Source organism: Chiloscyllium plagiosum, unplaced genomic scaffold (genome assembly GCF_037043375.1).
Source record: "Chiloscyllium plagiosum isolate Xiang-an unplaced genomic scaffold, Cpla_swu_hap1 HiC_scaffold_8, whole genome shotgun sequence".
NCBI classification, from domain to species: domain Eukaryota; kingdom Metazoa; phylum Chordata; class Chondrichthyes; order Orectolobiformes; family Hemiscylliidae; genus Chiloscyllium; species Chiloscyllium plagiosum.
In genome coordinates, this window is record NW_028270146.1 from 107,833,091 (window position 1) to 108,121,448 (window position 288,358).

The 288,358-nt window shown below is 42.9% G+C and overlaps 1 long non-coding RNA gene across 3 annotated transcripts; it reads left to right on the forward strand.

Annotated features, from left to right (window-relative positions):
- Positions 1 to 207,364: 207,364 nt before the first annotated feature.
- On the forward strand, positions 207,365 to 218,962 carry LOC122553905 (uncharacterized). 3 transcript variants are annotated; one of them, XR_006312869.2, is made up of 6 exons: positions 207,385 to 207,432; positions 207,789 to 207,825; positions 209,334 to 209,393; positions 211,978 to 212,053; positions 213,723 to 213,785; positions 214,767 to 218,962. It is a non-coding gene; the product is annotated as an uncharacterized LOC122553905 (long non-coding RNA). The 3 variants fall into 3 exon arrangements; XR_006312868.2 differs by lacking the exon at positions 209,334 to 209,393 and having other exon boundaries at positions 207,365 to 207,432; XR_006312870.2 differs by lacking the exon at positions 209,334 to 209,393 and having other exon boundaries at positions 207,377 to 207,432; positions 207,792 to 207,825.
- Positions 218,963 to 288,358: the final 69,396 nt, after the last annotated feature.

Below are 288,358 nucleotides of genomic sequence, written 5' to 3' on the forward strand. Positions count from 1 at the left end.
GCTGTCAGACCTGCCAAGCTTTTCCAGCAATTTCTGTATTTGTTTAAACAATGCATTCATTTTAACACAAGTATTCTGAATGCATTAAACATTTTATTTTTTCATGACGCAGGGACATATAAACATATCTTCAAATCGACCCAAACCATTTTTCTGCTAAGCCGTATGGCTCTGTGTGTGCCAGCAGCAAAGATGCACCAACATGGAGCAGGGAATGTGATGGAGACATAGCTTGGACAATGTACAAGGAAACTTCACATGGTCCAGTTTGGGAGAGAATGACATTATTCTATGATTCAAATCAGAGAGGGAGAAAATGTAATCTGCCTGAGAAGGAACGGCCTATTGCTCTCTCCCTGCTTCATTGTTCCTCATCACAGCAATGTGCGTGAGCGGAAAAAAAACTCTACAGTCATCGTTACCATTCTTATTTTTATAGAAATCCTGCAGTGTGGAAACAGACCCTTCGGCCCAACAAGTCCTTACCAACCTTCCAAATGGTAACCTTCCCAGACCCATTCCCCTACATTTACCCCTGACTAATGTAACTAACCTAAAAATCCCCGAACACTATGGACAATTTAGCATGACCAACCAACCTAACCTGCACAGTACTGGACTGTGGGAGGAAACTGGAGCACCCATTGGAAGCTGACGCAGAAAGGGGAGAATGTGCAAATTCCACGCAAATAACCGTCCAAGGCTGGAATCGACCCCAAGTCCCTGGTGCTATGAAGCAGCAATGCTAGGCACTGAGCCACTGTGTTACCCTTTGGGCGATCCCTGACCATCCCTGATCATTGGAATGTCCTCACTACCTAATGCGAAGAGAATTCAGACAAATCCAACTGTTCCAGGGTGAAATCCCATTGTTAGCAGCTTGTGTGAGTAGAGTGTCTTCAGAAGCAGAATAACATTTTGGACAATATCTCACTTTTTCCTTTTGTCATGAGTTACACTAATATCTGAGCAAAGTTCTTTCAACTTGAAATTTGCAGAGATTTCGTTTATCGTGTGTGTGTGTGTGTGTGTGTGTGTGTGTGTGTGTGTGTGTGTGTGTGTGTGTGTGTGTGTGTGTGTGTGTGTGTGTGTGTGTGTTTGCACGTACAAAGATCAAAGAAAATTTACAGCCCAGGAACAAGCCCTACATCTGTCAATTTTCCACCCAACTATCCAGTCTATCTATATCCTCCTGTATTCTCTGACAGTCCCATGTGCTTTCTGCTACTCCACCATCTTCGTGTCATTTGCAAACTTGCTAATCATACCAACAGTGCCCATTTCCAGATCATTTATATATATTACAAACAACAGTAGCCCCAACACTGACCCCTGTGGAACACCACTGGTCACCTTTCACCATTTCGAGAAACTCCCTTCAACTGCTACTCTCTCTCTCCTGTTTCTCAATCAGTTCTTTGTCCACCTAGTTAGAATACCCTGCACACTATATGACATCAATTTCTCCATTAGTCTACCATGGGGAACCATATCAAACGTCTTACTAAAGTGCATGTATATGACATCAACAGCCCTGCCTTCATCTATTAACTTGGTCACTTCCTCAAAGAACTCTATTAAGTTGGTAAGGCACAATCTCGCCTGCACAAAACCGTGTTGCCTATCACTGATAACCTCATTCTTTTCTAAATATAAATAGATCCTATCTCTCAGTACGTTCTCCAGCAACTTTCCCACCACTGATGTCAGGCTCACTGGTCTGTAGTTACCTGGAATATCCCTACTACCCGTCTTGTACAGGGGGACAACATAAGCTACCCTCCAGTCCTCCGACACCTCACCTGTATTTAAGAATGCCACAAAGATATCTGTCACGGCACCAGATATTTCCTGTCTCGCCTCCCTCAGCAACCTGGGATAGATCCCATCCGGTCCTGGGGATTTGTCCACCTTAATAACCTCTGGCCTACCCAACACATCTGTGTGTGTGTGTGTGTGTGTGTGTGTGTGTGTGTGTGTGTGTGTGTGTGTGTGTGTGTGTGTGTGTGTGTGTGTGTGTGTGTGTGTGTGTGTGTGTGTGTGTGTGTGTGTGTGTGTGTGTGTGTGTGTGCACCAGTGTTTTTAGGAAGGTTAATATCGTTTCTTTATTTCCAATATCCAAACTGTTTGCCATATATTGTTCCATCATAGTTTGAGTGACATTGCTCTGGATCATAAACGTGTTACTTCAGATGATTAAAGAAACTAGCCTGACGTGTTCCTAAATCTGACACTGACCCAGTCTGAGACCGATATCATCGGCCATATCACCAACCTGGTTATATTTAACATTTGTTGTGAGCGGTGGAAGAGTCGGACTAGAAAAGGAAAGAGTGACCCAAAAAGCAGTCTAATTTTGACAGGTGAGCCTAATGTCAGTGGTGGGTGAGTTGTTGGAGGGGATTCTCAGGGACAGGATTTACACACATTTGGTAAGGCAAGGACTTATCAGGGTTGTCAACGTGGCTTTCTGCATGGGAACTCATGCATCATTAATTTGATTGAGTTTTATGAAGAGGTGACAAAGAAGACTGATGAAGGCAGTTTGGTAGGCACCGTCTACATGGACCTCAGCAAGGTGTTCACAACATTCCAATTGGTTGACAGATTAGGAAGTTTCGGTCACATGGGACACGGGGAAGCTAGTCACAATTGGCTTGAAAGAAGAGGGGTATTTTTCAGACTGGAGGCTTGTGAGCAGCAGTGTGCGGCGAGAGCCAGTACTGCGTTCACTGCATTTCATCATTTATATCAAGGATTTGGATATGAATATCGGAGGCATAGTTAGTAACTTTACAGATGGCATCAGAAAGGTGATGTAGTAAATTATCTCAGAGTACAACGAGACCACAATTAGATGGGGCAAAGGGGCAAGGAGTGACAGATGAAGTGTAATTTAGATAAATACGAGGTTTTGCATTTTCGTAAGGCAAATCAGGGCAGAAATTATATACTTAATGGTAACGTCCTGGGGACTGTTGTGGAACAAAGGGGCTTTGGACTGCAGGTGCATTGTTCCTTGAAAGTGGAGTCGCAGGTCGACAGTGTGGTGCTGAACACATTTGGCACGTTTGCCTTAATCAGTCAGAGAATTGAGTATAGGAGTGGGGGTACAATGTTGCATCTGTGTAGGATACTGGTGAGGCCACTTTAAGAATGCTGCATGCAACTCGGTAGGCTGCAGAAAAGACTTGCACGGATGGTGCAAGACTGAAGGATTTGAATTTTGAGGAGAGGCTGGTTAGGTTGAGGTGTTTCCTCCGGAATGCCAAAGGCTGAGGGGGAACATTATAGAGCTTTATAAAATCATCAGGGGCATGAATATTCTGAACAGCTATGTTCTGTTTCACGGGATCGGGGAGTCCAGAACAAGAGGCCATCAGTTGGAGGGGAGAGGGCGAATGATTTAGAAGAGACCTTAGGGTAAATGTTTTATACAGAGAGTGGCGTGTGTACGGAAAGTGCTGCCAGAGGAAGTGGTGAAGGCGGTTACAATCGCACATTTAAAAAGTAACTGAAAGAGGAGGGATATTGGCCAAATGCTGGCAAATGGGACTGATTCAGACTTGATATCTGATCGGAGGGAACAGATTGGACAAACGGGTCTGTTTCCGTTCTGCATGACTCTCTGAGTCTGTAAGAAGGATGACGAATAATTTTGACATGACTTTTCACGTCGAAATACTGTTCACTGGAAGTTTATCATGCCTCTATGTTCACATTGATTGAAAACTGCGTTTGTTAAATATTTGACAGAGAAGTGAGTAACGCATAATGGGACGCAGACAGAAAAGTGGGCTGAGACCACAACCTGATCAGCCACAATCTTAGTGCGTGGTGGAGAAGGGTCAAAGTCTCTAATGACCCACTCCTGTTCCTCAATCCCATGTTTCTGTGTTCCATTCAGCCCCTCAAATCTGCTAGTCGGGAGCAGTTGGAGACTACTTACTCCTATAATCTGGTGCACAGTAAAAGAGAAGACCATTCAGCCCCTCAGTACTGTCACACACGCTTTGAGGTGATTTGTGAAATGTAGTTGGAAAACACAGGCTGGGTATGAAAGAGACCCCTCATCTCTCTTCATAGAGCTTCCACTCTCTGCAACTTGTGCTCCATTTGTTGGTCATGTTGTAGACCCAGATTTACTGTGAATACAGCCCACAAACCTCACACAGAGTTTGCTCAAAAAATCCATTGGTCTCCCTGCTTGCAATATGCAATAACAGAACATTCATGAAAATAACACCCACTAACTTTCCAATAACAGAATGGGAGAACATCAGAAACGAGCAGGTCATTCAACCCCAAGCCTGCCTTGCCTTCACTAAGATCATGACTGATCTGCTCTTGGTCTCAAATCCTCTTTCATACCCATTTCTTCATTGCCCTCAACTCTCTGACAGGTCAATTTCCATTTAACAAAATTAGGGCGCATGGTATTGGGGGCAAAGTACTAACTTGGATTGCAAGTTGGTTGTTTGATAGTAAGCAAAGAGTAGTGATAAACGGCTCCATTTCGGAATGGCAGGCAGTGATCAGTGGGGTACCGCAGGGATCAGTTCTGGGACTGCAGCTTTTTGCAATATATATTAATGATATAGAAGATAGTATTAGTAATAACATTAGCAAATTTGCTGATGATACTAAGCTGAGGTGAAATGTGAGGAAGATGTTAGGAGATTACAGGGTGACCTGGATAGGTTAGGTGAGTGGTCAGATGCATGGCAGATGCAGTTTAATGTGGATAAATGTATGTTTATCCACATTTGTGGCAAGAACAGGAAGGCAGATTACTATCTAAATGGAATCAATTTAGGTAAAGGGGCAATACAAAGAGATCTGGGTGTTCTTGTATACCAATCAATGAAGGTAAGCATGCAGGTACAGCAGGTAGTGAAGAAGGCTAATAGTATGCTGTCCTTCATAACAAGAGGGATTGAGTATAGAAGCAAAGATGTTGTTCTGCAGCTGTACAGGGCCCTGTTGAGACCACACATGGAGTATTGTTTGCAGTTCTTGTCTCCAAATTTGAGGAAAGACATTCTGGCTATTGAGGGAGTGCAGTGTAGGCTCACGAGGTCAATTACTGGAATGGTGGGATTACCTTACGCTGAAAGACTGGAGCGACTGGGCTTGCATACCCTTGTGTTTAGAAGACTGAGTGGGAATCTGATTGAGACATATAAGATTATTAAAGGATTGGACACTCTGGAGGCAGGAAATATGTTTCCACTGATGGGTGAGTGCCGAACCAAAGGACACAGCTTAAAAATACGGAGTAGACCATTTAGGACAGAGATGAGGAGAAACATCTTCACCCAGAGAGTGGTTGCTGTGTGGGAATGCTCTGCCCCAGAGGGCAGTGGAAGCCCAGTCTCTGGATTCATTTAAGAAAGAGTTGGATAGAGCTCTCAAGGATAGTGGAATCAAGGGTTATGGAGATAAGGCAGGAACAGGATACTGATTAAAGATGATCAGTCATGATTATATTGAATGGTGGTGCAGGTTCGAAGAGCAGAATGGCCTACTCCTGCACCTATTGTATATTGTCTATTATCTACCTCCTCTTCAAATACTTTCAGTCATCTCGTTCCCCGAACACTCTTGAGAACAGAAATCCTAACATTCAATACCCGATGTTTGAGGAAAACACTTGCTGCTCCTATATCATGACCTATTGATATGAACAAAAGAGGTTGGCTCAAGGGTTCAGGTAACTGGCACTGATATCAAGGCAGTGGTTGCCTTCTGTTGACAGCAAGGAGCTTAACAAATCTGGACTTAATGGGAATCAGAGTAAACTCTCCAGTGTTTCGAGTCAAACATGGCACAAAGGAAGATGTTCATCATCTCAGTCCTGGGTCACCTCTGTGCGAGATCCTCAGGGTAGCTTTCTCTTCACGAACAGGTTCAGCTGCGTTATCAATGTCTTCCCGCTCCCAACCATAAGATCAGAATGTGGGGATGGTCACTGAAGATTCCACAATGTTCAGAGCGTTTTGTCCCCTGTCAGCTCCTGAACTGGTCTGTGTCCATGTGCAGCAAGACCCAGACATCACTCAGGTTTGTTCTGTTAAAGTGTCTGTAACATTCATGTAATAGCCTGGCACTGCACATTGACACAGGAAAACGAGAGTTCATTCAGCACCTCACGCTGGTTTCACTGAATATGAGGAAATCATTCAGCCATTGACACTATTGGAGAAGAACAGGGACAGCCCATTCAGTGCCTCCAGCCTATTGCTCAGGAAGAGAACGAGTCTAGTGTGATGGACCACACCAGAACCCCTCGAAAATATTTGAAGGCGGTAGCCTAAACTGTAATGTTTTCATATTTTAAAGGAAATGTAAACTGTCAGTTCCAGATGTAATGAGAATGTTCAAACTACTCGGTGTGAAGCAAAACACCATTTATTTAAACACGGAAGATAAAATGAAACCAAAGGAAGGGGAATTTAGAATAACGTAATTCTATTGGCCAAGTTAACACAATAATAGATCTAGGAACTATTACTGTTCCAATGAACTGTTCCAATATAGGTAAATCGAACAAACACAGCCCTTGGCAAAAAGGAATATTCAGACACGGATTTTCACAAACATTTCTCCAATCCAGGAATTAAAAACAGCATCAGCAGAAAGTTCAGAGAGAGTAGCAGCCAGGAGACAGCCACTGAAGCTTCCAACTCTGTGTAGACCCCAATAGTTTCTGATGTTACTGTGAAAGCAAAACCCAGAGATCCTAATCAGTGAGAGCTGGCCATACACATTCAGGCTGAATTAAAATAAACCCAAGGCCTCCATAGCTGTTTACTCAAGTGGCCTGAAGTAGCCAGCTTTGTAACAATCATTCAATCTCTCTCTTAAAAGAATCCATGACAAAATAACCTCTTAAAGATACAGCATAATCACACTTGTCAGCACATCGAGCTGTTAAACAGGAACCAGGGGTAACCCAAACAGGCTCTTGGACGAGGAAGAAACCAGTCAGTCTGTTGAGTCACTGATACAGCAATAGGATGAGGCCATTCAGCCCCTTGAGTCAATTACACAGGAACAAGAGGAAGCCATTCAGCCCCTTGAGCCACTTATACAGGAACAGGAGGAGGCCATTCGCCCTCAACGCACTTACACAGAGACAGAATGAGATAATTAATGCTGATTCCTGATGAACGGCTTATGCCAGAAACATCAATTCTCCTGCTTCTCGGATGCTGCCTGACCTGCTGTGCTTTTCCAGCAATCCATTCTCTACTCTGATCTCCCGCATCAGCAGTCCTCACTGTCTCCTAATTGATGCTCTAACATGATGAACAAGTGGAGGAGAGGCTGCACAGACAGACTGCTCCACGTTGTTCCTCGTGGCTCCATTGCTCATGATACACACGTGGGACTTTAACATGGTTTTCTCGCGGTGAGCAGGGAAGCCATATGTCTTGTGTAAAGTCTCAAGAAGGCATCGTTCATCTCCGAGAAGCCAGCCTGGTATTCTCTATGTCGGGCGGAATCTGATGGGAATGGCTACCTGTTTCAGATGGAAGGTATTGTGGCTGCTGTTGGGGATTGTGAGCAACATGACGTTCAGTACGGGTTCACACGCTGATTGCATAATAACGTGGGGAGAGTTAATTTAGGCATATAAACTATTAGAAACGTCACGTTAGACTGATGAATGGACTCTCTAAGTTCGAATAATGCTGGTTTTGTTCATGTTGATCTTGTCTAGTGCATGTCCTGTGCAGTGTAATCTGTATGCCTTATTCTGCCTAAGTCTATTTCCACCCTATGATCTGTCTGGCCATGCTTACTATGATCTGCCTCCACTGCTCATAAATAAAGTGTTTCCATGTACTGAGGTACACGTGACAATAAATCAAACCAATCAATCCTGGGGAAAGTATGGAATTTCTCACTCTATCAATGCCTCTTTTGCAAATAAGTGATCGCTACCACTCCTCATGTTTCAGCATCACCATTTCTTCATCTCTCACTCGTCTACAGATTAAACATTCAGCTTCTTTACTCTATCCTCATGTTATCATCATCCGTGTCTGTGGTAAGGAGATCATTCCTACCAAAGGAGATCAACTCTGTAGAGAGTGCCCCAAATGCTCTCTCAGCAAAGCTCAACAACTGCAGGAAGATGGCTTTACTTATGTACTCGAATCATCATACAAAGAAAGACAGCATTCCATTGACAGCACCCATTCCTTACACAGGGTTTGATTCAGAGCAGTCCTCATCGACTTGTGAGTGGGAGATCATGTTTCCAAATTTGTTAGAGTTCTTTGATGAAGTGACCAGGAAGGTTGATGAGGGCAGAGCGGTAGATGTTGTCTCTCCGCATTTCAGTCAGGCCTTTGATAAGTTTCCACATGGCAGGTTGCTCGGGAAGGTTACATCACGTGGAATGCTGGGGGGACTGGCCAATTAGATACACAAATGGCTTGATGGTAGGAAGTAGAGGGTTAAGTGGAAGGATGCTTGTCAGACTGGAGGCTGGGTCCACTGCTGTTTGTTATCTATGATTTGGTTGAGAATGTACAAGGTATGATTAGTAAGTTTGCAGATGACACGAAAGCAAGTGGGAGCATCATCACTGAGGAATTTTATCAGAAATTGCAGCAGGACCTTAATCAGGTGGGGAAGTGGGCCGAGAAATGGCAAATGGAATTTAATATAGAAGTGTGAGATCTTGCATTTTGGAAACACAAATCATGGTAGGAGTTTCATTGTGAATGGGAGCGTCTTAAGGGGTGCAGTGGGCGAGAGACCTTAGTGTTCACGTGCACACGGTTCTCTAAGAATGGAGTCACAGGTAAACAGGGAAGTGAAGAAGGCTTTTGGCACATTGGCCTTCATCAGTCAGGATATTAAGTATAGAAGTTGGGAATTTATGTTGTAGTTACACAGGACTTTGATAAGGACGTACTTGGAGTATTGTGTTCAGTTTTGTCACCTTTGCTACAGAGAGGATGTTATTAAATTAGAAAGAGTGTAGAAGAAATTTACAAAGACGTTGCCAGGACCCATTGGTCTGAGTTATAGGGAGAGTTTGGGCAAGCTAGGACATTTTCTTTAGCGTGAAGGAGACTGAGGGTGTCCTTATAGAGATGTATAAGATCACGAGGGGTATGGATAAGGTTAAAGCTCTCAGTCTTTTTCCAAGGTGTAGAGAATCGAGGAGTAGATGGGATCAGTTTAAAGTTAAAGGGGAAGGAATAAAAGGGAACGTGAGCAGCCACTTCTTTACACAGAGGACGGCACGTGGTTGTGCTGCCAGCAGATGTGGTTGAGGGGTTTACATTAACAATAATTCAAAAGGATTTGGATAAATATGTGGATACAAAATGACTGGAAGGATATGGGCCAACTGGAGGGAAATCGGGTGAGCGTGGATGGACATTTACAATGTGGAGTCAAACCCTTCTGTTAATTTAAACCAAACACCCAGAAAAGTTCACCTAACCTCGTAATCTGTTAAAATCTGAATGACACAGATCTCCTTCATTCCACTATTTAAACAAAAAAATAACAAGTTAGTTTCTTAACTTTAATAGTGAACACTCGACAACAACTATTCACAAATACAAGCCCCTATTTTCTTAACTACTTACTATCTGACTCCAACTCTGTAAAAATATGCTAATCCAACAACCCGCAAACTAAACATTACAATCTCGAGACCACACAGAATCCATCTTCCCCGCTGTGTTCACTCTTCCAGCTGCTGATCTCCCTGGGTCTTTATTGCAAGTAGCTTTTACATGAACATGTATCTTTGATAGAAAGCGTTTGAGATGGCCAGTTAGCAATCCTGCTCTACAGCAGTTACTCTGCTGTTGGGTGGCAGTGGCTCACCCTCTAGTTTCAAAATGCTGAGTTTATATACTTCCCATGATACAATAATTCTCATAATTTGATTGCTTTCCAGGTGTCCAAACAATAATATTCAAATTCCATTTGCTTCTGGGATCCTGCGTTATTTAAACCTTTGGTTGTATTTGAATTGTTGTCAAAACAGCAACCAAAACTCAGGTATCCATTTCCCAGCTAATGGTGATATGTGGAACAGGCTGACCTTTAGGGGGCATCTGTCGCTCTACTTTCTATTCAGCAAAACCCGTTCTGTCTTAAAGTGACCATACATGCTTTCGACTTCATAAGACCTCCCCCCTTCAGAAAATAAACATGAACTAGCAGAATGAAAAGATGGCTTCATTTCTTTTCCTCTAATTCTTAATCCCGTTATTATGAATTACAAAAGTATTAATCTCAGCTATACCATATATATTAATTCTGCACACATATGTAACACTGCAATAAATCAAATCTTACCTGAAACGTTCCCTTTAAATCCACGATAACACATCTGCTATCACATTTTAGGACCCACACATGTACATTTTATAAGTTTAAAGTCGGTAAGATAAGACTCCAATTAAATACTCTCATATTCTGGTCTTTAAATATTCAAAAAAATGCGAGAGGTTTGTCGTTATCCACAATCATCTCCGACAATTTTTGTCATATAAACATTAAAATTTTGTCAGTCCAGTGCGAAACTTAATCATTCTTTTTCAATAATGGAGATTTTGTATTTTTTTTTCTGCTGAATATTGAGTTTTTTCGACAAGTAGCCAATTGGCCATTCAATTCCATCATCATCTTTCTGTATCAATACATCTCCGAGCCCTATATCCCCAGTATCAAATACAATTTTCAAAGATTTTCAAAATATTTGGTGCAGCTAAAACTGGTGTGGTGATTAATCCTGCTTTAAAATTCTCAAATGCCTCCTGGCATTGTTTTGTCCACCACAATTCTGTGTTGGTCTTTAATAAATCCATCAGTGGTGCCAATACGCTGCTGATGTTTGCAACAAACTTCCGTTAGAATCCACTCAGTTCCAAATATCGAAGCACCTCTTCCTTCGAGGATGGTCGTGGAAATTCCTCAAAGCTATTCGTCTTTGTGTTCCATGGTGTCAACATTCCATGGCCAATCTAATGTTCCATGAATGTCACCTCTGCATTCGCGAATTCTGTTTTCTTTAAGTTTATTACCAATATGCTTCTTGCAATCGCTCAACAAGCTCTGCCAACTGTAACATGTGAGCTTTCAATCACTTGCTAAAGATCACTACATCATACAGATAAACTGCACAATTTGTTCATCTAGACACAACTCTGTTCCTGAGTCTTCAATATGTCTGGAGCATTATTCATTCACATGACATTCTCTAACATTTTTTGTCATATCCGGTAGGTTTACCAGATAGTTTAAATGACTCAACATTTTTTTTAATTTGAAAGGGGCCACTAAACCTGGCTTTGAAGGGATATCCTACCACTGGTGGCAATACTAATCCCACATCCCCACGTGAAATCGTCAAAGTTTCAGAGTTTTCATCTGCCACCAGCTTCATTCTATGCTGTGCCCTCGTCAGGTGCTGTTTAGCTAACTCACCTACTAGGTCTAATCTCTCCCTCACCTCAGATACATAATCCAAGTGTGAGATTCATCTCACAGGACTTTGGTCGTGTCAATTTATATTTAATTAATTTCAAAGGACATCTCACTTCATGTACAAATATTAACTCAAAGGAAATAAACTGAGTAGATTTATTTGGGACATCTCTAATGGCAAACAATGTAATGAGACGCCTTTATTCCAATCATTCTGGTAATTCTGACAGTACACTGTTAATATTATCTTCAGCTTCTGATGCCAACTTTACAAGGCTCCCTGGGATTCGGGATGGGACACACTTGATTTAAACTGCTGTATTCTGGATCAGTGGTGCTGAAAGAGCACAGCAATTCAGGCAGCATCCGAGGAGCTTCGAAATCGACGTTTCGGGCAAAAGCCCTTCATCAGGAATAAAGGCAGAGAGCCTGAAGCGTGGAGAGATAAGCTAGAGGAGGGTGGGGGTGGGGAGAGAGTAGCATAGAGTACAATAGGTCAGTGGGGGAGGAGGTGAAGGTGATAGGTCAGGGAGGAGAGGGTGGAGTGGATAGGTGGAAAAGGAGCTGGGCAGGTCGGACAAGTTCGGACAAGAGAAGGGGAAAGTGTTGAGCTGGAGGTTAGAAACTAGGTTGAGGTGGGGGAAGGGGAAATGAGGAAGCTGTTGAAGTCCACATTGATGCCCTGGGGTTGAAGTGTTCCGAGGCGGAAGATGAGGCGTTCTTCTTCCATGTGTCTGGTGGTGAGGGAGCGGCGGTGGAGGAGGCCCAGGACCTCCATATCCTCGGCAGAGTGGGAGGGGGAGTTGAAATGTTGGGCCACGGGGTGGTTTGGTTGATTGGTGCGGGTGTCTCGGAGATGTTCCCTAAAGCGCTCTGCTAGGAGGCGCCCAGTCTCCCCAATGTAGAGGAGACTGCATCGGGAGCAATGGATACAATAAATGATATTAGTGGATGTGCAGGTAAAACTTTGATGGATGTGGAAGGCTCCTTTAGGGCTTTGGATGGAAGTGAGGGAGGAGGTGTGGGCACAGGTTTTACAGTTCCTGCGGTGGCAGGGGAAAGTGCCAGGAAGGGAGGGTGGGTCGTAGGGGGGCGTGGACCTGACCAGGTAGTCACGGAGGGAACGGTCTTTGCGGAAGGTGGAGAGGGGTGGGGAGGGAAATTTATCCATGGTGGTGGGGTCTGTTTGGAGGTGGCGGAAATGTCGGCGGATGATTTGGTTTATGCGAAGGTTGTTAGGGTGGAAGGTGAGCACCAGGGGCGTTCTGTCCTTGTTGCGGTTGGAGGGGTTGGGTCTGAGGGCGGAGGTGCGCGATGTGGACGAGATGCGTTGGAGGGCATATTTCACCACGTGGGAAGGGAAATTGTTGTCTCTAAAGAAGGATGCCTAAGCTATCCATGACTTCCTTAAACAGCTGAGCGGTAAAATGGGACCCTTGGTCTGAATGAATCACACTGCATAGCCCACAGCGAGTAAAGAAAGCTACCAACTCCTCTACCTCCCTTATTGCCTTAATACCCCATAATGGAATTATCCCTGGAAATCTGGTAGACACATCCATTATGATCAGCAGATATTGGTTTCCACTTTTATTTTAGAAACAGGAGCTCCACAATTAATCATTACCCACGTGAAAGGTTCTTCGAATCCAGGAATTGGCAACAAAGCTGCTGGTTTTATTACTGCCTGTGACCGACCTACCATTTGGCATGTATGACATGTACAACTAAAATTAACCACATCTATGTGCATTCCAGCCACTAGAAATGTTTTAGCCTGAGCCTTCCATGCATCAACTCCTTTGGCTTTTTCTTTCGGTTTTCCTTCCTGTTGTAACTGATGACAGTGGGATCTTGTTACTACACTGTCTGGAAAGATCTCTGGGTATTTTTCTTTTAATTGCCCAGTTCCCTTTTCTTACTTTGGCTTCTCCACCACAAGGGGTGCCTCTCCCACCTTGGATCCTGCTAAATCATTTCAAAGAACAAACTGTATTCCTGGAACTAACACTCTATCACTCACTCTCACTGTGACTTCCCCAAACTTGATTTGGCACTCCAACCTGATGTTACACAAGAGAATGTTTAGTTTCTACCCCCATTCCACAGATTATCACGTTGTTGATTAATATGTCAGAAAGAGTGAAAATACTTCCATCGCTTACTATTAGAGGCGGAGGGAAAGTGAGGATTGCAGATGCTGGAGATCAGAGTTGAAAAGTGTGGGTCTGGAAAAGCACAGCAGGTCGGCGGCATCCGAGTGGCAGGAGAGTTGACGTTTCAGACATACGTCCTTCATCAGGAAAGTGTGGATAAGGGAGGGGGAAAGTGGCTGCGAACTAAATAAGAGGGTGGGGGTGGAGCTGGGTGGAAAGGAGCTTAGAAGGAGATCAGTAGATGCAGGTGTTGCCTGATGGTGAAAGGTCGGAGAGGACGGTGAAGAGGATAGGTGGTAGGACAGCTGGAACCCTCAAACTACACAGCATCAACGTTGACTTCACCAATTTCCAAATCTCCCCTCCCCAGCCTCATCCCAGATCCAACCATTCAATTTAGCACTGCCCTCTTGAACTGTCCTAACTGTCCACCCTCCTTCCTACCTATCCACTCAACCCTCCCCTCCGACATATCACAATTACTCCCACCTATATCTTCCTATCGCCCTCCCAGTGACCCTCCCGCCAGCCCAGCTCCTTCTCACCCATTTATCTTTCAACCCCCTTGTCCCCACACTACATTCCTGACGATGGGTTTATGCCTGACATGTCAATTGTCCTGCTCTTCGAATGCTGCCTGATTTGTTGCGACTTTCTGGCCCCTTAATTCTCAACTATTAGAGACTGAGCAGAACCCGTATCTTGGAAAATGATAACTACTTGTCCTCCCCCGGCACCCCGTTTTTCGTTAGTATGGTTTATCTACGGAGGCAAATTCTTTATAGAGATCAGGCACTGACTCCATACACAACCCCTGCTGAGGCAGTGCACTCTGCTGCAGCTCTTCGGCTCCACTTGTGGGTATCCTTTACCAGGTTCACTAATGCTACTGGCTTAAACCCTTCTTTAACATCTTTTCCCAAAGTGTCTTCCTTCAATGCCCAGCACTGTGTGTCCCAGCTCACTGCAGTGAAAATACCTTTTCACAGTGCACTTCTTAAACCATCAGCACTGTAATTTTTATGTGTTCCACTACGTTATAGTGAGAACACCTGAGGCCTTTCACTTCTTTTCAACCCCTTGGATTTCTTTTTTCATCTGTGGTAAACTATTGCCAGTGTGCTTTTCTCTATGTTTTGTAGTGTAGGATCTCCCCTTCAACCAATTTTTATGAATCACAGGATGAAAATTCTCCCAGAAGCTAAATTTAATCTCATGCACCAATACATATTTACCTGCCATTTCTGCCGTGCTTCTCACTTCTTGAACTTCCTGTTCATCCACATGAAATCTTACCATCTCTGGAATTGAGTCTTTAAACTCCTCCAGCAGAATAATCTCGCTTCAAGCCTCACAGGTCTTATCCATTTTTATGCATGATTCCTGAAGTAGGGCTTATGCCCGAAACGTCGATTCTCCTGCTTCTTTGATGCTGCCTGACCTGCTGCGCTTTTCCATCAACACATTTTTAAGCTCTGATCCCCAGCATCTGCAGTCCCCACTTTCTCTTTATCCATTTTTAAGGCCTATCAAAATGACTCTGTTTAATTCTTTCAAACTCAATATAAGTCTGACCTGGTTCTGTCTCTATATTTCTGAATCGCTGTCTGTATTCTTCTAGTACCAATTCATAAGCACTCAAAATAGCCTGTTTGACATCTGCATGATCTCTTGCTCCCTCATGTGACAGGACTGCACATACCTCTCAAGCTGTACCCACCAGCTTAGTCTGAACTAGCATTACCCACAAGCTCACTGGACATGTCATCGGCCAAGCCAATTTTGCCAATGAAATAAAAATGTTTTGGCATTTTTCGCACAGAAACATGGCAATGGATTAACATAGTTGTATACATCCCTACGTTCTTCCTTCATCTTCATCCTGCTAATTTAACTTTTTTATCTAATTCCAAACTTCTGAATTTCAAATTCTCCCTCTCTTCCTTTTTCCTCTCTTTCTCTTTCTCTATCTTCTCTTTCTCTTTCTGTCCCTCTCTTTATCTTCTAACTCCAGTTGCCATATTTGCAATTTAAGTTTGTACTAACTCGACTGCAGTTGCCCGTTTCTCTGATACACCAAAGTGCTTGACCAACTCCATTATGATTACAGCTTTCCTTTTGTCCTTGGTGAAACCTAATTCTAATCTACATGTTATTCTAACAGTATGCCCTTCCTTTGTCTTTCTACACTTTCTTGCCAATATTGGGAATCAGCTTCAAACCTCATAACCTCTTTAGTAATGCTAAAAGCCATTTCTTTTAATTTAACCAACCACAAGGAAACAAAATTAAATGAATTTTCTCACCTATTTTATTTGAATGTCTAGGTCACTAACTGCCAAGTGATGGGATCTTCTGGGACCTGTTGTACACCACATCTGTTCAAATCTGTCCAAATCCCATACGACAAGCCCTCAAACTGTTATGATGTCGATGTCGAACTCCCCGTTAATTAAAACCACAGACCCAGAAAAGCTCACCTCATCTCGTAATCTGTTAAAACATGAGTGACAAAGTCGTCCCAAATTCCACTATTCAGAGAAAAATAACAATTTATAAGTACGTATGTTAACTCGCTGAGCTTGAAGGTTTGTTTTCAGATGTTTCGTCACCATGACTAGGTAACATCATCAGTGAGAGTCTCTGGTGACGCACTGGTGGTATGTCCTGCCTCTCTATTTATAGGTCTTGGTTTCTTAAGGTGCGTGATGTCATTTCCAGTTCTTTCTTTCAAGGGATGGTAGATAGGATCTAAACTGATGTGTTTATTGATGTACTTCTGGATAGAATGTCATGCCACTAAGAACGTTTGTGCTTGTCTTTGTCCAAGGAAGTGTGTGTTGTCACAGTCAACGTGGTGCCCTTCTTTGTCTCTATGTATGGAAACTAGTGATAGTGGGTCATGTCTTTTGGCCAGTTGGCGTTCATATATCCTGCTGGCACAACAACAGGAGAGCTTGAAATGGAGGAAAAATGATTTTATATACACTGTTTAATCAGTGTGTGTTCAGCTAAGGAAGAGTGTTCATATTTGTACGACACAACCTGAATGAACAATGGAGACACAGTTAACGAAAGATGATGCACATGATGTATAATATTTATAAAGCGTGAAAACATTATTTGATCCTCATATAAAGTGATACCTTCCCTTTCTCTCAACGTTCCCCCTTTTCTGGGATTCCCAACTCTAATCTTTCATTCTTATCAGGATGTGTGTTATACATTCTTGCCTCTCGTGTCCCAACTTGTTTCAGTTAATCCCCTTTCTACCAGCAATTAAATATGTTGGCCTGCTGGGTTCTTTCCAAAACTAGCGTCTGTCATATTATTGGAGATAAAACTTATGGCATCAGACCCAGTATTTTAACATATTGCTCTGCTGTCCGTGCACTGTAGAAAGGACCACGTCACACAGGAATTGCCAACACATTGAGCGAAGTACATCTACTTCTTTCGATAATCTAATTTTCTTATTTTCAGCATCGCCATATCTTTGTATCTAGTAAAGAAATCCACCAATTATTCTTCGTGTCCCATCTCTCGAAACCCCTTCTTTCAGTTTATATCTAATGCTGTCTTCAAGATGTAATGTGGTTATAATTAAGCAATGTAACTACAAAGACATGCAGGAGCAGCTGGCCAGAGTTAATTGGAAGGGGAGCTGAGCAGAAAAGACCATGGAGCAGCAATGGGAGGAGTTTATGGGATAATTCGGAAGATAATACCAGAAATGCAACCCCAAGAAGATGAAACATACTCATGGGAGGACAAAGCAACCATGAGTGATAAGGCATCAAACCAAACGAGAAAACATACAATGTGGTGAAGATGATTGGGAACCCAGAGAATTCATTGGCTCTGAAACAAAAGGGCACACCGTCATCTCTATTCACATTGTTCTCCACCTGTCACGTGTTTACCCATTCACTCCACTTGTCTGAGTCTTCTCAGTGCTTTTTTACATCCTCCTCACCCACTCACAATCCCACATCCGTTAGTGCTGTCAGCAGGCTGGGATAATTGATTCCAGCAACCGAATGTTTAAAGGGCATTGTGGACAGCTGGACCCCAAGCACCCATCCCTGCGACACCTCAGCAACCTTTCCTCTGTTAATTTCTATTTATTTATTTCGTGAATCTCGGAGTCACTGGCTGGGCCAGCATTTATTGCCTGTCCCTAGTTGCCCTTGAGAAGGTGGTGGTGAGCTGCCTTGTTGAACGCTGCAGTCCACCTGCTGCTGTTGACCTCCAATGCCATTAGGGAGGGAATTCCAAGATTCTGACCCAGTGACTGTGAAGGAGCAGTGATATATTTCCAAGTCAGGATGGTGAATGGCTTGGAGGGGAACCTGAATATGATGGTATTTCCATACATCTGTAGCTCTTGTCCTTCCAGATAGACATGGTCGTGAGTTGGGAAGATGGTCTGTGAGGATCGATGGTGAATCACTTCATTGCAGCATGTAGATACTAAAACACTACTGCTGCTGCTGAGCATTGATGGTGGAGTATTGTGAATGAAGGGACAGTCAAACTGGCTGCTTTGTCTTGGATGGTATAAAGCTTCTTGAGTGTGTTTGGGGCTGCACTCATCACTTGGGAGTCTTCTATCACACTTCTGACTTCTGCATTGTAGATGATGGACAGACTGTTAGAAGTCAGGATGTGAGTTACTCGCTGCAGTATTCCTAGCTTGTGACCTGCTCTTGTAGTTACTGTGTTTATGTGGCGAGACCAGTGAGTTTCTGAGGAATGATCACCCACCAGGACTTTGATACTGGGGGATTCAGTGATAGTAACATCATTGAATTCCAAGGGACAGGTTAGATTGTAGTTTAATGGTGATGGTCACGGTCTGGCATTTGGGTGGCCTGAATATTACTTGCCACTTGTCAGCCTGGATACTGTCCAGATCTTGTCACATTTGAACATGGACTGCTTCAGTATCTGAGGAGCCACAAATGTTGCAAAATATTGTACAATCATTGGCGAACATCCCCACTTCTGACTTTAAAATGGAGGGAAGGTCATTGATGAAGCAGCCCTGAAGAAGTTTTCGGCCACTGCTCGAGGGACTCCTACAGACTTGAAGCTGAGTTGACTGACCTTCATCAACCATGACCATCTTCCTATGTGTCAGGTATGATTCTAACCAGCAGGGAGTTTGCCTCCGATACCCATTGATTCCAGAGTTGCTAAGGCCCCTTGATACCACACTTGGTCGAAGGCAGCCTTGATTTAAAAGGCTATCACTCTCACCCCACCTCTGGAATTCAGCTCTTTTGTCCATGTTGGAACCACGGTAATGGGGTCAGGAGCTGAGTGGCCCTGGTGGAGCCCAAACTGGGAGTCATTGACCAGGGTATTGCTGAGCAGGTGCTGCTTGAAAGCACTGAGACCTTCCACAACTTTACTGATGATCTAGTGTAGACTGATGGAGTGGTATTTGGCCAGATTGGATTTGTTCTGCCTTTTATATATAGGAGATACTTGTGGTCATTTTCCACATAATCGGGAAAAGCCATTGTTGTAATTGTATTGAAACAGTTTGGCTAGGGGAGTGGCAAGTAATGGAGCACAACTTTTCAGTACTATTGCCAGAATGTTGTCAGATTTTGGACAATTTGGGGTATCCAGTATCTCCAACCGTTTCTGGATATCGCGTGGACTGAATCGAATTGGTTGATGACTGGTAACTGAATCGCTGCGGACCACTGGAGGAGGCTGAGATGGATCATCCATTCAGCATTTCTGACTGAAGATTGTTGCGAAAGCATCAGCCTTATTCTATACACTGAAGTGCTGGGCTCTTCCATCATTAAGGATGGGGATATTTGTGAAATCTCTTCCTCCAGTGAATTGTTTAATTGTCCCCAACGTTTCTCGACTAGATGTGGAAGGACTGCAGAGCTGAGATCTGATCCTTTGCTTGTGGGACGACTTCACTCTGTCTATCACTCACAGCTTATGATGTTTGGCGCACAAGTAGTCCTGTTTGGTGGCTTCAACAGGCTGACACCTCATTTCCTGGTATGCCCAGTGCTGTACCTGCCATCCTAAACACTCCATTGTACCAAGGTTGATCCTCTGGCTTGATGGTAATTGTTGCGAGGGGGATACGCCAGGCCATGAGGTTGTGTGGATGTACAACTCTGCTGCTATTGATGACCCACAACACCTTATATACACCCACACTTGAGCTGCTAGATCTGTTCGAAGTCTGCCCTATTTAGCACCGTGATAGTACCACCCAAAATTGTAGAGGTTATTCTCAATGTGCTGGTGTGACTTTGTCTCCACAATGACTATGCGGTGGCCTCTCTTACCGATACTGTCATGGATAGTGGCAGATTAGTCAGGCTATGGTCAAGTATGTATTTTCCTCTTGCTGGTTCCTTCACCACCTGCCACAGAACCAGTCTAGCAGTTATATCCTTTAGGACCCGGCCAGCTCGATCAGTAATGCTGTAGCAGAGATGCTCTCTGAGGTGGACATTGAAATCCTCCACCCAGAGTACATCTTGCGTCCGTGCTACCTTCAGTGCTTCCTCCAAGTGTTGGTAAGCATGGAGGAGGACTGATTCATCAGTTGAGAGAGGCTGGTACATGGTAATAAGCAGGAGGTTTCCTTTCCCATGTGCAAACTAATGCCATAGGACTTCATGGGATACGGAGTTTCTGTTGAGGACTCCAAGAGCAATTCCCTTCCAACTGTTTCCCACTGTGCCGCCACTTCTGCTGTGTCTGTCCTGCTAATGAGACAGGAGATAGCCGGGGAAGGTGATGGGAAGTCTGGGACATAGTCATACTCACAGAATCAAAACTTTCAGACAATGTCAGGCTGTTGCTTGACGAGTCTGTTTATTTCTATTCACTTGTTTCTTGCCAGATGTCCCATTCTAGAAACATGGATCATATATTCGCCCCAATCCACTAAGATTTGATTTTGCAAACTGGGCTTGGAGCTTTACCAAAGTTTTTTCAAAAAATCAAAATGTTTTACATTCATTGCTTCTCTTTCATTTGTCTCCCAGTCTGTTTCTCAAACATAATTCCCATTTCATAAATTAATGTTCGTGTTGTCTATGACCATTACTTTCAGCCCTAATAATTTCTCCTAAACCATTTACTTCCCATGTTCTATGTTCCATGTACTCTATCATTTTCCCACACCAGACTTGGTTTTCCTAGTATCGTTAGAAAGTTCTGTGAAGACTGAATTGAAGTAGTGGCTTCAAAGTCCTGCTATTTCGCTGTTCCCCATTCTCCATTCTCTAGTTTCGGATTGTAAGGAAGCTGCACTTGTTTTCTCATATTTCTCACATTGACATGATTTAACAAGTTATTACAGTTCACTCTTATAGCCTTGTGAATATATCCTTCAGAAACTCATCAATTCCTGCCTTTAACTGCTCAATAATTGACCTCCCACACCATACACTCACAGGAGCATAGACTCTGTGCCAACAGAAATACAGCACGATCTATATTAGTCCCACTTTCCTACCGCAGGCCCATAGCCGGGAATGTAATGACACTTCCAAGTGCTCGTCCAAGTACTTTTTAACCATTGTGAGGTTACCCGTGATAATTCCCTTCTCAAGAAGTAATCCCAGAACCCAAAACACTCTTGGTGAAAAAAAAAGGTTTAAATCCTCTCTGAACCTCAAACTCTTCACTTTAAACGTGTGCTCCTTTGTTCTTGACCCTCTGACTAAGAGGAACAGCTGCTGTCTATCCACCCTTTCCATATCCCTCATAATCTTATCCTTCTGAATCACGGACCCCTCAGCTTTCTCTGCTCTAAACTAAACAACCCGAGCTTATCCAGCCTCTCCCCATAGCTGATATGCTCTATCCCAGGGAACATTCTGGTGAATCACCTCTGCACCCTCTCCAGTACAGTCACATACTACCTGGAATGTGGCTCCCAGAACTACATACATTATTCCATTTTGCTGAACCAAAGCCCTGTATTGGTATTATAATCTACGCCCTGATTAGAAAACACAACGCCCAAGGTCCAATTCTTAACTAGTCCATTAACCTGTCCAGTCACATTCAGGGATGTGTGGGGAAGCACACTCTGAGGTTCACAGTGTGCTGCAATTCATTGAGTCCTCCCCTGCCTAGTTCCTTTTCCCAAAGTGCACCACCTCATCTTCATCAGGGTTACATTCCATTTGCCATTGATCTGCCAATCTGACCATTCTATCTGCATCTTCCTGTAACGAAAGGCCTTCCTCCTCATTGGTAACCACCCAGCCAATCTTTATGTCAAACATACACTTACTTGTCACACCTCCCCCACTCTCCACCTAGCCCCCTCCACATTCACATCTATATTTTTTATGAATAACACAAACAATAAGGGACACAGCACTGATCCTTTTGGTACACCAGGTGACACTGGTCTCCAGTCACACAAACAGCCTTCTCTCACCACCCTTTGCGTCCTGCCACTAAGACAATTTTCGTTGTAACTTGTCAAGTTATCCTTCATATTGTGAGATTTCACTTTATTTTTCAGTTTCCCAGGTGGATTTTTTCAAAGGCCTTCCTACAAAACAAAACAATCGACCTCCTCAAACTAATGCAATGAAACCCATTGGATGTGACTTCCTTCTGATAAAGTCATGATGATTATCCCTGATCAAACCTTGCCACTCTGACTGGAGTTCAACTTTCTCATTCCCTATTTTCTCCAGTACTTTCCTTAACAGTGATCTAATACTCGTTCGTCTATAGTCACCTGGTCTATCTCTCCCACCCTTACTGTGAAGTGTAATCGTATTAGCAGTTCTCCAGTTCTCTGGCGCCTCGCCTATGGTCAGATTCTAATTAAAATATTAAGTCAGGATCTTTCCTCACTTGACCCCAAAAAGCCGACCGTGATACAACTCTTTCAGTCATGGAGATTGGTCGAAATCTATACAGAACAAAACCTCAAATCCCTGCTCATATTTTACATCAAACTGTTCAAGAGTTTTCCAGTCCATCTTCTTAAATTCTGTACCTGCCTTCTCCTTCTCCCAAGTAAAATAGATGTGAAGGTTTCATGTAACAATCCATCAATGTTCTCCAGCTTGACACACAGATTGCCCATATGGTTTCTCATGGACACTAACTGTTTGCTGATTATTCTGTTCTGCTTGTCCGTGTAGAATATCGTGGGATTCTCCCTGATCTCGCCTACTTGTACTTATCCATGTCCCTCTGTTATTCAGTCCCCACTATGTTTCTAAGTTTCACTGCAATCACCTCTCATGTTTTGAAACTCGAGATCACACATTGAGTTTCCACATCAGACAATCTTGCCATTTTAGGGATTAATCTGGATAATCATCGTAGGGATTAATCTGAATGATACCTTTTGCAGTTCCTTTATAGTCAGTATTTTCTTTCTGAGATTGTGGCTCCGAACGTTACACAATACTCTAAGTTTAGTCTCACCAACACTCGATGCAACTGGTTCACTACATCCTCTATATTGCAATTACATTCACAAGAATGTAAACCTAATTTTTACTTTCCCATTTGCATATGTTCTTCCTAATATCTCTCGCTTTCAATTTTTTTTATGAGATTACTCTGTGAGTTCATTAAAAAGAGCTCCTGAATACCCAACTCCACGTTATCCATTGGTTCTTCATTGCCTAAGTCTCCAAGAATCATCTTCAAACCATTCCAAAAAAAGTTTGCCACTTCTGATTTTCCTTTCATCGGTAAATTCTCACACTCCCCAGTTATGTTATTACCTTCTGAATATCTAGTAGCATGTTCTTTGTAGTCGAGTCCAACAGACACCCGACTGCGGATTACAAGTTACTGGTCTGTAGTTCACCATTCTCCATGTTCATCCTTTCTTCAACTGTTGGATAACATTTATAACCTTTGCCTTATCCAGATTGGTAAATGCCTTTCGGGAATGTGTTGGAAAATGAAGAGAAAATCCGCAATGCAATCAACATGTCTATTGCTGCTTCCTCTGAAATTCTTGTATGAGGTACATCGAGTCTGTAAGATTTATAAATACTCAATCCAGCTTTCTTGGCAAAGAAGACCTCAACATTGATAAGAATGATCTTAGACTTCACTTACACAAGTCCCATGGTCACTTGGTATTTCTGGAAGAATTTCTTGACATTCTTCCATGAAGATAGACACAAAGAAACTGTTTCTTTTCCCAGCGATTTCTCTGTTCTCTGCAATAAATTATTGTGAATGCACACCAACCGTTCCACATTTGGCCTTGTTTTCATTTTTTCATACATTGATAGACCCTTTTTAAGAGTCTACATGTTTTTCTTTCGTTTGCACACTTTTTCTCTTTTTGATTTTCTTCTAAGTTTCTTGGCCATCCTTTGCTGTGTCCTACATTTCTCTGAATCCACTGGCTTACTGCAACACTTGGCATTTTTCTAAGGTGCCTCCTTTTATCTAATAGGAAGATGAAGTTGGGGTTGAAAGTGAAAGTCGGAGAAGAGGATGGACCAGATTGATAGGAAGGAAGGTGGACACATAGGAACATTCAAAAGGGCGGTGCTAACTTGGAAGGTTGGAGTGGGATAAGGTGGGATTAGGGGAAATGGGGAATTGGGAAAACCACTATGATCCCCTGTGGTTGGAGGGTCCCAAGGCAGAAGATGAGGCTTTCTTCCTCCAGGATTCTGCTGGCTCGGGTTTGGCGATGGAGCAGGTCCAGGACCCTCATGTTCTTGGCAGAGTGGGAAGGGGAGTTAAAGTGCTCAGCCACAAGAGGATGGAGTTGTTCAATGTGGCTGTCCCAGAGATGTTCTATGAAATGATCCACAAGTTGACCTCCTGCCTCGCCAATGTAGAGAAGACCACATTGGGTTTAATGGATGCAGTAGATGAGGCGTTCTGTCTCTCTTCATCACCTATCACTTTCAACCCCACCTTCATTTATCTATCGCAATCCCAGCTACCTTCTCCCTGCCACACTCCCTTCTCATTTTTCTCTCAGCCCCCTTGGCCCATAAGCTTCATTCCTGATGAAGGGCTTATGCATGAAACATCGATTAATCTACTCTTAGTATGCTGCCTGACTGTGCTTTTCCAGCACTACACTCTTCAACTCTGATCTCCAGTATCTGTAGTCCCCATTTTCTCCTCACACCTTCATGGCTTGCATGACTTAGATTTATAACGATTACTTCAAATAAAACGAAAACTGCCGTGTACTCAAACAGCATAAAAGAAACCCAACACATTGTGGTCACTGTTCCCAAAAGGTCCTTGACAGCAAAATTTTCAATTAGCTCTTCTGATCACTCAACACCAATTCCTAAATAACCTGATCTCGAGCTCAGTGCCTGACATAATTTTAATGCAAACCATCTCACACGTGGTCACGAAATCCATTTTTCCCAGATTTGCATTCAATTGGGTGAACAGAGTTTAGATATAATTTAAACAGTACATTATTACTGCAGTACCCACAAACGTGTATATCTCATTTCCTGTTTTATAACATGTGCAGCATTTGTAATGCAGCTTTCACTTTGATGTATAACTCCCATCAATGTTTGCTCCTCCTTGTTGTTTTTGCGCTCCACCTTACGAGATTCTGTGGAATCTGAGCGATGTGGGCTCTAGGGAGATTAATGGTAGATGTCATCTCGCCACATCATTTATGATCTTCTCAAACATTAATTTCTCTGATCTCCCGTTATGCTGTGGAGTAGAGAAGGACAATGATCTTCAAACAATGCTCTGTTTCCCCCAGAGAGCTGAGACGTCTCTAACCTGGGTGGGAAACTTGCAACAAGCTGGCGAAGTGTTGCTGCTGCTGGACAGGGTCTCAGTGAGATCACATCTGGAGTAGTGCGTGCAGATTTAGTCTCTTCAATGGAGAAAGGATGTTGTTATATTGGAAGCAGCTCAGACATGCTTCCCTCAGCTGATTCCTGCAATGAGGGTGTTATCTTATAACGAAAGGATGATCAGGTTGATCCAGTAGTCATTGGAGTTTACATAAATTAAAGATTATCCTGTTTCAACATTGATGAAAGAAGGAGTCAACAAGTGAAGCGAATTACGCAGATAGTGGAGGAATCCATTACGTTCTCCAGCCTGTTACACAGGAACAACAGGAGGATATACAGGCCTTCGAGCCTGTTACACCAAACAGGACAAGGCTGTTCAGCCCATGGAGCCTGATATACATTTACAGAAGGAGGCCAATCAGACCCTCGAGCCTATAATACTGGACCCAAAGTAAGCCATGCTGCACCAGTATCCTGTTACACAGCAACAGGATCAGTTCATTCAGCCACCTCAAGCCTGTAATATAGGAACTGGAAGCGGACACACAGTGACTGAGGATTGTTACACTGGGATAACAGGAGGCCATTCAGACCCACCGAGCCTATTTCAAGGGAATTGGATAAGGATAAAAACTACCTGACACTTGTTTCATGAGAAAGGAAGAGGTAATTCAGACACATGTCTGTTGTTTGGGAACAAGAGAAGACCAATCACTCCCTTGGTCCCATCTCCGGGATACATGCGGACACCGTTCAGTATCTCCACCTGTTACGGAGATTCTTGAGAAGACCCATCAGCCCCTCAAAATGTTACACAGCAACAGGAGGATTCCAAATCCCCCAACCCCCTAATGCATCAACGGGAGAACGTCATTTCGACCTTGGAGACGACAACATGTGAACACCAGAAAAACGTCAGCCCATCGAATTTGTAAACCAGCAGGATGATGAGTCCAGTCAGCCACACATGCCTCAAACAGAAATTGGAGCAGATCTCTTAAAACCTTTTGCCCATTAAACAGGAATTCAAAGAAAACGTAAAGGTTTTCGAAATGGAAGAAATTATAATAACTGTATACATTTGGGAGTAAAACGTAATGGTGAACTATTGTAATTTAAGACAATTATTAGAATCCATTGTTGAGGACATTTGCAAAGTTAAACCACAATCCATCGGAGTCAATGTGGTTTTACAAAGGATAAATCGAGTTTGAAGTGTTTGCTTGAGTTATTTAAAGAGGTGCCAAGCAAGGAGGATAGTAGGATTCCTGGAGATGGAATGTATCTGGTCTTCCTGAAGGCATTGGATATGTCGCTTCTCCAAAGAGTAAGTGGTAAGATCAGACAACATGGGTTTAGGAGTAATTTATTAGCTTGGATGGAGGCTTGGTTAACCAACAAAATGCAGTCAGATAGAATAAATGTGTCATTTTCTTTTGGCAAATGCAATTTGTGGGGTGTCATTGATTTCAGTACTCATGCCTGATTTCTCATTTGCGATCGATAGTATTACTGTACTCGGTTGACGGGATAGAAAATACGATACCACATTTTCAGATGACACTAACATTGGTGGAAAATTAATTCGGAATGATAATGCAAGAGATTTAAACACTATATGGATAGGTGAATGGGCCAACATTTGGCAAGGAAAATTAAAGTGAATAAATATGGGGCTATTCAAGTAGGCCAGCATAATTGAAAGACAAATTATTATCTAAATGGAAAGAAAGTTCAAAGTGCTTAGGTGCAGAGGGATCTGGGTGTCTGCTTGCATATCACAGAAAACCTGCTTGCGGGTCCTGCAAGTAATGAGAAATGCAAGCATAATTTCAGTGTTTATTTATAAAAGGATAGAGTAGAAAGGTAGGGATTGTTGGTGTAGCTATGCAAGGCATTTGTAAGGATGCAACTGGAGGACAGTTTGGGTGTCCTGCAGAATGAGGTATTTGCATTGGAGGCAATTCAGAAGAGCTTCACCAAATTGATTCCATATTTGAAGTGTTTGTCTTATGAAGAGAAAATTAGCAGTTCAGGCCTGTACTCTCGAGTTTATGAAAATAAAAGGGGATCTCATTGAGGTCTGTAAAATATTAAAAGTAACTGGAATTGTAGATGTGGGTGGATTTTCTTTCCTGTGGCGCAATCTACAACAAGAGACTAGAGTTTTAGGATGGAGAGATAGCAGGAATGTGGAACTGAGGCCGCGTTGACATCAGCCTCATCGAGGGGTTGGATTGCTCACAGATGCTCCTTGTTCTTATTCAACCCTTCGACTGTGTTACACAGGAATGGGGGAGGCCTGGGTATCATACAGGAAGCAGGCACTCAGGATAAATCAGTCTCAATCAGTTAGAGAGAACATAACCAGTAGGGTCACGCAGTGACAGCGCTGGGTCCTCAACAGTTTGCAATCTATATTAAAGATCAGGAGGATGGAACAGATATACAGATGCTGAGTTTGGTGATGTCGCTAGTGATAAGCAAGAGATTAAATTATCAAGAGAGGGTGGAGAGTCTGCAGATAGATTCAGAGAGGTAAAGGCAATAGATAATATTTTGGCAGGTGGAATTTAACATGATATAATCTGTCACTTCATTTACAGGAATAATGGAAGGCAGTATGTGACTGAAATGGAGAGAGATTACAGGACCGAATGATACTGTGTACTGGGGGGGAGATGGGGGGGTTCATTCAGCCCCGTTCAGACATGGGAGGTTTTGCTCCATCCCTGATCGTCTGCTCCTTGACACTCCAAGTGACCCCATTGCTCTCCGTACACATGGACTATTTTGATGTGGTTGATTGGTGGTGAGCGTGATGTTTTGAAACGTGCATCAAGGGGACGACCTTTATCCAAGATATATTCATTTCTTTCTACGTGGACACCTGATGACGATGGGGATGGCTGACTGCTTCTGAATGAAGAGGCCATGACTGCTGCCAGGACAGTGGATATTCACCAACATGAGGTACTGTGCATGGGCACGCTGCAACATTAATATAGAGAAAGATCCTTCAGTTCCTCTACCTCTCCCCATTGGCATGGGTACTCCGCAGATGCCATGCACACCATCGGGCATCCCACGACACTGGATACACCCGGCAGCTCCCTGCTGTGGGCGAAACAATATGTTGACCCCTTCCACCATATACGTCATCCATCACCGTATGGTGCCACTGATTTTGAGATACTGGGAGATGATGGATATATCACCTAGTCCTGCCTGGAAAGTTCTGGATCATAGAAGCTGAATGAAACTGTGACCCTAACAGTCACTGGCAGCACCATCCTCCCCCGGTGTGAAGTAGCAGGTCATGTTGAAGTAGGTGACACCGCTCTGTGGCCAGCTCCTTGTTCAATCAGGGTCCCCTCACACTTTGATCCTAGGTTAAGTGGAGCTTGGGAAGCTGTTCCTCGAAAACCCAGGGTGGATACAGCAGATCCCTTTCCCCACACACACTGACTCTGTGGTTTCAGAGCTTCCCCTCCCTGCAGCCTCTGCTCCATTTGGAGTTCATGTTACAGACCCAGATGCTGTAACTACAGTCTCCATGCTCCATCCAGAGTTGGGTCACTAAATCCTCAGGTCTCCCTGAATGTCTGAGGCAGCTCACAGCATAACCTGCAGCAAATCATCCCCTGCCCCTTCACTAACTTTTCAATAACAGGAGTCAGTCAGAAACCCCTCCGCTACACGTGTTGTGGACCAGTCCCGATCCCCCCCAAAATATTTTAAGAAGGCCGTTTAGACCCAAGCCTTCCCTTATTTTGAATATAGATGTGAAGTGTGCCTTACAGATATGTTGTCACTGGTCAAACCACTCATTATTACGCAAAATATAATCTATTCAAATGCTTTAGTTAAAATCCAATCAAAGAAAAGAACATTTTGGGATAGCTTATATGTTGGAACACTTACACAAACAATAGACACCGTACGTTCTTGGTATACATCGCTTGTCACAAAGATATATTCAAATACAGATTCTTACATGCAATTTTCCGATCCAGGAGAAATCAAAATCAACAGAGATCTCAGAGAGAAAAGCAGCTAGGGATCATGTATTGAAACTTCCAATCCTTCTAGGATCCCCAACAGCTTCTGAATGCTGCAGCTAAAACGAGAAAACCTGGTCTGGGAGAGCTGGCCACTGCCCTTCCATTATTAGCAACGTTTTAATGAAACCTAAAGGCTTTCTCAGTTATTTACTTAAATTGTGTTCAGACAGCAGTTCTTCACCTCTGCCTTTAGAATCTCCCTTCAAAAACAACCGAAGAGAAAATAGCCTCTTTACAGTGATAGTATATCACAACTCATCCTTTAATAAAATGATCCATCAATATACAAAGATGGATTAATTTTAGACCTCCTAATCGTCCTCTACTAGTAGACTGAAATGCATATATAGGTAAAAACAATGACTGCAGATGCTGGAATCAGATTCTGGATTAGTGGTGCTGGAAGAGCACAGAGTTCAGGCAGCATCCGAGGAGCAGTAAAATCGACGTTTCTGGCAAAAAATTCATCAGGAATACAGGCAGCGAGCCTGAAGGGTGGAGAGTTAAGTGAGAGGAGGGTGCGGGTGGGGAGAAAGTAGCATAGAGTACAATAGGTGAATGGAGGGGGGATAGGTCAGAGGCGAGGGTGGAGTGAATAGGTGGAAAAGAAGATAGGCAGGTAGGACAAGTCATGGAGACAGTGCTGAATTGGAAGTTTGGAACTGCTGTGAGGTGGCGGAAAGGGAAATGAGGAAACTGTTCTAGTTCACATTGATGCCCTGGGGTTGAAGTGTTCCGAGGCGGAAGATGAGGCGTTCTTCTTCCAGGCGTCTGGTGGTGAGGGAGCGGCGGTGAAGGAGGCCCAGAACCTCGATATCCTCGGCAGAGTTGGAGGGGGAGTTGAAATGTTGGGGTGTGGTTGATTGGTGCAGGTATCCCGGAGATGTTCCATAAAGCGCTCTGCTAGGAGGCGTCCAGTCTCCCCAATGTAGAGGAGACCGCATCGGGAGCAATGGATACAAAAAATGATATTGGTGGAAGTGCAGGTAAAACTTTGATGGATGTGGAAGACTCCTTTAGGGCCTTGGATGGAGGTGAGGGAGGAGGTGTGGGCACAGGTTTTGCAATTCCTGCGGTGGCAGGGGAAGGTGCCAGGATGGGAGGATGCGTTGAAGGGAGGCATGGACCTGACCAGGTAGTCACGGAGGAATGGTCTTTGCGGAAGGTGGAAAGGGATGGGGAGGGAAATATATCCCTGGTGGTGGGGTCTGTTTGGAAGTGGCGGAAATGTCGGTGGATGATTTGGTTTATGCGAAGGTTGGTAGGTTGGAAGGTGAGCACCGGGGCGTTCTATCCTTGTTACGTTTGGAGGGGTGGGGTCTGAGGGCGAGATGCATTGCAGGGCATCTTTAACCATGTGGGAAGGGAAATTGCGGTCTCTAAAGATGGAGGCCATTTGGTGTGTTCTGTGGTGGTACTGGTCCTCCTGGAAGCAGATACGGAGGAGGCGGAGGAATTGGGAATACTGGATGGCATTTTTTGCAGGAGGTAGGGTGGGAAGAGGTGTAATCCAGGTAGCTGTGTGATTGTAAAAAATGTCGGTGTCAAGTAGGTCATCATTAATGGAGATGGAGAAGTCCAGGAAGGGGAGGGAGGCGTCAGAGATGGTCCAGGTAAATTTAAGGTCAGGATGGAATGTGTTGGTGAAGTTGATGAATTGCTCAACCTCCTCGCGGGAGCATGAGGTGGTACCAATGCAGTCATCAATGTAGCGGAAGAAGAGGTGCATATATATATTACATTGACTCTGAGCATACAAATGTTCACAACTGGATTCGATTTCGATCATTTCACTCCTGAAGCAGAATGCCTTTGTCATTCTTCATCCAAGTCTCCACAACGTGTCAAAACTTAGGTTTTCTCACCCTGTGACCTCTATAATTTCAAATTGAATGGCAGCAATAATAAGCACAAACGAAACAGACTGGTATACTTCTCCCTAAACTTCTCCAAAAGCTTTCAGGGGTCACGATCAGTGATAAAGATTTGTCTCAGGTGTGTTATTCGCATTTTAAATGCTAAGATGTTGTAACGCCAACACCAAGCTCAAGGCCTCCTTCCCCATTGTGGAATAAATCGGTTGATGTTTCCAATGGACGTTCCAACCACACGTTACATAATGGAGCACTTCTCATCTCTCCAATAGTCCTTCTGAATGACATGTCTCCTCATGTCTCAGCATAAAACAATTACATCCTTCTGTACCTCTTAATGCTGTAACCTCTTTACCTGCTCTTCCTGGCCTATGCCAATAAACCTTACTCTCACAGGGATATGTTTTAAGAAGATCTAGCACATTCTTCTCAATCCTTCACAGAAAGCAAACTTTGATTTCTGAACTCAATCTTCATCATCAGCCATTTCAGCTTCTAATCTTGCCATTTTAACTCTCTGCTCTTCCACACAAGTTCTCACGATTGCAGGAAGTGAATTGTTGAATTGTTGAATTTCTCCAAAATAAGAATTTCTCTAAGAGTGCCATACCTTTGCTCTGTTTTAAATACCCTTCCCCACTTTTCAAAATTATTTTGTTAGATTCTTTCAAACTCAATGTGCGTTTGACCAGGGACGCTATTTTAGATTCCTGAAACACTGTCTGTCAGCTTCTGGCACAAGCTCATATGCACTTCAGATGGCTTTCGTCACCTCCTCCTACTCCCTAGATACCTCAGATAGGGTGCAAAAACCTGTCAGCTTTGTTTGAATCAACTAAATCCACATGGACACTGGGCACTGCATTTGTTTAGCCACTTACTCAAATGAAATTAAAAAGGCTCCCCCATCCTTCTCATCAAATTTAGATAATGCCTGGGTATATTTAAACAGATCCCCATCAGGCCTTTGGCTACTATAGGGTAGCTCATCCTCACTATCCTCCTCATCCAGCCTTCCATCTACCTTTATCACCACCTTCTATGTCAAATTTCCTCTCTAGTTACTAACTTTTGAAGTTGAATCTCTCTGCTTTTCTTCTCTCTTTTTCTCCCTTTCTTCTTCGTTTTCTTTTCTTTTATTTCTGCTTTTCATCATAATTCAAACAGTTTCAATTCCTTCTCAAGTTCGAGGTGCCTCATGTGAAAATGAATTCTCGCCATTTCCAAATACTCTGATGGCGTTTCCACCAAATGTAATTGCCGCAATTATCTCTCATATTCTCACAGACAAACGCAACCCCAACTCCAGCTTGTCTGCCAATTTCTACAGTTTTGCCTTCATTACTTTTTGTAAAACCCCAACTTCACTTCTTCCACACCCAGAGAACTCTGGGTGACTGAATGAACCTTTATACACAAAACACTGATTAAACCACCGAATTCAACATCTGGAACAAAAGACACTGACAACTACCATAAGCGACCTTTGAACCCAATAGTCTCCCGGTGCATACTCTCCAGTGTCTGCATGAGCTTATTCTGGACGCTCTGGTTTCCTCCCACAATCCAAAGATGTGCATGTCAGGTGAATTGGCCATGCTAAATTGTTTGTAGTTTTCAGGGATGTGTGGGTTAGGAGTCTTTGTCGGGGTAAATGTGTAATAATAGGGTAGAGGAATGCGTCTGGGTAGGTTACTCCTCGGAGGGTCAGTGTGAACTTGTTGAGTCGAATGGCCTGTTTGCACAGTGTAGGGATTGTAATTCTAAACCCAATTTGGTGTTACCGATTTAGAATCAGACAAGAGTCCCCAGTTTGCTATAGACCAACTAGACTGCCTCAAACTCTTTTAATAAGGTAGCTTGGACGCGAACCTTTTCTTATTTTAAAAGTAGATGCGAAGTGGGTTTTCCAGTTTTGATGCTAATAGTCAAACCACTCACCATTAATTGAAACACAATATATTGAAACACTCAAATGAAAATCCATACAAAATGAAGAGGATTTTAGAATAACTTAACTATTGGAAACCTTAACTGAATAATGGATACAGTACCTTCTACAAATGAACTGTTCCAATATACTAACAACACCTCAATACACTCCATGGTCAAAAAAAGAGGATTCAGACATACAGTTCTCCAATCCCGGAGGAAACAGCATCAAGTGAAGCTTCAGAGAGAATAGCAGCTAGGGATATTTCACTAAAACTTCCAACCCTTCTGGGACACAAGCATCTGGTGACTTACAGCTATAAGGAAAAAGTAGAAAGCTTTGTCTATGCGAGCTGGTCATTGTTACTACTATTTACTAAAAACCCTAAAAGTCTCGTAAGTTATTTACTTGAGCCGTTTTCAGTAGGCAGTTTGGCCTTTAAGATCTCCTGTTAAAAAAAGAGAAAATAACCTTTTTTTTAAAAAAGTGACAGCATTGTCACACAATTCAGATGCCTGGTCCTTTACTCAATGGGCTTCCTCGTATTATTGATCGCAAGGTCACCTGAGTGGGGCAAACACTGGTACAGTCCAAGTTACAAGGATGTGTCTCATAACTTCTGAAACACACCTGTCCATGGGCCATCACATGGGACATACCGGAAAGTGAAAAACAGCCTGACACACACCATTTCACTGATTCTGAGGTGCACAATGCCAGCACTCGATACACTAGGGAGCCAAAACCCAAGGCCAGGGAAAGATACAGAGGGACAGAGAGATTAACATTAAAGATAGAAACAGACAGTTAATTAACTGGGAGGAGGTTGTGAAAATATGGGGAAAAAAGACAGAGCAGTGGGACAAACTGGAGAAGTGAGATTTTCGAGAATAAATTTACAGGAATGAGAACATTGAAGAAAGGCATTGTCAGATCAGCTGAAATGGTTTGTAATATTAAATTCTGAATCTGCTTGACAGAACACCACAAACAACATAAACTGGGACAAGATGACAGCCCAGCATGGAGAGCTGTGCAGACCATGCTAGTGTGTTGCTCAGTAAACTGCACTATCTGACCAGCATAGAGAGCATTGCAAACTTTACGATCATATGCTAACTATACTCGCATCAGATTACTGTCTCCAATGGGAAGGTTTGCTCTCTCTGCGTGTGTGTGTGTGTTCATCGGAGTCTGAGAGAGAGAGTGCGTGTGTGTGCGCGATTGGCGTGGTTGAATGCGAAACTCATTGCTTGAGAAGGAACACACATGGAGGAAACTATTGTAAATACGAACAACCAGCAGGCTTTTGGATAATCGACAGAGAGAGAATGAGAGAAGTTTCATGGACAGATGAGATAAAGTGCTTGAGAGTGTCAAAATAAAGGCATTGCCATACACAATGGCAATATATGTCCGCATGCACATGAATGATAGATGGCTGGGAGTTTGGTGTGAGTTCTAATCAGATTTGCTTCAACAAGTTTGAAGCCGGGAGCGTCAGCAGCAGATTATTAACTTCATTAAGACTGTATTTTATAACTCAAGGTTCAAAGAGGAGATGGACTGAGCCAGTGAGATGCATTGTGGAGTGGTGAGTATTTCAAGTTAGAAATGGTCAGGGCATGGTGTCAGGAAGCAGCTCATGGTCAAAGGGATCACCCACAGTTATGACTCGTCTGCTTCAGCCACAGATATTGGCCAGGGATGGGATGGAAACAGTGGAAGGAAGTGGAGTTTGTTACCAGAACAGTAGACAGTGACCTCCATGCTCTTAATATTTAAATAACAAAGGCAAAGATGCAATACATTGTGGTTCTCCGCTGAAACTGAGTAGGTCAACATAGAGACCCGTGAGTAACACTGTCAGAGCAGAGAGGGAGGCAGTAATTGAACACCTTCATTGATGTAGTTAGTGGTGGTCTGTAGAGTAAATATCTGGATTCAGAGTTTCAACAGGAACAATAATATTGGCCAGAAGTGTAGAATGTATGAAAGGACAGTAACACAGTCATAACTAGTTTATAGAAAAAATTCTGGACAGTGACACTTACCAGGAAGACCAACGATAGCCAGGAATGGATAATAAAAATATTGAATAATGCGAAGAGCGTAATAGATCTGCAATGATAATGACAACCAATAAAGTGCAGAAAGATACCAAACATAATCGGATAAACTCCTGTCTATTGTTGGAATATTCCAGTCTAAACTTCTCAGATTCTGATCCATGCTTGGAACATTCCAGTCTAATGTTCTAAGATTCTGATCTCTCCTCCCCCTCTCTCTGAATCTGCTGATCCCTGTCAGTGCTGTCGGTGATGGCCCTGCTCATGTTATGGGATAACACATTGAACGGCGCCTATTTATCATTAAAAGATAGAAACCCTCCACGGGCTAATTCGAATCCGTGGAGACTGGCATTAATCTCAGTTACTGAACAAATAGGATCAGTTAACCAGTTCCATATATCACTTTTCATATCACTATAAAAGGGAACATTTACTGGTTTTGGATGGAATGGATGAGGGTTGCTGACAGATGGACCATAAATCTTTCAATGTTTTAATCTTTTATTCCCTTGCATACGAGAGTATTAACGGAACACTGCAGGGGTCTATATATGTTCCACTCTGTTTATGAAAGGAAGTAGTTATAAAATAACAATTCAACTACATACAAAAACGTCGGGTGGGCAAGTTTCTAGATACCTTAACCTACAGTATGATACTTATTGATCAGTGTGAGGCGACTCCTGCTTTTAAGTGCCCTGTTTTCAAATCCTTTCATAACCTTGAGACAGAGCACTGAGACTGCTGCTCAGGAACAGGCCAAAACAATTCTGTCCCTATAGGCCTCTTACAGAAGGAGAAGGCCATTCAGTCCATATTAGCCTGTTGCCTCTTGAAAAGGTGGAACGCTGGAATATTAGCACATTTTGTGAACAAAGTCATTCAAAATAAAAGCATTTGTGCCTGCAGCTGTATGACGTGTCACTGAGACGGCACCTGGAGTACATTGTGTTGTTTGTGTTTCTGTAACTGTGAAGGGATGGACCTCCATCAGATACAGTTTACTGGCTGCTCGTAATCCACGGGTTGCTGTGTCATTTAATGTCTCGTGGCTGTTATACAGGGACAGGAGGAACCCATTCAGCCTCTCGATGCTGTTACAGAGGAGCAGGAAGTGTTTATTTAACATTTCAAGTCTGTGACGCATAAATATTTGTTTTAAACTAGTTATGGAATAGGAAAGACCTGGTTTAAACATTAAAGTTCTAAAGTTAAATAAGGCTAATTTTGAAAGTGTTAGTCGAGCCCTGTGAAAGGCTGACTGGGATACGCTATTCACAGGGAAAGGGATGGTTGGAAAATGGTAGGCCATCAAAACTTGGTTTCAGAGAGTCCCAGAACCAATGTGCTCCTATTAGTGAGATGGGCAAGGCTGGTGGGTGCAGGGAGTGCTGGATGGCGAGATATATTGATGCACTGGTCAAGATAAGGAAGGAACCATATGTCAGGTAAACAGAGCTGAGATCAATTGACTCCCCAGAGGAGTTAAAGGGCAGTAAGTGTATAGTGTATGGGGAAATCGGGCCAGAAAAATGTGAACACGAGTTGGCTTTAGAAATAGAGTTAACGAGGTATTGAAGAAATTATACAAATCTTTTAATGGCAAAATATTAACTAGGGAGAGAATAGTGGAGCTTAAATATCAGTAAGGCTACCTACGTGTGGAATCACAAGAGATGGGAGGGATATGAAATAAGTATTTCTCCTAAGTATTTAATGTGGAGGAGGTTACAAGAGTGAGAGAATGAAGGAATGTATAGTGATATCTTGAAAAGTATCTATATCACAAGGAGGTGTCGGACATTTTAAAACACATAAAGGTGAACAAATCCCTGGGACCTGATCAGTTGTACCCCACAAGTTTGTGGGAAGCTAGGAAAGAGATTGCTCTGCATTTTTCTGATATATTTGTATCACTGAATTCCACAGGTGATGTGTCAAATGACTGGGGGGCTGCTAACATAGTGTCATTATTTAAGAAAGTAAGGAAAAACCAGGTAACTATATACTGGTGAGCCTGACGTCAATGGTGACTAAATTGTTGGAGGGGATTTTGAGGGAAGGGATGTATATGCATTTGGAAAGGCAAGGACTGAAGAAGATTTTGTACGTTGAAGATCACGTCTCACTAACTCGGTGGAATTCTTTGAGGAAGTGATGAAGATGATTGATGAAGGTAGGACAGTGGATGTTGTCTTTATGGAATTCAGTAAGAAAACCAAAATGTTCGACATGGTAGACTGGTTAGCAAGGTTAGACTGCCTGGAATCCAGGTAGAGCTCGCCATTTATATCCAAAATTTTCTAGAATATTGGAGACAGGGCGTGACAGGGACATTTGTTCATTGAACTTGGAGACCTTTGACCAGTGGTGTGCCACAAAGGTCAATAGTGAGTCCATTGCCTTTTGTCACTTATATAAATCATTTGCATTTGTATATGAAGTTTGGCCAGTAAGCTTGTAGAAAATTCCAAATTTGTTGGTGTAGTCGACAGTGAAGAATGATATCTCAGAACACGGTGGAAACTTGATTAGGTGAGCCGAGGGGAGGCAGATGGAATTTAATTTAGATAAATGTGAGGTGTTGCATTTTAACAAGACAAATCAGGGCAAGACATGTAGGTAAGGTCGAAAGTTGCCAATCAAAGAGAACTCTATTGAAATTATAGAATCCCTACAGTGAGGAAACAGCCTATTCGGCCCATCGAGGCCACACTGACCCTCTAAACAGTATCCCACTCGACAAACCCCTACCCTATCCCTCTGAGCCTGCATTCCCCATGACTAATCCACCTCGCCTACACATCCCAGGGTACTTGGGGCAATTTAGCATGGCCAATCTACCCTTACCTGTATATCTTTGTACTGTGGGAGGAAAATGTAGCACCAGGAAGAGACTCACGCAGACACGGGGAGAATGTGCAAACTCCGCATAGTCAGTCATTCAAGGATGCAATTAAACCCAGATCGCTGTGCTGTGAGGTAGCAATGCTAGCCACTGAGCTACTGTATCATCTGGTGGTGCAGGCTCTAAGTTCATTGGAAGTGCCGTCACGTAAAAAGCGTAGTGAAGAAGGCATTGGTGCATGCTTTGTTTCTAAGTGTTTGTATGACATTCTATATCTGTATAGGACATTGGTTTGGACACTTTTGTAATACTGCCTTTAATTCTGGTCATCCTGCTGTTGGAATGGTGTTGTCAAACTTGAAAGGGTGCCGAAGCGATTTAAAAGAATGTTGCAGGTGTTGGTGGGTTTGAGGCACAGGGAGAGTTTGAATAGGCTGGGGCTATTTTCAAGCGTTGAGGCTGAGGGGTGACCTTAAAGAGGTTTATAAAATCATGAGGGACATAGATAAGGTAAACAATAAACGCCATTACCCCAGCATAGGCGAGTCGAAAATTACAGGGGAAAGGTTTAAGGTGAGAGGAGAAAGATTTATAAAGGGAAATGAAGTGAAACACTTTCAAAGAGAGACTGCTGTGTATATGGATTGAGCACCCAAAAGAGGTGGTGGAGGCAGGCACAGGTACATTATTTAAAAGGCATTTGAATGGCTTCGTGCACGGGAAGGTTTGAGAGGAATATGGGCCAAGTGCTGGCAAGGGGGACGAGATTAATTTAGGATATTTGGTCAGAATGGACGACTGGATCGAAGGGTCTTTTTTAGTGCTGTACATCTCTGAGGCTCTGTTGACTCTTGAGTGTATAACACAGGAACAGGAGGAGGTTATTCAGGTTCTGTATTCTGTCAGGCAGCTTGTTTGCTCAATTACTGAGAGTCAAATACAAAAATACATCATTCAGATTTTGATGATGTTTTGCAGAAACAGGAGAAAGGCTTTTATTCAAGAGTAGCTGTAAGGAACTCGAAGAGGCCATTCAGACCCTCAACTCCATTTCACAGGAGCAGCAGAGCTCAGAGCTATTGGAGCCTGTTACTCTGGAGCGGGAGGAGGACATCTATTTTCACAAACTTGGGATCGGGAGGCACCACTCAGTTGCTCCAGACTGGGACACAGGAACAGGAGGCAGTCACTCAACTGCTCGAGACTGGGACACAGGAACAGGAGGCAGTTACTCAACTGCTCGAGACTGGGACACAGGAACAGGAGGCAGTCACTCAACTGCTCGAGACTGGGACACAGGAACAGGAGTGCGTCACACAACTGCTCGAAACTGGGACATAGGAAGAGTAGGGAATCATTCAACTGCTTGCGACTGGAACTGGGAAATCTGGAAGCTTGTGAGGCCCCAGGATCCTGTTACGCAGGGACAGCAGGAGGTGACTCACTCCAGCTTTGGGCACTGGGAGAGAAGGGGAATTTGCCTGTTACAAACAGAAATAAATGATTAAGTTGCATTTATCCACACAATCCTGCCCCACCACTCACTAAGTCCACGGCTGATCTGATTGTGATTCCCTCATTCCATTTTATGGAGACTGTCTTCTCGGCGGCCGCTGCTCCATTTGTTGGTCATGTTGCAGACCCAGATGCTGTAACAACAGTCACCATGACTCATCCAGAGGGTCGGGTCTAATTGGATGAGTCAAGATTTGAAGGGTCCAATCACAAAAACAAAAACACAAAATAAAGGCATTGCCAGATGATTAGTTCTCTCACATTCGCAATCCAACTCACATAACGAGCCCATCCATTGTACATTCAGGATGAAGCACTGTGTAAATCCAGCTAGTGTACTGCTGAATGCAACCCAGCAACGTCCAGAGTGGAACTCTGTGCAGCCCACACCAATGCTTGATCTATAATCCTGGGCTAAATATCCAGCGTGGGGAGCACTTCGGACCGCACTGGTTCATTCATATATAACCTCAGGCTTTTGCATTGTTCGGTAACACTGTGTTAGATCACTGCCCAGTGTGGGGAAACTTGCAGCCAATGCTGGCAGTGACAGGATGTGCAGCTCCCATCCATTTACAGCTCTATATCTCCTTTGTGTCTTGACAAGGGGTGCTGTAGGTGTGAAAATCACTGGGAGGGAGAGATGTAAATTGAAACAGTTTAAATATCAATAGTTCCGATTAAGGCGTGTCTCACTCCAGCATTTAAAGATGAAATAACTGAGTTAATATCCAATGAGGTGTTTTGCATGGTGCAAAGAAGTAAGGGGGGATGGTGATGTTATAGTGGTTGCACTATAAGCCTCCAAATAAGCGATGGGAATTAGAGGAACAAATATGCATGGAGACTGGGGAGACTTGCAGGAGCAATACGGTTGTCATAATAGGTGATTTTAATTATACTAACAGAGACTGGGATGTCCAGAGGGTTAAGGCCTTCGGTGGAATAAATTTGTTAAGCTTGTTCAGGAAGGTTTCCACAAACAGTATATAGAGGGTCCTACTCAGGAAGGGGAAAACTCGACATATTGTTGGGACATGGGACATGGGACAGGATCAGTGACGGAGGTAAAGTGGGGGAGTGTTTTGGGACCTGTGACCAGAATTGTATTAATTTTAAATTAAGTTATGGGAGGAACAAAATTGGTCCACAGATTCAAGATCTAAATTGGGGCAAGTCGAATTTTGTTGGAATTAGACAGGGGCTTTCAAAGATTGATTGGAGTATTTTATTTCCAGGCAAATGGATCTCTGGTAAGTGGGAGGCCTTTAAAAGTGAGATAGCTCGAGTTCAAGGTCTATATGTTCCTGTGAAGGGAAAATGAGGCAGCAAGAGAGAACCCTGGATGACAAGAGATAATCAGGCTCTGACCAGCAAAAAAAGGAGGTGTGGCTCAGGTGCAGGCAGCTGGAATCAATGGAATCTCTGGAGAGACATAATGGATACAGGAGTTTACTGAAGAAGGAAATCAGGTGGGCGAAAAGGGGGTATGATATAGCCTTGGCTCAGAAAATTAAGGTGAATCCAAAGATATGCTTTCAGTATAGTAACGCTAAAGAACGACTAGAGAGAAAATAGGACGCCTTAAAATCCAAAATGGGCATTCATGTGTAAAATCACAAGAGATGGACAAGGACCTCAATTTTCCCTCTGTGTTTACCATGAAGAAAGACATGAAGATCTGTGACTTTTAGGGTTTTAGTTGTCATTTCTTGGTACAGTTTCATATCACAGTAGAGATGCTGTGGGACATATTAGAATGCATAAAGTCAGACAAATCTCTTGGTCCTGACCAGATATATCCAAGAGAACGCAAGACGAAAGAGAATACAGGTCAGGGGCCAAGGTTCTGGAAGACTGGGCAGTAGCAAATGTTGTGCCCATATTCAAGAAGTGCTGCAAAGAAAATATACACCAATAAGCTTCACATCTGCTATCGGTAAACCACTTGAGAAGGTTCATTTGGAAAGATAGAGTTTGACTTGGAGCAGTCAGCATAGCTTTGTGCATGGCAGATCATACTTTACAAATTTTGTTCGAGTTTTTTTGAGGAAATGACCAGGAAGGTTGACGAGGGCAGGGTGGTGGACATAGTCTATATGGATTTCAGTAAAGCCTTTGATAAGGTTCCACATTGTAGATCGCTCTAGAAGGTTAGATCGCATGGATTCCAAGGTAATCTGGCAAATTGGCGACACAATTGGCTTGACATTATGAATCAAATGGTATAGTGGTGGTATGCTTGTCGGACTGGAAGACTGTGACTAGTGGAGTGCCTCAGGGGTCGGTGCTGGGCCCATTGCTGTTTGTTATCTATATCAATGATTTGGACGAGAGTGCACAACACAAGCTTAGTAAGTTTGCAGCTGACACTAAAATAGGAGGCATCATTTGCAGTGAGGATCGTTATCAGAAATTGCAGCTGGGAAAGTGGGCTGAGAAATAGCAAGTGGAACTTAATATAGATAAGTGTGACGTCTTGCATTTTGGAAAGTCAAATCCAGGTAGGAGTTTAATAATGAATGAGAGTGCCTTAAGGAGTTCTGTGGAACAAAAGGACGCTGGAGATCAGGTGCACGGTTATCTGAAATTTGAATCACAGATATACAGGACAGTGAACAAGGCTGTTGGCAAATTGGCCTACAACAGGGCAGTGAGTATAGAAGTTGGGACGTTATGTTGCAGTTGTACAGGATGTTGGTAAGGCTGTTTTGTTCACCTTGCTCTAGAAAGGATATTATTGAACTAGAAAGAATGTAGAAGAAATTTACAGGATATATACTGGGCGAAAGAGTCTGAGTTATAGGAAGAAGTTGGACAGGTTCGAACTTATTTCTTTACAGAGTAGAAAAATGAGGGGGTTCTTATGGAAGTATAGATCTTATGAAATCATGAGAGGCGTACATAGGGGTGAAGACTTCAAATTTTTTTGCAAGGTTGGGGAATCGAAGACTAGATGACATCCGTTAATGTTTGGAGAGGAGAAAATATAAAAAGGAACCTGAGAGTCAACTTTTTTAACAGAGTGTGGAACGCATATGGACTGAGCTGCCAGTGGAAGTAGTTGAAGTGGGTATAATAACAACTTTGAAAAAGCATTTGGACATATACACAGATAGGAAAGGAGAAGATGCATACAGAGCAAAGGCAGGGAAATGAGGGGGTTCTTATGGAAGTATAGATCTTATGAAATCATGAGAGGCGTACATAGGGGTGAAGACTTCAAATTTTTTGCAAGGTTGGGGAATCGAAGACTCGATGACATCCGTTAATGTTTGGAGAGGAGAAAAAATAAAAAGGAACCTGAGAGTCAACTTTTTTACAGAGTGTGGAACGCATATGGACTGTGCTGCCAGTGGAAGTAGTTGAAGTGAGTACAATAACAACTTTGAAAAAGCATTTGGACATATCCACAGATAGGAAAGGAGAAGATGCATACAGAGCAAAGGCAGGGAAATGGCAGATTGGCAGATAAGGGGCAATTACACCATGGCATGTTGACGGAGCACGGTGGGTGTATTGAATGGGCTAGTAAAGAGGGGGAACATTCCCATCCCAGAGGGGGCCACGCCACCAGACTTACCGAGCATGGTCTGATCTCACCACACAGATGCAGTACCTGTGGTCTGAAGAAATGTCCAGCAATACAGGACAAGCATCAATAACCTTCCCCACTCTTTCAGGATAAGTGTCACTGTATTCTCTCTGCTCCCTTACACTCACTGTATTTCTGTTAAAGCACCTACGCCCGATCAAGGCTCATGCTCCACCACTCTCACTGCTGCATGCCACAGCTACTCTCTCGCTCTCTCTCTATCTCTCGCCTTTGCAATAACCCCCAATAGTTATAGAATATTCTGGAGAATGCCAATTATGGAATGTTCCAGATAATGTTCCAAATAATTCCCAGTTTCAGGAAAATAGCAGTGCCCCAGTGCATAACACATAAGAGGAAGGAGTAGAGATGTACGTTTTTCAAGTCACACACAATTCAAACCATGCTGAGGCCATTCAGCCCTTCAAACGTGCTCTAGCATTTAATAAGGTCCCCGCTGATCTGATGGTTTTCTCAGCTCCATGTTACAGGAAGTATCAGCCATTCAAACCCCTGAGTTACTGTCACTGACCAGACAGGACTCAGGCACTTTTACACCAGTTTATTTTCAAGCGCCTGTTTGATGGCATTTGCTATGGGGACGGACACTCCTAACAGTATTCTCCATCATCTTTATACTTTCATGCAACAGTCAGCATCCTTTACACAGACCAAACAAAAAATACACTTATTTTATAGTTATAGATATCCAATCACACTTAGTTATTTCACTTGACTCACCTTAATGATATTAAGCCAAAAGCAGCTTCGAAACACGTCATGTTATAAAATATAACTTCGAGCAGAGAACGTTTTTACCCTTAGGCATTATCTTGACCGTTATCTGAATTGTACCACTTACTTTGTTATGAATGTTTATCTTACCCTTTGTCTGTGACTGTTTCTGTCTCCAACAGTTATACAGACTCCCACTCATTTAGCTGGATGGCTGCTTTGTGATGCAGTGGGAGGTCAACAGCGCAGATTCAGTTCCTCACACTGACAGATTACAATGAAGGGGAAGCTCTCTCAATTTCACCCCATCACCGGAGGTGTGGTGAACCTCAGGATAAACCACCATGAGTGGTCTCTCTAATGAGAGTTCTTTGGGACTCTATTCTATCAATGTTAGCATTTTAATTAAAAAATATTTTCATTGAAAAAGAGAGTTTTAATAGTATAATAAACAAATAACAAAACAACGCAAATAACTGAACAAAATTACATCCAATTGCATATACATACAAAACAAGTTAAAACACTACACAGACAGAAGAAAAACAAAACTAAACAATAAATAATGAATAAATAATACAGCTCAGCATAACAAAACGATAGCTCTCGTTTATCAAGAGCATTAACTGATACACATTTTAATGTTCATAGGTGTTCGTTTCTGGATATTAGATTCATTAGACAATATCATCATGGCTATATAAAAGCCCTTCTTAGAGTGGCAGATAAGCTTGTCTCGCGGTAATCCAAAAAGAGCTGCCATGTCTTATATAAATCTCTGCTTTTTGGTGCACCACAGTGGTGAGAAAGTCCAAAGGGATATTCGCCATGAAGAGCTTACGATGATGACCCAATAAACCTGGGGGAGGGGGGGGGGGGGGGTGCGGTTTCAGACATCCAACACAACAGAATATTTTTCCTAGCACGGAAGGTAAGGACATATTTTTTTCCCACGTGCATCTCTGTAAAGTACCCTGAGCCGGAGCAGGAAAAGAGAAACCAGGTCCATCTCCAATTCAGTCCCCAACACCCACTTTATCACACCTAACCCAGCGCTCCAACATAGATGAAGCCTGTAGCAGGACCACAAGCAATGAGTAAGAGTGCCTGAGGTTATTCTGCATTTAGGATATGCTGAAGTTAATCCCAATTTGCATTTTGAGAGACAATCTGGGGTCAGATAGACCCTGTGAAGAATTTTCAACTGCATGGAATGGGTCCTATTACTGTTCAAAATCCTTCGAGCATTTTCACAAATATCCTCCTATGTCTCCTAAGTGTTCTGAACCCCCAACTCTCTCTCGCTGACATCACAAAGCTGCACAGTCTCGTCTGAGGGGACACTTTCCAACCAATGATAAAGGGTACTGACAGAGAGTTTATTCTAAGCAATAGGCACCCTCTTCTCTCTATCGGATCTGTAAGAGTCTGTTAAAATTGTGTGTTTTTTTTAAATGAAATCTCTGTTCTGGAACAAAATACAGAAGAGGTCTTAACTAGGTAGTCCATACGTACGAGTTATTTGATCAAAAGATATCATTGTTTCTCACTAAAATAACACGTGGTGGCTCAGTGGTTAGCACTGCTGCCTCACAGCACCAGAGTCCCAGCTTTGGTTCCGGCCTTGGGTGACTGGCTGTGTGGAGCTAACATATGCTCGCCATGTCTGTATGGGTTTCCTCCCACAGTCCAAGGATGTGCCGGTTAGATGAATTGGCTATTGATAAATCACCTATAGTGTTCAGGGATATGTAGGTTTGGGTGTTAGTCAGGGTAAATATAGAATGGTCGGGGAATGGGTCTGGGGGGGGGGGCTACTTTTCAGAGGGTCGAAGTGGACTTGCTGCACCCAAGGGCTTGCAGCCACACAGTATGGATTCTATTAATTCTAAATCACTCAAGCAAGGCATATCTCTGGCTGCCCACAGTTTAAACATGGAATCCATTATCCCTGGTTGACAACCCGGTATACCAATTATAGGGGTAAGAAACATGTTTTGGGCTATATTGTCCTCAATGTGACGCTGTGTCATTCATGCTTTAATAGTATTGATAATTATTGGGTTATGACAATACACCACAAATATTGTCATTTTGTCTAAGACCAGCAGACTAATAAGGGTTCACTTTGTCTGCGAGGGTTCAATATCTAATCCTATTGACGCTGAGTCCTCAGCGGCCCAGACACGAACATCGGATCAAAAAGAGTTTAGCTGATAGCTTTTAATCTGGGAGATCTACTCCCCACAATCTGTGGGGTAGTTACAATTTGGTTAGCTTGATAAAGAGTCGCTTATGGTGCCAAATAAAAGATGTAAACCAGCCATTAAGTCTCCCAAACATTTATGTGGGAAACATCAAAGGAAGCATTCATATGGAGTATAGCAAATGAGGAAGGGCATTCATTTTAACAAGAGTTATCTAACCTAGCCAGGATATTGGAAGTGCCTCCCATCTTTGAAGGTCTTGTTTAATTTTGTAAACAAATGGACATAGTTCACGTTAAATAAATGATCAAAAATGGGTGTAATGAATATACCGAAATAGAGAACCCCCCCCCCCCCCACCCCCCGTGACCATTTAAAAGGAAACCAGGATTTGCCATCAACATCAGGTATTTCCCTAAGACCTCCCATAGGCATGGTCACCAACTTTGTGCAATTAATCTTATAGCCAGAAAAGGTGACAAGCGAATTTATGCATTGCATCACGTGAGCTGCCGAAATTGAGAGATTTGACAAAAAACATAAGACACTCATCTGCATACAACATAATCTTATGTGACTTCTATTCCACCTCTCGGGCAGGTATGTTGGGGTGATATTCATAATTATGCAGGATGCCACCGAAACCAAGATTGTTGCAGGGATGGGGAAGATATCAACCCTCGTGTGGCATTTCTGCGGGTTAAAGAACAAAATAAAATCCCTACTTGTGAGGTAGATCTGCCGCCAGACATCCACCAACTCTGGTTCTGCACACAAATCCATTAATTGCTTACATTGTAACGAGGGTGTTGGGAGACATTTGGACATTCTGTCCACCGTGGGGCCCATAAGACAGTTGAAATATCCTACTAAAATAATGTGCCATGAGGCAAGATAACTTAATTTGGAAAATGCATCTTCCAGGATTTTAAGCGGGTGCGCCGGGGGGGGGGGGGCAATAAACTTTCAAAATACTGTATTATTTCCCATAGTTCAAGGTTTTAGGGATTATGATCCACCCGTGAATGTCTAATACAATCTAGTAATTAAATGGAAGTTTCTTCCTATCCAGTATGGCTTCTCCCCTACTCCTTGTATAAAAAGACGTCAAATAAACCCGATCAAGCCCACCCTACTGTAACGTCAAAGATCCTTATCATCAAGGTGCATCTCCTGCAATAGGACAACATACACTCTCTCTTTTTGAAGGCTACAAAGTATATTTTTTTCCCTTTGACTGGCAGATAACTCCCATTAATGTTCCAGGTACACCATTTAAACACATCATTATCCATATCACACTGCAGCAACATTTGAACTCCAGAGAGTTTCACATCGAATTACACATCGCTGATCATTCGTGAAAAAGACTCATAGAGCCTACAAACTATCCAAACTAAAACTACTACAACGAACAAGTTCTCAAAACTTTCGAAAGCTAAACACATAAAAATTACCAAAGAACGAAACAAAGTCCAAAGTGCCAATAACACTTACTATGGGAATTTAACCCCCACCCGCCCACTGGGGACGCTTACATACCCCAAAACCTTATCTTCTGCCCGCTACCAATATGGAATGCAGGGCAATTACAACAAAAATCGGGCTTCAACTGCGCTTAGGTCGGCACTTAGTCATCACAACTACATTTGTAACCCCCTCCAGCTTGAGATGGATCCCAGACACAAGCAAGTAAAGAGAAATTGAGTAGTAATATTAATGAAGAAGTTAAAAGTGAGTACTCCACCCATCTCCAACTATAAATTAACACTGGTTAATACCTGAAAAAATCGACACAATTTCTTTAAGAGAGAAACATGATTATCTAAACATTCAGCTTACTTTAAAATGTCCACAAGTTTTCGCTTTCTGTGGAGAGTCAGACGGGTTCATGAATCCATTGAAAGCAATACGGAGCACCGTTGGGTACCGTAAGGAATATTGAATCCCGAGTTCCCTTATTCTTCACCTGACGTCATCAAAAGATTGTCTTTCTTGAATGACCGCCGCTGATAATTCCTGAAAGGACATAATCCTGGAGCCCTTGTGAATTAAAGCCATCAAATCTTTCCCCGGGGTTCTGGAAGCCTTCACCAGTCTTTGTTTGTCCCCATAACTATGTAATTGCACAAGGACAGGGCGAAGGCGTTGGTCTGAGTCTGACCTCCGATCCGTAACCCGATGAACTGTCTCAGTCTTAACCCGTCCCTCTTCAGTTTCGAAGTGAATGAATCACTGCAGCCAGTACTGAAAAATACTCACTGGCTGACCACCTTTTGTCCGGTCCAGCAAACTGACGATATGAACATTCTTCATCCTACCCCTGTTCTCGAGGTCGTCATCATGTTCAGGTAATGTTTTTTCAAGGGCGAAGATCCTGTCTTGAGAGGAATTGATCACGGTCTCTGACATTGGAGTTCGGCGCTTGACATCGTCTGTTCTGTTTCTAAGGCCGTCAAGTTACTGTTCATGTTTTTGGAGCACGGCTGAGAGCGGCTCCAGCCTACTGCTGAACTTTCTCAAGAGGAGCAGATCACATCGAAGCTCTGTCATCCTCCCACATCCAAGCATTAAAGTTGATGGTCTATTAAACAATTTATTGGAGGAGAGGACTCCACAAATATCCTCAACCTAAATATCAGGACAGCCCTGTAAATCAGTGAAAAGGTCAAGGATGTGGTGTCTGCATTATCCTCAGAGTGTTGAGTAGATATTCCACGTCACTCTCATCATGATGCCCACGGAATCACATATGCCAGTCTTCAAACAATTTGATTTGCTGCACGTGACATGAAGAAACAGCCAAACACAGAAGATACTACAAAGGCAATGGGTCCTGACACCATTCCCGTAATAGGACTGAAGACTTGTGCTGCACAACAGCTATGTTCCTGGGGAAGCTGTTTCATTCCAGATCCAACTCTGACATCTCCCTGGCAATGTGGAAAATGACTCAACTATGTCCGATCCCCTAAGAGGAGAATAATTACAAACTGACCAATTAATACCCCTCAGTCCCATTACAATAGTCAAATTGGTGGGAGTTTTTTTTTGACAGACCTGACAAGCAGCTCAGAAATAACCTGCTCAGTGTGGTTTCCGGTAGGTCCCCATTTGGAGAAGGTGATATTGTGGAAATGTCACTGGATTACATTATCAAGACCAGACTAATGCTTTGTCAGCTGGTGGAATCTATTTAAACATCGATCTCCTACCCAATGTACTTTCAGGAAGTGAATCTCCCGTGCTTTCCTGGACTGACCTAAAAGTGACTCCAGACACACAGACATGTGGTAAATTCTTCAATGGTCTCTGAAATGGCCACGCAAGACGCTCAGTTGTATCAAACTGCTCCGAGGTCTTAAAGGATATAACCGTACAGAACACCCGGCACCAACCTCAGTATTGGAAAAGGGAATGGGAAACAGAGTCCTGTCAACCCTGCAGAGGCCTCCTTCCTAACATCTGAGAGCTTGTGACAACAGTTGCAGAGCTTTCCCACAGACTGCACAGAAATATCAAAAAAGGAGTAGGTCATTCAACACATTGAGCTTTCCCCATTCTAGTTCATGGCCGAACATCTACCCTTTGCAGTTTTCCTGACACAGTGCTCGTACCCCTTAATATATTTGAATATTGTGAAAAACTAAAATAAGAACTGCTGTACCCCCTTCAGACCATCAATTTTGCTCCTCTATTCAATTCACTGTGACGTGATTCCTTGTCGGGAACCAGCTGAACAGCAAATCCCAGCCTCAGGATCCTCTGTCTGCAAAATGCACAATCAACGCGTTCAGCTAAAACAGGAATGCAATCCGCTCTATAGGCCTTGAAACTGAGCCGGAAAATGGGAATTTTAGTCTACATTTAGAAAGAACTTTATTTCAAACTGTGTTTAGAATGTTGAGGTGAACTGAAATTCTGTGTTGGCATCATATGGTCAGTCAGCCCCACACGCTTTCTGGTGAAGAGTGTGGTGAAAGGTACACAGCTGTAGTCAGTGACTGCAGTGTGAAAGTGTTACTTTTACAGCATTGTTTCATTACAATATATGATATAAAGATTTACTTAGACAGTGATAATGTGCGTATTAGACTAAACTTATTTTTTGTTTTTTACTGATATTTTGGGGGGTTCGCCCCTTACACTCTTTTCTCATTAGGCCCTATTTTAATATTGCACGATTTCCCACAATACAGTGTTGCACAGGAACACAGCTACCGCGTTATTAGAGAACGAACTGGAATGATAGCTGATCTTCCAACTTCACACCATACGTCTGCTCTCTCCCTATCCCTTTACTTTCCAGAAATGCTTATTTATATTCAGTGCCTTGGTTTCCACAGCCTGATGTGGAAATGAGTTCCACTGGGTCACCAGTCTCTGTGTGAAGACATTTATTCTCATTTCAGTGAAGAGTGGCCTGTCTGTACCTAATACTGTGGCCCCTTGTTTTGGACGTCCGCGTCTGGAGAATTATCATCTCTACTTCCAACCTGTCCCACTCTGTCATATATTTCACTGAGAGCTTCACTTATTTTCTGAAACAGCATAGAATACAAGTCCAGTCGCCCCAAACTCTGCTCCCATCATCAGCCTGTCTTTCCAGACATCTGTCTGGTCATCCTTCGCTGCTCTCCTTCATTGCCAGGTTTGTTCTTTAGCAGGTGCAGAGACTAAAACTGCACGCAATAGTGCACAATGTTCGAGATGAGGTCTCACCAAGGCCCTGTACAGCTGCAGTAAATGACCCTTACTCCTGTAATCAAAGCTCCCTGAAATGAAGGTTAATACACCATTTCCCTTTCTACCTGTTTTCTGTTCCTGCAATATTGTTTTCAGTGACTGGTGTACAGGGAGATGCAGATCCTTTTCAATGTTACAGCTCCCCACATGCTGGGTCGATATACACTGGTCAGCGTGCCAATCCCATTCCCAGTATTGACTTCCGGCTACAGAACTCACGAGGAGAACGTGAGGACTGCAGATGCTGGAGATCAGAGCTGAAAAATGTGTTGCTGGAAAAGCGCAGCAGGTCAGGCAGCATCCTGCTCCTTGGATGCTGCCTGACCTGCTGCGCTTTTTCAGAACTCACTGCCCTACATAGACTGGGAGGGCTGCGCAGAAGGAAACAAAAATATAGCTTCAGTTCATTAATAGATCAACATTTCTCAGCTAAATCCCTTTCCAAATGATAGGTTGCCATTCTATTGTTCCCATCAAAGTAAACAACATCACATCTCCCCCATTGCTCTCCATCTGCCACATATTTGCCCAGTCACTCCATTTGTTTCAATCACTTTGGAGCTGCTCACCCACTCACAATCCGACATCGTTTAGTGCTGTCAGTCGACTTGGGAATATTGCATTTGAGCACCTCAATCAAAAATATGATGTGTATTGAGAATAACTGAGTCCCAAACTCCGACCCCTACTATATCCTCCAAGCCTTCCACTCTCAACACTCTATTCCTACTCACTGTTTCCTGCCAGCTCTCTCATTCTAAAACCATATCTATATATTAGCCCCAGTCCCTTAGGATTCGATTTTGCACAATAGGCTTGGGGCTTTATGAAAAATCTTCCTGAAATTCCAATCGTATTGCATTGATAACTTCTCCATAATTTTGCTAAAAGCCACTTTCTCAAATATGATTCCCATTTCATAAATCTCTGTTGACTTTGTTAATGTCCATTACTTTCAGTCCAATACTTTCGCTAAACTGTTTAGTTGCTAATTTCATTCTATTCTCTTTTTCTCACCAGGCTAAAGTTCCCTAGTATTGCTAGGAAGTTTTCTTTTTTGTTGTTTTCTTCTGTGAAGGCATAACTGAAGTATTTGCTCCATAGTTCTGATATTTCCCTGTCCTCAATTTTCTGGTATCAGACTGTAAGAAATATGCACCTTTTTTCTCTTAATTTTGCCATTGACATATTTTCAGAAGATATTACAGGTTCACTGTTATAAATTTTGTTAAGACATTCTTCAGAAACCCATCAATTTCTATTTTAAGCTACTCAATGATTGGCCTTCCACAGCCATACAATCACAGAAGCACAGACTCTGCACCATCAGAAATACAGTACGGTCTACATGAATCCCACTTTCCGACACAAGACCCATAGCTGTGAATCTTATGGCATTTCAAGTGCACAGCCATGTATTTTCTAATGGTTTTGATGTTACCATGACAACACCCCTCTCAAGAAGTGCATTCCAGCCCCCAGCACTCTCTGGGTTAAAAACAATCCATAAATCCTCACTAAACCTCAATCCCGTCACTTTAAAATTGTGGTCCTTTGACTAAAACGAACAGCTGCTTTCCATCCACCCTGTCCATGTCCCTCGTAATCTTATCATTCTGAATCATGGCTCCCTCAGCCTTCTCTCCTCCAAAGTATGCTACCAAGCTTATCCAGCCTCTCTCCGTAGCTGATATGCTCCATCCCAAGGAACATCATTGTGAATCTCTTCTGCACCCCCTCCAGTACACTCACATCCTTCCTGTAATGTGGCTCCCAGAACTACACACAGTATTCCATCTTGGCATCACCAAAGTTCTGCATAGCTCTTGTAGTCTATGCTTTGATGAATAAAGGCTATATTAATGGTCCCCTATGCTTTCTCAAGTTGTGCATTAACAGGCATGTTCAGCCATGTGTGGAGAAGAACCCTTGGTCCTTCCTCGTGTGCTGCCATTCATTGAGTACTCCCCTGTCTGGTTCCTTCCTCCAAAGTGCATCACCTCAAATTTATCAGGGTTACATTCCATCTGCCATTGATCCACCCATCTGACCATTCCATCTGTATCTTCCTGTAACATAAGACCTTCCTCATCACTGCCAAACACCCGGCCAATCACTGCATACCACACAAACGTACTTATCACAACTCCCCTACCCCTTGCCCATATTCACAGCTGGATCATTTATGAATACCACAAATGGTACCATTAAAAATCACACAACGTCAGCTTATAGTCTAACGGGTTTATTCGGAGGCACGAGCTTTCGAAGCACTGCTTCTTCGTCAGGTGGTTATGCGTTTTGATGAAGAAGCAACGCTTTTATAGCTCGTGCCTCCGAATAAACCTGTTAGACTAAAACCTGGTGTTATGCGATTTTTAGCTTTGTCCACGTCAGTCCAACACCAGCACCTCTGAATCACAAAAGATAAGGGACACAGCACTGGTCCCCGTGGTACACTATTGGACACTGGCCTCCAGTCACTCAAACAGCCTTCCAACACTACTCTCTGTCTCCTACCAGTAAAGTTGATTTGGATGCAACTTGGCAATTCCTGAATGAGTCCGAAGTGCTTCCTGGTTATTCTGTTCCGCTTGACACACTTGTAGATTATCTGAGAATGCTCCCTAATTTTGCACTGCCTGCAGGTTTCCATCCCGATGTGTTAATCAGTCCCCTCCGAGTGAACAATTTCATTGTTAATGCAGTCTTAACTGTCCTGCCCCATATCATGTCATTATTTGCCGTGAATGTGGAATAGATAGCCAGGGAAGCTTTCTGTTAATTTCCAATATGTCATGTGTTTTGCGAATTTTCTAAATTTCTCTGTGACCCATCTCTCATTCTTTGAAACTCTCGAGAACAAAGGCCGAGTTTCCTCATCAGGCAATCTCGCCATCTGAGGGATTAATCTGGACAATATCCATTGTACTTCCTCTTTGGTCAGTATATTCTTTCTCAGATTCGGTCACCAAAACTGGACTCAATACTCCAGGTAGAGACCCACCAACACGCTGTGAAACTGCTTCAACATGTCTTTACATCAATGTTCTGATTCTCTTAAATGTCAGCGAACCAAAGTTTAATTTTCCACTTACGTATATCCTTCCAAATTCCCTTCACATCCATTGCATTTACGAACTCACTGTTTGAGTTCTTACAGAAACCCTTCCGAAAATCTAATATATGCCACTTCGACTGGTTCCCCATTATCTATGCTGTAAGAAACAACTTCAAACAATGCCGAAGTTTATCAAGTATGATTTATCTATCAGAAATGCATGCGGATTCTCTCCATTGTTGCTGTTAATTTCAAAATATCAAAAATCTCATCCTGTGTAATAGATTCCAACAGTTTCCCTACAGATGTCAAGTTAATTGGTCTGCAGTTCTCCAGACGATGTCTTTTTTCCCTTTGTAGCTGTTTGCATCCCTTCCATTCATCTATTGGCTCACGTTTACTAACTTCCATTTATCCACAATAGTTTCCGGCCTCTGCAGAATGTACAGGAAAGTAAAACATAGTCATCGGCAGTGCAATTCATACTACTCTTGGTGATTTATTTCTGATATTTTGATAGGGAGTACATCTGCTTCGTCAGACTTAGCAATGCTCAATCCAGCTACATGTTCAACTACTACCTTGTTACTGATATGAATTGACTTTATGTCTTTAGCTCCAGAAGGCCGATATGATCACTTGGTATTTCTGGCTGATTTTCTGGATCTTCCTCCATGAAGACAGATGAAAAGTAACTGGTTATTTTCTTGGCCATTTCCCTGTTCCCCACAATGACCTCTCCTCTCCCAATTACAAATTTCCACATTTGACCTTGCTTTTATTGTGTTTCCTTTGAAATATTGATCGTAGATTTTTGCAGTCTTTGTGTTCCCGTTTGTTAGCATGCACGTTCTATTTTTGATTTCTTTATCAGTTTTATGGCCTTCGTTTTCTGGATCGTTAATTTCTGAGAATTATCAGGTTTCCACAATATCTGGAATTCTTCTGAAGCCACTTCCTTTGCTTAATATATTTTCTAATTTTTTCTGTTAACCATATTTGAGTCACTTTCTCTTCTTTCATGTTTGTACCTGAAATAAATAGACGTTAATTTCAAAATTTTCAGTATTTCTAAAACCTCCTAGTCCTGACCAGACATATTCAGGAACACTGCAGGAGGACAGAGAAGAAATTGCAGGAGCCCTGGTTGGTTCTTTTCCATCATCACTGGACAACAAGTGAGGTTCCAGATAACTGGAGGGTAGCGAATGCTGTGCACTTATTCAAGAAAGGCTACAAGGATAAAGCTGGGAACTAAAGAACAGCAAGGGTGTGATTCGGAGTAAAATTAGGATGGTGTTGGAAAAGTAGAGCAGGTCAGGCAGCATATGAGGAGCAGGAAAATCGATGTTTTGGGCAAAAGTCCTTCATCAAAGTCAGCACAGCTTTGTGCATGGGATAGCATTACTCGCAAGTCTTTTGGAGTACTTTGATGAAGTAACCAGCAACGTTGAGGAGGGCAGCTGGTATACGTAGTCTATATGGATTCCAGTAAGGCCTTTAATAAGGCTCCACGTGGTATGCTGCTCTGGAAGATTAGGTCACATGGAATTGAGGGGGATCTGGCAAATTAGGAATAAAATTGGCTTGATGGTAGGAAGCAGACGGTAATACTGTAAGAATGCAGGTCAGACTGGAGTTCTGTGACCAGTGGAATGACTCAGGGGTTGTTTCTGAGTCCACTAAATATTACATATATTATTGATTTAGATGAGAATGAGCAGGCATGATTTGTAAGATTGAAAACGACACTAAAATAGACCGCATCATGGAGAATGAGGAAGGTTATCAGAAATTTCAGAAATGACAGCAGCATCTTGATCAGCTGGGGAAGTCGGCTGAGAATTGGCAAATGGAGTTTAATATAGATCAGTGTAAGTTCTTGCATTTTAGAAAGTCAAATCAAGATGGAGTTTCATGGTGAATGGGTGGATCCCAAAGAGTGTAGTGGAACAGAAGGATCTTGGAATTCAGGTGCATGGTTCTCTAAAAGTTGATTCAGATGTAGACAGGGCAGTGAAGAAAGGTTTTGGCACATTGGCCTTCATCAGTGTATATCACTGAGTATGCAAATAAGGAGTTACCTTCCAGTTATACAGGATGCTACTGAGGCCATACTGGTCGCGTTATGTTCAGTTTTGTTCACTTTGTTATAGGAAGAATGTTATTAAACTGGAAAAAGTGCAGAAGAAATTTACAAGGATGTTGCTGTCTCAATGATTTGATTTATAGCGAGAGGTTGGACAAGCTAGGACTTTTTACTTTAGCGTGTATGAGACTGAGGGGGATCTGATAGAAGTCTATACGATCATGACAAGCATGGACAGAATGAATGCACTCAGTCTTTTTTCCCAGGCTTGGGCAATCACGGACTAGAGACCATCAGTTTAAGGTCAGAGGGGAAAGAACATAAGAGAGCCTAGGAGCAACTGTTTTACACAGGGGCTGGTACGCATATTGAATGAGGTGCCAGCGGAAGTGGTTGAGGCGGGTACATTAACAACATTTAAAAGGCATTTGGACATATACGGATAGGAAAGGATTAGAAGGATACGGGGCAATTGCAGGGAAATGGGGTTAGTGTGGATGGATATTTTGGTCGGAATGGACCAGATTGGGCTGAAGGAGCTGTCTCCATCCTGTTGGACTCTATGACTCTAACAACCATTGCTTGTCTCGCACTGAATGTTATATGGTACTTTCCCAATACACTGCAGCTATCTTGACCCTCTCGCCTCCAGTGTTCCATGATGTTTAACCAGAATGTTCAAGCATTCTATATTTTATGCAGACATGGTGCAAAATGCACCTTATTAATGTCATTATTCCTTGAAAGCTGTGTCAGAGCAAGATTATTATTTGTCATTATGACCACACAAGAGCAAATGCGAAATGAACTGCTCTCTAGTTTGCTTCGCAACAACATCTTCAACCCACCTCATATACAGTTACAGAATTTGTTTTTCACAGCATGAGCAGTCACTTAGTTAATGCAGTTTAGATGCAACTTGTGACCATCCAATAAAACTGCAGTATTCATGATACTTGCATATCTAATTTCCAGAGTATACGATGCTCAGATTTTCTGCAACTATTTTAGTTTTGATATATAAAATACCAATATTTGCTTCTCCTTGCTATTTGTAAGCTCCACCTAAACTGATTCTGTGGAAGCTGAGGGACAGGTCTGTGGTGTTATTCGTGATAGACTTGGACAAGACATTCGGGAGACTCACCTCGACGCTGAGATGATCTGAAGAAATGTTCAGCAATACACGACAAGTATCAAAATACTCCCCGCTCTGTCAGGATAAAGGTCACTGTATTCTCTCTGCTCCCTCACACTCACTGTATATCTGTTATAGCACCTACCCCCAAACAATCCTCACGCTCTATCTCCAAATAAGGCTCAGGCACTACCTCTCTCACTATTGAATTCAGCAACTTCCTTCCCACACTTTCTCTGTCTTCCTGAAGAAGGGCTCATGCCCGAAATGTCGATTCTCCTGCTCCTTGGATGCTGCCTGACCTGCTGCGCTTTTCCAGCAACACATTTTCAGCTCTGATCTCCAGCATCTGCAGTCCTCACATTCTCAACACTCGTATCAGCCAGGAGCGTTCTGAATGGTGCCGCTGGATGGCCAACTGCTGCCCCTACCCCAATGTATTGTTCTCTCAATCCAACCCTCGAGGATGTAACAGAGATATACTGCTTCCCTATCCCATGCCTTGTTCCTCAATCCACTCTCGAGGCTGTTACAGAGATATACTGCTGCCCATACCCCATGTGTTGTTCCTCAATCCACCCTCGAAGCTGTTACAGAGGGAGGGGACGACCCCATTCTGCCACACAGGATCGTTACAAAGAGACGGGAGGAGACCATTGAAGGAGTTATACCGGAATATAGAATGAAGTAATTCAACTCGTTGAGTACATTACGCAGCCCAGGAAGAGGCCATTCAACCCATCTGAGCTGCTACACAGGAACATGGAAGCTGTCGCTAACAGGAAATAGAGAGTTGAGATAAATGTTTATTTTCAGGATGCAAAGCTGTAACTGATGGAGTGTCTCAGAGATCACTGTGGGATCATCAATGACCAATAACCTGTATCAAAGATCTGGAGGAAGGGGAGGGAATGGCTTAGAGCTGAATTAGCTCGTACACCAAGATGGTCATTCAATGTGTCGTCAAATGGAGGTAGTGATTCTGCATTGTAATATCGACAGGGAAGGCTAGCTAACTTTCAACAGAAATAACATAACGTGAGTTGTCTATTTAGATAGGAATGATAAAAGAATGGTAAACAATTTAAATTGAGAGAGACTGCAGAACTCTGTGATGCTGGCGGTTTCCATGTTCCTGGGACATGAATCATATGAAGTCAGATTTAGGATTAGAGTGGTGCTGGAAAATTACAGCAGATCAGGCAGCATCCGAGGAGCAGGAAAATCGACATTTCTGGCAAAAGTCCTTCATCAGGCATAGAGGAAGGTTTTTTGCCCTAAACATTGATTTTCCTGTTTCTCAGATGCTGCCTGACCTGCTTTGCTTTTCCAACACCACTCTAGTCTAGACTCTGGTTTCCAGCATCTGCAGTCCTCGTATTTACCACATATGAAGTCAGTCTGCTGATGCAGCATGATGAGCAGAATAACCTCAAAGGCAGAAGAATGTTTGGGACGCTCTATCATTTTACCATTTCTTATGAGCTCAACTTTCTGTGTCTCACATTTTTCTAGAAAATATCCCAGTTTGAGATCTATATCATTGGCCACATCACTAAACTGGTTACAATTAAAATTTGATGGAACCAGTGGAGGAGTGGGACTGAAAAAGGAAATAGTGACCTTCCAACATTGGCTGGAACACAATTGATAAATTCTCAAAGGGCTGTTCAAGTGGAAATTCCCTTCCCCAGACGTTTGTGGTGCCTGGATGTTTACATTTATTCAAACCTGTATTTGGTGACATTTGACCGACAAGTGAATGTAGGAAAATGGTATACTGACAGAAAAGTGATGTTGAGACCACAATCACATCACCCATGATCTTTGTGCATGGTGGAGTGGTGACGAAGTGTGTAATGGCCCACTCCTGATACTCGGTCCTATGTTCCTATGTTCCATTCAGCCCCTGACAGCTCCTGCACAGAAGCAGATGGAGGCCACTTTCTCCAAATACCTGGTCCACAGTAAAACAGGATATCATTCAATCCCTACAGACTGTCACACACGGTTTGGTGTGGGTTGGAAAATGTTATTTGTAAATCCAGGCTGGGTTTGAAAAACGCCTTTGGTCTCTTTAGAGAGCTTCCCCTCTCTGCAACTTGTGCTTGATTTGTTGCTCATATTGTCGACCCATATTTACTGTGAATACAGCTCCCATGCCTCACCCAGAGATGACTCACAGAATACTTTGCTCTCTCTGATTGCAACATTCAACAACAGAACTTTCAGGAAAATTACAACCATTAATTGTGTAGTTCTAGAATATGAGAACATAAGGAACAGGATCAGGTAATTTGGACGATCAAGCCATTGTATACCATCATGGCTGATCCACTGTTGGCATTAACTCCTCTTTAATACCCAATTCTACATACCCTTAGCTCGCTGACAGGTCAAAAATCTATCGACCTCCTCTTTAAATACTTTCAGTGATCTAGCTCCCCCAGATAATTCCTGACATTGATTACCCTCTGTGAGAAGAAAATACTCCCTACACATGCACCGTCACCGATTAATATTAACAAGTGGTGAACACAGGGGTTCAGGAAAGAGTGAATGGCCTTAATATCAAGGAAGTATTTGACTGAGGATGTCATCGAGACGACCTACTTTTTTGAGCTGAATGGGAATCTGGTGTAACCTCCCCATTGGTCAGAATCTTTTAGAGCACAAAGGAAGCTGTTTGTAGTCAGTAGCCTACAATGCTCTCAGTCCCGGCACATCTTTTCAGTAGATCCTCAGGGTAGCTTCCTCATCACAAACATCTTCAGCTGCTTCATCAATGTCTTTCCCCAGCATAAGATCAGAAGTGGGGAGGGCTACTGAAGATCACACAATGTTCAGAACATTTTGTCACCCCTCAGCTCCTGAACCAGTCTCTCTGTGCATGTACAGCAAGACCCGGACAACATTCCGGTTTGTGCTATTAAAGTGTCTGTCACATTCATGCAACAACACGGCTAGAGAGTGCACATTTCCACAGTTAAAAGAGGAACTCATTCAGCATCTCAAGCTGGTTACACACGGATATGTGGAAGCCTTTCAGCCCATCGAAACTACTGAACAAGAAGAGGGACAGCCCATTCAATCCTCCTGCATGTTCCACAGGAATAGGTGGGGTCTGGTCAGCACATCGAGCTGTTACGCAGGAACACGCAGAGCCCAATCAGACCCTTGCACCTGTTTTATGGGACCAGGAGGAGGCCATTCAGCTCCACAAGACACTTTTACAGGAACAGGAGGATGTCATTGGTGCTCCAACCTAACAAATCAATGGAGCAGAGACTGCACTCATAGATGGCTCCACGATGTTCCTTATGGTTCCATTACCTGTGGAATATACGGCACTTTGATGTAGTTTGCTTGCAGTGAAAGAGAAGCCACATGTTTTATCCCACGTGTCAAGGAGGCTACTTCCATCTCTGAGAGGACAGACCCATGTTCTCCATGGATGTCAGAAGCTGTGGGAATACTTAACTGTTTTAGAATTAAGGTATTGTGGCTGCTGTCGGGAATGCGGATGACATGACGTTCAGTGCAGAATCTCCCCACAGAAAATGCACTGTATTAGTGTGGGGAGAGTTTATTTAAAGACTGACCCTCTGTCTCTCTCAATCAACATGTGGAGTGGGGGTGGGGTGAGGGGAACGTCCTCAGAGTCTCTTAACCTATTGCGAATCATGTAACCCGAGTGAAAAAAAGCAAGCCATGGAATTTATCACCGTATCAGTCTTTATTTAGAATATCGCGAATGACTGTCCATCCCCCTCAAGTTTCAATGCACACATCTCTTAGTTTCTCACAGTACTACAGATTACTTTTCACTCCTCACGGTGCAATCACCCCCAGGGTGGTAGTCTGGTGAAGCTCCATTGCATTCTCTCTGTGGTAAGGTGATCATTCCTTATAAAGGACAGAAAATCTGTTCACAATACCCCAAATACTGCCTCAACAACACTCTCAGGGTTGATTACAATAACTCTTTTTCCTCACTTGGACTTCTCCATTTATTTCCTGTGGCCTAAATACCTTTCCTTCTCGCTATACTCGAATGATGTGGAATTTAAAAGCTCCTTATTCTGCATCAAAGGGCTGGCACAGTGGCTCAGTGGTTAGCACTGCTGCCTTACAACACCAGGGACCCGGGTTCCATTCCCACCTAATACGATTGTCTGTATGGAGTTTGCACATTTTCCCCGTATCTGTGCGGGTTTACTCCCACAGTCTTAAGATGTGTGGTTCAGGTGAATTGGCCATGCTACGTTGCCCATAGCGTTAGGTGCATTAGTCAGGGGTAAATATAGGGTAGGGGAATGGTTCTGGGTGGGTTACTATGCGGAGGGTTGGTGTGGGCTTGCTAGCTGAAGGGCCTGTTTCCATACTGTAGGGAATCTAATCTAAATTATACAAGAAGTATGTTTATGGTGAAAGGACACAGTTTTTTTTCCAGAGTTAGGGAATCGAGGACTAGAGTGCATCAGTTTAAGGTTAGAGTAGAAAAACTAAAAGGGACCCAGAGGGACAGCGTTTTTACACAGAGGGTGGAATGAACTGCCAGTGGAAGTGGTTGAGGCATTTACGTTAACAATACATAAAAGGCACTTCGACAAGTACATGGATAGGCAAAGTTCAGAAGCATATGGGCCAAGTGCAAGGAAATGGTGTTAGCATGGATGAACATTTGGGCCAGCATGGACCAGTTTGGGCCAAAGGGTTTGTCTTCATGCTGTAGGACTCAATGACTCTACAAGTAGAATAACAGTTGAGCCAAACTCTCATTCTTCCTTTGGACAAAGTTCTTTCCAGTTAACATTGCAGAGATTTTGCTTTGCAGCTTGTCATCAAACGTATGTGTGTGTGTGTGTGTGTCAGTATTTTACAAAGAGAAATATCAATGTACATATTTGCACTATCCTCTCGTCATTCTTCTTTCCATCATAGTTTTTGAGTCTCTTTATTTTAGTCGTAAAGGTGTTGTTTTAGCAGATTAAAGAAATCTGCCTGACTAGTTCCAAACACTGACCCTGACAAACTCTGAGAATGATATCCTTGGCCATATCACCAACCTAGTTACACTTTAATTTTTTTTGTGGCCAGTGGAGGAGTGGGACTAGAAAAGGCAAAAGTGATCCAAAAACACAGAAAATTATAGACTCAGTGAGCCTAACGTCAGTGTAGGGAAGGTTGTTGGAGGGAATTCTTAGGGATAGGACTTCCATGCATTTAGAAAGACAATGACTGATTAGGGATCGTCAACATGGCTTTGTGCGATGGAGATCATGTCTCATTAATGTGATTGAGTATTTTGAAGAGGTGACAAAGATTGTCAAAGGCACTGTGATGTATATTGTTTACACAGACTTCAGCAAGGCGTTTACTAGATTCCTCATCGTAGCTAGATTACTAAGGTTAGGTCACATGCAATCCAGATAAATCTAACCAATTGGATACAAAATTGGATTGAAGGTAACAGATTGTTTTCCAGACTGAAGGCCTGTGGCCAGCGGTGTGCTGAAAGAATCAGTGCTGATCTCACTGCTTTTCATCATGTATATCAACGACTTGGACGTGAATATTGGAGGCATGGTTAGTAAGTTTACAGATAACATCAACAAAGTGGTGCAGTGGACAGTGAAGAAGATTATCTCAGAGTGTAACGGCACCCTTGATCATCAAAGGGCCAAGGACTGGCAGATGGAGTTTAATTTAGGTATTTCTGAGGTTTCACATTTTGATAAGTTAAAGCAGAGTCGTGCCCTGGGGAATGTTGCCGAAAAAAGATACCACTAGGTGTAGGTTCACAGTTCCTTGAAAGTGGAAGCGCAGGTAGACAGAGTGGTGACGAATACGTTCGGGATGCTCGCCTTAATCGGTCAGAACATTGAGTATAGGAGTTGACGTGGCATGTTACGCTTGGACAGGACACTGGTGAGGCCACTTTAAGAATATTGGGCACAACTCGGTTTTTCCAGTACTGGATTTTCCAGTACTGGAGGGTTTGAGATTCAGGGAGAGGACGAACAGGTTGAGGCTTTTCCCCCTGGACTGTCGGATGCTGAAGTATGACATGACAGTGGTTTATAAAATCACCAGGGGCATGGATAATATGAATGACCAAGGTTTTCTTCAGAGGGTAGGGGAGTCCAGAACTAGACGGCATAGGTTGAAGGTGATAGGGGAAAGATTTAGAAGGGACCTTAGGGACAACATTTTCATGCAGAGACTGGTGGGTGTACGGCGAGTGCTGTCAGAGGAAGTGGTGAAAGCAGGTACACTTACATGTTTACCATATATCTGGATCGATACAAATAGGAATTGTTCAGAGAGATGAGGACAAAATGCTGGCAAGTAGGACGAGATCAGATTAGGATGTCTGATCGGCATGGGCAATTTGGACAAAAGAATGGGGTTCCATGCTGTATATCTCTCTATTTCTATCAGAGAGATGAGGACACATTTTAAAAGGGTCTTTCGAATGGGAATGCTCTTCCCGAGAAGTCTGTGGTACCTCTGTGAGTACAAGTATTCAAAGCTGAGTTAGTTAAATATTTGACACAGAAGTGAATCACAGATAATGGGATACTGGCAAGAAAGTGGGGCTGAGGCCACAACCTGATCAGCCACAATCTCAGTGCCTGGTGGAGAAGGCTCAAAGTGTCTTATGACCCAATCCTGCTCCTCAGTCCCATGTTCCTGTGTTCCATTCACCCCCTCAAACCTGCTAGACAGGAGCAGTTGGAGGAGACTTACTGCTATAACCTGGTGCACAGAAACAGAGGAGACCAAACAGCTCCTCCAGACTATCACATACGGTTGAGGTGATTTGGGAAATGTGATTGGAAAACCCAGTCTGGGTATGACAGACGTCCTTCATCTCTCTTTACAGAGCTGCCGCTGTCTGCAACTTGTCATTCATGTGTTGGTCATGTTGTAGACAGATTCAGTGTGAATACAGCCTGATGTCTCACTCAGAGATGGCTTATAGAATCTTCTGGTCTTCCTGCCTGCAACATTCAATAACAGAATCTCCGGAACAAAAACACGCACTAACATTCCAATAACAGAATGTGAGGTCATCAGAAACAGGAGCAGGTCGTTCACCCTCCAAGCCTGTCTTGCACTTCACCAAGATCATGGCTGATCTGCTCTCGATCTCAAATCTTCTTTAATGTCCAAATCTTCATAGCCCTTCAACTCTCTGTCAGGTCAAAATCCATCCACGGCCTCTACGAGCACTTCCACAGAACACAGAACAAAGGACAGTACAGGCCCTTCGGCCTCCGATATTATGCCGCCTGTTCATCCTACTCTAAGATCAGACTAACGTACATACATCCTTGCAAGTTCTTCCATATGCCTAATTAAGATTCTCTTATGTTTCCCTCACATTTGTAACTCTTTTTCCACCACTGGCAGTGCATTCCACGCACAGACCATTCTCTGCCTAAAGAACTTACCACTGACATCTCCCCTAAACCTTCCTCCAAGTACCTTAAAATTTTGCTCCCTTGTGGTAGTCATTTCTGCCCTGGGAAAAAAAAAACGTCTCTGGCTATTCACACTCTCTGTGCCTCTCATCATCTTGTACACCTGTATCAATTCACCTCTCATCCTTCTTTGCTCCAATGAGAAACTCCCTTGATCCAACAAGCTTTCTTCATAAGACCTGCCCTCCAGTCCAGGCAGCATCCTGGTAAATTTCCTCTGCACCGTTTCTAACGCTTCCACAGCCTTCTGATAATGGGATGAGTAGAACTGAACACAATATTTCAAGTGTGGTCTAAACAAAGGTCTATAGAGTTACTGCATAACCTCGCGGCTCTTAAACTCAATCCCCCTGCTAATGAAACCCAGCACACTATGCGCCTTCTTAACAACCCAATGAACTTGGGTAGCAAATTTGAGGGATCTGTGGTCGCGGACACCAAGATCCCTCTGTTCCCCCACACTGCCAAGAATCCTACCTTTAACCCGGTATTCTGCATTCACATTCGAGCTTGCAAAAGGAATCGTTTCACGCTTTTCCAGTTTGAACTCCATCTGCCACTTATCAGCCAAGTTCTGCATCCTGTCAATATCCCGTCGCAACCCACAACAGCCCTCCATATTCTGTACTACTCCAACAACCTTTGTGTCATCGGCAAACTTGCTAACCCACTCTTCAACACGGCATCCAAGTTATTTATTAAAATAACAAAGAACAGGGGTCCCAGAACAGATTCCTGCGGAACACCACTGCTCCCTTTGAGGGATCTAGCTCCCCTAACTCTCTGTGTAAGAGAATTTCTGACATTCACTATCCTCTGTAGAAAACATTCTCTGCTTCTAAACCATGACGTATTGGTAAGATCAAAATAGGGAACATAGGGGCTCAGATAGAGAGACTGGCCCTGAACTCGAGACAGTATTAGACTGTGAATGACATCAAGGAGCCTGAGCAAAATTGCACATAATGAGAATTGATTGTGACCTCTGTACTGTTCGGAATCATTCACAGCACAAGGGAAGGTGTTTATCATCGGTAGGGAACAACCATCTCAGTGGGACATCTCTGCAGGAGAGCCTCAGGGCAGAAATCCCCAGTTTGTCATCATAGAATCCCTACAGTGCGAAAGAAGGCCATTCAGCCCACTGAGTCCAAACTAAGCAGAAGTAGGGATATCACTGACTTTTACATAATGTTCAGAAAAAGTTGTCCTTCTTCAGCCCCTGAAGAGTCTGTGCCCAAATGCAACAAGCCCTGGACGACATTCAATATCGTTCTACTAAAGTCTGGGTAACATTAATGTAACAGCACTGTATATTTCCACAATGAAAGGTTCAGCTCATTCGGCCCCTCAGTCTAGTTTCATAAGAATATGACTTATGACCAAAGGCATCCAGGTCCTTCTCAACAACAGCCCTTCCCACCTCTCTCCGTTTAATAAGTATAAATATGAATGATGTTATTTATTGATCACATCTGATTCATTTTACACTTTGCGAACAGCTATAGCTCAAACACTGATCTTTTTGACACACAGCAAGCCTTCAGTCCTCAGAAAAACACTATTCTTCTCGTATCTCCATTATCCAATTTTTAATCCACGTGTTATATATTCCACCTCTACCTACCTATGGACTCGAACATTCCCCACTCACCCGTATTCAACCTTATCACCCGTCTCAGAAAATTCAAATACTCCACTCCCACTGGTTCTCAATTATCGATGTCACACCGGACAATCTCCACAAAGCCTAGCAGGTTTATCAAAGATCATTTCCCTTTCCTGAATCTAGGCCGAATCTACCAAATCATATCGTTATTCTCCAAATGTCTAGTTGTCGTACTCTAATAAAAGGCTCCAATTATTTTTTTTCTCACAGCTGACATCAGGCTATTTAGTTTTCTGTTTGCCCTCTCCGTCCAGTTTTAAATATTTAGGTTTACAATAGTTGCTTTCCAGTCTGCAGCATCCTTTCCAGAGTCTAACCAGCTTTGAAGAATAGTCAGTAATTCTTTCACCAGCTCTGTTGCCATCTCCTCAATACTCTGGGTTGTCGCTCATCAGATGCAGTAACTTATGACACTACAATTCAATTAGATTTTCAAAAACATACTCTTCATTAATTCTAATTTCCTGTTGTTCCTTATTTTCATAATGATGGAGTTGATCACCACACTCAGAGAACAGAGATAGAGGGAGCATAACTCACTTTAAGCAGGGGCATCTCTAAATGGATGCGATATTCAGGAATATTGTAAATAGGTAAATGTTAGAATAACTTCCCATTCTGTTTTCCTTCCAGTCCATCATCAGCCATCCTTTCGCTTGTTTTTCCTTATCTTTCTCTCTCTTTCTCTCTCTCTCTCTCTCTCTTTTGCTGTACATTTCTTCATCCATTCTAGACAAACCTCCCACTCACCCTTGCATCCATCTCTGACATTACCTCCCAGTTGCATTATGTTTTGATAGGGTCACTGAACTCGAAACGTTATCTGTGTTTCTCCTGACAGAGACTGCCATACCTGCTGAGATTCTCCAACATTTTCAGACGCTGGAGAAGTTTATTTCGGATCTCCAGCAACCACAGTTCCTTGGTTTATTTTATCTTTAATGCTACTTTTTCACAGGTTGTCAGCATCACTGGCAAGGGCATCATTTGTTGTCCATCACTAATTGACATTGACCACGCAGCCATTTCTCAAAGGCAATATGGAGCCAATTATATTGTTGTGGGTCTGAAGTTACACTTAGTCCGGACTGGGTAATAATGTTAAGTTTCTTTACCAAAGATTATCAGTAAAATAAGAAAAGAAATCCTGATGGTTTTTGGTTGCCATGAGTGCAATTAGGTTTCATTCAATTTCTTGGCAATCGAATTTAAGTTTAGTCATCGGCTGTGGTAGAATTTTAAACAATGCTTTTAGAGTCATAACTTGTGCCTCTGAATTACACGGCCAATTACATTACTCTGATACACAGTCCCTATTGAGAAGTAACTGGAGAAACAAGAACAAGTTTGTGGTCAAAATATTTGTAACTGGAAGAGAGGTCAGAAGAGAACTGGATCCATAAAACCTGTTGTTAACGATGGGGTAGATAAAGACTAATTCAGGAACAGCACTGATGCAGATCTGGAGACAGGAAATATTTTGGAGGTGGGTGTAGGCAGGATTGATGACAGATAGAATACCGAGACATAAGACAGCTCAGTGCAAAAGGCAGACTCGAGTTCTGAACAGTATTGTTCCTTCTTAGATGTTTATGAGTAAGGAGTTTTGAAATGCATCAAAAGGAAATGGCGTTAGTGACTCAAAGTTTATGGATTTGCTAAATATAATTAACTGGATTAGCAATAACCTTCAGCATCGTTTATAGAATAGGCTTACCAGGAACACCAACAAGAGCGAGGATGGGATAGTACCCAACTTGAATAATCATCAGTACGACTTGTATCTGCAACTCCAACCATATCCAATCCCAAGAAAGAGAGTAACGACCATCCCATAAGCTCCTGTGCTTCATTGGAACATTCCAGTCTCATGTTCTCAGATTATGATACATTGTTGGAACATTCCAGACTAATATTCTCAGATTCAGATCCATTGTTGGAACAGTCTAATGTTCTCTGATTCTGATGTCTGCCTCTCTCTGTAGTTGCTGATCCCAATCATATTGAGGATGACGCTGCCACTGATACTATAGGATAACAGGTTTAAAGAAGCCCCTAATTATGGAAGAAGGAAATCCTCTAGTGACCCGGTAGGTCCAGGAAGACTGACATTAATCACAGTCACTGAATAAACATCTCCAGTTAACCCCTTTCACAACAACCCTGACATATGACAATGATACTTGGTCTATGTGGGATGTTGTTATCGTTGACTATTGGGTGAATGGCACAACTATAATTGTAAAGTTAGAGGTGACGGAGAGAGATGATGCTTTCTCTTCACAATCTCGATGGTTCTACTGTGTTTTGGCAGGGTAGGAATTGCTGGGCTCCCGAGGCTGTCTGTGTCTGATTACCAGGCCTGCTGCATCCTTTTGATCTATTTATTTATAATTAACTGTAACATTTATCTGACCACCATTTAATGGCTTAGGTGGGTTTAGGCATTTTGGAGATGCTCCTACAGTGGTATAGACTATGTAGATACAGTCCATTCCTCGTGGTCCTTGCAGCCACGGCCTGGTACTGTGGCGTGATCGTCACACTTTCCCAGAACCAAGATTCTTAGTTTTATCTTGTGCCAGTTATTGTTGGGGTCTCAGCAGGTTTGGAAGACAGGAAATCTTTCACGGCTGCTACAATGTCCTTCTCAGATTTCTCTCAGAATTGTCTTTTGAAGTTCTTTCCTCCTGGATTAGGGAAATGCATGTGAGACAATCTGTTTCCTGAATTTGTTTTTTGACAAGTGTGTGTTTATGGAAACACTACATTGGAGCAGTTACTGTAGAGTGGTTTAATAACCTATTATTTTGCTTCGTTTTCCAACAGAACTAAATTATTGCAAGTTCCACTTCCTTTTGTTGTATTTTGTCGACAGTATTTGAATAGATTGTGTTTTGCTTAATGTCGAATATTTTGACCAAGTGAATTGTATCTGAAACACAGCACCTCACATTTATCTTTAAAACATTTTTTTTAATAAAGCAGTCCGAGTTTACCTTCTCCATGTATTTTGAGGGTATCTGCTCTGGTCCATAACAGAGGGACAGATATTTACGTTTTACTTGGGTAATACTTAATGGACAACATGTTGCAGAAATATGGGTTTTGGTAGCGGAATGGGCCGAGCTGGAGGAGTGGTAGTTAAGTCAGGAGTTATATCCGATACTCGATCCACCTGTCAGATCCAGCCCGGACATGTATAAGCCCAGATGAGATATCAGTTCGCCCTGAAGCACTGCACAGACAAGGCTAGTGTACTGCTCAGCAATCTGTGCAGGATCAAACACTGTTCGGAGCCCACCAGTCCACTACTTATCTGTCCAACAGTGCACTGATCTATAAAACTGGCCTAGATAATCTGTTCAGCACAGGGCAGTGTGCAGAACAAACAAGTTCTGTAAACACGGACTGGGTATCTGTCTTGCATGGGGAGCTGTGCGGTGAATAGCAGTGCAGTTATCTGTTAATCTGGAGCAGCTACCTTCCCAGCATGTACAGCTATCTACACCAACCACTGCATTGCTGAGTAACACTGTGTTAGATCATTGCCCAGCGTGGGGAAACATGCAGCTCATGCTGGAAGTGAAAGGATGTACAGCTCCCATCCATTTACCGTTCCATATATCCATTGTGGCATGACAAGGAGGTGCTCTGGGCGTGAAACTCACTGTCAGAGAGAGGCCATTAAGCCTCTCAAATCTGCTCCAGTTTTCAGACAAAGGGAGCACCTAAACACTTGAATGGTCACTCTCTTCTTGAAGACAGGTGCCACTTTGGAGGGTCTCCAGTTTTTCTGGTACACTCCTGCCATCCAGAGAGTTTGGAATATTTCACTCAATACCACCAGTCACTCTGTTACCACTTCTATTAAAACTAGCTATGGATTGTTGATGACCTGTTTACCCTTGATCTTATCTGTTTGAGAAAAGCCTTGTTCGTTTTGTTAAAGAGAGTGCAAGAACTTTCATCCGTCTACGCTTTTGTTTATATTTTTGAAAGTCTTTACGCCTTCCCCTGTGAGGAATATTATAAAATACTGTTTTAAATTTTCTGCCTGTTCCCTGAAACCAGTTCCCCAGTCGCATCTTCCAGGTATCTCACATATATTTTCCTGCTTTTCTTCCAAGGGTCACACACACACACACACATCTTGAACGTCTTTTAATCTATATGAAAAAAAAACTCTCAGGGTTAGTTTTTAAAAAATATTTCTTGCCAGTTTTGGAATATTTGTCTTTGTATTTTGCTTTATACAATCTGCTTCTGGTTCCAAAAATACACGTCCCAAATCTGGCCGATGCTCGAGTTCCCCAATCTCCCCATTCCGTTTTAGACCAGACATAAGACAGAAATCTGCATTTGAAATAACTGGCTCTTTTTAATCATTCGGCGGAAACTCTGTATGTGACTGAACACATGATCAGCTGAGAGTGGCTTCATTCTCTCAGTTCCTCTGTCTCTGTCATTTCTGTTCGAGGATGCCACATTCCAGTGGGATGCTTCCTACATGACCACCTATTCTCTCAAACGAGAACTCTCTTCACTCTGATAGACTGAGCCTTCAGCTGTGACTGTCCCATCTCCCTCAATTCTGTCCTCATTCCTTCCACTCCTTCCCAGCACAATGATAGATCTCACCTTGTCTTCACTTCCTACTGCAGTAGATTCCACATTCACAGAATCATCCTCCGCCACTTCCACCACATCCAGAAAAGCAGCACCATCAAACACATCCTCCCCTCACATCCACTGTCAGTATTTCACAAGGATCATGCCCTCTGTGAGACCCTCCTTCACCCTGAACATTTCCACACTGCCCGCCCCCCTCCCCCATGGAACCTTCCCATGCAATTACAGAAGCTGCAGCACTTGTCCATTAACCTCTTCTCTCTTCACTGTTCAAGGCCAGAATCACAACTTCCAGGTGAAGCAGCATTTCACTTGTACTCTGTCAATCCATTGACCTGTCTTTGCTGCTCACAATGCAGTCTCCATTACGTTAGTGAGCCAAACAAAAACTGCTTTGAGGAGCATCTCCATTCTGTCTGTAGGAATGACCCTGACCTTCTGGTTGCTCCTCATTTCAATAAACTACCTTGCTCTCAAGCTAATGAGAATTCTTTGAAAGTGTAACAAGCAGGTTAGATCAAGGAGAGCCAATGGGAGTTATCGATGTGGACTTCTAGAAGGCCTCTGATAGGGTACAGCAAAGGATGCTGCGGAGTAGGACTGTTTTAGAGGCCAGGTATTAGCATGAATAAAAGGTTGGCTGTCTGGCAGGAGGGAGAGTGGGGATGAAATGGTCCTTCTCAGCTTGCCAGCCAGTGACTAGTAGTGTTCTACTAGGATCAGCATTGGGACCACAACATTTCAATGTATTGGTTAATGATTTGGATGACAGAACTGAGGGCATTTTGGCTACGCTTGCAGATGATGCAAAGATAGGTGGAGGGGCAGGTAGTATTGAGGAAACAGGGAGCATCACATTTCTTATGATGCTCCATACAACAAAATTTGTCTGTTCACTTGACCCACCTTAAATCTCTTTATCGACTCAAATCCTCTTCATGGATTGCTTCTCTAACAGTTCCAAATGTACACACAGAAAATTTGGCCAAAGAAATAGTTTTACAAATCGTAGTCAGGAGCTAGGGCAGAGGAAACATCAGGAGATAGAAAAGATGTGTAGAAAAGGCAAAATTACAGTGATTGGGGGTATTTCAATATGCAGGTGGACTGGGAAAATTAGGTTCGTAGTGGTTTGCAAGGAAAGGAATTCGTGGAATGTCTACGAGATGTCTTTTTGGAGCAGCTTATAGTGCAGGCAACAAGGAAACGGGGAATACTGGATTTAGTGTGTGCAATGAAACAGACTTGATAAGAGAGCTTAAGATAAGGAAACCTTTATGAGGCAGTGATCATAATATCATTGAACCTACTCTGCAATTTGAGAGGGACAAGATAGAATCAGCTAACAATATTACCGCTGAAAAAAAACAACTACAAAGGCATGAGGGAGAATTGGGTTGAATTGACTGGGAGAAAGGCTAGCAGGAACAACAGTAATGGCGGGAGTTTCTGGGAGTAATTCAGGAGTTACAGCAGAGATTCATCCCAAGCTAAAAGAAGCATGGTATAGGGAGGATGAAGCAACAATGGGTGAGAGGGGAAATCAGGGTTAGCGTAAAAGCAAAAGCGAAATCAGATAATATGGCAAATGCCAGTCAGAAACCAGAGCATTTGGAAACTTACGAATACCAATAGAGGGCAACAAAATACGAAATAGGCGGAAGAAAATTAAGTATGAGAGTAAGCTCGCCAGTAATATAAAAGAAGACTGCAAGAGTTTCTTTAAATATATAAAGGGCAAAAGAGAGGCAGAAATGGACATTGGGACGTGGAATACGATGCTGGAGATATAGTAATGGGGAACAAATAATGGTTGAGAAAGTGAACAATTATTTCACGTCAGTTTTCACAGTGAAAGACACGAATAGTATACCACAAATTCAAGATAGCGAGGGGACAGAACTTGTTAGGAGAAATTGCTCCAAAAACTAAATGGGCAAATAAACTGGACAAGATGGATGAGATCCCAAGTTCCAAGGGAGATAGCTGAAGAAATGATGGAGATATTTGTGGAGGTCTTTCATGAATTTCTAGAATCAGGGAGAGGCTCAGAAGACTAGAAATTTGCTAATGTGGGAATAAGGCAAAAGGGAATAAGGCAAATGGCAGAAAGTGACAGATCAATTAGCCTAACCTCAGTCGTGTGTAAGATCCTGGAATCCATTGTGAAGAATGAGATTTCTGAATTCTTGCAAGTGAATTGTAAAATTGGGCAATGTCAGTATGGTGTCATCAAGGGGACGTCATGCCTCATAGATTTGTAAGAGTTATTTGAGGATGTAACAAGCAAGTGAGACAAAGGAAAGTCAGTGCATGTTATCCACCTGGACTTCAAGAATGACTTGGACAATGTGCCACACAGGAGGCTGCTAAGTAAAATAAGGCCCCCTTTCGCTAGAGGCAAGGTACGAGTATGTGCAGAAGCTTGGCTGTCTGGCAGCATGTAGCGAGTGGGGATAAAATTGACCTTCGCAGGATAGCAGCCGATGACAACTGATGTTTCACAAGGCTGTGTTGGGACCACAAAATTTCACTTTGTACACTAACGATTTATATTAAGGAACTGAGGGAATTCTGGCTAGTTTTTTAGATGATACAAATGTAGTTAGAGGGGCAGGTAGCATTGAAGAGGCAGAGAGGCTGCAGAAGGATTTAGACAGGAGAGGAGAGTGCGCAAAGAAGCGACAGATGGAGTTCACCTTGGGATCGCGTGAGGTGATGCACTTTGTGAGGAGGAAGAGAGGCATGGACAATTTTATAAAGGGAGAGAAAATTCAGAAGTCTGAAGTGCAAAGAGAGTTGCGAGTTCCAATCCAGGATTGTGTCAAGGTAAACTTGCAGGTTGAGTCAGTAGTTGGGAAGGTGTTGTATCTGCTGCACAGTGTGTTCAAAGTCTTATAATCAGCAAACTAACTCTGAGTCAACTCTTACAAACAATAATATTTATTTATTGAGCACAATCAAGGTTAGTACAATAAAGTTTACTATAAAGTAATGAAAAACACTGCAAACTGTCTTATGTTTTAACTTAACTTTGGCTGATTGTGTACCACCACACTAGAACTCGGCCAAGCCATGGTGATTCCTTCTTGTTGTTCCGATAGTCTTGGAGTTGTCTTCTTTCTCAGTGGTTATCCTCCAGGTACCGCAGTCTGTGGGGTTTTGAGGCGATTCTTATCCTTCCAAGTCTTCAAGCCCTTGGGAGGGTATGGAGGATCTGCCAATGGAATGATCAGGTTCATTTACCCTGATCAATCAGACTCAACCAGGGGTCAGCATATTGATGGCCCAAGGGCGGCATTCCTTTGTACAATTCAGGTCCAACTTCAGGTGTGTAATGCAGGGTCTGTAGCTGTCAGGTTTGTTTACAAACAGTCTGTGGGAGAACTGCAGCCTGTCCGGATTCTGCAGCATGTGGATTAGCACAGAGACTTGAGTCAAGGCTGGGATCCATTTCCCAGCATGCTTTATTCATTGTTTATTTTTGTAACTCCATGGTAAGATTACTATTGTCTACCATATGTTCATTGTTTCGGGTGGCTTATCCAGTCAGAAAGACAAATACAGTGATGGCATTTATTTTGAGAGGACTTGAACATTAAAGCAGGGATGGACGTCTGAGGCTTTACAAGGCTCTGATTAGACCATATTTGGAGTATTGTGCGATAGCATCATTTAAGATATATCTCGACAGATTCATGAATGGGCAAGAAGCAAAGGGATGCAGATACTTGGAAATTAGACGGCAGGTTTAGATGGAGGATCTGGATAGGTGCAGGCTTGGAGGACTCAAGGGCCTGTTCCTGTACTGTAATTTACGTTGATCTTGTTCTTTATTATTGATTAGATTAGATTCCCTACAGTGTGGAAAAAGACCCTTCAGCCCAACAAGTCCACACCGACCCTCCAAAGAGTAACCCACCCAGACCCATTTCCCTCTGACTAATGCACTTTACACCATGGGCAATTAAGCATGGCCAATTCATTCTAAAAATTGCAACTTTTCAACTGATTGTCTGCTACAATTTAATAACATAAACCATTGATTTATTTGACAGTGCACGTTAAATTATTGTCATTTCTAAATTAGTCATAGAAGTGTACAGCACGAAAACAGACACTTAGTTTCAACCCGTCCATGCCGACCAGATATCCCAACCCAATTGAATCCCACCTGCCAAGACCAGACCCATATCCCTCCAAACCCTTCCTATTCATATACCCAACCAGATGCCTTTTAAATGTTACAATTGTACTAGCCTTTACCACTTCCTCTGGCAGCTCATTCCATACACGTACCATCCTCTGCGAGAAACAGTCGCCCCCTAGGTCTCTTTTATATCATTCCCTTCTCACCCTAAACATATGTTCTCTAGGTCTAGACTCCCCCAAACCAGGGGAAATACTTTGTCTTTTTACCCTATCTATGCCCCTCATGATTTTATAATCCTCGATAAGGTCACCCCTCAGCCTTCTGATGCTCCAAGGAAAACAGCCCGAGCCTATTCAGGCTCTCCTTACAGCTCAAATGCTCAAATCCTGGCAACATCCATGTAAATTTCACAACTTCCGTCCGATTGGAAGGAGACCAGAATTGCACTGCAATATTCCAAAACTGGCCTAACCAACTTCCTGTACAGCCACAGCATGACCTTCCAACTCTTGCACTCAGTGCTCTGTCCAATAAAGGAAAGCATACCAAACGCCTTCTTCACTATCCTACCTACCATGACTCCACTTTCAAGGAGCTATGAACATACACTCCAAGGTGTCTTTGTTCTCCAACACTTCCTAGGATCTTACCATTAAGTGCATAAGTCCTGCTAACATTTGTTATCCCAAAATGCAGCATCTCGCATTTATCTAAATTAAACTCCATCTGACACTCCTCGGTCCATTAGCCCATCAGGTCAAGACCCCGTTGTAATTCGAGGTAACCTTCTTTACTGTCCACTACTCCTCCAATTTTGGTGTCATCTACAAACTTACTAACCAAAACTCCTAAATTCACATGCAAAACGTTTATACAAATGACAAAAAATAGTGGACTCAACACGGATCGCTGTGGCACTCCACTGGCCACAGGCCTCCAGTCTGAAAAACAACCCTCCACCACCACCCTCTGTCTTCTACCTTTGAGCTAGTTCTGTGTCCAAATGGCTAGTTCTCCCTGTATTCCATGACATCTAACCTTGCAAACCAGCCTCCCATGAGGAACCTTGTCCAACGACATACTGAAGTTCAAATAGATCACGTCCACTGCTCTGCCATCATCAATCATCTTTGTTTCTTCTGCAAAAAACTCAAAGAAGGTTGTGAGGCATGATTTCCGACACACAAAGCCACGTTGACTATTCCTAAGCAGTCCTTGCCTTTCCAAATATATGTACATTCTGTCTCTCAGGATACCCTCCAACAACTTGCCCACCACCGACTTCTGGCTCACTAGTCTATAGTTCCCTGACTTGACCATACCAACTTTCTAAAACAGTGGCGCCACATTCGCCTACCTCCAGTCTACTGGCACCTCACCTGTGAGTTTCGATGATACAATTATCTCAGGAAGAGGCCCAGAAATCACTTCCCTAGGTTCCCACAGAGTTCTCGGTTAAACCTGATCAGGTCCTGAGGATTTATCCACTTTTATGCGTTTCAAGACATCCAGCACTTCCTCCTCTGTAATATGAACACTTTTGAAGATGCCATCATCTATTTCCCTACTGTCCATATCTTCCATGTCCTTTTCCACAGTAAACATTGATGCAAAATACTCGTTTACTATCTTCCCCATCTCCGGTGGCTCAGCACAAAGGATGCCTTGCTGATATTTGAGGGGCCCTATTCTCTCTATATTTACCCTTTTGTCCTGAACATATTTGCAAAATCATTTTTCATTCTCCTTAATTCTATTTGCCAGAGCTATCTCATGTCTCCTTTTTGCCCTCCTGATTTCCCTCTTAAGTATACTTCTATTGCCTTTATACTCTTCAAAGGATTCATTCGATCTATCCTGTCTGTACTTGATGAATGCTTTCTTCTTTTTTTAACCAAACCCTCAATTTCTTTAGTCATTCAGCACTCTCAATACCTACCAGCCTTTCCTTTCACCCTAACAGGAATATACTGTCTTGGACTTCCGTTGTCTCATTTCTGAAGGCCTCCCATTTTCCAGCCATGCCTTTCCTGCGAACATCTACCACCATCAGCTTTTGAAAGTTCTTGCCCTAATACATTAAAAATTGGCCTTACTCCAATTTAGAACTTCAACTTTTAGATCTAATCTATCCTTTTCCATCTTTATTTTAAAACTAATCGAATTGTTGGAAAATAGCAGAAGTTCACACATTTCAGTGAGAAATTAAATCGATTGATTATATTTAAATGTATAAGAATGATAAGTCTATTTGATTGTGCAATCGGTTGCTCACTCTGAATATGCAATCAGTCAGAAGTCAACCACTTTGCAAATGATAGAGCGACAAAGTATTCATTTGAATACTGACATTCATTGTGTAATTGTGATCACTAGAATAGTCAGAAAACATGTTCTTTCTCTGTACAAAACAAAAGGTGCATTACTTACTTTTGTATCATAAAAGGTCGTTCAGTGTTTATATGTTTAATTTCATCGACATAGAATCAACTGAATTGTTTTCAGAGATGGTGCAGTTATGGTTAAGTTGAATAATCTTAGCTCATACCTTATTATTGCCCAATTCACGAACATGGCAAACTCCTGATCATTATTCAGGTCAGTAAACCCAACACTTTGCATCATGACCGACATTAAAATTGGATTCCAAAAGGCCTGATTTCGGGTACAGTGCTACTGGACCTCACAGCTGCCTGTGGCACTGAGTGAGACACTGATCTGCTCCTGAATCTGTCTAGAGAGTTTCCAACCTGGGTCAGGGCAGTCATTCAAACATTCCCTCACAGAGAATCATTTGGAATCCACCTTGAGCAGGAGGAAACTAACCTACAGACTATCACTGCTCTCAGTGTAGGTACAAATGCTTTCTAAATTAGATACCAATGATAGACCAGGAAACGGATGTTACAAATTCATCCTCAGTCAGAGCCTGGCCCAGGGAGCAGATGTATGGACATTCAGTATCAATCACACCGCAAAACATACTTATTGTGATGACATCCAGCATGTTTCCCAAACTCCATACATATTCCTCTGGACCAGACAGTGTGTGAAAATGTTCACAACGGACAGTCTTCTGCAGCATCCCGTGTCTCACAGTGAAACTATATCCAATAATGGTACCTTGATATTCAGCAGTATCAAAATAAAATTGTGCATGTCTGTGGATGCTCAGATCTTAATACTCGGGTCACCCAACATAATGTATCTGAAGGAACCAGGAGCAAACGTCAAGCCAAAAGTCACTTTAATAACTGAACTTGGTGGATTTCGTCTGGTCTAGGTAACCACACATGTTGTGCTGACACTCAGGTGACCGTCACCATGCACAACATAACTGGAAATTTTGGCCTAATGTCCCTCCCCACTTTCCTGACCTCACACACCTGACTCTCACACACCTCACTCCCTCACATATTCACCAACTGATGAGAATCTAGAAGCTGAGTGAAACTTGGAACATAAAACAGCACAGCACAGTAAGAGCCCTGCAGCCCTCAATGCTTTGCCGGCCTTTTATACTACTCTAAGATCAGACTAACCTGCATAACCTTCAATGTACTAACTTCCATGTGCCTATCCAAGAATCACCTGAAACACCACTAATGTATCTGATTCTAGTACAACCGCTGGCAGTGCATTCCACCTCCACCACTCTCTTTGTAAGGACCTACCTCTGACATCTCCCCTAAACCTTCCTCTAACCACCTTAAAGTTATGCCCCTTGTTGATAGCCATTTCCACCATGGGAAAAGATTCTGCCTATCCACTCTCTCTATGTCTTTCAACATCTCGTGCACCTGTATCAAGTGACCGCTCATCCTTCTTCGCTCAAGGGAGAAAAGCCCTAACTCCTTCAAACTTTCTTCATAAGACATTTCCTCCAGTCCAGGCAGCATCCTGGTAAATCTGCACACACTCTGAGCCTTCCACGTGTTTCCTATAATGAGGCAACCAGAACTGAACACAATATTCCAAGTGTGGTTGAACCAGAGTTTTACAGAACTAAGCATTAACCTCGCCGCTCCTAAACTCAATCCCCCTGATAGTGAAAGCCAACGGACCATATGGCTTCTTAACAACCCTATCAACTTGGCTGGCAACTTTGAGGGATCTATGGACATGTTCCCAAAGATCCCTCTGTTCCTCCACGTTTCCAGGAATTCTGCCTTTTACCATATATTCGGTATGCAAATGCAACCTTCCAAAATAAATCATTTCACACTTTTTAAGGTTGAACTCTATCTGCCACTTATCAGTCCAGCTCTGCATTCAGTCAATGTCCTGTTCAACCTACAACAGCCCTCCACACTAACCACGACCCCATCAACCTTCATGTCAGCGGCAAACATACAACACATCATTCCACTTCATCATCAAAGTCATTTATAAAAATCACAAAGAGCAGAGGTCCCAGAGCTGATCCCTGTGGAACACCACTAGTCACCGAGCTCCGGGCTGAATACTCTCCATCTGTTACCACCCTCTGTCTTCTATCGCCAGCCAAGTCCATATCCAGACAGCCATATTTCCCTGAGCCCCATGCTTCCTTATCTTCTGAATGAACCTTCAATGGGGAACGTTATCAAATGCCTTTTTAAAATTCGAGTTCCACATCTACTGGTCTACCTTCATCAACGTGTTTTTTTTCACATCTTCAAAGAATTCAATAAGGTTTGTGAGGGATTTCCTGTTCATCACAAAGCCATGCTGACTATCTCTAATCAAACTATGGTTTTCTAAGTAATTGTAAATCCTGTCTCTCAGAATCGTCACCAGTACCTTGCCCACCATTGCTGTAACACTGACCGTTCTGTCATTCCCAGGGTTATCCCTATTCCTTTCCTGATCAAAGGAATAACATTTGCTACCCTCTAATCATCTGGCACTACTCCAGTGGACAGTGAGGACGCAAAGATCATCACTAAAGGCACACCAATCTCGCCTGTCACTTCCTGGAGTAACCAAGGGTATACCCCATCTGGCCCAGGGGTTTTATCTATCCTTACATTTGTACTTCAATCAGTCTGTACCTCCCCTCAACTTGTCTACACTCTGTCCAACCAACTGATTGACTGTCTTCCATTTCATTGTGATATATTGTGCTACCTTCCTGAGCAAGTACGGTTCCCAAAGTCCTGCGAATCACTGAATCAACAAAAAAGGAATGCACCAATGCCTTCCTGATGAAGGGCTTATGTCCGAAACATCAACTCTCATGGTCCTTGTATTCTGCCTGACCTGCTCTGCTATCCCAGCACCAGACGTTTCGACTCTGATCTCCATCAACTGCAGTCGTCACTTTTTCCATTACTGAAGGCTGTCCCCTCTGCACACTGAGTTCGGAATTAACCATCAGAAACTGATTTTATGTAGAGCTGACTGCTCAGTTCTTGAAGGTTGCATTTGATGAATACATTTTTAAAACAAAAAAAGAAATTACAGTTCAACAAATATTCATTCAGTCCCAGAGTTACAGTTTTGGTTCATGGTTTGGGCAGCCTGATAAGAAATAGTGAATGACTGAAGAACTCCGAGGTACAGAGTTTTTCAGGTGTTATATTCCAGCTTACGTTCATGCTGGGAATATTATCAGACAGACTGATGTGATAAGGGAATGAGTTGACATGTGGAGTTGTGACATATTTGCCATCACAGAGAAGTGTTTGAGGGAGGTCAGGGCTAACAACTCAATATTCTGTTGTACTGGAATTATAGGCAGGACAGGAGCGGGTGTTAAAGAGGAGGTGGTATTGCATTATTAATTAAGGAGTCAGTTACTGCTGAAAGGATGGACCATATCTTGGACGTGTCTTCAAATGAGGCTTTGTGGGTCGAGGTTAGCATCACAACGATGATAGACACTCTGCTGGGGATGTTTTATACAGCCCCAGAAAGATGAAAATACAGGAGCAGATATATAACTAATTGACTGAGGTGTGTAAGAAAGCAAGGCTGGAGACGTTCCAGCGAAAGAAAAGCAAGGCCTGAGATGTTACAGAGATAGGAAAACACGGCTGGAGATGTTACAGAGAGAGGAAAGCTAAGTTTGGAGATGTTACAGTAAAAGGAAAGCACAGCTGGAGATGTTACACAGATGGGAAATCATGGCTGCAGATTTTACAAAGACAGGAAAGCAAGAATGTAGATGTTACCGACAGAGCAAAGCAAGGATGAAGATTTTACAGTGATAGGAATGCAAGGATGGAAATGTTACAGAGAGAGGAAAGCAAGGCAGGAGATGTTACTGTGATAGGAAAGCAAGGCAGGAGATGTTTCAGCGATTGGAAATCAAGGCTGGAGATGTTACAGAGATAGGAAAGCAAGGCTGGAGATGTTACAGACAGAGCAAAGCAAAGCTGGAGATGTTACAGACATAGCAAAGCAAAACTGGAGAAGTTACAGAGACAGGAAAGCAAGGCTGGAGAAGCTGCAGAGACAGGAAAACAAGGATGGAGATGTTACAGAGATAGGAATGCAAGGATGGAGCTGTTACAGAGAGAGGAAAGCAAAGTTGGAGATGTTACAGAGATAGGAGATCAAGGCTGGAATTTTTAAATTCATTCACAGAATATGGGGAGAGGTGTTGCAGCTGGAAGTTAGAGAGATGGGGATGGTTGTAGGGGTTGGTGGTATTTACAGTGATAGATAGAGCTTGAGGATGAGATAAAGGTTGTGGAGATACGGAGGGTTACTGAGATACAGATGGATTTAGCAGCTGGAGGAGATGAACGACTGAGAGGGAGAAACCTACCAGCGGCAGACACATTGATCGATGACCATATTGGGAATGGTGACTGCCACACACACTATTTCTGGAGACAAAGTCCCACGTGTGTGTGTGTGTGTGTATAAGAGAGAGACAGACACATTCACCGTGCTAAACGGGACAGATTTCGAAGAGATCTAGAACTCCACACTGGCCTGTGTGAGGTGATTCGGTCATTACCAACAGCAGCAGAATTGTACTCCAGCATAAGTTTCACTGTCACTGCCTGGCATATGCTCCACTTTACACTGACCATCAGGCCAGGGGATAAACTCTTGTTAAATGGAGAATACAGGAGGGCCTACCAAGAGTACCACCAGGTGTTGCAGCTGGAAGTTAGAGAGATGGGGATGGTTGTAGGGGTTGGTGGTATTTACAGTGATAGATAGAGCTTGAGGATGAGATAAATGAGGTGATGTTACCAAACAGGACCACTTACTCACCAAATAGTATAAACAGCCAATGATAGACAGACAGACAGATCGAACCAACAAATCCGATCTAATCTCTGCAATCCCGACGCATTCAGTCAGCATGAATTGTGTGGTCAATCAAACGACCCACTGGAGAAGTAGGATCCACAACCATCGCCTTCCTCAACGATGGACGGGCCCAGCACAACAACAGAAAATCTAACGCTGAAACGTTCACAACCATGTTCAGACAGAAGTGTCGATGGGATGATTTATTTTAGTCCCCTCCAGGTGGGAGTCTTCAGACAATTCGATTCACTGTGTGTGGTAACTCCAAATGGCTGTAGGTATAGGATAATGGCTGGGGGCCCCGATAACATTCCATTCAATCTGTTCCTGCAGGGATATTGCGCTGGGGCCTACCCGACAATGTGGGAATCTATCCTGGTGTGTCCTATACACACACAGACAAAACATCAGACAATCAATGACTGCCCCTTTGGTCTAATCCCTGTCACTAATAAAGTATTGGAAGATGTCACCTACAGTGGGATCAAGCAGCACTTCCTCAGCGCCAACCTGATCACTGAAGCTCAGTTTCAGCTCTCATTCCGTGTGTCCATCGAAGCCTTGGTTTAACGATATACAGCAAGAGAACACATAGCTGAAATCTAGAGGTGAGGCAACAGTGACTGCACTTAACATCATCATAACTGCATTTGACCAAGCGTCATATTCAGGATTAACAGCAAAATTGGAGCAAATAGGAATCGTCTGTACTGTCTGAAGTTATACCTGGTACAAAGGAAGGTAGCTGGGGTTGGAGGAGAGCAGCCATCTCAGCTCCAGTATAGCTCTGCAGCAGTTCCCCAGGGGAGGGGTTTCTGAGTAAACCTGTAGAGCAGAAATGGAAAGGTAAGGCAACATACCCCTACAGGATGGTAGGGTTGTTCTGTCATTAGACAGAGACGAGTGGCGGTAGTTTAACTGGATAGTCATCACGCCTCAAGCAAGGAGAGGTTGCGTAGGGTAGCCCTTTTCAGTCACCTCAATCAGTGCAGAATTGAACCCACACTGTTGGTATTAATCTGCATTACAAACTAGCCGTCCAACTGATTCAGCTAACCAAGTCCTCACTCAGCTCCTTGGGGAAGATACTGTAACATTATTCTGTTCAGATATGTTGTTAGAAACCTCTGGAGCAGGTGGAACAAGAAGCAAGCTTCCCACCTCTGAGACAGGGACAGCATCAGTGAGCTAGAAGAGTGCTCTCTGCCCAAGGCCCAATAGTTTTCAGCTGCTTCATAAATGACTGTAAAATCACAAGTGGGGATGCTTGCCAATGATTGGACAGTCTTCAACACCATTCGGGATTTACTCAGATACTGAAGCAGTCTTTGTCCAAATGCAACAAGGACCTGGAAATATGCAGGTGTGTGCTTAACAGTGACAAGTACCGTTTCCATTACACACATGCCAGACAACGATTACTTCTAACAATAAAGAATTCAACCATATCCTTTCACGTTAAGTGCCACCAACATCACTGAACGCCCACCTAGCAGTATCCCGGGGATTACCGTTAACCATTTCCAGACTAACCATATGATTTCATTACCCATTCCTGTGAAGGGCTTATGCTAAAACATCGACTCTTCTGTACCTCAGATGCTGCCTGACCTGTTGTGTTTTCAAGTGGCACACTTTGATGCGTATAAATTCATTGGCTACAAGAATATGTCAGGGGCTAGAAATCCTGCAGGAATAACTCACTTCAAAATTACACAGGCGGTAAAATGTTTGTTGTGAACAACTGAAGGGATTGCTGTTGGAAACAATCTGTCAGTCTCTCAGAGGCATGTCCTACATACCTAGCTGACACAGACACTGACATTCACATTCCACATTACTAAGCTCTGAGATAGACAGAAGCATTTCAAAATGTACTCATATCTGTAAAATGTTTAAACACACAGTGATATTGTTGCCACGGAAACGACTATTAACTGCAGATGCTGGAGATCAGAGTCAAAAAATGCAGTTCTGAAAAACAACACAGCCGTTCAGGCAGCATCTGAGGAGCAGGAGAGTCGATATTTAGTTCACAATATAATACAAGGGAAAATAATTGTATATTTTCAAAGTCCTTATACTTAATAATAGTTTGGTCTTGGGTGTGGTAATGAGATTCATCATTTCAATGTTTCTTACTGTGAGTTGAGCACTGTTTTCATGATATTGTTGTTATAAATGTGAACGGAATAAATGGGTGGATTTTGTGCATATTGGACAGTCTGGAAGTTGGTATTATAAAAAGTTATCGGACCTTCAGTAAAGAGACTTTGCTGTTAATGGTGAGAACAACGCTGCAAACATTTACGCAGAGATTTCCAGCTCAAGTTACACACAAGGTCGTTGGGCTGGGATGATGCTGGCCATCAATGGAGCTGCACAATTCTGTTTGGATACTGGCATTGTGGACCTAAAATACACTGGATATCATTTATAAGGGATTCAATGTGAGATGCCATATGCTGCTCGAACCCATCACCTTTATAACACTTTCATTCAGGATTGGGTCCAAGGTGCAGAATTACAGAGTTTCGGTGGCACACAAGAAATGATATACTTGCAAGACATGTTGTTTAAAGGCCATTGTTACAAATGTTGAACTGCATCTGGAACATGGCCATGTGCTCGTTCATTGACCAATCTGCCCCCCACACATCTCCCTGTTGTTTAGGTATGTTTGTCACCAGTCTATTGTGAGGGATTGTGTCAGGACCTGCCCAGCTCCAGTGTGGAAGTTCTGTGGAGAGATTTTGGAGATGATCAGTGTTTTGGAGGTCGTGGTTAGGGCCAGTAACACTCTGTCTGAATTCAGGCTTTTTTTCACAAAGTTATTTCCAACAGCTTTGCTGCCTGCAACATGTTGTGTTCACTGTTCGGAACATGAATCAGCTGTTTACTATAGTCACTGAATTGTGTAATGGTTAGCTGTGTACTCTGGTAATTCAATTATTGTACATTTCAAGTATTTTCAACTGAAAAACATTGATGTTTCCTTTATTTTAAAGTATGTAAGAAACAAAGTGATACTAACTTCATTACACAAAATGTAAAAATAACCTGTTGTATATTTCCCACGGACTAATCAAGCAACAGTCAGATATAGCCTGTAAAGCAGGAGTGTAAACAGAACTATGTCCCAGGCAACATCACCATCCTCTCTGGTAGACTGTGTCCCATTGACAGGATACAGCCAGGCAGAGAGGTCAGCTCCTTTGTATATAGTCATTATCATGCTCAGCATTGATGCTGGATCCTGTGGCTGCTAGACTGCTCTGCGGCTGGTAATGGTGGAATAAATAAAAGGGAAACATATAATTGCCACATCATCACAAATCTGCCAACTGCAGATACACCTCTCCATTACATATTTCGGTAAGAATGGTCACTGCACAGTCCTTTTGGGGAGCAAGGCCTTCCTTCCCATTTTGCCGACCCTTCTCATCATGATATGTACCCTCCTGGGTAATGAATAGGACAGGCTGTAAACAGATTGAGCAACAAATGATGATGCATCCATGAGGTGCAATGGGCCATTGGAAGCATCAGAATCATACTGTACGACTCATACAGTTTGCAACCTCACAGCCCGACATACCTCCCACTGTACAATAACCATCACGGCCCAAACACACCTCCCACTGTACTGTAACCATCACGGCCCAACATACCTCCCACTGTACTGTAACCATCACGGCCCAACACACCTCCCACTGTACTGTAACCATCACGGCCCAACACACCTCCCACTGTACTGTAACCAGCACGGCCCGACATACCTCCCACTGTACAGTAACCATCACGGCTCGACATACCTCCCACAATACAGTAACCGTCACGGCCCGACATGCCTCTCGACATAAGGTCAGCTGTAGACTTGGACAGAGAAAACACAGAAGTAACTTTATTTGGACACCATAGGACAGAACAGGACTACACACCGCAAAAAACGGCTCTAAAAGAAAAAAATGGCCAAACTAACACACAACATAGAGGACACCAAAACACACACCTGGGTTAGAAACCTTTCACAACTGACAGCTCGCAGACACGGAAAGAACAATACTGGCCAAGGCACTCAACTACAACCACATGGACGCCAAGACAGCTGACTTCCTAGCAGCACTAGAATGCACACTCAGGAACAATGGACTGACAGAAGAGACACAACAAACAGTGAGTCAAAGTATCGTACCTCTGATAACAAGGAAAAGACAAACAGATAACCTCAATACCAAGGAGAATGAAGCACGATAATCACTAAGAAACGATAAGAACATAATCATACTACCAGCAGACAAAGGTAGAATGACAGTCATCCTAGACAAAGCAGACTGCATCCAAAACGCGCAACAACTACTTACAGATACCAACACCTACCAAAAGAGGGAGTTTGACCCCACCCCACAGCTCACCAATAGGATAAACAACACACTGAGGAACCTACAAAAAAAAAGGACAGCTAACCAGGTTTGACCTAAAAAAATGAAACCTGAAAGCAAAACACCCCCAGATTCTATGGACTACCTAAAGTGCACAAACCAGTCATCCCACTCAGACCCATAGTATCACTACCAGGGACACCATCACACAAACTGGCTACAGAACTACAGCAGAAACTGAAACACGTGATCAGCGGATCCTGACAATCTATACAATCACCACAGGAATTCATGGACATCATCAGAAATATACACATAGACAAGGAAGAAACCATGGTCTCATTCAATGTAATGGCACTGTTCACCTCTATCGACAAAACCCTAGCCAGAGAAACAATAGCCAACCTGCTGGACATACAGAACAGACAACAGGACGTTGAACCGATCAACAAAGATGGCATACTCAAACTACTGGACCTGTGCCTCACAACACACTTCACATTCAACAACCAAATATATGAACAAATCAACGGCACACCCATGGGCTTATCCATCTCTGGACTCATAGCAGAAGCGGTAATGCAAATATTAGAACAAACAATCTTACCGCAAATTCAACCCAAATTCTGGGTCAGATATGTGGATGACACCTTTGTAATCATTAAAAACACAGAAATAGAGAACACAGACCGGATCATCAACGCCACACTCCCAGGAATCCGATTCACTGGAGAGGAAGAAAAGGACAACCAACTCCCATTCCTGGACGTGATGGTACAGAGAACACCGAACGGAGAATTCACCACAAAGGTATACAGGAAAACCACACACACGGACCAAGTCCTGAACTACGAAAGCAACCACTCCAACACACACAAAAGAAGTTGCATCAAGACACTATTCAAAAGGGCCACAACACACTGCAGTACACCAGAACTGCAAAAAGAGGAAGAAGAACACCGATACAATGTATTCGCCAAAAACAATTTCATCAACAGATGCCAAAGGGAAAGACAATGGAACGAGGAAATGCCGCAATCCAAAGGACTAGCCACACTAACATACATCAAGAGCATTTCCGAACTGACAGCCAGACTACTGCGACCACTAGGACTCGTGGATAGAAGAGGGATAGGAATGGTTGTTGGAGGTTCCTGGTAACAGATGTTTCAGTAAGATTAGGGAGTAAAAAACGAGTGGGGTTGGTGTTGCTAATTTGAAATGGTATAACGGCTGCAGAAAGGCAGTTAGAGGGGGATCTGCCTTTGGCGGTAGTATGGGCTGAAGTCAGAAATAGGAAAGGAGCAGTCACCTTGTTGGGTGTTTACGATAGGACCCCAAAAACAGTGGAGAAACAGATTGGGAAACAGATTTTGGAAAGGTGCAGAAGCCACAGGGTAGTAGCCATGGGCGATTTCAACTTCCCAAATATTGATTGGAAGCTCTTTAGATCAAGTAGATTGGATGGGGCAGTTTTTGTGCAGTGTGTCCAGGAAGCTTTTCTAACTCAATATGTAGATTGTCCGACCAGAGAGGAGGCCATATTGGATTTGGTACTTGGCAACAAACCGGGACAAGTGATGGACTTGATAGTGGGTGAACATTTTAGTGGTAGAGACCACAATTCTTTACTTTCACCTTGGTTATGGAGAGAGATAGGTGCGTGCAACAGGGTAGGTTTTACAATTGGGGGAAGGGTAAATACGATGCTGCAAGAGGAGCATAAGTTAGGAGCATAAGCTGTCAGGGAAGGATATCGTGGAAATGTGGAACTTTTTCAAGGAACAGATACGACGTGTCATTGATATGTATGTGCCTGTCAGGCAGGAAAGAGATGGTCGTGTGAGGGAACCTTGGTTGACGAGGGAGGTTGAATGTCTTGTAAATAGGAAGAAGGAGGCTTACATAAGGTTGAGGAAACAAGGTTCAGACAGAGCATTGAAGGGATACAGGATAGCCAGAAGGGTGCTGATGAAAGGATTAGGAGAACTAAGAGAGGGCATGAAAAATCTTTGGCGGATAGGATCAAGGATAACCCCAAGGCATTTTATGCGTATGTGAGAAACATGAGAATGACGAGAACGAGGGTAGGTCCGATCAAGGACAGTAGTGGGAGACTGTGTATTGAGTCGGAAGAGATAGGAGAGGTCTTGAATGAGTACTTTTCTTCAGTATTTACAAACGAGAGGGACCATACTGTTGAAGAGGAGAGTGTGAAACAGACTGATAAGCTCGAAGAGATACTTGTTAGGAAGGAAGATGTGTTGGACATTTTGAATAACTTGAGGATAGACAAGTCCCCCGGGCCTGACGGGATGTATCCTAGGATTATGTGGGAAGCAAGAGAGGAAATTGCAGAACCGTTGGCAATGATCTTTTCGTCTTCACTGTCAACGGGGGTGGTACCGGGGGACTGGAGAGTGGCGAATTTTGTGCCCCTGTTCAAAAAAGGGAATAGGAATAACTCCGGGAATTACGGGCCAGTTAGTCTTACTTCAGTGGTAGGCAAAGTAATGGAAAAGGTACTGAGGGATAGGATTTATGAGTATCTGGAAAGACACTGCTTGATTAGGGACAGCCAGCACGGATTTGTGATGGATAGGTCTTGCCTTACAACTCTTAGTGAATTATTTGAGGAGGTGACCAAGCATGTGGATGAGGGTAGAGCAGTGGATGTAGTTACATGGATTTTAGTAAGGCATTTGATAAGGTTCCCCATGGTAGGCTTATGCAGAAAGTCAGGAGGCATGGGATAGAGGGAAATTTGGCCAGTTGGATAGAAAACTGGCGAACTGGTCGAAGTCATAGAGTGGTGGTCGATGGTAAATATTCAGCCTGGATCCAAGTTACAAGTGGAGTTCCGCAGGGATCAGTTCTGGGTCCTCTGCTGTTTGTAATTTTTATTAATGACTTGGAAGAGGGAGTTGAAGGGTAGGTCAGTAAATTTGCAGATGATACGAAGATTGGTGGAGTTGTGGATAGTGAGGAGGGCTCTTGTCGCCTGCAAAGGGACTTAGATATGATGCAGATCTGGGCTGAGGAGTGGCAGATGGAGTTCAACCCTGTCAAGTGTGAGGCTGTCCATTTTGGAAGGACAAATAAGAATGCGGAATACAGGGTTATCGGTAGGGTTCTTAGTAAGGTGGAGGAGTAGAGGGATCTTGGGGTCTATGTTCATAGATCTTTGAAAGTTGCCACTCAGGTGGATAGAGCTTGTAAGAAGGCCTATGGTGTATTAGTGTTCAATAGCAGAGAGATTGAATTCAAGAATCGTGAGGTGATGTTGCAATTGTACAGGACCTTGGTAAGGCTACATTTGGAGTACTGTGTGCAGTACTGGTCGCCTCACTTTAGGAAACATGTGGAAGCTTTGGAGAGGGTGCAGAGAAGATTTACCAGGATGTTGCCTGGAATGGAGAACAGGTCGTACAAGGATAGGTTGAGAGTGCTAGGCCTTTTCTCATTGGAACGGCGAAGGATGAGGGGTGACTTGATAGAGGTTTGTAAGATGATCAGAGGAATAGATAGAGTAGAGTGTCAGAAACTTTTTCCCCGGGTACAACAGAGTGGTACAAGGGGACATAAATTTAAGGTGAAGGGTGGAAGGTATAGGGGAGATGTCAGGGATAGGTTCTTTACCCAGAGAGTGGTGGGGGCATGGAATGCGGTGCCTGTGGGAGTGGCAGAGTCAGAATCATTGGTGACCTTTAAGCGTCAATTGGATAGGTGCATGGATGGGTGCTTAATCTAGGACAAATGTTCGGCGCAACATCGTGGGCCGAAGGGCCTGTTCTGTGCTGTATTGTTCTATGTTCTATGTTCTATGTTCTATGACTCATAACAGCACACAAACCAACAGCCACTCTCAAACAACAACTCAGCAGAACGAAGGTCCCGATACCCAGCATGAGCAAAAACAAAGTAGTGTACAAAATCCCATGCAAGGACTGCACAAAACACTACATAGGACAAACAGGAAGACACCTAACGATCCGCATCCATGAACACCAACTAGCCACGAAACGACACGACCAGCTATCCCTAGTAGCCACACACGCAGATGACAAGCAACATGCGTTCAACGGGTACAACACTGCTATTATAGGACAAGCCAAACAGAGAACAGCCATGGAATTCCTAGAGGCATGGCACTCAAACACAGATTCAATCAATGAGCACATCGACTTGCACCCAATATACCGACCACTGCAACGGATAGCTGGAATTGACAACCGGAAGCGGCAGATTCAAACCACTATAAATGGCGGAGGAAAGATCACAGAAGCACTTCACATGAGGCTCTTGAGCACTGAGGATATCACCTAGACAGGGGACGAAACGACTGCACACAAATTCCCAGCTCGGCGAACAGAACCACAACAACGAGCACCCGAGCTACACATCTTCTCACAAACTTTATTTGGACAACTGTGACGTGCTGCATTTTAGAATTTCTAATGCAAGAGAGAAGTTAACAGTAGATGGCAAAACTACTGGCCGCATCAACATCCGAAGAGATCTAGGTGTACAGCTCCACAGTCCCCTGAAAGTGGCAACACGGGTGGATAGGGTGATCAAGAAAACTGATGGCAAACTTGCAGACATGCATCGGAGCATGCAGTATGAAAATTAGCAGGTCATATTGCAGCTGCAGAGAAACCTAAATTGGGCACATTTGAAATATTGAGTACAGTACTGGTTGCCACACGATGTTGAAGTGCTGGAGAGGGTATGGAAAACTTTAACCAGCATGTTGTCTGGTTTGTAGGGTATTAGCCAGAAGGAGAATTTGAACAAACATAGTTTGTGTGCACCTGGGCATCATTGGCTATGGGGCTACCTGATAGATATTTACAAAGCTATCAGAGGCATAGATAGAAGGACAGTTATAGGCTTTTTCCCCAGAGTAGAAATATCAATTACTCAGGACTGTAGGTTTTAGGTAAAAGGGAAAAAATTCAGGAGATATGATCGATAAGTTTTTTTTTGCTGTTCCAGACAGAATGTGAAAGTGCCTGGATTGCACAGAGATAGGGGGAGAAGTTAATACAGCAGGTTTAAGAGGTATCTTGTTACAGAGATGAGAAAGTAGCGAATAGATTGACATAGAATGTGTTGAAGCAGAAACTTTCGTTTTAACTTCAGTGCGGGCTTGCTGGGATGAAGGGCCTGTTCCTGTGCTGGACTGTTCTTTAAGACAAGATTTGAGCGCAGGAGTGGCGAGATGCTGACTGAATGATTACTGTTGATCAACAGACACATTATTGTTGATCTCTCCTTGTCAATTTGCAGCTCCATATCCTCCCTCCCACTGTGGGGAAACTCAATATGGAGAATTTGACATGAAAGTCAGAGCTGGTTACTGGTGACTCCATCTCGCCCCATGCTCCTGTGGCCTTCTATCTTGGACAACAACGCCTCGGGGGACACTGCACTGACAGAAGCTGCATGTCATCCACATCCACCAATACTGGCATCTGTCACATGCCAGCTACACTATGCCATCCCAGCACATCTCTGACCCACTGACAGTACACTTCTGTACTTCAGTGCTGCAGCTCAGGGTGCACTGACAACTCTCATTGCAATGCTGCTGCAAGGGCAATGTGCTCAGGAGCACAAACCCACCACATGGACTGACCCTGTGGGCTGCTCACTCCGTGTTTGTACACACTCAATGCTGCTGCACGGACACTATGCTCTGGGAAACACACCCAGCTCATGGAATGTCCCCCTGGGCTGCTCACTCCGTGTTTGTACACACTCACTTTGAGCTGACTTGAATACTCACAGAATTATAGCGTTAACTCACCCTGCCCTCAGCGGTATTTCCCGTCAGCCAGAGCTACCAGGCTCACCTGCCAGCTGTATTGTCTTGGTGTTTAGCGCAGACACAAACCCAGGAAGCTTGATATCATTGTCTACAGTCAGTCACGGTGCCCAGCAGTGAGTCAGGGGGAGTCTCAGATCCCAGTCCGGGAGCTAGGACACGGTCAGTCAGCCTCTCGTGGTCTTTAGGGTCAGGATCCTTCCCCTGTGAGGAGGTGAGGACCTGAATGTCGTTGAGACCCATATCCCTCTTGGGTCTTTCTCTCTTATTGTGGGATGTTGCCTTCTAAAATGTGAAAATTAACAGGAGGTATTAAGGGAAATGGAAAAGGTTGGTGCAGTTGTTAACACTGGAACAGCTGGGGGAAAGGTGGCGAGGTGTTCGGAGTGAGTGAGTAAGCTGCACTCACACCGGGCAGAGGGGCATTCGGTTGGAGAGACTGAGAGAAGGTGCTGCATTCAATGAGAATGGGAGGACATGAGCCTTGTTGGGAGGTGGGTGCAGTAACAAAGAGGGGGTGAAGGTGAAGTCACAACGTGCAGATGGTGGCATTTACCCTGGTGGAGTGGAGAACTTCTGACTATATGGGCGGCACAGTGGCACAGTGGTTAACACTACTGCCTCACAGCGCCAAAGACTCGGGTTGAATTCCCCGCGCTCAGGCAACTGTCTGTGTGGAGTTTGCACCTTCTTCCCGTGTCTGCGTGGGTTTCCTCCGAGTGCTCCGGTTTCCTCCCACAGTACAAAAATATGCAGGTTAGATGAATTGATTGGCCATGCTCAATTGCCCGTAGTGGTAGGTGAAGGGGTAAACGTAAGGGAATGGGTCTGGGTGGGTCATTCTTCGGAGGGTTGGTGTGGATTGATTAGGCCGAACGTCCTGTTTCCACCCTGTAGGGAATCTAATCAAACCTCCTACCTACACTACTGGGCATTCACCCAGACGACTGGCACCTCACTGGCCCAGGGGTCAACATTGAACCAAGCTGGCAGGGTCTGGTGTCATGGCCTTCCCTGCCATTCCCTGGAGGAAGATAATATCCCTCTCGTGCGCCATGTTATCCACAAGAACTTCAGGGACTTGGTCTCAAAGTGAAACCCCAGTTTTACCCCGTCTGGCATGACAGTGGACAGAGTTATCTCCTCTATACTGTGCTATTTTCTGAAGTTTTCAAAGGTTACCAATATCTGATAGGATCAATACGCAGGGATGTGGAATGAGGGCAGGGAGGAGCAGTGTGTGAATTGATTAGCATCACAATAATACTAATCCCACCCTTTATACGCGATGCTACTTAACTGTGTTGGCCTTTTTATCTTTCCTGTATAAATGGGGTAAACCTTTGATTATCCAGTTCTGTCGTGGCTACACTGCAGCCACACCTCCATAATCCCAGCTCCATCTGACCTGGTTCACACTATTTAAAGCTACCATTTCACTGGCTTGGTGAAAAGTTCCCAGCTTCACTCTTGCCCCATTGAAGGCTGTTTTCAGTCAACTAATGTTTCTCACTCTCAATTATTGCATATCATTCTCTACCATCATCCAGAACGTTACATAAAATGACCCAAAACTGACACTGGATCCACTTGCCCCACCTCTTTCCCAAGGACCAGGTCCAACAGTACATGCTCTCTTGGGCTGGACACATACTCCTGAAATGAGCCCTCCTCCACGTAATCCAGGAACACTCGCCCTTCGTGACCCTGCACCAACATTAACCCAGTCAATATCTGGATAAATTAAGTTTCTCAGTATAACCAATCTGTAGTATTGTCATTGCTCTCAAATGACCCTGCATGTTTATTCTCTCCAACCTTTCCAATGGTTGCTGGCCCACAGACTGTACCTCACAGTTTAATTGTATACTTTTTGTTCTGTAGCTCCAGCCAAATTCATTCTGTCCTTGGACGGATCCTCTTTCTCTTGAACTCCTTAACTAACGCTAATCGAAACCAATACTTCTACCTTCATTCTTTCCCTTCCCTTCTATTATTTCGGAATCCCTTATACCCAGCAATATTTAACACCCAGTCCTGCCATTCCTTGAGCTAGCTCTCGGTGATCAGTCCATCAGATTTCCACACAACAATCTGCATCTGGAACTCCCCACACTCCGAGTATTCATGTCCATGCAGAGTACCTCAGATTAAGGCTTTCTTTCTTACTCGATCTTCCACTGATAAACTTGTTGTTGTACATTAGTACCAAGTGCATCTCCCAGTATTTTGTGAATCCTGTAAGTCTCATCTACTGTTCCTTTTTGGATCCTAAGCAAATGCCAAGTTATTTTCAATCCCTCCTAAACACCCCATAAGAAGTTCAGTCCCAGCTCTGTCACTTTAGCTCATCGAGCTTGTACAGTTGCTGCCTGCCCCAGAAACTGAAGGCCTTCCTGCTGCACCATCGTTCCAGTCACACTCTCATCTACCTAAAACTCCGAGTTCTGTTCCCATTTGTACACGGCGCTGGGAGTATTCCTGGGATTTCTACATTTGAGGTCCTGCTTGCTAACCATCCACCTAGCTCACTAAATTCTCATTCCCAGACCACTTCACCCTTCCTACTCATGTCATTCCTACCAACATGGACATGATATTTGTCTGTTCACTATCCCCCAGACGAATGTCCTGCTGACACCGTGAGATTCTGAACGCCACTACCCTGGAATTACAGAAACACTGACACCTTCTTCATATTCCTGAATCCCCTGTGACTATTGCTCCTCCTTCCTTCTCCCTCCCCTCCTGTACAGCCAGGCTGCTTTTGGTGTCACAGGCATGGCTCTGACTGCACACCCCTGACCATCCAGCACGTTCATCAGCTTCCAAACTGGGAAACTGAATTGGGAGGGAGACATCAGGATATTTTTGGATTCCCTAACTGTTTCTCTTCAGTTGCCTAGTCCCCCATTCCCTTCCTTATTCCAGACCGTCATGTCTGCAGGGTGATCCTCTCTCTGTATGAGCTATCCCCATAATTCTCAGCATCACAGATGTCCCATAGAGTCTCAACTCACTGTCTGAACTCCAAGACACCGTGTTCATCTTGGACACCAACAGGGGCTATGACTTCCCAAAGTAACAGAACACATTGTCCATCTGCCAAACATGTCTTGCCATGTCTTCAAATGCAACGTGTCGAGAGTAACTTACTTAATTGCTTAGAATGAAGTTAACATCAGGGAAATAACAATATGGTTAAGTCCCTTATTCAACTGTGGCTTACTGAGGGTAATTTATTATATAGGCTCAGAATTTCACTGCTTCCACTTATTTCCGAGTTCAACCCTTCAGATGTTGAAAAAATAAATTTGCTAACTTATAGCAATTAACTGACAGTCGCTAATAACGGTGTATTTCTCAGCCAATGAACTTACAGCCTTTTCTGTGATTGCTCTAGCCTTCTTACAAACTCAGTGCAGGCAGGTCCCAGCAGCAGAAAGTTATCTCTGTGACTCCCAGGTACGTGTAGTCTTCCAGCTCCCCCTCCACTCTGCTCCCTCACAGGGTCACCATCTCTGTGACTCCCAAGTATGTGTAATCCTCCAGCTCCCACTCCAATCTGCTCCCTCACAGGGTCACCATCTCTGTGACTCCCAGGTATGTGTAATCCTCCAGCTCCCACTCCACTCTGCTCCCTCACAGGGTCACCATCTCTGTGACTCCCAGGTAACGACTAGGCCTCGATCCTCAGTGCTGATTTATACCCTCCTACATTGGTGCCTCTAACTCCCAGGTGTGAGTTAGCCTTGCTCTTGCTTCAAGTTGCTCCCTCACATGGTCTCTCCCTCTGTGACTCGGTGCTGGTTTAGAGCCTCCTGCTCTGCTGTTTCTCCAACTTAAGTCCCAGTCGGCCTCGAGTTTCGCTGCTGATGTATGTTCTCCCGCTTTGTGCTGTTCTCTCTCAGTTTCTCTCCCTTTGTAACTCCTAGGAAATGGTAGGCCTCAAGCCTCAGCTGAGATTTATAACATCCCATTCCGCACTGCTCCCTCATGGGATCGCTATCGTGCCTGGAAAACAGTGGGAAAGAGCAGGATTAGACAGAGCAGAGGGTGCTACAGTGGTTGAAGGAGCTGTAGGGGATGGAACGGGTTGTCTGGGGAGCTCGGCAGACCTGCAGCAATGAAATACGTTTACTGGAAGATACAGTGCGAGATGCAGACATTGAAGAAGGCAAAGGAAATAGAGAGTTGGTGGCTTGTTCATGACGGAGCTTTGTAGAGTCTAAAAGACTTTTTTTGAACAGCTTACAGAGATGTGTAGACTTCAACAAATGCAAATTGACAGGCCAGCAACTATCGTATGGCACTGGAGAGTGTTGGATATCACAGAGTTAGAAGGCTTGCAGTAACTGGGGGGAATATAAACTTTTGGAGCACTGGTGGTGTTCAAGGACCCTCAGGTCATGAGGAGGTGCAGAGAATGGGAGTATTCTAAATAGTCGGATTTTTGGGGCTCTAAGTCCTGAGGTGGATAAGGAGGAAGATAAGTACAGTTTAGCACACGCAACCATTATGCTGTCATTCATCACAGTTATATGGAGAGTAACAAAAACAAAAACGGAGAGATTTTGGGTGATCTGAAGTTTAAACAAGAACAAAGAAATGTTAGAGATCTCGAGCACAGATGAGAATGGAGGAATTGAGATATTGTGAGTAACTATCAGAGCTATATGGCGGGGAGAATGTCAGATATAAAAGGGAGAGCTGCATTGTCTGTATGCAGTTACAGATGGGTGGAGTGTTTTAGCGCCTGCTGGAGAGTACGCAGATAACAACAGTTCAAACGGCTGGTGCAGTGGTCGAGAAAGGCAGCTTACCACCACCTTCGCAGGGACAACTCAAACTCAACAGTAAATATTTGCTCAGCCAACAAAGCTCATGTCCGTGAGTGAATGAAGGAATAAAAGATCTATAAGTAGCACTGAGGTCACTCAGGAAGGCTCTTTCAACAGTACTTCACAAAACCCGGAACCACTATAACCTGGAAGGACAAGAGTTCCAGGTGCACGGTGAACACCAGCATTTCCAAGGCACACTCCATCCTCCCAGCACTGTGTCTGTCCCTACACCCAAAGAACTGCAATGGGTCAGGAAGGCAGCTCACCACCGCATTCTTCAGGGAATTATAGATGGGGAAGTACTAGTGAAACTCTGCTGTTTACAGCCAGACAGAAAAGTAAATCCAGCAGTGGGTGTGAAATGAAATTTCTATTTCAGAACAACATGCTTAGTATGAATACAGGATTTGTCTGATTGGCACAAGACAGAGAGTGTGAAGAAAGGGGTATTTTTCACGATGGAAACTGGTGCTGAGTGGAGCTCCGCAGGGATCAGTGTTGGGGACTACACTCTACACGTTATTCATTAAGAGTCTGGACAAAGGATGTGAAGGGGTTCGAGAAATAGGTTTCCAAGGCTTGTAACAACTATAGAGGACTCTAATCAGCTCACACTGAAAATGTTGTATACAGGTTTGGTCCCCTATCTGGAGGGAAAATATCCTTGTATGGGATGCAGCAGAAAGGAGGTTCACCAGACTGATCTTCAAAATGGAGGGTTTTGATTAGAAGAGGTGGAGAAGGTTGAACTTGCAGTCGTTAAAATTTTGAAAATGAGGCAAATTTATTGATACACCTAGATTCTTGCGTTCTTACAGATTCGGTACTGAGACAGAGTATCCCTGAGCAAGGATTTGTAACCAGAGATAAAGGGAAATACAGACACCAGAGAAGCTAACAGAGAAAAGCTGGGTTGTAGAGACTGGAAGATGTTACAGAGTTCGGTTGGTTTTACATCACTGTTGATGGTCAGAGATCAGATAAGTTGTTGGGCTGAAACATGTCAAGGAGAGTTACAGGGTTACCAGTCCTGAAGGTGTTAGAGATCGGGAGGAATATAGTGACTCGAGATTACACATATGGGGTTTTAGTTGGAGCTTTAGGAGATTCAGAAACTCGGGGGGGGGGGGTTGTTGGGACTCGAGATTACAAATATATTGGTAGTAGTTGGAGCTATAGAAGTTTTTAGAGAAAGGGAGGATTGTAGGCACTGGAGATTAGACAGATAGGGTGGTATTTGGAGCTACAGGAGTTTATGTAGGAAGGGAGGATTGGACGGACTGGAGATTACACAGACAGGGGTGGTAATTGGAGCTGCAGGAGTTTATAGAGACCGGGAGGTCTATTGGTGCTGGAAATTACACTGACATGTTGGAGCTGCAGAAGTGAGTGAGATAAAGAGGGTTGAAGGGGCTGGATCAGTTCACGCAGTCAGGGAGAAGTTTAGGGATTGGAGGAGCCAGAGATACTGAGGGTTGTAGGGCTGCAAGAGTTCAGAGAGCTAGTGAGGACTGTGAAGGCAAGTTTGCAGAATTCCCATCAGTTACACAGAGATGTGTAGTGCGGTTCTCGAGGAGGTTACAGAAATCAACAGGGTTGCAGATACTGGAAAATATTACAAAGACAGTGAGCTGTGGTATTTGAGGAGGTTACAGCGACAGGATGCATTGAGGAGTTGGAGGCTGCTACAGGTGTTAAACATGTTGCAAGGGATCAAAAATCTTACATCGATCGGGGGATTGGAAGCTCTGGAAGTAAAGAATGAGAATTGCAGTAACTGAAGAATATCACAGAGATGGGGAGTTACATATGAGTTAGAGGAGTTATAACACGAGATGAACTGTATTCAATGGAGTCAGGAAAGATACAGGGAGATCTGAAGGGACTACAGGGAAACTAAAGAACAATGGGGCTTTTCAGTGTAGGATTGGGGAAGTTTACGCAGACAGGGAGTATTTTATAGAATTGTGCTATTTACAGAGATTAATAGAGTTGTATAGAATTGAGGCATAAACAGAGATATGGAAGGATGTAGATAATGAATACATTTGTTGATGTCGGATGCTGAGGTTCTCGAAATTATATGGACCGGAAAGCTGGACAATCTGTCGGAGTTTACAGAGACAGGAACAGCAATAGACCCTGGAGACACAAACACAGATAGTGAGCATTGAACACACTGGAGGAGGTTTCTGCTTTAGGGACGGTTGTAAGGGAATGTAACGTTTACACAGATAGGAGTGTAAGAGATAGAGAAGATTATGGAGATGATTAGATTCGTGGGGAGATGGGAGGAGCTTACATTGACAGGCGGGTGATAGCTACGGGAAGATGTTACATAGATAGTAAGACTTATAGAAACTAATCGGGGCAGTCACAAGCATTGGAGCTGGTTTCGCAAATCGGGGTATTGCAGGGAGCTGAGAGGATTACGCAGATAGGGAGGATTGTAGGATGTTCACATTTTCAGAGTTTTTTCAGGACTGAAAAAGGTTACACAGTTAAGGAGGGATGTTGGAGCTGTGGGAGTTCACAGAGACTCGGAGGTATTAAGGGTTTGCGGCTGTTTATGGATAGATGGATATATTTAGAGACAGTTATATGGAACTCAGAGGGAGAGTTTAGGTTAAATTCCCATAGCTTGGGAACAGGTACTTCGGCCCAACAAGTCCACACCAATTCTCCGGAGAGTAACCAACCCAGACCCACTTCTATCTGACAATGCACCCAACACTATGGGCATTTTAGAATGACCAAATCACCTGACCTGCACATTATCGGACTGTGGGAGGAAACTGGAGCACCCGGAGGAAACCCACGCAGACACAGGGAGAATGTGCAAACTCCACACAAACAGTCACCAAACGCTGGAATTGAACCTGGGTCCCTGGCACTGTGAGGTATCATTGTTCACAACTGAGCCACCGTGCTGCCCCAAATTGCAGAATTGCACAAAGAGAGAATGTTTGAGGTGTGGGGAGGGCCGTAGGGAGTGGAGGAGCAAACAGAGATGTGAAGTGCTGTTGTGGCTTGAAATGGGTCTGGAGGTGTTTCTCGATAAAGAGCTCGGTCGGGACGGGAGAAGATTACTGTGTTCGTGTGGTGCTGTCAGCCAGGAGGCAGGAGTGTGATCGGATCTGCAGAAGGTTACAGTGATAATATGTCATCTTGGGGCTTGATGAAGGGTACACAAGGGAGGCATTTTGGTCCCGGCTGGAGGATTTTACAGAGACGGAGGCACTGTAAGTATTGTGCAAAACTACATAAATAGGGATTATTTTACTGAGTGCAGGATGAGATCATTGAGATTGGGCATGTTATTGTCACTGGAACGATTTACAGATAGGGAGTGTCGTCAGCATTGGAGTAGGTTTCAAATATACAACGGGGATATGGGAGGGGAGAAGGTTGCATAAATAGGAAATTTTCTGGGAATTACAAGCATCCAAAGACACTGGCGCAAATGAGTTGGACATAAAGGCATGTTTCCTTGCTGTATGACTCTATCACACGACAAGAGACTCTGTGAGGGTGGCGGGGTGGGGGGGAATATAGAACAGAAAGATACCAGGTTTCAATGCCATCTCCTTGAGGATGGCCTGCTTCCCCCTCTGTTGTACTGATCCTCACTAAGACAGCACAAGCCTGGATTGATAACTGTCAACTTCCTATATTGACATAGGAAGGCTCAGTGCAGCAGAGATAAAAGTTAACAAGAAGGTGGGGATTAAGCCTGGGACCATCATGCTCTGTGTTCGTGCTTCAATACTGTATGTACGTCATGTATTCTGGGCCAAAGTTCGATCCCTAAAATACACTCTGCTCTGTTCACTGCGAGTGATGTTACCTCGCTGCAGGATTTACTGAAGGCTCCAGATCTCACTCACCATCTTTCTGGCTGACCAACTGTCTTCAATGTGGTGATGAACGAAACAGGAATTGGGAATTCTGCTGAGTCAGGAGTATCCTGATTACGTACAGGAGACAGAGAAATAGACAGAACGGCAAATTAGACTGATGCAGTGAGGGTTACACAGGGAGAATGGCACTGAGTCCCACAGAGATCTGGAAAATTAGAGTCTCCATCCCTGGCCTGTGTTGCCTCGTCTCCCTGTAGTGGAGATTTCTGTTGGCTCAGGATCTGGAGTAGCTGCAAAATGTGCAGTCACCAGCATCAATTAAACCCTCATGGTAACAGGTAACACATGGTGACATACTGTGGGATATCACCAATGTGCAAGAATGTATCTGGGTCAAACCACGGTCAGGAAGAAGGGGGTTTTATTCATGGTGCACTGGGATCAGTACTCAGGAATGAGCGAGTAAAAAAGGGGCCAGGCAACGGCCTAATGTTACTCTCACTTGACTGTTCATCCAGGATTTAATGCCAGTGTTAGGGATATCCATCTGACTATTTCATACCCTTTAAGTAACAAAATCTGTTATAGGCTGCCGGTCTGGCCTACATATGAATCCAGACCAAGAGCAATGAGATTGAATCTCAAGTGCTCTCTGAAATGGTCTGGCAAGCCACTCAGCTCTAAGGCTAGTCAGGGTGACCTGTGATGCTGAACAGCCAGAGACAGCAACGTCCTATGAGTGCATTAAAAACGACCCTGCTGGGAGCAGTGCCCTGGCCAGTTAATTCGGTAGGTTTATAGACAGAGCTTTAAACTGATAGAGAGGATGCAGGCACAGGTTAAGGTGAAAAGAGCTTTCCAAATCCAAAGAGAGAATATGAAGCCTCGGAACAGAATATGGATGTGACTGAAGACAAGCAGATAGAAACAGGAAGGGGTGGAGTTGAAACTAAAATTGTATATCAGCGAATAGGATTGTGACAGGAAATTGTGGGAAAACGTAAACTATATGTTTTTTGAATGGACAAAGTATCTGCAATAAGGTAACAGCCTTGTGACACAGAGAAAATTGAGATTTAGTCACCAGACGAACGTGATTATAGGTTGTACAAAAGGTGGAACATATATATTCAACAGTAAACAACCTTATAGGATCACAGGTAGAATGGAAAAGCAAGATGGGAAGCTTGACAATAATGGATAACAAAGGCATTACAGAGAAAGCATTTGGCCTCAGATTATGCAGCTGAATCAGCCTGAATGCAAATTCTGGGTGCTCCGTGTCAAAAACACGTGCACAAGAACGGTTTTTTAGGCTGTCGATCAGTATTTGATTGATCATCCCTGCATTAAACATGAATTCATTAGAATTTGTAACAAAGGTGGTGAGAAATTTTGGGAGATTTCAATCTTTATATAATCTGGGACAGACACATTGGCAAGAGTGATATTATCTGAGATTCTCCTTGAAAGATTTTGCCAGTGTTTTTTTGAATAACACATTGTGTAACTGGCTAGAGATGTAATTGCCCAGAACTACCTTTGGGTGATGAAGCTTAGTAAATGAGTATTATCACACTGAGATCCTCCAGGAAATTATAGAGGAATTCAAAGAGATTATGACATTTTCAAATGATTATAAAGCACACCCGAGCATCAGTAACAAAACCAATTGCATGATTTTTAGAGAGAACTCACCAAGGTAAACAGGGGAAACAGACTGAAATGGCAGGCTGTAAATGAACAGTGGAAAACATTTAGACTCAGAGCGTCCCAGAGACGTGCAGCACATAAATGGAACCCTTCTGTCCAACTCGTTCACGCCGCCCAGATATCCATTCCTAATCTCGTCCCATCTGCCAGCACTTGCCCCATACCCTGCTAAACCCCTTTCACTCATGTACCAATCCAGATATGTTCTGAATGCTGCAATTGTACCAGCCTCTACCACCTCCTCTTGCAGTACATTCCATACATACACGACACTCTGCGTGAAAAATCTGCCCCTTAGGTCCCTTTTAAATTGTTCATCTCTCGCCCTAACCTTATGCCCTCGAGCATTGGTCTCCACCACCACAGAGAAAATACCTTGTCTGTTTATCATTTCCACGCCCCTCATGATTTTACAAACATCAAGAATGTCACGCCTTAGCCTCTGACGATCTAGGAAAATAAAAACAGTCCCAATCGTTTCAGCCTCTCCCGATAGCTCAAATGCTCCAAGGCTGGCAGCATTCTTGTAAGCCTTTTCAGAACTTTTTCAACTTTCACAACATCTTTCCAATAGCAAAAGGACCAGAATTGCATTCAATGATCCAGAAGTGGCCTAACCAGTGGTCTTTACAGCTGCAACATGACTTCCAAACTCCTGTACTTGACCAAACACCTTCTTCACTATCCTCTTACCTGCGACTTTACTTTAAAGGAGCTATGAAGTCCAAGATCTCTTTGTTCAGCAACACACCCTAAAATCTCACCATTAAGTGCATTAGCCTTGCTGAGATTTGCTTTCCCAAAATGCAGCACCTCACATTTATCTAAATTAAACTCCATCTGCCACTCCTCAGCCCATTCGCTCATCCAATCAAGATCTCGTTGTAATCTGAGGTAGCCTTCTTCAGTGTCTGCTATGTCTCAACTTTTGGTGTCATCTGCCAATTTATTAACTGTACCTCCCATGTTCAGTCCAAATCATTTCTATAATGACAAAACGTAGTGGATCCAGCATTGACCTTTCTGGCACACCATCGGCCTCCAGTGTGAAAAACAACCCTCCACAACTAACTTCTGTCTTCCACTTTCGAGCCAGTTCTGTATCCAAATGGCTAGTTCTGCCTGTACTCCATGAGATCTACCCTTGTAACCGATCTTCCAGTAGGCACGGTTTTGAACGCCTCAGTGAAGTCCATATAGATCACGTCCAATGATCGGCCCTCATCAATCCTTTTTGTTACTTCTTCAATAAACGTAATCAACTTCTTGAGACATGATTTCCCACACACAAAGCCATACTGACTATCTCTATTCGCGCCTTGCCTTTCTAAATACATGTAAATCCTATCTTGCAGGAATCTCTTCGACAATTTACCCGCTACTGATGTCAGGCTCACTGGTCTATAGTTCGATAGCTTTCCCTTTCCACCTTTCTTAAATGGTGGCACCACGTTAGCCAACCTCCAAACGGCTAGCACTTCACCTATGATGATCGATGATACAAATTCTTCAGCAAGGGGCCCATCAATTACTTCCCTAGCTTCTTACAGAGCTCCAAGGTACACCTGATCAGGTCCTGGGGATTTATCCGCTTTTACGCGTTTCAAGACGTCCAGCATCTCCTCCTCTTTAACATGGACAGTTTTCCAAGATGTCACCATCTATTTCCCCACATTCGATATCTTCCATTTCCTTCTCTACAGTAAACACTGATGCAAAACATTGGTTTCGGATCGCCCCCATCTCCTGTGGCTCCACACAAAGGTTGCATTGCTGATCTTTGTGGGGCCGTATTTTCTCCCTACCTACCTTATTGTCCTTTATGTATTTATAGAACACTCTTGCGATTCTCCTTAACCCTGTTTGCCAAAGCTATCTCATGTCCCCTTTTTACACTCCTGATTTCCCTCTTAAGTATACTCCTCCTGCCTTCATAATCTGAGGATTCACTTGAATTCTCGTGTCTAAACCAAACAAATGTTTCCTTCCTTTTCTTAACCAAATCCTTAGTTCTCTAGTCATCCAGCATTCCGTACACCCACCAGCATTTCCTTCCACCCTAACAAGAATACTATATACTATCTCTGGAAAGCCGTTCTCTCATTTTTGAAGGCTTCCCATCTTCCAATTATAAAGGTTTCATTCTCTCAAAATGGAATGTCCCCAATTCCTGTATCTCACGAAACTGCCAATTTAAAACAATGAAAAAATAGAGCACATTCTAAATTAAGGCTTTGATGAAGTGAGCTCTGGTCAGTCATGTATATCTGGAGCTCACTAGATGCATAGAGAGTGCTTCCGACCAGAGAAGCACCAGTTCAGTGTCAGGTGCACAGACAGAATGGGCAAATACATTCACATCTGAACTCACATCTCCCAGCCTGTAAATCTGAAGGTGTGCACAGCCATTCTGGTAAACATCTCAAAACTTAGGTCATCAAGATTGGCCCAATAGTCTAAGCAAAAACAAATCAGTCATTCAGACTAAAACATCCTTCAGGTTTCACAACCCATTCTCGGTTGCATCCTTCAGGTTCCATGAATCCTGCTACCTCTAACCTCCTACAGGATAATTGTCCCTTCTTACATTTGTACCATCCTCCAGGTTCTGCAGCCCTTCCTACCTCCGTGACATGGGGCGGACACTGCAACTCTTCCTTCCTCTGCAATGTTCCCCAGAAGGGTACTGAAAGATCGTGGGGTTACAGAGTAGGGAGGCATATCAGGATTGGAGGATTTTGCAGTTATTAGCAATATTGAAGTGGCTAAAATTGGCTTCGATAATTTTGAGGATTCCCGGAAATAAAGGAGGTTACAGAACTAAGGAGGATTGGAGGGACTGGAAGACGTTTCACAGTTTAGGAGTTTTGTGGGGACTGGAGGAAGGCACCAAAATAGGGAGGGTTTAAAATTGAAGGTTTCTGCAGAAAATCTCTACTGGGTTAAAGGCAGGATTATTGGTAGTGTGGAATAACGGAAGAATCTTGGGGTCCACATCCATAGATCCTTCAAAGGCGCCAGGTACGTTGATAGGGGTGTTAAGAAGGCATGTGATGTGTTAGTTTTCATTAGCGGGGGGATTGAGTTTAAGACCTATGAGGTTATGCTGCAGCTCCATACAGCCCTGGTTAGTCCACTCTTGGAATATTGTGTTATGTTCTGGTCGCCTCATTATTGGAAAGAAGTGGAAGCTTTGGAGAGGGTGAAGAAGAAATTTATCAGGATGTTTTCTGGATTGGAGGGCAAGTCTAATGAAGAAATGTTGGGGAAGCCAGGGCTTTTCTCATTGGAATGAAAAAGGATGAGAGCTGACTTGATAGAGGTGTACGAGCTGATGAGAGACGTACGAAATGATGAGAGGCATACACAGAGTGGATGGCCCGAGAATTTTCCCATTGTGAAATGGCTATAACGATGGGGCATAATTTTAAGGTACTTGCAGTAAGGTTTATGGGACATGTCAGAGGTAGGTACATTACACAGAGAGTGGTGGGTATATCGAATGCACTGCCAGCGTTAGTGGTAGAGACAGCAACATTAGGGACATTTAATTAACTTTTGGATATGCACATGGATTACAGTAAAATGAATTTCTCAAAATGGGGACCTGTGCCCGGTGGTGTTCCAAGGGGATCCGTGCTGGGTCCACTGTTGTTTGTGATATACATAAATGATTTGGAGGAAGGTATCAGTTGCCTGATTAGCAGGTGTGCAGATGACACTAAGTTTGGCGGAATAGCAGATAGTGATGGGGACAGTCAGAGAATACCGCAGTGTATAGATTGATTGGAGAGATGGGCAGAGAAATGGCAGATGGGGAGTTCAATCCGGCAAATGCGAGGTGATGCATTTCAGAATATCCAATTTAAGTCCTGGGAAAAATTGACGTACAGAGAGATCTGGATATTCAGGTCCATTATTCCTTGAAGGTGGCAACGCAGGTCAGTAAAGTGGTTAAGGCGGCATACAGCATGCTTTCCTTCATTGGACGGGCTATAGAGTAAAAGAGTTGGCAGGTCATGTTACAGTTGTAATGGATTTTGGTTCGGCCACATTTGGAATGTTACATACAGTTCTGATCATCACATTACCAAAAGGATGTGGATGTTTTGGAGAGGGTGCAGAGGAGGTTCACCCAGATGTTGTCTGGGATGGAAGGGGCTAGCTATAAAGAGAGGTTGAATAGATTCAAATTAATTTTATTGGATAGACAAAGGTTTACTGGGGACCTGATTGATGTCTACAAATTCATGAGATGTGTAGACATGGTGGATAGCAAGAAGTTTTTTTTCCCCAGATTGCAGAACGCAGTTACTGGGGGTCACAAGCTCAAAGTGAGAGGGGAAAGGTTTAGGGCAGATATACGTGGAACGTTCTTTATGCAGAGGGTGGTGGGGGCCTGGAACGCGTTGCCAGCGGAGGTGGTAGGGGCGGGAACGATAACGTCATTGAAGATGCATCTAGACAGCTGCATGAATGGGCAAGGAGCAAAAGGATACAGATCCTTAGAAAATAGGCAGCAGGTTTAGACAGACGTTCTGGATCAACACAGGCGTGGAGGGCCGAAGGGCCTGGTTCTGTGCTGAAATTTTCTTTGTTCTTTTCTTCTTTGAATGGTCTGCAGGTTAGTTTGATCTTAGAGTAGGATAAAAGATCGGCAAATTATCAAGGGCCGAAGGGCCTGTGCTGTTCTGTACTGTTCTGTGTTCTAAATAGGGAGGGTCACAATGGCAGAAAGGTGTTTCCGGAGTCTGGAGAGGATAGGATCTGAATGAATTGATACAGTTAGGAAGGTTTGCTCGGAGTGCTAGAGGCAACAGAAACACCAATGGCCTGATCTGGAACGGCCGACCCAGACTGGGAGGGCTGTGGGGACTGGAGGTGCTTCACAGGGAGGGAGGACCATAGAGCCACGGGGTGTTACAGAAATGTGGAGAGATGTAGGACCTGCACGAGTTCATGGAAATGAGGAGGTTGGGAGGTATGAACAGTTTACACAGATAAGGATGTTGGTAGGATGGAATGGTTTACACCGACAGGAGTGTTTTAGGTGAATGGAGAGGTTTAGAGAGAAAGTGCGTCGGATAGACTGCAGAGGCAAACAGAGATATGGAGGGTTGTCATGGATGATGTTTATAGATACAGGAAGGTGTAGGTTCTGCAGATTAGTTAGATGCGGAGGGTGTGGAGTCTGACAGATTTTCCAGAAGGGAATTAATTTTGGTTGGAGACACTTTCACAGATAAGGGAGCATTAGTAACCTCCTCCAGAATGGCCAAATTGGGAAGAGTTGTCGGCGAGGGTGAAGCTTACACAGATAGAGGTGTAAGTGCTGGAGAAGGTTATTGAGATGAGTAGTGGATGAGAGACTGGAGGAGATTAAATTAATAGTGGGGAGGATGTTACACAGATACTGAGTCTTATAGGAACTGAAAGTCACATGATTTGGGGTGGGTTCTACAGGTTGGGAGTGCTGCAGGGACCTGAGAGGCCTTTTGGGTCTCCCCAGATTGATCGTGTATTTAGGACTGTAAGAGGTTACATAGATACGGAAACATTAAAGACAATGTGTGCCTTCCTCTTTATCCTGAACGAGTGATGATACCTCTCATTGGTCAGGATTCCTAAACCTGCTAGCTTTTCCCTTCACCCTAACAGGGACATACTGGATTCTTGAGATCAAACTTTTAAAAGCCTCCCATTTGCCAGTCATTCCTTTTCATTCAAACAGACTGACCCAATTGATTTTAGTCATGATTTGCATGTGCCGGTGTTGGACTGGGGTGAGCAAAGTTAATAACCACACAACACCAGGTTATAGTCCAGCAGGTTTATTTGCAAGTACTAGCATTCGAAGCACTGCGTCTTCATCAGGTGGATGTGGAGCACAATCCGAAGGCACCGAATTTATAGCAACGGGAATGCAGTGTCATGGAATGAAATATTAAACAGGCTTAGATTAATCTTTCATCGTTTAGAATGATCACGAGCGCTTCCAAATCTACCACTTTCAAATACAGAAGGACCTTGATTATCCAAATATCAATTAACCCAATATCAGATTATCCAAAGGAGATCTGAAGTCCCGATATAAACATTACATCAAAGAGCTGTTTCAACCCTGATTGTGTTTATTTTTTGTTTACACTGATTAAAACCGATCTCAGCTGACCGAAATGCTGCCGAGAACAGTCCTGGACATCGAGCCCAGATACCATCTCCAAATGACTGATCTCCCACCCTCTCTCCCTCTCTCCCCCCTTCCTCAGATATTCTCACGAACATTGTCCTGTACAGGGCAGAGGTGGAATTTTACGAAATGTTGCAGTAAAAATTTGTGTATGGCTGTCTGAACGTGTGCACGTGCGTGCATGTGCACGTGCGTGTGCGCTATTTGGAGACTTGGCCCAGAAAAGGCAGTAGATGTCTTACTGTTGGTGTCCACTCCAGCTGGTCAGAAGGGGAAGTGGATGACGGTGGCAGGGGGGCCGGGGGCATGGGCATGGACATAGATTGGACGGTGGGTGTGGGGGGTGGGGGGCGGTTTTGATGACGGGCTGAGGGTGATGTCGAACGTGTTTGGAATGTGGGGAAATGCGGCGGGTGGAGGGCGGTGTCGGACGGTTTTGGAGCAGGGGTCGCTGTTGCGTGGGTTTGGGGCAGGTGGGAGCGGTGTTGGATGGGTTTGCAGGCGAGCGGGGTGTGTTTTTGCGGTCTGGCAGGGCGTGGGTGCTCGCTCATGGCTTGCTGCTGTCTAGTCACCTGAATAGGGAGCAGACTGGACTGAAAGGTCCGAGCCCCAGAGGAAAGGCATTGAATCGATTAACTGAATAATCAATTATCTGAACGAAATAGTGCCCGGCCATTTCGATCAGATAATCCAGATTCCTCTGTAAACCATCTGGACTATAGCCTGGTGTTGTGTGATTTTTACCTTGACCCAATCAACTCCTGCTCGATCCTGCTGAATGGGCCCAAAATTGGCCCAGTTCCAGTTTAAGACCTAAATCTGTCAACCTGTCTGATCTTTTTCCATAACTATGTTAAAACAAAGACAGTTGTGGTCACTGGACGCAATGTGCTCTCCGACTTATATTTCAGTCACTTGCCTGACCTCGATTTCTGAGGGAAGGTCCAGTGTTGCATCCGCCTGAGTAGTGTACAGCCCTCTACGCCTTGGTTTAGGACACTTTCTTGGACATAGTTTACAAATTCCACCCCGTACGGTCCTTTTACACTCTGGGTGACCCAGTTAATCCAGGGGAAGTTAAAGTCTCCAACCAATACTACTCTATTATTTTTCTAGGTACCTGCAAACTCACTACACATTTGCTCCTCTCGTACCTGGCTCTAAAGAGTCTAGAACACGATCCCAGCAGACTGACCATCCCCTTTTTGTTTTTAACTTTTAAACATATGACCTCATTTGATGACTGCTTAATAGTATTGTCTCTAAGCACTGTTGTTATGTCCTTCTTAATCAAAAGGACAACCCCCCCTCCTCACTTACTTGTCCTTCTGTCACGCCTGGAGTTTCTGTATCCTGAACACTGAGCTGCCAGTCCTGCCCTTCTCTCAGCCATGTTTCTGTTATGGCTATAATATCCCAGTTCCCAGAGGTAATCCATGCTCTGAGCTCGTCTGCCCTACCAGTCAGGCTTCGTGTGTTGAAATAAATGCCCTTTAAAACAGAAGTCTTTTCCCTCCCTCGATGTGCCCGTGGATATCCTGAATAGGAAACTTGCTCTTGATGGCTGATGTATTTCCCCTGACTTTTCGATGGTCCCTCTCTTACTCAGAGTCACAACTCCCTACCAAACTAGTTTAAATCCTCCTGGGTAGCAAATCTCCTCCCTCGGATACTGGTGCCCCTCTGCTTCAAGTGCAAACCATCCTCTTTGTACAGGTCACATCTACCCCAGAAGAGATCCCAATGACCCAAGAACTGAAAACCCTGCCCCCTTCACCTGCTCCTCTGCCACACATCCATCCGGCCTAACTTTCTATTTCTATCCTCACTGGCACGTGGCATTGGGAGTAATCTGGAGATCATTAACGTCAATATCCTGTTTTTTTAACTGCTCACCTAACTCCCTGTACTCATTTCACAGGACCCCATCCCTTTCTCTACCTCTGTCATGTAGGCCGATGTGCACAATGACCTCTGGCTGTTCACCCTCCCCTTCAGAATGTTCAGTAACTGCTCAGACACATCCTTGACCCTGGTACACGGGAGGCAGCACACCATCCTGGGGGCTCTTCTGCAGCCACACAAACTCTTGTCTGTCTCCCTCACAACGGAGTCTCCTATCAGTATCACTATTATTGGAGAGGATCTGGCAAACAGAGACAGGGAGGAACTCCCTGAAGTTGGGTCCATATTAGGAAAGTGGTGTATTTTAAAGTGATACAGTGAGAACGCAGGGCCAGTGTGCTCTTTGAAGACTGAATAGTAAAGGCAGCAAGTACAGCGAATACTGATCAAGTAATAACGCGAATTTGCTAAAGAAAATACAGTGCAATAAAATTAGGTGAAGCCCTTCACAGGTATAGAGAGTGCAAGGGGACTGTGGAAAATGGGGGACAAACAATGGTCATGAAATATATTTGGCAGTTACGATTGCGGAAAAGCCATAGGTATTTTATCAGCATCGTGAGTGGAAGACGATCCAGCGAAAGAGGGAGGCTGTGAGAAACCAAAAGCACAATCTGCGCATGGAGCCAGAGGAAGTAGGTGAAGTCTTCAATGTACACTTCCCATCTGTATTCACACAGGAGAAAGGCATTGTAGCCGGGGATTTCAGTTGGGATGATGATGTTCCCGAACATGTTAAGATCAATAAGGAGGAGGTATTAAGTATTTTCACAGGCATAAAGTTGGAAAAATCTCCAGTACCCAATGAAATGTATCCCAGGCTGCTAAGGGAGGTAAGGGAAGAGATTGCTGGCGCCCTGGTGGATATATTTAATACTTTGCTGGCCACAGATGAAGTGTCGAATGACTGGAGGATAGCTAAGGTGGTTCCTTTATTCAAGAAGGGTAACAGGGATAGGCCAGGTAATTACAGAGCAGATAGTCTGACAGCAGTGGGAGAGAAATTGGGAACAATTCTGTGGGACAAGTTGAATCAATAACTGGAAAGGCAGGGATCGATTAGTGATAGTCAGCATGGATTTGGAAGAGGAAGATAATGTCTGATGAAATCAGCTGAGATTTCTTTGAAATTACGATTGAAGATATTGATGAGGGAAGTGTAGATGTTGTGGTTTACATGGAGTTCATTAAGGCCTTTGACAAGGTCCCGCATGGATGGCCGGTCCAAAAGGCCCGTGGGATCCAAGGCAAGTTGGCAAATTGGATCCAAAATTGTTGGAGGGTTGTTTTTGTGATTGAAAGCCTTTGCCCAGCGCGTGTACCACAGGTATCTGTGCAGGAACCATTGCTGTTCATTATGGGCATTAAATCACTCGGATGTGAAAGCAGAAGGTATCATGAGTAGGTTTGCAGATGATATGAAAGGTGAGGGTGTTGTCAGCAGTGAGGGGGATGGTCTCAAGCTACTGTCTGAAGGTTGAGATTGGGATAGAATTTCGAGAGAGTCATTTCAATCGACAAGCCAGGCAATGAGGGAAAACTGATCAAATAAGCTGCATTTACTTCAATGTAAAAGGCCTGACAGGTTATACAGATGAACCCATGGCAAAAATGGGAGCATGGGACAGGGATATCACAGGGTTTACAGAAGCCCAGCTGAGGGACGGATTGGACAGGCTGCTCAATTTTCCCTGGACAAATGCTATAGGAAGGACAGAAGGGGAGGCAAGAGAGGAGGAGGATTGGTGATTTTGATCAATTAAAACATCACTGCAGCGCTTAGAGAGGATATTCCTGGGGATCTCCCAGTGAAGCGGTATTACTAGAACTGAGAAATACGGCTGGATGATCAGTTTGATATGACGGTACTACAGGCCCGCAGTAGTCAGCGGGAAATTGAGCAGCAAATACGTTGGAGATCTCAGATACCTTTAAGAATGATAGGTTTGTAATGGTCGGGGATTTTAACTTTCTAAACCTAGACGAGGACTGCCAGAATGTTTCAGAGCTTGGATGGGAGGAATTTGCTCAGTGTGTTCAAGAAAACTATCTCAGTCAGTATGTAAGTGGTCTGACTGAAGAAAGGGATGAAACGTGACCTCCCTTCGGGAAACAAGGGAGAGAAAGAGGCTGAAGTGTTTGTGGGGGAGCACTTTGGCAAAGTCACCACAATTCTATTAGTTTGAAAATAGCAATGGAAAAGGCCTGGTCCACAAGTACAAGATCAAAATTGGCCTTGTCCCAGTCCAAAAGGTATTAGGCAAGACCGTCCAAAAGTTGATTCATGGAGGCTGTTTGCAAGTAAAGGGACGTCGGGCAAGTGGGATTCTTTCAAAAGATAGATAACATACTATTTCAGGGGCAGCATATTCCTGTTAGCTTGGAGGACAATGCTGACACAAGTGGGATGACTGGGGATATTGAGGTTCTGGTCAAGACAAAAGGGGGCACACGTCATATAAAGCCAGCTGGATTAAGTCAATCCCTTGAAGAACATTGTGGGTGTAGTAATACTCTTAAGAGGGAAATCATGAGGGCATAAAGGGGAACTGGCAGAGAAGGTTCAGGAAAATCCAAAGAGATTCCACAAGAATATTAGCAACAGAAGATTAACTCGAGACAGAATGTGACCCCTTAAAGATCAATGAAGCCATCCGTGTGTGAACCCACAGGCAATGGGTGAAATCCGAAACAAAAATTTCAAGTCAGAACTTACTGTGGAAAAAACACTGGGGAAGCAGGGAAATAAACAGTGATGTATTCAATAGAGTCCACATTGGAGAACAGGAGGTGCTGAACGTTTTAAAACGCATTAAAATTGTTGTGGTTCTGTTCGCCGAGCTGGGAATTTGTGTTGCAGACGTTTCGTCCCCTGTCTAGGTGACATCCTCAGTGCTTGGGAGCCTCCTGTGAAGCGCTTCTGTGATGTTTCCTCCGGCACTTATAGTGGTTTGTCTCTGCCGCTTCCGGTTGTCAGTTCCAGCTGTCCGTTGCAGTAGACGGTATATTGGGTCCAGGTCGATGTGCTCATTGATTGAATCTGTCAATGAGTGCCATGCCTCTAGGAATTCCCTGGCTGTTCTCTGTTTGGCTTGTCCTAAAATAGTAGTGTTGTCCCAGTGGAACTCATGTTGCTTGTCATCTGAGCGTGTGGCTACAAAGGATAGCTGGTCGTGTCGTTTCGTGGCTAGTCGGTGTTCATGGATGTGGATCGTTAGCTGTCTTCCTGTTTGTCCTATGTAGTAATTTGTGCAGTCCTCGCATGGGGTTTAGTACACTACATTGTACACTACATAGAGGTATGGCACTCATCCACAGATTCAATCAATAAGCACATCGACCTGGACCCAATATACCGACCACTACAACGGACAGCTGGAACTGACAACCAGAAGCGGCGGAGACAAACCACCATAAATGCCGGAGGGAAGATCACAGAAGCGCTTCACAATGGGCTCCCAAGCACTGAGGATGTCACCGAGACAGGGGACGAAACGTATGCAACACAAATTCCCAGCTCGGCGAATAGAACCACAACAACGAGCTACAAATCTTCTCACAAACTTTGAACGCATTAAAATTAGACAACTCCCTGGGAACTAATCAAGTACATCCCAGGACATTGGGGTAAGTTAGGGAAGAAACTTTCAAAGATATTTCTATCTCTGACAACCATGGGTGGTGAGCTGGGAGCTTGGAGGGTGGCTAATGTTGTGCTAGTGTTTAGGAAAGGCTGTGAGGGAAAGCCATGAACATAAACACCAATTAGCTTGATGTCAGTGGTGCCAATGTTGTTGGAAGCAATTCTGTGGAACAGGACTTACATGCATTTGGAAAGGCAACGATTGATTAGGGATAGTCAGCACAGCTTCGTGCATATAAAGTCGTGTTTCTCAAACTTGATAGAGTTTGTTGAAGAGGTGACCAAGAAGATGGATGAAGGCAGAGCAGTAGACATTGTCTATCCTGACTTCAGCAAGGCCTTAGACAGGGTTTAGCCTGGTCCACTGGTTAGTAAGGTTAGATCACATTGGATCAGGGAGAGCGAGACAAACGGACACAGAATTGGCTTGACAGTAGGAGACAGAGGGTAGTGGGAGAGGGTTATTGTGCAGACTGGGGGCTTCTGCCCAGCAGTGTGCCATAAGCATTGATGCTGGGGCCACGCATGTGCATTATTGACATAAACGAGAATATATGAATTATTGTTAATAAGTTTCTGGATAGTAAAATAAGTGTTATAGTGGGCAGTGAATACAGTTATCAAAGGTGATCTTAACCAACTGAACCAGTGGGTCAAGAAATGAAAGATGGAGCTGAATTCAGGTATTGGATTTTGTTAAGAGAAACCAGGGAGGACTAACACAATTAATGGCAGAGCTGTGGATAGTGTTGTCGAATGGAGAGAGAACAAAGGATGCAGTTACATTGTTCCTTGGAAGTGGCGTCACAGGTGGACAGGATGGGGAAAGCGGATTTGGCACACCAGCCAAATGGGTCCGAGCTTGAGTATATGAGTTGGTCCATCATGATTCGGCTGTATCAGACATTGCTGGGACTCCAGTTGGAGTACTGTGTAGAATTCTGATCCTCCTGCTTTAGGAAGAATATTCTGAAACTGCAAACGGAGCAAAGATTGATGAAGATGTTACTGATACTGGAGGGTTTGACAGAAACAGAGAGGCTGGATAAGCTGGAAAGCAACATGGGTGGAATGAGATAGATTTGGCAGATAAGGTTAAGGAGAATCCAAAGAGATTCTACAGCATACAAGTACAATATAGCAACTAGAGAGACAATATAGCGCCTCAAAGATCAATGAGGCCATCCATGCATGGAACCACAGGAGATGGGCGTGACCCGAAATAAATATTTCATGCAGAACGTATTGTGGACAAAGACTAGGAAACAAAAGGAAAGAAACAGTAATGTCTTGAAAAGATACCCCCTTACAGAAGAAATGATGCTGGAGGTCTTAGAACTCAAAGGTAGAGAAAGCCCTCGGTCCCGAACAAGTGTATCCCAGAACATTGTGGCAATGTTTCAGTGGGGACCGTGACAGAGATTTGGATCATTATCCTTCGTATTTCCATTGGGTGTAGGTGGCTGAGGGGTGCCCTTATAACGTTTTATAAAAACATGAGTGGTATACGTCGGTTGAATAGTGAAGGTCTCTACCCAAGGGTAGGGGAATCCATAACTAGAGGACAAAAATATGAGTTGGGAGAGGAAATACTTAAAAGCGACCAGAGGAGCACATTTCCACACAGAGAATGGTGCACATATTGAATGAGCTGCCGCTGAAGTGGTAGAGAAAAGTATCAATTACATCATGGAAAAGACATTTGGGCAGGTACATGGAGAGGAGAAGGTTTGACGGGATATGGAACAAACACAGGCAAATGCGACTCGTTCAGGAACCGTGGTCTGCATGGACGAGTTGGATCGAAGGAACCGTTTCTGTTCTGCATGGCTCTTTCTCCAGTTATTGGAGGAGGGACTACTGAGACAAGGCATGTTGTAGGCATTGAAGCAAGTTACAGCCATGGAGATGGTAGTCTGGAATGCAGTATACTTCAAATATGTGGAGGGATTATCAGGAAGGGAGGAGTTTACAGGGGCATGAACTGTTATAGGAGTTAAAATTTATTGAAGACACTGGTCCACGAGACATGGTATATGTACAGTGTTGGAGGGGGAACACAGACAGAAAGATCCCAGGCAGCACTCCCACACACTCATGGGAAGCCTGCTTTCCCCTTTGTTATACTGATGTTCACTAAGACATCAGTAGCCTGAATTGATAACTGTGACACTCCCAATGCTGTCTCAGTGCAACAAAACTTACAGTAGGGGTGTGTCTGTACTGTGCTCCCCCTCTAGAACTGTATGAAGTCATGTCTTGTTAGCCGATATTTGGAGCCCTCTCATTGCTCTCTGCTCTGTGCACTGTGAGTAATCTTAGCTCACTGCTGGATTTATTGAAGGCTCCAGATCTCTCAGCCCTTTGTCTCTCTGGCTGACCAACCATCTTCAACGTGGTGATGGACGAGACACCCCGTATTTGGGAAGTCTATTGAGTCAGGAACTTCCTGATTACCTGCAGGAGACAGAGAATTCGACAGGATGGGAAATTAGACTGATGAAGTGAGGGTTACACATGGAGAATGGCAGTGAGTCCCACAGAGATCTGGAAAATCCCAGTCTCCATTCCTGGCCTGTGCTGTTGTCTCTCTCTGGAGTGGAGAATTCTGTTGGCTCAGGATCTGGAGTAGCTGTAAGAGTGAGAGACACTGATAGAGGCAGAAATTGGACCCATGCAGTGAGGGATACCACATGGAGAGATACTGAGTGATATCACCAGAGTGCAGGAAGGTATCAGGATCAAACAATCATGAAGGAAAAACAGCTTTAACTCCATGATGAACTTGTATCAGTGTTCAGGGATGAATAGCCGGTGAGCAGGCGAAGTGATGGCCTAGTGATATTGTTGCTACAGCATGTATCCCAAACCTCAGCTAATGTTCAGGGTAGAAGATTTGAACCCCATCATCTGAAATGGTGGAATTTGAAATAAATTATTTTTAAAATAGTATTTGACAATCCATCAATGCCATTATTGATGTACAATAACTCCAAACACTTCTGCTTTCAAGAAGGACATCGGTCCATCCTGACGTGGTCTGCATGACATACCCACAGCAAAGTGTTTGCCTCTCAATTACCCTCTTAAATGGCCGAGCAAGTTACTCAGCTGAACGGCAGCTAATGCTGGGCAAGAAAGTTTGGTCAGCCAGAGACAGCCATATCGCATGCTTGATTTTTTTTTAAAAATACATTCCGATGGTCCGACTGGAACTGTGCTGGGGCCAGTGTCCTGGACAATCATGTCGGTAGGTTTATGGACAGGGCTGTAAACTGACAGAGAGGATGCAGGGATATGGTTCAGGTGAAAGGAGCTTTCCAAATCCAAAGAGGTAAGGTGACGGATCAGAACGGCATGGGGAATGTGGCCGTAGATAAGCAGAAACAAACAGGATGGGACAGAGTTTAATTAAAACTATACATCAGCGAATCGATTTGTGACAGGACATTGTGGGAAAGAGTAAATTATGTTTTTGTTGGAATGAACAAAGTCGCTTCAATAAGGTGGATGGATTTGTGACACAGAGTCGAACAAAAGGTGGAACATAAATATTTCATAGTTCACAAACTTGCGGAAACTCGGGCAAAATGGGCAACGCTAACAATAATGGATAACAAAGGCATTACAGAGAAAGAATTTGGTCTCAAATCATGAAGTAGAGTCAGTCTGCATATAATTCTGGCTACTACTTGCCAAGGACACAAGCAGCAAAACAGTTTTCGCACCGAACAGCATTCTCTTGCTCATCACTGCATTAAACAGGAACTTTGGAACTTTTAATAAAGGTATTGTGATAATTTTGTGAAACTTCAACATTCATATAATCTTGACAATAATGCTGACAAGAGTGATATTCGAAGAGGAGATTGTAGAATTCTTTTTCAGTGTTCCTTTGAATAACACATTGTGCAACTGGATATGGACATTACTATCTCAGACCGACCGTTTGTGATGAAACGTAGTGAATGAGTAATGTCACCTGGGGAGATCCTCCGGCAAATTGTGATAAAGTGCAGTTTAAAGAAATATAAAGTTTTAAAGAGAATCACAGAAAGGACAAGCTGCAACTAGAAACAAAAACAGCCAATTACATGAGTTTGAGCGGAGAACTAACCAAAGTCAACATGTAAAACAGACTGAAACATGTGTCTGTAAATGAACAGTGGAAAACATTTGAAGGAACAGTGTAAAATACTCAACAAAAGGGTATTCCACTGAAACAGACAAAACCTCAGCAAGAAATTCCCTCCAATCCCTCAGTCAGGACAAAATGGATCATTTTAGATTATGAGGCTTAGAAGATCACCACAAAGTACTTAAAATCCTGAAATGAGATAGAGTTTAACCAGTAAGTGTTAGAGGGTTTTCAAAGGGTCTGCAGGAGGAGGGCAGTGGGAAGGGGAATCCTTATCAGGATTTAATGACACGATATGAACAGGGAGAGGTGAAGGTGGTGAGAGTGTTACAGAGAGTGGTCAGAACCTGAATGGTGCTACAAAGCCAGTACGGATTGCTGCAGCTGGAGGGGTTTGCAGAGGTAGGGAGGGACATCTGCATTTTCATTTATTCATACATGGGATTGGACCAGTATTCTTTGCCCCCACTGCTAATTACCAGAGGGCAGATCAGAGTCAGCTATATTGCTGTGGGTCTGGATTCACATGTAGGCCAGATCAGGTTATAAAATCAGATGTCCTTTACTAAAGGAGGTAAGTGAACCTGATGACTTCTTCCGACTGATCAACAATGCTTTTATGGTGGCCTTCCCAATGCTTTGTTCAGACAACATGAAATCCTAACTCCAACTCTCAAGGCTCTAACTAATGAAGGTAATCATCCCAAGCGCCTGCTTCACCAGCCTGTCTACCTGTGACACCACTTTCAAAGAACTGTGTACTTGCATCCCTGGGTCGCTGACTGACAACACAACCCAGGGCCCGAACATTACAAGTCCCACCCTGGTTGTTTCACCTAAATGGAACACTTCACATTTATCTAATTAAACTCCATCTGCTTTTCTTCAGCCCACTATCTCAGCAGTACTGTTCATCCTGTTGGATCATAGATAACTTTCTTCATTGCCCACTTTACCACATATTTCAGTGGCACCCAAAAAACCTACTTACCAGGAAAGAAATATTCCCATCCAAACCATTTATCCAAATGACAAACAACAGTGGACCCACTACACCGTTGTTCCCATGCTTCCAGTCAGAAAAACAACATGCCTCCCACTACCTTCTGTCTCCCATCACCAAGCCCAAATTTATATCCAGTTCACGAGCTCCTACTGAATGCCATATCCTTTTACATTTATTTGAGCTTATTACCCAGTTTACCATATGGAACGTAGAACACAGAACAGTGCAGCACAAGACCCTTCGGCCATGATGCTATGCCAACCTTTTATCTGACTGTAAGATCAAACTAACCGACATACCCTTCATTTTACTGCCATCCATGTGTCTACCCACGAGTGTATTAAATGTCCCTAATGTATCTGACTCTCCTACCACTGCGGGCAGTGCATCCCACACCCCACACACAACTTTGTGGAAAGAACCTGCTTTTGAAATCTCTCCTTAACCATCCAGCAATCACCTTAAAATTATGCCCGCTCAGAATAGCCATGTATGCCATGATATAAAGACATCTCTTACTATTCACTCTCTCTGTGCCTTATATCATCTTGTTCACCTCTACCAAGTCGCCGCTCACCCTTCTCCACTCCAATGAGAAAAACTGAACTTCCCTCAACCTTTCTTCATAAGGCATACCTTCCAGAACAGGAAACATTCTGGTAAACCTCGAATTTACCCTTCCTTAGCTTCCACTGCCTTCCTGTAATGAGGGGACCAGAACTAAACACAATATCACAAGTGGGGTCTAACCCGGGCTCTATAGAGCTGCAGAATAACTTCGCTGCTTTAAAACTCAATCCCCCAGCAATTGGAAGCCAACACAACATATTCCTTCATAACAACCCGATCAGCTTGGGTGGCAATTATGAGGGATTGATAGAAGTGGAATCCAATATCCCTCTGTTCCACAACATTACCAAGTATTCTGCCTTTACCCCTGTATTCTGCATTCAAGTTTGACCTTCCACAATGAATCATTTCACACTTTTTCCAGATTGAACTCCATCTGCCACTTCTCAGCCCAGCTCTGCATCCTGTCAATATCCTGCTGCAACGTCCAACAGCCCTCCACACTATCCTCCACTCCACCAACCTCCATGTCAGCGGCAAAATAACTAACCCACTCTTCCACACCCATATCCAAGTAATTTATTAAAAAAATCACAAAGATTTGAGTTTCTTCAACCGATCCCTGCAGAACACCACTGGTCACTGAGCTCCATGCTGAATGCTTCCCATCTATCATCGCCCTCTGTCTTCTATGAGCCAGGAATTCTGTATCCAGACAGAGAGGTTTCCTGTATCCCATGCCTCTGTACTTTCTGAATGAGCCATAAAGGTATTTTATCACATTCTCGAAGGATTCAATAAGATTTGTGAGGTATGACCTGCCGCTTACAAAGCCATGCTGACTATCTCTAATCAAGCTATGGTTTTCTACGGAGTCATAAATCCGCTCTTTCAGAGTCCTCTCCAATAATTTGCATACCACAGACAAAAGAATGTGAGGTCTGTAATTCCCAGGATTATCCCTATTCCCTTTCTTGAACAAGGGAGTAACATTTCCTGCCCTCCAATCATCTGGCACGACTCCAGTGGACAGTGAGGATGCAAAGGTCATCGGCAAAGGTGCAGCAATCCCTTCCCTCGCTTCCTGTAGTAACTTTGGGCATATCCCGTCTGGTCTAACAGACTTATCTATCGTTATATTTTACATAATTCTCAGCACATCCTGCTTATTAACATCCAGCTGTTCACATATATCAGTCCTTTTCAAGCTGTCCTCACAAATGACAAGATCCCTCGCAATAGTGAATACTGAAGCACAGTACGCATTAAGGACCTCCCCTATCTCCTGTGACTCCAGGCACATGTTCCCTCCACTATCCCTGACCGGCCCTACGCTCACTGTGACCATCCTCTTGTTCCTCACATAAGTCGAGAATGCCTTAGGGTTTTCCTTAATCCTTCCCAACAAAGAATTTTCATGTCCCATTCTAGCGGTCCTAAGTCCATTCTTCAGTTCCTTCCTGGCTACCTTCAGTGAGTCCCCAGAGTGTATAAACAGGCCATTTGGCCCAACAACTCCACACGGACCCTCTGAAAAACATCCCGCTCAAAACCATTCTCCCACCCAATTGCTCTCCATTTACCCAAACTAACGTGTCAATCCTGTACTTCCCTGAACACTATGGGTAATTTACCATGGCTGATTCACCTAATCTGCACTTCTTTGGACGAGGAACCCCACGCGAGACCTGGGGTGAACATGTAAGCTTCCCATAGACAGTAGCCCGGAACTGGAATCGAAATCGGGTCCCTGGTGCTATAAGGCAGCGGTGCTAACCACTGAGCCATCATGCCACCCCCATATAACCCTATGGATGTCTAACGATCCTTGCGTCCTCAACCTTATGTAAGCATTTTTCTTCCTCTTGACTAGATGTTCTGCATCCCTTGCAACCTTGTCAAATGCTTTGCTGAAGTCTATGTAGACAACGTTGACTGCTCTGCCTTCATCTATCTCTTGGCCACCTTTTCGAAGAGTCAATCCGGTTTGTGAAATACGGTTTTCCACTCACAAATCCATGCTGACTATCTCTAATCAGCCCTTGCCTTTCCAAATATACGTAACTCCTTTCTCTCACAGTCTCCTCCAACAACTTCCCCATCACTGGGCTCACTGGGCTGCAATTTCCTGGCAGTTCCCTGAAGCCCTTAAGCGATGGAACAGCATTAGCCGCCCTCCAGTCTGCCGGCACCTCACTGTGTCTGTTGATAATATTATTATCTCTCTTAGGGACACTGCAATCTCCTCCCTAGCTTCCCACAATATTCTAGGATAGACCTAATGAGCTACTGAGAATTGATCTCCCTTTACTTGTTTTAATATTCCAGTACTTTCTCTTCTCTGTTGAGGATTCTTTCCAAGACATCGCAATTTATTTCACAAAGTTCCCGAGCTTCCATGTCTTTCCTCAGAGTAAATACTGACAAGACTTTTTTTTTAAATATCTCACCCAACTCCTCTGGTTCCACACATGGGTGACCTTATTGATCTTTAAGGGGCCCTATTCTCTACCAAGTTATTTTTTAGCCCTTATTGAAACTTGCACAAAGGCTTCTGAAAATTCAAACAAAGCATATCCTCCATACCAACACCTACCCCCCCCCCACCCCACACACACACACACACACACACACCATTATCTATTCTGCCATTTATATTCACACCAACAAATAAAATCCAACAGGCTCAAAACAAATTATCTTTTATAAAATATGTTTCTAAGGGTCCAGTTATTTTTTATTGATATGTCGTTTCTCACTCATTTCAGCATGCTCCTGACTTACTGTCAGGCTAACAGTATTTGCTTTCAGTCTGGAAACATAAAGGGCTGTGGGAGTTCTTGTTTATCAATCTGAAAAAAAGTAACTTACAGGCTCATCAAGTAATAGAGAAGACAAACTAAATGCTGCCATGTATTACAAAGGGAATGGAGGCTAAATATAGGGAGGTCTAACTAAAACGATGCAAGGTACAAGTCAGACTACACCGAGAATATTATGAACAGTGTGTGTGCCCGAAGGAAATTATTCTTGTATCCGAGGCAGGCCAGGGAATGTCCACTCAGCTGATGTTGGAAATGGAGGGATTTTATTATAAGAAGAGGTGGACTAGATTGAGAATGAACCCATTGAAGTTGAGAAAAATGAAAGAGAAACTGAATGAAACATGCAAGATTCTGATCGGTTAAATGCTGGGAAATTAGAAAATAGAACAGTACAGTACAGCATTCGGCCCTTCGGCCCACCATGTTATTCTCAACTCATCCCATCCGTATGTACATGGTCCATGTCCCTCTATTCTCTGCCCATTCATGTTTCTGTCTAAACTCCCACTTCAAAACTTTACTCACATTTCTGTTTCTATGACCTCGCTTGGCAACTTCCACTCTCTGTAAAAGAAAACTTGCCTCACACACCTCATTTAAACTTTCTCTTTCTCACCTTAAACCTCTGCACTCTAGTATTTGAAACTTACACATTGGAAAAGAGATTCTGACTATCCACATTATCTATCCCTGTCCTAACGTTATATTCCTGCACCTGGTCGCCTGTCAGCCTCTGATATTCTCACAAAGCAATACAACTTTGTTTAATTTCCTCTTACACCTAACACACCCTTAAAAACATAACACAGGTAACGTGCTGATAAACACCTTTTGTACCCTCTCCAAAACGTCCACATCCTTCCTATTTTGTGGAGATGAGAACTGCACACAGTGCTCCAAAAGTGACCAAACATTTTATACAATTATAACATCAGATGCAATACACTATACCCAACGTTGTGACCGAGGAAGGCCAAGTTTCCATTTGCTTTCTTTCCCATCTGAAACACTTCTGTTGCCATTTTCAGGGAGTTACTGGCTTACACCAAGATCCTTCTGTATATCAATATCCCTCAGTATCCTAACTTTCTTCTTGACTTTGACATCATCTCACACTTGTCCAGATTGAACTCAATTTGCCATTTCTCTGCACATCTTTCCAATTGATCTTTAACATCTTGAAACCGTGGATATCCTTACTCCTTAACCCCAATCCAACCAATTTTCATATCATCTGCAATAATTATATTTGTCATTACCTTTCATTTCAATTGTGTGACATTCTGTAACCAGGGGGCAGAAAGACCCAGCAAGGGCTCACCCATTTCAGATGAAGATGAGGAGGAGTGTCTTCACTCAGCGAGTAGTGACTCTGTGGGAATTCCTGACTGCAGGTGGCTGTCGAGGCTGGGTCATGAAGAAAAAATTTAGCAGAGACGGGCAGATTTTAATGAATCAGGGAAACAAGGGTTTTGTGGAAAAGGCAAGAAAGTAGAGTTGAAGTGTATTAGATCAGCCATGATCTGATTGAAGGGAAGAGCATACACAATGGGCCAAATGGCCTAATTCTGCTTCAACATCTCAACTCAGTATCTACATTATAACATTATGGGTCTCTTCTCACAAAACTCCATTCTAATGGGATTATTAGATATTTATTATTACACAGAATTTGGTCTACAATAGACAATTTGTTGATGGCTCCTTGATATGATGTTATGGAAAACCATACTCATTAGTTATTCAGTCGAGATGGAGACCACTGTCACACACAGTTACTGTACTGCCCTTGCTGCAAGTATATTCAATGTCCTGACTGTAACCATATTGACATTATCATCACTGCCTGGTACCTACAAAAGAATTCCTATTGCTGCTTGTTTGTTCTCAGCTCCACCCAAATAGACTCCAAATTGTGATCTTCAAATCCACATGACTGTGAACCTCATCACCTCAGGAGATCTCCCACCCACAGCTTCCAACCTCATAGTCCGGGAACCCCGCACTGCCCGGTTCTACCTCCTTCCCAAGATCCACAAGCCTGACCACCCCAGCCGACCCATTGTCTCAGCATGCTCCTGCCCCACTGAACTCATCTCTACCTACCTCGACACTGTCCTATCCCCCCAGTCCAGGAACTCCCCACATACGTTCGAGACACCACCCACGCCCTCCGCCTCCTCCAAGACTTCCGTTTCCCCGGCCCCCAACGCCTCATCTTCACCTTGGATATCCAATCCCTCTACACCTCCATCCGCCATGACCAGGGCCTCCAAGCCCTCCGTTTTTTCCTCTCCAGACGTTCCCAACAGTACCCCTCCACCGACACTCTCATTCGTTTGGCCGAACTGGTCCTCACCCTTAACAATTTCTCCTTTGAATCCTCCCACTTCCTCCAGACCAAAGGGGTAGCCATGGGCACACGTATGGGCCCCAGCTATGCCTGTCTCTTTGTTGGCTACGTAGAGCAGTTGATCTTCCGTAATTACACCGGCACCACTCCCCACCTCTTCCTCCGCTACATTGATGACTGCATTGGCGCCACCTCGTGCTCCAGCGAGGAGGTTGAGCAATTCATCAACTTCACCAACACATTCCACCCTGACCTTAAATTTACCTGGACCATCTCTGACACCTCCCTCCCCTTCCTGGACCTCTCCATCTCCATCAGTGACGACCGACTTGACACTGACATCTTCTACAAACCCACCGACTCCCACAGCTACCTGGATTACACCTCTTCCCACCCTACCTCTTGCAAAAATGCCATCCCGTATTCCCAATTCCTCCGCCTCCGCCTTATCTGCTCCCAGGAGGAGCGGTTCCACCATAGAACACACCAGATGGCCTCCTTCTTTAGAGACCGCAATTTCCCTTCCCACGTGGTTAAAGATGCCCTCCAACGCATCTCATCCACATCCCGCACCTCCACCCTCAGACCCAACCCCTCCAACCGCAACAAGGACAGAACGCCCCTGGTGCTCACCTTCCACCCTACCAACCTTCGCATAAACCAAATCATCCGCCGACATTTCCGCCACCTCCAAACAGACCCCATCACCAGGGATATATTTCCCTCCCCACCCCTCTCCGCTTTCCGCAAAGACCGTTCCCTCCGTGACTACCTGGTCAGGTCCACGCCCCCCTACGACCCACCCTCCCATCCTGGCACTTTCCCCTGCCACCGCAGGAACTGTAAAACCTGTGCCCACACCTCCTCCCTCACCTCTATCCAAGGCCCCAAAGGAGCTTTCCACATCCATCAAAGTTTTACCTGCACATCCACTAATATCATTTATTGTATCCGTTGCTCCCGATGCGGTCTCCTCTACATTGGGGAGACTGGGCGCCTCCTAGCAGAGCACTTTAGGGAACATCTCAGAGACACCCGCACCAATCAACCAAATCGCCCAGTGGCTCAATATTTCAACTCCCCCTCCCACTCTGCCAAGGATATGGAGGTGCTGGGCCTCGTCCACCGCCGCTCCCTCACCACCAGACGCCTGGAGGAAGAACGCCTCATCTTCCGACTCGGAACACTTCAACCCCAGGGCATCAATGTGGATTTCAACAGTTTCCTCATTTCCCCTTCCCCCACCTCATCCTAGCTTCTAACCTCCAGCAACTCGATCCCCTGACCTGTCCGGACTTTTCTGACCTGCCCAGCTCCTTTTCCACCTATCCACTCCACCCTCTCCTCCCTGACCTATCACCTTCATCTTCTTCCCCACTGACCTATTGTACTCTATGCCACTCTCTCCCCACCCCCACCCTCCTCTAGCTTATCTCTCCACGCTTCAGTCTCTCTGCCTTTATTCCTGATGAAGGGCTTTTGCCCGAAACGTCGATTTTGCCTGTCCTCAGATGCTGCCTGAATTGCTGTGCTCTTCCAGCACCACTGATCCAGAATCAGCAATTGATCTGGCAACATAACATGAGAAGCAGAAACAGAAGGCAAAAATAATGATATGCCACGGTTAATGAGGTAAGAAAGAAAAAGACAAAACTAAAAGGATAAAAAAAAACGGAATGGTGGAGGGCAGGATGTTGAAAATAAAGTGAGGAGAAAGGTTCGGGGAGGAGATGTTAAGGGGTCTGGTAGACAGGAACAAGGATCATAGTGAAAATTCCCACAGGCGGGATGTTATTACTGTGGAAAGACAGGTCACTAAAAGAGAGAATGTCCAGATCCGAAAAAAGTCAAGGCAGTGCCACTTATGAACCTTGATGAAAAATAGGGGTGTCAGGAGTTCCTGCCCCCGGGGACCCACCAGGAACACTTGATAAATTTAAAGGTGGGACCTTACAAAGAGGACATAGTTTTCCAGTCGATATGGGGCCAGCAAGGTCATCCTTAAATTTTAAGCCCAAGGGAGTGGGAATGAAAAACAGTTAATTGGATTATGGCAACAGTTTTGTGATGAGAGGCATGATATTCATGACGAGATATTACCCCCAAATTGGGGATTTAATTAACTGCAAAAGGTGCTATGGAATCTGTTGAGGTTCTTAAAAATGAATGTGCTCGAGCAAAACAATTACAGAAACGGCATGAGAAGTCACAAGTGACTGGTAAACAAACAGAACTGCGCGATTACAGTTTTTAAAATGTTTTAGTCACTTGTTGTGTTTCCATCCTGAATTATATAATATATAATTAATAACTGATATTTATAATAATTCAATTGTGTTAGCCTGAATCAATATTAATTGGCAGGATACCTTCATACATTCTCAGTAACCTGTCATGTTGATTCATGGTTAATTTAAAACATGACTGCATTAATTCATTGTTAATTAAAGAATGGAAAACTACATTACTGGCCAGAGTGTGTGCAGGCAGTGGTAGCAATAACCTTATTGGTAGAGGAGAGTCGGAAACTTACTTTTAGGGGAGCCTTAGTAGTCAGCACCCCACATCGTGTATGGTCAAGAGAAGAAAGGGGCATGATTAGAAGAGCTGCTCTGAGGGGAAAAAAAAGACAACCGGTGAGTGAGGGAGTGATACCAGCCAAAAACAAATTCCCCAATGTGAACCCACGTTGGAAGGGTATGGATGAACACGATAGAGGAAAATTAGGGGGTTTAGAGAAATGGTCATTTTGGGAGTTAAAGAGGCAGCACCTCGATCTCAGAATTTTGTGAAAGCCTTTGAAGTGAGACAGGCAGTTTCATTGATGACTTTTGATGAAGAATCCACAAACCTGACGGCCCCGGCCGACCCATTGTCTCCGCCTGCTCCTGCCCCACCGAACTCATCTCTGCATACCTTGACACCGTCCTGTCCCCCTTAGTCCAAGAACTCCCCACCTACGTTCGGGACACCACCCATGCCCTCCACCTGCTCCATGATTTTCGCTTCCCCGGTCCCCAACGCCTTATTTTCATCATGGACATCCAGTTCCTGTACACCTCCATCCCCCATCACGAAGGACTCAAAGCCCTCCGCTTCTTTCTTTCCCGCCGTACCGACCAGTACCCTTCCACTGACACCCTCCTTCGACTGACTGAACTGGTCCTCACCCTGAACAACTTCTCTTTCCAATCCTCCCACTTCCTCCAAACGAAAGGAGTAGCCATGGGCACCCGCATGGGCCCCAGCTATGCCTGCCTCTTCGTAGGACATGTGGAACAATCCATCTTCCGCAACTACACTGGCCCCACCCCCCACCTTTTCCTCCGCTACATCGATGACTGTATCGGCGCCGCCTCGTGCTCCCACGAGGAAGTTGAACAGTTCATTCACTTCACCAACATCTTCCACCCCGACCTCAAATTCACCTGGACAGTCTCAGATTCCTCCCTCCCCTTCCTCGACCTTTCTATTTCTATCTCAGGCGATCGAATCAACACGGACATCTACTACAAACCGACCGACTCCCACAGCTACCTGGACTACACCTCCTCCCATCCTGCCCCCTGTAAAAACGCCATCCCATTCTCCCAATTCCTTCGACTCCGCCGCATCTGCTCCCAGGAGGACCAGTTCCAAAAACGCACAACCCAGATGGCCTCCTTCTTCAAGGACCGCAATTTCCCCCCCGACGTGGTCGACGATGCCCTCCACCGCATCTCTTCCACTTCCCGCTCCTCCGCCCTTGAATCCCGCCCCTCCAACCGCCACCAGGACAGAACCCCAGTGGTCCTCACCTACCACCCCACCAATCTCCATGTACAGCGCATCATCCACCGTCATTTCCGCCACCTCCAAACGGACCCCACCACCAAGGATATATTTCCCTCCCCTCCCCTATCAGCATTCCGTAAATACCACTCCCTCCGTGACTCCCTCGTCAGATCCACACCCCCCACCAACCCAACCTCCACTCCCAGCACCTTCCCCTGCAACCGCAGGAGGTGCAAGACTTGCGCCCACACCTCCCCCCTCACCTCCCTCCAAGGCCCCAAAGGAAACTTCCATATCCGCCACAGATTCACCTGCACCTCCACACATATCATCTCTTGCATCCTCTGCACCCGATGTGGTCTCCTCTATATTGGGGAGACAGGCCGGCTACTTGCGGAGCGTTTCAGAGAACACCTCTGGGACACCCGGACGAACCAACCCAACCACCCTGTAGCTCAACATTTCAATTCCCCCTCCCACTCCACCAAGGATATGCAGGTCTTTGGACTCCTCCATCGTCAGACCACAACAAAACGACGGTTGGAGGAAGAACGCCTCATCTTCCGGCTAGGAACCCTCCAACCACAAGGGATGAACTCGGATTTCACCAGTTTCCTCATTTCCCCTCCCCCCACCCTGTCTCAGTCAAATCCATCAAATTCAGCACCGCCTTCCTAACCTGAGATCTTCTTCCCGACCTCTCCGCCCCCACCCCAGTCTGACCTATCACCCTCACCTTGACCTCTTTCCACCTATCACATTTCCAACGCCCCTCCCCCAAGTCCCTCCTCCCTACCTTTTATCTTAGCCTGCTGGACAAACTTTCCCCTTCCTGAAGAAGGGCTTATGCCCGAAACGTCGATTCTCCTGTTCCCTGGATGCTGCCTGACCTGCTGCCCTTTTCCAGCAACACATTTCCAGCTTTGATGAAGAATAGGGGAGTCAGGGTTTCCTTCTCCCTGAGACCAACTGGGAACCCCTGATAAATCTAAAGGTGGGACCTGAAGGAGGGGAAACAGTGTTTTTAGTGGATACGGGAGCAGCACGATCATCCCTAAGCTTTAGACGTAGCGGTGTTAAATTAATTAACAAAGGTCTCAAGATTTCTGGAGTAAAAGGCAAAGAATTCTTAAATCGGAACGCAGGACAATGGCTCAGACTTTAGGATCTTGAAATATGGGACAATCTTAATAGAAAAGGATGACCTTGTGTTAGTCACAGACAGTTGCTTGAATCCAGCTGCATTTCTGTGGTGGAGAGAGGGGGGTGGCCCCTGGCAATTCAGAACATGACTGCCTTGATATTACTGAATATCCGACTAAAGTGCAAATGAATTTAAGGGACGTACCATTGTATGCGAGAGCTCGTTTGTTTATCGACGGGTGCTCCCGGATGATTGAGGGTAAAAGGCACAATGGATATGCTGCAGTAGATGGGATAGAGGGAAGCATTATCGAGGCTGAAAGACTGCCTAACGGCTGGTCAGCCCCAACTTGTGAACTCTCTGTCCTAGAAACAGCTCTCAGAACCTTAGAAAACAAATAGGAACAACATGCAGAGACTCCAAATATGTACTTGGAGTGCACATACCTTCAAAAAAAGGCAAGAAAGAGGACTGATGAATAGCAGAGGAAAAGAACTAGCTCATGAGGAATTGATAAAACAAGTGCTGGAATCTTTGTTACTCCCGAGAGAAATAATAGTAGTTCATATAAATGGACATCAGGAGGTGAATGACTGGAAGAAAGGGGAAATGGACTGATCGAAGAGGTAGTTAAAGAAGCGACCCTGAGTCCACAAGGAGCAGTGATATACTCCCTGATATCTATTTTTTCAGATTTTCGAGGTGCCGCGTTGTTTGCTGCGGTTAAGGAAAAGGGACTAAAGGATTTGAGAACTGCAAAGTCAGCAGATGGAGCAGTCTTATAGTAGTTAATACCCCCTATCAAGTCAGAACTATGTTAAACCAAAAGGCAGGGAGATGGTTGACGAGGCCACCCTGATGGAAAAAGATGACCTGATGTTAGCAACAGTCACCTGTCTAAACCCATCTACTTTCTTATGGAAGGGAGAACCTCTAGACAAACGAGAATCCAGAACATGACTGTTTAGATATCATAGAGTATCGAACCAAAATTAGAAAGGACCTGAGAGATCTACCTTTACATGACGGGGATAGATGTTTTTATAGATGGATCATAGAGAGTAGTAGAAGGAAAAAGACACAATGGATGTGCAGTAGTGGACGGTAACAAAAACCAAACAGTGGAGGCAGACCGGCTCCCTCACACATAGTCAGCCCAGACCTGTGAATTGTACAAATTAAATCAAGCTTTAAATTGCTTAGAGAATCGGAATGGGACAATTTAGATTGATTCTAAGTATGTATTAAATAATAAGGGAAGGGCTCAAAGGAGGAAGAAACCTAGGAGTGAGACCCTTCAAAAGTATACAGGTGGATTACACCGAACTACCCCAAAGGGATAACAGAAGTACCTTTTGACCCTAGTAGACCACTTAAACGGGTGGGTGGAAGCTTTCCTAATGTCATTAGCCACCTCAAAAGGACTGGTGAAAACCGTCCTTGAACATATCATCTCATGATATGGAATAGTGGAAAGTATAAATTCAGACCAAGGTAGCCATTTTACTTCCAAGATTTTACAAGGAGTAATGGCAGGATTAGAGATCTCTTGGGAAGTCCACACCCCTTGGCACCCACCCTCCTCTGGGCGGGTGGAACGAATGAATCAAATCTTAAAGAATCAATTATCTAAGATAGTCCTAGAGACTCGATTACAATGGACAAATTTTTACCTGTCGCATTGCTACGCTTTAGGACTGTTCCTTGACATGATATCGGCTTCTCTCCTTATAAGATGATGTTTAGATTGCCTTTCTTGCGTGGAAGAGGAGAGTTACCAACTGTAGAGTTCAATGATAAGTTTTTAAAGAACTATATTGTGGCGTTCGGCTCTTCTTTGTCTGTCTTTAGGAAAAAGGGTCTGCTGACTCAGATACCTCCACTTGAGTTCGACAACCGGGTGATTGGGTCCTGATCAAGACCTGGAAAGATACCAAACTCCATCCGAGCTGGGAGGGACCATTCCTAACCCTCCTGACTACTGAGACAGGTATCTGAACTGCTGAGAAAGGATGGAGTCATCACACTCGCGTCAAAGTTCCTGTGAACACCCCATTGGCGGAGTGGCGCGCTCATCCTACAGACAACCCTTTGAAAGTTAAGCTGAGAAAGAGAGAATAAACTAAGATAAAAGACTCTTTTAATGTTTGATGATATATATTGTATTGATTGTAAGGGTTGCATGGACTCACCTCTCTCTGTCGCCTAAAAGATTAAGATAGGGTGATAAGCAGGGTTCAGAGATGGGTGGGTACTTGTATAGTATTATAACGTTAGTAGTACTAACTGTTTAAGGAAACTGGAAAAATCACTTTACTACACTATGCCAAAATTATGCCAAACAAGAGAGACTTGCCAACTGTTGGCGCTGTGCTGAAATTCCACACCATGGCGAATTTGGAATCCCCACCTCGGTAATACCGCTCACTAAAGAGGAAGAATACGATGTACAACAATTTGACTCGGGCTCAAATAATACAAAGTGGGAATATGAAAGGAGTACGTATAAGTTTGCGGGATGGTTCTCCAGACCAGCCCTGAAAACTCGAGGTGTTATCAATACCCTCAGAATTTCCCCACTAAAAGGAGCAGTGAATAAGCATTGCCTAAAAACAAGAAAGGCTGGGGTGGTTGCTGTTACCTTACTTATATAGTCCCTCACCTCCGAATAGAAAAGCATGAGCCCAATCAGAGGAGGGAGGGGGGGGGGGGTGATAAGACGAAAGACCCGAGAGGTTCTGAAGGAGACCATCTGCTGTGGACACTACTCCCAATCTACGGCACTACAAGGGCCGGGGTGGAAATAGAGAAACTGGCTCCTGCCCTTGAAAATTTAATTAATTATACCACCGGCGCAATGGGAGAAACTCATCCCAGATATAGGCCGTAACCACCGTAATGATAGCAACAAGACGAACAACTTCACAGAGTCGAATGGCTTTAGACTATCTCTTGTCCGAAAAAGGGGGAACCTGTGCTCTGATTTGTAAGGAATGCTGCACTTTCATCCCAGATACCACTTCCCTAGTGGAAGAAAAGACAGAAATAGTAAAGAAAAATAAAGAATATAAAAGAAATTGAGATGAACTTTGAAAATATGAGAGATGGGAATGGGGTGATTGGGGACTGACCAGTTGGGAAAATGGTTAGCTAATTTAGGCATTTATGTATTACTGATAATAGTGGGTTTAATAATAGGATTTAACGTGTTAAAGTGGATAATGAGTAAGTTAATAATGTCCTTAGGAGGACAACAAATCGATGATGGTCATGACAAAAGTAAGTGTACAAGAAAGCGTAATAGAAACGGCAAGATTGTGAACCTCTACACCTTAGGGTGAAAAGAGGACAGAAAATAAAAATTTCAAAAACAACAAATGGTCAAAGAAAAGAAATAGGGGAGTTGTTAAAAATGGGGAAATTGTTGTTTAAGTTGTTAGAAACGAAAATCGCTTCTCAATAATCGCTCTAGACAAATTCAGGAAAACAAAGTTTTATTAACAAGTCAAGTCTGTAGAGTCGGGCACCCTTAAAGAAAAGGCGCGCTGAGGCTTACAAAGTCTCCCATTATATACAGCACAAGTCCCTCCTCTCCTTGGCTCCAACAAGCCATGAGGTTCACATTCTTAAAAACATCATTATTTTTATCACAAAGTCTGCAACAAAAGGCTCCAGAGTCTCCAAAGTTTGTTGTTTTTCTCACCCTGTAGTCTTATCAGTCAAAGGCTTTAATCTGAAACAGATGTCTCTCAAGTCGTTCCCCCATCCTGGAGTCTTATCAGTCAAGGACTCATCCTTCCCTCCTGTGTCAATGGTTTCATCAATCAAGGGCCTGTTTGTTTTTACTCTGCTCACAAATTGTCAGCATTCTGCACAATTTAAACTATTCTACTTTTGAGTATATAAAATGTTCTAGAAAAGAAATAAAAGTTTTGTCTTTTATTATAGACCAGTCCGTGGTCCAGGCACATCTTAAAGTTTAAACCGAAATTACCTCTCACAGAAAATAAAAATTTCAAAAACAACAAATGGTCAAAGAAAAGAAATAGGGGAGTTGTTAAAAATGGGGAAATTGTTGTTTTTGAACATATAGAAAAAGCATGCAGAAAAGGGGTCCAGCTGGAAAACTATTAACTCTGCAGGTACTTATGGAAATATATCTTTACTTTTAGCGAATAATTATGGTTAATTAAATACTAGTCCTGGAGTATAATTAATATAAGCAAGTTAACTCTTTTAAAATTAAGTTTTCAGCAAAAGACTGAGATAACCAAAATACCTGAGCTGTACTAGAATGATACAAAATTGGTGAAGTGTACAGAGAATGGAATGTACCCAGTATTGATACAAATGTATCTTAATGAACTGTCGACAAAATAATTATGGTCATGTCAGCATTAACAGAAGGGAAAATTGCCAACATGGGGAAGGGGAAGTAACAAGGGTGGAGCGAAGATGGGCAGTTGTATAGCCTAGTAAGAGAGATTCGGTAATTAGGAGTCTGGAGAGGTGACCTCACTCAGCTCAAAGGTATAACTGTGTAGTACTTTGAATTCTCTTCACTTCAATTGCTGTCTGCAGTTAGGGTCCTTACTTGCAAGATCGTAGAATAAATTGTCTTGTTTCCAGTTTCGGTGGTCTCATATAATTTTATTGAGTTTGTTTCTTAGACACTTGTACAATGTCACCACCCAACCTCCTACACTCCATCTGATACTAATTTCAAGAACTAGCACTTAAAGATAAGCACTGCAAATTTGAAACAATATTAAACATGACAGGTAAACAATACTCAGCCAAAACCTCATATGATGATTTTTTTTTCTCCATACAATACGAAGGCAGCATGAAATACTTACTAGTGCCAGTAGGAAGTCAAGCACTTGGATTCCTTTGTCCCAAGGGGGCGATGATCTTGACAGTGAAAACGTATCTGTGGTCAGATCTATATAATACCACATAGTCAAAATTCTCCCTCCTGGCCTCCCTATGACCGTGTGTGGTTGTGTCTTCTTTATCTTGCACTCAATAGAGAGAACCCCTTTCCCCCATTCACACCTTAATTTAAACACATCTTACATCATCCACTCGTTCACCAGTGCTAAAAGCCTGTTTATATTTGCCACACCCTCTTTTTCCTGTCACCCATCTGCCACCTCTGACAAGGGATTAAAAATCCAATTTTCCAATCCTTTTCAGTTCTGAAGATGCGTTACACTGGGCTTGAAATGCTAATGCCGTTGCTTTGTCTCTGCAGATGCTGATAGACATGATGAGTTTCTCCAGAAATGAATAGGCACAGAACATTTTTTTACTAAAGCAAATGACTGTAGATACCGGAAATAAATCTATAAAAAAATGCTGGAGAAACTGGGAGCTTTGTAAAGTGTCAGTGGACCTGAAAATTTAACTCTGCATTCACTCCAGAATATACTGCAACATTTTCAGTAATTTCTTCAGCAATTTCTGTTTTTGGACAATTTCCAAAGAAGGATGTCAAAGATGCTCAAGCATCCTGTCTAACATGGAGTGCCGTACACTGGGAACTGAACAAAAATGCGTGGTGCACAAGTGTCTTGTCTCTGAAACAGCATAAGACTAGCATCTTTGACACTACAGAGCTTTTAATCATGGTAAGAGAGAAAAACAGAGAGAAACACATTCACTTCAAATACAGAAGTTGACATTGTGGAAAAGAAGCGCTTTAGATTATTAACTTAAATGGATTGAGTAAAAGTAACAAATTGGAGGTGTGACACCAGGGAGATGCCCTCAGCAGAATGAGAATATGAAAGTGGAAGTGTTACCGCATCAGAAACCAGGTTAGGTCACTGAATACAGAGCTGATGCCAAGGTTGGAATCACGTGCCCCTAAACCAGTTGATATCCCATTAAAGTTACCACACGCGACTGGTTGCATTCCAAATAGCAGAATTAACTTCTGATGGAGAGGGGAAAATGATCCCAAGACTAACAGATCGGATCTAAACTCTGTTATTCTGCTCAATCCAAGCATAAATGTCCATGGACTATTAAACAATTTACTGGAGGAGAGGACTCCACAAATATCCTCATCCTAAATATCGGAACAACTCTGTACATCAGTGAAAAAAAGTCAAAGATGTGGTTTCTGCACTATCCTCAGCCAGAAGTGTTGAGTGGATGATCCAACTCACACTCATCATGATGCCCACAGACTCACAGATACCAGTCTTCAACCAATTCGATTTTCCGTATGTGACATGAAGAAACAGCTGAACACAATAGATACGACAAAGGCAGTGGGCCCTGACACCATTGCTGCAAAAGGACTGAACACTTGTGCTGCACAGCAAGCCGTGTCCCTGGGGAAGCTGTTTCATTCCAGCTCCAACTCTGACACCTCCCTGGCTATGTTGTAAATTACTCAGCTTTGTCCAGTCCCTGAAGAGGAGAAAAATTACAAACTGACCCAATTACCACATCCTCCGTCCCATCACGACAGACAAATTGGTGGGATTTCTTTTTGACAGAGCTGTCAAGTAACACCGAAATAATCAGGTTTTTGTGGTTTCCGATAGTTCCCCATGTGGAGATAGTGCTGTTGCGGAAATATCATTGGATTACTAATCCAGACCAGGATAATCTCTGGCAGCTCGTGGAAATTAAAAATAATTAATAAAATATCGAGATCTAAAATCTAGTGTATTTAATAGTGATCTCGTGCCCAATGTTGATTGTAAACATCGATGTCCTACACCAATATACTTTCAGTAAGTGAACCTCCTGTGCTTTCCTGGTCTGGCCTCCAAGTGAATCTAGACGCACAGACATGGTCTCTGATTCGGCCAAGTCAGACATTCAATTGTATCAAACTGCTCTGAGGTCTTAAAGGATAAAACCGGACAGAACACCTGACACCAGCCTTGTTATCAGAAAATGGATTGGGAAACATAGTCCTGTCGACCCTGCAGAGACTTCTTTCCTAACATCTGAGACCATGTGACAACATTTACAGAGCATCCCCACAGACTGCACAGAAACATCGGGAAAGGAGAGGTCATTCACTACATTGAGCTTTCCCCATGCTAGTTCATGTTCGAGCATTTCCTCAAAGCAGTTTCCCCCATGAAATGTTTATATCCCATAATATGTTTAAACATTGTGAAATATAAAACGAGAACTGATGTAGTGCTTTCGGCCCATCAAGTTTGCTCCTTTATTCAATATACATGAGGTTCTCTGATAACACTTGTTTATTAAATACGATTTGACTGTTTTCTATAAAGTGAACTATCATCCCTGCTTCCAATCTGTCTCACACTGTCAGAGTTTGATATATTTCAATGAGATCTCCAATCGTTTTCACAATCCCCATGAAATACAGGCCCAGTCACCCCAATACTCTGATTACAGTGTGGAAACAGGCCCTTCGGCCCAACAAGTCCACACCGACCCGCTGAAGCGCAACCCACCCATACCTCTAGCCCTACATTTACCCCTTACCTAACACTATGGGCAATTTAGTATGGCCAATTCCCCTGACCTGCACATCTTTGGACTGTGGGAGGAAACCGGAGCACCCAGAGGAAATCCACGCAGACACGGGAAGAACGTGCAAACTCCACACAGTCAGTTGCCTGAGACGGGAATTGAACCCGGGTCTTTTGCGCTGTGAGGCAGCAGTGCTAACCACTGGGCCACCGTGCCGCCCACAACAGGCCCGTCATCCCAGAGATCAGTCTGGTCATCCTCCATTGCTCTCCCTCAATGTCAGGTTTGTCCTTTACTAGGCAAGGAGACCAAAACTGCACACAATATTGCACAATGTTCGAGATGGGGTCCCGCTAAGGCCCCCATGCCTGCAGTAAATGACCCTTATGTCTGTTTTCAAATCCCTCTGAAATGAAGGTGAATACACCATTTATCGGCCTACCTGCTTTCTGCTCCTGCAATGTTACTTTCTGTGACATATGTACAGGGAGATCCAGATTATTTTCAATGTTACAGGTCCCCACTTGCTGGGTCGACATACACTGGTCAGTGTGCCAATGCCATTCCCAGTATTGACTTCTGGCTTCAGAACTCACTGCCCTACATGGACCCGAAGGGGTAACAGAAATAAACCAAAAATGCAGCTTAAGATCATTTAGAGAGCAACAATTTTCAACCACTCCCTTTTCAAATGATTGGCTGCCATTCTATTGTTCCCATCAAAGTGCACAGTATCTCATCTCTCCCATTGCTCTCCACCTACTACGTACTTTCCCAGTCTCTCCACTTGTCTCAATTACCTTGCTGCCTTTTTTGCGTCATCCTCATCCACTCACAAGCTGACATTTTTTAATTCTGTCAGCAGACTTGGGAAGAATGCTTTTGAACCCCTCAACCAAAGATATGATATATATTGGGAATAGCGGAATGCCAAATCTTGATCCTTGTTATATCCTCTCAGCCTTCCAATAAAAAAATAGTTTTAATCTTACTCACTGTTTCTTGCCAGCTCTCCCATTCTAAAACCATGCCTAACCAAAGTTCCGCATAGCTCTTATAATCTATGCTTCGATGTATAAAGGCTGTGTTTACGCTCCCCTATGCTTTCCCAAATTGTGCAATAACCTATCCAGTCACATTCGGGAATGTGTGGAGAAGTACCCTTTGAGCTTCCTAGTGTGCTGTCATTCATTGAGTCCTCCCCTGTCTGTTTCCTTCTTGCAAAGTTCATCACCTCATATTTATCAGGGTTACATTCCATCTGCCATTTATCCACCCATCTGACCATTTCGTCTGTATCTTCATGAAACACCTCACTGCCAAGAACCTGGCAAATCTTTGTATTAAACACAAACTTACTTATGATACCTGCCACACCTCGTCCATATTCACAGCTGCATCATTTATGATAAGGTTTAAAATCATAAAACATCAGCTTGTAATTATATAGGTTTATTCAGAGGCACGAGCTTTCGAAATGCTGCTTCTTCATCAGGTGGTTGCGCACTTTGATGAAGCGTTTCGAAAGCTATGCCGCCGAATAAACCTTTTGAACTATAACCTGGTGTTATGCAATGTTTAACTTTGTCCACCCCAATGTAACGCTAACACCTCTGAATCAAAAATAATAAGAGACACAGCACTGATTCCTGTGGTACACCATTGGACACTAAACTCCAATCACACAAACACTACCACCCTCTGTGTCCTACCACTAATGTTGATTTGGATGCAACTTGGCAAGTCACTAATGAGTCCTACCTGTTGCCTGGTTATTCTGTTCCGCTGGTGACACTTGTAGAATATCTGGAGATTCTCCGTAATCTTACCTGCCAGTATGTTTCCATGCCACTGTGTTAATTAATCCCCTCCGAGTGATGAATTTCCTCCTTATTGTAGTCTTAACTGGCCTGTCCCAGATCCTGCCTTGAATGTGGAATAGACAGCGAGGGAAGCGTTCTGTTAATTTCTAACTTGTCAGATGTTTTGTGAATCTTCTAAATTTCACTGTGACCCACCTCCCATTTTTGAATCTCTCGAGAACACAGGCCGAGTTTCATCATCAGGCAATCTCACCATCTGAGGGATTAATCTGGATAATGTCCATTGCACTTCCTCTGTGGTCAGTATATTCTTTCTGAGATTCGGTCACCAAAACTATACACAATACTCCAGCTACAGTCCCACCAACACGCTGTGAAACTGCTTCAACATGTCTTTACATCAATGTTCTGATTCTCTTAAATGAAGGCAAACCAAACTTTAACTTTCCACTTACATATATTCCTCCAAATACCCTCCACATTTACGAACTCACTGAGTTCTTATAGAAATCCTCTCGAAAATCCATATATACGATTTCTACTGGTTCCCCATTAACTATGCCATAAGAAACAACTGAAAACAATTCCGAAGTTTATCAAGTATGATTTCTCTATCAGAAATGCATGCTGATTGTCTCCATTGTTGCTGTTAATTTTTAAATATCAAAAATGTCATCCTGTGTAATAGATTCTAACAGTTTCCCTAAAAATGTCAAGTTAATTGGTCTGCAGTTCTCCACACTATGCTTTTTTTTCCCCTTTGTAGCTGTTTGGATCCCTTCTATTCATCGATCGTGCTTGGATCACGTTTATCCACAATAGTTTCCGGTGTCTGCAGAATGTACCGGAAAATAAAACAAAGTCATCGACAGTGCAATCAATACTGCTATTGGTGATTCATTTCTGACATTTTGATAGGAAGTACATCTGTTTCGTTAGACTCAGAAATGCTCAATCCAGCTACATGTTCAAGTACTAACTTGTTACTGATATGAATTGAATTTATGTCTTTAGCTGCAGAAGTCTGATATGATCACATGGTATTACTGAGTGATTTTCTGGATCTTCCTCCATGAAGACAGATGCAAAGTAACTGGTTATTTTCCTGGCCATTTCCCTGTTCTCCACAATGACCTCTCCTCTGCCGATTACAAATTTCCACATTTGACCTTTTTTTTTATTTTTTTTCCTTTGAAATATAAATCGTAGATTTATGCAGTCTTTGTGTTCCTGTTTGTTAGCATGCACGTTCGCTTTTTGATTTCCTTATCAGCTTCATGGCCTTCCTTTACTGGATCGTTAATTTCTGAGAATTCTCAGGTTTCCACAATATCTGGAATTCTTCTGAAATCACTTCCTATGATTAATACATTTTCTAATTTGTTATGTTAACCATCATTGAGTCACTTTCTCACTTTTTGGTGTTTGTACGTGAAGTAAATATTTTTCAGACTTTGCAGTATTTTTAAAACCTCCTAGTCCTGACCACATATATTCAGGATCACTGCAGGAGGATAGGAGGATAGAGGAGAAATTGCGGGAGCCCTGATTGGCTCTTTTCCATCATCACTGGCTAACATGCTGAGCCCATTTTCAAGAAAGGCTACAAAGATAAACCTGGGCATTAAAGACCAGCAAACCTAAAATCTAGTGGGTGGTTACCTGAGAAAATTCAGAGAGATTGGGTATACCTGCATTTGGAAAGACAGGGTGTGATTCGGAGTAAGATTTGAATGGTTCTGGAAAATCAGGGCAGGTCATGCAGCATCCGAGGAGCAGGAAAACCGATGTTTCGGGCGAAAGCCCTTCATCAAAGTCAGCACGGCAGTTTGTGCAAAGGAGATCATGACTCACAATTTTGTTGGAGTTTTTTGATGAAATGACAAGCAACGTTGAGGAGGTCCGGTACTATACGTAGTCGAGATGGATTCCAGTAAAACCTTCAATAAGGCTCCACATTGTACGCTGCTCTGGAAGGTTAGGTTGCATGGAAATGAGGGGGAGCTGGCAAATTAGGTACAACATTGCCTTGATGGTAGGAAGCAGAAGGTAATACTGAAAAAATGTTGCTCAGACTGGAGACCTGTGAATAGTGGAATGCCTCAGGGGTTGGTGTTGGGACCACTACATATTACATATATCTATGATTTAGATGAGAATGTACAGACATGACTTGTAATTTTGAAGACGACATTAAAATAGGCGGCATCATGGAGAGTGGGGAAGTGATTCAGAAATTTCAGAAATTACAGCAGTATGTTGATCAGCTGGAGAAGTGGGCTGAGAAATGGTAAATGGATTTTAATATAGATCAGTGTAAGTTCCTGCATTTTAGAAAGTCAAATCAAGGTTGGAGTTTCCTGGTGAATGGTTGGGTCCTAAGGAATGTAGTGGAACAGAGGGAACTTGGAATTCAGGTGCATGGTTCTCTGGAAAATGATTCAGATTTAGACAGGGCAGCGAAGAAAGCTTTTGGCACACTGGCCCTCATCAGTGTATATCACTGAGTATCGAAATTAGGGAGTTACGTTGCAGTTATACAGGATGCTGGTGAGGCCATTCTGGTATCATGATGTTCAGTTTTGTTCACTTTGCTATAGGAAGGATGTTATTAAACTGGGAAGGGTGTAGAAGAAATGGACAAGGATGTTGCCAAAGTCTCAATGATCTGAGATATAGAAAGAGGTTGGACAAGCTAGGACTTCTTACTTTTGTGTGCATGAGGCTGAGGGAGGATCATATTGAGGTTTATAAGATCATGACAGGCATGGATAGAGTGAATACAGCCAGTCTTTTTTCCCAGGATTCGGCATTCACAGACTAGAGGGCATCAGTGAAAGAACAGAAGGGAAAGAGTAAAAGAGAACCTGAAGAACAACTGTTTAACACAAGGGCTGGTATGCATATGGAATGAGATGCCAGGGGAAGTGGTTGAGGCGGATACATTAACAACATTTGAAAGGCATTTGGACAAATGCATGGATAGGAAAGGATGAGAAGCATATGGGACAATGGCAAGGAAATGGGGTAGGCGTGGATGGACATTTTGGTCGGAATGGACCAGTTTGAGCTGAAGCGCCTGTGTCCGTGCTATCGGCCTCTATGACTCTAACTTGCCTGTCTCCCACTGAATGTTATATTGTACTTTCCAAATTCACTGAAGCTGTCTTGACACTCTAGCCTCCAGTATTCCATGATGTTTGACCAGAATGTTCAGGCATTCTATAATGTATGCAGACAGCTTGTAAAATGCACCTTATCATTATTCCTTAAAAACTGCTTCAGACCAAGGTTAATAATTCGTCCTTCTGACCACACAACATCAAATCCGAAATAACCTGCACTTTAGTTTGCTTCACAACATACTCTTCAACCCTACCTCATATCCACTTATAGAATTTATTTTTGACAGCTTGAGCAGTCACTTAGTTAATGCAGTTTAGATGCAACTTGAGGCCATTCAATAAGATTACGGTATACACAATGTTTGTCTAGCTAATTTCCAGCATACGATCCTCAGATTTTCTGCTAGCGTTTTAGTTTTGATCTATAACACACCAATATTTGTTTCCCCTTGCTATCTGTAAGCTCTACATAAACTGATTCTGTGGAAGCTGAGGGACAGGTCTGTGTCATTATTAGTGATAGACCTGGACAAGACATTCTGGGAGGCTCACCTGGACGCTGAGATGATCTGAAGAAATGTCCCGCAATACAGGACAAGCAACAATATCCTCCTCGCTCTGTCAGGATGAGAGTTACCATATACTGTCTGCTCCCTCACACTCACTGTATATCTGTTATAGCACCTAATCCCTGAACAAGTTTCACGCTCTATCTCCAAATAAGGCTCAGGCACTACCACTCTCACTATTGAATTCAGTAACTTTCTTCCTCAATTTCTCTGTCACCTACGCAATGCCCCCCTCACTAATAATACTATATGGATTCAAAACTGTTGACTGACTCATTCCAGATAACTCACAACTCCCCCCACCTACACCAGCATAAACAGCAGGGTCACCCATTCCCATTACCACTCTCCCTCCATCCCTTTCTCCCATTCAAGGAGATACAGCCTGGAATAGAACAGAAGATCCCAAGCCCGGTGGTAGAGTGCCACTATCAGTTCCCTCACCCCCTCCCCCTGCCATGTGGGCAGTACTCTGAAAGAGCCGGAGAGGACTGGGATGCATCGTGAGAAGGTTCTGAAACATCCACGTCCCACCGACCATTTAGCGAGCAATGTTCAGTGAAAGACAATTCTCTCTTTAAATCCACTGGCAGTTCCAACAACAGTCTATTCACTTCCAAAAAAAACACATTCCTCACTGCACAGAGACGCAGACACAGAAACACACAGAGGTATTTCTAAACACCCCAACATACGAACACACACAATACTACCAAGGAGATAGGCATAGACACACGTATACAGACATATACAGTCACATACAAATAGACACAAACACAGATAGAAGCACAGACTGAAACACAGACAGACAGATGTAGACACGTAAACAAGCAGATAACAAGCACATGGACACACACACACATATACACAAACACACACATACAGGCACACACGCACGCACACACATACAGACTCGCAGAAGCACATTAAGACACAAATCGATATGGTTTTCATTTGGAAGGGGATCAAGGATTCTAGGGAAGACGCAGAAGAATGTGGTCGAGCTGCATATAAGAAATTATTGAACGGAATTTTAGACTCGATAGACTGAATGGCCTCAATCTGCTTATTTCCTTCATGTCCCTGTGGTATTATGCTATCAGGCATTCTCTTTCTGGGCCATCAGCAGAGATGTGATACATATTTGATTGGAAAGGGTCAGTGGGAATGTGGGACAGGTTTGGTTAATCTTTATTCCTAATTATTCTGTCCTTATGTCTGAAAAGAGGTGGTGATTTGTTGTTCAGTTGAGACAGTTTTAAAATAACAGTCCCACAATGAAATAAGGATGTCTCTTTCACTTTAGCGTTGTGCTACCTGTGGTGTCCTCATCCTCAGGGATAAGTAAAGGCTCGGTTATTGAAGATTTACAAGGCTCAGCTCGACTGATCTTTGCTGGACAGAAGGGGCAGTGTTTGTAGGGAAATGGATGGTCAGACAAACTCGGATCAGCCATGAACATTCTGAATGGTGCAGCCAAATGGACAACTTCTGTCCCTACGCCATGTGTTGTTCCCTCATTTGACACTTCGAGGCTGTTCCAGAGATATACTGCTGCCCCTACCCCATGTGCTATTCCCTCATTCCAGCCCTCGACCCTGTTACAGGGTTGGGGACCACCCCATTCAGTCAGACAGGATGACAAGAGACAAGATGAGACGATTCCGCCCCTCTAAGGAATTACACAGGACTATAGAATGAAATAATTAGGTTTGTTTAATACACTACACAGCCCAGGAGGATGCCTTCCAAACTGCCTGAATGGCTACACAAGAACAGGGAATGTGTCGCTAACAGGAAATAGAGAATCGACACAAATGTTTATTTTCAGGCTGCAAAGCTGTTATGATGGAGTGCCTCAGAGGTCACTGTGGGGTCATCAATGACCAATAATCTGTATCAAAGATCTGGAGGAATGGTAGGAATGGTTTGGAGCTTAGTTAGCTTGTACACCAAGATGGCCATTCAATGTGTCGTCAAATGGAGGTAGTGAGTCTACAATGCGATATAGACAGGGAAGGCTATTGAGCAAAACTTCCACATAAATAACACAAGGTAAGTTGATTATTTTGGCATGAAGGATGAAACAATGGCAATCAATTTAAATGGAGAGAAATTGCAGAACTCTGTGATACAGGTGGTTTCCATATTTTTGGTACATGAATCATATGAAGTCAGTCTGCAGATGCAGCAAGTGATTTGGGAGGTAAATGGAATGATGCTGTTTTTGGCAAAAGGTATCAGGTTCAATCGCAGAAATGTTTAACTGCATCTGTACAGGGCGTTGCAGAGGCCACACCTGATGCACAGTGTGCAGTTTTGATCTCCTGAAATAAGATGAAAGGAGATCATTCTTTTCGAAGATTTTCAAAGAGGTTTCCCTTTACTCATTCCTGGAATGCCGGCCTTTTGTTATGGGGTATTATCAGTTTAGATCTTAACTAAGAAATAGTATTGAACCATCCATGACTTTATGAAAAGTTCATCAACTGGATGTGTATTATCTCTTGAAAACATTTTAAGAAAAAGATGTATTGATATTAACACACATACTATGACGACACCTACCGATATTTACAACGTCCACAGACACATGTCTTTAAATTTAGAAGTGGGGACGTTTTTTCCGATTGAAAGGAATGATGCACTTGCATATAATCTAGAATCAAGTTTTCCAGATAATGTTCCAGGAGAGCACACATGGCCCAGTTTGGTGTTCAGTTGACATTATTGTATGTTCCAACATAGAGAGGGAAAAAATGTCCCCTGGCTGAGAAGCAGCAGCCAATTGATGCCCCTCTCTTATTTTGTTCCACCCGATAGCAAAGTGTGAGACCAGAAAATCCCTGAGTTATCTTTACCACTTGTGAAGGATTCCTGGTGAGGATTCAGTGGAATCTCTCCACTGCCTGAAATAAAGGGAATTCAGCCAAATCCAACTGTTCTAGAAATAAATCCCTAGACCAGTACATTGTGTGAGCAGAATAACTTCAAAGGCAGAATAACGTTTGGGGCACTCCATCATTTTAACATTTGTTATGAGTTCAAATTTTTCTGTCTCACGTTTCTCTCGAAAATGACCTACTCTGAGACCTATATCATTGGCCACTTAACTGAACTGGTTGCATTTAAGATTGGTGTAACCAGTGGAGGAGTGGGACTGAAAAAGGAAACAGTGACCCTCCAAATTTGCATGGAACACAAATGAGAAATTCTCAAAGGGCTGTTCAAGTGCAATTCCCTTCCCCAGACGTTTGTGGTGCCTGGATGTTTACATTTAATCAAAGTTGTATTTGGTGACATTTGACAGACAAGTGAATTTAGGAAAATGGTATACAGGCAGAAAAATGCTGCTGAGACCACAATCACATCACCCATGATCTTTGTGCGTGGTAGAACGGTGACAAAATGGTCCACTCCTGCTGCTCAGCCCTACATTCAGATGTTCTATTCAACCCCTCACCGTTCCTGCAAGGAGCAGATCGAGGCCACTTCCTCCAAAAACCTGGTCTACAGCAACACAGGATATCATTCATTCCCTCCAGACTATCACGCATGGTTTAGTGTGGGTTGGAAAATGTTATTGGGAAATAGAGGCTGGGTTCAAAAGATGCCTCTGGTCTCTTTACAGAGTGTCTCCTTTCTGCAACTAGTGCTTCAGTTGTTGGTCATATTATTAGCCCAGATTCCCTGTGAATACAGCCCCCATACCTCACCCAGAGATGACTCACAAAATACTTTACTCTCTCTAATTGCAACATTCAATAATAGAACGTTCAGGAAAATTACGACCATTAAATTTGTAATTACAGAATATGAGGACAGAAGGATCAGGATCGTTAATTCGGATGATCAAGTCATTGTATACAATCATGGCTGACCTACTATTGACTTTAACTCCTCTTTAATGGCAAATTGGCACACCCCTTAGCTCTCTGACATGTCAAAAATCCATCTCCATTACCTTAAATACTTTCAGTAGCTCCAATAACTCTCTAGCCCAGATAATTTCTGACAGTGATTACCCTCTGTGAGAGGAAAACACTTCCTACACATACACCGTCACCTATTGATATGAACAAGAGGTGAACACAGGGGCTCAGAGAAGAGTGAATGGTTTTGATATCAAGGCAGTGTTTGACTGAGGATGACATCGAGACCACCTAATTACTTGAGCTGAATGGGAATGAGGTGTAACCTCCCACTTGTCTGGGTCTTTCAGAACACTAAGAAAGATGCTTGTGGTCAGTGGCCAACAGTCCTCTCAGTTCTAGGACATCTCTGCAGGAGATCCTCAGGTTAACCTCCTTAGCAAAAACATCTTCAGCTGCTCCATCAATGTTTTTCCCCATCATAAGATCTGAAGTGGGGATGACGACTGAAGATCACACAATGCTCAGAACATTTCGTCCCTCATCAACCATTCTGTGTCCATGTGCAGCAAGACGCGGGCAACATTCCGTTTTGAGCTGTTAAAGTGCCGGTAACATTCATGTAACAGCACGGTCAGACACTGCGCATTTCTACAGTTCAAAGAGGAGCTCACTCACCATCTCAAGCTGGTTACACACGGATATGTGGAAACCATTCAGCAAACGACTGAACAAGAAGAGTGACAGCCCATTCAATCCTCCTGCCTATCCCACAGGAAGAGAAGGGGTCTGTCAGTTCATCGAGCTGTTAACCAGGAGCAGGTAGAGCCCAATCAGACCCTTAAACTTGTTCCATGAGACCAGGAGGAAGCTAAACAGCCCCACGAGACACTTATACAGGAACAGGAGGTTGTCATTGATAGTGCAATATGACAAACCAATGTAACTGTTTCTGCATTGATAGAGGGCTCTATGGTGTTAATCTTGGCTCCACTATTTGTAGAACGTTTGCTACTTTAACACGAATTGCTGGAAGTGAGGAGGGAAGCCAAATGTTTTGAATCAAGTCTCAAGGAGGCATCTTCCATCTCCGAGAAGACACACCCATGTTCTCCATTGAGGTCAGATGTTGCTAGAAAGAGTTGACTCTTTTATAATGAAGGTCTTGTGCTCCTGTCGGGATTATGGATAACATGACGTTCATTGCAGGATCACACACCAGTTGAACTGTATTAATATTTGGAGAGTTTATTCAAAATTTTGAACCTCTCTCTCTTTCTCTCCCTCTGTCTCAATCAAAATAGGGAGTGCGTGGAGTTGAGGCTCTTAAACTATCGAGAATCATGTAACCCGAGTGACAAAAATGCCATGGAATTTATCTCTGTATCAGGGCCTGTTTGGAACATCATGAGTGATTGTCCATCTCCCTTAAGGTTCAATGCAATCACCTCTTATTTTCTCACTGAGCTTCACTCACTGCTCAAGGTGCCATCATCTCAGGGATTAGTCTAGTGAAACTTCAGAGAAAGTCTATCCACAGTACCCCAAATACTGCCTCAAAAAACACTCAGGGATGATCGCAATAATTCATTTCTCTCACTTAGACATCGCCATTTCTTTCCTGTGCCATAAAAAGCCATTTCTTCTCTATGCACTACGTCTGACATGGAATTCATAAGTCCCTTACATCCGCACATTAGCATCAATAAACCTAGCACCAGCGATGCCTATGGAGATATGCAACACTCTCGGGGAGAACTTCGATTAGATTGAATACACCCAAAATTGGGTATGGTCACATACCTGAATAGAAATGAGCTGTAGGAATACGGGAAAGAGGCAGAGGAAGGGAGCTATCTTTATTTTTGATCTTCTCTCACAGAATGTATGCAGCCCTGTTTAGGCCAATATGTTATGCTGATCTTGAACTGAGTGGCTGGTTCAACTGTTCCACAGGACAGTAAAGAGTTAAACATATTGCTGGGGGTTTGTAGTGTTACAACACAGGATCAATTCTCCTGCTTAATTAAAAGCAGAAACAGAGAAAAGAGTTATCCCATGCAGTACTGTGTGATAATTCTGAAAGTATAACAGAGAATAATAAACGAACGACTGTTTACAACTTCTTCCTCTAACCTATATTTTACCTTCCCCCTCCACAATATTCGACCGATAAGATTTACAAAGCAAAACTTCTAACCTCAAAACCAGGAAGCTTTCGGTTCTACTCCATATTCCTGTTTTATTTTCTTCTTGGGGATTCTGCTTCACCAGTTGCTAATCAATAAAAGTACCTGTAAGAGAGCTATTTTTCAGTAGTCTTTGCATGCTAGTAGCTTGGTAGTTCTCCTCTCAACTGTTCAATTTTCCACGGTCTTGTACCCCCAAACCATTGGATTGTGTCATTGGCCTTTACGATTGTCAATATACTAAATTCAAACTTGATTAGAGGTGGGTATTTTGGGGTATAATTTAAAGTGTTTTGCTGAATTTGTTTTTGGCTTGAGACAGTGAGCTAATTGAGTTTTTCAACCAAAGGTTACATTATATCTATTTTTCAGAGCACATGGTGATGTAAGGTAGTTATTGCTGGCTTTTAATTCATTTAAAGGTACAGTACACCCACATGTTCATCACAGAAGTCACACGGAAACCTGACGAGGGAACCATGACACAATGACTTCCCTAAAGGACATGAGGCAAGCAGATGGGTTTTTATAACAAATGATAATAGTTGCTTTTAAATTCTACCAATTTCCTTCATGAGATACTTTGTGGTTCTAAATTATGAGTCAATGGCTTGACCATCATAAACTGTCTTCCCGTATGTGCAGAGAACAAGTTAAACATCTTCAAGAGCAATTATTTAGTGACGGACATGTGGTTAGAAGGGACTTAAAACTGTTGCATCCGGATTGTACAAAATCACAAATCATGGTTTATTCAGAAGTTGCACTGAGACTGAGGACGATACTGTGGTATCATGATGGTGGTATTGGACTCGATTGGTGGGTGGGGAGGACATGGAGATGTATGTCTGTGAAAGACAAAATGAATTATGGAGTTTGAGAACAGTCTGGTTCCGTCTCGCATATCAGTGAGTAATTTATAAATAGTAGCTTGTTAGTTATAATTTATAAGGAAATGAATTTTTGTTTGGAACTGAAGACATTGACTTCCACTTTCCAAAATTTATATATCATGAGCAGAAATTCAGATCAACCCGGTTTAGTAGACAAATATTTATCATTCAATGAGGGAACTTTTCTAGTCCATAATCAGACAGGAAAATGTGCCTACAACAACATGAATTGTAGCGGACAAATGGCATCAATATGTTAACAGAGAATATTATGTGTCACACAATTCAGATGGTTATTCGAGGATCAGAGAGGGCAAGTGGGGGTCATGCTGTTAATGTTGCCGATGTCAATCAACTGTGATTAAATACCATTCACTGGATTTCAATTGCAGTGTGGTTATAATATTGGAGACATGGCTGCTGAGACTGGAGGGAGGGAACATGATATTTCCCAGTCATCTGTATTGGAATGTTACTCTTTATAAATCATATGAAGATAAATTCCAGGGAGAAATTTATGAGGAATGATGAGAGCCAATATTAACCAAGCAACCAGAAGACATTGGAGCAGAAATTTGGCCATTCAGCGCATTGAGCCTGCTCCGCCATTCAATAATGGCTGTTACACTTCTCATCCCCATTCTCCCACTTTCAATCTGTAAACCTTGATCAACTTTGCAAACAAGAACCTATCTGTCTCACTCTTAAATATACTCAATGACCTTGCCTCGACAGCCTTCTGTAGCAGTGAATTCCATAGATTCACCACTCTTTGGCTGAAGACGTTCCAGCTTACCTTTGTTCTAAACGGTCTCCTCTTTACGCTGTCCCCTCGGGACCTCGTTTCTCTTACCATTGGAAATTAATTTCCAATATCAACTCTGTCCAGGTCATTCAATATTCTGTAAGTTTCAATTAGACCTCCCAGTATCTTTCTGAATTCCATTAAATATAGATGCAGAGCCCTCAGATGTTCTTCATATGTAAAGCTTTTCATTCCTGGGACTATTCTCGTGAATCTCCTTGGAAAACTTTTCCAGAGCCAGTACATCCTTCCTGAGATATGGGACCCAAAACTGTGCACAATCATCTAGATGTGCCCTGACCAAAGCCTTATAGCGCTTCAGAAGCACATCCCTGCATTTATATTCAAGCCCTCTTGAAATTAATCCCATAATTGTATTTGTCTTCATAACTACTGACAATCTGCAAGTTTACCTTTCGAGACTCCTGGACGAGAACTCCCTCGTCGTTTTGCACTTCAGATTTCTGAACTTGCTCGCTATTCTTCATGCTTGTATTCTTCCTTGCAAAGTGCATGACGTCACACTTTCCCAAGTTATACTTCACCTGTCACTTCTTTGCTCACTCCCCCAACCTGTGAAAATCCTTCAGCAGGAGAAAGTGAAAACCGCAGATGCTGGAGATCAGAGGCAAAACGTGTCGTGCTACAAATGCACAGCCAGTTAGGCAGCATCCGAGGAGCAGGAGATTCGACGTTTCAGCAGGAATGGGGGGCGGGTGAAATGGGGGTGAGAGATAAATAAGAGGGGCTGGGACTGGGAGGAAGTTAGCTTGGAAGGTGATATCTAGATGAAGGTGGGTGGTGATAGTGATTGGCCACAGTGGAAGGTGAAGTGGATAAATGGGTAGGAAGATGGACAGGTAGTAAATTTCAACAGGGTGGTGCTGAGTTGGAGGGTTAGTTCTAGGATAAGGTGGCGGGAAGGGAGATGAGGAAACTGGTGAAATTGCCCTTGATACGCGTGGTTAGAGGGTCCCAACGCGGAAGATGATGCATTCTTCTTCCAGACGACTGCTGGCTAGAATGTGGCAGTGGATGAGGCCAAACACTTGCATGTCCTTGGTGCAGTGGGAGGGAGAGTAGAAGTATTCAAGCACAGGGAAGTGGGGTTGTTGGGTGTGTGTGTCTGAGAGTGTTCCCTTAACCGTCTGCAAGTTGATGTCCTGTCTCCCCAATGGAGAGGAGACCAGGAGCAATGGACAGAGTAGGTGAAGTGTTTGGATGCATAGGATGTTCTTTGCCTGATGTAGAAAGATCCTTCGGGGCCTTCGATGGAGGTGAGGAGGGAGGTGTTGACACAGGTTTCATACCTCCTGTAGTGGCAAAGAAGGTGTCAGGAGTGGAAGGTGGCTTTGTGGAGGTGGGGGGGGGGGGGGGGGGCATGAACCTCACGAGGGAGTTGTGAAGGGAATGGTCTCTACAGACTGCTGATAAGGGTCGGGAGTGAAGTAAATCTCAGGTGGTGGAGTCTGACTCTTAGTGGCGGAAATGTCAGAGGATGATGCGTTGTATCCTGAGGTTGATGGGATGGAAGGCGAGCACCAGAGGGGTTCTATCCTTGTTGTAGTTGGAAGGGTGGGGTGCAATGGCGGAGTTGTGGGAAGTTGAGGAGATGCGCTAGAGCACCCTCCTGCAGCCGAATCACCGCTTCAGTGCTACCTGTCCCTCTATCTATTTTTGCACTGTTTGAAAACTTAGCTGGAATCCCCTCAGTTCCTTCATGTAAATCATTAATGCACAAAATGATTAGTTGTGTTCCCAGCACTGAGTCTTGTGGAACACCACTTGTCCTTGACTGCCATCCTGAGAAGGGCTGGAAATGTGTTGCTGGAAAAGCGCAGCAGGTCAGGCAGCATCCAAGGAACAGGAGAATCGACGTTTCGGGCATAAGCCCTTCTTCAGGAATCCTGAGAAGGACCTTTTTACTCATGTCTTCCACCATGAAGACTGATGCAAAGTTCCTCATTTGTTTCTTTGTTTCCCACTACTGTCTCTGCAACATCATTTTCCAGTGGCCCATATTCACTTTTACCCCTCTTTTGCACTTTATATATCTAATGAATTTCTTACAGTCTCCTTTATATTACTGGTTAGCTTACCCCTACATTTAATATTCTCCCTCCTTTTTTTCTTGCCTTCTGTTGATCTTTGTAAGTTTCCCAATTCCCTAGTGTCCCACTGCCATTCACCACATTATATGCTTGTTCCTTTGCTTTTGTGCAATCACTGACTTTCCTTGTCAGCCCTGGTTGCCTCATCCTCCCTGTACCATGCCTCTAAACCTCAGCATGAATCTCTGCAGTGTCTCCTGAATTAATCTTGGAATCTCCTGCCATTGCTGTTCCCCTGCCTTTCCTGCTGGACCCCTCTCCCGGTCAATCCTACCCAGCTTCTTCCTTATGCCTCGGCAGTTGCCTTTATTCAACTGAAATACTGTTACCTCTGGTTATATCTTCTCTCTCTCAAATTGCAGAATACATTCAACCATGTTCTGATCACTGCTTTTGAAGTTTCCCTTCACCTTAAGCTCCCTTTTCTAGCCTGCGTCATTAGATCCAGTATCATCTGTCCTGAGTGGGCTCTACCACAAGCTTCTGCAAAAAAAAGACATCTCGTAGACATTCCTGTAATTTCATTTCTTGGAGTCACTACCAACCTGATTTTCCCAGTTTGCCTGCAAATCGAAATCACCCACGAACACTGTACTTTGCCTTTCCTACACATCTTTTCTATCTACAGGTGTATCTTCTGCCCCAGCTCCTGACTATTCTTTGGAGCCCTGTACAAGACTTCAACTGTGGTTGTCTTACATTTGTGGTTCCTTAATTCCACCCACGCAGATTCTACACTATCTGACCTTACTTCCTTTTTACTATTGATTTAATTTCAGTGTTTACTAATAATGCATATTCACTTCCTCTGCCCATCTGCCTATCTTTTCAATAGGACAAATGTCCTTAACCATCCTGATCCCCTAGTAGCCACTTCTCCGTGATGCCCATCACCTCATACCTGCCGATTTCAATCTGTGCCACAAGCTGATTTTCCTTATTCCTTGTACAGCATGCATTCAGGTATAATATGGTCAGTCCTGTATTAACTGTACCTCCTGTCATGCCATTCATTTGACCAGTTTGCTTGAAGTTTGATATGTTAAACATTTCCAGATGCTCTATCCTATTTGTGTCTGTGCTGGAGATTTTAATAACCTCTCCTGAGTTCTGTACTCTTACCTCCTCCTTTACTTCGGCTTTTCTCATTAAACCCAGTAACCGAACCCCCACACCGCACACAGAGACACTCCTAATCAGTTTAAATCTATGTTCTACAGTCCTAGTTAGGATTCACTCGGACTCTGGTCCCAGAACGGTTCAGATGATGACTGTCCTATCGGAACATTCCTCTGTAATAAAATGGATTTATTCAACACAAAACACAGGGACAAAATAAACTTTTCTGCATATACCAAAATATGAAAACTACAAAGAGACAAGGTTGTTAAAATACACTTACTTTATGGTGCTATATACATTGAAATGAGAATTACAAAACCATAGAAGTGATGTGCAAACTTTGTCAATCATTATTTGACCCGCAGCTGAGATCCTGATTTCCCGTCTGTCAGTAATCCCCATCACTGAGATTCTCTCGCCCTGCCTCTCACACAGTGACGAGAGGGGTTACAAGTTGATGTTGGCCCAGAATATTTAAAATAATCCACCTTCTCTCTGAAGCCAATCTATTGGTCTATTGGATTTTGATTAGCTGTCAGCAACTCAGCTCTGTGATGTTATTGGCGGTAAATGATCTGGGATGACAGTCAGTATCACAGGGTATGGAACCAAAGCGCTTGCAGTCTCTGGGAGTTTCGAAATGAAATTCTGTGTATTTCTCCTCATGCTGCCTCCTGATTAGTTCACACTCGACTGACATCCGTTGCTGTTACTCATTCTGTTGCTCCATTTTCTCGCCACTCTGTTTATCCCACTTCACTTTCTTCCTCTCTGTTTATTCCTCTCTATCCTTCTCAGCCTATCTCCGATCATTCTCTTTATTTTCAAGTGGTCAAGTTGGAGAGCTCGTGGACGCATGGTGGGCTGATTGGCCTCCTCTGTGCTGTATTAATTCTGAATCTCTCTGACCCACAATAAACACTTAGGTGCCTGGAGAGACAAGCTGATCCACTGAAGGACACATCGCACAATTAAACATTAGCTCTTCCTGCTTTATGACATGCAGCGATCTCGAAATATCTGTCCAAACAAACAGACTCCTCACATTAACATCAGCACACTTCAGACTGCCAGGTCCACTGTGTTCAGTACCTTTGCCTGCTTGCAGTTGGTCTTAGCTGTACTGATATTAATCTACAACTCCTCCTCAGTCACTGTTCCTGTAGACCTACTGCTGTCGTTCCCCACATTCCTTCCCCCGCCCCTCCCAACCCCCACCCCCACCCAACGCCTCCACACAATAGTTTAAACCCTCCTAAGGGACAATGACAAACCTGCCTGCCAGGAAATTGCTGCCAGTTCAGGTCTGTCTGTCCTTCTTGTGTCAGTCCTACCCATCCGGGAATCCCAATGATTCACATATTGGAGATTGCTGCCAGTTGAGGTTCAACCCGTCGTTCTTGTGTATTTCCTATCGACTCGGAAATGCCAATGATCCACATCTCAGAAGTGCTGCCTCCCCTACCAGCTCTTTGGCAGTGTATTGAATTGTGCTATCTTCCTATTTCTAATCTCACTCACACGTGACATATTCTAATGTCTCCAAAATTCAAATATCCTTTCAGCACAACTCCATCAAGGCATTTTCTTTAAAGTGGATAGACTTGATAATAAAAAAAACTTGAAGTGTGACTTTAGGAAAGTGAGACTACTGAATCAGTCCACTGACCACAGGATCTGATATCTATCCCCGCCACCAAACCTATTTGACAAGGCATAAATATTGACCATCTGTTTGTAGATGAACGAGGAAAAACAGAAGATTAGGAAATGTCAGAGCAGATGAATGTAATTAAACCTGTTTACTCAGATTTGCTATTCAATTGGATTCGAGTTATTCTGTTCCTTTCAATGGCAGCGTCTTTGCCCAGCATCCCTAGCGGGTAAGAAAGTGCCCAGTGCCATTGTGTGCACAGTCCTGTGAAGGGAATATACAGTGCCAGGCAATGGGGTGTGGGGAGTCCCAGGGGTGACACAAGGAAAGACTGCATGTAGTGACGATGGACTGAGGGACTGAAAGAGATGGAATGGGTATCCAGGGACACTGCACTCACACAAGTGGCTGGGCAAGATTCCTAAACACCCAGAGGAACCCCCGAACCACGGCTGCTTTTACAAAAACCTGTCACATTTGCTGCATTTCTCCATCGAACAAAAGTAAAAATACTCCAGCAAACACAGAAACGTACTGTGGAGAGAGAAAAGAGTTAATGTTCACAGTCCAGACACAGGATGAATGTACAAAGTCCACACAGACAGGGCCCAGAGATTGGAATTGAATCCGAGTCCCCAGCGCTGTGAGGCAGCATTGCTGTGTCACCATGCAGTCCAATTATGGATAATTGGGGATAGTATAGTTAGAGGCATAGATACTGTTCTCCGTGATCGGGATTGAAAGGCCTGAAGCTTGGTTTGTCTACCTGGTGCTCGGGTTTGGGATATCTCTTCTGGGTTGCAGAACTTGGAGCGGGAGGGGAATGATCCAGTGATCAGCATCCATGAATGTACCAACGACTGGACAAGCAAATGACAATAAGGAGAGCGACGGGTAATACAGGATTGAACTATTATATCAGAATGCATGCAGTATAAGGAATAAGGTAAACACGCTTGTGACTCATGCACAAATTGGCTGGTATGGCATAGTGGGCTTTACAGTGATATCGCTGCAAGAGGATCAGGATTGGGAGCTGAATATTCAAGGATATTCATCCTGCCGAAAAGATAGGCAGGTGGGCAGAGAGATAGAGTTGTCTCATTATTAATAATGGAATTGAGTCAATGATTAATAATAAGAAATGAAGTAAGGTCAGATGGTGTAGAATCTGTGTTGGTAGAATTGAGGAATCAAAAAGGTGAAAAATGCAGTTGGAGTTATGCACAGCGGGCTGGGGTGCAAGATACACCAGGAGGTGGAAAGATCTGCAGGAAAGGTAAAATTACAGTGATCATGTGGGATTTAATTATGCAGATGGAATTATTCAGGTTGGTAGTGCTTCACAAGAAAAGGAATTTGTGGAATGTCTATGAGATAGCTTCTTGGAGCAGCTTGTGTAAGCAGAGTAGATGAGGGGAGCTTAAGGTGAAGGAAATCATAGTAGGCAATGATCATAATATGATTGAATTTACTCTGCAATTGCAGGTGGAGAAATTAGAATCAGAAGCAACGGTATTACAGCTGAATAAAGACAATTACAGAGACATGAGGGATGAGCTGGGCATAATTGACTGGGCCCAGCAGGAAAGGCAGTGCAACAGCAGTGACAGAAATGTTTTGGAGTAATTCAGGATACAGCAGTGATTTATGCCAATGAAAAAGAGGCATGGTACAGGGAGGATGCGGCAACCGCAGCTGACTAGGGAAGTCAGGTATAGCATAAAAGCAAAAGATAAAGGATATAATGTGGCATCGTGCAATGGGAAACCCGAGGATTGGGAAGCTTACAAAGACAAAACAGGGTGCAAACAAAACAAAATAAGGAGGGAGATTATTAAGTATGGGGGTAAGCTAGCCAGTAATGTAAAAGAAGACTATAAAGGTTTCTTTCGATGTATAACGTACAAAAGAGCGGCAAAAGTGAACAATGGACTACTGGAAAATGATACTGGAGAGATAGCAGTGGGCAACGAGAAAATGGCCAAGGAACTGAATAAATACTTTGCATCAGCTTTCACGTTGGAAGACACGAGTAATTCCTAAAACATTCAAGAAATTGAGGGGCCAGAGCTGAGTATTATGGCCACGACTATTGAGAACATGCCAGGAAAAATTGAATGACCCGAAGGTGGTTAAATAACCTTGACCAGACGGACCACATCCCAGTGTTATAAGGGAGATAGCTGAAGGGGGAGTGGAGGCGATCGTGTTGATCTTTCAGGAATCACTAGAGTAAGGAACGATCCCAGAGCACTGGAAGCACATTAACGTGACACCCCTTTTTAACAAGGGAGTAAGGAAAAACACAAAAACTCCACAATGAATAGCTTAACCTTGATCATAGGTAAGATCACCGAATCCATTGTGAAGGACGAGATTTCCGAATACTTGGAAGTATTTGGTAAAACATTGCAAAGTCACCATGGTTTCATCAAGGGAAGGTCGTGGGTGATAAACCTGTTGGAATTCTTTGAAGAGGAAATAAGCAGCCTTCACCAAGCACAGCAATGATAGTAGTTATTTACCTGGATCTCAAGAAGACCTTTGACAAGGTGTCACGCAGGAGATGACTGAGTACGATTATAGAGACATGAAGGAGGAGCTGGGTGTAATTGACTGGGAGAAGGGCCGAGCAGGAAAGGCAGTGCAACAGCAATGACAGGAGATTTTTGGATTTTTGTTCGAGGCAAGGTAGTGGCATTGGTAGAAGCTTGGCTGTCTGGCAGAAAGCAGAGAGTGGGAATGAAATGGTCGTTATCATGATGGCAGCCAATGACAAGTGGTGTTCCACAAGGCTCAGTGTTGGAATGGTAACTTTTTACTCGTTACGCTAACAATCTAGATGAGGGAATCAAGGGCACTCTGGCTAACTTTGCAGATGATGAAAAGATAGGCAAATGGACAGGTCGTGTTGAGGAGGCGGAGAGGCTGAAGAAGGATTTCAACGTGTAAAGAGGTTGGCAAATGCATTCCAATGTTGGAAAGTGTGAAGTTGTGAACTTTGGCACAAAGAATAGAGGCATGGTCTATTTTCTAAATTGGGAGAAAGTTAAAAAATCTGAAGTGCAAATGGACTTGGGAGTTCTCGTGCAGGGTTCTCTCAAGGTAAGCTTGCAGATTGAGGCAGTAGTTAGGAGGGCATTTATTATTGATGACATTTATTATGAGAGGAATTGAATATAAAACCGGTTGCATACGGCTCTGGTCAGACCATATTTGGAGTATTGTGCGTAATTTTGAGCCCCGTATCTCAGGAAGGATGCACTGGCCCTGGAATGCGTTCACAAGATCTTCACGAGAATGGTCTTAGGAATGAAAAGCTTATCGTATGAAGCAAGTTTGAGGAGCCTGGGTCTATAGTCAATAAAGTTTAGAAGGATGAAAGGGATTGTAATGGAAACATGCAAAATACTGAATGACCTGGATAGAGTAGATATTGATAAGATGTTTCCATTGGACGAGGTCCCGAGAGCACAGCTTTTAGAACAGTGATAAGGAGAAATGTCTTTAACCAGAGAATGGCGAATTTTTCAAATTTATTGCCACAGAAGACAGTGGAGCCACGTCATTGATAATATTTGAGAAGGAGGTAGATAAGTATTGATTATCCAGGGGAGCAATGGTTACAAAGAGAAGGTCGGAGAATGGGTCAGAGGAAACTGTCAGCGATGGTAGAATGGTGGTGAGACTCGATGAGCTAACTGGCCTAATGTCTGCTCCTATGTCTTACCGACTTATGATTTAAACCTCAAGGAGGCACCTTGCATCTCTGAGAAGATGGATTCATGTCCTTCATGAATGTCAGTAGCTGGAGGGAACAGTTAACTGTTTTAGAATGAAGGTATTGTGGCTGCTGTCAGGGTGGTGGATAATATGACATTCAGTGCAGGATCACATATCCACTGCACTGTATTAATGTGGGGAGAGTTTATTCAAAACCTGGATGTCTCTGTCTCTGTCAATCACCGTGGGGAGTGTGGGTTGGGGTGGGAGGGCGTATCGTCCTCCCAGGCACTTAAACTATCCAGCATCATGCATCCTGAGTGAAACAACAGTCATGGAAATAACGACCTTCTCATTGTCTGTTTAGAATATAAGGAGTGATTGTCGATTCCACTCAGTGTTCAATGCAATCACCTCATATTCTCTCACAGCGCTCCCGATCAACTTTCACTCACTCCTCATGGTGCTATCATCACAGAGATTAATCTGGTGGAACCCCTGTTCATTCTCCTGTGGTAAGGAGCTCACACTTTATAAAGGAGAGAAATTCTGCCCACATGCCCCAAATAGTGCCTCAACAACACTCTCAAGTTTGATCGCAATAATTCCTTTCCCTCACTTAGCTGACCCCATTTCATTTGTGTGAAATAGGAAACTATTAATTTACGATGCACTGTCACTGATTAAAAATTTAAAACATCCTTACATCTGTAGATCAGCATCAATAAAGCCAGCACAGGACGTGCCTATCGAGATGGACATCACAGTCGGCGAGAGACTCAATCACAAAGAATCCATCTAAAAGAGTGAATGGCCACCTACCTGAATGGACGTCAGCTGCAGGAATTTAGGATAGAGGCAGATGAAGGGAGGTATCTTTCCTTTTGATCTGCCCTCACGAGATGTGTGCAGACCTGATCAGGCCAGCAGCTTATGTCTATGTTGAACTAAATGGTTAGTTCAGCTGCTCCACCGGACAGTAAATAGTAAAACATAGTGCTGTGGGTTTGCAGTTGCACAGAGACATGACCAGGGAAGGATGATCCACTGCTTTCTCTAATGGACATGAGGCAAGCCGATATCAACAGATTATTATTCTTTGGCTCTAAATTATGAGCCAATGGTGTGACCACCATGCACTGACTTCCCATCTTTCAGATTTTGTGCAGAGAACAAGTTAAATATTTCAAGTGCGATTACTTTGCAATGGACTCGTGGTAAGAAGGGTCTTGAAAGAGCTGTATCTGGAATTAACAAATGCACAAATTATGGTTTATTCAGACATTGCACTGAGGCTGAGGAGGAGACTGCATGTCATGATGGTGGTAATCGAAAGGATTGGTGAGTGCAGAGATGTAAACTGCAGGAGAAAATGAATCAAGGAGGTTGAGAACAGTCTGTGTCATCCTCACATATTGGTGAGCAATTTGTATTGAGTAATTGGCTAGTTATAATTTCTAAGGAATGGAATCATTGATTGGAAATGAAAACGTTGATTATCACCTTTCCAAAATTTACATATCATGAGCATCAATTCAGTTCAGACTGTTTCACTAGACAGCTCGAGTGACTTACTAGAAACACCAACTATAGCAAGGATAGGATAGTAACCAGCTTGAATAACTATGAGTACATCTTCAATCCGCGATGCTAAAGATATCCAAGACTGAGAAATCCAGGATAAACTTCTGTCCATTGTTGCAAAATTTCAGTCTAATGTTCACAGATTCTGCTCCAGTGTTGGAACATTCCAATCTAATGCTATCAGTTTCTGATCTCTCCTCAGCCTCTCTCTGAGGCAGCGGATCAATTTACTGGTGTGGGTGATGCTCACGCTCATAGGATGGGATAAAACACTGAAAGCATTCCCTATTCATAGAAGAGACAAACTCTCTAGGGACGCATAGGATCCATGGAGAACGACATAATCACAATTGCTGAATAAACAGCTCAGTTAATCCCTTTCAATTCAATACTATTTCATTAAAATTCAAAATAACTTTGAACATTAGTGCATTCTAGGTGTGATATGTGAGTGTGACTGAAGAAAGGACTGTTGAAGATGGAAGGTTGATTGCGTGTAATCATTCAGTCTGCCTTGGGTATGGAAATGATGCTAGAGGTTTAACAGAACATAAACAAACTTCTCTGCTCTTACATGTAGAAACAAATCCTGTAACTATAGATCAGTCATTGCAGTATTCAGATTGTTATTCCAGAATCAGAGAGGGCTGGTGTGGGTCATGTTGTTGATGTTATCGATGCTCAGAAACTGTGACGATATACCACTTACTGGACTTCATTTACATTGTGATTATGACATTGGGGAAAAGAGAGAAGATGGAGAGGATTCGGGGACATGGCTGTTCAGTCTGGGCGGAGGAACAATGATGTTCCCCAATCACTAGCATTGGAACGTTACTCTTTATAACTCATACGAAGAACAGATTCAAGGATACATCTACGATGAGGCATTAATAGAGACAATATTAATGAAATGCATTTACACAATACAAAATACAGGGAAAAAATGATTTTCTATACAGACCGAAATATGCAAACTACAAAGGGATAGGTTGTTAAAATGCACTCCTGAAATGGAGCTGTATAAATTGAAATGTGGATTACAAAACTATGGTATGCAAAATTTATCAATCATTATTTGATCCACAGCTGAGATCCTGATTTCCTCTCCGTCAGTGTAATGGAAAATTAACAAAATTAACATTTTCTGTGAAACTTGAAAGAGAATGCTATGCTAAATTTAAAACTTTTCTGAACTTTGCTAATAGTTTGCTGAATTCTGTAGTCGAGGAGACAGCTTGTCTTTGCTGAACATTGTAAACATTCAACCTGGACTGGCGAGCAGTCGAATTCAGCAGAAAAGAAAAACATGGAGGCAGTTATTTCGACGGCAAAGGAGTGAGAAAATAAGAACTCGAATATTTCCCAGCCCTTATTCTTGAGCGTGTGATAAGAATAGTTTAAAGGAATATATGAATTTTGTTCAGGGTCCTTACACAAAGCGTTTTTTGCCAAGTGTATTGGTTCCTTGCAGTGGATAAAAATAAAGCTTTTTCTTTGCTCTTGCTAGCTTCTGAGTTCAGTCAGTATAATTTCCATGACAGTAAACGTGGGGGCTCCTCCAGGATCCCGCGTTTAGGTCAGATTCTGAAGATTCCTAGGAGGCGCTGGCGGCATTGCCTTGACGGCCCTTCACATCATCTCGAGCACTGAAGTGCCCCCTTTGCGTGAGAGGACTGGGAATCTGTGGATTGCACCTGAGCCGGGGGTTTGAATCAAATAGGGTCGGGGTAAGAGCCGTCGCTTTAATAATCCTATGTCGAGACTCATTCTAAGAGAATAAATTAATCAGGAAGAGGTTTCAGTAAACTCTCGCACGGTATTCGAGCAAAACTCAAGGGAAAGGATTGCCGTCTCTATAGTGGTTAAGAGATAGCAGGTGAAGGGTGGTTTTAGACTTGGAACCAACACAAGTTGAGTTGGACTCGCCAAAGACATACCGGATACATGGTTTCTTGGTTTACAAAAAAGAAGGCATTGTGGCGCACGCGCCCAATGCGAGAGGAGACCTCCAGAGGTAAAAGCAAGACAAATGGAAAAGATAACAGTACTGTGAGAGAGCTGAACACATTTCCAGTAACGCTGAAAATGGGCTTCAGCAAGACCAAACAAAAAGACGGTTAACAGAGGACTTGGAATGGCCAACCAACAATACAGTATATGTTAAATAATTACGGCCCAGATTCTGTAAAGCAGTTAGAATTGTGGATCAAGGAATGTGGTTTTAGTAAAAGGCATTTGGAAATTCTGAGGTTACGGTTGGAGGAGAGAGAGTAGAAGAAACGGAAGGGGAAAATGAACCGAGGAATTGGAGTGTTTCTAATATGTGGAAGGCTGAGGCTGATATCAGAGAAAGGAAATCTCAAGTAAAAGACATATCAAATACGCGTACAAACACTAGAGCACATGCAGACGTGTGCAGAAAACAACCTAACGAAGCTGAACAGTGCCTTAAGTCTGTTTCAGATCCTGACATTGATGGCTACCCTCTGAGACCAATAGCCCCCCGACAAGATCTGCCTGGTGAAGATCCCAAGTTAGCGACCACGGCCTCAGAGTCTGCTGAATCACTGATGGCATGCCATAACCCCAACCAACTGAAGGAAGAAGGCCAAAAGAAGGATGCCCACTCCACGACAGGAAGGCATCCAGAGTCTGTCCACGATCACCCCATGACGGATGATGAGTCAGGCGGTGAGAGTATTGGCTTATGATCATCTTACCAGGTAGTTCTGCAAGCAACAATGGTTGATGTTGCAGGTCCAGAGTGGTGCCCAGTGTGGGTCCACCGACCATGGACCATTAAAGATTTAGGATGTGCCTCTGGGCAGTTGCCTGATCCACTTAAGATTGGAGGTAATAAGTTCACCGAAGAAGTGACGGCGTTCTGTACCGAGTTCCGTCCCACATTGCATGCGATGAGTTATCCCTTGGGACGAAAGTTGTGTGCTGATGTCACCAAAATCAAGTATAACTGGCCAGCCGTAAATGTCCATGCCAGATCAACCGACCCACAAGCGGAGGAAAATAGAGACTTTAATGCTTTTGTTGCAGCGCTGGCAATCGCCTGTAGGGAGGCATTCCCAGTGCGAATGGACATGACCAAAACTGCAATGTGTAAACAACAAGAAGGTGAGAGAGAGCCCCAGTATCTTACGCATCTCACTGAAGTCCATAACATCCATAGTAGACTGAGACCACCCGACGACATAATGGCAGAAATCACGGCGTATGAGCAACAACTGCGGAACAGCTTCATCAATGGAATGAAGGATGAAATAGCGAAAAAGTAAAAGACACATGTATTACCTGGGACACGGGAAAGCTGAATTTGATAGAACAACATGCGAAACATCTGAAAAATTGCTTACCCAGGAGAAGGATAGGTGGAAACTAAAGATGGAATAGCAAGTGCTTAAAGCTCAGCTTGCTATGATGCAAATGGTCATCCAACCGTTGGAGGGATGTGCTGCAGGAAAAGAGAGAGGCAGAGGGGAAGGTTGCAGAAGTGGAAGAGGAAGTGATCGCGGAAGTAGCGCTGACAGAGGTCAAACTGGCGAGTGCTTAGTTTGCGGAGCAATGGACCACTAGGCATGACAGTGCCCGCACAGACAGCCTCAATCAGCCCTGGAGGCTGGGCAGCAGTGTGACTCGCAGGGTAAGACTGAGTTGGAGTTCGGCAGCCCATAAGGTACAGGTAAGCCTCATTCCTTTATGCTTGGCAAAGAAGACTCGCTTTGCTAATCTCTTCTAATAGCTTTATTGGCACTGAGACGTGTCTCACCTCGATATTGAGCACTGCGATTGCGAAGTGTGGACAATACGTTCATAATAGCAATGATGCCTATAAGTCGATGCCTACCTCTATGTTATATTTGGAAGGTACACCAGTTACTTTTTTTGGTAGACATTCAGTCATTAAATCAAGCCAGTTCAGAGAGTCAACGCCAATAAAGTTGAGTGGAAGGTCCCTAAACTCAATGGGTGCATCAGGAGTTGTGCTACGAGAGAGATTTACGGCACTGCTGCAGAGCAGAATACCCGTTAAAACCTGAGGCGAGAGCAGGAATTACTCCAGTCTTTGAATCCCCCTTGTCAGGCAATAACTCTGTTGTTCCGCGCACCTCAAATGTTCCTAACCCTTGTACTATATTAGCTGAAATTCCACCGGACAGTAAATGGTTCTCTGTTGTGGATTTAGCAAATACCTTCTTAAGTGCACTGGTACACCCAGATAGTCAATTCTGGTTTGTTTTTTTTATTTAAAGAGAAATCATATAACTTCACATGACTTTGTCAAGGTTACTGTGAGTCCCCTATCATATACAATGAGGCTCGACGCAGGAGTCTGAAGACTTTTGTTTTAATCCTGGGGTCAGCGCTGCTGCAGTGTGTAGATGATTGCTTGATAGCAGCATAAACTACACCTACATTGGGGATTCCGAATCCAAACAAGCCTTTTGTACAAACGGTAGATGAGAACCGTGGCTGAATGACATCTGCCTTGTTGCAGGATTATAGGGAACGATTGAGGCCAGTAGCTTATTTTTCAGTTAAACTAGACCCCGTAGCAGCAGGATTGCCTAAATGCTTGCGAACCATGGCCGCAGCTGAAAAAGCTGTTGTAGCATCCAGGGATATAGTCAGCTATGGTGAATTAACCCTACTTGTCCCACATGCAGTATCCTTACTGCTTTCCGAGTAAAAGACAGCACATATGTCGTCAGCACGTTGGCTCAGATGTAACACTATTATTTGAGATGCCTGACATTACTATAAAGTGATGCAACGTCCTTACCCTGCTAGCCTTCTCCCCACAGAAAGAGCCGGTGACCCACATGATTGCGTTGTTGCAACTAATGAAATTTTCAGCCCTAGACCAGACTTGCAGAATTCCCCACTTCAGAATCAGGATATAAAGGTTTTTGTGGATGAGTCAACATTCAGGAGCAAGGAGACAGGCCAGAAATGAACTGGATATGCTGTAATGACTACTGACGAGGTAGTCAAAGTGGGACCATTCCTTTCTCATCATTTGTCTTGACTGAGGCATGTAAATTGGCTAAGGGAAGGACAGTGAATATTTACACAGATAGCAGATGTGCATTCAGGGTTGTACATGATTTTGCAATCCTGTGGAAACATAGAGGCTTCTTGACCTCCACCAGAAAGCCCATCACACACCGTGGTCTGATTTCTGACTTCCTGGAAGTGGTCCTATTGCCCAAGTCATTTTATGTATGTAAATGTGAAGCCCACACAAAAAATAACGTTTCTATTTCTTAAGGCAATGCGAGAGTAGACTCAGCAGCAAGGACGACAGCCCAGCAGCCACAAAGTGATCAGTTTGACATGTGTATGACAAAGATTTGCACCCAAACAGCAGACGTACGAGAGTTACAGTCACAGGCAACGCTGGAGGAGAAGCGTGAGTGGACAAGGGCAGTGTGCAGCATGAATAAAGAGGTGTGTTGTGGCCCAAATGGTAAAGCCTGTCTACCACAATCATTATTTCCATTCTATGCCAAACTGACACACAGTAAGGACCATGTGTCAAAAGGGGGGGAAGTACAACAGTATTTTGGCACATTGATACACGAAGGGATTTACTCATTAATCCCAGAAATATTGTGAACGATGCGTTATTTGTGCCAATAATAATGTGGGGAGGGGATTACAGATGAGACAGGCAGCACACCCCCAATCTCAAAGACACTTTGAACATTTGCAGATGATGTTCTTTGAACTAACGCCAAGCGGGGGGAACATATATTGTCTGATTATAGTTGATGTTTTCCAAATGGTTGGAAGCGTTCCCCACGTCCAAACAGGGTGCCAGAGCCTAGACTTTTCTAACTGAAATAATTCCAAGATGGGGCATCCCTGAAAGCCTTTGTAGTGACAAATGGGACAGCATTTTTCAATAATGCCTTGCAGCAGAACAGTGATTATTTGGGAATAAACATGAGACAACACTGTGCCTACCACCCAGCGAGGAGTGGGGCATTGGAAAGAGAAAATGCTACCCTAAAACATATAAATGGAAGAAATGTTGGGAGGAGCTAGGGTTGTCATGGACAAGGCACTTCGAATTGTGCTAACGTATATGAGATCTAGGAGGACAGGAAGAGCTAATCTAAACCCATTTGAGATTTTGTTTGGTAGGTCACCAAATACAGGAATAGGCCCAAGACCTAAGGTAAGACACATAATAGACCACTGTGAGGAAGAGATGTTGTGTTACTGTATAAAACTCTCTACACTTTTGTGTCAAGCATCGAATCAAGTGAAAACAACACTACCCCAATCAGCAGAGGGGAAGCTGCACAATGTGGAGACTGGATAGTGGTAAAAAGCCTCAGGAGGAAAAGCTGGAAGGTGAACAGGTGACTGGGACTCTTTAAAGTGCTCCTTACAACACGGGCAGGTATTAACATCGCCAATGTATAGATATCTGGCTCTGTTTTGTTTTTAAGCTTGCTTTGTACATTGCTTTTTAAATTCTGGCTCTGTTTTCTTTGTCCTTGTTGTCACAAAATAACAAAAAGGGGCAAAATGTAATGGAAAATTACCAAAATTAACATTTACTGTGAAATCTGAAAAAGAATGCTATGCTAAATTTAAAACTTTTCCGAACGTTGCAAATACTTTGCTGAATTCTGCAGTCGAAGAGGCAGCTTGTCTTTGCTGAACTTTTTCAACATTCAATCTGGCCTAGCGAGCAGTCGAATTCACCAGAAAAAGCTAAGGAAAACATAAAGACAGTTATGTCCACAGCAAAGGGATGAGAAAATAAGAACTCAAATGTTTCCCAGCCCTTTTCCTTAAGCGTATGATAAGAAGAGCATAAAAGGAATTATGTTCATGGCCCTTACACAAGGCGTTTTTGCCAAGTATATTGGCCCACTGCAGTGGGTAAAAATAAAGCTTTTTCTTTGCTCTTGCTAGCATCTGTGTCAAGTCAGTTTAATTTCCACGACAGTCAGTGGTCCATCTGACTGAAATTCTCTGGACCAGTCTCTCACACAGTGTGTGTGTGTGTGTGTGTGTGTGTGGGGGGGGGGGGGGGGGGGGGGGCGGGGGGGGGGGAGGGTGTGGTGTTATCATTTCCTGCTGTTCTTGGCGTAGTCTATTTTTTCAAATCCACCTTCTCCATGTTACTTATCTATTGGTCGAATGGATTTGGTTAGCTGTCAGTAACCTAGCTCTGTGATATTATTGGGAATAAGTGATCTGGGCTAACAGCCAGTATCAGCACACTGCTCACAGTGTATGACACCGAGACAAAGGGCTTGCAGTCCAGAGGTATTTCTAAATAAAACTTCTAACTTCTGTCTGTCCATATCTATCCACCTTCATGCTGTCTTCTGATCTAAGTTCACCCTCATCTAACACCTCTTCATCTCCCACTCACTTAGTCGCTCCTCTTTCTATTCTCTCTCAGTTATCTCTCTTCACTTTCTTTCACTCTGTTTATTTCCCTCTCACACAATCTATCTCCATACTCTCTCTAGCAACAATAAATAATCGAGCACTGAACACCCTTCTAATAACAGAAACGTCGATAATGTTATGTATAAGAAACACTGCTTTCCTGTTCTTCTTCAAATCAGATAACCTGTCCCATCGAGAAGCTCAACTTGGAACTATTTTTTAAAAATGTTATTTTTAGATGTGGGCACCGCTGGATGGGCCCACCATTTCATGTCTGTCGCTCGTTGCCCCCTTGAGAAAGTGGTGCTGAGCTTCCTTCTTGAATTGCTGCAGTCCACCTGCTGTGTGTTGACTCACAATGCTATGAAGGAAGGAATTCCAGGGTTTTTACCAGTAACTGAAGGAATGGCGATATATTTCCACATCAGGATGTTGATTGGTTTGGACGGGAATTTATAGGTGGTGGCATTCCCATAAGTATGCTGGCCTTGTCATTCTAGATGTAAGTGTTCGTGGGATTGGAAGATGCTGCCTGATGATCTTTGGGGAATATCTGCATTGTGCCGTGTAGATAGTACACACTTCTGCTCCTGAGTGACGGTGGTGGAGGGAGTGAATGCTTGTGGATGTGGTGCAAATCAAATGGGCTGTTTTGTCCTCGATAGTGTCTGCACTCATTCAGGCAAGTGGGAGAAATCCATCTCATTCCTGATTTGTGCCTTTTAGATGATCGACAGGCTTAAGGAAGTCAGGAGGTGAGCTACTCGCGCAGTATGCCTAGCCTCTGATCTGCTCTTATATTTATGTGGTGAGACGAGTTGAGCTTCTGATCAATGATAACCCACAGAATATTGATAGTGGGGAACGGAGTGATGATAATGCTGCAAAATACCAAGTTGTTACATTGTTTCTTATTGGTGATGGTCATTGTCTGGCAGCTGTGTGGTGCAAATGTTACTTGCCACTTGTCAACCCAAGCTTGGAGAGGGTCCAGATCTTGTTGCATTTTTTCATGGACTGCTTCCATATCTGAGCATTTGCGAATGGTGCTGAACATTGTGCAGTCGTTGTCGAATATCCCCACGTCTGACATTATGATGGATGGAAGGTCATGGATGAAGCAGCTGAAGATGCTTGGATCTAGGATTCATCCAGAGAGTCACTGAAGGTGTTGTCTTGTGTGGTGATGAAATGTCTGTTAATGAAACTTCCAGCTCAGCGAGGAAACCTATATCCATATTATCCTGAAGGACTACTACAGAAATGTTCTGGAGCTGAGGTGACTGACTTCCAACAACAATGAGCATCTTCCTATCTGTCAGGTATGACTCCAATAATGGTGCATTTGACCGCAATACCCTTTTTACTCGGGTTTTGTGAGGCCACATTTGAAAGAATGTAGACTTGATGTTAACGGCTGGAATTCAGCTCCTTTTTCTATGTTTGAACTAAGGCTGTAATGAGGTCAGGAGCTGAGTGTACCTGGTGGAACCCAAATTGGGTGTCACTGAGCAGGTTATTATTGATAGCACTGTTAGTGCTTGATAGCACTGTTGATGTCCCCTTCCATCACTTTTCTGATAATGGGGAGTAGACTGATGAGGTGGTATTTGGCCGGGTTGACTTTGTCCTGCTTTTTATGTACAGAATACACTTGAGCAGTTTTTTCTCTCCCCATTGTAGGTTTGTAACCATACTGGAACAGCTAGGCTAGGGGAGCGGGAAGTTCTGGAGCACAAGTCTTCAGGACTATTGTCAGCATGTTATCAGGGCCATTAGCCTTTGCAGTATCCAATGCCTAACCATTTCTTGATATCACTCAATCGAATTTGCTGAAGACCGCTATCTGTAATGATGGGGACCACGGGAGGAGACCAAAGTGGATCATCCACTCGAAACTTCTGAGTGAAGAATTCTGTGAAAGCTTCGGCCTTATCTTTTGCACTGATGTGCTGGGCTCCTCCATCTTTGAGGTTGGGGATATTAGTGGAGCCTCCTACTCCAGTGAGTTGTTTAATCATCCACCACCATCCACGATCAGATTCGCAGGACTGCAGAACGTAGATCTGAATATGCTGGTTCTGGGATCGCTTAGCTCAGTCTGTCCCTTGCATCTTATGCTATTTGGCATGCAAATAGTTCTGTTTGGAAGCTTCAGCAGATTAACATTTTATCTTTATGTATGCCTGCTTCGGCTCCTGGCTTGCCTTCCTGCACCCTCTTTTGAACCAGGGTTAATCCTCTTGCTTGATGGTAATAGTTGAGTGGGGGATATGCTGGGTATATGAGGTTACAGGTTACAGGGACTCCCAGAGCATCTACTGCCCAACTCTATCGCACTGAGCTGCCTCCTGTGTTGGATCGGTCCTGCTTTGGAACAGGACATATCCAGGGATGGTGATTTTACTGTCTGGGTTATATCTGTAAGGTAAAATTCCGTGAGTATGCCTATGCCAGGTTTTTGTTTGACGAGTCTGTAAAACAGTTGTCCCAATTTTGGCACGAGCACTCATTGTTAGTAAGGAGGACTTTGCAGTTCGACAATGGTGTTTCTAACTTTTTCCGGTGCCAAGGTCAATAAATCCGGTTTCATTTCTTTGAGATTTTGTAGCACATCTGACTGACTCGCTAAACCATTTCAGAGGGCGATTGAAAGTCGATCACATTGCTTTGGGTCTGGAGTCAACGGAATGAAAGATTCTTCATTGAAGGATATCAGTGAACCTGATGGATTTTCTGACGATCGGCAACGATTTAATTCTCATAGGTAGATTCTTAATTCCAGGGATATTTTAAAATTTTTGAATTGAATTTCCACCATCTGCAGTGGTGGGATTCGAACCTCGTTTCACAGAACAGGAGCTGATTTTCTGGATTGATAATCTCGCGGTAATACCATGAGGCCTGCTTCGAACCACATGTTGTACTCAACTGGTATTCATTGTGTTGTCCTGTTTTTCTATCATTGCTACATTATTGTGGAACCTCATCCTTCATTAAATTCAGATTGAAATACATGGTGATGACAGTCATCCCGACTGCTCGAATTTCATTCAGTCTATTTTGTTTGAATAGACATATCAAGGCAGCTGTACATCAGTGAAGAACATGAAGAGATAATGATAATTGCGCACTGTACCTGTCACCGAACCAGCGTGTGTGTCCAGACACCGAAAGTACTTATTGTGGATCAGAGAACCGCGGAATTATTATAGCACAAATGGGAGTCAGTCAGCCCATCGTGGGGTCACAAGCTCTCCAATGGCACAATTGGAGCAACAGTGATAAATTGCATCTGTTTTGTTAAATTCAACAATACTGCAGTGATAAATTGCATCTGTTTTGTTAAATTCAACAATACTGGCGTAACAGGATCGATCCTTCGAAAATACCGGACTGAAAATGGCAATCCTTTCAGAGACAGTGTATTCCCGCCAGATGAGACTCACAGATTGCTGTTTATATTCAACGTTTAATGGACTACTGGCCGACACTGAATCCTCCCATCGTCCATATCACAGGGGTTACTATTGAACAGAACGTGAAGTCAAATCAACATACAAATACAAGGGTTACAAGAGCTGCTCAGAGACTTACAATTTTGAACTGAATAATAGACCACATGACCATAAGAGCATGAGATATTGCTGTAGATTGAGGCCATTCAGCCCATTCCTTCGCTGTGAAACTGCCATTTTGTCATAGTCCCTATGACTAGTGGACATATCTTCTACACACTGACTGTATCAATCTTTGCAGTAATCAATCAGTTTCTATCAGATGCCTCTCCTCCCATTCTTCTAAATTCCATCGAGTACACACATTGCCGATCATGACAAGCCACCATCCCCAGGATGGATCACCTCCAACACCAGCTGATCTTTCCCCAAAATAGCTCCCAATATTCCAAATGCCGTCTGACCATTGCCCATTACATTCTCAGCAGTATGTCTCCTCTCTTGTATTCAAGCTCCCTTGAAATGAATGCTAACATTACATTTGCTTTCCTAACTGCCAACTGAACCTGCACAATAACCATAACAGAGGACGAGTGCTTCAAAATCCTTTTGTGCTTCAGATTTAATGGATCCTATTAGAACATAGTGTCTGCCTCTAGTCAGCCTACCAAAGTGCATAATCTCACACGTTCCCATATTGTATTCCATTCAGCAACGTGTTTGCCCACACGTTGTCCAAGCTTTTCTGCAGCCTTCCCATTTCATGAATATCGCCTGCCCATCCAACCATCACTGTATCATCTCCAAACTTAGCAAAACTCCCCTCAGGTCCTTTGTTCAGGTGGTTCATGTAAATGGCACTTTCTGACTCCCTAAGAACTGTCTACCATTGAAAAGGCACAGCTCTCAAGGTGGTTGACTCCACTCAGGTTCAAGCAGTGACTTGACTGGAATTATGCCTGTAAAATCTTCACTCCCTGCACCACTGACACCCAGTAGGAGCGCACCCTGCCCCCGAATTGTTGTGAATTTACCCCGTTATGGTGACAAAGGACTTGTTGGCACACAATCCCAATCTAATGATGTCACTCTGTCTCAACACTAACTGTGTGCTGCTCACAACAACCAATGTCACTGTGTGTTGATGATGACGGAGGGAGGTGGTGGAGGGAATGTCTATGATGAATGACGGTGTGACTGCCAGCATGATACCTGCCCTGACACCCTTGGACGTCCTGCAAGTCAAGTCAAGGAAAGCGACAGGCCTGGAGAATGTCACCGGCTGAGCACTAAGATCCTGTGAGGACCAACTGGCAGAGGTATTTATAAACAACTTCAACCTCTCCCGCCTGAAGCCGAAATCCCAACCTGCTTCAAGAAGACCACCATCATCCTTGTAAGTGAGAAAGCACATGCAACGTCCCTTAATGACTACCGCCCAGTGGCTCTGACCTCAATAAACATGAAGTGCTTTGAGACGCTGGTTATGGCCCACACCACCTCCAATCTCCCAGTCTGTCCTGCTGTCCAATAATGTGTGGACTGTTGTAACAGGTCCACAACAGATGTCATATACCTGCTCTGTCCTCATCCATGGAACATCCGGACAACAAGATGCCTACACCAGACTCCTGGTCATTCACGACAGCTCCACCTTCAACATCATTATCCCCTCCAGGCTGATCTCAAAACTCCGTGACCTTGATCATGGCTCCACCCTCTGCAACAGGATCCCTGGTTTCTGACACACTGACGACAATCTGTGAAGATAGGTATCTGCACATTCTCCACAACAAAACTCAACACTGGAACTCCTGGGGGATGTGTTCTCTGCTCCCTATTGTACTCTCTGTGCACCCACAGCAGTGTTCTCAGCCCCCTACTGTACTCCCTTGTATATCCACGGCTGTGCCCTCAGCCCACTACTGTACTCCTTGTACACACATGGCTGTGCCCTCAGCCCCCTACTATACTCCCTGTACTCCCATGGTTGTGTCCTCAGCCCCCTAGTGTACTACCTGTACTCCCATGGCTGTATCCTCAGCCCCCTACTGTCCGCCCTGTGCACACGCGGCTGTGTTGTCAAATTCTAAACAACGCCAGCTACAAGTTCGCTGATGACATCACCAAATCAGGAGGTATATCAAAAAACGATGAGTAAGAATATGGAAAGGAGATCGAGGGGTTAGTGGCAAGGTGTAATGATAACCTCTTTCTCAAATTCGGCGAGAGAAAGGAACTGATCATTGACTTCAGAAAGAAAGAAGAGGAACTTGCCGTCATCTACATCAATGGTTGAGGAAGTGCAGAGCATCAACTCCCTCGGAGTAAAGATAACTGACAACCTACCCTCGGATTCTTGCTTGGGTGTGACAGTCAAGAAGGTTCAACAACGCCTCTTCTTCCACAGGAGGCTCAGGAAATTCAGCATGTACGACTTCGACAGATATACCATTGAGAGCATACTGTCTGGGCGCGTCACAGCTTCAAACAGCAACGCTCTGCCCAGGACCATAAGAAGCTACAGACGGTTGGGTGCACAGTCCAGCCCATCACGAAAGACAACCTTCGGTCATTTATACTTGTCATTGTCGCAGAAAGGCTGGCAACATCAAAGGTCTCTCCCAAACCAGTAATGATCTCCTACAAACTCTTCCAACAGGGAGGAGACACAGAGGCTTGAAAACATGGACCAACATGCTCAGGAATATTTCCTTCCCTCCTAAAGTTAGACTGACGAATTGACAACTCTAACTTTTCAAATAATATTAATCTTGCCAATGTCGATTTTGCTTTGCTCACCTCCTGTGAAGCTGTAACCATGTATGCCTCATTCTGTGTAAGTACTCCACGATCTCTGTTTTCTTGTTTACTATCACGTGCCTGCACTACTCGCAAAACAAACCTCTCCATTGTACATTTGACTGAAATAAATCAAATCAAATCAGATCATTCACGTGGACTGCAGTGGCTCAAGATCTTCTCAAAAACAATGGTGAAAATGAACTAATGCTGGCCCAGTCAGAGATACTCATATCCCGTTAACAAATATAAGAAGATGACCACACTCAGGGAATACTGACGGGGGAATCAAATCGCTTAAAACATGATCTTAGACAAATGCAAGTTTCCCTCGCTATCTGAAAGAAACCATTCGCAAGCTGATATGGTGTAAAGTGCAATAGCACTAACTTATATGGGAAAAAATTCGCCTTTCTTCGTACAAGTGAAAATTCTCTTCGGATTTCTTTTGGTTAGCGAAACAAGGCTCGAACGTTGGTCATTCGGAAAGGGAAGTGGCGAAAAGTGAACTTTTGAAAAACGGGGAATACCTGTATGTACATGGACATGATATTCAGGAAGGTGGGAAAGGCGAAAAATAAATGAAGTGAATCTCACATTTCATTTCCAGCCCAGCTGATCATCATTAGAACATAGAATATAGATCAAACAGCACAGAACAGACCCTTCAGCCCACGATGTTGTGCCGAAATTTTGTCCTAGCTTAAGCACCTATCAATTTACCTATCCAATTGCCACTTAAAGGTCACCAATGATGCTGACTCTGCCACTCCCACAGGCAGCGCATTCCATGCCCCCACCACTCTCTGGGTAAAGAACCTAGCCCTGACATCCCCCCTATACCTTCCACCCTTCACCTTAAATTTATGTCCCCTTGTAACACTCTGTTGTACCCGGGGAAAAAGTCTCTGAATGTCTACTCTATCTATTCCACTGATCATCTTATAAACCTCTATCAAGTCATCCCTCATCCTTCGCCGTTCCAATGAGAAAAGGCCTCGCACTTTCAATCTATCCTCATACGACCTATTCTCCATTCCGGGCAACATCCTGGTAAATCTCCTCTGCACCCTTTCCAAAGCTTCCACATCTTTACTAAAGTGAGACGACCATAACTGCACACAGTACTCCAAATGTGGCCTTGCCAAGGTCCTGTACAGCTGCAACATCACCTCATGACTCTTGAATTCAATCCCTCTGCTAATGAACGCTAATACACCATAGGCCTTCTTACAAGCTCTATCCACCTGAGTGGCAACTATCATAGAACTATGTACATAGACTCCAAGATCCCTCTGCTCCTCCACCTTACTAAGAACCCTGCCATTAACCCTGTATTCGGCATTCTTATTTGTCCCTCCAAAATGGACAACCTCACACTTGACAGGGTTGAACTCCATCTGCCACTCCTCAGCCCAGCTCTGCATCATATCTAAGTCCCTTTGCAGCCGACAACAGCCCTCCTCACTATCCACAACTCCACCAATCTTCGTATCATCTGCAAATTTACTGACCCACCCTTCGACTCCCTCTTCCAAGTCATTAATAAAAATTACAAACAACAGAGGACCCAGAACTGATCCCTGCGGAACTTCACTTGTTACTGGGCTCCAGGCTGAATATTTACTATCTACCACCACACTCTGACTTCGACCGGTTAGCCAGTTCTCTATCCAACTGGCCTAAATTTTCCACTATCCCATGCCTCCTGACTTTCCGCATAAGTCTACCATGGGGAACCTTATCAAATGCCTTACTAAAATCCATGTACACTACATCCACTGCTCTACCCTCATCCACATGCTTGGTCACCTCCTCAAAGAATTCAATAAGACTTGTAAGGCAAGACCTACCCCTCACAAATCCGTGCTGGCTGTCCCTAATCAAGTAGTTTCTTTCCAGATACTCATAAATCCTATCCCTCAGTACCCTTTCCATTACTTTGCCTACCACCGAAGTAAGACTAACCGGCCTGTAATTCCCGGGGTTATCCCTATTCCCTTTTTTGAACAGGGGCACAACATTCGCCACTCTCCAGTCCCCCGGTACCACCATTCTCTTTGTTTGCTCTTATTCTATATCTCTCTCTATTGATTCCTCCTCCCTTTCAAAGCAGACTTCCCTGTCAACGGTATTAATCACATTCCGTTCCAGCTGCTTTCAGTTCAGGAACGTTTCCCAGCACTTTCTGTTCGGTTCTTTGCATTGCTTTGTATAATTTCAGATTTTCAGCATCTTCCTTTATTTGATTTCACCTTCGATTTTGATATTTCATGGGATGTTGGCATCTATGCCAAGGGCAGCATTTGGTGACCATCACTAATTGTCTTGACTCTGAGGCCATTCCACAAACCAATATAAAGTAAAGCTCATTGTCATGGGGCTGAAGTCTCACTTAACCCAGACCAGGTAATAATATTAGTTTTCTTGACCGAAGGTGATCAGTGAAACAGGAAGGTTTTCAGACAAAATGTTGCTTATATGGTTGTTTTTGTGAAATTCACTTTTATTCCAATTCTTATCAGTTTTTATTGAAGTTCTGTCATCAGCTGTGGTAAAATTGAAACAAATCACTTGAAACAATATCTTTCGTTTGATAAGCTTTGCTCCTGAATTACATCCAGCGACATTCCACATTCATATATTGTCCTAATCATGAAGTAACATCCGAGACAAGAACAATTTTATGATTGAAATATTTGTAATCGGAAAACTGGTCAGAAGAGAGCTTGAAACATTAAGTCTGAATTTTACCAACGTGTACGCAATGGATTGTTCAGCAACAGCACCGATGCACAGATGAATATTGGGGATATTAGTAGCGGGTAGTGGAACAGGTTTTGGTGACAGAGAGAACAGAAGACATACATCAGTTCAGGGCAAAAAGGGATCTCGAGGTTTTGCACAGTTTTATTGTCAGATGTTTGTGAGGGAGTGGTCTGCAATTCATGGTTAATGAATGGAGACTGCAATTGAAACTGAAGACAATAGTTTCTTTCTCTGACAAATGCAGATAACAGAATTTGCAACGAAGTTTAAACTTGTTTGTGGGATTAATGAATGGACAGAGGTAGAGAACACCAACAATAGCGATAATAGGTTAGTTGCACACCCTCCACCCAGCACAGAATAAACATCAGCACTGCTAATATCCGATATGGTAGAAATTCCCAACAGGGGGAAATCTTGAAAAGACTCAAGAAAAACCTCCTCTCCATTGTTGTAATGTTCCAGTCCGCTATTCTCAGATCCAGATCTGTCCTCTCTCTGTCTACACAGCTGTTGATCTCTGTTACTGTTGGAATTGATGCATCTGCTACTACAGTCAGATAGCGCACTGAATAAAACCCTTCGCCAATAGGAGAGGGAAACCCTCCAGTGACACAGTTACATTGCATGGAGACTGACATTAATCATAGTCACTGAGCAACCAGTCCCAGCTTTCAATCCAGCACATTCAGTTCACAATATATCTGGACGGGACTACGTGTTGACATTGCTGGCTATTGCTCAAATCTCCCATCACCAGTTGCTCTAGTGAAGTCAGTTGTGAGGGCGAATGATGGATGTTATCTTTTTGTAGGCTAGATGATTCTGCTCTTTTGTCCATTTACTATGCTTTAACCATCTCTCCCCAAATCACTCCACCCCCCCAAAGAAACACAACCAGGATGTTGTTACTGTGCTGTTCTCTCCTCCACGAGGACTTCCGCCAGCCAACACACTGCCACTGGACACATTTACCCTGAACATAGACAGAAAGTGTGGGCTTCTCTGAATGTTTCTCTCACTGCTCTAACAAGGCAACTTTGGAATTTCCATAAGGAATATGCTTCAGTAATTTATTTATACAAATTGACAAACTTCTAAATGCAGTTTCATTTGCTGTAAACCCGTATTTGTTTCTGCATTTTGGCCTCAGTCCAATGCCAAAAGTGATAATTACAATGAACTTATTCATTAAGACTTATGAATTAATGAGTCAGGTTCGAATGAACATGACATTGGCTGGGAGATAGGACAGAATGGGGATAGTGGCTGTGGAGATTGCATAGGGAGTACCATGATATTCCCCAGTCATCATCACTCTTTCTGCCAGACAGAATTAAATCTAATGCACAACAAGGAAACCGCCAACATTTGGGAGATGCAATGCTGAATGACAATGTGAACTGAACAGGATCATTTTAAATGGGATAAAGTGAACTATAATTTATATACACACCATTTAATCATTGGGAATACAGATTGAGTAGGATCACTGGACCAGAAACATTAACTTTGATTTCTCTTCACAGATACTGCCAGACCTGCTGAGCTTGATCTCTCCGTTCTTTTTTTTCTTGTTTGAGTTAGATCATATTGTTCATATCTGGCAGGATACTTAAAATTAAAAGCAGATACTTATAACAAAATGTGGAGGGCTATGGGGACAGTACAGGAGACTAACAGTAGAGATATAGTCGTTCCAAGCTGGAAGAGACAATGGGCAGAGTTTCCCCCACTTTTGCTGTAAATAATTCTGTGATATGTAATCAAAGACTTTGGAGAGGGGGTAGACAAGCTAGTTCAACGAAGGACACAGAGTGCTCCACCATCAATAATGTATTCCTGTTACCTCATGAAATTTCAGCAGCCTACGAAATGTCTTATCAAAGAAAATGGGGTTCCTGAGATTTACAGGATATTCAGAAAAATATTCTTTCATCCTTTGAATCTTAAAGAAGAAACAGATTTCGGCCGTAAGACAGGGGTCACAGACACACCAACTATAATAGGAACAGGAAAGGACTATATTGTCCATATATAACCAAATTCAGCATGTAACGTTGTCAAGAAACTGAAATAGAGTGATACGGAAACATGAAACACAAATAAAAAATGATGGAGAAGCATAACAGATGAGGAAGTATCTGCAGAGAGAAACAAATTTAACCTATCGAATATGATGTGACACTGTTCTGAAAACGTCATATTGGAATCAAAGGTTAATTCTGAGTATCTCTGCTCAGAGAGTGCCAGACCTGCTGAGTTACCCTCTATCGACTTTTTTTCTTTCTGAACTGTGACAAATTGACTGATCTGAACGATATAAACAAAGCTGCTATCTCAGTTGAATCTCGAGTTATTTGTAAACAAAAGAGAAAATGCTGGAAAATCTCAGCAGATCTGGCAGCATCTGTAGGGAGAGAAAATAGTTGACGTTTCGAGTCTAACTGCCTCTGTGCAGAGAAATCAGAACTAAAGTTTCTAGTTCAGTGGCCCTTCCTCAGATCGAATGGTAGGGCTGAAAATGTTGATTTATATACAGCAGAGGTTGAATAGCTGTTGACGAAGACTGTTAGTAGCTAACAATAGGGGGTGAGTAATGGAAGGCTAAGTGAGTACGAGGCTTGGTGGAATGGGTAGGGGGCATTGAGGAGTTCAGTCCCTAAAATTATTGAATATTATTTTGAGTCTGAAGGGCTGCTGGGTCTGCCCACGGAAAGTGAGGTGTTATACTTCCAGCTTGCTTTGAAATGTCCTGGAACACTGCAGCAAGCTTGCCACAGAGATATTGGCCAGGGAACAGGATGGGGTATTAAACTGGCAGGCAACTGGAAAATCGGAGTCTTTTGCATAGGCACAGCTTGGATATTCTGTGAAGTGTTCACCCAGTCTACCTTTAGTTTTCCCAGTGCAGAACAGACCACAATGTGAGCAGCGAATTTAGTAGACCGGATTGTGGAAAATGTTGACAGGATGCTGCTTCACCTGGGAGGTATGTTTGGCCCTTGGATAGTGAGGAGGGACGAGGTAAATGGGAAAGTGTAGCACCTCCGGCAGGGGAAAGTGAAGTGGACCTGTGGTGGTGGTGGGGGGGGGGGGGGGGGTGGCGGAAATGGGGGGGAGGTGTTGGCAGTGAATAACGAGCGGACCAGGGCGTCCTGGAGGTCACTTCAGAAGGCGGAAAAGGGAGAGGAGGCAAATATGTGTCTGGTGGTGGCATCTCGCTGGAGGTGGGGGAAATGCGCACTGACGATCTTCTGCATGTGAATGCTGGTGGGATGGTAAGTAAGGACAGGGAGAACTCTAGCACTGTTGCAGGAGGGAGGAGAGAGGGTGAGAGTAGAAGTGCAGGAGGTAGGTCAGAACTGGTTGAGAACCCTGTCGAGAACAGTACTGGGGAATTCTCAGTTGAGGAAGAAGGTGGACATTTCAGAGGCCACATTTTTGAAGTTGACATCATCAGAACCAATGCGGTTGAGACGGAGGAATTGGTAGAATGAAATTGAGTCTTTGCAGGAAACAGGGTGTGAGAGTGTATACACCAGGTAGCTGTGGTAGTCGGTGGCTTAATACTCGATATCGGTGACCCGTCTATCCCCAGAAATAGAAGCAGAGATGTTGAGGAATGAAAGGAAGGAGTCAGAGATAGACCTTGTGAAAGTGGGGGAGGAGTGCAAATTGGGAACGATGAACGTTTCCAATTCTGGACAAGAGAGTGTGGCAGCAGCGATGATATCATCTATGTATCGGAGAAAAAGTTGTGGGTGGGGGCTGGAAAGAACTGGAACAAGGAATCATCTACGTACCCCATGAAGGAATAGGTATAACTTGGGCCCACGTGTGTATCCATGCACCCCCTCTGTATGGCAGGAGCAGGCTGAAGCAATGGGTCTGCCCAGACAGGTCTGTTTGTGGATTTTCAGGAGGACATAAAAGCGAGCTCTGCTATCAGAGGACCATCAGCTTCGGGACAGTTAGATGGGGGCGAGTGGGTGGGAATCTCCAGATGAAATGTTGTCAGACTGAGTTAATAAAATGGCCTGATGTGCCATGGCAGGGTTATGGAACAGCAGGTGATATGTGGGGGTATCTGAGCGCTGGCACTCAGCCTCTGAAATGGAGAGGTGAGCCCACCACCCTTATCGACACAGGCTGAATAACACGTTCAGGGCTAGATCGAAGCATGCAGCGTACAGTCTGTTCAGAGAGTCATAGGTTGGTTAGGGTGAGGGGGATGCAGAGAAATTAAAACAATCAGTGTCACGTTGAAAGTTCTCAAAGAACAGATTGAGTCAAAGTAAACGCCAGAGGAATCGGTCCAGGTGGAGGGAGAGTGTTGGAGCTGCTGGAAGGGTCTGTGGGATGGGGAGTTGTCTTTTGCCCAAAGAAATGGACACCGAGGAGAAGAAGGTGGAAGAGGAGTTTAACATTATGTCGTTCCTGAAACTCATTGAAGTGGGGGCACAGAGGTATAAAGCTGAGACCTTTGCTGAGTACAGAACATTCAGCATTAGAGCGTGCAAGTTTAGGAACGATGGTGAATACACGATAGGAGGTGGGCTTGGGGGAAGGGATGGACTCAGAGCTGCTATTGGTCAGGGGTGGCAGGTTCCAGAAGCTCATAGGCATATCTAAGTTATTCCATCTTGTGGTCCTCATATATCTGGTGAGCACGGCGAATGACCTGGAGAATGTAGTAGAATTGTGGAAGGGTGCAGCCTGGAGGGAATGTGATGAGATCTTGTTGGACAGAGAAAATGTTGGTCTCAGTGGCACTGACATCGCACGGTCGGTCTTCATAAAGTAACTGATTGAAAATAATCAGAATCGTTATCTTATTGTAATGCTCTGATTTCATTGGGATGACACTCAACCAGCAAGGTCTTACTTTTCTGAGACTTTAGACCAAGTTGTGAAAACAAATGATGTTATTAATAAGACAAATCTATCCATGGTTTTGGAATGCACTAGCAAAGGCAGAGTTTATTTGTCATTCCCAATAGCTCTAGGGAAGGTGTCATTGTTCATTGAGGAAATTACCAGCACAGAATTTCCTCTGATTCCCGTTAATAACCGATTGTTGAGGGTTAATGAAGCTACATGAGTCAAATATTACTTTGATGCAAGGAAAGTTACTCTGACATCACCTCTAATGACACTGGAAAATCAGGTAAAATGGCAAAGAGCAGAATGATAGAACATGGCTTATTTGAACAATGTGGTCACTGTCCTCACAGCGTTTAAGGAAAATCTGATGCATGGACGTCTGATTCTGAGGAGAGGTTTGTCCTATTTGTGATGAGGCTGTTTGGTTAAGCGTTGTGACACAGCGCCAGAAAAAAACGTTCCACACTGTATGGTGAACAAAACCACCCTGTTCACGGTGTAATGGACAGTGACAGGCACACACTATTGTCTGTTCCTATTGGACGTTGATCGTCGTAATCTCATCATTCACTGATGACCAATAGCAGCACAGAAGCCAGCAGTTCCCATCACCCCAGTTGGAAAGCAAAAAGGGAAGGAATGGCCAGTGGAAGTGGGAGTAACTCGGGAACTGGTGTAACTTACAGTTGGAGTGGGGGAAGAAAGATGTGAAGAGATATCATCAGTGGAAGAGTGTGTAGCAACAGAAGAGGTAATGCAAGGGAAGTAGGAGTGTTAATAAAAGAGTAGGAAGGCGGAGGAAGAATGGCTAATGAAGTTTTAGTGACTGGGAAAAATTTGCTTTAGCAAAAGTGAGATTGGGTGAAAAACATCACTGTTCAGGAAAATTGGGATCTGGTTCCATTGAAAATTATGATTTGATGTATTTCATTTTCTATCACCTGATTCTTGTTCAGATTGCACATTCACTGGTATTTCTGTATCTCCATCAATTGCGGATGACATTTGTTTTCCTCTGGTATGGTGTCTCAACATTTTTGATTTTTTTAACAGTATATATTTGCTTCCAGTTCAAGGTAGACATGAGAACATGACTTGATTTCCTGCAGTTTGTCCATAACATAGAATTTAATTGAGTATTTATCCTCATCACATTCACTGATTTAAGCAACGAGTCAGTGTCCATCCTGCAGATGAAAGATTTTTTCAGCTCTGACTATTGTAACAAAGAACAGTGCCACAAAAAGGCTAATGTTCCAGTGCAAGGTGCCAAACCCTAGTTCATACTAAATTAGGTACACGCTTTATGAATAAGACATGCTGAGGGGTAGAGTGTAAAAAGTGAATTCTGTGTCGAAAATGCTATAAGCAGCTCCCCCACAATAGGTGTTAACTACATCACTTTGCAAATTCCCCAAAATAAGAATAGCAAGAGACTGGAATTCTTAATTCTTCTTTTGTGAATAACATCTGGAGAACAGGAAGGAAATCAAGGTTTGTTTGTGATATTCATAAAGGTTGATGGTGAGAATGTGGAAGATGGATGGCAGTGGGAAGATAACTAATGCTGGGGATAACACAAAGATTAGCTGGGTGGTTCACAGTGAGGAGGAAAGGGTTAGGCTACAGGACGATATAAACAGATGATTTCCATATCCAGATTAATGGCCGCTGAAGTTAAACACTGATAAGTGTGAGATGATGCACATCTAAATTAACAAGACAAGTGAACACTCAAACTGTGAAGGGCGAGGGTTAAATTTACTCCTACTTTCATTGCAGCAGGGAAGGTTGAGGAGGGAACCTGGTACAGGTGTACAAGAAGGAGAAAGCAAGGACTGCAGATGCTGGAGATCAAATATGAAAAATGTTTTGCTGGAGAAGCGCAGCAGGTCAGGCAGCATCCAAGGAGCAGGAGAATCGAGGTTTTGGGCATAAGCCCTTCTTCAGAAATGAGGAAGGTGTGCCAAACAGGCTAAGATAAGAGGTAGGAAGGAGGGACTTGGGGGAGGGGCGTTGGGAATGCGATAGGTGGAAGGAGGTTAATGTGAGGGTGATAGGCCGGAGAGGGGATGGGAGCGGAGAGGTCAGGAAGAAGATTGCAGGTCAAAAAGGCGGTGCTGAGTCCGAGGTTGGGACTGAGATAAGGTTGGGGGGGAGGGGAAATGAGGAAGCTGGAGAAATCTGCATTCATCCGTTGTGGTTGGAGGGTTCCTAGGCAGAAGATGAGACGCTCTTCCTCCAGGCGTCGTGTTGCCATGGTCTGGCCCCTACCTCTTATCTTAGCCTGCTTGGCACACTTTCCTCATTCCTGAAGAAGGGCTTATGCCTGAAACGTCGATTTTCCTGCTCCTTGGATGCTGCCTGACCTGCTGCGCTTTTCCATCAACACATTTTCCTGCACAGGTGTACAAGAGCATAAGACGCATGCAGATGATTAACAGAAGCACCTGTTTCCCTTACTCGAAGGGTCAAAAACAAAGTGCTTAACATGCTTAATGTTAAAGGCAGGGGATTGAGAGAGGATTTGTGAGTCTGTTTTGAACTGAGAGGGTGACACAGACATAGAATATAAAATTCCTACAGTGTGGACATAGGCTCTTTGGCCCAACAAATCGACACTGACCCTCCAAAGAATAACCCACTCAAACACGCTCCTCCTAAATTTGCCTCTGACTAATGCAACTAACCTACACATCCCTGAACACTATGGGCAATGTGGCATGGCCAATTCACCTAACCTGCACATCTTTGAATTGTGGGGGAAAACCGGAGTACCTAGAGGAAACCACGCAGACACAGGGAGAATGCGCAAAATCCATATAGGCATTGACCTGAGGCTGGAATCAAACCTGGGTCCCCAGCGCTCGAAGGCAGGATTGCTAACCACTGAGCCGCCGTTCTACCCCTAGTGAGTTGTATCTAGAATGCATTGCCTAGGCAGGTGATTGAACAGATAATCTCACAAACTTTTTAAAAAGCCTTTGGATATGCACTTGGTCGTGCAGACTCGCATTTTCATTCTATATTCTGAAGCAATAGCTAATGGCAGTTGCTGGTTTGTTCCATTGACTGTACTCAGTAAGTGAGCCTCCAGTGAAGTGCTGGTGTTATCTTCCACTTTCTATTTAAGTGTTTCGGTTTCCTTGAGTTGGTAAAGTAATTTCCTGTGTTGATGATGTCATTTCCGGCTTTTTTTTCTCAGAGATTGGTAGATGGAGCCAAAATTCATGTGTTTGTTGATGTAGTTCCAGTTGGAATGCCATGTTTCTAGGAATTCTTGTGCTTGTCTCTGTTTGGCATGTCTTATGATGGATATGCAGACCTAGTCAAAGTGGCGTACTTCCTCATCAGTACATATGAAGTTAAGGTTGGGGTCATGTGGCTAGTTGATATTCATCTATCCTGGTGACTAGTTTTTGCTTGTTTATCCGTTGTAGGGTTTGTTACAGTTCTTGCAAGGGTTGTTGCTCCTGGAGCAGAACAGACAAAGATGTGAATTTATTGCGGTGCTCAAAAGTATGAAAAAAGTTGTTTAGTTAAAAAAAAACTATTACAGCATCAAGGAATTCTAATTTCAAGGTTGTCAGCAAAAGAGCTCGGAGTGAAATAAGGAAAAACGTCTTTATTTAGAGAGTTGTAACGAATTGGAATTGAATGGCTGGGAAAGTTGCGGATGAAGATTCAAAACAGAACTGGATATATATTTGGAAATTACGAATGTAATGGGCAACAGAGAGAGGGCTGGCAAATAGGAGGCGCTTGGGAGACATTTTTGGAGCTGATGCATATATAATGGCCAATGGCCTCCTCCTGTACTTTAAAGTTTTGTACTCTATCAAGTGTAAGCTGTGAATAAAAGTCAGTATCCAATTATTTCACAGTGTAAATGCTCGCAAATATCTGATTATTTGGTGCAGCATAAGCATTTAAGATGCAAGTATTGCGAGGTTAGCTTCATTATGAAGTCTAATTATTACTCAGAACATAAATATTTTGCATATTATATTCCAATTACTAAAACAAATACATCATTGCTTCGGCATAAAACACTTTGGAAAGCTCTGACTTGTCCCTGACACAATATTATGTTTGTTGCTTTTGTTTTCATTCCCCACATTTCATACTATTCATCATTCATTCTAAAAATTGAAAGTTTTCAAATTATTGTTCACTAAAATTTGATAACAAATAATTTATTTATTTTAATATTTACAGTCTATATTGAATTATTGCCATTGTTAAATTGCTGACAAATAGCTGAAGATCGTACATTTCAGTGAGAAATTAAACTGATTGATTACATACATAAATAAATAAGAACGCTAATTCTATTTGTTTGTTCAATCGTTTTCTCACCCTGAACATGTAATCATTCAGAAGCCAACTACTTCAAAAATATAGACGTGGTTATACATTGCTTTAAATCCTGACACTGAATATCTAATTCTCATCACCACAAGAGTTATGCTCTTTCTTCGCGAAAATATAATATACCTGTTTTATTTCACTGTTAGAAAATCTTGACAGGAGTTTATATTTTAGTTCCATAAATATAGAATCAACATAATTGATTTAAGAGATTATAGTTCAGTTGAATGGTTATCATTCACATCTTATTTTTGCCCAATTCATGAAATATAGCAAACATCCGATTACTGTTCTGGTCAGTAAACTCAACACCTTGCAATGAGCTACTCTGATAATTGCTTCCAATAGATCTGAAATCATTTACAGTGTTATTGGACCTCACAGCTGCCTGTGATACAGAGAGACTCAAGTGGCCTGTTCCAAAATCTGTGCATAGAGCGTCTAACCTGGTTTAGGGCAATCAATCAAACATTCCCACCTCAGGGGACTGACTGTGTGGAGTTTACACGTTTTCCCCGTGTCTGCGTGGGTTTCCTCCGGGTGCTCCGGTTTCCTCCCACTGTCCAAAGATGTGCAGGTCAGGTGAATTGGCCATGGGAAATTGCCCGTAGTGTTAGGTAAGGGGTAAATGTAGGGGTATGGGTGGGTTGCGCTTCGGCGGGTCGGTGTGGATTTGTTGGGCCGAAGGGCCTGTTTCCACACTGCAAGTAATCTAATCTAATCTAATCTAATCTAATTACTTCAAAACAAATAATTTGGAATCCACCTTGGGCAGGGGAAGAACCCGTCAACAGACAATCACTGGTCTCAGTGTAGTTACAAATGTTGTCCAGGTTAAATACTAATGGCTGACCAGCAACCAGGTTTTAAAATTCATCTTCAGTCAGAGATTGGCCCTGAGAGCAGACGTGTTGACATGGAGTGCCAGAATCTCACCATCCAGGTTACCTGTGGTGATGAAACCTGACCTGCCTCCCAGACTCCATACATCTGCACGCCGGACCAGACATGGGCGAAGACGTTAACAAGTTGACAATCTATTGCAGTGCCTTGTGTCTCACAAAGAAACCTCTAAAGCCATATCCAATAAATGTCACCTTCACATTCTCCAGTATCAAAATAAAATTGTACATCGCTGTGAATGGTCAGAGATTACTGCATGGATCACACAGTAGAATGCATGTGAAGTAACCAGCAGCAAACGGGAATCCACAAATCACATTAATAACTGAACTTGGCGGATTCTGTCTGGTCTAAGTAACCACACATATTATACTGGTTTTCAGGTGACTGTAACAATGCACACCATAACTGGAGGTTTTGGCCTTACACTCCTCCAAAGCTTCCTGATCTCACTCACATCACTCCGTCACACATTCAACAATTGATGAGAATCCACAAGCTGGGTGAAACTGGAAACATAGAACAGTGCAGCACAGTGCAGGCCCCTCGGCCCTTGACGTTCTGTCGACCTTTTATCCTACTCTAAGATCAGACTAACGTACATACCTCTCATTATACTTATCATTCATGTGCCTACCCAAATAAATATCCCTAATATAGCTGACTTTACAATAACTGCTGGCTGTTCATTGCACGCACCCATCGCTCTCTGTGAAAAGAACCTACCTTTGACACCTCCCCTAAACCTTCCTCCAATTACTTTAAAATCGTACCCCCTCGAGATTGTCATTTCCACCCTGGGAGAAAGTCTCTAGCTATCTATTCTATCTATGACTCACATCATCTTGTACACCTCTGTCAAGTCCCGTTCCATTCTTCTTCGTTCGAATGAGGAAAACACACCAGCTCCCTCAAATTTTCTTTGTAAGACATGCCCTCCAGTCCAGGCAGCATCTTGATAAATCTCCACAGCAACCTTACCAAAGCTACCACATCTTTCCTATAACGAGGCAACCAGAACTGATCACAATATTCTCAGTGTGGTCTCGCCAGGACTCCGGAGAGTAGCAGCATAACCTCGCAGATTTTAAACTCAATCCCTCGGCTAAGGAACGCATCAAACATCTTCTTAACAACTTTATGAACCTGGGTAGCAACTTTGTGGGAGCTATGGACCATATGATCCCCCGTTCCTCCACAATGTCAGAATCCTGCCTTTAACCCTGTATTCTGCATTCAAATTCGACCTTCCAAAATGAATCGTATCCCACTTTTCCATATTGAACACCATCTGCCACTTAGCAGCCAAGTTCTGCATCCAGTCAATGTCCTGTTGCAAACTACAACAGCCCTTCACACTATCCATAATTCCACCAACCTGTGTTACAATATCCATCTTACGAACCTACCTTTCCACTTCGTCATCCAAGTCATTTATCAAAATCACAAACAGCAGAGGTCCCAGAACCGATCCTTACGGAACACCACTGCTCACCTAGTTCCACACTCATTTACCACCACCTGTATCCAGACAGATAGGTCTCCCTGTATGTCATGCCTCCTTACTTTCTGAATGAAACTACCACGGGGAAGCTTATCAAACACCTTGTTAAAATCCATGCACTCGTTGGTTAAAGCTCAGTCTCAAAACCATGACAAAAACACTGCTAGGGATATATTATGCACCCCCAGATAAAGGAGTAGTTTTTCTTAGATTAGATTACATTACAGTGTGGAAACAGGCCCTTCAGCCCAACAAGTCCACACCGACCCGCAACCCACCCATACCACTACATTTGCCCCTTACCTAACACTACGGGCAATTTCCCATGGCCAATTCACCTGACCTGCACATCTTTGGACAGTGGGAGGAAACCGGAGCACCCGAGGAAACCCACGCAGACACGGGGAGAACGTGCAAACTCCACACAGTCAGTAGCCTGAGGCGGGAACTGAACCCGGGTCTCAGGCGCTGTGAGGCAGCAGTGCTAACCACTGTGCCACCGCGCCGCCCACATGTTGCATAACATTGTTATGTAACAAAGTTATTGAGGTGTGTAAAAACAATAATAGGATCATTATGTTCAGGCATTTCAATTTCAAACATTCATTAGGGCAGTGATAACTTTTTTTAAGAGGGGGCAGGTGATTTGAAATGTATTCCACAGAGTGTCTTATATCAACATCGAGCAGATACAACAAACGGCAGTGCAGTTCTAGGCCTCACTGTCGGAACGAAGCCAGTCAGCATATCCAGCCAGAAGTAGGAGAACATTGTAGGACCAGTGACCGTGATATCACACATTTTGAGTTTCCAAAGAAAAAGACCCCAAAAAAGTTTGAAAAATAAAAACTTTTTGGATTGGGGAGACAGATTTTATGGAAAAACTGACAGGATCTGGCCAAACTGCAGTTGCTTCTGGGTGAAACTGTAGCAGAACATGGTGGGGCAGGGGATGGGGGAATCATTTGATCAAAATGGAATTCATGATAGTGTCGGCCCAGCATGTTACACCGCAGATAAAATTTAGGAAAACAAGCCCAAAGAACCTCAGATTTTGACACAAATTCCGAACAGAATGAAAAAGGAAAGAGAAGCTTAAAGCAGGTGTCAAGTAAGCAGGTCAATGGGGCTCTTAAAAGAATATAGAAAGTGTAGAGCTAAGCTTAAAAAGTCAGTGGAAAGGCAGAAGTAGGAGTGATAAAACATTAGCGGGTAAGATTAGCAAGAATCCAAAGTCATTTTTTTGGTTTATTAAGGGGAAGAGGTTACGCGGGAAAGAATGGGGTGTACTAGGGACCAAGGGGACAGCGTGTTCACAGAGCCAGAGAATATATTAAATACATCCAACGAATCGGTCTTCAGTTTGGAGAAGCAGTTCCTGGATTCATGGAGATTGACCATGTGTCCCGTGAGCGAATTGATCCAGGGGCTGAAGAAGAATTGGTAGTTTATACCAGATAAAGGTTGGGCAAATCCCCAGGTTACAGACCACCAAGTCTCACATCAGTGAGAGGGAAACAATTGTAGAAAATTCGGAGGGCTGTTGAGGCTGGATCATTAAATATCTTCAAGGCTGAGACAGACAGATTTTATACAAGTGTTACGGGGAAATCGCAGGAAAGTGGAATAGGGCATTATCAAAATATATATAACCTAATCGAAGGAAAAGCAAACTCAGTGAGCAGATAGACATATTGTTGCCCCTATGTCTAATGGTGTTCTTTTCCAAAAGTCCTGTATCTGCAAGAACATCCACCTCTCTCACAATGGAGTGAGATGTAGTTTGGAATGCAAACGAAGGATTCAAGGAATTCATAAACGCGATACTAATAGACAGAAAGTACCAGAGGTCTGCGACAATACGGATTGCCTGACGGGGTGAGGATTTGCATCGACACAGTTACCCCTACCAGAAAGAAGACTCTCCAAGGCCAAACAGCGACCTGCACTGGGGAGCAGATAGTCAGGGGCCAGGTGTCAAGGAGTGCTGACAGCCCAAACACTACATCACTATAGTGTCTCCCTCCTTCCCTGACCAAAAGTAAATGTGGAGGGGTAGAGAGACATGCCGTCGGTAGCAGAGTAAGCAGTAAGGCTTTGACACGAGAGGCTTCAGACAACAGCCAAGAGGAGATTTTGGACGTACTGGAATGTTTGAAAGTGTATAAATGTCGCGGTTCTTACCTGTTACAGGAGGAGGCCAATCAACCCTCAGCATCTATAAAACTGTTCCTAGAGTAGATCATGCAGCACCAGTAACCAGTTACACAGCAACATGATCAGTCTATTCAGCTACTTGAAGTCAGTAAGACAGGAAATAGAAGAGGTCACAAAGTGACTGGTCTATGGGGTATACTGGAATAACACCAGGCTACCTAGCCCCTCAGGCCTGACCTTCAATTCAGTAAGGTCGGGGGTGATCTGCACTCGGCCGCAATTTCTCTTTCGTGCTCAATTCTTTGTAGCTCTCGAGTCTCTAACGGGTCAAAATCCATTGACACACACTCCCACCCCCTACATTTCAGTGATGTAGCCTCCCCTAACTCTCTGGTCCCAACCGTCATTATCCTCTAAGCGAAGGAAACACTCCCCATACATATACCTTGGCCTATTGACATGAACAAAAATGTGAACACAATGTGAGAGTGATTGGCACTGACATCGCGGCAATATTTGACTGACGGTGTCAAGGAGATTGAATAAAATTGAACTAGATGGGAGTCAGTTGTAAACTTCCCACTGGTTGGATCATTCAGAACACAATGTGGGCATTAATCCTCCCAGTCCTTGGATATCTCTGTGGAAAATCCTCAGGGTAGCTTCTTCGGCACAACCATCTTCAGCTGCTTCATCAATGTTTTTCCCTCTGTCATACAATCAGAGGTGGGGATGTTCTGTGAAGATTATATAATGTTCAGAACAATGAGTCAACTCCGAAGATATTAAAGTATCAAACCTGGACAACATTCAAGCTTGTGCTGTTAATGTATAGGTAACATTAGACAAAAGCACTGCTGGACACTGAACATTTCCACTGTTAATAAAAAGAGGAACCCCTTCAGATATTCTAGCTTGTTTTACAGTAATATAAGTAATATAAGAAAGTCATTCAGCCCATCAGACCTTTTGGATAACAAGAGGTTCAAAATATTCACTCTCTCCTGCCTATTACACAAGAAGATAGTTTTTTTAAAAAACAGCAGCTGTTGGAATCCAAAATAGACTCACAGGAGGCTGGAAAAACAGAATGGGCAAGACAGCATCAAGACATTGAGAAATCAACACCTTGGATATAACTTTTCGTCAGGACTGTGGGTGGAAGTAAGGGGTCTTTAGATAAAGGGGTGTGGGTGAGAGAGGAGGAGATAGAGTGGCGAGGTGATGACAAGTGAACACAGATGAAGGGTATCAGACCGTTGGTGATGGGAGGGCTGAATCCAATTGATAGCTGGACAAAGGGTTGCTCACAGGAATGGAATGGAGGGGAGGGCATGGGAAGGGAGTCAGGGGATTGTAAGGGAGGTTATTTGAAATTGGCGAATTCAATGTTGAGTCCCCAGGGTGTAGGCTGCACAGGTGACAGTTGGGATCTTGTTCCTCCAATTTTTGGTTTGGTTCATTGTGGCAACGGAGAAGGCCTAGGATGGTCATGTCAGAAAGGGATTGGGAGAGAGAATTGAAATAGGAAGTGACTAGGAGGTCAGGTCAGTCCTGGCATGCCAGACTGAGATACTCAGCAAAATATTCCATCAATTAACATTTGGTCTTCCCAATGCAGTGAAGACCACATCGGGTGCACCAGATGCAGTATACTAGGTTTGGCTCCCACCACTGGGCCCATCTCCGACCAAACACAACAAACACCCCCAAGGTATCTTCTCCTGCAACTGCAAAAGATGCAAAAGTTGCTGTCACACCATCTCCTCCACCTCTTTATAGGGCTTTAAACAGTACTTCCAGCTCAGGCAGAGGTTCAGCTACCTCTTTTCCAACCTACTTTTCTGCATCAGGTGCTCCTGATGTGGTCTTCTCTACATTGGGAAGACCGAATATAAACTCAGGGCACATTTCACCGAGCATCACAATCGGGTCTGCAGGGGACGACCTGACCTCCAAGTCACCGACCATTTGAATTCTCCTTCCCACTCCCTTTCCGACATAACTACCTCTGGCCTCCTCTTTTGCCATGGTGAGGCAGACTACAAATTGAAGGAACAACACCTTATCGTCTAGGTAAAAACAAGGACTGCAGATGCTGGAAACCAGAGTCTAGATTCGTGTGGTGCTGGAAGAGCACAGCAGGTCAGGCAGCATCTGAGGAACAGGAAAATCGACGTTTTGGGCAAAAGCCCTTCATCAGGAATAAAGGCAGGGTGGCTGCAGAGTGGAGAGATAAATGAGAGGGGTATGGGGTTGGGAAAAATTAGCATAGCGTACAATGGGTGAATGGGGGTGGAGATGGAGGTGATAGGTCAGAGAGGAGGGTGGGGGAAGGTAGCAAAGAGTACAGCGGGTGAATATGCGTGGGGATGAAGGTGATAGGTCAGAGAGGGGGTGGAGTGCATAGGTGGAAAGGAAAATAGGCAGGTAGGACAGGTCATGAGGGGGGTGCTGAGTTGGAGCTGGGGCGAGGTGCGAGAAGGGGAAATGAGGAAACTGGTGAAATCCACATTGATGCCATGGGGTTGAAGTGTTCCAAGGCAGAAGATGAGGCGTTCTTACTCCAGGCATCGGGTGGTGAGGGAGCGTCGGTGGAGGAGGCCCAGGACCTGCATGCCCTCGGCAAAGTGGGCGGGGGAGTTGAAACGTTGGGCCACAGGGTGTTGGGGTTGATTCGGTGTGGGTGTTCCGAAGATGTTCCCTAAAGTGCTCTGCTAGGAGGCGTCCAGTCTCCCCAATGTAGAGTAGACCGCATCGGGAGCAACAGGTACAAGAAATGATATTGATGGATGTGCAGGTAAAACGTTGATGGATATGGGAGGCTCCTTTGGGGCCTTGGTTGGAGGTGAGGGAGGAGGTGTCGGCGCAGATTTTACCTTCCATGCGGTTCCAGGAAGGGAGGATGGGTTGTTGGTCGGCGTGGACCTGACCAGGTAGTCACGGAGGGAACGGTCTTTGCGGAAAGCGGGAATGGGTGGGGAGGGAAATATATCCCTGGTGGTGGGGTCCGTTTGAAGGTGACAGAAATGTCTTCAGATGATATGGTTTATGCGAAGGTTGGTCGAGTGCAAGGTGAGCTCATTCCCAATTGCTGCCGAGACATTAACTGCTTCAACGTGTCTAAACCCCTCCCCCACTCCAACCTCTCACCTCACAACGATCATCCCTCCACTCCCTCTGCTCTAATCCCAACCTCACCATCAAACCTGCAGATAAAGGGTGTGCAGTGGTAGTCTAGCGCTCTGACCTCTACGCCGCTGAAGCCAGATGCCAACTCGAAGTCACCTCCTCCTACCGCCCCCTTGACCATGACTCCAACTCCTATCACGAAAGCGTCATTTCCCAGACCACACTGAACCTCATCACCTCAGGAGATCTCCCACCACAGCTTCCAACCTCATAGTCCGGGTACTCCACTGCCCGATTCTACCTCCTTCCCAAGATTTATGAACCTGACCACCCTGGCCGACCCATTGTCTCAGCATGCTCCTGCCCCACCGAACTCGTCTCCACCTACTTTGACACTGTCCTATTCCCCCCTAGTCCAGGAACTCCCCACTTACGTTCGAGACAACACCCATGCCCTCCATCTCCTCCAAGACTTCCGTTTCCCCGGCTCCCCCGCCTCCTCTTCAACATGGATATCCAATCCCTCTACACGTCCATCCACCAAGACCAGTGCCTCCAAGCCCTCCGTTTCTTCATCTTGCGACGTCCCCAACAGCATCCTTCCACCGTCACTCTCCTTCATTTGGCTGAACTGGTGCTCATCCTTAACAATTTCTCTTTCAAATCATCCCACTTTCTCCAGACAAAAGGGGTAGATATGGAACCGCATATGAGCCCCAGCTATGCCTATCTCTTTGTTGGCTTCGTAGAAAACTCCATCTTCCGTAAGTGCACCAGCACCACTCCACACTTCTTCCTTCGCTACATTGATGACTGGAGAGATAACTAAACTTCAATCGCAGATGAAGCAGTTTGCGTAATTACAAATATCAGAAGAGAAATAAAGAGAATGAATAGGTTTAGCAGAGGAAAGATAAAAATAGCAAATAGCTTTAGCAGGAGAAAAAGAAAAAAGAGGGAGCATTTGAGCTTCAGAGATGGACACTTAGAATAGAAAGTCAACTTGAAAGAATGGAGATGAAGGCTGAAGGTAAGTTTAGTGAGGAACAGCATGAGGATGAGCAAACCCATGGTGGTCGAAAGCCTGGTCAGAAACGTTTTAGGTATATTCACGGAAAAGCACCACTGGAGACAGAGCAGGATATACAAAATGTAGGATAAACATGGTATATTCATGGAAACCTTTTTCATTTCACTTGTAAAAGGTCGCTAAACAATTGCCGTGGCCAGTGAGCATGTGGGTTGTGTTGATCCAAACAGAACTTGTGGGTAGAGCTAGTGAGGTATTCGCAACACGATTAGAGGAGAGAACTAGGGAGTATGAGGAGGGAAGAAGTCATATGAGCTAGTGCCAGAAGCCTACAGACAACGTTTCAGGACTCTAAGGCCGAATCTGGTCAAACCCATATTGAGTTTGAAAGGATTAAAAAAGTAATTTTGATAGATGGATAAGAGCTTTAAAAAAGAGAGCAAAATTATGATGCTCTTCGAGAGACAATTAATTTGGAGGATTTCAGACCTTCACTGCCTGACGTAGTGTAAACTAATTTGGAAGAGCAGAGAGTTAAAACGGCAAGGCATGTGCATGAAGTTGCTTATGAATGTGAGTATGTTCAGTGATTAATTATTATAAAACTTGGTTTAGCTTCCAGAATCAATTTCAGTCCTTGAGGGATAGAAATTGGGACAAAGAGAAATCTTCACGTGGGAAGGGAAAGGTAGATCTCGGTGAAGGTCATAACTTACCACAGGGTAAAAAGAAAATACTTGAAGGAGAAAAAGAAATTAAAAAGCTCTGGTGTTTTCACTGCAACAAATTAGGTCATATGAAATCATTGTGTTGGTAGGTTCAGGAAAAAAAGTACAGATGCAGGAAAAGAGGATAAGCCTAGGAGTTTTGTTGGAGTGGTAACAGAAGGCACAATGGAAGCTAGAAAGCTCATCAGTGTTCAAGCCGATTGGAAGTTTGTTAAGTTGTAAATGCCGGATCTGCTTTGAAAATATACCTGCAAATGGAAAGTTTATTCACATAGAGCAAGTAAAGAGGATGCAATATTAAGAGACATAGTATCATCTCAGACTGTGATGATGAAGGATAAGGAGATATGTACTCCTGAAGGACAATTTCCAGAAAAAAGGTACTGCTAAAGGGAATTCACCGAGAGGCAAAAAGTGCAAAATTATGTAAAGCGAAGATAGAGTACCCAGAAAGATGTGAAGAAATTGTGGTAGGAAAATTGGTCAAACTTTCAACTCCAGGAATACAATTTGTTGTTGCAAAAAATATAGCTGATTCACTAGTACGAGTGCTACCTGTTCTGGTTGAAAAGCCAGTGGAAACACAGGCAACTGAAGCAATGCAGGAAGCTTATCGTGGAAGCTTTCCTGATTGTGGGGTAACAAAGTCCAAAAGTCACCAGTTCAAACAGGAGATATCAAAATGTAAAGATAAGGAAGCTTAAGTGGCATTAACAGACACTTGTTCCATCAGATATTTGAGAAAGAAAAACAGGAGCAAATAGGTGATCTTGCAAAAGTGTTTAGCTCAGCTAAGCTAATTGATTACAGCGGAAATATAAAATGTTCAAGCAATTGTATCAAAAAGCACATACGTTCGAAATTTTGAATGTATCCTCGAGCGTTATTATCTTACAAATGATGTCCGAATGAGGAAATTTAGACAATCACATAATCAAGGAGATGATAATTGGGCAGAGGTTCATCAAATCGTATGGCCCATGGGGTACAGAAAGGAGGTGATGTGGATGGGACATGAGCTACCACCTCGAGGTCACTCAGGAGTGAGAAAAACACAGGCTGAAATACAGAGACATTTTTGCTGGCCTGGAATGCAACAGAATGTAGTTGAATTTTGCCAGACTTGTCGTACGTGTCAGGTAATTGGAAAAACACAAGTGATAATAAAACCTGCACCTTTCTTAACTATTCCAGCATTTGAGGAACCATTCACAAGAGCATTAATTGATTGACTAGGTCTCCGACCTCAAACAAAAAAAAAGTGGGCACCAGTATTTGTTAACAATAATGGATGGATCAACTAGATTTCCAAAGGTCATTCCGAGATTCAATATTATAGCTAAAAGAATTGCAGAAGAATTAATCTTTTTAAAGAGATACAGACTACCAATAGAGATGCAGTGAGATCAAGGTTCAAATTTCGCATTAAATTACTCACTATAATATCATAGGAATAAAGCACTTCAAATCGAGTGCGTACCATCCAGAATTGCAGGTACCGCTAGAAAGGTGACATTAAACATTAAATACCATGTTGAGGGTTTATGATCAGGGTTATCCTGAGGATTAGGGTAAGGAATCCCATTTGTACTTTATGTGATCACGGATGCGCCAAATTAACCCAGAGCAAATTCAATCCATTTCGAATTAGTTTCTGGGCATTAAGTGATAGGAGCATTATAATTGATTAAGGAGAAAATATTAAATGAAAATTCAAAGGCCACACATTTGGACTAGGTCTGAAATTTTAGAGAACGATTAATAGCGCTGGAGAGTTGGGTAGACAGCATTGAAAAGTAATGCAGCATGAAATAAAACAGGACACAGACAGGAAATCAACAGTTTGCAATTTTACTGTCGGGGATAAGGTATTACTGTTAGTTACAGTGATAGGTGAACCTTAAAAGGTAAGGTTTAGTGGACATTACCAAATACAAAGGATATTGAGTGAGAGCAACTACTTGATAACGACTCAAAACAGAAAGAAATCGCACAGTGTATGTCATGCGAATAGGCTCAAAATGTACTTTGATGGGGAAGGATTGCAAGAGGACAAGGTGTCAATGATTACAGCACAGAAGGAAGAACCAAGTTCAGATGATTATGAATCGGATATTCCTCAAATTGAAGTGGAGGGTCTTGTCTAAAATTGTGTTAAATTATTGAGTTACCTTAATCAGAAAAATTGAAATGACCAGAGTTATTAAAAAAGTGTTGCTGGAACAGCGCAGCAGGTCAGGCAGCATCAAAGGAGCAGGAGAATCGACGTTTCAGGCATAAGCCCTTCTTCAGGAACAAGGGCTTATGTCCGAAACGTCGATTCTCATGCTCCTTTGATGCTGCCTGACCTGCTCCGCTTTTCCAGCAACACAGTTTTAAGCTCTGATCCCCAGTCTCACTTTCTCCTAGAAAGATTTATTACTGTCACTTGGGGATATATGCAGATATTAACTTGGAAGTGCTAACCTAATTGTGCACAATGTAGCTATAGGAGATGCAGTTACGTTTAAGCAACATCCATACAGGGATAATTCTCTAAAGTTGGCACAAATTCAGAAGGCGATTACCAGCAATGTCTCTGAGAATTTTTTGGAGAAATTTAAGGACAAAAGTGCTGAACTGTTAAGCTGGAGCCTGTTGTAACAGTCAATCAATTAGAAAATTGTGCATAGGGCAGGTCTTGAAAACTGATTGCCAATGCATTGTTGAGACTTGAAGTGACAAATGGAGGCACTCAATAATGGGAGTACCACACACTGAATCTGGATGTAGTTGCGCACATTTGCATGTTTATAGTAAACAAATGTACATGCGCATTTTAAAGTACGAACCACTATTTTTTGGAGATTTGAAAACCGAAGCCATCTTTGGATATTGATGATTCAATTATATATCTGGGGAGCTGTCATACAGGCGGTCTTTTTTCAAGGTTAAGTGGTCTTTGAATTGTTTTCAGAGAGGTTCTCAACAATCCAAAGTTCCAACATGTCTCAATTTTGAATGCTTCATTGGGGTCCTTTGCTTCTTACCTAACAGATAATGCCTCAGAAAGAAGGCTTTCAAGTATTTTTTTTAAAAAACTGGTGTAATCAAGAAAATGTGGCCAGCTCTCCGGCTGCACAGGTCAGTTCAGTTCGAGGGCTAGTTGAGTCAGGGTCACTGTTGAAACTGGATGCTCTCCCCCTCTTTTAGCCCTCTGACTTTGTAACCTAGAAGCTTCTGTTTTGTGTGAGTTTTTACTCTTTGTGGTCAGGGGTTTGTTTATTGGGATTGTTGTAATTAATTTGGATCCGCATCATTAATTGGAGATATCCTGTCAGTTTTGGATAGGACGAATTATTCAGGTACAGTATTTTCAGTTCGTTGTGTATCTTTCCTTATTTTTGTAAATAAATTCTATTTATTTAAAAGTCGGCAGTCGGACCAGCTAACTCACTCTGGGAATATCCACTATACACTTAACTTCAGCTTCTGGCAACATTATGGTCTGGGCAACGTGCGTACGAATGTTTTGAGGGGTCGAGCCTGGTCCAAAACAATGTACAATAACTTTGATAATTAACAGTCATGAATAAATGTGTCAGTGACAGAATGAATATAACAATGGCTATGAGACAGAAAGGGCTGCTACCAGTGACTGAGGAGACCTGAGTGGAGTACTGTAATATCTCCCACTCATGTGTATTCAGACATCACTGTTTCTGACAAATGGAATGAAATGCAATGCCGAGCAAGATAACTGATGAACTTTTGTTACATGGAATGCTGAACAACAATGTGAATAGAACAGGACAAATTTAAATGTGATGTGCAAAATTATATCTTATATACAGACTGGTTAATCACAGGTTATACAGGTTGTTAAGATTGTTTATATCTGGACAGGATGTTCAGAAATAAAAACAGACACTGATAACAAAATGTGTTGGGTTACTGTGAGTTGCAGCAGAGTAACAATTAGGATACAGCTCATGTCGAACTGGAACACAGATGATGGACTGCATGGCAACCATCTATGCTGAAATTATTCAGAGAAATGTATTGAAAATGTTCAGAGACTAAGGAGACAAGTTTAGACATAAAATGTCATAATTGATAAACTATTTTATTTTTACATCAAGTGGAGCTGTCTCTAAAAGGCCCTTTACATCAAAATCACTTTGATGAGATCTGCGCATTTATTTTCAGAACTTAAAGAAGAAGCAGACTCCAGTGTAATACACGTGTCACCGGCACAAGCAATGGGTACAGGAATGGAGCATATTGACCAAATATAACCGGGGACAACATCCAGACCAATCAAAAAAAAGCAAAATATTAGAGGTAGTGGAAATCTGAAATACAAATGCAAAATGATGGAGAAATGCAACAGATGACGCAGCATCTGGGCAGAGAAACAGAGTTAACGTATCAAGTCTTAGATGAACCTGTTCTGAACAAGTTACTTTCGACTCGAAAAGAGTTAATTCCATTTTTCTCTGCTCCGATACTGCCTGAATTGCTGGGTTTCTCTCAAGCATTTTCAATTGTTTCAATGGCAGGAGATAGAGAGTAATGGTGGGCACTTGCTTTTTTGGACTGGATGCTTGTACCCAGCAGTGTTCCACAGAGGTTGGTTCTTTGTTTTCATTGCTTGTATTTTATGTAAATGATTTGCGTGAGAATATCGAAGGCATGGTTCGTAAGTTTGCGGATAACACCAAAACTGGTGACCTAGTAGACGGTGAAGAAGGGGTTCTACGATTACAAAAGGATCTCGATGAAATGGGTCAATAGACTGACAAATAGCAGATAGAGTTCAAGCTGGATGAATGTGAGGGGCAGGTAATAGTGTGTGTTTGCTGCTTTCTGATGCACCAGGAATGGGATGATTTTAATCCCCATCTCCTGGGTTCAAAACATCGCTATCCTTTCTGGTCTTTGACTGGCCTTACTTTCACCGGCAATGTAGTTGCACAATGTCTTTGGATTATCCTTAACCTTATCTGCCCATGCTGTCTCATATCTCCTTCTTGCTTTCCTGATTTCTCTTGAAATAATGTCCCACAGTCTTTATATTGACTGAGATTAAATTGAGTAAAGTTGTCCATATCTAAACTAAGGTTTTCCTTGATTCTTGAATAAAAGCTCAATACCTGTACTTTACCATTGCTCCTTAATATTAGCAGCCTTACTCTTCACTCTTACTGGAACATAATGCCTCTCAACTACCGTCGTCATACTGTTGAACGCTTCCCACTTGTCAGACAGCGTTTTACCTGCTAACAGACTACTCCAATCAAACTTGATAAGTCCTTATCCCATGCCATTAACATTTATTGAACTCCAGTTAAAAAAATAAAGCCTTATTCTTTTCCATAACCATTATGAAACTAATAGCGTTATGATTGCAATACCCAACATATTCCCTCGTTTCCTTCAGTCACTTGCCCTGCCTCTTGCACAAAAGAAGGCATGGTTTGCTCCTTCTCTGTTAGAATCATCCTCATATTGATGAGATATGTCTCCTTGAACATATTTGACAAATTCTTCACCATCCAACCCTTCCTTACATGGAAATAAATGCAATTTCGTGCTTCATAATTACAATATACTCTTGACTCTCTCGTTTTTCTTTTCTAGGTGACGTGCTCTCCTCATATTCATAAACTTCTCTAACCATCCTACCATTTGTACTGCTACTTGGAATATCATCCTTGCCGTCTCTATCAATATAACGTCTCCCTTCATAGAATGAGCAAATCTCCCTGTTAAGATATTCGTTGCTTTACAGTTTAGATTCAACCAATCCATTCGGAACAACCAATCCATTCGGAATAGATTCCAATTTCCCAAAAATCTAAATCCCTCAACAACACAGTAGCTCTTCAGCCATTGATTTTTCTCCTTTAACCCTTTGTTCCTTCCCAGCTGAGTTTGGCATTGGGAGTAAATTAGGAAGTATTGCATTAAAGGTTTTTGTTTTTAAATACTCTACCTCACCTCTTAAGTTCACTCTGTATTATTTTAATCTTTCCCTGAAAAATATCATTCCTGCCAATATCTACAATAATGTTTGGCTACTCAATTTCACCTTTAACAACGTGCTTGAAATGTTTCAAGACGTTCTTAACCCTAGCACAGGGAAAGCAACAAACCATCCTAAATTAACGAACACTGCCCCAGAATTTCCTGTTGATGGCCCGATAGAAAAGTCCACTGAAGCAACAATTCTACTAAATCTTCTCAAACGCTGCTAAACATAAGAATAATTCCAAGTGTCCAATAATTGATTGCTCTTCCATTTTCCTCAGAAAGACAATCTCCTTCTGCTGTTCGAAAAGCCGAAAATCATTTTGATAGAGGAATAGCCACCGGAGAATTTTGAACTACTTGCTTATCTTTCCTGACAGCCACACATCTATATGACTGATTTGCTGGAAAACATTACTTTCTAAATCTTCCAGCCATCCTCTCTGTCCCTTATATGTGACCTTAATAATATTATGCCAAAAGCAGCACTTTTTAATGACACCTTATGTTAACTTTCATTGCCTACAGTCAGTAATGTTAAAATTGAAAAATATATGCATATGTGTATCAAACATAGAAAAATTAAACAAAATCAACCATTTAGCTAAATAAATGAATAAAAAATATTCCACTTCAATATACTTCAAAAAGAAAGTCGTCTTCTCCAGAGCTGAATTTGTGTCTGTCTCCCTTTCGGAATGGCAGGCGGTGACCAGTGTGATACCATAGGGATCAGTGCTGGGACCGCAGCTTTTTACAGTATATATTAATAATATAGAAAATGATATTAATAGTAACATTAACAAATTTGCTGATGAAACAAAGCTGGGTAGCAGGGTGAAAGGTGAAGAGGATTATAGGAGATTACAGGGTGACAGTGGACAGGTGCATTGCAGATGCAGTTTAATGTGGATAAATGTATGGTTATCCACTTTGGTGGCAAGAACAGCTAGGCAGATTACTACCTAAATGGAGTTGAAACTTTATTGCTGGAACAGCACAGCAGGTCAGGCAGCATCTAGGGAACAGAAGATTCGACGTTTCGGGCACATGCCCTTCTTCAGGAATGATTCCTGAAGAAGGGCATGTGCCCGAAACGTCGAATCTTCTGTTCCCTAGATGCTGCCTGACCTGCTGTGCTGTTCCAGCAATAAAGTTTCAACTTTGATCTCCAGCGTCTGCAGACCTCACTTTCTCCTACTACCTAAATGGAGTCAAGTGAGGTAAAGGGGCAGTACAAAGAGATCTGGGTGTTCTTGTACGCCAGTCAATGACAAGCATGTCGGTGCAGCAGGTAGTGAAGAAAGCTAATAGCATGCTGGCCTTCATAACAAGACGGATTGAGTATAGAAGCAAAGAAGTCCTTCTGCAGCTGCAAAGGGCCTGGTGAGACCACACCTGGAATATTGTGTGCAGTTCTGGTCTCCAAATGTGAGGAAAAACATTCTGGCTATTGAAGGAGTGCAGCGTAGCTTCACGAGGTCAATTCTGGGAATGGTGGGACTATCTTATGTTGAAATATTGAACCGACTGGGCTTGTATACCCTTGAGTTTAGAAGACTGAGAGGGGATCTGATTGAGACGTATAAGATTATTAAAGGATTGGACACTCTGGAGGCAGGAAACATATTTCTGCTGATGAGTGAGTCCCGAACCAGAGGACACAGCTTAAAAATAAGGAGTAGGTCATTTAGGACAGTGATGAGGAGAAACTCATTCTCTCGGAGAGTGGTGGCTGTGTGGAATGCTCTGCCACAGAAGGAATCTCTGGATTCATTTAAGAAAGAGTTGGATAGAGCTCTCAAGGGGAATCAAGAGTTACGGAGATAAGGCAGGAACAGGATACTGATTGAGGATGCTCAGCCATGATCATAATGAATGGTGGTGCAAGCTCTAAGGGCAGAATGGCCTACTCCTGCACCTATTGTCTATTGTCTATTGTAGGCAGAAAGTTTCTTCAGCTCTGCCTATTGCAATGAAAACGATACAATGAAAATTATCCCGGACCACGTAGAACATAAATGTTGCAGTGAAAGCCACCAAAACCTAATCCAATACTAATTACGTACAATCTTAGCTAATAAAACATACAGAGGCGCATAGTATAAAAGGAGAATTCAGCTCCATATCCAAAATAAAATTTGTGGCTCCCTCATAAAATAAAACCCAACTGCATCATGCTGCAAATTCACCAAAATAGGAAAAGCAAGAGACTGGAATTCTCGATTCTTTCCCTGTGAACAACATCTGAAGAACAGGAGAAAATCAAGGCTTAGTTGTGAACTTCATAAACGATGATGATGAGAATGGGAGGGATGGAGTTTGGGGGGAATGATAATTAATGTTGTGGATGACAGAAAGATGAGCTAGTGGTTCACAGTAAGGAGGAATGTGTGAGGGTACAGGAGGGTATAAACCGGTTGTTCAGGTGGATAGATCAAACGGTGATGAAATTTCACACTGATAAATGTGATACCTTTCTGAAGTTCCAAGCAAGAGTGTACTCAAACTGAAAAAATCCCAGATTTACTTGATTTCACTTTTAAGCAAAGAAGGTTGAGAGGTGCTCCTGATGGAGGTGTTTAGCAGCATGAGGGGTCTAGACAGGGTGAACAGAGAACAGGTCTTCCCCTTACTCCGAGGCTCAATAATAAGGAGACAAACTTTTAAAGTGAAAGTGGACTCACCATTAATCTAAACTGTATAAAAAACTTTCCTATTTCTAAATGTATTTGGTTTTAAAATAGTTCCCGATTTATATTGCCTCCTGAGAAATGTGATGTTGAAGCAGAGATTTTGTTTTGTGATCCAGGTTCCCTGTTCCTCGTGCCTCAGTTTCGCAATCTGTGCATTTTAATAATGCACTGTGTTTCCTTTCAACTTGCCATTGTGCTCAAACACAGACACATTTTCCCAAGTATGATCCACAAATCAATATTTGCCCGTTCCCTTGACATGCCTAGACCTTTTTAACGACTTATATCCGCTTCACATTTTCCTTTTCTAACCTTTTCAATATTTGTATTCTCCCACAATACATTCAAAACTTTTTCCATAACATATAGATTGTGGATACTTTCTAACAGTATTGATAATGTAATATTTTTACACAATATTGAAACCATAAAGTTGCAACAATGCTGAGTGTTTTGTTGTCCCATCACCCAGCTCCCAGCCTGCAGTTGCAGCAAATAGTCATTAAATCTCAAATGAATTGCCAAGTCTTTACTTCTGATCTAAATGGTCATTTGTCCCTTTATTACGAAATGGGCATATTAATTACGGACTGTCTGTCTGACTGCAACATTTTGATGTGGTTTACTCCAGGCAATTAAACATTAGGAGGTAAGAATAGGGATAGGCCATCTACGACAGGCCTGCTGTCGTAAACAACAAGGCCAGACTGCGGTATTTTCTCCACACTGACGTCATGTTCCCTGCACACAGAGCAACCTGCACCTCCCTCAACCAAACCCCTCGACCCCTGTTACCCCAGCCACCAACGGTGAATAAAATCCAAGAACTGTAGATGGACCAAACAAGAAAACAGAAATTAGCAGTGGCAGTAGAAAATTCAACTGTGCAATTATCCACTTTAAACACCGTCTGCCAGATATAGTAATCTGACCCATTTTCTAAGTCTATCAATATTTAGCTGTAAACTATTTAGCTCCTCATTACAGCCTGTTTGAAAACCTCTGTGAATTTAATTACTACACTCTGTCTCTCCTTCCAGGTGATTTGGGCAGATTGCAAACAATTGAGGTTTGAAAACTGAACCCTCATTAGTTTCGATTCGCCAGAGAAAGACCATTTAGCCAGAAGCTCTGCTTTCTGTTAGTCAGCCAAACCTCCATTCAATTCAATACTCTACCCTTCACCCCTCCAATCTAACCTGCTGGATCAGTACTTTTCGCAGCACCTTGTCAAATGCCTTCTGAAGTTTAGATGTACAGCATTTACTGCATCCCCATTAACCAGCTTGTTGGTTACATTCTAAAATAACCCCAGCAGGTATGTCAAGCACAACCTGCCCACCATGAAACCGTGCTGACATGGTGAATTCATCTTTGTTTTTCCAAGTGTTCAGTTCACACTACATCTTTCCCAGATCAATGATGACACCTTATTATATATGGCTGTGGGAAATAAGAAATGTAGTTTTCAGCAGGCGATATAGAAATGTAATTGTTGTTAGTGCTAGTAATTTCTGTAGATGGGGAGGGGTGAGACATTATACAAACGGTCATGGAATTATTCTAGCATGTAGTATACTTAAGGCTAAGAATTTAATGAATATAGGGGGTGTTTTAAAGAAGTAGTTTATAAAGAAAATAGTTTTAAGCTAGGAAATAACTATGGAGTGTTGAAGCTGACCACAATAAAGCTTATAGTAACAAGACAAAGAATGCAGTCATCCAGGAACGGCTTGGTACAGAGATAAGGGAATTGAAAACAAGTGAGGTAACCGACTTGTGATAGGACCAATGGGAAAAGGGAGGCGTGAGCCTGCAAAACACAAACTGTAGAAAAACTGATATCTTTGCACTCTTTGCCAGGCGAGCGGGGTGCCTGGACTTGCAAGTTTGTAATAAATTGTCCTTGTTTCCATGGCTTTGTCTCCAGCTGATTTGTAAGTGAGTTTTGTTTCTAACAAGGCCGAGGATGCTAATCGTAACATGTATTGAAATGAATCAAATCCTGATTATAGGAATGATTACTGATAGTTTACCAGTCCAAAACTTATGATAAAAATGTAATTGTGGCTCATTACATTGTGAACAGATCCGTATTAAACGAAGTTACCTGTTTATCGAGACAATATTGAAACAAATACCTTGTCAAATGCTGTGGACTGCATTTTTCTGTGAAAAGTTCCTTATTTTCTTTATAATTCTGCCTCAAATGTCTCAATATTGATGATATGAAAAATTGCATGAATTAAATATAATGCATAATTTGTTCTTATTGTATACTATATTTCTCCAGAAGAAAAGGAGAGAAACCAAGCATACAATTCTTGAAGGTATGAGAATTTTGAATAACAAACCATTTCTGATCAATGTTCACTGACTGTCTAACGTCTTTCCAAACCATCATGCCAGAATTTTCATTCTCAGTTGACCGATGTTAAGAAATATCTAGTTAACCATAAAGCAAACCTGTTTGGAAATATTGAATCATTTACTTTGCTAGAGTTCTAAACTAACTTGCCAATGTATTGTCATTCCAAAAATCACACAGTAATTCAGTTTAGGTTTTGTAACAAACACCGTCAAATTCAGATTTTAATTTAATCCATTTTTACTTAGTGCCAATATCACAAAGAATAATAGTTCTCTTATTCAAGATCAACACAACCACAAACTAACTAATCATTCCCCATCCAACACTCACAGATAATATCTGTTCCCTTCTCATTTGAATGTCCACAGAAATCATTGGATTAATATTCAGTCTTACATATTAAACATCTGATTGTTTTACACTCCAATAAATACTGTTCATTTTTACATATCATGGGCAGCTATGTGCAATTTCTAATCATTTTAAGTTTGCTATGAAACGTTTTTATGATTAACTGTTGCTTATATTTAAGAATTCATAATTGACCAAATCCAGTATATCCAGCTTTAAGTGTGAAATTAAGACTCAGTGACGTAAACGTATTGAACTGTACACATACCAATGGTAGCGAATGGTGATTTTTATTTTCATACTTGAGTCATAGTTGATTTTATTTTGTGGGCATGGCCTGCTTCCATCTGGAACAGACTGGTCCATGTTGGCTCATACAAAATGCCTGACAATCAAAAAGAGGCAGACTACCTTAGAACTAAAATACAAAGTGTCAGAGGGATGATAAACATGACGAACAGTTTGTTCCAGCATTTCATTAAAAACTACCAATGGACCTATTCCAACGCCAGGACTTTAGCATTCCAGACAGTTTTTGATAAGAGCATGCCGGCATACAGACAAATGACCAATCCTGATCTTCATAAATGAAAGGATAACTGTCCTAGTAAATGAATAAACAGCAGCTGCAGGGTGCATGCCAGTTAACTCACGAAGCAGCTATTATGACAACAGAAGAGTTCGTTTGCCAGAAATAGTTATTATTTCAAAGTTACCCAGAACATTAAACAAAGGTTCTAATTACTGATTCTTGAGAATAATAGGTAATTTGCAACAAAAGTTAGATACATGTAACCAATGCCTATTAAAAAGCATTATAGAAAAGCATTTTGACTTAGACGTGAAGTTAACTAGTTTTAGGAATTGGCTTCAAGGTATGATGTTCACTGCCCATTAATTATAAAGTCCTGACAGTAAGAGTAGCTGTATAATTTTACACGGTATAACTAACTTTATAACACAAGTCATATTACTAATCTTATAGCAAGTAAATTAAAACTAACTGTCTTTTGCATTTCTTTGTACATATATAATTAGGGCAGTGAAAAATATGAGGAGTAATTGATTTTGATAAAATGAAAAAAACGAATAACAGAATTCACAATGTCCCTACAGATAAGGCATCCCTAAAGGCCCGAGGGAGTGCAGCAATAACATTGGAATGCGAATGAAAAGGTGCATGCAAAGATCCCAAGGCCAGGAGATTGTACTACCTGTTCACCAACATGAGATGATAGGAATCCATGAGCATGCACATCTGAGATTATGTTCTGGATTAGTGGTGCTGGAAGAGCACAGCAGTTCAGGCAGCATCCAAGGAGCTTCGAAAGCGACTTTTCAGGAAAAAACCCTACATCGGGAATAAAGGCAGTGAGCCTGAAGCGTGGAGAGATAAGCTAGAAGAGGGTGGGGGGGGGGGGGGTGGAGAAAGTAGCATCGAGTACAATGGGTGAGTGTGGGAGGGGATGAAGGTGATAGGTCAGGGAGGAGAGGGTGGAGTGGATAGGTGGAAAAGCAGATAGACAGGTAGGACAAGTCAGACAAGTCATGGGGAAAGTGCTGAGCTGGAAGTTTCGAACTAGGGTGAGGTGGGGGAAGGGGAAATGAGGAAACTGTTGAAGTCCACATTGTTGCCCTGGGGTTGAAGTGTTCCGTGGTGTAGGATGAGGCGTTCTTCCTCCAGGCGTCTGTTGGTGAGGGAGCGGTGGTGAAGAAGGCCCAGGACCTCCATGTCCTCGGCAGCGTGGGAGGGGGAGTTGAAATGTTGGGCCACGAGGCGGTGTAGTTGATTGGTGCGGGTGTCTGGAGATGTTCCATAAAGCGCTCTGCTAGGAGGCGCCCAGTCTCCCCAATGTAGAGGAGACCGCATCGGTAGCAACGGATACAATAAATGATATTAGTGGATGTGTAGGTAAAACTTTGATGGATGTGGAAGGCTCCTTTAGGGCCTTGGATAGAGGTGAGGGAGGAGGTGTGGGCGCAGGTTTTACAGTTCCTGCAATGGCAGGGGAATGTGCCAGGATGGGAGGGTGGGTTACAGGGGGGCGTGGACCTGACCAGGTAGTCACAGAGGGAACGGTCTTTGCGGAAGGCGGAAAGGGGTGGGGAGGGAAATATATTCCGGCTGGTGGGATCTGTTTTGAGGTGGAAGAAATGTCGGCGGATGATTTGGTTTATGCAAAGTTTGATAGGGTGGAAGGTGAGCACCAGGGGCATTCTGTCCTTGATACGGTTGGAGGGGTGCGGTCTGAGGGCGGAGGTACGGGATGTGGACAAGATGCATTGGAGGGCATCTTTAACCACGTGGGAAGGGAAATTGCGGTCTCTGAAGAAGGTAGCCATCTGGAGTGTTCTGTGGTGGAACTGGTCCTCCTGGGAGCAGATACGGCGGATGCGGAGGAATTAGGAATACAGGATGGTATTTTTGCAAGAGGTAGGGTGGAAAGAGGTGTAATCCAGGTAGCTGTGGGAGTCTGTGGGTTTGTAAAAAATGTCAGTGTCAAGTCGGTCGTCATTAATGGAGACGGAGAGGTCCAGGAAGGGGAGGGAGGTGTCAGAGATGGTCCAGGTAAATTTAAGGTCAGGGTGGAATGTGTTGGTGAAGTTGATGAATTGCTCAACCTCCTCCATGCCGGTTCTGACCATCTCTGACCGCCCCGTGGCCCAACATTTCAAATCCACCTCCCACTCTGTCGAGGACATGGAGGCCCTGGGCCACCTTCACCACCGCTCCCTCACCACCAGACGCTTGGAGGAAAAACGCCTCATCTTCCGCCTCGGAACACTTCAACCCTAGGGCTCAATGTGGACTTCAACAGTTTCCTCATTTCCCCTTCCCCCACCTCACCCTAGTTCCAAACTGCCAGCTCAGCACTGTCCCCATGACTTGTCCGGACTTGCCCTACCTGCCTATCTCCTTTTTCACCTATCCACTCCACCGTCTCCTCCCTGACCTATCACCTTCATCCCCTCCCCCACTCACCCATTGTACTCTATGCTACATTCTCCCCACCCCCACCCTCCTCTAGCTTATCTCTCCACGCTTCAGGCTCACTGCCTTTATTCCTGGTGTAGGGTTTTTGCCTGAAACGTCGATTTCGAAGCTGCTTAGATGCTGCCTAAACTGCTGTGCTCTTCCAGCACCACTAATCCAGAATATGGTTTCCAGCATCTGCAGTTATTGTTTTTATCTCATCTGAGATTATGTGTTTGGTCTGGGTGCCTGCATGAGGAGGGAAGGGCTTTAACCACATTGCATATGGCCATCGTAATACAGCAAGTTCATAAAAATGTTGCTTTTTACTGTACACTTTTCAGTGTGTCATGGATCTCCCTTCTGAGAGTGGCCTCGGGTGATGATCCCTTCATTAACTCCTTGCTGCATGAGTAAACATCTTTCACTTGCCTGAGCTCTGCCTGTCTCCTGAGTCTTCATTCCCTGTCAGGGGAAAACACTCCCACAGCTATGATTGAATTTCAATTCAATACAAACATTTATACAAACATGATTACATTCAGAGCGATATTATTTTCATGATAAATTTGCTTCACATTTGCTTTTTTTGGTGTACAAGAAAACAATGGGTGTATATCCATTTCTTCTGTAGATCAACTGACACTAAATTTTAAATTATTGTAAAGCATACAATGGGGGAAACGGGAACTAGTCTTCAGCTCAAATGTCACATTAAATGATTGTTTCCTTTTTTTCAAATCATGTGCCTTCCAAAATGATTTTTTATTTTCATTTCATTTTAAGAAAAAATTGCTTGGAGATGTTGACAATTTTCCTTTACCTTCCATGTTCGTTGTTAATGTTCAATAATCGCAAAATTGTGAGTATTCCTTTCCGCACCAAATGTCATTGATTCTATCTTATGTTCACAGTAATATTACTTTCATGTGTCAGGTGCATCAGTCAAGGAGAAATAGGCCTGAATCGGTTACTCTTTGGAGGATCAGTGTGCATTAGTTGGGCCGAAGGACCTGTTCCAAACTGGAGGGAATCTAATCTAATCTAATCTAATTCTGAAATAAATGTCAAAACATTTATTGTGATTAAAGTTGCATGAATAAAATTAACATGTGTCTTCAAGAAAACTGCAGGAAGAAAGCATATAACTCTTGCATTGCCTGCGTTTTTGAACAAAATCATTTTTTCAATTGTTGCTGTATGATTTCTGTCAAATCATACAGCTAAATTTTATAATTTAATTTTCAGTTTCTTGATCTTACTGAATATCCAATCAGCATCAGAGCAAATTGCTTTCAAAATATTAAGTCAATTTATCTGTCAAGATTCTAGAAACAATGATCAATTGTAATAATATACAGCAATTTAATTTAGACTTTGTTAAAAATGCGGTTTTTAAATTTCATTCATTATTTCTTATTGTCAATGCTACAATATTAATATCTGTTTGTTCAGGCCAATGCAAACACAAAAAGCCAATAACATCCCTTACAAAATTCTTTGTAAATATCTGATATTTGCTCATTTGAAAGATCACAGTAATCTCCGACTTTGAAATTCAGAGAGTTCCAATTATTTTCCCTGCAATATTACTCTTCATTTCTACACATTACACAGTCTAATATCAAGATGAGATATCTCATTACTGTCAAATTCACGAATATAAGTTATAAAATCCCTTTGTTGCTAATACCTTATATCGAATAATTGTTCAATCCAGTAAGGGGTATAAATGTGGAATTATGCTTCCATACAATGAATAATGCAAGGACTTTGCAATGTACAATCTCGCAATCATTGTGAATATTGTATTTATCTTAAACTTGGAAACATTATTGAATTGATTTGATTATAATTTATTTCGATGCTGACATTTCCTGTGTATCCAATCACACTATCAGTAGATGGTTTGGAGGTATCACTGTTCATTCCAATAATCATAGTATCTGCTATATACATTCTTCTGGTCAGGAATAGCAAGATATATCTAATTCCCAGGAATAGCAAGATATATACCTCAATCAATATTCCTGGGAAAATATTTGAGAATGTTGCAGTCATAAAGCTGAAACATATGAAGTTATGATAGTCACTAATTTTCTCTTGTTCTATAGATCTTAGTTCAAACAACACATAGAACTTTATGTTTCAGTGTTATAAATATGAGAAAAGATCAATTACTACTTCAGTAAAATAAACAATTGACACTTGCTATTATTCATCAATTTTTATTTATTAATCGGTTTATGAATTGTGTGAGATTTGTTTAGCTTTCCAGTCACCTAATTATGTTGAATGTGACATTGAAATGCTGTGAAAATATTAGGATGTGTTCATTTGAGAGTTGAATTTGCATATCTCTCACTTATCCAAATTATTGCATGATGGTTCAAGAATGTTTCACTCAGCAATTCTAGTAAGTTTCAAAAATTGTCTGATTTTAAATCAGATCTTTCACACCCAATTATCAATCTGTTCCTAATTCATGTAAATCTCTCAATTTTATCGAAACCAACGTTCGCACTAAACAGTACACAGAAAGCAACACAAAGGCTTTCATCACCATCTGATTACTGTTCAGAAGAATAACCTGAGTAAGTACCTTTTTGCTCCTGAAACCAATGACAACAGTAAGCATTTGTTTACTATTCCATGCAACAAGTCCAATTGATATCTTTTATTTCAGTTCAGTAGTTAAAGATGATTTATGTTGCTTAAAACAATACTTCTACATTATCACGGATATTGATTGGAACAAAACTTTGATATTCTAAAAATCTTTAAGTCTACTTATTTTAAATTTATGTGCAAGAGAAATTTCAAATTACAACAATTTTTGTTGTATAATTCAACAAACATAAATTTTGAATTTGTGAAAGTCCTCCATTTTTGCAAAATGGAAGTAGTCTTCAGTTTATATAACACATTAAATGACTGTTTTGTTTATCACATCATGCGCATTGGAAAATGATTATTAGTTTCGTTTCGTTGTAAGAAAAGAACTGCTTTGTACATGTTGAATTATTTGTCTTTTCTATTTCAACATTATTCATCATTGTACAATACAATTATTATAATTACTTTATATACCAAATGTCATTGACTGCATCATTTGCTCGCTTTCGTTATCTATTAATTTTCTTCCAAATTTTGACACAAATGTCTGAACACTGACCATAATATTAATCATATAAATTAAGATACCATGAGGAAAACATTAGACGGACATTCATAATTCTTGTATTACCTGTGTTTTTGAGTCAGAAAAGAAAAAAACTTGTTCTATCATCACTGAATGGCTCATTTTTTTTCTTTAATCCATAAAGCCATATTTTGTTTCTCAGTTTACCGATCTTAATAAACATCCAATCGACATCACAGCAAAGTGCTTTTGAAATATTGAATCATTTTAATTGCTCAAAATACAACATTAATTATCAAGTCATTGTCATGACAATAATTGTACAATTGTTTAAGAAAGTTTTTTGAACAAGCAAAGTGAGATACACATTTTAATTAAAGCAATTCTTTCTGAGAACCAATACTGCACTATGAAATTGCGTTTTCTTTTACAGGTCAAGTATCACACAATGGATCCAAGAACTTCCCATTCAACATTCATTGTAAATGTCTGATGTTTGCTTAATTGAATGATCACCGTAATCACAGGCTTTGAATTTAGAGACCTGCAATTACTTTTCACTGCAATAATTCCTGTTTGTTTCCTCATATTCATCAGTCACATAGCAAAACAAGATTTCTCATTATTCCTAAATTCATTGATCGAATTTTACAATTCAGTTGTTGCTCATACCTAATAATTTTTCAGTCCAGTATATGTTGCAAATGTGGAATTACGGCTCTTTACATGAATAACTAAATATATTGTAGCATATAATCTCTCAATCATTGTTAATATCAATTCTTATTTTGCCCGTGGAAGCATAGTTGAATGCATTTAAATATATTTCAGTTCGATGCGAACATTTATTGTGTTTATATTGACATCAGATTTAAATGTTTTTCATGCAACAAAATAATTTAAAATTTCCTGCGTTTTGTTAAGTCAAATGAAAAAGAATTAACACCTCTATTATTTCATTGAACAATGACAGTACATTTTTATTTCTTCGAAGTTGAGCATTTTTGCAAGGAAGGGATGTTGCCTTCAGCTGAATACATGCATTGAATGACGAATTCACAGAATCTGCTGTTATTCTCTTCAAGTTCCCAAAAAAGAAATTCACTAATTCTGCTGGTTCTAAATTCCTGGAAAGTATTTGAGAATGTTGTGGTCATAAAGATGAAGAAGTATTTGTACTGAATTTTTATTTTTAATTGGAAAAAGCTTAATTCAAATATTCCAGGCACATAAATCGCTATTCTGCAGTGTTACAAAGATTAAAAGCAAGTCAATTTCTTTGGCAGTAAAATAAACAAATGTCACTTCCCATTATTCATTAGACAGTTAAATCCCAAATTTGTTATTAAACAATGCAATTCATCTAAATATTGTTGTGTCCTTTGCTCAAATTAATTTTCTAATTATTGTCATTCATGATTTGTCAGGTATTTGCTTTTTTTTGTTTTCATTCATCTATTCATATTGAATTTAAGATTAATATGCTTTGTCAATATCACAGACTGTTCATTTGAAATTTGACTTTGCACATCTCTCACTTCTCTCACTTCTTGCATGGGGCTCGGTATTGAGAACAGTGGATCAGTGGTTAGCACTCTTGCCTTACAATTTGGGTTCAATTCCAGCCTTGGCCACCTGTTTGTGTGGCGTTTGCATGTTCTCCCTGCGTCGATGTGACTTTGCTCTGGCTTTCTCCCACAATCCAAAGATGTGCAGGTTAGCTGAATTGGCCATGCTAAATTGTACGTTGTGTTCAGGTATGTGTAGTTAGGCGCATTAGTGAGGGGTAAATGAAAGTAATCTGACAGCTGAATGGTTCAGAGTGGATAATTCTTTGGAAAGTCAGTGAGGATTTGTTGGGCCAAATGGCCTGTTTCCACACAGAGGTATTCCATAAACTTAGAATTGTGTTTTGCTTATCAAAATTAACAATTAAAAAAAGTTCCGTTTAAAACTTATCTTTAACACCCAATTGTTAATCTTGTAAAATATCTCAAAGTTACTGAAATGAATGCTCAAACAAAACACTGCACATAAAGACTCACAAAGGTCTTCATGAACACTAATTATTGTTCAGTAGAATGATCACGGTAACTATTGGATGGTTCCTGAGATCATTCACCACTATCACAGTCAGGATTGGGTTCATCATTCCCTCTGATAAATGCAATAGTTGTCCTCTGGTATTACAGTTCAATAATTATATACAATGTTGGTTATCCAAAGCAACAGTTATTCTTTATTATGAATGGCCAAGGATTCTAACCGCCAGAGATGTTCGTTCTTATTTGATGCGTGTTTTCAAATAGTGTTTTCACTATAAATATTGCAAAAAAAGTGTCAATTTGGTCTTGTTCAACTGCGGATGCTAAAAATTTCAATTCATGTTCATTAAAAATATTTGGAGAAAGTGACGCAAGCCAAAGCTGAAGGTCAGAGTCGAGAGTGTGGCTTTGGAAAAGGCCAGGCACATTCAAACAGCAGGAGTATCGAGCTTTCGGGCATTATGCCATCATCAGAAAAGATTCCTGATGAAGGGAGAATGCCCAAAACGTCGATTCTGCTTCTCCTCGAATGCTGCCTAATCTGCTGTGCTTTTCCAGCATCACGCTCTTGACATTAGACATATTTGTCTGAATATTCAGAGAAAACATTAAAAGTTGCCTCTGTAAATTTAATTTACTGTGCTTTCTATTTACAGAATTTCTCATGTTAATTGCCCCTCTTTTTCTTCTTAAATCTGATACAAATCTCAAAATGCAGAACATGTTACAATTTACATGAATTACAAATTAGCATGCTCGACAAGAAGACCAATGGAAGGCGATATAGAATGCTTGAACAGCCTACACATTTGAATGAAAAATCAATTCCTTCCAAAAAATACTCTGCACGTCTGTATCTTTCCTTCAATTCAAGAATCCTGCAAATAGCTTATAATTGTCAGTTGATCTCTCTGGATGAGTACCTAATGCATGTCAATGTAAACTGCTGAACAATATTAAATTGTATTATTTGTTAAACTGCAAACATTAATTATTAATTCATTATTATAACAATAAGTGAACCACATTGTATCTGTCCGCTGAGGTCAAGTAGCCAGTGGCCCATACTTAACATTCGTATTATTACTATAGCTGGAGAAATCGGAGCTAAGAAATGTCAAACTAAAGCAAACAGTAGACAAAATAAATCAGCTTCAGAAAGCAGTGGAATGTCCGGTCAAAGAGGACACAAAAGTTCGGGAGATCCAGTTTAAACCAGCCCAAGAGCTGTGTATTGGCGAGGTGGAAGCAGACTTCCTGGCAACTTGACTTGCAACCATTGCCTGAGCTGGGAATGACAAGTGAAGGGTGTTTATTGCTGAATTATCGCAGCAAACATCACGCTGTCACCAGATCCAAAGATATGCTAGAGATACCTCCTTATAGTTCATGCATTATATCTTTCACAACCCAAAAATCACACTTAATTACTTATCACCGAGAATGCTTATAGTAACATATATCGAAATGAAAGGCAAGTTTTCTCGCAGGTTTTCAGTCCAATCATCACGACAAAAGTGTAATCACGGCTCAGTACATCAGTAGCTGCAAACATTTCAATCAGATCCCCATTAACTTTATTCATCTGCTTTTATAAAGACAATATTGAAATCACTTCCTCTATACATGCTGCTGACAATATTTTTCTATGATCCCATGTTCTTTATCTACGCAATTTCTTCATAATTCTGACGGAAATTTGTAAATATGGATGAGATGAAAATAACGTGAATTTATATATCATATTTCTTCAGATGAAAAGCAGAAGCAGGAAGTACAGAAATCTTGAATATCCTAGAATTTTGAATGATGAAACAATTCTAATCAATAATCAGTGAATGTCTCATATTTTCCCCACAAATCATGCCAGCATTTTAATTCTCAGTTCATTGATCGAAATAAATATCTAGTCAACATCAGAGCAAAGCTGTTTGGAAATTTTTGAATCATTTACTTCGCCAGACTTCTAAAATTAACTATCAATTCATTGTCACCCCGGTAATTCAGCTTTGGTTTTGTAGCAAACATCGTGAGATTCACATTTTAAATTAATCCATTATCTCTTCGCGCCAATGCTAGAATGGAAAATTGACCTTTTTATCCAGATCAACACACCCACAAACCAACCAATGATTTCCCATCCAACATTCACAGCATATATTTGATCATTTGCTATTTGATTTTTCACAAAAAAATCATTGGATTAATATTCGGCTTTATTAGCTAAGACACTTCATATTGTTTTGCATTCGAAAAAATTCTGTTCATGTCTATAAATTACGGACAGCAACATGAGATTTCTAAAGATTTTTAAGTTTGCAAGGAACTGTTCATAAGACTAATGTTGCTTATATCTAATATTTAATCATTGTTTAGATTCAATATATCGAGCTCTATATGTGGAATTATGGATCAGTGACGTAAACATATTGCAACGTCCCATTTCCCAACAATAGTGAATGCTGACTTGTATTTTAATAGTGGTATCCTACTTGATATGCTTTGATTAAATTTTAATGTAATACAAACATTTATTGTGATTCAAATGGTCTCATTCAGAGCGAAATATTTTTTTCATATTAAAAAAGTTTTAAGCTTGATTTTTATTGTGTGCAAGAAAACAATGGAGATACATCAATTTGCTGTTTAGTTAAACTAACGTGAAATTTTGAAATTTTGGAAATATTATAATGTGGGAAAAATAACTTGTCAGCTGGCATGACATATTAAATGATGTTTTGCCTTTTCAAATCATGAGCATTCCAAAATTATTTTTATTTTAATTTCTATATAAGAAAAATTGTTTTGAAGATGTGAGTTTTTTTTTCATTTTTATTCCAACATTAGTTGACAATGAACAAGAATCACACAATTGTCAGAATTCCCTTTTCAATCAAATGTCACTGACTGCATCTTTTGTTCAATGGAATACTCACTAGCACTGTCTAATTATTTTCTTCCCAATGCTGACACAAATGTCTAAACATTGATCATAATAAATACTATCATATTCATAATAAATTTACATATCTCTTCAAGAAATCCAGAGCAAGGAAAGATATAATGTTGTGTTCCCTGCATTTTTGAGTACAAACAATTTTGTTCAAATATAGCTGAATGACCTTTTTAAAATAAACAGCTAACTTCTGTATATTATTTATCACTACATCAATCTGAAGGAATAACCAATCAACATCGGATTAGAGCCCATTCAATATATTGAATTAATTTATCCATCAGGATTCTAACATTAATTATAAATTCATTGACATTGCAGTAATTATAAAAACGTTAAATTATTCATTGTGACAAGTGAACCTTTTTTGAACGTCATCCATTATTTCTCGGAGGCAATGCTGCAACATACATATCTGTTTATCATGGCAACGTACCCACAAAAGAACCAACGAATTCCATTCAAAACCTCATTGTAAATGTACGATTTTCACTCATTTGCAAGGTCACATTAATCTCAGCCTTATAAATTCAGAGAAAAGTATTCTTTATTTCTACATATTGCTCAGTCAAATACCTACCTCATTCATCTTATTTTTACTTACAGAATTTTAAAAATATATTTGTTGCTAATGCATAATTTATAATAATTGTTCAATCCAGCAAGGGGTATAAATGTGGAAATAAGGCTCCATGCAATAAGGAATGCAAAGACATTGTGTTGTATAATCTCTCAATCACTGTGAATACTGATTTTTATTTTGACAGTGGAATTATTGTTGAATTGATTTGATTATATTTACTTCAAAGCTAACTTTTATTGTGTTTATGATCACAACTGGGGATAACTTTACCTCATATGATAAACTATTTACATTAATGTCAATTTTTTTTCAAAGAAATATGCAAAAAAATCTACAAATTGTTTTTTTTTTCATTAAACAATGACAGTAAATTTTGATTTCTTGAAAATCTTACATTTTTGGAAAGAGACAAAGTTTTCCTCAGCTGAATAGTCACACTGAATGATCACTTCAATATTTTGAATGTGGTTGCAAAAACCTTTTCAACTTGCAATGTGTTGCTAAAGTTTTATTTTAAATTTTTATTTCATCAAATGACAAACTGCTTTGAACTTATCGTATTATTTCATTGATTATTATTTGTCAGTGTACATTAATAACACCACTATGTCAAATTGTCTTTCCATGAATTATCACAAATTTCATACTTAATTAATACATTTATTGTTTCATTCCAACATTCTGGTGAATTACTGTTGTTTTCAGTTCATTCCAAACAGAAGCAATCTAATTAATTCCCAAAACATTTATCATGCTAGTTTTCACTTGAGTAACTACAGTAAACATGTGGTTATTGTCCTGCTCTTCCTGGATAGGAATTTTATGAAGGATTCTTGTGGAGCTCTGGTAGTGTTTCCACTACTAGAGCAGAAAGCATGTTTTCAATTCACACTTCAACAGAGATTTGTCAGAGTAGCTCTGAATGTTGACTGAAAAATATCTAAGAACTAAGTGAACTGCTTTTCAATTCAATCCGATATTCATTCCAATGATCACAACATCTACTATTTATTTTCTTCATGTCTCTAATATATGTGTATACCAATTTCTGCTCATTCTAAATATTTGGGAATGTTGCTGCCTTCAAGATGAAATAGTCGATGTTATGATATTCATTGATTTTTTTTCTGATCCAAAGGGCATTTTTCTAATAATTTAAACACATAAAATCTTATGCTGCCGTGCAATAAATCTGAAAAATAAAATCAATTTCTTCTTCAGTGAAATAACCAAATGTCCCTTCCAGTTATTCACCAATTAGCTGATTTCCTACTTTTGTAACTAATTATTGTAATTTGTCTAATATTTTATACCCTTTGATCAGTGAATAATTCATTGTTGTTCAGTTTATGAATTATATGAAATTAGTTTTGACTTTTCCACTCACCTATTGATATTGAATTTCAGTTTTAAATGCTTTCAAAATATTGGAATGTGCTCATTTACAAGCTGACTTTGCATATCTCGCAATATCACTTATTGCATGATGTGTTTCACATAGCAATCCCGGTAAATATCAAGAATTGGTTAAGTTTAAATCAGATCTTTGACATACAAGTATCAGTCTGTTCCAAATGCACATTCACAGCATGAGGAGCTACAAAGATCTTCATGAACATCTAATGACTGTTCTGTAGAATGACCAAAGATTCTTCTTGTTCTTGTGTGTAATCACCACTGGCTTTGCATATCTCACAACAATCTAACTTATTGCATGATGGTTAATGTACATTTCACACAGCAACCCGCTCATAATTCAAATAAAATATCTCAATGTTATTGAAATCAATGCTTACACAAAACACTGCAAGTAAAGTGACACAACGGTATTTATGACTATCTAATTACCGCTCAGGAGAAAAAAATGAGCAGCTATTTTATTGTTACCAATGCAATCACCACACTAAGCATTTGGATATCAAATCCCCCAATAAATGTAGTGACTATCCTCTTATACTTAGGTTCAGGAAGTACACATGATACTTGGTGCTCAAAGCAAGAGTTATTCTTTTGTAAGAATGGCCAAGGATGCTAACAGCAAGAGCTGTTGTTAGTCCTGATATGTTACATCTTTTCAAACAGGTTTTCCATCCAAATATTGTAAAGGAAAGTATAAATTTGGCTTTATTCAACTGTGGATGCATACATTTTCAGTTCATGTCCATTAACAATATTTATCTGCTTATTCCGAGCAATCACTCAAAGTTGCCTCTTTAAATTTAATTTACTGTGCTTACCACTCACTGAAGTACTGATGTCAATTACTCCTTGTTTTCTCCTTGAACCTCAAAATACTGATTACAACACAAGTCAGATGAATATTTTCAACAAGAAAACCAATGGGAGGTGACATAGCATTCTTGAAAAGCCAATATATTTGAATGAAAAATCAATTCCTTTTAAAAAATGCTGTGATCTCTATCTTCTTACAATTCACAATCCTGCAACTAGATTGTAACTCTCAGTTTATCTATCTTAATGAACATCTAATAAATATTAGATTAAATTGTTGGAAAATGTATCACTGTACTTGTTTAATTGCAAACTTTAATAATCACAATTAATGAACCATATTTTAACTATCCATTGAGGTCATGTCACTAGTAACCCAAAATTGAACATTCTAAATTCACCTTCAGCCAGAGAAATCAGGCCTGACAGAAAATTGATCAAACTAAATCAACCAGCAGACAGGATCAACCAGCTGCATAAAACAATGGACACCCAACTCAAAGTGGTTGCAAAGGTTTGGGAGATTCAGTTACAACCAGCCCAAGAGTTGCATATTGGAGAGTTTGAAGCAGGTTTCCTGGCACCTTGACTTGCAGCCAGTGCCTGAGCACTAATACACCTCCATTGGGAATAACAACAGTGAAGGGCTTGTGTTTGTGCACCAATCCATTGGAAGATTTAAATGCAGTTCATGAGCATATTCAGAACTTTGCCACAAGATTATGAATCATTTTCCAAATCATGGGAAACAGTTGGAAGCTATTGAAATCAAATCACTCCTAATCACTACACATAAAACCGCACAATGGTCTTCAACGCCACCTAACTACTGTTCAGTGAAAAAATTCTTTCTAAGTACCTTATTGTTCTCAGCATGAATAGCCACAGAAAACATCGTGCTCTCACCAGATCCAAAGATGTGTAAGAGATACCTTCCGATAATTTACACACAGCATCTTTCCCAGACCAATAATCACAATTTATTACATATGGCTGAGGATGCTAATCATAACATGTTTGAGATGTAGAAAGTACTGAATGTAGGCAAGTTTACTGATGGGTTTCCAGTCTAAAAAGCATGATAAAAATCTAATTGTGGCCTAGTATATTATGAAAAGATGCCCATTAAACTTAATTATCTCTTTATTCAGAGACAATATTGAAAATAAATTATTTGATAAATGCTGTTGACTGTGTCTGATATCGATGTTCCTTATTGTGGGAAATAGAACCCACTCACTTCAATAATTTCAGTCCGAGACAAGATCTGGAGCAGCACTATCATTTATTATTCTTTTGCAAGAGTGGTGTCTATACGTTAGGCACCCCAAGTCCAATGAGCACATGACTTTTATATAATTCATTTCTCCTTTACTCCACCCCCATTTGTTCCATTGCTCCTCCCCTGTTTGCAACTCCCACTTCTCTGAGCCCGGCACCCATTATTCTTGTTTATCTCTTGCCTTATCCAGTCTTATGCATAACAAAGTATAACTTTTGCTTGGCCATTTCACCACATCCCGCTGTGGTCCATTGTTAGGGTATATCCTCCTTCATTATCATCTGCTTCCTTGCTTGTTAAAGTAACATTTCTTCTTCATCCACACTGAGCCTTATGATCATTTGATTGTGTTTTTTTTTTGTTGTTTTTACAGAAGCGGGAAACAGATGCTTGTAACTGTTTGTATTTGCATATCTAGCTTAACCTACATCCCTCTCCTCACCGCAACTTATCTACTGGTCTGTAACATCTACCATTGTTTGCAGGCACATTTCATTCTTGTATGCACATTTTAGCTAATGCAAAAACAATTATGTATTTCCTTCACATAGTTTTTATTCTTGTTAACTCAGCTCTTGGCTGAAACAATTATACACTGGTAAGAGTATATTTAACTTGCATAAGCAATTATGGTTGCAGAAGTAACACTGCTTTACTTATATCTCACAATTCTCCCCCCTTTTCTTTAATTATCATTTGTTATCTTCTGCATTTTTCTTATATGTCATTTTCAAATTGACAAGCATCTTTCCCGAAATTTCACTTATTTTTGGAAATCTCTCTGAGGTTACTTATTCCTTCATTGTTTAACAGGTGGAGCCCTTCTCTCCAATTGCTCTTTAGGGGCATCTGTTTCATTAAGGCTGTCTCAATCAGTCTCAATGACCGCTCAGAAACATGACAATGGCTACCAATACCCCGACTACTACTATCAGGGAAGTTAGGATAGAAACCACCACCCCCTTCCAAACCATGATTCAAGTCATCCCGTGAGAGATGTGTCTACTCCTGAATTCTCAGCCAGTTCCACTGCTAAGGTAGTCAATACCCTTAAGGCCCGAGTAATTGAACCATCAGGCACAGTGTTATTAGGAATAAATGTGCAACAGCTTCCTCCTAACATCACACACACACACACACACCCTATTTTTCCGCTAAAATTATATCAAGGGCCATTCTGTTTTCCCATTCCATCCTACCTGTCGCAACAAGCTGTTCTGATATTCCTTTAACCACATCTCATGCATCATTTCTAAATCGCTGTTGATTATAGAAAATGAAATTTATCTAATCCACATTTTTGTTAACTGTTATCCCCAAAAGAGAGCTGACTCAAAGCCTGCTGCAATCTGGTTGGAAGCCTTAAACTCATCAGGTACCCTCCTCTGCCCCCAGGGACTCCTATAGAATTGAGATAAATCCTGTCATCGAAAGAGGTGTCAAACAGTGATCTCTTACTCCTTCCCTTTTTTCTCCTTCTCTAATGCCAGGGTAAATGGAATTGCCAATAGTACAATTACATATCCCTCTCCAATCTGGAGGTAGGTTGGGTCCCAATATTTTGCCTCCACAGTACCATCACAGATCCGCTGGGGGAACCTTTTGTGCTGAGTAGTTCCCTCCCTTGTCTGTTTCGGTGACATTCTTAATATCTATACATAATTTCAGCTCCCCCAAATCTCTAGACCGATTTGTACCGCATCTACGCGCACACGACATGTGATTTCCGACTGCGGCTGAAAACATTGCGGGGGGGAGGTGGGCTTTTAAGTCTTTCGCCTCCAAGGGAGGGAAAATTAGAGATGGGGAGGTACACTTCCTATCATTCCATGCAGTCTTATCCTGATACAGGTCTATCGTACATTTCATGCCCTTCCTGTCTCGCTTCCACCCGAGCGGAAAGGGAACCACCTGGACCACTGGTCTACTGGAGGCACATGCATAGCAATTGCTTTTGTTCACACATTTTACAGTATATTTTACCCATTCAACACAGACATTTGCATCCCCGTACCCAGTGTCTATTTCGATGGTCTGTTTTAAGTCCTTTACCTCTATAATTTTTACTACTTTAAGATCATCAGCAAGAGGTGTAGTAAGGTTGTACCTTATTATCCAGTAGTTCTGCCCGTTTTCCCTGTCCTACGCTAATTCGAAAAGAACAGCCCGAGAAATCCTTCCCGTTTGTTTTCATTTCTATCACAAATGTTTCATTTAATTATACCTGATAGTTGCCCCCCTGCCCCCCCCCCCCCCCCTGCAGGGCGATATAGAAATGTAATTGTTGTAAGTGCTAGTGGAGTGTAACTTCTGTAGATGGGGGGTAAGACATTATACAAACGGTCATGGAATTCTTGTAGCATGTAGTATACTTAAGGCTAAGACTTTAATGAATATAGGGGGTCTTTTAAAGAAGTAGTTTTAAAGAAAATAGTTTTAAGCTAGGAAGTAACTGTGGAGTGTTGTAGCTGACCACAAAAGAATAAAGAATGCAGACATCCAGGAATGGCTTGGTACAGAGATAAGGGATTTGAAAAACAAGTGAGGTAACTGACTCGTGATAGGACCAATGGGAAAAGGGAGGCATAAGCCTGCAACACACCAACTGTATAAAAATGATTTTATGACTGATATCTTTGCACTCTTTGTCAGGCTAGCGGGGTGCCCGGACTTGCAAGTTTGTAATAAATTGTCCTTGTTTCCATGGCTTTGTCTCCGGCTGATTTGTATGTGAGTTTTATTTCTAACAATTTGGGGGCTCGTCTGGGATCCAAAATCTGACCGCTCGACACTCTTGGGACTACGGGGAAGTGCACCTCGCCGATTTCGGTGATCTCCGACTCCTTTATTTGCCATTTGCGGTTTGGGCGAGTACGATCCGGACTGGGGGACCCTGGAAACAAGGAGTGGTTTTCCAGTGACCATACGAGCTATAGTGTTTTACAGTGACCTTAAGAGCTGTAGCGGTTTTGCAGTGACCATAAGTGCTGCAGTGGTTTTACAGTGACCATAAGAGCTGTAGTGGTTTTACAGTGACCATAAGAGCTGTAGGGGTTTTGCAGTGACCATAAGAGCTGCAGTGGTTTTACAGTGACCATAAGAGCTGTTGGGGTTTAACAGTGACCATAAGAGCTGCAGTGGTTCTACAGTGACCATAAGAGCTGTTGGGGTTTTGCAGTGACCATAAGAGCTGCAGGGGATTCCTGCTCAGGTTAGGAGCCGGCTGCGACCAGGTAACTCTGTGCACAGACCAAGGTAAGAAATGTGATCTTTAAGTATTACCTTGGTGATCACAACTTTAAGTGGTCGGGGAACGTACGAGAAGTACGGGGGGAATTGGCGAGATCTAAATTAAAGCATATGTCAATGGAAAATAGCCCGTGTCAGAAGGGCTAATAGCTGAAGGGCTGCTGAGGGTGCACTTTGTAATTAACTTATGGCCAGACGTCTAGAAAAATAGTAAAAAGTTAGAAGACTTGTTGTGAGATACTGTGTGTGTGTGTGAGAGAGAGAGAGAGAGAGAGAGAAAGCTGTACAGCTAGTACAAACTTTAACCCTTTGTGATCCGGTTTGAATGCACATTTGTTTGCTGGTGATTGAATGTTAACAGTTGAAGTCTCAAAAAGCATATAATTGGTCAGATTAATCGGATGAGTATGGTGTCTAGTCAGGATCCTGAAGGGGGTATGGAAGAAGGTGACACCGGACCTCGTTAAGATTAATTAAATTTGCAATAATGGGAGGCACGGGAAATTGCCTGTGTAACGATCTATCTGTAAATAATGCTAAAGGAGAATATATTGCGCCCGACAGTCTTCGGGGAGAATGTTGGATAATTGGGAACACCACTCCCGGACGCGGGAGAAAGATAAGACTACAATGCTAAAATATTGTTGTTTCGTTTGGACTAGACAAAGTATTAAGGCGCCTGTTTTTTTTGGCCCAAGTATGGGTCCAATGAGGATTGGCTGTGTCAAGATTTTAATATCTATGTCAATCGAAAAGAACCTACAGCCAAAAAGAGTCCGATTATGTGGCTTGTTGGATAGGGAGTGCAGGAGTAAAATTATGGCCCATGAATACGGAGGAATTAGGGAAAGAACAAAAGAAAAGAATGAAAAAGGGAAGCCACAATGCGACCCCTTAATGTGTCTGCCGCCCCCTATATACTACTCCCCGGAATGAGCCTACAGCTCCCGAAGTAGAACCGAGTCCAGACATAGAAAGGGGAACGGACTCTGAACTAAAAGATGCGGAACATAGGGGGCTCAGAAACACTCGAGCCACTACACGTAAAGGCAGGGCAAAGATAATGTAAAATGTAAAATTATGTCCCTTAAGAGAGGCTCCGATTGGGGAAGGTACAATCGGATATGTAAATACTCCCTTAACTAGCAGTGAAGATAGGGTCTTTAAAATGGAAATGAAAAGTTTAACATAAATTCTCAAATATTGAGCCACATTGGAAAAATAATGAGAGAGACGATAGGGAGTCAATGTGAGATCTCAGAGAAATGGTAATATTAGGAATTAAAGAGGCAGTGCCTAGATCACAAAACTTTGTTAAGGCCTTTGAAGTACAACAAGAGAAGGATGAAACCCCTTCTGCATTTCTTCAAAGGCTCGAAGAGGCCACAAGGAATTCTTCAGGAATGGATCCCGATAGTCCGGTAGCACAGGGACTCTTAAAGGTCCAGTTTGTAGCTAAATCACGGCCGGACATACAAAAAAAATTACAGAAATTAGATAGATGGAGTGGAAGACAGATGGAAGAATTGTTACATGACGCACAGAAAGTGTATGTGAAAAGGGAAGACGAGAAGCAGAAACAGAAAGCCAAAATGATGGTGGTGGCAGTAGAAGCAATAACAAAAAGAAGAATGGGATCAAGGGATAACAGGAAAGATAGGGGAGGATACGAAAGACAAGGGTCAGATACCCGAGAAAGGAGGCAACAGGCAGGGTAGTATAATTGCGGGAAAGTAAGGCATTTTAAACGGGAATGCCTGGAATTAGCACGAGAAAGGGAAGCCGTTTCCCTAATGACCTTAGATGAAGATTAGAGGAGTCAGGGGTTCCTTCTTCTTGAGACCCACCAGGAACCCTTGGCAAATCTAAACGTGGGACCGAAAGCGGAGGAGACAATATCTTTGGTAGATACGGGAGCAGCCCGGTCATCCCTAAGTTTTAGACCTACTAGCGTTAAATTAACTAATCAAAGAATCAGGGTTTTTGGATTTTTAAAAAATGAAGCATTTGTAGTACCAATTTTTGAGCCAACTTTAATTAAGGGAAGTAGTGAAGAAATAACAGGACAGTTCTTATATATTCCTGACCTCGGGAGCAATTTACTGGGTAGAGATTTGATTATTAAATTAGGCCATAAACAGAGGTAGAAAATCGTAATGTGACTGTAAAAAATGCCATGTTAACACCGAGTGATGAAAAACAAATCCATCCTGAGGTATGGACAAAAGATGGTAATCCAGGTCGGTTAAATAAGGATTATGCTGAAACAAGAAAATAAGATAGTTCGTATAAAACAATACCCGAAATCCCTGAACGACCGCAGAGGACTACGACCAGTTATAGATTCGTTGATAAAAACTGGGTTATTGAAACCATGCATGTCACCCTTTTATACTCTGATATTGCCTGTCAGCAAACCAGATGGAACCTATCGACGGGTGCAGGATCTTAGAGCAGTAAATCAATTGGTTCGAACACGGCACCCGGTGGTACCCAATCCATTTACTTTGTTAGGTAAAATACCGTGTGACCATCGCTGGTTTAGTATGATAGATTTAAAAGATGCACTCTGGGCTTGTCCTCTCGCCACAGAAAGCCGTGACGTGTTTGTTTTTGAATGGGAGGATCCATACACGGGTAGAAAACAGCAGTTCCGCTGGACGGTACTTCCCCAGGGATTCACAGAATCACCTAATTTATTTGGACAAGTACTGGAGCAAGTCCTTGAACAATTTACAATACTCAAGGGGACGATACTGTGACAATATGTGGATGATCTACTTGTATCTGGACTAAAGAGAAATGAGGTGAGCGAGGCTACAAACAGACTGTTAGATTTCCTAGGGAAACAGAGTCTAAAGGTATCCAAGAATAAGTTACAATATGTAGATAAAGAGAGGTAAAATACTTATGACACCTCATCAGTGAAGGCACGAGGAGCATTAACCCCGAAAGGATTAAAGAAATAACTGAACTACCCCTACCGACCACCAAAAGAGAGTTATGGAAGTTCTTGGGGCTAGTGGGCTATTGTAGATTATGGATAGAAGCGTACGCCCAGAAAACAAAGGGGTTATATTACAAATTGGCAGAATCCGAACATGAAAAACTACAGGAATTAAAACGAAGCTTGATACAAGCTCCCGTGTTAGCCCTCCCTTCCCTTGAGAAACCCTTCCACGTTTTTGTGACAGTAAATAATGGAGCAGCAATAGGAGTGCTAACCCAGAAAACAGGAGGAAAGAAACAACCCATAGCCTTCCTGTCCAAAATTTTAGACCCTGTCTCGAGAGGTTGGCCTGAGTGCAGGCAGTCATGGCCACTGCCATTCTAGTAGATGAGAGCCACAAACTAATCTTCGGAGGAGCGCTTGTTGTTAGCACTCCCCATCAAGTCAGAACAGTATTAAATCAAAAGGCAGGAAGATGGTTGACGGACTCAAGAATTCTAAAATATGAAGCTATCCTTATGGAGAGAGACGGCATGGTGTTAACAACAGACGCTTGTTTGAATTCAGCGACCTTCATGTGGAAGGGAGAACGCCTAGACACGCAAGAAGTAGAACATGACTGTTCAGATATTATCGAGTATCAGACCAGAACAAGAGCAGAATTAAAAGATATTCCCCTACATGAAGGAGATAGGCTGTTTATAGACGGGTCGTCAAGCGTAGTACAAGGAAGAAGACATAATGGATATGCAGTAGTAGACGGTAGTGAAAACTGCACAGTTGAGGCTGACCGGTTACATAATACGTGGTCAGCCCAAACTTGCAAATTACATGCCTTAAACCAGGCCTTAAAGTGATAAGGAAATCGGGATGGTACAATTTACACTGACTGGTGGTACATACCTTCAGTAAAATGTGGCAAGAACATGGTCTAATCAATAGCCGGGGAAAGGAATTAATACACAAAGAGTTGATAGGACAAATGTTGAAAAGTTTGGAATGACTCCAAGAAATAGTTATTGTCCATGCACCTGGGCATCAGAAGGGGAACGCTCTAGAAGCAAGAGGAGAATTACCAACTGTAGAGTTCAATGATAAGTTTTTAAAAAATTTTATATTGTGGCGCTCGGGGTTTTTTTTTGTCTGTCCTTAGGAAGAAGGGTATGTTGACCCAGACACCTCCACTTGAGTTCGCCGTACATCGAATAGAGCCGGGTGAATGGGTCCTGATCAAAACCTGGAAAGATACCAAACTGCACCCAAGCTGGAAGGGACAGTCCCTAACCCTCCTGACTACTGAAATAGCCATTCGAACTGTTGAAAAAGGGTGGAGTCATCACACTCGTGTTAAGGGCCCAGTGGATGTTCCTTCCCCTTCTCCAGAGTGGCAAGCTAATCTAACAGACAATCCTTTGAAAATCAAGCTGAGTAAATAAAATGGACTGAGATAAGAGACTATTAAGTATTGGTTAAAAAAATTGTATCTCAAAACAATTGTAAGTGTTGCGTGGACTCACTCCTCCCTGGCATACAAAGGGTTAGGGAATAGACAGATAGGGTTGTGAGCAGAAATGAGTGGTCAGCTTTATATTGTTATGATAATATTGGCGCTATCTGCCAAGGTGGGTGGGAGAAATCTTTTACTGCATTATGTCAGAATTATGCTAAACTAAAAGGGCATACTGACTGTTGGGTATATGCGGAGATCCCACACCATGGGGAATCCGGATTTCCTCTCATGATAATACCACTTACCAAAGAAGAAGTGTACGACATACAACAATTTGACTCGGGCTCAAATGATACAAAATGGGAATTTGAGAGGGGTAATTATAACTCTGCGGGATGGTTCACTCGACCAGCCCCGAAAACCCTGACTGCTATCGATGGCCTTAAAGTCTCCCCACTGAAAGGAGCAGTAAATACCACTTGTTTCTATAATCAGAATGATACCGCACCCTTCCGATTTAGAAAATCATCTTGTGTCTACACCAGCCAAGCCACTGCCACGACCATTCCCCAAATATTAAACAGAATGTATTGGGTATGCGGCCTGAAGGCCTATCCATTTATTCCCGGAGAAAAATACATTTGTGTGACCGAATGTGTAACAATACATGCATGTTATGATGTTGATCAAGCAGTGTCTTAAAGCCAGAAGGCTGGAGTGGCTGCTGCTACCTTGCCTACATATTTCCCCATTTTGAGGCTGTTAGAGAGAGCCCCAAAAATACATCTGAATAAACAGGGAGGAAGGCGGGTAACCCGGAAAAGAACCGAAGGGGATCGCCTCCTCTGGACTTTGATACCTGTGTGTGGGACCGCTCGAGCTGGAGTAGAAATACAAAAGTTGGCAGCTACTCTGGAAGAGTTGGCCAATAATATTGCCGAGGAATTGGCCGAAACCCAATCCTAAGTGGCAGCCATAACAATCCGAAATGATTGCCACGAGATGAACGACCCTTCAGAACAGGATGGCTCTGGATTATATCCTAGCAGAGAAGGGTGCACTAATTGGAGAGGAATGTTGTACCTGAGGTCTCCTCTAACATTACTGATATCTCCAAACATGTGCGAAACAAAATCGCCAAGATTAGAGAGGCCAGTAATCGGTACCAGAACGAAAAAGAATGGAAATGGGGGAATTGGGGGGCGACTGGTTGGGGAACGTGCTTAGTCAATCTAGCTATCTATGGATTATTGATATTAGTGTGTCTGGTGGTAGGGTTCAATGTCCTAAAACGAATAATGAGCTGACTGATGACATCCCTTGGGGAAGGAACCCAAATAAATCATCAGATGCTTTTACTATCAGCAGGTGGTATGCAAAAAAGAGAAAGTCAAAGAATGCTTCTAGAGTTCGAGGGACGAACAACACAATTGTAAAATGTAAGATTGTGAACCTCATCGCCAAAAGGCGTAAGAGGGCAGAACATAAGGAAATGGATTAAAGGTGAATTAGTAAGTGCAGAAACTACAGATCTTTTTAAAAAGGGGGAATTGTGGGAAATAAGAAATGTAGTTTTCTGCAGGCTATATAGAAATATAATTGTTGTAAGTGCTAGTGGAGTGTAATTTCTGAATATGGGGGAGGGGTGAGACATTATACAAACGGTCATGGAATTCTTCTAGCATGTAATATACTTAAGGCTAAGACTTTAATGAATATAGGGGGTCTTTTAAAGAAGTAGTTTTAAAGAAAATAGTTTAAGCTAGGAAATAACTATGGAGTGTTGTAGCTGACCACAAAAGAAGAAGTAAGGGTATTTTCACAATAAAGTTTATAGTAACAAGACGAAGAATGCAGTCATCCATGGTCAGCCTGGTACCGAGATAAGGAAAGAGAAAAACAAGTGAAGTAGTTATCTTAAGTTTAGTCATAAGTAAAGGCCAAATAAGGGAATGAAATGAAATTAATGATTATGATAGGATAAGAATAGGGAAAGGGGCGGGGGACGGGGATGTGAGCCTGCAAAACACAAACTGTATAAAATGATTGCATAACTGATATCTTTGCTCTCTTTGCCAGGCTAGCGGAGTGTCTGGACTTGCAAATTTGTAATAAATGGCTTTGTCTCCGGCTGATTTATAAGTGAGTTTTGTTTTTAACATATAATAATTACGCAATACTTTAACTTAGGCTTTATAACAAGCACAATGTGCTTTTAATATCTTCCATATTTCTCAGTGTGAGTGCTACAATATTAAAACCTGTTTGATCAGGCCAATACATTCACAAAAGACCAATAATTGTCATTGCAACATCATTTGAAAGATCACAGTCTTCTCAGACATTGAATTCAGAGAACACCAGTTACTTTACACTGCAATATTTCTCTTCATTTCTGAACATTACTCAGTGGAACAGTAAGAGGAGATACCTCATTATTCTTAAATTCATTAATAAAAGTTTTCAAATCGATTTGTTGCCAATACCTAATAATTGTTCAATTCGGTAAGGGGTGTACATGTGGAACTATGTTTCCATATAATAACTAATGCAAGGACATTGCAATGTACAATATCTCAATCATTCTGAATATTGCTTTTCATTTTAAACTTGGAAACCCTTTTGAGTTGATTTGATTGGAAATCACTTCAATGTTAACATTTATTGTGTTTCTAATCACAATAACAGTTGAATATTTTTCATGTGCAAAATCATTTAAATCCCCATGAATTCTTTTGAAGTACACAAAAAAACGGTTGACATCTCTCTTATTTCATTAAACAATCACAGGAAATGGTGACTTTTTCGAAATCGTACGTTTTCGGAAAGAATGAAAGTTGTCTTCTGCTGAATAGGCACATTGACTGAACAATTCATCATTTTCTTCCAATTTACGTGTAGAGCAAAAACATTTTAATTTGCATTTCAGAAAATGAGAAACTTATGAACATATAGAATAATTGTATTCATTTTTATTTATAATGCACAGTAATCACACAATTCTGGGAGAAAGTGAGGACTGCAGATATTGGAGGTCAGAGCTGAAAATGTGTTGCTGGAAAAGCGCAGCAGGTCAGGCAACATCCAAGGAGCAGGAGAATCGACGTTTCGGGCATGAGTCCTTCTTCAGGAATGAGGAGAGTGTGCCAAGCAGGCTAAGATAAAAGGTAGGGAGGAGGGACTTGGGGGAGGGGCGTTGGAAATTTCCCTCCTCCCTATCTTTTATCTTAGCCTGCTTGGCACACTCTCCTCATTCCTGAAAAAGGGCTCATGCCCGAAACGTCGATTCTCCTGCTCCTTGGATGCTGTCCAATCACACAATTCTGTCAAGTTGTCGTTCCACAAGTGATCATAAAATCATGTTTAATTAAGACTTTTGTTAACTCCATCATTATTGTAAATTACTACTGAAGTTTCAGTAGATTCCACACAGTATCCAACCATTTACTTCTTATCCAATTATCACAATAAACATCTTATTAGTGTTCAGCCCTGCCCAGCCTGGTTGGGAATGTTATGAAGGAATCTTGTGCAACTTTGGTAGTGTCTCTGCTACCAGACCAGAAGGTGCAATTTCAATTCTCACCTTGCACAGAAATGTGCCAGAGCAGTTCTGAATGTTGATTAGAAAATATCTAAGAATCGAATGAATTCCCTTTCAATTCAACATTAGATATGCTTCCATTTGTTGTTCATTCCAATAATCACAGTATCTGCTATATATTTTCTTCAGTTTACTAATAACAGAATGTATCTAATTCCACTCAATCAATATTCTTTCGAAAACATATGAGAATGTTGCACTCATAAAGATGAAATATGGCAAAGTAATGGTAGTCCTTGATTTTCTTTTGTTCTGAAGAGCTGAGTTCAGACTGCACATAGAACTTGATGCCTCAAAGCTTTAAATATGAGAAAAAATCAAATTCTTCTTCAGTTAAATAAACAAATGCCACTTCCTACTATATATCAATTTTTAGCTATTGATCTGTTTATGATTTGCGTGAAATTTGTTTTTAGTTTTCCACTCACCTATTTTTATTGAGTGTAAGATTGAAATGCTGTGAAAATATCCGAGTGCATTCATTTGAAAATTGAATTTGCATATTTTTCTCTAATCTCATTTATTGCATGATGCATTAGGTATGTTTTGTTCAGCAAATCCAGTGAATACTAAAAATTGTCTAATCTTAAGTAAGATCTTGCACACCCAGTTATCAGTCTGTTCCTAATTCATGTAAATATCTAAATTTATTTAAATCAATGTTCACACAAAACAGTGCACATAAAGCGACACAAAGATATTCATCATCAGCTGATTACTATTCAATGAAATAACCTGAGTAAGTATCTTATTGTTCCTGGGACAAATGACAACAGTAAGCATTTATTTACTATTCTATGCAGTTAATGCAATTGGTATGTTATATTTCAATTTAGTTAACGTTGATTTATATTGTTTAAACCAATAATTCCACATTATCATGGATATTGACTGTACTACAATAACATTGAGAAGCAAATTTTGGCCTTCTAACAATCTTTAAGCTCCTTTTTTGTTGTATGTGTACAAGAGACAATTCAAATTATAACCATTTTATTACAAATTGAACAAACACTGCTTTTTAAATTCGTGAAATTCCTACATTTTTGCAAAAAGGTTAGTCTTCACTATATATGTCACATTAAAAAACTACTATTTCAAATCATGCGTGCTACAAAATGATTATTGCTTTCATTTCATTGTAAGAAAAGAACTGCTTTGACCATGTTGATATTTTTTGTCATTTCTATTCCAACATTATTCATCATTGTACAATAATGACAATATTATTAAGATTGCTTATATACCACATGTCATTGACTACATTGTTTGTTCGGTTTCAAGCTCACTTTCATGATCTACTATTTCTCTTCCTAATTCTGACACAATTCTTTCAAAATTGATCATAATATTAATCATATAAATCAATGTAACATATCTCTAGAATCCAGTGGATGGAAAATCACAATTCTTGAATTACGTATATTTTTGAATTAAGAAAATAATTTTGCTCACTGAATGGCTCATTGTTCTTCAATCCATAAAGCTCGGTACTATGTTTTATTCCTCAGTTTACTGATCTTAATAAATAGGAGAAAGTGAGGTCTGCAGATGCTGGAGATCAAAGTTGAAACTTTATTGCTGGAACAGCACAGCAGGTCGCATCTCCTGTTCCCTGGATGCTGCCTGACCTGCTGTGCTGTTCCAGCAATAAAGTTTCAACTTTGATCTTAATAAATATCCAATCAACATCACAGCAAAGTGCTTTTGAAATATTGAATCATATTTATTCTTCATATGACAGCATTAACTATCAAGTCATTGCCATTACAATAATGGCACACTTATTTAAGAAAGTCTTTTGAACAAGTACAGTGAGATTCACATTTAGATTTAATCCATTATTTCTGAGTACTAATAGTACAGTATGAAAATGCGTTTATTTTTCAGGTCACCTACCTCACAAAGGAACCAATGACTTCCCATCCAACGTCATTGCAAATATCTGATGTTTGCTCATTTGAATGATCACGGCAATCTCAGCCTTAAAATTCAGGAAAATGTAATTACTTTTCACTGAATTAATTCCAGTTCATTTCCAGACATTGCTCAATCACTTGCAAAAAGAGATTTTTCATTATTCTTTAATGCATGGGCAGACTTTGATAATTCAATTGTTGCTGATTTATAATGATATATAATAATTATTCAATCTAGTAGGTTGTGCAAATCTTGAATTACGGCACAGTGCATGAACTACTGTAAAGATATTGCAGTGCACAATCTCTCAATCATTGTAAATATCAATTTTTATTTTACCTGTTGAAACATATTTGAATTCATTTAATTATATTTGACTTCAATGCTCACATTTATTGTGTTTGTAACCACAATACGACTTATGGATGTTTCATGCAACAAAATTAAATGAAGAAGAATTAGCATCTCTTTATTCTTTCATTCAACAATGGTAATAAATTTTGATTTTTTAAATTTTGAACATTTTTGGAAAGAAGGGATGTTGTCTTCAGTTGAATGCTTGCACTGACTCACTAATTCACAGTATCTGCTACGTATTCTTCTTGGTTTCCTATGAAAAGAAATTAACTAGTTCTGCTGGTTGTAAATTCCTGGAAAATATTTGAGAATGTTGTGGTCTTAAAGGGGAAAAGGCTAAGTGATCATAAGTCATCAGTTATTTTGTGAGAACGAGCTTGATTCAAACATTTCGAACACGCACACACACACGTTGTTATTCTGCATTGTTAAAAGGTGGAAAACAAGTCGCTTTCTTCGGCTGTAAAATAAATATACACCACTTCCAATTATTCATTAGTCAGCTAATTACCTACATTTGTTACTAAAAATTGCAATTCAATCTCAATATTGTTATGACCTTTGATCAAATTAAATTTCTAATTATTGTTCATTCATGAATTACCGGGAATTAGTTCTTTTTTCCATACACCTATTCGTATTGAATATAAGATTGACATGCTTTGACAATATCGGACAGTGTCATTTGAAATTTGTCTTTTCATATCTTTCACTGATTTTACTTATTGCATCAGATTACACGGTGCCTCAGTGGTTAGCAATGATGCCTCACAGCGCCAGGGACCTCGGTTTGATTCCCTCCTCGGGTGACTGTCTCTGTGGACTTTGCATGTTTCCCCCCAGTCTATGTGATTTTGCTGTGGTGTCCTCCCACAATCCAAAGATGGTTCTTTTTTTATCCCATTGCTCCTCCCTGTTTATACCTTCCACTTCCCTAAGACCGGCACCTATTACTCCTGCTTATCTGTTGTCTTATCTGGCCTTGTCTGTGGCAAAATGCTTATTTCTGGCCTCACAAGGCCATTTGACCACATCCCGCTGTGGGCCATTGTTAGGTATATCCATTCTTCACCATTATCTACTCCATCCATCTGTGCTTTCCACAACCACACTGATCCTTATGACCTTTTAATTGGGGTTTGTTCCTCTGTATCTGTAAAAGTGGGAAACAGATGTTTATACCTACCGCTTGTGCAAGCATATCTGGCTTAATCTACCTCCTCACAGCACCTTATCTATTTGTCTGTAACATCTACCATTGTTTTGCAGTCACGTTTTATTCTTGCATACAATTTTAGCTAATACAAAAACAATTATGTATTTCCTCCACATACTTTGCATTCTTGTTGACTCAGCTCTTGGCTGAAACAATTACACACTGTTGTGAGTTCATTTACCTCGCATAAGTAATTATAATTGCAGACGTAACACTAATTTACCTACATTCCACAATTTTCCCTTTTTCTTTAATTACCATTTATTATCTTCTGCATTTTTCTTTTAAGCATCGCCCCGAAATTCGCTAGCATCATTCCGGAGATTTCATCCATCTTGGTCTCACTCATCCCCTCATTATTTAGTCGATAAAGTTCCTCTGCCTGATTCTATTTTAGGGGCATCTATTTCATGAAGGCTGTCTCAATCAGTCTTTGGGTGAACCCTCGTATACAGGGTATGATACAACAGCCAATGGCCACCAATACCCCGACTACTACTATCAGGGAAGTAAAGATGGAAAACATCACCCACTTCCATTTTCCAAACCAGGATTCAAGCCATTCTGTGAGAGATGCGTCTACTCCTGAATTCTCAGCCAGTTTCTTAAGGCCCGAGTAATTGAACCATCAGGTGCAGTTTTATTAGGAATAAAGGTACAACAGCTTCCTCCGAACATCACACACACACACATTTTTTCCGCTAAAATCATATCAAGGACCGTTCTGCTTTCCCATGCCATCCTACTTGTCGCATCAAGCTGTTCTGATTTCCTTTGACCGCATCTCTCGTATAATTTTTGAGTGCGAGCAGCAGCGGAGGTAAGACGAACCCGGAAGACTGCAGCTAAGGTAAGGCAGTTTTTTTTTAAATTACTTACCGGTAGCGGACAGCGGTGTTTTCCCTTTCACAGAAGGAGCGGGAGCAGTGGGGGAAGTGACGAGGACCAGAGGGGCAGCCGGGAAGGAAAGCAGTGACCATATATATCAGCAAGGCAGCCGGGGCAGGTATCAGATCTTTTGGTGGGAGAGCATTTTGGTGATAGTGACCACAACTGCCTCACATTCTACATAGCTATGGAGAAAGAGAGGATTAGGCAAAATGGGAGGATATTTAATTGGGGAAGAGGAAAGTATGATGCGATTGGACATGAGTTAGGAAGCATGGATTGGGAGCAATTGTTCCATGGTAAAGGCACTATAGACATGTGGAGACTGTTTAAGGAACAGTTGTTGCGAGTGATGAATAAATATGTCCCTCTGGACGTGCATATAGTCACAGAAGGGTGCATACATGAGGGTCAGTGTTCGTCACAACATCGTGGGCTGAAGGGGCTGTTCTGTGCTGTACTGTTCTATGTTCTATGTTCTAATTTATAAATCGCTGTTGATTATAGAAAAGGTAATTTATCCAATCTACATTTTATTAATTGTTACCCACCAAAAGAGAGCTGACTCAAAGCCTGCTGCAATCTGGTTACGAGCCTTGAACTCATCAGGTACCCCCCTAGGGACACCTATAGAATCGAAATAAATCTTGTCGTCGAAAGAAGTGTCTAACAGTAATCCCTTACCCCTCCCCTTTTTACCTACTATCCATTTCTGCTCAAATGCCAGGGTAAATGGAATTGCCAATTGTATAATTGCACATATCCCTCTCCAATCCGGAGGTAGCATAGGTCTCAATATTTTGCCTCCACAGTACCACCACAGATGCGCTCGGGGAAACTTTAGTGCTGAGTAGTTCCCTCCCTTGTCCGTTTCGGTGACATTCTTAATCTCTGTCCATAATTTCAGCTCCCCCAAATCTCTAGACTGACTTGTACCTCGTCTACGCACATACGACATGAGATTTCCAACTGCGGCAGAAAATGTGGGGGGGGGGGGACTTTTGCATCTTTCTTCTCCAAGGGAGGGAACATCAGAGGTAGGGAGTTACAATTCGTATCATTCCATGCAGTCTCATCCTGATACAGGGCTATCATACATTTCATGCCCTTCCTGTCTCGCTTCCACCCGAGTGGAAAGGGAACCACCTGGGCCACTGGCCTACCGTAGGCACATGCATAGCAATTGCTCTTGTTCAGACTTTTTACAGTATACTTTACCCATTCAACCCAGGCATTTGCAATCCCCTACCCAGTTTCAATTTCGATTGTCTGTTTCAAGTCCTTTACCTCTATAATGTTTACTACTTTGGGGTCATTGGGAGGGGTGAAAAGTTGTATCTTATTATCCACTAGTTTTGCCCGATTTCCCTGTCCTATGCTAATTTGAAAACAACAGCCCGAGAAATCCTTCCTGTTTGCTTTCATTTCCATCCCAAATGTTTCATTTAATTGTATCTCATAGGTCCCCCCCGCCCCCCCCCCCCCCCCCCCCAACCAGAATTGCTTCTTGCCATGTGGTTTTCTTTATCATTAGGTATATTGGGTTACACTCTTTATATAGACAATCGAGGGCTTGTCGGAAGGGGGCCCGATATACTGTGACGAGGCCATTATACCAAGTACCATCTCCAAGGCCATCCCCTTAGGACTTAAGATGTATCTCTGAGCTGCGGTACTGTCTCTGATTATCTACATCCCCACAATTTCCTAAGCTGCATGCATCAGTGTCTATTACTTGTGGATTATCAAACTCAGGAACCGTTAATAACACATATGAAAATGATATTTGACAAAATCCCAATACTAAAAGGGCTAGCATCATAACTCTAAGCATTCCCAGTATTCTAAACATCATGCTGAAGCACAAAAAGACTTAATATACAATCTTACAGAAATAATCCCGCGCTCGCGTCGCCACTGTATAATCAGTTACTCAAAGTCTCTTTAGTCTGAGTTTCAGCGGGTCATGTGTTGATTCGGCTGTACAGACTTCTTCCTCAACTGGAGATTCCACTGGCCCTTTGATCCGAGTGTAGTGAATCCAGCCTTTCTCCGCTGTCCTTATTCGGTTAAAGGAGCCTGGTACGGCCCTTCCCAGTCCGGCTGCAATTTAGTCTCTATCCATGATTTCACTAAGACCCAATCGCCTGGCCGGATAGGATGAATGGTGAATTCAATGGGTGGAGTCTGTGCCAATAAACCCTGTTTCCTGAGGAAAGACAAAGACGAGGACAATCCCAGTATCTACTTCTTTAAGAACAAATCTTTAGTTTCGGGAATTGGCAATTCTCCATTCGTTCCTAGGTAAGGTAATCCAAATAAGATTTCATAGGGGGATAGTCCCAAATCTTTCCTTGGGGCTGTTCGTACTTGGAAGTGAGCTGTAGGTAAACATTTGGTCCAAGGGAGTCTGATTTCTATTAACAATTTAGAGAGCTGTCGTTTGAGTGTTTGGTTCATTCTCATAACCCTTCCTGATAATGGCGGGTGCCATTTGTATGGAACTCCCAGGAAATTCCCAACCCTTTCATTACCCCCTGCAACACTTTAGAGGTAAAATGAGTTCCTTGGTCGGAATCTATACGGTCCACCAGCCCATATCGGGGAATTATGTGCTCCAATATTTTTTTAGACACCCCACTTGCAGTGGCAGTAGCTAGGGGGTATGCCTCAACACAACCAGATAAATGATCTACTATGACCAGCATATAGTTTAGTCTTCCTACTCTGGGTAGTTCAGTATAATCAGACTTGTATAGTCTGGAAGGGTCTCAATCCCGGGTCTCTTCCTCCCAGGGTCTGTTTTCTCAAGACTTTCTTATTTACCTTTCTGCATATTATACATGCCTCCCATATTTGTTTAGCAATTGTATATATTCCTTTACATCCATGTTCCCTAAGAACTAAATCACACATTGCTTGTACTCCCCAATGACTGCCTTGGTGTAGGACAGCCATAATCTCTCGCATCATCATTTTGTTTAATGTTTCCCTTCCATCGGGTAACATCCAATGCCTGTATGCTGTTTTGCTGTCCCTAAATCGTTCAATTCTTTTTCTTCGCTTTCAGTAAATATAGGAGCTTCCCGAGGATCTGGGCCAGTAGGTATTAGGGAATGAATCACCACTTCTTGTGGGTTCAGGGCTGCTTCCTTAGCCACTTCATCAGCTATTTCCCCTAACCTCTGGTTCATTTCCTTTCTGATGACCATTTACATGCACTACTGCTATTTTTCGGGGGAGTAATATCGACTCCAAGACCCGTTTAATCAATTCTTCATGTACTAATTCCTTCCCCCGGCTATTGATCAGTCCTCTTTCCTGCCATATCTTTCCGAAAACGTGCACAACACCAAATGCATATTTAGAGTCACGGTATACTGTTCCCTCTTTATTTTCTAATGCCCTAAGGACTCTTTCCAATACATAGAATTCGCAAGTCTGAGCTGACCACCCATTTGGCAACCTTCCTGCCTCCACCACACTACCGCTTGTCCCGCGTACGACTGCATACTCATTATATCTTTTCCCTTCAGTCACCCGGGATGATCCGTCTATAAAAAGTCAGGTTCCTGCATGAAGTGGAATATCTCTCAGGTCCATGCAGACCTTAGTTTGGTATTCTATAACGTCAAGGCAGTCGTGCCCTGGATTCTGAGGAGGGTCACCTTCCCCTTTCCAAAGAAAGGCAGCTGGATTTAAACAATTGTCCGTTACAAATACTAGATCATCCTTTTCTATTAATATTGCTTCATATTTCAAAATCCGCGACTCTGTCAACCATCGCCTAGCATTTTGGTTTCGGATCGTTTTCACTTGGTGTGGGGTGCTTACTATTAGGGCTCCCCCAAATGGAAGCTTTCTGCTTTCCTCCACCAACAGTGCAGAGGCAGTCACAGCTTGCACCCACTCGGGCCACCCCCGGGATACTGGATCCAATAGCTTCAAAAGATATACTACTGGCTGTTTCATTCTTCCCCACCTCTGGGTTAATACTCCAACAGCCACTCCCTTATCTACGGTAACAAAGAGGTGGAAAGGCTTATCTAGGGAAAGTAAGGCTAACACGGGGGCACAGATCAGATCTCTTTTGAGTTCCTCAACTAGTTCTTTTTCCTCATCATCCCAACTTAGTCATTTTGGTTCCTCCTCTAATAGTTTGAGATTTCTTTTAGTCTTTTGAGCATAGGAATCAATTCACAATCTGCAATATTCCATTAGATCCAAACATTTACGTAACTCCTGTTTAGTCCTGGGCAGCGGCATCCCCACTATTCCCTCTATCCGTTCCGGGCTTATCTTTCGCTTTCCCTCACTAACTAAATGTCCCAAGTATTTCACTTCTTGCTCCACATATTGTAATTTTAGATACTCGCTGTCCTTGCTGGCCCAGGAAATTCAATAATTTGTTTGTGGCTTCTACTACTCTTTCTCTTCTTTTTCCTGTTACTAAGAGGTCGTCTACTTACTGCAACAGGGTAGTACCCTTGGGGCTGCTACATTTCTCCAATATTTGTTCTAACATCTGTCCAAATAAATTCGGGGATTTCGTAAACCCCTGGGGGAGCACAGTCCACCGGTATTGCTGTTTCCGTCCTGTCTTGGGATCTTCCCATTCAAAGGCGAACAAATTCCTACTTTCCTTCGCCAAGGGACAAGCCCAAAAAGCATCCTTTAAATCTATCACACTAAACCATTTGTGGTCATGAGGGATCTTTCTTGATAACGTGTCGGGATTTGGCTTCACTGGGTGCCTGATCTGTACTATTCGATTCAATGTTCTCAAATCCTGTACGAATCGATAAGTTCCATCGGATTTCCGCACTGGTAGAATTGGGGTATTATAAGGAGACATACATGGCTCCAACAGTCCATCTCTAATCAGTCCCTCAAATACTGTCTGCAGTCCTCGTTTACCTTCTATGGAAATGGGATATTGTCGCTCACAGACAACGTCCCCTTTCCTTTTTAAACTTACTTCTAGGGGACGGATCTGTCGTCTTCCACGATTCCTTTCTCTAGCCCATACAATAGGATCTATCTCTCTCTCCACATCCTATTTCGACATTGCCAGTTGTACAACTAATTCTTTTTCCTGAATTCCAATTTCCAGTCCGAAGAGGATAATAAGTCTTTCCCTAGTAAGTTACTTCCTATATCAGGGATATACAACAGTTCCCCTGTGACTCTATCCTTAGGACCGTCTATCATCATAGGTTCAAATACTGGAACAGTAAATCCTTCCCCTTTTACCCACGAAACAGTAATTGACCGTATCGACATATCTACTTTCTTTGGATTAAAATTCAGTGATGACCATGCTGCCTCTGTATCTACTAGGAAGACTATCTCTTCCCTACAGGTCCCACCTTCAAGTTTATCAAGAGTTCCTGGTGGGTCCGCGGGGGCAGGAACCCCTGACACGACTATTCTTCATCAAAATTCATAAGCGGAATTGCCCTTTCTTCCCTTTGTAGATCAGGACACTCCCGCTTAAAATGCCCTATCTTTCCGCAATAATAGCATCCTGCCTGTGGAGACCTCCATCTCTGCCCCTGTCGCTCGAACCCGCTATTAAATGCTCCCCTTTGTCCTCTCCCTCTCCCTCTCTGTCCTACATGCTGCCACCCGCCGCACCTTTTGGTCATTATTGGTTCCATTCCTTCTTAACTACCTCATTAACCGTAGCTACCATCATTTTGACCTTCTGTTTTTATCTCTCATCCTCTCTCTTTACAACCACTTTCTGTCCCTCTCTTAACAATTCATCTAATGGGTTTCCGCTCCACCCTTCTATCTTCTGTATCTTTCTCTGTATGTCTGGCCATGCCTTTGTCACAAAATGTACTTTCAAAAGACCCTGTGACACTGGGTCCTCAGTGTTCATTCCAGAGTATTTCCACATTGAGTCTCTTAATCATTGCAAGAAAGCTGAGGGAGTCTCATCTTTCTCCTGTCTAACTTCAAAGGCTTTAGTCAAATTCTGAGACTTCAGAACTGCCTCTCTTACTCCTTTTAGAAATAGGTCTTTCAATTCCCTCATTTCATCTCTATGCTCCGGGTTTTGATTTTCCCACTGGAAACTTCGTCTTTCCCACTGGTCTCTGAGAGGAAACTTCATCTCTCCCTGTCCAACATTCCTCATCTCCAATGGAGTGTTCCCTGTCCCATATTTTAATGGCTGCTCCTCGTATAAGTCCCCTTTCTTCCCCAGTAAATCGTATATTCAAAATTGACATTAACGCAGCCCACATATACAGACTGGGCCCCCAAAACCAATCAATTTGGTCAGACAACCCTACCGGATCCTCAACCAGAACCTTCATCTCCTTTTTAAATGTTCTGACCTCCCCACTGGTGAGGGGAGCACTTACAAACCCAATGTCTTTGTCCCCTATTGGTACCTCCCGAAGGAGATAAGTCTGTACGTTCTTTTCTTTTTTTTCCCTGTTGTTGTTTTTCCCACATAAGATTAGGTTTAGATCCTCGGGATGCCTCCTCTATGTCTACTTTATCTTTCCTTTCTTTTGTTGAGGATTGAGGGAACAACAACATTCCGGTCCAGCGCCCTTTCGCTCTCCTCTTGTGAGTCATCCGTTCCATGTCCCTGTCTGTCTGTCTCTCCTCCTCCCCCATTTTCACCTAACCTGATTTTATGGTACGGGGAGGAGGGGGCAAGCAGCCAAGAGGATCCCAGGGACGGAGTGGGGCAGAGGGGGAAGCCCTTGTCTTTACTACCGTCATTCCCAAACTGCCCTTCCAACAGGATGCATAGTCCGCCTCCTCTTGACTAAAAGGTTGTTTTTTTATTCACATACAAATCTAAATACTGACATACCCAATCCTAGTCCGAACCATACTTTGGCCAGAAGACAGCCGGACGAAAGATTGGTTCTTTGGTCCATACTAAATAACAATATTGAATCATTTTCTTTTTATGTTTTGCCCTTGTACAAGTATTGCTTGTCCATTCCCGCAACATCCTCCCCAATGGACTTTCAGGAGGAATGTTACCAGGGGCTTTTTCTTCTTTTACTCCGTGACAGTTATTCTGCCTACCCCCCATTTCTCGGGGCCCTCACCAGTCCCTCAGCGAGTAAATACCTCGTTTCCCGGCCACCAAGGCAATACTTAAAAGTCAGTTTTCTTACCTTGATCTGTGCACAGAGTTGCCTGGTCCCTTTTCGTCGCATTTTCTCTCGACCTCCTTTCACTGTCATATTCAGATGTCTCTCTTGTGGGATTGTACCCCAGTCGCCCAAGGGAGCGGACCAAACCGGGACACGAGACCGCTCCTCAATTGGGAACAGGACACGCCTTCCCAGTGACCAGGACCAGCCACTCCCCCCGGCGATGGAAGAGCATCCTGGACAGCCCCCAATTGTGAGAAACAAAGCTCACTCAGTTCAATAATTTCAGTCCGAGACAAGATCTGAATCAGTCGTGTCAATTATTTCACTCTTGCAAGAGAGTGTGATGTCCGCTGTCTACAAGGCAGGGACACACACACTGAATTCAACTAATATAAAATATTTATGTAAGTTGGTTCCTTTTTTATCCCATTGCTCCTCCCCGTTTACATCTTCCACTTCTCTAAGACCGGCACCTATTACTCCTGCTTATCTGTTGCCTTATCCGGCCTTGTCTGTGACAAAATGCTTATTCTGGCCTCACAAGGCCATTTGACCACATCCCGCTGTGGGCCATTGTTAGGCATATCCTTTCGTCACCATTATCTACTCCATCCATCTTTGCTTTCCCCAACCATACTGATCCTTATGACCTTCTAATTGGGGTTTGTTCCTGTGTTTCTGTAAAAGTGGGAAACAGATGCTTATAACTACTGCTTGTGCAAGCATACCTGGCTTAATCTACATTCTCACAGCACCTTATCTATTTGTCTGTAACACCTACCATTGTTTTGCAGTCACGTTTCATTCTTGCATACAATTTTAGCTAATACAAAAACAATTATGTATTTCCTCCACATAGTTTGCATTCTTGTTGACTCAGCTCTTAGTTGAAAGAATTATACACTGGTGTGAGTTCATTTACCTTGCATAAGTAATTATAATTGCAGAAGTAACACTACTTTACCTATATCCCACAGAAACACATTTTATAAAAGAGAATTTGTTTTTGAGCCTGTTGGATTTTATTTGTTGGTGTGGATATAAATGGAAGAATAGATAAGGGTTTATGGGTGGGGGAGGGGGGTGTTGGTACGGAGGATATGGTTTATTTGAATTTTCAGAAGCCTTTGTGCAAGTTTCAATAAGAGCTAAAAAAATAACTTGGTAGAGATGAGGGCCGCTTAAAGATCAATCAGGTCACCAATGCGTGGAACCAGGGGAGATGGGTGAGTTCTTAAAAAAAAATGTCTTTCCAGTATTTACTCTGTAGAAAGACACGGAAACTCGGGAACTTTGGGAAATAAATCGCGATGTCTTGGAAAGAATATTGTGGGAAGCTAGGGAAGGGATTGCAGTGTCCCTAACAGAGATATTTACATTATCAGCAGACACAGTGAGGTGTCGGAAGACTGGAGGGCGGCTAATGCTGTTCCATCACTTAAGGGCTGCAGAGAACAGCCAGAAAATTACAGCCCCGTGAGCGCAGGGATGGGGAAGTTGTTGGAGGAGATTCTGAGAGAAAGGAGTTACGTATATTTGGAAAGGCAAGGGCTGATTAGAGATAGTCAGCATGGATTTGTGAGTGGAAAACGTGTTTCACTAACCGGATTACTCTTCGAAGAGGTGGCCAATAGATAGATGAAGGCAGAACAGTCAATGTTGTCTGCATGGTTTTCAGCAACACATTTGACAAGGTTCTAAGGGATGTAGAAAATCTAGTCAAGAGGAAGAACAACGCTTACATAAGGTTGAGGATGCAAGGATCGTTAGATCACTATAGGATTATATGGGGGTGGCACGATGGCTCAGTGGTTAGCACCCATGCCTTATAGCACCCGGGACCTGATTTCGATTCAAGTTTTCACGTTCTCCCCAGGTCTGCGTGGGGTTCCTCCTACTGCTCCAGTTTCCACCCACCGTCCAAAGATGTGCAGCTTAGATGAATCAGCCATGGTAAATTACCCATAGTGTTCAGGGATGTACTGGATTGACACGTTAGTCAGGGTAAATGGAGAGTAATAGGGTGGAGGAATGGATTTGGGCGGGATGTTCTTCAGATGGTCCGTATGGAGTTGTTGGGCCAAATGGCCTGTTTCCACACTCTGGGGACCCACTGAAGGCAGCCAGAAAGGAACTGAAGAATGGACTTAGACAGCTAGAATGGGATATGAAAAAGCTTTGTTGGAAGGATTAAGGAAAACCCTAAGGAATTCTCCACTTATGTGAGGAACAAGAGGATGGTCAGAGTGAGGGTAGGGCCGGTCAGGGATAGTGGAGGGAACATGTGCCTGGAGTCACACGAGGTAGGGGAGGTCCTTAATGCATACTGTGCTTCAGTATTCACTACTGAGAGGGACCTTGTCATTTGTTAGGACAGCATGAAAAAGACTGATATATGTGAACAGGTGGATGTTAAGAAGGAGGATGTGCTGAGAATTGATGAAACCATAAAGATAGATAAGTCCGTTGGACAAGACGGGATGTGACCATAGTTACGAAAGGAAGCGAGGGAAGGGATTGCTGCACCTTTGGTGATTACCTTTGCACCCTTACTGTCCACTGGAGTCGTGCCAGATGATTGGAGGGCGGCAAATGTTACTCCATTGTTCATGAAAGGGAATAGGGATAATACTGGAAATTACAGACCTCACATTCTTATGTCTGTTGTATGCAAATGTTTGGAGAGTACTCTGAGAAAGCGGATCTATGACTCCGTAGAAAACCATAGTTTGATTAGAGATAGTCAGCATGGCTTTGTAAGCGACAGGTCATCCCTCACAAATCTTATTGTATCCTTCGAGAATGTGATAAAACACTTTTATGGCTCATTCAGAAAGTACAGAGGCATGGGATACAGGAAACCTCTCTGTCTGGATACAGAATTCCTGGCTCCTAGAAGACAGAAAGTTGTGATAGATGGGAAGCATTCAGCGTGGAGCTCGGTGAACAGTGGTGTTCTGCAGGGATCGGTTGCAGGACCTCTGCTCTTTGTGATTATTTTTTAAACGACTTGGATGTGGTTGTGGAAGAATGGGTTAGTAATTTTGCCAATGACATGGAGGTTGGTGGAGTGGTGGATAGTGTGGAGGTCAGTTGTAGGTTGCAGCAGGATATTGACAGATGCTGAGCTGGGCTGAGAAGTGGCAGATGGAGTTCAATCTGGAAAAGTGTCAGATCAATCTGAAAAATGATTCAATTTGGAAGTTCGAACTTGAATGCAGAATACAAGGTTAAAAGCAGAATACTTGGTAGTGTTGTGGAACAGAGGGATCTTGGGTTCCACGTCCATTGATCCCTCAAAGTTGCCATAGAAGCTGATAGGGTTGTTATAAAGGAATATGTTGTGCTGGCTTTCAATTGCAGAGTATTAAGTTTTAAAGCAATGAAGTTATTCCGCAGTTGTTTAGAGCCCGGGTTAGACCCCACTTGGGGTATTGTGTTCAGTTCTGGTCCCCTCATTACAGGAAGGCAGTGGAAGCTAAGGGAGGGTAAATTGGAGGTTTACCAATTTACCCTCCCAATTTACCAATTTTCATGTTGCAGTTGTATAAGACTCCGGTGCGGCCACATCTGGAGTATTGTGTGCAGTTTTGGTCGCCATACTACAGGAAGGATGTGGAGGCACTGGAACGGGTGCAGAGGAGGTTTACCAGGATGTTGCCTGGTATGGTAGAAAGATCGTATGAGGAAAGGCTGAGGCACTTGGGGTTGTTTTCATTGGAGAAAAGAAGGTTAAGGGGTGACTTGATAGAGGTGTATAAGATGATTAGGGGTTTAGATAGGGTCGACAGTGAGAATCTTTTTCCACGTATGGAGTCAGCTATTACAAGGGGGCATAGCTTTAAATTAAGGGGGTTTAGGTATAGGACAGATGTTAGGGGTAGGTTCTTAACTCAGCGAGTCGTGAGTTCATGGAATGCCCTGCCAGTAGCAGTGGTGGACTCTCCCTCATTATGGGCATTTAAGCAGGCATTGGATAGGCATATGGAGGATAGTGGGCTAGTGTAGGTTAGGTGGGCTTGGATCGGCGCAACATCGAGGGCCGAAGGGCCTGTACTGCGCTGTATTCTTCTATGTTCTATGTTCTATGTTCTATGTTCTACCAGAATGCTGCCTGTGCTGGAGGGTATGTCTTATGAAGAAAGGTTGAGGGAGGTTCGGCTTTTCTCATTGGAGTGAACAAGGGTGAGGGGCGACTTGGTAGAGGTGAACAAGCTGATGTGAGACACAGAGAGAGTGAATAGTGAGCGACTTCTTTATATCATGGCATACATGGCTATTCTGAGCGGGCATTATCTTAAGGTGATTGATGGGTGGTTAAGGAGAGATTTCATATGCAGGTTCTTAACACAAAGTGTGTGTGTGGGGTGTGGGATGCACTGCCAGCAGTGGTAGGAGAGTCAGATACATTAGGGACATTTAGTACACTCGTGGATAGACACATGGATGGCAGTAAAATGAAGGTCATGTAGGTTAGTTTGACCTTACAGTCGGATAAAAAGTTGGCATGGCGTCATGGTCGAAGGGGCTTTTGCTGCACTGTTCTGTGTTCTACATTCCGTATGTTAAATTGGGTAGTAAGCTTAGATCAATGTAAAGGCATATGGCATTCAGGAGGAGCTATTGAACTGGTTACAAAATTGGCTTGATGGTAGGAGACAGAGGGTGGTGGGAGACATGTTGTTTTTCTGACTGGAGGCATGTGACCAGCGTTGTAGTGAGACCACTTTTGTTTGTCATTTGGATAAATGGTTTGGATGGGAATATTGGTTTCCTGGAAAGTAAGTTTTTTTGGGTGACACTGAAATTGGTGGTAAAGTGGACAGTGAAGAAGGTTATCTATGATACAACAGGATGAACAGTACTGCTGGGATAGTGAGCTGAAGAATAGCAGATGGAGTTTAATTAGGTAAATGAAATGTTCCATGTTGGTGGAACAAACCAGTGTGGGACTTATACAGTTAATGTTCGGGCCCTGGGTAGTGTTGTCAGTCAGTGACCCAGGGATGCAGGTACACAGTTCTTTGAAAGTGGTGTCACAGGTAGACAGGCTGGTGAAGCAGGCGATTAGGGTGATTACCTTCATTGGGCAGAGCATTGAGAGTTAGAGTTTGGATGTCATGTTTTCTGAACAAGACATTGGTGAGGCCACCATAAATTATTGTTGATCTGTCGGAAGAACTCATCAGGTTCACTTACCTCCTTTAGTGAAGGACATCTGAAGTTCTAACCTGTTCTGGCCTACATGTGACCCCAGACCCACAGCAATATAGCTGACTCTGATCTGCCCTCTGGCCAATTAGCGGTGGGGGCAAAGAATACTGGTCCAATCAGTGACCCCCACATCCCATGCATGAATAAATAAAACTACATATGTCCCTCCCTATCTCTGCAAACACCTCCATCTGTAACAATCCGTACTGGCTTTGCAACACCGTTTAGGCTCTGACCACACTCTGTAACACTCTCACCACCTCCAGCACCTTCACCTCTCCCTGTTTATATCGTGTGATTAAGCCCTGACAATGATTCCCCTTCCCACTGTCCTCCTCCTGCGAGCAGACCCTTCGCAATCCCTCTAATTCATACTACTTAAACTCTCTCTCATTTCAGGATTTTAAGTACTTTGTGGTGATCTTCTAAGCCTCATAATCTAATAGGATCCAATTGGGCGGCTAAGGTGGCACAGTGGTTAGCACTGCTGCCTCAGCGCCGGAGACTCGGGTTCATTTCTCCGCCTCAGGCGACTGACTGTGTGGAGTTTGCACGTTCTCCCCGTGTCTGTGTGGGTTTCCTCCGGGTGCTCTGGTTTCCTCCCACAGTCCAAAGATGTGCAGGTCAGGTGAACTGGCCATGCTAAATTGCCCGTAGTGTTAGGTAAGGGGTAAATATAGGGGTATAGGTGGGTTGCCCTTCGGCGGGTTGGTGTGGACTTGTTGGGCCGAAGGGTCTGTTTCCACACTGTAATGTAATCTAATCTAGTGCTGAGTGAGGGATGGGAGGAAATTTCTTGCTGAGGTTTTGTCTGTTTCAATAGAATGTCCTTTTGTTGAGTGATTTACACTGTTCCTTCAAATGTTTTCAACTGTTCATTTATAGATACATATTTCTGTCTGTTTCCCCTGTTTAACTTGGTCAGTTCTCCTCTCAAACTCATGTAATTGGCTGTTTTTGTTCCTAGGTGTAGCTTGCTCTTTCACTTTAAAACTTTATATTTCTTTAAACTGCACTTTATCACAATTTCCCAGAGGATCTCCCCAGGGTACATTACTCATTCACTAAATTTCATCATACAACGGTCGGTCTGAGATAGTTATGTCCCTAGCCAGTTGCACAATGTGTTATTCAAAGAAACACTGAAAAAAAGGATTCTGCAATCTCCTCTTCGAATACCATTTTGTCAGTATGATTGTCAAGATTATGTGAATGTTGAAGTTTCACTAAATTATCACAATACCTTTATTAAAAGTTCCAATGAGTTCCTGTTTATTACAGTGATGAGCAATGAAATGCTGTTCAGTGGCTAAAACTGTTCTGCTGATTGTGTCCTTGGCAAGTAGTAGCCAGAATTTACATTCAGACTGACTCTTCTTCATGATCTGAGGCCAAATGCTTTCTCTATAATGCATTTGTTATCCATTATTGTTAGTGTTACCCATTTTGCCTGAGTTTCTGCAAGTTTGTGAACCATTGAATATTTATTTTCCACCTTTTGTTCGCCCTGTAACCACGTATCTCTGGTGTTTAAATCTCTTTCACCTCTGTGTCACAAATCCATCCACCTTATTGAAGAGCCTTTGTCTATTCCAAAAAAAAAACATAATTTACAATTTCCTGTCACAAATCGATTTGCTGATGTATAGTTTTAGTTAAACTTTGTCCCATCCTATTCCTTGCTGCTTGTCTACGGCCGCATTGCCCATGCTGCTCTGATGCTTCATCTTTTCTCTTTGGATTTGGAAAGCTGCGTTCACCTGAAGCCTGTCCCTGCATCCTCTCTGTCAGTTTAAAGCCCTGTCCATAAAGCTACCGACATAATTGGCCAGGACACTGGTCCCAGCACAGTTCCAGTGGGATCAGCGGAATGGATTTTTTTTTTTTAAAATCAAGTATGAGATATGGGTGTCTCTGGCTCACCAAACTTTCTTGCCCAGCCCTAGCTGCCATTCAGCTGAGTAACTTGCTTGGCTATTTCAGAGGGTAATTGAGAGACAAACACTTTGCTATGGGTATGTCATGCAGACCAGGTGAGGATGGGCAGATGTCCTTCTTGAAAGGAGAAGTGTTTGGATTTATTGTACATCAGTAATGGTATGATGGATTGTCAATTACTATTTTTAAAATAATTTATTTAAAATTCCACCATTTCAGATGGTGAGGTTCAAACCTTCCTCCCCTGAACATTAGCTGAGGTTTGGGATACATGCTCTAGCAATACCACCACTAGGCCATCACTTCGCCTGCTCACAGCCTATTCACCCCTAAACACTGATACTAGTTCATAATGCATCATGGAGCTAAACCTGTTTTTCCTTCATGATTGTTTGATTCTGATACCTTCCTGCACTCTGGTGATATCACTCAGCATCTCTCCATGTGGTATCCCTCACTGTGTGGGTCTAATTACTGCCTCTGTCAGTGTCTCTCACTCTTACAGCTACTCCAGATCCTGAGCCAACAGAATTCTCCATTCCAGAGTGACACAACAGCACAGGCCAGGAATTGAGACTGGGATTTTCCAGATCTCTGTGGCACTCACTGCCATTCTCCATGTGTAATCCTCACTACATCAATCTAATTTCCCATCCTGTCTATTTCTCTATCTCCTGCAGGAAATCAGGAAGTTCCTGACTCTTTAGACTTCCCAAATACTGAGTGTCTCATCCATCACCACATTGAAATGGTTGGTCACCCAGGCAAACAAAGGGCATGGAAATCTGGAGCCTTCAATATATCCTCCAATGAAGTAAGATCACTCACAGTGCACAAAGCAGAGAGCAACGAGAGGTCTCCAAACATCGGCTAACAAGACATAACACAGACATAGTGCTGGAGGGGGAGCACAGTACAGACCCACCCCAGGACAATCACCACCGCTACTGTAAGTTTTGTTGTCCTGAGACAGCATCGGGAGTGTCACAGTTATCAATCCAGGCTTGTGATATCTTAGTGAACATCAGTACAACAGAGGGGAAAGCAGGCTTCCCATGAGTGTTTGGGTATGCTGCCTGGAATCTTTCTGTTCTGTGTTCCCCCTCCAACACTGTCATGTACCATGTCTCGTGGACCAGTGTCTTCAATAATTTGTAGCTCCTATAACAGTTCCTGTCCCTGTAACGTCCTCCCTTCCCGATAGTTACTCTACATATTTGAAATATACTGCATTCCAGACTATCACCTGTATCGCTGTAACTTGCTTCAATGCCTACAATATGCCTTGTCTCAGTAGTCTCCTCCTCCAATAACTGGAGAAAGAGCCATGCAGAACAAAAACGGTTCCTTCGATCCAACTAGTCTATGCAGACCACGGCTCCTGAATGAGTCGTGTTTGCCTGCGTTTGGCAAATATCCTGTCAAACCTTCTCCATGTACCTGCCCAAATATCTTTTCCATGATGTAATTATACTTTTCTCTACTAATTCAGCGGCAGCTCATTCAATATGTGCACCATTCTCTTTGTGGAAATGTTCTCCTCTGGTCGCTTTTAAGTATTTCCACTCCCACCTCATATTTTTGCACTCTAGTTATGGATTTGCCTACCCTGGGGTAGAGACCTTCACTATTCACCCTATGCATACCCCTCACGTTTTTATAAACCTTTATGAGGTCACCCCTCAGCCACCTACACCCAATGGAAATACGATGGGTAATGTTACAAATATCTCTGCCACAGTCCCCACTGTGACATTGCCACAATGTTCTGGGATACACTTGTTCAGGACCTCGGGCTTTCTCTACCTTTGTGTTCTAAGACCTCCAGCACCATCTCTTCTGTAATGGGGACTCTTTACAAGACATAACTGTTTCTTTCCCTTTGTTTCCTAGTCTTTGTCCACAGTATGTCCTGACATGAAATATTCATTTCGGGTAGCGCTCAACTCCTGTGGTTCCAGGCATGGATAGCATTATTGATCTTTGAGGGGCTCTATTGTCTCTCTAGTTGCTTTTTTCTACTTGTATGCTGTAGACTCTCTTTGGATTCTCCTTAACCTTATCTGCCAAATCTATCTCATTCCACCCATGTTGTTTTCCAGCTTATCCAGCCTCTCTGTTTCTGTCAAACCCTCCAGTATCAGAAACATCTTCGTCAATCTTTGCTCCATTTACAGTTTCAGAATATGCTTCTTAAAGTCGGAGGATCAGAATTCTACACAGTACTCCAACTGGAGTCCCAGCAATGTCTGAAACAGCCTTATTATGATGTACCAACTCATGTACTCAATGCTCTGACCCATGAGGTCTAGTGTATCAAATGTTGCTTTTACTATCCTGTCCACCTGTGATGTCACTTCCAAGGAACGATGTAACTGCATTTGGAAAGTTAAAATCCCCGACCATTACAACCCTATCCTTATCTCAGATATCTGAGATCTCCGACATACTTGCTGCTTAATTTCCCGCTGACTACTGCGGGCCTGTAGTACAGTCATATCAAAGTGATTATTCATTATTATTTCTCAGTTCCACTAACATAGCTTCACTGGGCGATCCCCAGGAATATCATCTCTCAGTGCTACAGTGATGTTTTCACTGATCAAAAACTCCACTCCCCCTACTCTCTTGCCTCCCCTTCAATCCGTCCTGTTGAATCTGTCCTCTGGAACAATGATCCGCGAGTCCTGTCCGTCCCTCAGCTGCGTTTCTGTAATTCCTGTGATTTCCCAGTCCGATGTTCCCATCTATGCCGTGCGTTCATCTGCCAGGCCTGTCCGGCATTTTACATCAAAGTAAACGCAGCTTAATTCATCAGTTTTCCCTCATTGCCTGCTGTGCTCTTACCTGGTTATCAATTGAAATTACTCTGCTGAAATTCTGTCCCAGCCTCAACCTTCAGACTGCAGCCTGAGACCATCCCCCTCACTGTTTACAATACCCTCACCTTTCAGTCTTTTGCAAACCTACTAATGATACCTTCTGTTTTCACATCCGAGTGATTAATGCCCATAACGAGCAGCAATGACTCCTGCACAGATCATTGTGATACACACGCTGGACAAGGGCTTTCAATCACAAAAACAACCCTCCACCAATTTTGGATCCGAATTGCCAACTTGCCTTGGATCCCATGGGCTCTTCCCTTTTGGATCAGCCTTCCATGTGGGTCCTTGTAAATGGCCTTAATGAACTCCATGTAAACAATATCATCTGCACAGCCCTCATCAATATTTTCAGACACCATTTCAAAAAACTGAACTGATTTCATCAGACAAGATCTTCCTGTATCAAATCTGTGCTGACTAACCCGAATCAATCCCTGCCTTTCCAGTTATGAAATCAAACAGTCACTCAGAATTGTTTCCAATAATTCCCCTCCCCCTGCTGTCAGACTATCTGCTCTGTAATTACCTGGCCTATCCTGCTGCCCTTCTTGAACAAAGGTTCCGATTCATATACCCATCCAAATGCCTCTTAAAAGTTGCAATTGTACCAGCCTCCACCACTTCATCTAGCAGCTCATTCCATAAAAATTCCACCCTCTGCATGAAATGTTGTCCCTTAGGTCTCTTTTATATATTTCGCCTCTCACCCTAAACCTATGTCTTCTAGTTCTGGATATCCCGACCCTAGGGAAAAGACTTTGTCTATTTATCTGTCCATGCACCTCATAATTTTGTAAACCTCTCTAAGGTCACCCCTCAGCCTCCTATGCTCCAGGGAAAAACAGCCCCAGCCTGTTCAGCTTCTCCCTCCCACCCTGGCAACATCCTTGTAAATCTGTTCTGAGCACTTTCAAGTTTCACGACATCTTTCTCATAGGAAGGAGACAAGAATTGCACGCAATATTCCAATATAACCCTAACCCTAACCAATGTCATGTACAGCCGCAACATGACCTCCTAACTCCTGTATTCAATATTCTGATCAACAAAGGAAAGCATACCAAACGCCTTCTTCCCTATCCTATCTACTTGCGACTCCACTTTCAAGGAGCTATGAACCTGTACTCCAAGGTCTCTTTGTTCAGCAACACTCCCAAGGACCTTACCATTAAACGCATATGTCCTACTGAGATTTGCTTTCCCAAAATGCAGCGCCTCGCATTTATCTGAATTAAACTCCATCTGCCACTACACAGCCCATTGGCACATTTGGTCCAGACCCTGTTGTAATCTGAGGTAACCCTCTTCGCTGTGCATTATACCTCCAATTTTGGTGTCATTTGCAAACTTACTAACTGTACCTCTTATGCTTGGATCCAAATCATTTATGTAAATGACAAAAAGTAGAGAACACAGCACCAATCCATGTGGCACTCCTCTGGTCACAGGCCTCCAGTCTGAAAAACAACCCTCCACCACTACCCTCTGTCTTCTTCCTTTGAGCCAGTTCTGTATCCAAATGGCTTATTCTCCCTGTATTTAATGAGATCTGATCAGTGAGGAATCAATGGGCTGAATGACTTGCTTCCAGGCAATCAATGATGATAAATTGGAGATGCCTGGGCTGATGACTCTACACAAAGGTTCTCCTGCAGTGATGTCCCAGAGCTGAGATTATCGATGCCCACCGATGATAAACATCTTCCTTTCTGTTTTGAATGACTCCAGCTAGTGGAGAGTTCATAATTGATTCTTATTATGTGCAATTTTGCTCAGACTCATTGATGTCATCCTCAGTCAAATATTGCCTTGAGTTCAGGGCCAGTCCCTCTGCCCTGTGCCCCTGTGTTCCCTCTATTTTCATATCAATGTTTGGTGTAGACGCAGAGAATGTTTTCTTCAAACAGAGTGTAATGAATGTCACGAATTCTCTTAAATGGGGATCTAGCTCACTGAAAGGGACCAGTGGTGTCCAGCAGGGTTCGGTTCTGGGACCTCTGCTTTTTTTTTATTTTTATAACTAATTTGGATGAGGAAATGGAAGAGTGTGTTAGTACGTTTGCCGATGACACGAAGGTTGGTGGAGTGGTATATAGTGTGGAAGGCTGTTTTAGGTTACAAATGGATATTCGTAGGATGACCAGCTGGGCTGAGAATTGTCAGATGGAATTCAACCTGGAAAAGTTTGAAGTGATTCATATTTCAAGCTCAAATGCGAATGCAGAATACAGAATTAAATGGAGGATTCTTGGCAGCGTGGAGGAACACAGGGGTCTTTGGGTCCATGTCCACAGATCACTCAAAGTTATTATCCAGATTTGTAGGATTGTTAAGAAGGCATATGATGTGTTAGCTTTCATTAACAGGAGGATTGGGGTTAAGAATCGCGAGTTTATGCTGCAGCTCTATAGAGTCTGGTTAGACCGCACTTGGTACATTGTGTTCAGTTCTCATCACCCCATTATAGGGGAATGTGAAAGATTTAGAAAGTGTGCAGAATAAATTTACCAAGATGGTTCCTGGGCTGAAAGGTAGATCTTATGAAGAAAGATTAAGGGAGCTAAGGCTTTTATCATTAGAGCAAAGAAAGATTGGCAATGATTTAATGGAGGTGTGCAAAATGATGAGAGACAGAGACAGAGTGAATAGTCAAAGACCTTTTTTTTCCCCAAGGCAGAAATGGCAATTTCGAGGGGGCATAATATTAAGGTGATTGCAGGAAGGATTAGGGGAGATGTCAGAGGTAGGTTCCTTACACAGAGAGTGCTGAGTGTGTAGGATGCACTGTCAGCAATGGTAGTAGAGTCAGATATATGAGGGGCATCTAAGCAACACTTGGATATGCACATGAAAGATTGTGCGCAGAAATATATATGTTAGTCTGATCTCAGAGTGGTTTAAAAGGTGGGTACAACATTGAGGGGTGAAGGGCCTGTGCTCTACTGTTCTATGTCCTACACTCTATGTTCTATGACAGTATTTAAAGAGGCGGTAGATGGATTTTGACTTGTCATAGAGTTGAGCATGAAAGAGAGCTTGAGGCCTAGTGCAGACCAGCCATGATATTACTGAAGGGAAAGGCATGATTTGGGGTGAACAACCTGTCCTACTTATGATGATCTCACATTCTGCTATTGGAAATTTAGTGGATGTTATTTTCCTGCAAAGGTCTGTTACGGAATGTTACATTCAGGGAGTCCACAGGATTTTGTGAGCCATCTTTAGATGAGGTTTGGGGGCTGTATTCACAGTGAATCTGGGTCTACAACATGACCAACAAATGAAGCACATGTTGCAGCGACAGGTAGCTCTGTAAAGAGCGATGAGGGGTCTCTTTCATACCCAACCTGGGTTTTCAAATTAAATTTTCAAAATCTCACGAACCATGTGTGACAGTCTTGAGGGGCTGAATGGTTGCCTCTGTTTCTCTGCACCAGGTTATAGCAGTAAGTGACCTCTATCAGGTTTGAAGGGTTGAAACTAAGAGAGGAACATGGGACTGAAGAGCAGAAGTGGGTCATTTCAGACTTTGAGCCTTCTCCACCAGGCACTAAGATTGTGGCTAGTCAGCTAACTAACTAACTCAGCTTTGAATACATGTACAGAGAGGCACCACAAACTTCTGGGGAAGAGAATTTCCACTCGCAAGGCTCCTTTAGAATTTCTCCTCACCCCTCTTATAGCATCAGAGAGTCATATAAAATGGAAACAGACCCTTTTGTCCAAATTGACCATGCCACCAAACATCCTAATCTTTTCTAGTCCAATTTATCATTATTTGGCCCATATCCCTCTGAACCATTCCTATTTATATACACATCCAGATATGTTTTAACCATGTAAGTGTACCCAATTTCACCACTTCCTCTGACAGCACTTTCCATACACGCATCAGCCTCTGCATGAAGAAGTCGCCCCAAAGATCCCTTCTACAACTTTCTGCTCTCACCTTCAACCTATTCCGTCTTGTCTCAACTCCCAACCCTGGGAAAATGACCTTGGGCATTCAGACTATCCATGCCTCTCATGATTTTATAAACTTCTGCCATGTCACTGCTCACCCATCGACAGTCAGGGGGAAAAGCCTCAACCTATTCTTATTCTCCCTGTAGATGAAACCCTCCAGTTCCATAAAATCCTTGTCAATACTTTTTGCACATTATGAAGCTTAACAGTATTCGCTCTTCAGCAAAGCCAACTGAATTGTACGCAATATTCTTAAAGTGGCATCACCTGCATCATGTACAGATGCAACATACCACCCTGGCTCCAGAACTCAATACTCTGAACGATTCAGTCAAGCGCATTGTTCACCACCCTGACTACCTACGACTCCACTTTCAAGAAACTATGAACCTGCACCCGTAGGTCTCCTTGTTCGACAACATTATCCAGAGCACTACTCTGCTTTAACTTACCAAAATGCAAAACCTCACAAAGATTTACATTAAACTTCATCTGCCAGTCCCTCGCTCTTTGACGGTCAATGGTGCCGTTGTACTCTGAGATAATCTTCTTCCCTGTCTGCTGCACCACTTTGTTGATGTTATCTGTAAACGTACTAACCATGCCTCCAATCTAATTCGTATATCATATATATATATATATATATATATATAAATATAAGAGATGAGAAGCGGTGAGCTCAACACTGATTCTTTCAGCACACCACTGGCCACACGCCCCAGTCTCTAAAACCGTCCGTTACCTTCAAGCCAATTTTGTCAGCAAATGGTTCGCTTTCCCTGGATTCCACGTGACCTAACCTTAGTAATCTGTCTATGATGAGGAGACTTATTAAAGGTCTTGCTGAAGTATGTGTAAACAATGTATACCACAATGCTCTTCGTCAGTCCTCTTTGTCACCTATTCAAAATACTCAATCACATTAATGAGACATGATTTCCATCGCACATAGCCATGTTGACTATCCATAATCAGTCCTTGTCTTTCTAAATGCATGTAAATCCTATCCCTCAGAATCCCCTCCAACAACTTACCCTACACTGACATTAGGCTCAATGAATCTATAGTTCCCTCTGTTTTTTTGGCTCACTCTTTCCTTTTCTACTCCCAGGCACTCCATTAATCATTGGCCCCCGTCCAACATTCATCCTTCGACTATTACTCTGCTTCTTACCATAAAGCAAATTGTGCATCCAATTTGTTTGCTCCCCTGAATTGCATGCGATTTAACGTTTCAAAGTAGCCTACCATGTGGAAACTTATCAAAGACCTTACTGAAATTCAAATAGACTGCATCTACCAACCTGCATTCGCCAATATTCCCGGTCAGTTCATCAAAGGACTCTTAACAAATTTATGAGGCATGATCTCCCACTCGCCATGTCGACTATTCCAATTCAAATCCTGTCTTTACAATTGCATGTATATCTTATCGCTCAGAAACTTCTCAAGTAACCTATCTACAACAGATGTTAGGCTGACTGGTCTACAGAAAAGTGGCTTTTCTTTACTTCCCTTCTTGAAAAGGGCACAGCTTTCGCTCCCTGCCCAGCTTCTCGGACCTAACCAGTAGGTAATGATGCTGCAAAAATAGCAGTTAGGATCCCTCTAATTTCTTCTCTAGCCTCTTGCAATGTTTTTGAACATATCTGGTCAGGAACAGGAGATTTATCCACCTTCGTACATTCGAGTACATCCCACACATCTGTCCTTTCATGTAGAACTGTCCCCAGGATATGAACACGAACTTCCCCACATTCTCAAGTCTTCATGTCTTTCTTCACGGTAAACAGGTGAAGAAATATTCATTAAGACTTTTCAAACACTTGCTGTTCTACACATACATGTCCATCGTCGTCCCTGAAGGGTCCTATTCTCTCTGTTGTTATTCTTTATTTAGATTAGATTACTTACAGTGTGGAAACAGCCTCTTCGGCCCAACAAGTCCACACTGACCCGGCGAAGCGCAACCCACCCAGACATTTACCCCTTCACCTAACACTACGGGCAATTTAGCATTACCAATTCACCTAACCTGCACAGCTTTGGAGTGTGCGAGGAAGCCGGAGCATCCAGAGGAAACTCACGCAGACACGGGGGAGAATGTGCAAACTCCAAACAGTCATTCGCCTGAGACGGGAATTGAACCCAGGCCTCTGGCGCTGTGAGGCAGCAGTGCTAACCACTGTGCCACCGTGCCGCTTTATTATACTTCATATAATTTTTGGAGTCACTCTAATCTTCTCAACCAAGGCTGTCCCATACCGCCTTTTCGCCCTCATTGTTCCCTTCCTCAGTAAACTCGTGTATTCCCTGAAACCTCCAGGGATTCCCTTGATCCCAGTTGACTGTACCAGAGCCATGCCTCATTTTTCTGGTCAACTCTCAGTATCTCTTATCATTCAGAGTTCCCTATTCCTGCCAACCTTTCCCGTCACCCTTACAGGAAAATAAACTCCTTGAACTCTAGCTATGTCACTTTTGAAGGCCTCCTACTTACCAGAGATCCCTTTGCCCGCAAACAAACTAATCCAGTCAACCCCTGCATGTTCCTGTCCAATTCCATCAAAATTCACCTTGCCCCAATTTAAAACTTTAACTTGTGGACCAGTTTTGCGCCTTTCCATAATTATTTGAAAATGTATGGAACTATAGCCACTCATCCCTAAGTGCTCCCCCACTGTAACCTCAGTCACCTGTCCTGTCCTATTTCCCAACAGTAGTTCGGAGTTTTGCCTCTTCCTGAGTTGGACACTCTACAGACTGCTGAGGAAGCTTTCCTGAACACTGTTAACCAGTTCTACCCCATCCACATGCTTAATTCTATGCCAGTCCCAGTCAATGTTAGGAAAATTAAAACCTCTACTAACACAATACTACTACTCCTGCAAGTCTCCCCTCTCCCTGTAATTCCCGTTTACTGTCTGGGAGGCTATAGTAATATCCCAATAACGTGCACATCTACTTCTTATTACTTAACTCCACTAATGAAGCCTCACTGGAGGGTCCTTCGGTTATTTCATCTTTGATTGCTGCTTTGATTCTCCTTTAATCAAGAATGCAACTCCCTATCCCCTCCTTCCACCATCTCTGACCCGCCTGAAGTTAACAAGGACTCCACTGTTCCTGTTCCTTTGTAGCTGACCGGAAAGGTTGCATGCCCTCCTCCTGTGTGGAGTAATTTAGACAAAGGGGCGAATGACTGTCTGCTAACCTCACAGCAAGTCACATCCTCTTTTCAGAAATAAGGGCACAGCAAGTATGAAGAGGCATAGACCATTCAGCACCACAAGCCTATCCCACAATCAGATTAACTCTTCAGGAAAGTACTTATCAAATTCAGCCTCCACTGCACTCTTGGGAAAAACTCCTGCTACCTTAAGGCCATACAGCATAGAAAATTGAAATTAGGCCATTTGGCCCATCAAGGCTACTTTGCCGTTCGATCTTGCCGGTCATGTTTCTCAAAACAATTCTCCTGCCTTCACACTGTAACTGTTGATCCATGTTTAAATAAAAAAAATCTCTCTCTGTCTTAAAACCATGTCTGTATCTGTGTCTTTAGCTGTCTGTATATGTGTGTGCATGTTTCTGTGTAAATCTGTTTAATGATAGGCGACAGGGTGGTCGTGGAGGGTTGTTTTTCAAACTGGATGTCTGTGAAATGCAGTGATCCACAGGAAAAAGTGTTGAATCCAATTTTGTTTGTCATTTATATAAATGATTTAGATGAGAATTAAAGAAGGCATAATTACAAATTTGCGAATGATATCAATGTTAGTTGTACAGGGTTTGTATAATGGTTAACAGTCTAAGACTACAAAGAGATCTTAATCAATTCAATCAGTGAATCATAGAGATGTACAGCAAGGAAACAGACCCTTTAACGCAACCAAGCCGGCCAGATATTCTGAAGTAATCCAGTCCCATTTGCTAGTATTTGTCCCATATCGTTTTAATCCCTTCATAAATAGGCCCTTCAGCCCAACAAGTCCACACCGACCCGCCGAAGCGCAACCCACCAATACCCCTACATTTACCCCTTACCTAACACTAGGTGGCAATTTAGCGTGGCCAATTCACCTGACCTGCACATCTTTGGACTGTGGGAGGAAACCAGAGCACCCGGAGGAAACCCACGCAGACACAGAGAGAACGTGCAAACTCCACACAGCCAGTCGCCTGAGGCGGGAATTGAACCCGGGTCTCTGGCGCTGTGAGGCAGCAGTGCTAACCACTGTGCCACCGTAACCCCCACGGTGAGTTTGTAATGCTCTCGAAGGTGCAAATGTGACTCCAATCAACGTGAATGGCTTTGCTTTCAGGCATCCAGGGCCTAAATTCTGCAATTCAATACTGACATCTCTTCCTTCTCCATCAAATTACAAATCTAAAATCATTTTCTTCCACGTGTTCAGACACATAATGAAACATTCTCTGTTGGGTTTGAACCTAGACGCTTAGGCTCAGAGGTAGGGGCACTACCCATTACTCAGCAATAGGCACCTAAAGCTGCAACATGATTATGCTGTATTTGTTCATCAGCTTGTTCTGACATGCTGTGACACACCTCCACAACAGGCAGGACTTGAATCCAGATCATCTGCACCAGAGATAGGTACACTACCAAACGTTCATGGACTGGAATCGAATACAGCTCTGTCTCAGAGGTAGGCACACTACCACTACACATGACTTAAAGCTGTCCCAGAATTTGGGTCATATTTTAAGTGTCAGCTTTCAGTTCTGTATGGAATTATTAAATTCTGATTTACATCACTGAAACACACAGGCAACAGTTTCCATTGTTAAACAAATAAAATATATTAGTCTCAACTACAGGATAATGTGTTTATATGCTCTGCCATGAACTATGAACAGCTTTAATTACTTGTCTATGAATTCCAGCTTAAATGGTCATTATCTGTAATCTGCAACACTAGGGAAAGAAATGCTGCAAACACACTCTGCACTATGAAGGATCTCGAAAAAGATATCAATACTGAACACCGGAGGTGAGGAAATAGCACAATTTCTGGCCAAAAAACACTGGTCACTAATTCCAACTTCTAACACGTGGTTTCAATCTTCCTAAAGTCATTTATTGATACAAGACAACTGTTTCCTTTCCAGCTTCTCCTTACCCACGCGTCCATCTGCCTGTGCAGGGCAAACCAAGCTCTGGGCCTTTGGGAAAACCAAGGCTGGTGTCCGTCAGTCTTCTGCAGAGGGGAGTTTCGTTGTAGGCTTGAAGGGGAAGGAGGAGGGATCAGTAATATCACTCATTAGGCTGAGGTGTGGCAGATGGAGTTTAACTAGGATACATGTGCGGTATTGCATTTTAGTAAAACAAACAATTATCGGTAGAGCATTGGCAGTGTTGTAGCAAAGAGGGACGCGGGATGCAAGTATCACCCTTTGAAGTTTGTAGCACACATAGACAGGGTGTTTAAGGTGCCTTAATTGCTCAGACCTTTGAGTTGAGAAGTTGGGACGTCATGTTGAGATTGTGCAAGACATTGATAAAGCCTCTTCTGAAGTACTGTGTGCAGTTGTTATAGGAAGGAGATTATTAAGCTGGAGAGGGTTCAAAAGAGATTTACCAGGATGTTGCCGAGAACAACACATCTTCCGCCTCAGGACCCTACAAACACAAGGCATGAACATCGGATTCAACAGTTTCCAAACCTCCCCACGCTCACCCAGATCCCAGATCCAACCCTCTGAATCAGATTCGCCCTCTCGAGGGAACCTATCTGTTCATCTTCCTATGTACATATCCGCTCCACGCTCCCCACTGACCCATGACTATCACCTCCCACCTTCACCCACCTATCGACTACTTTTCCCACAGATCTGCCCCACTACCTATTTTCTCTCAGCCCCCTTCCCCCTCCCCAGTCCTAAACAAGTGTATTGCCTGAAATGTTGACTCGCTTGCTCTGCGGATGCCGGATCAGTGGTGCTGGAAGAGCACAGCAATTCAGGCAGCATCCGAGGACAGGCAAAATCGACGTTTCGGGCAAAAGCCCTTCATCAGGAATAAAGGCAGAGAGCCTGAAGCGTGGAGAGATAAGCTAGAGGAGGGTGGGGGTGGGGAGAGAGTGGCATAGAGTACAATAGGTCAGTGGGGAAGGAGATGAAGGTGATAGGTCAGGGAGGAGAGGGTGGAGTGGATAGGTGGAAAAGGAGCTGGGCAGGTCGGACAAGTCCGGACAGGTCAGGGGATCGAGTTTCTGGAGGTTAGAAGCTAGGATGAGGTGGGGGAAGGGGAAATGAGGAAACTGTTGAAATCCACATTGATACCCTGGGGTTGAAGTGTTCCGAGGCGGAAGATGAGGCGTTCTTCCTCCAGGCGTCTGGTGGTGAGGGAGCGGCGGTGGAGGAGGCCCAGCACCTCCATATCCTCGGCAGAGTGGGAGGGGGAGTTGAAATGTTGAGCCACTGGGCGATTTGGTTGATTGGTGCGGGTGTCTCGGAGATGTTCCCTAAAGCGCTCTGCTAGGAGGCGCCCAGTCTCCCCAATGTAGAGGAGACCGCATCGGGAGCAACGGATACAATAGATGATATTAGTGGATGTGCAGGTAAAACTTTGATGGATGTGGAAAGCTCTTTGGGGCCTTGGATAAAGGTGAGGGAAGAGGTGTGGGCGCAGGTTTTACAGTTCTTGCGGTGGCAGGGGAAAGTGCCAGGATGGGAGGGTGGGTCGTAGGGGGGTGTGGACCTTACCAGGTAGTCACGGAGGGAACGGTCTTGGCGGAAGGCGGAGAGGGGTGGGGAAGGAAATATATCCCTGGTGGTGGGGTCTGTTTGGAGTTGGCGGAAATGTCGGCGGATGATTTGGTTTATGCGAAGGTTGGTAGGGTGGAAGGTGAGCACCAGGGGCGTTCTGTCCTTGTTGCGGTTGGAGGGGTTGGGTCTGAGGGCAGCGGTGCGGGATGTGGATGAGATGCGTTGGAGGGCATCTTTAACCACGTGGGAAGGGAAATTGCGGTCTCTAAAGAAGGAGGCCATCTGGTGTGTTCTATGGTGGAACCGCTCCTCCTGGGAGCAGATACGGCGGAGGCGGAGGAATTGGGAATACGGGATGGCATTTTTGCAAGAGGTAGGGTGGGAAGAGGTGTAATCCAGGTAGCTGTGGGAGTCGGTGGGTTTGTAGAAGATGTCAGTGTCAAGTCGGTCGTCACTGATGGAGATGGAGAGGTCCAGGAAGGGGAGGGAGGTGTCAGAGATGGTCCAGGTAAATTTAAGGTCAGGGTGGAATGTGTTGGTGAAGTTGATGAATTGCTCAACCTCCTCGCGGGAGCACGAGGTGGCGCCAATGCAGTCATCAATGTAGCGGAGGAAGAGGTGGGGAGTGGTGCCGGTGTAATTACGGAAGATCAACTGCTCTACGTAGCCAACAAAGAGACAGGCATAGCTGGGGCCCATACGTGTGCCCATGGCTGCCCCTTTGGTCTGAAGGAAGTGGGAGGATTCAAAGGAGAAATTGTTAAGGGTGAGGACCAGTTCGGCCAAACGAATGAGAGTGTCGGTGGAGGGGTACTGTTGGGAACGTCTGGAGAAGAAAAAACGGAGGGCTTGGAGGCCCTGGTCATGGCGGATGGAGGTGTAGAGGGATTGGATATCCATGGTGAAGATGAGGTGTTGGGGGCCGGGGAAACGGAAGTCTTGGAGGAGGTGGATTTCCCTCCCCACCCCTCTCCGCCTTTCGCAAAGACCGTTCCCTCCGTGACTATCTGGTCAGGTCCACGCCCCCCTACGACCCACCCTCCCATCCTGGCACTTTCCCCTGCCACCGCAGGAACTGTAAAACCTGCGCCCACACCTCCTCCCTCACCTCTATCCAAGGCCCCAAAGGAGCTTTCCACATCCATCAAAGTTTTACCTGCACATCCACTAATATCATCTATTGTATCCGTTGCTCCCGATGCGGTTTCCTCTACACTGGGGAGACTGGGCGCCTCCTAGCAGAGCGCTTTAGGGAACATCTCCGAGACACCCGCACCAATCAACAAAATCGCCCAGTGGCTCAACATTTCAACTCCCCCTCCCACTCTGCCGAGGATATGGAGGTGCTGGGCCTCCTCCACCGCCGCTCCCTCACCACCAGACGCCTGGAGGAAGAACGCCTCATCTTCCGCCTCGGAACACTTCAACCCCAGGGCATCAATGTGGATTTCAACAGTTTCCTCATTTCCCCTTCCCCCACCTCATCCTAGCTTCTAACCTCCAGAAACTCGATCCCCTGACCTGTCCGGACCTGCCCAGCTCCTTTTCCACCTATCCACTCCACCCTCTCCTCCCTGACCTATCACCTTCATCTCCTTCTCCACTGACCTATTGTACTCTATGCCACTCTCTCCTCACCCCCACCCTCCTCTAGCTTATCTCTCCACGCTTCAGGCTCTCTGCCTTTATTCCTGATGAAGGGCTTTTGCCCGAAACGTCGATTTTGCCTGTCCTCGGATGCTGCCTGAATTGCTGTGCTCTTCCAGCACCACTGATCCAGAATCTGGTTTCCAGCATCTGCAGTCATTGTTTTTACCTCCTCTGCGGATGCCGCCTGTCCTCCAGTGCCTTTTCCACCATCATGCTTTATCTAATCTGAATTCTTTCGCATTTGCAGTTCCTATAGTCTCCTAGGTACAATTATCTGCTAACATATCCCTCCGTCTGTCTGTTGTAGCCCCAATTTGTCGGAGGCACATTCTCTCTTCAGAGCATGGACTATAATATGTCTCTCAATGTCTTTTGATATCGTAATGCTTGAGCAGTGTTCACAGGACATATGTTTCAATTTTTAAACAGAGAAGCGCACTTATGTTCCAATAAACTTCTAGCATTACTCCCATATCCAAGGCAGATTGAAAGGTTTCAAACAATTTATCTCCCAGCCCCAATATTCGTTCCCTCAGGCAGCCTCCCATATCCCATCCAGGATGTAGGTGTTTAATAATACTTCTGTGTAATTCTATGCCTGAATCTCTGTGCAATGGGCTATCAGTTATTTTGGGAGAGAGAGCTGATGTTAAAATTGACAATGGGTTTAAAGTGAGAATTGTCCTTCATTGAACATTGCTCCTTACTCGGTTGGTGGGACGTGGATGGTTCAGAATCTCCACACGAGACATCCCTGTCCTTTTCTGCTTGCACCAAGATCTAACCCACATGGCAGGGGATAGGGGTGAGGGATCGGGATCGGGCACTCCACCACTCGGCATGGCCCTTTCTGTCCTATTCCACGCTGTTTCTCTTAGAATGGCAGAAAGGAGGGGGAGGGAGTGGGTGTTCTAGTGCTGGTGTAGGTGGGGGGCAGTGTGAAGTGTCTAGAGGGAGTCTGTCCACAGAATTGTATCCGTAAGGTGTTAAGTGTTTGGGGATCATTGTGTCGGTGACAGAAAAAGAAGTAGGGGAAGGAAGGTGCTGAACTCAAGAGTGAGAGAGATATTTGTTGAGCGTTACTTGGAGATAGAACGTGATCTTTGTTCGGGGGTAGGTGCTATTACATGCATTTAGTGAGTGTGAGGGAGCAGAGAGAATACGATGACTCTTATCCTGAGAGAGCAGGGAGGCTAGCAATGCTTGTCCTGTATTGCTGGCCATTTCTTGAGATCATCTCAGTGTCGAGGTGATCCTCCCTGAACGTCTTGTCCAAGTCTATCAGTAATAATGCCACATACCCTGCCCCTTAGATTCCACAGAATCAGTTTGGGTGGATCTTGCAATTAATAAGGAGAAGCAAACATTGGTGTGTTACATACCTAAACTAAACCTGTCGTGCAAATATTTTGCATCATATGCTCTTGAAATTAGATATGCAAGTTTATGCAAGTGAAAGCAATGTCCTCATGGTATTATCGCTGGACTCTTAACCCAGAGACACGTGTAATGTTCTGGGGGCCAGGGTTCAGTCCTGCAATGGCAAATAGTGGAATTTGATTTCAATAAGTGTCTGGAATCAAGGGTTTGTGATGACCAGGAATCCATTATCGATTGTTGGAAAAACTCATCTGGTTTACTAATATCCTTTAGGGAAGAAAAACTGCTGTCCTTACCTGGTCTGGTCTACATGTGACTCTAGACCTAGAACAACGCTGTTGACTCTTAATTGCCCTCTGGCAGCGGGAGTAAATGCTGTTTATCCAGCGATGCCCTCATCCTGTGAATGAGTAACAAATAATCGTGGGTGTTGCAGAAATAATGGATGGTCTCAAGTTGCATCGGAACTGCATTCATAAGTGACTACTAATGTTGTGAAAAATAATTTTCATACCTGCATATCAGGTAGGTAGAAGGGTATGTTGTGAACCAAACTAGAGAACAGGTTATTTCGGATGTGGTGTTGTGTGGTCAGCAGGACTATGTAGTAACCTTGCTCTGAAGCAGCTTTTGAAGAATAGTGTCTTTTTCATGGCGTCTGCATACAATATGTTTGAACATTCATGTCAGACATCATGGAAGCCTGGAGGCTAGAGGGTCAGGTTCACTCCAATTAATGGGAACGTACAATATTACATTCAGTGGGAGATAAGCAGTGGTTGTTAGAGTCATAGAGTCCTGCAGCACAGAGACAGGCCCTTCTGCCAAAACTAGTCCATTCCACCAAAATGTCCATCCACGTTCGCCCCATTCCATTACCATTGTCCCTTAATCTTCTAATCATTTCCTATCCGTGTATATGTCCAAATACCTTTAAAGGTTGTGAATGTAGCCAAATATGCATACGTATTCATTGCTCCATTTTAACATTATTGTCTGTAGGTAACATTAATATGGTTACTCACAAAGTCAAATTCAACCGGGGAAGGAACAAACGATTAAAGGAGAAAAATCACTGGCTGAAGAGGTGATTTGTTGTTGAGGGATTTTTTGAGTTGAAATTGAAATCTGTTTTGGAATTAAAAAAGACCTGGTCAAAAAGGATTGGTCTCATCTAAACTGGAAAGCAACCAATATCTTAGCAGGGAGATTTGCTCACTCCATGTCAGACACTTTATATTGATAGAGAAGGCAACGGGGGAATTCTAGAAGCAGCATTAATGGGACGCTGGATGGAGAAGGTTACGAAGGTGAGGAGAACATGTCATTTAGCAAAGAAAGACGAGAAAGTCAGAGTATACAGTAATTCCGAATAACTAAGTCGCAGTTATTTTAACGTAAGGGGTCTTACAAGGAAGGCTGATGAATTCAGGGCATGTTTAAGAACATGGGATTAGGACATTACATTTATTACCGAATCTTGTTTGAGAGATGTTCAGGTTGAGAATGTAGTGCAGGAAAAGCACAGCAGGTCAGGCAGCACCTGAGGAGCAGGAGAAGCGACGTTTCGAGCAAAATCCCACCATCAGGAATGGGCTGATGAAGGGCTTTTGCCTAAACATTGATTTTCCTGCTCCTCAGCTGCTGCCTGACCTGCTGTGCTTTTTCCAGCACCACACTCTCGACACTAATTGCCAGCATCTGCAGCACTCGCTTTTGCCTGAGCGATGTTCAAGACTGGCAATTCAACGTTCCAGGTTTTATGTTTCATAGAGAGCATAGAAACGGAGACATGCCATGGGCGGGGATGGGGAGGCCTGCCGTTTTTAGTTAAGGAATAAATTATTGCTGGAACTGGAGAAGGTATTTCTGAAAGAAAGATCACCCAGTTAAAATATATGGCAGTATTAAAATTAAGAAAGTAAAGATCACTTTGAAGAGGTTGTACTATATGCTCATTTGTGACAAATCGTTCACTGAAAATATATTGGTAGAAGTTAAAAATAAGAGCGGGAAGAACACGTTGATAATATTGTAACATATATTCTTTAACAGTAAGAAAGAAATTGAGAAACAAACATGTAGGGTCGTCTCAGATATAAGTACGCTTAATAAGGTTGTAATAATGGGGGATTTTAATTTTCTAAAAATCATTTGGGACTACCATAGTGTTAAAGGGTTGGATGGGGAAGAATTTGTCAAATGTGTTCAAGAAAATTGTCTTCATCGATGTGTGAATGATCCTAAGAGAGAAGGAGTAAATCCAGACCGTATTTTGTGTAATGGGCAGAGCAAACGACTGAAGTAAACTTGAGCAAACCTAACTCTGTTAATTTCAAAATGGATATGGAAAATAATACGCCTTCCATTTCTATTATGTTTTTAATTGGAGTACCATAAATTTTAATGGCATGGAACAAGGACTTACCAAGTTTGATTACCATAGACTGTTAGCAGGTAAAGAGAAAGTTTGGTTAGTGGGAGGTGTTCAACAGTGTGACGACGAGACTTGAGAGGCATTATGTTCCTGTTCGAGTGAAAGATAAGGCTGGTAAGATTAGGGAACAATGGATGACGAAAGATATTGACGTTGTTGTCAAGAATAAAAGACAATCTTACTTTAGATATAGATAACTTTATTCAATTGAATCGCTTAATCATACAAAGAATGTTGGGCATTATTTCGAGAGAAATCAGGAAAACAAAAAGGAGATATGAGATAGCATGGGCAGATAAGGTTAAGGATAATCCACAGATATTGTGCAACTACATTAGCAGTAAGAGGGTAACCATGGAGCGGGTAAGGGCTCTTAAAGATCATGAAGGATATCGATGCATTGAACCCAGAAGATGCGGAATAAAATCATCCCATTCCTGGTGCACTAGACAGCAGCAAAACACACTATTGTCTTCAACTCGCATTCATCCAGGATTAACTCTATTCTTTGTCAGCCTATTGACCCATTTGGTCAAGATCCTTTTGTAATCTTAGAAAACTTTCTTCACTGTGCTATCAGTGTTGGTATTATTCACAAACTTACAAACCATGCCTTCTATAGTCCCATCCAAATCATTTATATAAATAACAAACAATGAAAACCCAGAACCAACCTCTGTGGAACACTGCTGGTCACAAGCCTCCAGACCGAAAAGCAGCCACCTACCATTACTCCCTGTCTCCTACCATTGCACCAAATGAAATTGCTGGAGAGAAACCCAGCACTTCTGGCAGTATCGGAGCGGAAGAAAATAGAATTAACTTCTTGATTCCAATGTGAATTGTTCAGAACAGGTTCATATCAGACTGATATGTCAACTCTGTTTCTCTCTCCAGTTCCTGCGTCATCTGTTTCATTTCCCCACCATGTTGTGTTTGTATTTCAGATTTCCACTATTTATAATACTTTGGTTTTCTTGAATGTTCTGGATGTTGAACCCCGTTATATTTGGACATTGTGCTCCAATCCTGTTCCAATTACTAGTGCCAGTGATACATGTATTAAACTGGAGTGTGTTTCTTCTTTAAGTTCCGAAAATAAATGCGCAAAACTCAGCAAATTGAATTTGATTTAAAAGGCATTTCAGAGACGTCTAAACTTGATGCAAAAATAGGAAAATATAGCATAACCGAACAACTCATTGTCTGTGCGTTTTATGATTAAGCAAGTCTCCTCATGCCCTCAACGTTTTCAATGCGTTTCTCAGAATAATTACAGCAAAAATGGTGGTCACGCAGTCCATCATCTCTGTACCAGCTCGGGATGAGCTATATCCTCACACTTACTCCGCTGTAAGTCTTGTAACCACACACATTTTGTTATCTGTGTCTGTTTTTTACTCTGAGTACCCTGTCCAGATATAAACAATCTTAACAACCTGTGATTAAGCAGACTATATATAAGATATAATTCTGTACATTTAAAATTGCCCTGTCATATTCACATTGTCGTGCAGCATTTTATGTACCAAATGTCATCTGTTCTCTTGCTTGGCATTGCATTTCATTCCATTTGTCAGAAAGAGTGATGGTTGAATACTCGTGACTGGGAGATATTAGTGTACTTCCCCCACGGCTCCTCAGTCACTGGCCCCAGTCCTTTCTGTCTCATAGCCAATATCATATTCATTCCGCCACTGAATCATCAATATCCAAAGATGGCTTCAGTTTTCAAAACCCACAAAATAGTGGTTAGTACTCTAAAACACACATATACATTCACTAACTATAAACCTACAAACCGGCACAACTACATCCAGATTCGGTGTGTGGTATTCCCATCATTGAATGCATCGATCTGTCATTCAAGTCTCCACAATGCATTGACAATCATGTTTTCAAGCACTGCCATATGCACAATTTTCAAATTGAACGGCTGTAGCAACAGGCTCCAGCTAAACAGTCCAGCATTTTTCTTAATATATTTCTCCAAAAAGCTTCAATAGGTTATGATCAGTCTATATGGTTGTCTCAGATGCATTGCTGGTAATATGAATACTGAAATTTTGTAGTGCCAGCACGAAGCTCAAAGTCTTTTTCTCAACTTCTAATATTTCTATTGATGAACGTACAAATTCCTGGAGAAATACCCAATAGGTCTTTCTATCTTCTCGTCATCTTCCAGCAGAAGCGCAGCACTGACACCAACATCACTCATATTTATAGCCACCTTGAAAGGCTTTGCATAATCAGGTGTGGCAGACAGTGGGGCAGTGGTTCACACATTTTTCGTGCTGTCAAATGTCTATCGACACACCGTTGTCGACGGAAACTCCTTGCCTTTCAGTAGCAATTCAGTGAGTGGAGCAGCCACACAGCTAAAATTAGGCACAAACTTTAGATAAAATCCACTCAATCCCAGGAACCGTAGTACTGCTCCTTTTGTTGACGGTGTGGGAAATTTGCCAATTACCTTCACTTTTATATTTCATGACACCATTTATCTATGTCCAAAAACATGACCCAGCAAGGTGACTTTGGCTTTGGCAAATTCAATTTTCGCTAGATTTACCACCAATCCTACCTTCCAAAGTCAAACGAACAAGTCAGATAAATGTTGTAAATATTCCTTCCATGAGTGTCTAAAAATCACCAGGCCGTCAATATACAGCACATGTTGGATAATCAGGCAACATTTTGGTTCGTCTCTGAAGCGGCGCCGGCACGTTTTTCATACCAAAAGTAAGTTGCTTGTCCCACCTTCCTATCACATCCTTCCAATTGCGGAATTGGATATGCATCAACATTTGTAATTGCATTGCTTTTGCAATAGTCCACACGTTGGGCACCATCTCGCTTTAACACCATGACTGTGGGCGAGTTCCAGTCACTGCTATTCATGTCGATTATGTCATCTTGGAGCATGTATTCAATCTCCTTCTGAACCTGTGCCAAAATTACAGGATTATGCCCATAAGGATGTTGCTTAATCGTAACATCATCTCCTTTCTGTACATTGTGCACAGTTAGATTAATATTTACCAATTAATTTCTGCATATGTCCCCATGTGGTTGTAATAACTCTTTTAGGTCATTTCATTTTATTCTCAGGAAGGTAACTCAATAATTTACCCATTTTTAGACAACTTTCTCATTGTTCACTTTAATTTGAGGAGTATCCAATTCAGAATCCTCTGAACTTGGTTCATTTTTCTGTGCTGTGATCATTAACACTTTCTCATCTTGCTCTCCTTCCTTGTCAAAACACCGTTTGAGCATATTCACATGACATACATTGTGAGATTTCTTTCTGTCTGGAGTCCCTATCAAGTAGTTATCCTCACTCAATATTTTTTTTCTATTTGGTAAAGTTCACTAAATCTTGCTTTTAATGTTCACCTATCACTGGACTAACACTAATATGTTATCCCTGATAGCAAAATTGCATTTTTTAAATTTCTTGTCCACGTCTTGTTTCAGTGATTTCTGCAATATTTTAAATGCTGTCTCGCCAACTCCCCAGCCCTGTTTAATTATTTCCTAAATCTTAAGACAGAGTTCAAATGTGTGGCCTTTGAATTCTGATTTAATAATTATTCCTTAATCAATTTTAACGGTCCTCTCACGTAATACCCCAAAACTAATGCAAATGCACTTACTTTGGTCAATTCATTCGGCGCATCTCTGATAACAGAAAGCACAAATGGAATTCCTTTACCCTAATCATTTGGATAAACCTGACCATAAGCCTTCAACATGGTCTTTAATGTTTGATGTAGCTCTCTAGCGCTCCCTGCGATTTTGGATGGTATGCAGTAGATTTGAATTGCTTTATTACTGAGCTGTCCTTAACTTCCTTGAATTGTTTGGATGTGAAGTTTGAACCTTGATCTCACTGTATCTCGATTGGTAGTCCATATATAGTAAAACAAAAGTAATTCTTCTACAATCCTTTTCGCTGTGATATTGCACAATGGGGTGGCCTCTGGACATTTACTCAATACATCAATGATTGTTAAAAATACTTATTCCCACTTTGTTGTTTGAGTTGGAGACCTAGCCAATCAATTAAGAGTCTTGTAAAAGATTTGTCAAATGCAGGAATAGTTATTAAAGGTGCAGGTTTTATTGCCACTAGTGGTTTTCCAATTGCCTGACATGCATGATACGCCTGGCAAGATTCTCCGACATGCTAGGGCAGTGAAGGCCAGTAAAAATGTGTTTGCATTTTAGCATGTGTTTTCCTCACTCGTAAATGATGTCCACGTGGTTGCTCATGCGCCACTAGCAGCAGCTCCTTTCTGTCCCCCATTGCCAATACGACTTGATGAATTTATGCCCATTTCTTAGCTCCTTCAATATGCGATATTCTCCATTTCCTCATTTGGACATCATTTTTTTAAGGTAATAACATTCAGAGATACATTCAGAATTCCTGATGTATATGCCTTCTGGAAGCAACTGCTTTAAATTTTCATCTTTCTGCTGTAACTCAATTATATTAGCTGAGCTAAAAAATATTTGCAATGATCACCTATTTGCTCATGTTTTGTCTCAACTATCTGATGGAACAAAGTCTCGGCATATGTATCTTCAGATTCTTTTTAATCTTTATATTTTTCATCTCTCCTGTTCCAACTGGTGACAAATTGAAACAGGTTGTATTACACTGCAACCAGGAAACATTCCAGGTTAAGACTGTTGCATTGCTTCAGTTGCCTGCGTCTCCACTGACGTTTCAACCAGAGTAGACATCACTCCTACCGGTGAATCAGCTATATGACTCTGAAGGACGAAATGTATTACTGGACCTGAGAGTTTGTCCAGGACTCTTATAGGAGAAAGTGAGGTCTGCAGATGCTGGAGATCTAAGTTGAAACTTTACACCCCGTGCTGGCCTCCTACCTGCCCTCGACCTCTTCATAGCAAACTGCCGCCGCGATATTAACCGCTACCTGAACTCCCACACCCCTCCCACCCACTCCAACCTCTCACCCTCGGAACGCGCAGCCCTCCACTCCCTCCGTTCCAACCCCAACCTCACCATCAAACCAGCTGACAAGGGAGGCGCAGTAGTAGTTTGGCGCACTGACCTTTACACTGCTGAGGCCAAACGCCAGCTCGCAGATACCTCCTCCTACCGTCCCCTTGACCATGACCCCACCCCCCACCACCAAACCATCATCTCCCAGACCATCCATAACCTCATCACCTCAGGGGACCTCCCATCCACCGCCTCCAACCTCATAGTCCCACAACCCCGCACCGCCCGTTTCTACCTCCTGCCCAAAATCCACAAACCTGACTGCCCCGGACGACCCATCGTCTCAGCCTGCTCCTGCCCAACCGAACTCATCTCGGCATACCTCGACACGGTCCTGTCCCCATTAGTCCAAGAACTCCCCACCTACGTTCGTGACACCACCCACGCCCTCCACCTCCTCCAGGATCTCCGCTTCCCCGGTCCCCAACGCCTCATCTTCACCATGGACATCCAGTCCCTGTACACCTCCATCCCCCATCACGAAGGACTCAAAGCACTCCGCTTCTTCCTTTCCCGCCGTACCACCCAGTACCCTTCCACCGACACCCTCCTTCGACTGACCGAACTGGTCCTCACCCTGAACAACTTTTCTTTCCAATCCTCCCACTTTCTCCAAACAAAAGGAGTAGCCATGGGCACCCGCATGGGCCCCAGCTATGCCTGCCTCTTCGTAGGATATGTGGAACAATCCATCTTCCGCAACTACACTGGCCCCACCCCCCATCTTTTCCTTCGCTACATTGATGACTGTATCGGCGCTACCTCGTGCTCCCACGAGGAGGTTGAACAGTTCATCCACTACACTAACACCTTCCACCCCGACCTCAAATTCACCTGGACAGTCTCGGACTCCTCCCTCCCCTTCCTAGACCTTTCTGTTTCTATCTCAGGCGACCGAATCAACACGGACATCTACTACAAACCAACCGACTCCCACAGCTACCTGGACTACACCTCCTCCCATCCTGCCCCCTGTAAAAACGCCATCCCTTTCTCCCAATTCCTTCGTCTCCGCCGCATCTGCTCCCAGGAGGACCAGTTCAAAATACGTACAACACAGATGGCCTCCTTCTTCAAGGACCGCAATTTCCCCCCCGACGTGGTCGACGGTGCCCTCCACCACATCTCCTCCACTTCCCACTCCTCCGCCCTTGAGCCCCGCCCCTCCAACCGCCACCAGGACAGAACCCCACTGGTCCTCACCTACCACCCCACCAATCTCCATGTACAGCGCATCATCCGCCGTCACTTCCGCCACCTCCAAACAGACCCCAGCACCAAGGATATATTTCCCTCCCCTCCCCTATCAGCTTTCCGTAGAGACCACTCCCTCCGCGACTCCCTTGTCAGATCCACACCCCCACCGACCCAACCTCCACTCCCGGCACCTTCCCTTGCAACCGCAGGAGGTGCAACACTTGCGCCCACACCTCCCCCCTCACTTCTCTCCAAGGCCCCAAAGGAAACTTCCATATCCGCCACAGATTCACCTGCACCTCCACCCACATCATCTACTGCATCCGCTGCAGCCGGTGTGGCCTCCTCTATATTGGGGAGACAGGCCGCCTACTTGCGGAGCGATTCAGAGAGCACCTCTGGGCCACCCGGACGAACCAACCCAACCATCCTGTAGCACAGCATTTCAACTCCCCCTCCCACTCCACCGAGGATATGCAGGTCATTGGACTCATCCACCGCCAAACCACAACAACGCGACGGTCGGAGGAGGAGCGTCTTATCTTCCGACTGGGAACCCTCCAACCACAGGGGATGAACTTGGACTTCACCAGTTTCTTCATCCCCCCTCCCCCCACCTTGTCTCAGCCGAATCCCTCCAGCCCGGCACCGCCTTCCTGACCTGCAGTCTTCTTCTTGACCTCTCCGCCTCCATCCTACTCCGACCTATCACCCTCACCTTGACCTCTTTCCACCTATCACATTTCCAACGCCCCTCCTCCAAGTCCCTCCTCCCTACCTTTTATCTCCTCCTGCTGAACACTCTCTGCTCATTCCTGAAGAAGGGCCTGTGCCCGAAACGTCGAATCTCCTGTTCCCTGGATGCTGCCTGACCTGCTGTGCTGTTCCAGCAATAAAGTTTCAACCAGGACTCTTATCACAATTTTTCCACACTTTGCTGGACACTCGCTTTACATGATTGTGCACTTTTTGTCTCACCATGAATTCCCTTCAGCAGTACATTTTTTTCTGGAAATAGTCCTTCAGGAATATGTATCACCTCATCTTTCAGCACCACAGACAGAGAGTATCCTGTGTCTCTTCATATTGCATCCTCTTTACCTGCTACTCTTGGCCTATGGGAAAAAAAAACTTAATAAGTAGACCCGGCAGTCCCTCCTTAACAAACTTCCAATCAGCTTATACACTCTGATGCAGCTTTCTAACTTCCACTGTGCTTTCTGTTACTACTCCAATAAAACACCCGTTTCCTACATCTGACTTTTCCCTAACCCACAAACAGACTGATTTCATGTGACCTTATTTATTGCAATGAAAACACCGGGGCTTTTTAACTTCTTTGTCCCCTTCAACTGTTTCCGTTTTACCTTGTGTTACGTTATCCTTATGATCATCAATGAGATCAACATATCCCTTTCCACATGAGGATTTCTCTTCGCTCCAATTTCTATCCTTCATAGACTGAAACTGATTCTGGAAACCAAACAGTGTTTTATGAACAAATTCATAATCATCAACAACTTCAACTGCCAGCCTTGCCCTTTGAACTCTCTGCTCTTCCAAATGAGTTTGCATTACGTCAGGCTGTGAATTTTTGAACTCCTCAAAATTAATTGTATCTCGAAGAGCATCCTAAGTTTGGTCAATTTTTAAACCATTTAACTGTCTCCTAAAATTACTTTGATTGAACCTTTCAAACTCTATATGGGTTTAACGAGGATCCCTTCTTAGGTTCCTGAAACGTTTTCTATAGGCATCTGGCACACGCTCGTATGCACTTTCTTTACCTCCTCATTCTCCCCAGTTCCCTCCTCTGATAGTGTTGCGGATACCTCACTAGCTCTACTTACAAGTTTGGTTCGGATCAACAAAAGCCACATGGTCACTGGCCACTGAAATTGTTCAGCCACTTTTTCAAATTAAATGAAAAAGCTTTCCATATCCTACTTATCTACTTTAGGCAAGGCATGAAGATACTTAAAATGTTTCTCACCAGGCTTTTGACTACCATGGGTTTTCTCATCCTCACTCTGTTCCTCACTAAGCTTACCTTCAACCTTCATCTTCATTATTTTAAGCTGACTTTCCATTTTAGTGTCCAACTCTGAAGCTCAAATGCCCTCTTTTTCTTTCACTCCTCATAAAGCCATTCGCTAATGTTTCTTTCTTTTGCTAAACTAATTCATTCTCTTTGTTTCTCTATTGATTTTATACATAATGCAATAAACTTAATTTCTGCTTCTCACTCAAACTGCTTCATTTCTGTATCTAATTCAAGTTGTTTCATTTGCGATTTAAGTCTAGTCATCTCTACAGATCCTAATGGAATTTCCAGCAAGTTTGAATGCTGAACTACTGCTGCAATCATCTCATCTTTCCTCAAAGTAGGAGGCAGCTTCAACTCCAGCTTGTCTGCTAGTTCCTGCAGCGTGGGATTATGTGCATTTTAAAAATCCATAAGGTCGATTCTTTCACATCCAAAACATCCTTGGGGACTGTAAGGACAATTGCTATCCGAATCTCTGTTCACCCACCAAATCAACACATGAAATAAGAGACACTAACACCTACTGCTCACCGCCTAAATCCCGCAAAGTGCCCCAATCTGTTATGTCAGGGTGGGTGCTAAATAAACCATTATCTATGCCTTGGTAAAATTCTGACTTTATGGTTCCAATTCTAATCTAAGCACTCTTTCCATTACAAACATGTTCATCACAACATTGTTCTTGTCTCTAAAGTGAATTCATGACAGGGCCAGTGTGTCAAAGAAGTAATGTCATTGGACATGTAATTCAGAGGCCCAGGTTACCACACTAAATACACTGTTTCAAATACTACCTCAGATGATATCTGAACTTAAATTCAAATGACAGGAATTGGAAATAAAAACTAATTTCACTAATAACAGCACCAGCATTTTGTCAATAAGTTTAACTATTTCACTGATGTCCTGTGGTAAAGAAATCCAGCATTGTTACCTGGACTGGCTTAAGACTGATGTCAGACCCACAGCAATGTGCTTGTCTCTATACTGCCTGAAAGAATGGCCTCACAGTAAATGGCATTTAGTGAGGTCAACAAGTGCTGTCCTTAGCAGCGGTGCTGGTATTCCATGTAATAACAACATTACAGGTTAAATAAAACAAAGAATGATGCAAGAGAACAAAGAATGATGCAAGAGATCAGAAACAAAAAACAACGAGAAAATGCCACAGAAACTGAGCAGAGTTGGCACCCTTGGGTCGAGTGAAAAATAGAATTGACATTTCGAGTCCACTGACCATACATCATAACTGAACACAGCTTGAAAATACTGTGATGGATGTTGTTAACCGGGATGTCTATTATGAAGGGGAGGAGTGCTTTCAATAGATAGGGAAAGAGAGACATATAAGAAAATAAGCAAACAAAGGAACTGAAGATGGTCAGCTGGAATGGAAATAGAAAATGAGGTTAATCTTATTTAGAGTCATAGATTCGTAGAGATGTACAGCATCGAAATGACCCTTCAGTCCAACCCGTCAAAGTCCATGTTTAAAGTGAGTTATGTCCCTTTGTCTGTCTTCCCTGCTTGTAATCATCTTCTTTTATTCATTAATGGGATGCTGAGACAGTATGTAATTCCCTTTCCTCACTGTCCTTGAGAAGGTGTTGGTGAGTGGCCTTTCTGATCTACTGAACTCCGTGGGCTGTAAGTAGTCTGGACTTACGTCCCTGTGGTTTCATTTCTTTGAGGCTTTGTAGTGAGTGATATAACTGAGCAGCTGGCTTTTCCATTTCAAAGCGCAGTTGAGAATCAAATGCATTGCTGGAATTGCATGTAAGCCTGTCCAGCTGAAGGTGGTAAATTTCATTCCCTGGAGTATATTAGACTGCCAGGTAGGATTTGCTGACAGTCGACAATGGTTTCATAGCTTCATTTGATTAGATTAGATTACTTACAGTGTGGAAACAGGCCCTTCGGCCCAACCAGTCCACACCGACCCGGCGAAGCGCACCCACCCATACCCATACCCTTACCCCTACATTTACCCCTGCATCTAACACTACCCCCTGCATCTAACACTACGGGCAATTTAGCATGGCCAATTCACCTAACCTGCACATTTTTGGATTGTGGGAGGAAACCGGAGCACCCGGAGGAAACCCACGCAGACACGGGGAGAATGTGCAAACTCCACACAGTCAGTCGCCTGAGGCGGGAACTGAACCCGGGTCTCTGGCGCTGTGAGGCAGCAGTGCTAACCACTGTGCCACCGTGCCGCCCATGTTATTGAATTCAAATTCTACCACTTGCCATGATGGGATTCGAATCCGGGGTGGAGATCAGCATCTGGGACCGTGGATTAACAAACTGGAGATAATACTGTGAAGACACCGTCTTCCCAGCATCTCCAACCATCTCCACTGGCAATAGTGGTGTTGCTGGAGGTGTGGCTGAATTTGAAACACAGCTGTTCGCAAGGCAAAGGAATGACTTTGCAAAACATACCATCCTTCTTAATTTTGTATTTGCTAGAAGGTTAGAGGATTGGAAGAGCCCTTGGTGAAAATGAGTTGGGTGTCCTTGATCATAAATTACTTACAGAATTCATAAAAGACAGCAAATAATCAACACAATAAATTGTGCACTGTCCTTCATTACAAAATGATTCAAGAATAAGAGTGAAGACAACTTCCTGCAGTTTTACAGTGTTGTTCAGAAGGTACTTGAGGAACCGTGTACAGAGTATCTCTCCTTTATAAGGAATGATCACTTTGCCACAGAGAGCCATTATAAAGGGGTTTCACTGGTCTAATCCGTGTGGTGATGGTATCATGAGGAGACTGTGAAGGAAATAATCTGTATCACTACAAAAGGAAAAAAAGGTGATTGCTTTAAAACTTGAGTGTTATGGACCAACACTCATTATTTTGAAAACCAAACAATGTTAAATAAAACATGTGTTTTTCCGCGATAAATACTTTCACATTTCGGAAAATATGTAGAAGGGAACGATTAGAAGGATATGGGAAAAGTGTAGGGAAATGGAGTTAGCATGGATGGACATTTTGGTCAGCATGGATCAGTTTGGGCCTAACAGCTTGTCTCCATTCTGTAGGACACTATGACTCTATGATACTGTACTTCCCTGAGTGGAGGCTCTTGTTCGTTAAGAGAGAGCTCCAGGTTCTGAAAGAACTCTCACTGCCTCAATGAGCGGTTGGTGTGTTACCCTACACTGAACGTCCTGTCGTTCACAAATCTGTAAGTAGCCACACTCTGAAAGAGTTTGCCATTCCCAACAGCTCCTGACCTCGATACAGAATACTAGCCTGCCTTCTGGGAGATGGGAGATGCCTCCATGAGACTTGGCACAAACCATCCGCTGTACCTCCTCACTGTCAGGAAACCATGGTATAGTTAATGTAACACGTGTCTTCCATTAACAATGGAGCTAGGTTTAACAACATGGAGCAGTCTGTATGTGCAGTCTATGCTTCAATGGTTTGTCATGTTGGAGCATCCTGGAGAGGCTGAATGGCCTCTTCTCTTCATGTGATAGTGTTTCGAGGGTCTGAATGTCCTCCTCCGGGTCCCACAGAAAAGGTTCACAGACATTACTGGGCGACCCTCAGTTCCTGCTTACCGGCGTGATGTACTGAGTAGATTCTTGATCTTCCTGTGCGATAGTAGACAGGCAGGGAGCTGGAAGAACACAGCAAGGCAGGAAGCATTGAGTTTTCCAATTTGAAATAACCTCCCTTCCAATTCCCCACAACCGTTAACCGCCCCTCCCCCTCCCTTCCATTCCTCTGATGAACCCTTCTTCCAGCTGCCAACCAGATTCAGTCCTCCCATCTTCCTATCCAGTGGTACCCCACTACTTTGTTCCCATATTCGCACCTCACCACCCTGCCTCCTCCTCCTCTCTCGCCCTGCTTCTTTATCTGTAGCTCCCTTACCACAATCCCCAAACCTGAAGAATGTTTATCTCCAAGCCGTTAACTTCTCCACCTCCTGATGCTCCCTTGCTTGTTGTGTTCTTCCAGCCTCCTGCCTGTCTACTTTTCATTTCAACATTTGCGGGCTTTTTTTTCAAAATCTCTTCCTGTGTAATAGGCCAGAGAAAACAAATGGTCCGTATCTGTTATCCAATGGTTTCGATGGGCTGAATGGTTTTCTCAAATTCCTGTGAAACCAGTTTGAGATGCTGTATGAGCTTCTCTGCATTTTCTTCACTGTGGAAATGTGCAGGGTCCAGTCACACTGTTACATGAATGTTGCTGACAGTTTAACAGCCTGAGCTTGAATGTTGTCCAGGTTCTGATACTTTAGCACCTGAGGAGGTGACTCATTGTACTGAATATTGTACAATCTTCACATAACATCCCCAGCTCTGATTGTATGACGGGGCGGGGTGGGGAACATTGATGAAGCAGCTGACGATGTTTATGCTGAGGGAGCTACACTGACGAGATATCCAGTTTAGCAGAATTATCCAGGGACTGAGAGGATTGCTGTCCACCAGCCACATTCTTTTCTGAATGACACATCTAGTGGGGAGTATACACCTGATTTCCATAAAGTTCACTCTTGTTCAGACTCCTTGACACCTTGTTCAGTCAAATCCTGCTGTGATGTCAGGGGTAGTCACTCTGACGCTGTGTTCATGTATTTTGTTCATGTCAATAGGTCGCGGTATATGTGTGGGGAGTGTTTACTTCTCTCAGAGGGTAGTGACTGTTGGGGCTTCTCTGGCCCAGACACTACATCGCTGAAACTTTTGGGGGCGCGGGGTGGTGTTAATGGATTTTCACACGTTAAGGAGTTGAGGGCTGCACTGAATTGGGCATGAAAGAGATGTTGCAGCCGAGAACAGATCAGCCCTGACCTTACTGAATGGAAGGGCACGTTTGACAGGCTATATAACCTGGTGTTGTTCCAGTGTACCCCACAGTCCAGTTACTTTGTTCCCTCTTCAATTTCCTGTGTTACTGACATCAAGTAGCTAAACAAACTGAAACTGTTGCTGCATGATTTAAACGGGGTCTAGTTTCATCGACTTGAGAGACTAATTGGCTTCCTTGTGTTATTGTATATCAGTGTCCACGGGCTTAAAACATTCGATTCTGGTCTAACTGAAATCCATATCTCCTAAATCTACCGCCTTTAGAGAAAGTGAGCACCGCAGATGCTGGAGATCAGAGTAGGAAAGTATGGTGCTGGAAAAGCACAGCAGGTCGGGAGCATCCGAGAAGCAGGAGAATCGATGTTTTGGACAGTTATGATCGGATCATGCCCGAAATGTCGACTCTCCCATGCTGCCTGATCTGCTGTGCTTTTCCAGCAACACATGTATTGACGTCTACCGGCCCACCCCAATTAACTTTCCTGGTCACGTCATCAAATAACTTAAACAAATTCATCAGGTGTGAACTTCCACTCACAAAGTCAGGCTGACTATTCCTAATCAAACTTTATTTTCCAAATGAATGCACATCTTATCCCTGAGAATCTTCTCGAGTAACGTACCAATCACAAATGTTAAGCTTCCTGGTCAATAGTTTCCAGGCATATGCTTTTCAGTGCTTCTTCAATAAGGGCACAACATTTGTTATCCTCCAGTCTTCTGGGATCTCACCTGTGCTTAATGATGATCAAAATTATCAGCCAGGGTCCCCGCAACTTCTTCTCTAGCCCCTTGCAGTGTTCTTGCATCTATCTGGTAAGGACCATGGGATTTATCCAACTTCAAACATTCTAGTACGCTCAATCCATACTGTGATATGGAATGTCCCGAAGATATTACCACTAATTTCCACAACTTTTCAAGTATTCATGTCTTTCTCCACGGTAATCACAGAGGAGAAATATTTGTTGAGGATATCGCCCATCTCTTATGGTTCCACATATACATGTCCACTTCAGTCTTTGAGGAGCCCTATTCTCTCACTAGGTAATGCTTTTCCTTTAATATACTTAAAGTACCTCTTTGGATTCACCTTTATCTTTTTGGCCCTCCTGATTTCCTTCTTCAGTAATCTCCTGTATCCCAGTACATCTCCAGTAATTCCCTTGATCCCACATGTCCAGAACTGAGCCACGCCTCCACATTTTCTTCTGGTCAAAGCTTCAATATCTCTTATCATCCAGGGATCCCTATTCCTGTCAACTTTCCTTTCACCCTCACTGGAACACATAGATCTTGAACAATAGCCATCTCACTTTTAAAGGCTTCCCCCTTGCCGGAGGTCCCTTTGCCTGCAAACGAACTCCTCCACTCAACCCCTGAAAAGTCCTGTCTAATTCCATCAACATTCACCTTACCCTAAGTTAGAACTTGATTCTGTGACCAGTTTTTTTCACCTTCCATAACTATTTTAAAATTAATAAAATGACGGTCACTGGTCCCAAAGTATGCATTCACGGTCACCTCCCTCACCTCTCCTGACCTATTTCTTAAGAGTGCATCAAAGTTTGCCCCTTCCCGATTAGGAGCTTCTGTATACTGCTTGAGTAAACTTTCCTGACGCATTTAATGGATTCCGTCCCATCAAATTCCTTAACCCTCTGGCAGTCCCAGTCTGTGTTCTAAAAATTAAAACCCCTTTTACAACAACCCTATTGTTCCTGCAAGTATTCCCAATCTCTGTACATATTTTTGTTCCTATAATTCCAGTTGACTATTTGGGGACCTGCAGTATAACCTATTAATGTCACCATCCCCTTCTTATTTCTTAGTTCATCCCACAAGCCCTCCCTAGTTGATCCTTTAGTTATTTTATCTCTGATCATTGCTGTGATATACCCCTTAATCAGAAAAGCAATTCCCCTCCCATCCTTCCACCATTCCTGTCCCTCCTAATGCACCTTACGCGAATACATTAAGCTGTCAGTTCTATCCTTTCCTCAACAATGTTTGTGCATTGGTGATACTATCCCAGTCCGACGTATCTATCCCTGGCCTGAGTTCATCGGCCTAATCTGTCAGCTCTTGGAATTGAAATAAATGCAATTTAATCCAACAGACATTCCTTGCTCTCTGTTGTGTTCTAGTCTGACCTGTCTCTTCAACGTATTATTCCTGATTACTGTATCACCTTCCAGACTTGCACTTGCCTCCCTGTTCTTGAGGATACCACGCCCCCTCCCGCCATTCTTATTTAAACCCTCCCTTGTAGCATGAGCAAAACTGGCTACGAAGATATTTGTTCCCCCACTCCCCATTGCATGTGTGACTCATCCCTCTTAAAAAGGTCAACTTTATCACAGAAAAGATCCCAATGATCAAAAATTCTGAATTCCTCCCCCCGCACCAATTTTTTTGACAAGAATTTATATGCTATATCCTCGTATTCTTACCTTCACTAGCTCATGACACTGGAAGTAAACAGGAGATTACCACTGTCGAGGTCCTGATTTTTAACTTTTCTCCTAGCTCTCAGTAATCACTCTGTAGGAACTCATTCTTATATCTACATGTATCACTTGTGTCAAAGTTCACAATGACTTCTAGCACCTCATGCTTCCCCCTGAGAATGTTCTGCAGCCGCTCGGAGACATCCTGGACCCTGACACCTGAGAGGTAACACACCATCCTGGATTCCCATTTGAGGCCACGGAATCTCCGATCTGTCCCTCTAATAATCGACTCTTCTATCCCTCAGACGCTGTTTATCTTTACTGTTACCAGCTGTGCCCCAGAGCCAGTTGTGCTGCAAGTAACC